Source organism: Balaenoptera physalus, assembly GCF_965194825.1.
Source record: "Balaenoptera physalus genome assembly, chromosome: 1".
In the NCBI taxonomy this organism is placed as follows: domain Eukaryota; kingdom Metazoa; phylum Chordata; class Mammalia; order Artiodactyla; family Balaenopteridae; genus Balaenoptera; species Balaenoptera physalus.
In genome coordinates, this window is record NC_138882.1 from 188243134 (window position 1) to 188459774 (window position 216641).

General features: G+C 44.8%; 5 protein-coding genes and 2 long non-coding RNA genes across 18 annotated transcripts; 3 read left to right on the plus strand and 4 right to left on the minus strand.

Moving 5' to 3' along the window:
• Positions 1–1437: 1437 nt before the first annotated feature.
• On the minus strand, positions 1438–141014 carry PEX14 (peroxisomal biogenesis factor 14). 8 transcript variants are annotated; one of them, XM_082461322.1, is made up of 11 exons: positions 140891–140931; positions 130458–130542; positions 123823–123870; positions 101457–101538; positions 89712–89796; positions 29179–29307; positions 12275–12360; positions 9036–9138; positions 7771–7868; positions 4435–4526; positions 1438–2671 (listed from the first exon to the last, which is right to left on the minus strand). In XM_082461322.1, the coding sequence occupies exons 3-11, from the start codon at positions 123843–123845 to the stop codon at positions 2224–2226; spliced, it is 1146 nt and encodes a 381-aa protein (XP_082317448.1). In that variant the 5' UTR covers positions 123846–123870; positions 130458–130542; positions 140891–140931; the 3' UTR covers positions 1438–2223. The 8 variants fall into 8 exon arrangements, with proteins under 8 accessions (XP_082317448.1, XP_082317449.1, XP_082317447.1 ...); XM_082461323.1 differs by lacking the exon at positions 130458–130542 and having other exon boundaries at positions 140891–141009; XM_082461321.1 differs by lacking the exon at positions 101457–101538 and having other exon boundaries at positions 140891–140996.
• On the plus strand, positions 29265–55313 carry LOC309660747. Its single transcript, XR_014263586.1, has 2 exons — positions 29265–29334; positions 37218–55313. It is a non-coding gene; the product is annotated as an uncharacterized lncRNA (long non-coding RNA).
• Positions 135191–139019, plus strand: LOC309660748. Its single transcript, XR_014263587.1, has 2 exons — positions 135191–135704; positions 136045–139019. It is a non-coding gene; the product is annotated as an uncharacterized lncRNA (long non-coding RNA).
• A 1548-nt stretch (positions 141015–142562) lies between the features above and the next one.
• On the plus strand, positions 142563–153735 carry DFFA (DNA fragmentation factor subunit alpha). 4 transcript variants are annotated; one of them, XM_082461367.1, is made up of 6 exons: positions 142563–142797; positions 145019–145180; positions 146796–146938; positions 151160–151367; positions 151588–151736; positions 152679–153735. In XM_082461367.1, the coding sequence occupies exons 1-6, from the start codon at positions 142659–142661 to the stop codon at positions 152889–152891; spliced, it is 1014 nt and encodes a 337-aa protein (XP_082317493.1). In that variant the 5' UTR covers positions 142563–142658; the 3' UTR covers positions 152892–153735. The 4 variants fall into 4 exon arrangements, with proteins under 4 accessions (XP_082317493.1, XP_082317494.1, XP_082317495.1 ...); XM_082461368.1 differs by having other exon boundaries at positions 142564–142797; positions 151178–151367; XM_082461369.1 differs by lacking the exon at positions 145019–145180 and having other exon boundaries at positions 142567–142797.
• A 6676-nt stretch (positions 153736–160411) lies between these two features.
• Positions 160412–162178, minus strand: LOC309659101 (cortistatin-like; the record flags this gene model as incomplete). Its single annotated transcript, XM_082458374.1, has 3 exons — positions 160412–160697; positions 161724–161892; positions 162126–162178. The coding sequence occupies 3 exons, from the start codon at positions 162176–162178 to the stop codon at positions 160479–160481; spliced, it is 441 nt and encodes a 146-aa protein (XP_082314500.1). The 3' UTR covers positions 160412–160478.
• A 4689-nt stretch (positions 162179–166867) lies between these two features.
• CENPS (centromere protein S) lies at positions 166868–177861 on the minus strand. 2 transcript variants are annotated; one of them, XM_082461566.1, is made up of 5 exons: positions 177608–177861; positions 174567–174690; positions 173743–173776; positions 168987–169053; positions 166868–167301 (listed from the first exon to the last, which is right to left on the minus strand). In XM_082461566.1, exons 1-5 carry the CDS (start codon positions 177659–177661, stop codon positions 167161–167163), a joined length of 420 nt encoding a protein of 139 aa, XP_082317692.1. In that variant the 5' UTR covers positions 177662–177861; the 3' UTR covers positions 166868–167160. The 2 variants fall into 2 exon arrangements, with proteins under 2 accessions (XP_082317692.1, XP_082317693.1); XM_082461567.1 differs by lacking the exon at positions 177608–177861 and adding an exon at positions 174783–174853.
• A 13245-nt stretch (positions 177862–191106) lies between these two features.
• Positions 191107–206264, minus strand: PGD (phosphogluconate dehydrogenase). Its single transcript, XM_082461284.1, has 13 exons — positions 206108–206264; positions 205434–205509; positions 204556–204735; positions 202192–202257; positions 201402–201520; positions 199634–199703; positions 196826–196960; positions 195034–195223; positions 192585–192715; positions 192218–192351; positions 191717–191816; positions 191450–191572; positions 191107–191352 (listed from the first exon to the last, which is right to left on the minus strand). The coding sequence occupies exons 1-13, from the start codon at positions 206113–206115 to the stop codon at positions 191233–191235; spliced, it is 1452 nt and encodes a 483-aa protein (XP_082317410.1). The 5' UTR covers positions 206116–206264; the 3' UTR covers positions 191107–191232.
• Positions 206265–216641: the final 10377 nt, after the last annotated feature.

Here is a 216641-nt window from a genome sequence, read left to right on the forward strand (position 1 = left end):
GTTTTCGTCCCTTTCTCCCACAGTGAGTCCGGGGACCTGTGAGACAACCGACCCCCCAGGTTGGGGAAGACACACCCCACAAGGTCCCCCGAGTGCCCGCTGCCCCGCGCCAGCAGCTCTGGCTGCGTCTCCGTCCCAGGCTATCTGCCCTCTGCCCCCCTCCCCCCGTCCGGTCCCATTGCAGGAGGGACCTCTGCAAAGTTAGAGGCCACGAGAAACCGTCACCAAGTAGAGGGGGAGACCCCGAGACAGCCCACGCGGGACCCGGGCTTCCATTCCCCGAGGAGGGCAGAGCGGGGAAACCCCGTCTCCGGCCCCCGAGGCCCAGGGGTGCTTCCAACCGAGCCACCAGCCCTCTGCTTGTCATCCCAGGTCCGTCTGCCTGCCGGGCTCCCAGACGCTGGGCCCCTCGTCCAGACCAGGCTGGGAGCCCCTGGGGATGGAGAAACCTGGCTTCTTCGGTGATGGCAAGAGGCAGAGGTGACTCAACTGGGGGGGGGGGGGGTCTCTGCTTGCCCCTAGGGAGCACGAGCCGGGACATCACGTGAGGTTATGAGCATCAAAGACAAAACCTGGGAAACCAGGCCGGAGGGCTGGACACTCAGAGAGTCAGGGCGAGGGCCCCCTGCCTGAGCGCCAGGAAGGAGTTTACCGCGGGAGCCCGAAAAAGGGGCCTGGGTAGGAGGGGTAATGTTTTCTGAGACAAAACAGCCCCCATGCCAAGTCTCTCACCCTCGGCCAGCGGCTTCCTCCCTCCCCAGGGCCGGGCGGGTGGGAGGCCAGCGCTGCGGTCAGGAGGCCGGGGCCTCCCCGGAGGGTACATACCCGCTGCAGCTCCACCTCCGCGGCGGCCGGGGTGCCTGCACTTTGTCTCCAAAGCCCGTGTCTACACGAGGCACCGGACGGGGCCGGGCCCTCTGACCCCCGCACACCGGGCCACAGCACTGGGGGCTCGAGGGAGCCGAGTGCTCCCGGGAAGGAGCGTCCCGTGCTGTTTTTCTGGGTTTAGCTAAATGCTGTGTGAAGGGTAAAGGGAGACAGGGAGGGTGAGAGGGAGACGAGACGGGGGAGGACGAGGGAACAAGACACACTCTCCTGGGAGCACATGCATCCATTTAAGGAAGGTGAGCTCATCACACTCCACACCAGGTCTATATACAGTAGCGTGAGGTCCCTCTCCTCCTGGATCAGAACGTCGCCCTCCGGCAGCCACTCGGGACCAAGGACGAAACCCTCCAGCTGTGGGTGAGCGGCTGCGACACCTGCCTTAGGGGAGAGACTGGCCGAGGGAAGCAGGTTCTGCCCCCATCAGGCCCACCGCAGGGCTGCCGGGCGCCGCCCCCACGTCCCCTCCCCGGGCCCACCTGGCGCGGCCTTGGCCGAGATCCACCCCTGGGCACGGGATGCCGTGAGCAGACAGGGAGCCACAGGCAGGAATTAAATAGTGGCAACTCATATTTATTACAATTATATACAGTCGTATCTTATATTCTGAAACCTATACCTGATCACACAAAAGAACACGTGTTTGGGGGGCAGGGCGGGGCAGGGGACAGACAGGAAGGCCCTGTGCCCGGCTCCTAGTGGAGGTGGGAGCACGACTCGCCATGGCAGTAGCTGAGCCACGATGCGGCAAGCGAATGGTCGGGAGCGGCGTGATGTCGTGGGTGGCAGACGACCGGGCTGCGGCTGTGACGGGCACACAAGGGTGGCATCGTCCGGGCAGGGACTGGCTGGGGGGCCCGGGGGGCTCTCGCCCAGAGGGGAGCACAGGGCCGCTGCTTTTGGGATCACAAGAGCGTGGCCCCCTTGGTCACTGGCGAGAAGCAGTGAGGGAGCCGGGGCAGAGGGAAGGGACGGCAGACGCCAGGCAGACGCCAGGCCCCGCGGCTCCTCCTCTAGAGGGTCAGGAGTCAGGTAATAAAACTACCTCTTGTCATGCACGGCGTTAGGCTGGCTAAGACGCCCCGCAGACACCCCTGGACGGGACGTCTGTCTGGGAGGGGGCTGGGGGGGCTTGAGCCCGGAGAGTTCGGAGCCCTCGGCCTGACATGAGAACAAGGTCAGAGGCCTGTCTGTCTGCGGCGGGCGGGGTGGACAGGCTTCGGCCCTCACGCCGCCCAGGCCTGCGAGGCTGCGGCAGCCCTGCCCCCGCCCGGCTCCAGGCCACGCCCTGCACCTGGACCACGACCCCGGCCCGGCCGCCTAGTCCCGCTCGCTCGCCTAGTCCCGCTCGCTCTCGTTGCTGGCGCCCTCGGGCCGCCGCAGCTTCTCCACCTGCTCGTTGATCTGCCCGTCCCCGCCCCGGCGGTCCTCCCTCTGCACCCCCAGGCAGCCCTCCTCGTCCACGCGGCTCACGTCCTCGTCCTCCTCGTCCTCCTCGTCCTCCCTCTTCTCCTCCTCGCCCTGCACCTCCATCCGCACCTGGCCCTTGACGTCCACCACCCCCTCGCCCTCCTCCTGGGGGCCCAGCAGGTGGTACGTGGCCGTGGAGCCCTCAGGGCTATGGCCCTCCTTCACGGGCGAGGACGACGTGGACTCGTTGCTGACGGGCGAGATGTCACTGCTGCTGTGGTGGTTCACGGCCGCGGGGCTGGAGGGTGACGGCGACTTGACCGGGATCTGCCAGGAGGGGATCTTCGGGGCCGACGGGGAAGGGGGGAACTGCCTCCTGGCCGAGGAGGGAGAAGACGGCAGGGTCAGCCTCAGCAGAGCCGCCCCCTCCCGACCCAGAGCGCTCACGGAGACTGAGCAGCCACCCCAGGGCCACTGAGCAGGGGACAGGGCCAGGGGACAGGCTGGAGCTCCGCCGCCCACTCCCACCTCCCCTCCCTCCCCCTCCTCTGGAAACAAGGCCTCTTGGCCCGTTGAGGTGGGAGCGGCTGAGACGGAAGCCAGAGGCTCCGGGGCTGCCTGCAGAGCCCCCGGTCCACTCAGGGTGCCTCCTGGGGTCCCCTCTGCCTGGGGCCAGGCCCGCCCTCCCTGGCAGCTGCTGGACACTTGGCTCTCGGGGCCCTGCCACGCCCTGGCGCCCGTTCCCTCCCACCCTTACAGCACTGTCCCAGCCTCCAGCCCTGGGGGAGGCAGTGAGCAACGGTGGGGAGCCAGAAGCCTGGGAAGCCAAGACCCCTGGGCCTCCACTCTCACTTGCCTGTGGCCTGGGCAAAGGCAGGGGGTGGGGGAGAGCCTGGCCACTGGTCTCGGGGTCAGAGACGTCAGAACCAGAAGGGTAATGCTGGTGACCTAGCACTTTTCTAGAAAACCTCTGAGCTCCACACTTGACAGAAGAGCCAGTTCTCCCTCCCACTCCTGCGTCCCTGCCCTGCGTCCTGGGCCAGCAGCCAGCCCAGCCCAGACCCGGGAAGTCAGGTCCGCTTGGCAAGGGCTTGGAAACCAAGCTCGAGGACAGGCGGGATCACCTCTGCCAGAGCTGGGAGGACAAAGGCCTGCTGCCTCCTGGGCTGCCCACCAGACCACCAGCTCTGGCCCCGGACAGCCCTTCCACCTCAGACCCTGCCACGCGGAGCGCACAGTCAGGGCCTCGGCGCTCACCGTGTCCCCAGCGGATAGCCCTCTGGTGCCCCAAGCTCAGCCGTGCCTCTCTTAAGGCCACGCTCTTTTCCCCACAGACAGCCTGGAAGTGGGTGGCTTGGAGAACTAGGTCCTCTGGTTGGGACCACAAGACGCTGCCAGCCCCCATCACTGACCTGGAGTGAAGGCCGCCGCCTCGCTCAGCCCCCACTAAACCCCAGGGCGCCCTGCAGGAGGGGCGGCCCAGGACACAGGACTTTCAGTTTTAAAAACAGACGGGCCCGGGCAAGCCCGGACAAGCTGGTCACCCTCCCGTCAGGGCTGCGCTGGTGCTGTCCCTGTGGAGGGACAGCAGAGTGAGACCACAGGAGCCGGGGCATGGGGAGGCAGGCACTGCGTCTGCCTCTGCCTTGAATCGTAGGGCTCTTCAAACTGAGCCGGAACAGAGACCCCTGGCCTGGCCCTCTGGGGGGACCTTCTCTGGGACCAAGCTGTCACTGGGAGGTCCAGTCGGGGCTGAGGACAGGGGAGGAGGTGGCCCTATCTGGAGGGGTGGGGATTCTCTCCTCTGCTCAAGGCCCTGCTTCTGGCTCCAGCTGCCCTTGACTGGGTCTTGACAGGACCAAGTGACTGTATCTCAAAACTCGTGGGCACTACAGACTGTCACCCCAAGAGCGGGGAGGGAGGGGCCTACCGGGAAGGGAAGGTGGAAGCGCAGGAGATTCCCAAACTCAATGCCTGAATCACGCAGCTCAATCTGTGGTGGGACGCACAGGGGCCCCCCAGGGAGACGTGCCCCCCCCACCGCCCCCAATGGGTGGCGGCTGGATGGGCCCCAAGAGCTCCCTCCCCCAAGTCGAAGTCAGAGAGCAGAACAGAAGCCCGTGCCTTTTCAGCTCCTACCGATTTAAAAGAAGCCCTTTCAAGGAGTTAATTTCCGACTTGAGTTCACTGATGTTCTGGGACTCCAGGATCCAGTTGGTGGAAGTGGTGGCCTGAAAGTCACACAGGGGACAGAGGATCAGAGCGGCACCTCCTCCCACCCCTTGAAGCTCAGACTGCTGGGGTGGCAAGGAGGACCCCGGGGGGATTCCATGTCCTGCATGCCAGCCGGGAACCCCCTCGGTTCGGTTCTGCTGCGGCCCATTCAGGGGTCTGCCTGCCTGGATCTCTGTTTAAGTGACGACTCCCTTAGAACAAACATTCCCACAAGTCTATTTGGATAGCTGACTATATTAGGGAATCATGACATGCATTCAGGTGTGATAGTGGCATCCTGGTTATGTAAAATAAAACATCAACAACAAAAGAGCCCTTATCTTTTATAGATACACACTGAAGTGTCTGAAGTATGAAATGATATGCTGTCTGGGATGTGCTTCAAAATCACCTGCGGGTAGGGGAACAGCAGGACGGGCCCGAGGCAGCGGCTACAGCTGTGTAGCCAGAACATGTGGGCTTGCTGTTCGGCCCCGCCATTTCCAGGTGTATTTGAAACAAAACTATTAAGATAAATAAATTCCATCTCTACAACAACTACTCCCTCCACCTAAGTCCCTCTCCCTGCAGAGAGATCACACACACACACACACACACACACACACACACACACACACACACACACACACACACACACACCTACCTACCTACCTACCTCTGGGGCTGGGACAGGCAGCCACCTCAACCACAGGTACCAGGAGCCTGGTACCTGGAGCCACCTTGGAGGGTCAAGGGAGATGCCTGAGCACCTGCCTGGCCCATCCCCCAGCTCTACTCTCAATCATGCCCAGAAGGCAGGCTTCGCCCAGGATACCCTTCCCCACGCAGCTGTAACGTCAGGCCACGCGCTGCGCGCCGCTGTCTGCACAGCCAGGAGCCGAGGGCCAGGCCGCCCATCTGCAGCTGTCCTTTGGGATGACCCTGAAGGTTCAGCAGAGAGAACGAAGACGTCCTGGAGAAGGGCCCACAGGGGAAGCAGCCACGGGAACCTCCGACAAACGCCACCCTTCCCCGCACACCTTCCCCTTCGACACTGCTTTCTATATAAACTTCAGACGACCACACCTTTGTCTGGCAATCTTGCTGGGATAGATGGAGAGGAGGTCCCCCAAGCGGCAGCTGCCTCGCCCAAGCTGCCTGCGAAGTGTTTACGGGCCGGTCCCAGGTGTGACGGCCTCGGGTGCGTGGGCCTCTGCCTCCGGGTACAAGGCCCCCGCCGCCTGCCACAGAACACCCGGGCCCTGAGCTCAGGAGAGCGTGGGGAGCCCCAGGCTGGCAGCACGGAGGGGCCCCGCACATTCCCACCAGCCTGCGGGGCTCTAAGGTGGGGTGAGGGCTGCTGTGGGTCCTACCTCGGCCGGCAGCCCGGCCCGGCTCTGCAGTGGGAAGCCCCCCTCCGCGGGGGCTGCAGGCCTCAGGAAAGAGACCCCGGGCAGCCTCGGAACGAGCGCACACAGGCGCTCGGCCGCCCTCACACACATCCCCTCGGGGTCCCCACTCCAGACCACCAGACAGCGCAGACCCAGGAGCCACTGCTCTGGCCTCTCTGAGACCTTGAAAGCTATAGCAGCCCATTAACAAGGGAGCAATTTCCACTCATCGGCCTACAAAGGACTCAAATTTCCAAACGCATATGGTGCCAGATGCCAGGATTTAGAAATAAAATCTGACATCTGGGGCTTTTTAGCCAGTCTCTAAAAAACAGTTGTAGAAAACTCCCAGCCTTCAGTTTTATGTAGGTTTTTTAATTACTGAATGCTCTTCTTTTTAATTTTTTACAGTGCTGCAGTAGGGGTTTGGAAGCCAGATATAAAAACTTACATTACAGCTGAGAAAACACAGCTCTGAGTCTTTGGTTTATGGGGTAACCGAAGCCTTCAACACAGATGGGTTTAGACACCAGTGAGCACGGCTTCAGCACAGCAGAGAATGAAAGGGGCTGGGGGCGGGCGGGGGGCATCAGAAAAACAAGCACGAGACACCCTCAGAGGCGGCGCTCAACCACCAAACGCTACCCCGGGCCCCCCTCCCCTCCTAAAATGCAACATGTGGTCTTAATCTTAATGCTAAGGTCTGAAAACAGTTTTCCAATTTCTGGAAAGGCTTCTGGCCACTGGCAGGCTGCCACTGCAAAAGACAATGGAGGAGAGGTGGTCGCAGGCCGTGACCGCCTCCTCGGCTGCTTTATGGGCCGCCCGCCCGACCGCGGGGAGCGTGCGCGGTGGCTGGTGGTGGCCACTGGCCTCTGTGGGTGGGGTACCCCACGAGAGGACTCTCGGGGACCCCCTTCACAGGAGCGCTGGCTCACACGGAGTCACGCACTGGGGTGGGGCTTCCTCTGGGAGAGCTGCTCGGAGCGAGATCCTTTACAGCACGGCTGCGTGGAAGCAGCCAGAAAGCAACCCGGGAGGCGGGGATGGAGTGGGGAGGGCAGTGGACGCCCTGGAGCCACTGGACCACTGTCTCCCGGGCCCAGTCTGTCTCAGGAACACCCTATCACACACGCACAGAACCCAGACCCAAAGCCTGCGATCCTGGGGCTGACGGGAGCCAGGCTCTGTCCTCAGTGGGGACAGGCAACGAGGGAGGTGCGGTACAGCTCCCTCTTACAGACAGGGGACAGCAAGTCGCTTGTCTGCGGTCACACGGGTAGCACGGGGCACAGGAGAGCCTGAACCCCGGTGGTCTGATCCTAGGGTCTGATGTTGCCAAGACAGCTCCAGATGTGCGAAGTGAGGCAAGGAAGCCACCTCAGTCGACCCCAGGTGCGTCTACACTCCTCTGGGGGTTATCGGATCCCCAGGCCGGGGTTTGGAGAACCCACCCACGGCAGCATTTCAGCCCAGGGTCTGGGCACACTCCTCCCACCCTGTTCCCTGCAATCGCTCTTGGCAACTCCGGGATCTCTGACCTAACTTGCGGTGGAGACCATCCCGTGTCGACACTGGCTACCACCAGATCTGGGGCGTGTGCTGCCACGGGAGGGCCACAGGCACAGAGCTGCTTTTCCTCCCTCCTGTTGGGAGGTGACACGGAGACAGAAAGGACAGCCTCTGTCACTGAATGCCACACCACCCACACGGTGACCGCCTCCTGTCTCTACAAGGGCAGGGTCACCGGTGTCAGAAGAGACAACATCAGACCCCAGTGGACGCAGTGAACTGGGCACAAAGGACGCGAGTGAAGAGCCGTGCAGGGCAGACCCGGACCTAGAGGGACCAGAGGGTCAGGGACAAGTACCTTGGCTGTGGCCAGTTCATGGGCGAGCTCCTGGACTTTCTGCTGCTGCTGAATCAGCAGCTCCTGGACAGAGGCTAAAGTCATCTGTAACTGAGTCACTGGGAGGAAAGAGCAGTTGCATCTCTGTTAAATGATACAGATTCTTCCTTCTGTCCACACACCTATAAGCTGCTGCATCTAATTTATCTGCAGACATTCCCCCCCGCCCCCCCGGCCCGTGCAATCCATGTAATTCATCTGCACTCTGGGGCATCTACCTGCACTGTATCTAACCTCTAGTATTTCTACTTTATCTTTCTATTGTGTAGTTGTCCGTGGTCAACAGTATATCCGTCCAAAACCTCTCCCCTCTAATTATATCTGTTTATGACTCGCTTGGCTCTTGCAACTTCCATCCTGCCTGCATCCCCCATCTCCCGGGCCTCCCCACGCCACTGCAGAACTCACGGAAAGTCTCCAGTCCTGGGAGAGAGACAGCTCAGTCCACAACATCCCGGAGTGGTTAGAAACTGCAAATCCCATTTCCTCACTGCTCCTTCCTGCCCTCCCCACCCAACCCAGAGGCTGCTGGAGCTCCCGGTCCACCGTCAGCCTCCAAGGAGACATGCCAGCAGGGCACGTGCTCCAGAGGGTTTCCGAGGGCTTCACAAACATGCCCCCGAGGGACAAACTCCTGCCTGGGACAGGCGGCTCTCTAGTTTGCCAGAGTTTTTAGATGCAGAGGCTCCATCTAGTAAACAAGTTTATAAAGGAGAAAACCACCTCTGGCGCGACAGGTCCCAGCTAATCTGGGCCATCACTGGGGCACCGGGTAATGAACGTGAGCCCCGTGGAGTCGATGACAGAGGAGGTGGCCGGGGTCCCTGGAGCCGCAGTAATTACAGCCTCTCTTGACCCTGTGTTGGATTCTTAGAGGGAAGGGGGAAAATTGCTGAAAACCCCCCTGAAAACCTCATAGAAGCAGAAATTAAAAATGAACTTTACAGCCCTTAGAAAGGCTGTCATTTTATTCCCCTTATTAATATTCTGAGGTTGGGAGCCTTTCCGTAAAAACATAATTAATTGAGGCCGCGCCGACAGTAAACAAGCAATTTCAAATTAAACCGAAATGACGGCGGCTTCATTTGCAAATGTGAACAGATTCTCAGAGCAGATAAATGAAGTCACCACATAAAGTGGAGACGGAGGGGAGAGGGGAGGGGGCAAAGAAGGGGCTGCTCGGAGAAGGCTTTGAGGGGTGATTTGATGGGGCCATTAATCTTCACCTGTCTGTGCCACGCTGCCACTCAGCTCGGAGAGACTCGCCTCCATCCTCTCCAGTTGCTTCCTGTCCTCCCGGCCGCCCACGACGAGGGGGAGCAGGTACTTCTGCAAGAAGCAGGGTGCGCGTGAGGAATGGCTACGTACTTGGGATACTCTTCAACAGTCTCTCAGAGTCTGCCGACCAACTTTCTCTCCGGCCAACCAACTTTCTCTCCATCAACCCTGGGTTTCGGAAACCCTACGCCAACACCGTAAATGAACAAGACATCCGAAAATTACGAGGCTGTGATTATAACCACATTAAAAAAAAAACAAACAAACAAAAAAAACAACTCTGTCTGAATCAGGACCAGAACCAGGGAACAGGGACACAAAAAGTCAATTTGACCCACTATGATGGAGCACTTTTTGGTTCCTTTAGATTTTTAAATGGTGCTATATACAATACTTCTGTGTCCAAAAATACTCAAAATTCTACTTTAAAAGTTGTATATCATAAAAATGCAAAAGGTTATACAAGAAAGTGATACCACTGGTGGCTTCCAGTGGGGAGTGGGAGGGAAGTTTGCTGTACACTTTTCTGAACCTTTAACATTTTGAACCACGTGAATGAATTCTCCATTCGGAAACAAATGAGTAAAAATAAACAAAAAAAATTATTCAAGAAACAAGATCAAAATCCACAACAGATTTGTGGGACCTTTGGCTCTTTCACTAGGAGGGGATAATAATATGGGTATTCCGAGGCTGCCTAAGGAGGTCACACCCATTCTTCTTCGAAAAGCCTTGAATCCTCAGAACAAGCTTCCTTCAGATAAGAGTTAAATGCAGCCAGACTCTCCCAGAACTGAGACATGGGGCAGAAGGGGGAGCAAGGGGCAGAACCAGGAGAAACTGACCGTGGGGGAAAAAGGAAGCTGACGCTGCAGGGCAATCTCGAATGTTCTGAGAATCTCGGAACAGTCAGGAAGAAGGCAGACGGGGCGCAGCTGGTAACTGACTGCCTGCTTGGAAGTGTGAAGGGACAGAGGTGGGCAGCAAGGTGCCCGCTGGGAGAGCTGGACGAAAGAACATGGGCTCCAAACTCCAAAAGCTCAGGACGTGGCGCCCCCCATCTTAGGAGCGTGAGACCAGTCACCAACTTTACTGGGGTGGCACCAGGGGTGACACAGTGCAGGCTTGGCAGGTGTAGTAACTGGCAGGTGTGACCAAAGGAGACTTTGGTTCTTACTCCTTTCGGGCCCCAGACAGGAAAAGACAGCAGCTTCTCCATTAAGGCTTCTGTACTGGGGAAGGGAAAGGAGGTCTCTCACAAGGGGCCTGTCAGAGAACTCATTTCAAGAGCAACTCCTAAGTGAAGATCACTATTTAGCATACATATAGAAGCATTTTCTATTTTGCAAAGTGCTTTTCAACCATCGTGTGAGTTATTACCCACAGCTGAGCCGAAACTCATAAAATGGAGCCTTACGTTCCAGGTTGAAAATTTCCTAAGTATAAAAGTCAAGAAATTCTTATACGTGTAATGGACTAAAAATTCCATTTCTAAGATCAAAAATGCCAAGGAAAGGAACACATACACTACCCCAGCCTAAATCTTTACATATTTATAAAACAAGATAACAGCTTACCTCTCCTTTTTGTTTTTTAATTTAGCAGATGTTTTTTAAATTCTCTTGTCACCATCGTGACTGATCTTTCAATGTCTCTTCTTTTTTTAAAGCAGAGACTAAAGATCAGAGCTTCGTGGAAACAACTGAGGATATCTCTGCTTTGCTCCAAGGGGAGCTATGCTTTCTGTCTCCACCAGATCACAGGCCGTCCAAGGGCAGCCATGTGACTATCAGGTTCCACTTAGTAGAGCTGGGACATTGATGTGAGAATCCTGTCTTAGCATATTCTTCTTCTTGGTGACTGTATGCAGTCAGTGGTTGGAAATAGGCTTTCAGCCCACAGTGGCGTCAGAGGGAGAAGTCCCGGGACCCAGAACATCTTGCTTCTGGATTTCTAACGTGGAGATTTCCAACTTCAAGAATAAACGTTACACTGAAAAGATTGTATTCTGCTACAACTCTGTCATTAGCTTTTGCACTTAAGTGAAAAATTAAGAATCCCAGAGTGCAATGCTGAAACACGTTTCACGTGCTAAAAGTTAAACATGGGGGGACCTCCCTGGCGGTCTAGTGGTTAGGACTCCGCGCTTCCACTGTAGTGGGCACGGGTTTGATCCCTAGTCAGGGAACTAGGATCTAGCAAGTTGCGTGACGTGGCCAAAAAAAAAAAACAAAAGTTACAACATGAGGCTGGATAGTCATTCAGATTCTTTTTTAAAAATCTCCAAATCAGAGATGGAGTCGCAGGTGGCCTCAGAAGGAAAGGGGCTTCTCTTTCCAGGACCAGCAGAGAGTAAGTCCTCCAGCCACCCTTTTACCTTTTGTCTCTGGGGACCTACCCTGGCTCTGCATCTTCTAAAAAAGACTCAACTTGCTTCAAATCAAAGTTAGTAGCTGGTAATTAGTATCTGATTAGTAGCTGGTATCAAGGAAGTAAACGTTACTTCATGCCTGCAGCTCCGTTGTAAGCAATGAACTCTGGGATCCTGAGGGTTGACTACGAAGTCCATGAAAAACCCTAGGTTTACATGGATGCCAACACAATACACAGGGGGAAAAGGCAGATCCTGTAAATACGTTCGTACTGAGAGTCTCAAGGGCATGCAGAGCGCTTCCTGTGTGCTGGGTGCAGAGCACTTTCCAGAGGAGCTCTGACTCCTTTCAGCATCACAACAGCCTCGTAAGGTACATACTATTGTCCCCATTTCACACACGGGACCGCTGAGCCTGCGGTCACACAGCTGCCAAGTGGCAGAGCCAGGGCGCAACACAGGCAGCTGGGCTCCAGCGTCCATGCTCTTAACCGCACGTCATTCTGTCTCTCAAAAAGGTCTGGCCTGCTCAGTACGTGCCAGGCACTGTTCTAAGTACCTGATGTGGCTCGTGGATCGACGGGCCTCGTCACCCTGTGCAGCAGGGACTTGGAGGGGAGATGCCGAGTCCAGTAGATGAAGCGGGTCTGAACCAGCCAAGCGCACCCACCCGGGTGGGAGCAGGACCAGGACTTGACCTGGACGCCCCTCAGCGAGCGAGATCATCAGGGCGCTCGGCCTCTGCAGGCAGGCCCGCTGCTGCCCCGGGGCTCAGGGCAGCGCCAAGGGGGTGCAGGGAGGGGCAGCTTAGCTTACCTTGTAGAGCTGGTGAAAGCCAAACGCTATCCCTGCCATGATGATGGCCAAGGCGCTGTAATCTCTCCACCGGGAACCCGCAGGGCCTAAGGTCGGGGGAAAAGGCACGTCAGGAGAAGAGGCACTGGCGCCCCCCCCGAGGCAGGAGAGCACGTGGATTCAGGCTCCTCATCTCAGTCGGGGGGTGTCTCGTGCTCAGATGGGGGGCGAGCGTCCGGATGCGGCTGGGCTGCGTCCCCCTCCTCCTCCCAGGCCCCTGGACTGTGCAGCTGCCGTGGGCTGGTGTCTAGAGGGGCTGAGGCCCGGGGTGGGGGGTGGGCGGCAGAGGCGATCTGAAGACCTAGGGCACGGGCTCCACTCTCGAGGAATAAAGGATCCAGTGAGGCTGCCATGAGCACACCTAGGTGTGCACGAATACATGTCCACACGCCCTCCTATGTGAGCCTGGAGCCACCTCAGAGCCAGGGCAAAGGCTGCATCACCTGTTCATTCAACCTTATGAAGCCCCGACAGGGTGCACGACAGTGTCGTAGGCACGGGTTACAGTGGTGACGAGACCCCTGCCCTGTTCTGTTCTGCTCTCACATTGAGCCTGGTGGAGAGGAGACAGCCTACCAACGACCGAACGAGGTGGCTCCAGACAGGGATCGAGAACACCGAACAGGACCAGGAGAGCGTGGATGGCAGGGCCTCGGTGGCGGAGGACGCCGAGGCCTGCGCGGTCCCGGGCACGGCGCTCCAGGCAGGGGACGAGGAAGTGCAAAGGCTGAGGCTGACCTGTGCTCAAGCAGACGGGGGAGCCCCTGGGCTTCACCCAGGGTGAGGGGGCTACTGCTGGCCAAGAGACAGCAAGAGCGGAGAGGGGAGCGGTGGGGGGAGCGGGGTGGGGGGAAGGTGGGAAAGGCTGGCCTGGCGGTGAGCGCACCCAAGGAACCTGGCCGTCGTTTCACAAGCAGCGGGGTCACTGAAGGCTCTGAATCAGGGAGTGACGTGGTCAGCTCTGTGTTTTGGGAGAACATCAGGGAGCACCGAGGGCAGCTACAGGTGGGAGGCCGTGGAGGCAAGAAAGCAGGGAGAGGCCACCGCGAGGGGCCTCCAAAGGCAAGAGGGACTGAGCCCAGGACGGACCATCTCAGGGGATGCGGACACGGGCAGCCGGTCTTCATGTAGGATCAGGCCCTTCGGAACACAAAGTCCCCTCCGACCCCTGAATGAACTTCTAGTTCCAGAGGAGGAGAGGAGAGTTTTCTACTTCATAACCTTCCCCATGAACTGTTTACGAGTGCTTTCAGGTCCATAATCTGATGTGACGCCCAGCGATTCTGTCAGGCACACGGGAAAGCACGAGCTCCACCTGGAACGTCCACGTGGAGCAGCCACGTCCAGGCCACCCAGCTGCCTCCTCTCAAGGGACCAGCCACTGGGCAGGGGGCGGCGGGGGTGGTGGTGGTGGTGGTGCATGGGCCACTGTTTCCAGAGCCATCAGTGGTGCAGGACACCACCAGTCTGTGGGCTCAGACCAGGTGCCAGGACAGTGACCCCGAAGGCACCCGCCCGAGGCACGCTGCTGCGACAAGGACCTGGGATCTGGAAGTGGGTCTCGGAGAGAAGGTGAGGGAGGAAGAGCCACCGCACTCCACACGCGGCCGGCGCCTCATCTCCTCCGAGACGGACACCTGTGGCTCCAGCCGTCCCCCTCCCCTGGGCCTGCAGGTACCGGCCACGTCCTGGCGCTTCATGACCAAAGGAGCGCAGGAGAGGGGCGGTTCTTAAAGTCCTTGGCAGGATGTGAGCACATGGGGAGGAGGGGCTGCTGGCATGCAGTCTGATTGGGGATCCAAGTGGCAAAGACCTCCAAGGGGGCGAGGAGCATGCTCCCTCCTCCCTGAGCTGCTGAAGGGGGCTCTCAGGAGGCAGGGACGACGGTGATGGGAGAGGCTGGAAGAGCGTCTCCCCCTGGCCACCCGATCCTGCCCCCGCCTGTGGATTCCACGCGAGTTTCCCAATGTGGCCCAGCCGGGAGTCTCCTGCACAGACTGTGATCAACTCCCTTCTTGAGCACACAGTTTCTGAATAGGTAATACACGCACATGGTCTAAACATCACGCAGCACACGTCAGTCTACTGCAAAGAGGCTTCCTCCACCACCAAGAACCACTGTGTTAATAGTTTCTTCTTTATCCTGCAGAGAATTTTTATGCAAGTATGAGGCAACACACATAGGCACTATTTTCCTTCTCTTTTCCCCTATTTCTCATTCTTCCTTTTTGCTAAAGCTGCATAATATTCCATTAAACCAATTCCCTATTGATGGACATTTAGATGATTTCCAGTCTTTTCCTATTTCACACAATGCTGCCATCAGTGAGCGTGTACATATGGCATCTCACGTACATGTGCAAGTCCATCTGTAAACGTGAACTCCTAGGAGGCTGGGCCAGAGCAGTCTGAGATAGCCTGCCAAACTGTCCGCCACGGGGGCTGAACCAGTTCATGCCCACCTGTTTCCTCACAGCCACCCCAACATAATGGGTTAAGCACACGCACAGATTTCTGCCAGTACCAGAGCAAAACAACAGCCCCTCCCTCTAGCTTTCATGTGCTTTTACCTGATTACAAGTGAGGGCTGAGCAATCTTTTCATCTGCATCTCCTTTTTGGTATACTGTATGTTCCCTACTTTTCTACTCAATTTCTTTATTAATTTCCTTCCTCAATTCATGGAAACTTCTTATACAACAGGGAAATTAGCCCTCTGTCTGTGAAAGGAGTTGTAAAAATTCTTCCTAGTATATTTTTCTTTTGACTCTGCTTATGGTCTGCTTTTTGTGGCATAGAGTGTTTTCATGTTTACGTAAACTTATCGATCTATTCTTTTACGGGTTCTGGGGTTTGGGTCACGACGAGCCAAGACTCCCCACTCCTCTCCAGGGTTGCACAGTGACACTCAGGGTTCACGTCTACACACTGTCTCCAGAAGGGAGCTCTGCTGCTTTGACCTGCAGTGAACACCCCCATCCGATGCGGAGCGACATAGAGAAGAGACCGCTGATCGTGAAATGGAAAACTCTGAGACCACTGAGGTAGACCTTTCACTGTGACCCTGAGAAGCCAGGAGGCTCCAGGTCCCAAGCAGGCACCTCTCTCGGCTCAGCCTGCTCTGCTCTGAGTGCCTTGATTCCAACATCTGGTGCAAGTTCATTTTTAGGAGGAAAAAGCGAAGACAGAGTAACCTTGCCACTTTTCAAAAGAGTCGCTGTCGATTGAAGCCCCACGCTGTTCCGTGGGGCTTCAATCCACACCCAGAACGTCCATCTGTGCTGCAAAAATCCCCAGAGAAAGTATTCAAAATGGGCACGTGTCCAGAAAGTTCTACTCACCAGTGACTTCTCAAATACCCACTAAATATCTTACAGGAAAACAGTTGCAACTGGGCTGAAAACTGGACCAGAACCCAAAGTTTGCTGCATCCTTCTTCTTTCCTGCAAACACACAGTGCATGCCTTGAGAAGTGCAGCCCCTCGTTCCGGGTACCAGAGCCGAGGCTGAGCAGATGCTGGCAGGTCAGGGGTCCAAGAACCAGGACCCCTCCTACAGCTGCTCCCCCCTCTCCGGAGCCTGACCTCCTCAAGCACCAAGAAACACCTGTGGCTCCCTGCCGGCCGCACCTTCACCCCCGCACTGCTCCTTGTTTCTGCCGTGCTCGCGTTAAGAACATTTTATTGCCCCCTGGTTTTCATTATTAATGAAAAGGGACCAGAATGATCTTTCCTAAAGTTCAGAGAGTCTATAAAGACAAGAAGCTGAAATGCCATTTTACTCGTTTTGGAGATGTGTGATACAATCCTGTCTTGTGGCAAAAAGAAAAAAGAGAAAAACTAAGACGGAGATAACTCTTATCCACCGCACGCCTTTCAAGGGGTACAGACCAGGGCAACTGAGAAAGCACTCGGCATGACCCCAAACTAGCTCAGACCCCAGCCACGACCACCTGGAGCCCTCCCTGCTGCCCACCCTGGGGCCAATTTTTTTCCAAGTCCAGTGCAGACCCCCAAAGAGGGAACCCAGGGCACCTCGGAGCTACAGCCTCTTGTCACTATGCTCCTGAATGTCCAGAAAATACAGTCAAGGGCGGAAAATAGGGTCAGCTGCTCTTCTGCTCCAGCTCAAAAGTAAGGGAAGTGGAATGAATGAGCTTTTCAAAAGCTTCAGAGCCTCTAGCCTGACAAAGACGCCCACCTGCAGACAAGGCAGACTGGGGGCCAGGCTGGCAAGAGGCCTGGTTCCACACCACCACCAGATGGTCCCAAAGACGGTTTTCTCTTCTCATCAAGCACAGACCATCTGACTGAAGGTGGCAGAGCTTTGCTAGATTTAAAGAACCCAGGGGCAGTGAACATTGATACATCAGTCCTAACAGGTGTCTGTCAGCGAGTTTCTCAGAGACACCAGCATAATAAAAATGAAAAGACTCAATAATTTTGACATTCTTAGGACAACAAGAGAAAAGGAAGAACTTGAGTGAAGTTTGGGAGGTGTATGGGCAGAGAAAAATGACTTAGAATATACAGAGAAGGGTTTAAGCAAAAAAGGGTGCCTTGAAATTGTGACATACAGGATGCGTTGCCTTGGGTGCCTGCCTACATTTCTCCACAGGCTTAGGAACAACAAGGTAAATAAACAAGTTTGTGAACTCACACCGTTTACCCAGGCCTACCTGTCAGCATCACTGCATGAAGAGAATCAGTAATCTCACTCACTGGATAGCTTTTTTGACTTCTCTTGTGCTGCTAATAATTGTGGCAATTCAGTGCTCGGAATAATCTCTCTACATCTTGTCACTTGCCTATCTCGATGAGGTAGAAAAGAAAGACAACTCAAGTTTCATCAGATTTATCAAGGGTCTTAAAGATTTTCTAGCCCAAATCTCTCAATGGACAGATGGGGAACAAAGACTCTAAGATATTATCTATATGCCTGTAAGGTAACAGGTAGTTCGTGCCAAATTAGAACCTGGGTCTTCTGAATCCCAAACTAGCACACTTTCCACTGTTACACATTTATCATCAAAGGACCTTTAAATAGTAGAACTCTATTGAAGTACCACTCTCTATACTTCTGGCCACTTAAATAAAAATTTACTGAAATCTCCAAAAAATAAAAAACAAAAGATGAAGTACCCAGGGACAATGATATTTTTTTACTGTCATTCAGATTCCAATTGTCTCCAGCACTCGCCCAACGGGCTTGACTCGCCAACTCGCCGAAAGGCCCAGCACTTCACCAGCACCTCACGGCTGGCCTCTCCTGAGGATGAACAGGCAGTCGTCTGCGGCAGCATTTGTCATCCTGCACAGCTCAGCATTTCTGGGACTGCCTTCATGTCTGAGGCTGCAACGAGGTCAGAGGTCAGACTACTGTAGGGAGAAGAGCGTCAGGTTCTTTGGAACTCAACGCCTTCCTTACCCTCCCAAGGACTCCATCAACTAGCCTGAGCTCTGACAATGTCCACAGGGCCCGCCTGCCCAAAAGGCTAGGGCTTCCGGTGAATCCACGGCATATGGCAGCCGCCTCAGGGGCAGGAAAGCTGAACCCCAGGGCTCCCTAACCCTTCACTGAACACCAACTAAACCAACATTACTCAGTTCCTTTATTTGTATCTCAATCTACCAAGAGAGTCTCACCTAGCAGGCGAGAACAGACATCACCAAATAAGGACACACATGTGGAGCAGGAATCGAGCACACAACACAGCATGAAGCCACCGACTCAGGGACTCTCGGACACCAAGGAAATCCCACAATCCAGTAAAGAGTCATCAACAAAAGAGAGCTGAAAGCTGTCATGAAATCATCCTGCTGAGACGATCTGGATCCAGTGATGTACTGGCTGACGACAGGGAGACGCTATCAAGTCCCTGGGGAGGCTGGCAGCCTGAGCACAGGGCAGGGCAGTGGCAGGCACTGGGCAAGCCTAGCTGCGGTCCCCTCCAGGCTCTTCAAGGCTGGAGTCGTGACTCCACACAGCAGCAGCTTCTCAAATCATCCCATCAGCTTTGTTCGCAAGGCACGCTGAAAACTGAATGATAAGAGAGGCGCATCCACAGAGAGGTACTGGAATAAAGCCAGTCCGCCAGATCAGTGCTTGTTACAGCAAAGGACTGCCAGGCTAAATGCACAGGGAGACTGGTGACCAGCTGAAAGGTACCACAGGCTGAGCTGTGGATGGATGGCTGGCAGCGGCCAGAAAGACAAACCGACCCAGAGCACAGCAACTAGTAACAGAGCAGCTCCGCTCTGAACAGAAGCACCTGGGCAGCCTGGAAGGCAAAGGCACCACAGCAGCCCAACAGAAGTCACATCTGAAAACCCAAGGCCTGTCTTCACATGAACGTCCTGTGAAAGACGATCTTTTCCACTTCTCATGGGCTGCAATGCTAACAGCAGTGTCATCTTTAGGCAGGAAGGACACTGAGAGGCATATCCATATCCTCACTCACAGACTAAAAAATATGAGCTCTAATTAAACTGTAAGAATTCAGAAGAGTCCAGAAATGGACCCACGCTTGTGTGGTCAACTGATTTTTGACAAAGAAGCCAAGGCAGTTCTGTGAGAAAAGGATAATCTTCACAACAATTGTGCTGGGACAACTGGATATCTGTAGAGGGGTAAAAAATGAACCTTGACCCTTTCCTTACACCATACATAAAACTTAACTCAAAATAGATCATACACCTAAACAAAAAAGAAAAAACTGTAAGAAAACAGAAAACACAGAAGAAAATCTTTGCAACCTTGGGGTAGGCAAACACATCCTAAGATACAAAAAGCATGAACCAGGGACTTCGCTGGCAGTCCAGTGGCTAAGACTTCGCCTTCCAATGCAGGGGGTGCGGGTTCGATTCCTGGTTGGGAGCTAAGATCCCACATGCCTCCAGGCCAAAAAACCAAAACATAAAAAAGAAGCAATATTGTAACAAATTCAATAAAGACCTAAAAAAAATGGTCCACATCAAAAAATCTTTAAAAAACAAAACACAAAAAAGCATGAACCATAAAAGGAAAAAAAATGATAAAATGGACATCATCAAAATTTTAAGCTGCTGCTTTTCAAAAGGCACTGTCAAGAAAATATCTCCATAAGCTGGGAGAAAACATCTACAAAACATATATCTGATAAAGGACCTGTAACCAGAATATATAAAGACCTTTTACAACTCAATAATAAAAAGACAAACAAGGTGATTTTTTAAAGTGACACTTCACAAAAGATACATGAATGGCCAATAAACACATGAAAATATGCTTGACATCATTAGTCATTAGAGAAACACAAATTAAAAGTACAATGAGATTCTATTACCTACACATTAGACTGGTTAAACTTAAAAACTGAGAATACCAAATGTTGACAAGGATGTGGAGCTACTGAAATTCTCACACATTGCTGACGGGAATGTAAAATGGCACAACCAGGAGACTTCCCTGGTGGTCCAGTGGTTAAGACTCCGTGCTTCCACTGCAGCGGGAGAGGGGTCGATCCCTGGTTAGGGAACTGGGATCCCACATGCCTCGTGGCACAGCCAAAAAATAAAAATAAAAATAAATTTTTTTAAAAGAATAATATAGAAAAAAAGTTTTAAAAAAATGAAATGCCACAACCATTTTGGAAAATAGGTTTACAATATCTTACAAAGTTAAACATACACCTAACATGTGACTAAGGCATTCCACTCTCAAGTATTTACCTAAAAGAAAGGAAATATCTGTGCACACAAAGACTTATTGTACACGAATGTCATAGAAGCATTATTCATAATAGCCCCAAACTGGAAACAACCCAAACAGCCACCAATGGTCAATGGATAAACAAACTGTGAAATAACCATACATCGGAGTCACGGGAGTTAGCAAACTCTGCCCAGTTGGCCAAGTCCCACCTCATCCTGCTTTTTTTTCAGCTGTGAGCTCAGAATGGTTTTCATATTTTTAAAGGATGGGGGGCGGGGGGGTATATGTGACAGAAACGTGTAGGTCACAAAGTCTAAAATATTTTCTACCTGGATCAATCTCAAAAGCATTACGTTAAGATACAAAAGACTATGCGCTGTATGATTCCATTCACATGAAATTTTAGTCTTTCGTTATAGTACATGAAACTATAGTATTGGTTACACGAGTTGAGTTACAGTATGTACAACTCATCAAAGTGTACACTTAAAATGGATTAATCTTATTGTGTATAAATTATACTTCAAAAAAGCTGATTAGAGGGCTTCCCTGGTGGTGCAGTGGTTAAGAATCCGCCTACCAATGCAGGGGTCACGGGTTCAAGCCCTGGTCCGGGAAGATCCCACATGCCGCAGAGCAACTAAGCCCGTGCACCACAGCTACTGAGCCTGTGCTCCAGAGCCTGCGAGCCACAACTACTGAGCCCGTGTGCCACAACTACTGAAGCCCACGCACCTAGAGCCCGTGCTCCGCAACAAGAGAAGCCACTGCAATGAGAAGCCCACGCACTGCTATGAAGAGTAGCCCCCGCTCGCTGCAACTAGAGAAAGCCTGCATGCAGCAACGAAGACCCAAAAATAATATATTAAAAAAAAAAAAAAAAGCTGATAAGAAAAAAATTAAGAAGCCAGAAATATAGAACTGCCATATGAGTGAGCAATCGCACTCCTAGATGGCTACCCAGGAGGAATGAGAACGTACGTCCACACACTTGCCCACACACGCCCTCAGCAGCATGAGTCCTGTGGCCAAAACTGGAAACAACCTAAATGTCCACCAACTGGTGAACTGTCAGACAAAATGTGGTCCATCCACACAATGGAATACTAGTCAACAATAAAAAGGAAGGAAGTAGTGCTACATGATACAACATGGAGAACCTCAAAAACATGCTAAGTGAAAGAAGGAAGGTACAAGGGATCACATACTGTATGATTCCATTTACCTGAAATGCCCAGCAAAGGTAAATTTACAGTGGTGGAAAGTAGCTTAGTGGTTGCCTGGAGCTGGAGGTAAGACTAACAGTAAATGAGCACAAAGGATCTTATTTGGAGAATGAAAGTGCTCTAAAACTGACAGATGAGTGCATCGTTCAGTAAAGTTACTAAAAATCATTTGATTAGACACTTGAAATGGGCGGGTTTTATAGTATGTAAAATATACTTCAACAGCTTAAAAAATTTTTTTAAATAAGGCTAGAAACAGACCCATGTATATATAAACAATTGCATTTTGATAAAGGGACACATAACTCACTGGGGACAGGATAATCTTTTGAACATCTGGTGGTGGCACAAGGGGACAGCCATTAGGGAAAAATGAACCTTGACCTTCACATTACACCATACACAAAAGTTAACTGACAGTGAGTCACAGATCTCAACATAAAAGCTAACGCTATAAAACTTCAAGAAGAAAACACAGGAGAAAATCTCTCCAACCTTGGGGTAAGCAAAGCCTTCACAGGTAGGACACAAAAACCATGAATTGTTTAAAAAAAAGAAAAAAAAAAGATAAGTGGATGTCATCAATTTTTAAATCTTTTGTTTTTCAAAAGGCAACGTAAAGCAAAAGAAAAAGCTAGCCACAGACTGGGAGGAAATACTCACCATGCATACACCTGACAAAGAACTTGAATCTAGAATATATAAGAACTCTTCCAACTCAATAATAAGAAGACAATGTAAAAAGGACAAAGATTGGAACAGACACTTCACAAAAGAAGATATGTAAATGGGCAATAAGCACATAAAAAGATGCTCAACATGGGCTTCCCTGGTGGCGCAGTGGTTGAGAATCTGCCTGCCAATGCAGGGGACACGGGTTCGAGCCCTGGTCTGGGAGGATCCCACATGCCGCGGAGCAACTGCGCCCGTGAGCCACAATTACTGAGCTTGCGCGTCTGGAGCCTGTGCTCCGCAACAAGAGAGGCCGCGATAGTGAGAGGCCCGCGCACCGCGATGAAGAGTGGCCCCTGCTTGCCACCACTAGAGAAAGCCCTCGCACAGAAATGAAGACCCAATACAACCATAAATAAATAAATTAATTAATTAATTTAAAAAAAAAATTGTGGTCAGGATTAAAAAAAAAAAAAAAAAAGATGCTCAACATTATTAGTCTTCACAGAAATGTGAACTCAAACGACTGAGTTCCCACTACACACACATTAAAGCTGCTAAAATTTAAAAAAGACTGAGAATACCAACCGTTAGTGAGGATACGCAGCAACCAGAACTCGTGCGCTGCGGATGGAAATGTAAAATGGTACCACCACTTTGAAAAACAGGTTGGCAGTTTCTTGTAAGGTGAAACTTACACTTAACCTCTGACCTAGCAATTCCACTCCTAGACATTTACGCAACAGAAATAAAAACAGACACAGACTTGTACACAAATGTTTAAAAGAGCTTTATTCGTAACAGCTCAATACTGGAAACAGCCCAAAGCCGGAAGCCCATCAACTGGTAAATGGATAAACAAACCACAGTGCATCCTAACCATGGAATACGGCTCTGTGATAAAAAGGAGGCAACTTCTGATATGCACAACTTGGATGGAGCTCAAAAACATGATGCTGAGCGAAAGAAACCAGGCATGAGAGGGGACATACTGTATGATTCCATTCATGCAAAACCCCAGGAAAGATAAGTCTAATGGGCAGCAACAGAAAGCAGACCAGGAGTTGCCCCAGCGTCAGGGCGGGTTGGCACTGGCTGGGAACAGGTCACGGGGAATCTTCTGGGGTGCCAGAAATGTTCTACAGTATTGATGGCTACAGGGCAGCGTACACTTGTTAAAACTCAAATTGTACAACTAAAATGAATGCATTACTTTATGTAAAATATACCTCAATAAAGCTGTTTTTTGTTGTTGTTTTTTTTTTAAGTCTGTTCAGATTTTTTTTTAAAAAAAAGAGAGAGAGCTAAAAGAAGTCAGCAGTGACTGAGAACAGTACCCAGCAGGGTGGGTTCTAAGTTCTCTCTCTGCTCAGTTAAGCAGCTGAGACCAAGGGAAGAAGCAAGAGGTAAGATTTCTAATTCAACTTTTTAAAGGTACCCTGTATTATTTGATACTTACAAAAGAATATAACATTTAGATAAGTTACGAAACATGATAATAAGATGCAATCCTAAACCCACCTACTTTACCGGTTAAAACTTTCCAAATAACCATGGAAACTAGCCACATCTTCCTCTTCACTCAGAGGTAACCATTATCCTGAATTTAGTGTTAATTCCAACTCAAACTTTCTATGGGATATAAAAGCTGGGAACACGCCCACCAGAACAAGGACTGCATTTCTCAGCCTTCTTGCAGACAGGTATGGCCGCATGGTTGAGTTCCAGCCAATGGGGAGAAAGGGGAAGGGATGTGGGCGATTTCCAGGAGGTGTCCTTAGAAGGTGACTTGCCCTTTTCCTTCCTTCTCCCTGTTCTTGCTTGTTGGACAGCAGAGAGGACAGCTGGTGCTAGAGCAGTCACACTGGAACACAAGCTGGACGCCAGCCAGGTGTGAGGGACGCAGGGGTCCCTGAGGACCACAGGGCCAGTACGGCAGCCTGGACTGCCTATGTTTACTTAGAAAAAGAGTCCTTTGTTTTGTTTAAACCACTCTTATCTGTTGCAGAATCTTATACAACCAGCACAGGCTGCACTCAGCACAGTCATGATCCCAGACACCACCCACACCAAAGGCTCTTCCAACGGTCTCAGAAATCCAAGGTAAGGATGTCTCCGCTCCGACTGTAACGCCTGCCCTCTTCAACATCCACACGTGGCATTTATTCGGCATCCACAGGGCATCACACTGGGCATTCCACAAAGCAAACAAAACGGACAGGTGCTGGCCCTTGACGAGCTGCTATTCCAAACCAGTCACATGGACAAAAGAAGAAAAATACCATTGCCTCAAAATTAGAGAAATGTTTCCTTCACATACAAACCAGTAACTTTCATGTAGCAAAAAGTGAGATTTGTGTGCTAAACCGACAGAGAAACGGAAGAGAGAGAGAGAGAGAAACGGGAGAGATTCTTCCCCGTTTAGTTCTTGGTGGGAACAGAGAGGCTGTTCACAGCGCCACCTCCGTTCACACTCACCTCCAGAGTCACTTACACCCTCCCCACCCCCAGCTTCTAGGTGCCTCCATGGACCTGCTTCCCCCAGAAGGCCTGGCCTGAGATCAGCACCCTGGGGGTTGCTTTGTTCTTAACTCCAGAAAGCTCTCACCATTCACATCATACAAGATGGCATGGGTTAGCCTTTGCTGTCCTGCCCCAAGCATGGGGCTTCCCTCTACATTAAACCGGGCCTTCCGGAGGCAAGGCCTGTCCTCTACTTCTGCGGCCTGCTCCGCACAGAGCACACAGGAGGCCTCACTGACTGGCTACCTGGGCATCAACCCCAAGAGCTGACGGTATTACTCGGCAGCCTTGCAATTCTCAAGCACACGTCCACCATCATTTATTCATTCAACAAGTGTTTCTGGAAAACCTGCTAAGTCAGAACCTCGGGCCATAGATTAAAAAAAAAGCCTCTGAGCTCAAGAAACTCACAGTTTAATAGGAAGTGAGTAAACATTTCAGTGTAGTGTGGTGGCGAGCAGGGGCTGATCAAGGCAAGGGGAACCTCCACCCCAGTTGGAATGGAGGCATTTGAAAGGGAGTTACGGGCAGAGCATCTGGACACCTGTTGCGTCCAGCACACACCCAGCGTGTCTTCTCTAATTCCCCACGCAGCATCTGCTCCGATGGTACAAATAATTTTAATATTAGTCCAAGAATAATACAGTCAAATAGGTAACACAGCCTCAAAAATAATTACACAATGCATTTCAAAGTAAAAAAGCCATGTGATTTTGACTGTCCTCCGTCAGGGTGATGACCTGGCGGCCACCTCCCTCGGGTCATCTCTTCTGACACTCCTATCCCATGTTGCAGCCGCTCTGACCATCACATGGTTTCACGTCCATGTGGCTTTGCTTTAGCTTGGATGCTCCAGTCCATCCTGTCTGGTCACTGCACCAATCATGCCCCAGGTCCAGTTAGGCATCTCCTGCTCTCTGAGGCGCCCCTTCACCTTGTCTGTGCCACCATCCTGGGCTGACCTCATAGCACTGCTGTGTTCCCTTAACTGTCTTTCCTACTGGACAGGAGGGCTGGAGAGAGAGACCAGCCAGGCCTTAATCGTCCCCTCCCAGGGGCCCGGCACAGTGCCTGGCACACAGCAGGCATTCAGTAATCAATGCTCCCTCAGGGACCTAAGACAATCAAGGGAAAGTTTATGTTACTCAACAGGGCCAGAAGAGAAACAAACTGAGAAAGAACACACAACACTCTCTCAGGATTTCTAATGAAATGTCAAAGCCTTTCACCAACCTCAGACATTTACATCCTATTTTAAGAAGAGGCAACTGAAGCTGTAGGTCAGTCTTTGAAAAAGCCTAAATTGTTTACCAAAGACAGTGGGGGGGTGGAATATTTAAGCCTAAGAAAAATGATTATCGTACAAAATTCACACTGGCCTTGCCTGTATTTCAAAGCTACCTTGCTTTCTTGTCTCTCTGAAAGGAAAAGAAGAAAAGTCATCTTAGAATGAATGAATCAGTCAAGCATTTACAAGGACTTTATGTTCAGGACTGTGTTAGGCTCTGCACATAGACACGCACACTGATTCCTGCTTCAAAGTCGAACAAAAAGAAACCAAAAGGAGAAACAGAAGATGTCAAATTTCCTCTTGCATCCCGGCCTGACTTTTCCTGAGCTCTACCCAACTTTCTTTTAAGCCCTGACAACTCTGGTTTATTCTCACACCAGGTGACACCAAGCTTCCCCTGGTGTCAACCTCCTCCCACTTTCACAAAGCCTTCTCTGACTTCTCGAGCCCACATTAATTTTTCTCTTTTCTGTATTCCTGTGGAGTTTCTTGTCTGTATAATTAATTTTGGCATTAAATCACAATGTCTTATATTATTATCTTTTTCTTAAGAGTTTATCTTATCTCTCCCAGAGAGCCTGTAAGATTCTTAAAGATCATGTTTTGAATCTCTCATGACACTGTACTGAGCATATAGCAGGTTCTTAATAAACAGTGATGAACTGGTACCATTTCTGGTAGGTCTCCATGTTCTCTTTGCTGACGCTGGCATTCACTAACATCTCAAGGTCAACCACATTCACCAAAAAGCAGAGATATCAAAAGAGGCACCGAGTGGGACACCTGCCACCAAGCAGGAGGGCAGGCAAGTCCAGAGGTGACGATCCCCGAGCACTGGCCTCCCAGGGGTGGTCTCGGAAAAGCCACACTTCCTGGAGACATGAGTATTTGGGGCTGAGCCCAGAAAATCCCATTTTCTAGGCTGGGGCTCAGAGATGGAATGTCCTTAAAAAGCCAAGAAATGGGAAGGAAAGGGCTGCCCGAGCTCCAGATGTAAAATCTGCAGGAACACACATGAATGGAGGCCATAAATCCCTCCCAGGACGCAGACAATGCCTCAGTGATAAGCATGCAGATTGCACACCTAGTTCAGAAACTCCCCTGAGTTTGCTTGTAATTAAGGGGGTTAGAAAGGTAAAAAAAAATATATAAACCCAATTAATCATTTAAATACTTAAAGTCAGATTTTTCCCTCACTCCAGGATTAGTATATTTCATAACGCCAGCAGCAGACAGCCCTGGTTTTTACTGGGGTTCATTTTAGAGCATGTTTAAACTAGTCAGATTGAGTGATGCTTCCAGCAACTAATCGCATGTCAAATAAAAGATATTTTATGTAATAAATTACCGCTACAAGTAATTCAAATGTCATTTATCAGTTTTATTATCAGTCAGGCAAAGTCTTGTTTCTCTATATTAATCAAAATCAAGCTTTTTTTTTTTTTTTGGAGTAGTTTTGACACCTCTTGGCAAAAGTACAGAAGTGAAGAGGTAGAGTCACCCCCAAGCTGAGAGGAGCGGGGTAACGGTACAAGAAGAATGAAGCTCGAGGGTGACAACTAAAAAACTCCAGGTATTTAAAATTACCATTACCATTGTTTTTATACTAGCGTCAAAGCAGGAAGGAGTCTGTCTCTAAGAAGATGTATTTTATTTTTAGGGCTGGGAGACTCTTAAAAATACTCCTACCTAAATACCTAAACTCGTAATGCTTCTTCTCAGAGACATCTGGGCAGGAGAGTGATTTAAATGACTGAATCGCCCCTCCCAGCCCCATTCTTTTGCCTCTTCAGAAAGACTAGCAGTTTAACCCTTTGTGCCCACTGAAAGTAGGCAAACGCATGATGCTTTAGGCCAACTCTGTGACCAACAGAACAATTTGTTCTGAGCAAGAAGTTTCCAAGTAGCGGAGAGACCTGTTTGGTGTTAAGCCATGGAGGAAACAGCTGGAATAGAACAGATGTGCATTTTAGAAAATTCTGCACCCCAGCTGCCACTGCCCGTCCTCAACAAATCCCATCAAACCCTGGGCCCAAGGACACAACTGAAGAAAAAGTGTGGAGACTTAGCCTTTGGTTTAAAAGAAACACAGAGACTATGTTTAGTGACCCAAAGCAACACAATGGATCGAAAAGAATGTCAGCCAGGACGGAGAATGAGTCCCAGGCTGACAAATAGCTGCCACTGACTCAGGAGCCCCAGTACAAGGCTCATCACTGAGCACTGGTCTCAGAGGTCACACGACACCAGTGGTTTGTTAGACAAGGCGACCACGGATGAGATCAACTTGAGTTCGTGCTACTTGGCCTCACCCATTCAGCCTTTTCCAGAGAGCAAAAGAAAGGTGATATCTAAACGAGACCTGTGACACACAGAGCAGATTCTAACCTATTGCCTGGCCCCCGCGCTGTCTATACGGACGACTGCACTTCCCTAGCTGTGGGAAGGACGGCGAAGTCGGGGCCCGAAGGCAGTTCCAGGCCACGTGGTGGGGATCAAAACAAGTCTGGCATTTTAAATTGCGCCTTTTAAAATCTGATATCTGACACTTTAAAATCATGTTCTGAAAAAAAGAAAACTTCCGAGATAGACCATTAAAATGAAGACAATTACAGAAAAGGCATTTTGAAAGACAGCAGATCCAAGGCTGAAGTCTTATGTTAAACACACAAAACTGAGCAATTTTCCATTGCTTTGGAGTCCATTTTAACCTTTTTAGGTTTTTCATAAGTGACTTAAAGAAGGAGTTCTGCCTATATTTTGGAAGTGTACATTTATTACTAGCTTAAAGAAGCTTTATTGCTAAAAGTAGCTTCCATTTAAAAACAACAAAAACCTCTCATGGGTCATGTTCTCATGTAATAATTAAAAGCTGCATTCAAAAAGGACCTTCACATTTAATGTGAAATTCTCTAACAGATTGTCACTACATAAATATACATGGCATAGCCAGGACAAGGAAGGAAGGAAGGAAGGAAGAAAAGGAGGGTGGGGCAAGGAAGGCTAGCCTAAATCTACTAATATTAACTTTAAAAGATAAAACTAGGAGACAAGTTATTTCAGTGCCCAAACAAGAATGCACCCGTAAATCAGATGTTTATGTTCTTATTAGTGAAACAGTAACATGCAAAAAGCACTGATATAAGAAAACGGAAACTGAACCAATAAATACTTTTACAGATTCCTGCTTGAAACCAAAATACTTGAAACAATACAATAAACTCATTTATTCTGGTACCTTGTGTCTTAAACCTTTGTCACATACTTAAAAGTTCGTCTAGAAGAGGATTTGGGTGTGTCACACTCTTTTGGAAAAACCCAAGAGCCATCTCCTACTCCCAGCTCCCCCCACCACCACCCCCCGTCACGCTTGCTGAGCCTGGGAGACGTGAAGCGCTGCCCTTTGGCTGGAGTCCTGAATCCCAGGCAAGGTTAAAGCCAGAGTTTGAGCGGGTGACTTACTATACGGCTGCGCAATGTGGTGAGGGGGCTGGACAGGCACCACGTGTGTGGCTGGGCCCAAGGACGCAGGCTCATCGGCAGCCGTGCCCGACTGCTGGAAAGCCAAATCAATCTCTTCATCGGTCAGCCCTGGGGGAGAAGAGGACATAACTGCAGGTGAGTACCTTTTGCCACTGTCCACGGCTGCAACGAAATCATTTGAGAAAAGACCTTAGAGTCACAGGACGCCTAGCATCCTGGTAAGCTGCTTCCCCGATTTCGGATTCTCTGGAACCTCTCTCAGCTGCAATTTAACCTTAAGCGCCAGAATATTAGCCTCAACACTGCTTCCAAATGTGGCTCATTCAATTTCCTTAATTTATCCTTGAGTTTATTGCTGCTTTTGAAGTCTCTCCGTACTGCAATTCTCCATTCTTCCCCCGAAAACAGATACCATCAACTGCAAATGTGGCCCATTTTAATCTGTAATGGTGTTAAAAAAAAAAAAGAGGGGAAAAAACTAACAATAATGCATGAAAACAGACAGGGAAACGAAAAACTAATTATTGGGTGAGACGACTAATTAGTCTAGATCGTTTCTGAAGACGGGAATAATTTGCTTTATTTTATGACAAATGCAGAAATAAAAAGAAAAATCAGGACTGACTGTGATTAGTATGAATGGGATATAGAATGTAAAGAAGAAAATAAAACAAGAAAACAGATCAAAACAAGGCCAGGCCCAAACTTTCAGATGATTATTACTCTAGACTATCATAGGCTGCCTATATCGCCTTTGGCTAGTTTTTCTTTTTCCTTTTTTTTTTAAAAATCCTCCCAACACTCTAAACCACAGTGCACTTGGGACATCAGGAAATTTCAGGGCGCCATCTGCAGTGGCTATGACATGTGGAGAGGCTTTGCCCAAGGAGGAATAAAAGCCAAGTGAAAAACCCAGGAAGACGACATTTCCAGCGGGTGCACAGCTGGAATATTTCAACAGGTCGGAGGCAGACCAGGGACGCCGGCTCTGGGGGAAGAGGATGAGGGCACTGACCAATCCAGAGCATCTGCACAAGGAGTGGCGCACAGGTGTGAGAGAGACTTCCCCACACGGCAGCTCTGTGTTGCAGGGAAAGCAACCGTGTGCACAAAAGCACTCCAAGCGCTGCGACTGGGAGAAGCAGGTGGGAGGTCACTGCTAGTCTTTGCAAAAGAGCACTCTGGCCGGCCCGAGCTGTTCTGGGAATCCCGACATCCAGTCCAGCCACAACACAGAACTTTTAAACTAGAGCCGAGAGCTCTTCCACATCGGGCCGGCGGCTCTCCATCAGAGGCCCGCAGCATGGTCTGTCTGTCCCTGGGGGAGGTGAAGTGCGAGGAGGCTCTGAGGGTCAGCATCTCCCGAAGCATGGTGCCTCGAGCTCTGTGCCAAGGGGCTAGCCGGCGGAGCCCATTAATGCTGTAAGCACAGCGCTGCCCCACACCACGCTGGCGTGTGAGTTGGCTGCAGCCGCCCCTCAAACTCTTCATGCCCCACCACAAGTGGTCAAGGGAGAATTCCTGAACTATTCTAAATGGCCCTGGACCCTCTCTTCTCCTCTCTGCACCGAGCACTCGAGGTCCCTCCCCACTTAACACTGCATCCCTTTCCCTCTTTGCCCTCAGCACACGACAGAGCCCGCCAGTGGTGGGCGAGGCCACACCTCCGTGGAGTCTCAGTGCTGCTGGGTCGCCCGAGCAAGCGCACCATCCTCTCAACAGACTGACGGGGCAGAGGAGAGGCTGGCAGGGGGCAAAGAGGATCATTTACTGGTGCTCGGCACCTTCAAATACAAGAGCTGAATTTGAATATGTGGGGCTAGCCAGGGGACGTTCCTCCTCCCTAAACCCCGAGCTTGCTGCAAAAGGACCACTTTACTGTGATGTCACCTCCCAAGGACAGGGGCAGGACAGACAGACGAGCCGGGCAAACACAGAGAACACGCTTCGCTGAGCAAACGCCTCCCAGGCTCCAGCCCAGGTACTGACTGCCAGTCACTCCTTCTTGGTAGAAAGGGGAACCCCTTTCAGAGTTCTAGTAGGAAAGACACGGTTTTAACCAGTCATAATCAGCCACGAAAGAAGACAGTGGCACATGCGGCGTCAGCACGAGCTGCTGGTCACTGGTACACAATGGGACTTCATAAACCTGGTGGTTCGTGTGCCTTGTCAGCCACTGGCTGCAAATGAGGATAATTTTCCCAAAAGGAGCATTCGGTTGCATTCTCATTTTCCCTTTTGGCTCTTTCAAATATAAACAAGTACAATAATGTTTAACGCTGGGGAAATATACAGTAAGTTACAGGCTGGGCTGCAGCCCTGAGAGCTGGAGCTGGCTAAAGGGACAGGACTCCCTGACCACTGTCCTGCCCTCTGGCCCTGAGCTCTCACGAAGCCCGTTTTCCTAATAAAACATGCTCCTTGCACTATTGCGGCCAAGCCCACTGGTGAAGCCCCGGTTTGAAGGGCATCAGGACTTCCTTCCAAGCTCTTGTTTTATACAGACCTTATCATTTGATGCTCTAAACTTACACTGGCTGGGATTCTGATATCCCTAGTTCTCTGGAGAGTCAGGATTTTGATTTAGTTACAGAAAATGAATCATTTTTCTTCTTTTTTAAAAAAGTAAGCATTTTAATGATCTCACTAAATAAGATAATTTCAGAGCTGGGCCATTATCCTAGCCGTTGCCCTTATTTAACAGATTAAAAAACAAAAACCAAAAAACTGAGGGCTAAGGAGGGTGAAAACTATGCCTCAAATCATACTAGTAAAAGCCTGGTGATGCCCGATGAAACCCCAGCCCGGTGACTGCCCGCTACAGCACAGAGTTACAACACATCAAAATGATGCCTGAAGTCTTCAGTCTTGTTAAAGAAAATATGAGGACTAACTTGTCTTCCCCCAGCCCCCCCACACACCAGCACCCCATCCATAGCTAAGAGCTAGTGAATGCTGTTTTGGGGCTATCCCAAGACAACACAGGAACCTAACACCTGGGTCCTATTTGCAAATGACACCTGGACAACTTTTTGAACACTACCAGAGTGACAAGGGTAGAGCGACCTCATCTCCTTCTAATATTCTAATCAAATAAATCCAAAGGCCTCTCACAGACTGGTGCCTACGCTTCCCTTAGTGGCCTTTTCCTCTGGAGTGTCCCCAGCTTCGGGAAGATTGACTCTACAAGACTCAAGTGATTCATCTGGGACTCACAGAGCCTGAGGTGGGGTGGACTGTCCTTCCTCTCAGAACATAGCAGGTATCCACCCCGTCACCAGCTCCTGGCGCTGAAAGGACCCTGCCTTCAGGGATGGGGTACTGCCTTAGGGATGGGGTACTGCCTTCAGGGATGGGGTACTGCCTTAGGGATGGGGTACTGCCTTAGGGATGGGGTACTGCCTTCAGGGATGGGGTACTGCCGTAGGGATGGGGTACTGCCTTCAGGGATGGGGTACTGCCTTCAGGGATGGGGTACTGCCTTAGGGATGGGGTACTGCCTTAGGGATGGGGTACTGCCTTCAGGGATGGGGTACTGCCGTAGGGATGGGGTACTGCCTTAGGGATGGGGTACTGCCTTCAGGGATGGGGTACTGCCGTAGGGATGGGGTACTGCCTTAGGGATGGGGTACTGCCTTCAGGGATGGGGTACTGCCTTAGGGATGGGGTACTGCCTTCAGGGATGGGGTACTGCCTTCAGGGATGGGGTACTGCCGTAGGGCCCACACATAAGACAGCCAGGTTCCCACCCACCGCCACTGAGATAAACAGTGGGGAACTTAGATTGAGACCTTGCAGAATCCAAAAGGTTAAAAGGAATAATAAAGGAAACTGCCAGTTGTAAGTGAATTATATTTGGCTCTGAAAGCTGAGGCACAGGCTATATTATAAAAGGCAGCTCTTTGCGTTGTTTACCATCACCCTGACTAATGCAGACCTTTTTTTTTTTGTTTTAAATAATCTCATGCAAATTAGACACACACACTTCCTTCCAGTTGATTGCTATCTGCAAGGAATAATCTAACCACAGAGGGACTGAGCAAGGGCTGAGCAGAGAAGAGACGGGAGGAAAGGGTGTCACCGTCCTGTGGCAGGCAAACCTCCTCCCCTCCCATCCCTGCCTCACATGTCCTTTAGCTGCTGCCTTTGGAAGAATTAGCCAATTTTAATAAAGCCTAAAATTTTCTTTTAGCACTAGCACTTTGCATTTAGATGTTCTCTCAGTAACTTCACCTCTGCTACTTGGTGATTCCAGGAGCTACCAGCCCCTCCCCCAGTCTGTGACACTGACAATTAAACCACGTTCTTGATAGAGAGCAAAACTAAGAAAGCCCTGCTCGGTTATTCCATCCACTCACTAGCTTTACTCAAGAGGAGGAGAAACGGACGAGGGGACTTGTCCAAGGTGAGCAGAGGAGCAGGATGCCTGCCTCTCTCATTTCACCTTGAAGACCACAGCTGCCTGATCTGCAAAGCGGCGCTCAATTCAAAGGGAGCCGTGCAGACGAGTGCAGACGAAGACCCAGAGCCAGGACGGACTGCTAGTTCCCTCGGTTCTCTGGAATCTACTTCTCCAAACAGTTCCCTTTCCCAGGAGACTGCCCCTGTGTAGATGCTGGGCCAAGGACTTCTCTTCCATCACTTTCTCCAGGGTGGGATTCTTTTAAAAGAACAGAAACAAGAGAGCTACATTCTATTGATTAATAAAGCCCGGTGTTACTGCTGCAGCAGCTGAAGTCAACGGCCTCGGGGCTGCCACACCTGCTTATTTTTATCCTTCAGAAGATAAACAAAATTGTTTAAAGATTTCTATTAAAATGCAAACAAAACCAAACCGGTTGACTGTGTGAGCTGCAGCCAACTGGCCCACAGTGCCGCCGGGTCCTTTCCCACCACTCAGCTCAGACAAACGGGGCACCGGGAAGGGCTGGCTTTTTTCTGTGGGGCTGGCGGTGCAAGGGCTTCTCAGAATAAGGAGTCTCAACGCTCTCTCCAGTGACCGCTGGGCACTGCCCCAGGGCCTGGCTCCATGCAGGGGAAGAAGAGAGATGACAGCAGACAGCAGTGTTCTCTGTATCCCTCAGGTCAAACAACCACCAGGACAGCAGGGTTAGGAGTAGTTTGGATATAAGCAAGGTGATGAACGCCCGACAGCACCTTCCGGCCCAGTCCGAGTATTATAATAAAAATATGGAGTCTGACGGGAACTAGGGAACAGGGCCAGAGGGCCAGTGGCGACGGGCAGCAGTTACGGGCTGGCCACTCGGCCGTCTTCCTCCCCCGCCCCGTCGCAGTCCCTCTATTTACAGGACTTGGGAGATTCATCTGGGACGCAGGGAGACTGAGCAGGGGTCACCTCTCTCAGAACACAGCTAGTTATCTACGCAGGCACTCTGGGAGGAGATGAGGCAGAGAAGACAGCTGGCTAAAAATACTCCCCAAATTAAAAGAAAAATCAACTCTCTCAGAAAAGGTTAGGGGAGGAGAAAGGGAAAAAGTATTTTTATTTTATTTTATTAGCATTTTGTTGGAACAGTGGAGTACAATAAGGACTCTCTGAGCCTCTAAAAGTCGTTGGATGACCTGTAGACCCCTATTTCCCAGTGCCTTGTATAAAATTGAATTTTTTAAACATAAATTACACGTAATGACGACACTGTAAAAACTAACAGTAATGGAAAGCTGTGCTGTATTTCATTAGCCTGTATTATTCCGTGCCACCTGATCCAGCCGGGCCTTGTTTATGAGTTAGTGTGTTAGCAGATGCCGATGGAAGCATTTGCTTCGACCTTGCTCTTCTCATTGGGGCATGAAATTACGACGGCAGCACCTTGATATTACAGCCATAAATACAGTAAACTGCAAATTTAAGCCAACGGCTCCTATTGTCTCTGAACATAAAGCTGATCGGTATTTATTTAAAAGGAGAACAAAAAAAATATTATATATCACCTTGTTTATGGGGCCTCCCCCACCCACTTTCTTATCCCCTCCCCCCAGCCCCCCAACCTAATTCACTTGGTTAAAATATTAAGCAAATAAGCCAAATGCTTTCTTCTCTGCTGACTGACTATTCCCAAGCAGCAAAAACAGTTTTTGAGAAAACCAGTTCCAAATATCATCACCCTGAACGAGTTTTTATAAAAATTGATCTGATGGTGGGTCCCAGTTCCCACCATCTTGATGTTGATATGTAAATTCAAGAACAAGACTTGACACTCTCCCCGCTCCTTAAATAAGGAAGTTCAAACAACAGGAGAGAAAGTTGCTGATGATGCCCTGAAACAGAATGTCCTCTCAGTATCCTTCTAAAAATTGTTAGGCAGAAATGCTATTTCAAAAAGCAGCAGGGACTTCCCTGGCGGCACAGTGGTTAAGAGTCCGCCTGCCAATGCAGGGGACACGGGTTCGAGCCCTGGTCCGGGAAGATCCCACATGCCGCAGAGCAACTAAGCCCATCCTTACAACTACTGAAGCCCGTGCTGTGCAACAGAAGCCACCGCAATGAGAAGCCTGCACACGGCAATGAAGCGTAGACCCCCGCTTGCCGCAACTAGAGAGAGCCCGCGTGCAGCAACGAAGACCCAACGCAGCCAATAAATAAATAAATAAATAAATAAATAATAATAATTTTAAAAAGGCAGCAAAACACTGCCTCATGCCACCTAAGGAAAGAAAGATATCTAATCAAGAATATAATTCTCATCTCAACACAGAGAGCTGGGAACCTCTCATTAAAACTTGCACCAATCCCTCCTTATCCCAGGGGACCATAAAGATAGTATATCCTTTAAATACATTAAATGCGCAAGAAAAATAAACACAAAGACAAAAGGACACTGGATATCACCCAGCCACGTTGAGTATAAATCACCGAGTAAAAAGCCAGCACAAAATGTACTGCACTGCTAGCTTAGGGACTGAGCAACCAGCCAGGCTTGGTCCACCGTCAGTCTAAAAGGCAAGGCAGCTCTGCTTTCCTAATGTCAGTGGGAGAGGATCTCTGTGCTGCTCAGAGAGGCAGAAGAGAGATGTAAACTCAGCCAAGTCCAAGTTCGCAGGTTTCAAAGGGTTAGTGGTGAAAACGGCAGAACATCAGCAGGCAAGCTCCGCAGCCACTTACCAGTGAAGCATGCAGAAGGACGATCTTAGCAGAGAACTAAATGCAAGTTTTATTCCAAATCACACAGGATGGGGTCATAGAAGCCAGGGCCCAGTACTATCAATGACATGGCCAAATCAACCAAGATCAAAAGTTTTTGCACATTTACTTCCAATACGTTACTCTACAAGGTAGATGGACTCCCTTGGAGCCCTAAATTATTTCAGCCACACTCATTGAGCTTAGCTCCTTCCGCATAAGGAGGAAACTTCCCTATAAAATTTATTGAGCTTCTCTGGGGAGCAGTATAACTGGTGAACAAGACAGAAGTGAGCTGCCCCTCTGTGTAACACAAATTGAGATCTCTCATGTGAAAGACTGGGAGGGTTTCCAATCAGCATCTGTGATGTCTATTTTTACATCTATAGTCTAAAGGTTTTTTTTTTTCTTTTAATCCCTCTCTGCTAAATTAAAAACAAAAACAAAGAGGAGTTGCTCCTCATATTTGATCATCAATTCCAAGGCACGGCGCTGTCCCGGACAGCAGCGTCTAACCCTGTAGGGTCCTTGGCAACAGGCGGGGAAGTCAGCCCTTCCCACAGTGCAGTGAACAAGCCCTAGGGAAAGGAACTGTGTCTTAAAGACTGAGGAGTAGGATAATCAGGAATCACTGCTACTTGAATGCCAAAGGCCAGGAAAGCCAAACGTATGGTTGTACATATGTGGGAAAGGCAAGTAAATAAATACCTTTAACTATACTTGAAACTTGTTCCTCTTAGAAGAGGCAGTGAAGTTTTTTTAAAGAAAAAGAAAAATTCACCTTTGACAACCAAAGTAATTCAGATCTGAAAGAAAAGTTGAAGCTCATCTAGTCTATCTCCGGTTCTTTTTGTTTCCCTTTCCTTCTGTTTTACAGATCAAGAGAAGAGAACATGGACCGGGGCAGTGACTTTACTCACAGCCGTGGTGAGCCCAGGGGCAGAACCAGACTCCCAGCACAGGGCTCTTTTTACTGCTCTGGAGGGGTCACGAGAGAGCGGCCTGACATGCCTGCTCCCCACTCTGCTACCTGACACAGCACATTTTAAATAAGCAAACTCTTAGAACCGACCACCTCAAAGACGAGGAAAAACGAAAAGGACATATGTATGGAACATGGGGAAAACTAGGTGAAGGGTACATGGGACATCTGTGTTAAATAAAAGAATCTATGTATGCACACACACAAACACATCTATGTAGTTGTGTGTACATGCATAAAATAAAGACAGACAAGAAACAGGTAATGCTGGTCCCAGGTGGAGAGGAGACTGGTAGCTGGGGACACAGACTGAAGGCAGACTTTTCACTGTATATTCTTATGAACTGTGTCCCATGTGAACATATTTCTGATTCAAAAGAATAAATTAATTTTTAACAACAAAGAAAATAAGTGGAAGGAGAAAAAAAAAAAACCTTAATTGTGAACAAAATCACTTAGAATGGTTATCCCCATTTTCTGGAAGAGAAAAACCAAGACAGAAATAGGTGCAGAGACGCACCCAGGAGCTGGGATTAGAGTGACATCCGCAGTATCTAATTTCTTGCTTAACCCACTGTGGCTGTACCCACAGCAGCCAAGTACAAGGTGGCTTTTTTTTTTTTTTAATTGTGTTTTTAAAAGGCAGGCATCTGTTCTATTTTGACACATCCTGGCTGCCCAAATGTTTCTTTCAGCTCTAAATATTTGCTTCACCAATGGAAATGTTTCCATCACTGCAACAAAACAAACATTTGCTTTGGGATGGTAGGGACAGCCATACGCCGTTTCATATGTTACTTGAAACAGCCTGATTTGGGAAACAACCCTACTGTAGGACGCAAACCTAGGTGGAGATTTTTGTTCCTTAAAGAAAACCCCGTCACAAGAGTTCCATGCACCAAGGTACACTCTTTGTCACTTAGCTGAATGCTATAAAAGTTCAATGTTCGTGTGGGGTTTTCTTTTACATCTTGAATCTTAAACATATGATCAGAAGGTTTGTTATCTGGCATTCAACTTACTTCTTGAAGTTTTAAATTACCGTGCAGCTATCAGATTTTTTTTAAAGTCCTCATATTAATCTGATATGAACACATTAAAACATGTTATGTTCTAATAGGTCAATACATTATTTTGTCACCGCCTATTTGTGTAGCTCCAATGAATCTCGTATTGGTTGCTATTGTCAACATTATTAGTGTAGAGATAAATATTAAGTACTCAACCATATCTATAAATATTTGAGTGCTTATTTTGCTAGGCAATGTGAGAGAGCCAAGACCTCATCTTCCCGACCTGTTAAATGGCAGCTTCCCTCTCCCCCCCGCAATTTCTCCCATCGGATGAGTACTTTGTCTATCTTCTAAGTACAATATAACACATGTAATATTATGATATGTAGACATATGATATATAATACACAGATATATCTATCTATTGATAAAAATAGCACGCCAACTACAGAAAACATGGAAAATAAAGGAAAGCATAGAGAAAATTTAAAAATCACTCATATTGCCACTCTCCAACCATAATAACAGCCAAAATTGACTAAAACCAAGTGTCAAAGAGTTTTAAGAGCTTTTCACTTTTTTTTGGCTGTGCCGTGCAGCTTGCAGGAACTTAGTTCTGTGACCAGGGATTGAACCCGGGCCCCGACAGTGAAAGCGTCCTAACCACCCTAACCGCCACGGGATAGGGAATTCCTGAGGAGCTTTTTACATTTTTAACTCTTTGAATCCCAACACTACCCTGTGCAGGGCCATGGAGATGCACAACTCCAGGCCCCACGTCACTGTGTTTGTGGCATCGTGGACCCATGCAGCTCATAACCCAAGTGGCCACAAGTGGCAACAGTGCTTTATTCTCCCCGCCTCGCAGATGGGGAAGCGAGGCGCACGGACAGTAAAGCCACTCCCCGAAGGTCCTGGTGCCACGGGCGGGGAGCAGGCTTCAGAGCCCAAGTTCTTCCTCACAACTCCACACAACTCAAGAGGAAACAGTCCAAATCTCTGTTCCAGTTGAAAGGGACACTGATATCCCTGACCTCTAGCATATCACTCACATGTATTGGTCAAGTTATTAAGACTGAATTTTTTCAAATTAAAAATGATTTTTGCATGAGAATACCCAAAGCTGGCAAGGGTGCTGTGGAAGAGCAAACTGAGCAGTTCCCAGAAGACAATTCGGCACTCTATCTCAAGAGTATTTAAAAATGTTCATACCCTTTGACAATTTTACTCCTAAGAAATAATAACATAACGTAGTGTAAGACTAATATACGAAGATGGCTTGTCACCATATTTTGAATAACAGCAAAAAATGTAAACAACGTAAATGTCCAAAGAGGAATGATTAGACAAATTATGACATATTTCAGTAATGTAATATTATTCAACTGCTCACAGTCCTATGAACAATTTTTGATGGCATGGGAAAATGCTTTTGATACATTAAGACATAAAAAAGCAGGTGTTGTTATATTCATTCATAGCATGATCTCAATTATAATACATTTTTAAAAAAGCACAAAAGGAAGCAGTTTTGCATCATTTTTAACTTAATCTGAATTCAACTTATACACGTTCAGAAGGAAGAAGTGAAGGAAAAATTACACTATCAGCGGTGGAGAGGGGTCTACACTGTCATTCAACGAGTGTTGTATCTTCAAGTAAGCATGAGACAGGAGGTCTGAATTTACCGTCCGCTCATCAGCTCATCCCCACACAGCCTGGCAGTCTGAGCACCCTGCTGCAGGGTGTTTTCTCCCCATACATCTGGGCACCCTATGCAAAGCCAGCCATGTCATCTGGTGTCAAACCAAAGGTCTAGGTCACTGTGAAGGAAACTGTGGCTACACTGGCCTTACTGAAAGGTAATACACCAGTCCCCTGCATCACATCTTCCTAAGGGATTTTGGACATGCTTTTAAAAATTAATATTCAGTAGATATAGTCCCATAGTACAATTCTGTATTCTAAAATGCAAAAGAGTGAAAAGTTAAGTCTCCTTCCCACTCCTGTAACCAGGCCACCTAGTTGTATCTTCCAGAGGCCACCACTGCTACTAGTTTCTTATATATCTTCTAAAGGTAGTCCATGAGTATGAAAGTGCTTTCATATATTCATATATTTTATATATTATACATGCGTATGTGTGTATTTATGTGTACACATATATATTTATAATACAAATAATAGCATGGTATAAATACTACTCTACACCTTGCTATTTTTAATTACTATATCTTAGAGAGCATTCCATGCTATTAGTATCTATAGAGCCCTCCCACTCTATTTAACAGCTCTAAGGTATTCCATCATATGGATGTACCACAACTTAACTAGTCCCTCATTGAACTTTTACTGTTATAAACAAAGCCCCAGTACAAGGCCTTGTATGTGCCATTTGTACACGTGCAAGTGTGTCCCTGGAAGTAGACTCAGACAGGTGCAGTTTAAATTTTGATAAATACTGACAAACTGCCCTTCTTAGAGGTTATTTCCCCTTACATTCCCACCAGTGTGTGCGTGTCTGTTTCCCACAACTTTGCCTACATGATCTTATCAAAGCTTTTTATCTTTGTCATTCTGAAAGGTAAAAAGATGGTCTCACTGTAGTTTTAAATAAACATTTCTTGGTGTTCTATAAACATACAGAAAAGCATGCAAATGTTAAGTGTACAGCTTAATGAATTTTCACACAGTGAGACATCCATGTAACTACCACTCAGATCAAAACTAGAACACCTTCAGGTGCATTCCTCTTGTTCCCTCCCAGTGGCCACTTAACTTCTAATACCACAGGTCAAGTTCACTTATTTTGGAGCTTTTTATAAATAGAATAACACAGGAAGCAGTCTTTTACAAAGGGCTTCTTTCACTCAGCATTATGCTTGAGAGATTCATCCACGCTGTTGCACACAACCATGGTTCTTTCACTCTAACTACTGTGTAGTATTCTTATATAGGATAAGAATGAACCAGAATTTATCTATTTGTTTCCAGTTTTGAACAATCTATAATTAGTGCTGCTATCAAGATCCTTATACCTATATTTTAGAGGGGAACTGCTGGACCATATGGGGTATGCATATTATCAGCTTTAACAGATACTGCCAACAGTTTCCAAAGTGGTTACACCAACTCACACTTAGACCAAGAGTACATCCAACACCAAAGCTCTTCAGTTTTTTCAATTTTAGCCATTCTGGTGGGTGTAAAGTGTTATCTCATTCTGATTTTAATTTGCATTTCTCTGTTGACTAATGAGGTTGAACATTTTTTTTTATATTTACTGCCTTTATTGGTTGGGTACAGTGTCTTTTATATATATGTGTGTATAATATTTATATACAACTATATAAATATGGTATATTTACCTATATATAATATGGAAAGTTTAATTATATTGTTAGAATCTTGATTGTTTCGTCTGTTTGTACTACCAATTATTGAGGATGATGTTTTAAAACTTTCCATTATGATAGATTTGTCTAGTTCTCCTTTCAGTCTGTCCATTTTTGCTTTGTGTATATTGAAACTACGTTACTACGGACATACATACGTAGAAATGTTAAATCTTCCTGGTGGTTGACCATTCTGAAATTTCTTTATTTCTCACTCCACGTTTAACTCTATCTTGTCTGTTATTAGTATCAGGTTACTTTTGGTTAGTGTTTGCATGGTATCTTTCCCCATCATTTTACTTTTAATCCTTTGTCTTTTCATTAAAGGTGTGTTTGATGAATGGAGCTTAGTTGTTTGGTTTTTTTTTTTAATCCAATCTTGACAAACTCTGCTCTTAATGGAGTATTTAGTCTATTTACATTTAATGTAAATACTAAAATTTTAAAGTTTGTATCTTTCATCTTACAATTCGTTTTCCTTTTGACCTGTTTAATGTCCTCTTTTCTCTCTTCTTGCCAACCTTTTAAAATTCAGTTTTTCCCTCTACTAGCTTGTAGTCGAGGTGGGTTTTGATGGATTTCTCCACCATCAAGTTACTACCTTCCCTTTTGTAGTTGTTAGATAGCTTGGAGGCGGGAGATACCTGGCTATTTCTCTTCGAACTTTCACCCTCTAATTTTAGCACATGTCAGTAGATGATCTTGTCTGCAGTGATGATTACTGTGGTATTTGATGGGGGACCCTCAATTTTTAAGAGTAAAAAGGGGTCCTGGGCTTCCCTGGTGGCGCAGTGGTTGAGAATCTGCCTGCCAATGCAGGGGACACGGGTTCGAGCCCTGGTCTGGGAAGATCCCACATGCCGCGGAGCAACTAGGCCCGTGAGCCACAACTACTGAGCCTGCGCGTCTGGAGCCTGTGCTCCGCAACACGAGAGGCCCGCGCACCGTGATGAAGAGTGGCCCCTGCTCGCCGCAACTAGAGAAAGCCCTCGCACAGAAACGAAGACCCAACACAACCAAAAATAAATAAATAAGTAAATTTTAAAAAAAATCAATCTTACTATTAAAAAAAAAAAAAGGGGGTCCTGAGACTAAGATGTGTAAGAAGCAGTGCCCTAGATATCACCGTACATCCTTGACTTACTGAAGTTCCGTATAAATGAGAAATTTACCACTTCACCAACAATTCTAACACTCAGAACACTTTCACTCCCTCCTACCACCTTTTGTGTTATTGCCATACATTTCAATCATACATGTATTTTAAACATTATTTTACATTATTTTACACAGCCTATATTCATTTCTTTTTGCCCTTTCACCAGCCTATATTCATTTCTCTTTGCCCTTCCTGTATTTGTGTCTTCATGTAGAATCATTTTCTTTCTGACTGAAAACTCCATTAGTGTTTCTTTCAGTGCAGGTGTGCTGGCAATGAATTCTCTCAGTTTTGTTTATCTAGAAATGTATCCTTCACTTTTGAAAAGTGTTCTATTGTGAAATAATGTCAGACTTAGAGAAAAGGTGCAAGAATAGTAGAAAGAACTCTCATACCTTTCACCCAGATTCTTCAAATCTTAAATTTATTACTTTGTACTATCACTCTCTATCAATCTGTCTATATAATTATTTTCCCTGAACTGTTTGAGATTAAGTTACAGACATGATGCCCCCTTTCCCCTAAATATTTCAGTATTCCTTTCCTGATTTGGGGAGGGGGGAGTACATGCTCGTACATAATCACAGTATAATTATCAAAATCAGGGAGTGAACATTGTCAAATTTATACCTGTAACTCAGACCTCTCCTCATACTAATCCATGTGTCCACCTGACACCTCCACCTGGACGTCTACTAGCGATCTCAAGGTTAGTATGTCTAACACTGAGCTCCTAATCTTGCTCCACCAAACTGCTCCATTCCTAGTTAATGGTAACTCCATCCTTCTAGTCACAACACCAAAAACCTTGGAGTTATCCTTAATTTCTGCTTCTCTTTCAGGCTCCAGATCTAACAAATCAGGATATTCCGATGATTTACTTCCAAATAACATCCAGGGATCTGAGGACTTCTCCCAGCTCCGACCCTGGCTCTCCAACTGTCCATTCTTAACACGGGCATCCAGGGTGATCCTGTTAAAGCTTAAATCAGATTATATCACTCCTCTGCTTAAAACCCTCTGATGATTTCTCATTTTACTAAAAGTAAAACCGAAGTTCTCACATGGATCAATACTCACTTCCTGTCAATGCTGTGACCTTACCTCTCACCATGACCCACCCACCTTGCCTACACACGAGCCTCCTTTCTGTTCCTAGAATTTGCCAGACACGCTCCTTCCTTAGGCTTTTGCACAAATGGTTCCCTTTCCACAGAACTCTTTCTCCCCAGAAATCTGCATGGCTTGCTTCCTCATTTTCCTCAAGTTTTTACTCACATTTCATTTTAGTAGGGCCTTTCCAGAGCGCTCCATTTAAAATTGCAACCGTCCAGGAACTCGCTATTGCTCTTATTCCACTTAGATTCAATTTCCCTTTTGTTGTTGTTTGCTAACTGTTTATTTATTTCTTTGGCTGCACCGGGTCTTAGTTGCGGCATGCGGGATCTTTAGTTGTGGCACGTGGGATCTACTCCCTGACCAGGGATCAAACCCAGGCCCCCTAAATTGGGAGCGCGGAGTCTTAACCACTGGACCACCAGGGAAGTTCCTCGATTTACCTTTTATTCTACTTATTGCTGTCTCTCTTCTTCCCTGACATTAGAATGTAAGCTCAATGTAGACAGGGATTTGGGGTGATTTTATGCACTGCTATATTCCCAGTACCTAGAACAGTGCTCAGGTTCTATTGGTACTTGGCAGATGTTCAATAAAACTATGTAGAAAGAATAAATAAATAGAAACCTGATATCCAAAACACATAAAAGTAATGCTGCTAAGGTTTTGGGAGAGCCAGGTAGAGCATGGAGAAAACCCAGAGTCCCACCTTCTTGATCCCCTCTTTGCCCCTGAAGCATCTCTTTAGAACCTCCAAGGAGCCCCAGAAAAGAGCGTACAAACTGTTGCCATATATTCACCCTGTGCTAAGGCACACTATTTTGTTCTTCAGCCCATGACATGCTTTGCACTCTCCAGTCTTCTGCCCCTGGGGCTCCACCCACTGCAGTAGCTTTCTCCCAGGGCTTCTCGGAGCTTGTCAGTTGTTCTGGGTTATCTCTTCCACCACCAGAGCTTTCTCTGATCACCCCAGCCAGAAGCATTTTTCTACAGTGATTACTATCTATATAATATTTCTCTGGTTGTCAAACACAGATGGCTTTGTAACCTTTCTTTTGTCTCGTACGGTTTTCTAATGTTGCTGAACATCACTGTCTGCCTTATTCATTGCAGTTTCCCCCGAAGCCTGAAACACTGACTGACTTGAAATGGGCACGCACTGAGTATCTGTTCACTGTTTAAGTGTCAATAAAGCATACTCGTTTTTAGCAGACTGCAGATTTTTAGTAACTCTAAAGAGGCACTTGTAACAATTGGTGACAACCCTTTCTTTCTTTTAAAAAAGACTTATTTATCATAAAACTCATTATCACTTTTACCATTAACATTTAATATTATTTCTGAAGTTCTATCCCATGCAATAAGGCAGGACATAAAATTGAAATGTCTAAGAACTAGAAAGAAGGTCACAAAATAATCAACTGTAGACAATATGACTATATATCTAGAAAAATCAATTAAAACCACAAGAAAGTTTAATGAGATGGCTAGATACATATTTTTTAAAATTCAGTGATTGGTTCAAGATGGCGGAGTAGAAGGACGTGCTCGCACTCCTTCTTGCGAGAGCACCAGAATCACAACTAACTGCTGAACAATCATCGACAGGAAGACACCGGAACTCACCAAAAACGATACCCCACATCCAAAGACAAAGGTGAAACCACAATGAGATGGTAGGAGGGGTACAATCACAATAAAATCAAATCCCATAATTGCTGGGTGGGTGACTCACAAACTGGAAAACATTTATACAACAGAAGTCCACCCGCTGGAGTGAAGGTGCTGAGCCCCATGTCAGGCTTCCCAACCTGGGGTGTCTGGCAACAGGAGGAGGAATTCCCAGAGAATCAGACTTTGAAGGCTAGCGGGATTTGACTGCAGGACTTCGACAGGACTGGGGGAAACAGAGACTCCATTCTTGGACGGTACACACAAAGTAGTGCATGCATCAGGACCCAGGGGAAGGAGCAGTGACCCCACAGGAGACTGAACCAGACCTACCTGCTAGTGTTGGAGGGTCTCCTGCAGAGGCGGGGGGTGGCTGTGTATCACCGTGAGAACAAGGACACTGGCAGCAGAAGTTCTGGGAAGCACTCCTTGGCAAGAGCCCTCCAGAGTCCGCCATTCACCCCACCAAAGAGCCCGGGTAGGCTCCAGTGTTGGGTGGCCTCAGGTCAAACAACCAACAGGGAGAGAACCCAGTCCCACCCATCAGCAGACAAACGAATTAAAGTTTTACTGAGCTCTGCCCACCAGAGCAACAGCCAGCTCTACCCACCACCAGTCTCTCCAATCAGGGAACTTGCACAAACCTCTTAGATAGCCTCATCCACCACAGGGCAGACAGCAGAAGCAAGAAGAACTACAATCCTGCAGCCTGTGGAACAAAAGCCACATTCACAGAAAGACAGACAACATGAAAAGGCAGAGGGCTATGTACCAGATGAAGGAACAAGATAAAACCCCAGAAAAACAACTGAATGAAGTGGAGATAGGCAACCTTCCAGAAAAAGAATTCAGAATAATGATAGTGAAGATGATCCAGGACCTCGGAAAAAGAATGGAGGCAAAAACCAAGAAGGTGCAAGAAATGTTTAACAGAGACCTAAAAGAATTAAAGAGCAAACAAACAGAGATGAACAATACAATAACTGAAATGAAAACTACACTAGAAAGAATCAATAGCAGAATAACTGAGGTAGAAGAACAGATAAGTGACTTGGAAGACAGAATGGTGGAATTCACTGCGGCAGAACAGAATAAAGAAAAAAGAATGAAAAGAAATGAAGACAACCTAAGAGACCTTTGGGACAACATTAAACACAACAACATTTGCATTATAGGGGTCCCAGAAGGAGAAGAGAGACAGAAAGGACCCGAGAATATATTTGAAGAGATTATAGTTGAAAACTCCCCTAACATGGGAAAGGAAATAGCCACCCAAGTCCAGGAAGCGCAGACAGTCCCATACAACATAAACCCAAGGAGAAACATGCCGAGACACATAGTAATCAAAGTGGCAAAAATTAAAGACAAAGAAAAATTATTGAAAGCAGCAAGGGAAAAACGACAAATAACATCCAAGGGAACTCCCATAAAGTTAACAGCTGATTTCTCAGCAGAAACTCTACACGCCAGAAGAGAGTGGCATGATATACTTAAAGTGATGAAAGGGAAGAACTTACAACCAAGATTACTCTACCCAGCAAGGATCTCATTCAGATTCGATGGAGAAATCAAAAGCTTTACAGACAAGCAAAAGCTTTACAGACAAGCAAAAGCTAAGAGAATTCAGCACCACCAAACCAGCTCTACAACAAATGCTAAAGGAACTTCTCTAGGCAGGAAGCACAAGAGAAGAAAAGGACCTACAAAAACAAACCCAAAACAATTAAGAAAATGGTAATAGGAACATACATATTGATAATTACCCTAAACATGAATGGATTAAATGCTCCAACCAAAGACACAGGCTTGCTGAATGGATACAAAAACAAGACCCATATATATGCTGTCTACAAGAGATCCACTTTAGACCAAGGGACACATACAGACTGAAAGTGTGTGGATGGAAAAAGATATTCCATGCAAATGGAAATCAAAAGAAAGCTGGAGTAGCAATACTCATATCAGATAAAATAGACTTTAAAATAAAGAATGTTACAAGAGACAAGGAAGGACACTACATAATGATCAAGGGATCAACCCAAGAAGAAGAGATAACAATTATAAATATATATGCACCCAACATAGGAGCACCTCAATACATAAGGCAACTGCTAACAGCTATAAAAGAGGAAACCAACAGTAACACAATAATAGTGGGGGACTTTAACACCTCACTTACACCAATGGACACATCATCCAGACAGAAAACTAATAAGGAAACAGAAGCTTTCAATGACACAACAGACCAGATAGATTTAACTGATATTTATAGGACATTCCATCCAAAAACAGCAGATTACACTTTCTTCTCAAGTGTGCACGGAACATTCTCCAGGACAGATCACATCTTGGGTCACAAATCAAGCCACAGTAAATTTAAGAAAACTGAAATCAAATCAAGCATCTTTTCTAACAACAATGCTATGAGATTAGAAATCAATTACAGGGGGAAAAAAATGTAAAAAAAACAAACACATGGAGGCTAAACACTACGTTACTAAATAACCAAGAGATCACTGAAGAAATCAAAGAGGAAATCAAAAAATACTTAGAGACAAATGACAATGAAAACACGACGATCCAAAACCTATGGGATGCAGAAAAAGCAGTTCTAAGAGGGAAGTTTATAGCAATACAATCCTACCTCAAGAAACAACAAACATCTCAAATTAACAATCTAACCTTACATCTAAAGGAACTAGAGAAACAAGAACAAACAAAACCCAAAGTTAGTAGAAGGAAAGAAATCATAAAGATCAGATCAAAAATAAATAAAATAGAAACAAAGAAAATAGCAAAGATCAATAAAACTAAAAGCTGGTTCTTTGAGAAGATAAACAAAATTGATAAACCATTAGATAGACTCATCAAGAAAAGGAGGGAGAGGACTCAAATCAATAAAATTAGAAATGAAAAGGGAGAAGTTACAAGAGACACCACAGAAATACAAAGCATCCTAAGAGACTACTACAATCAACTCTATGCCAATAAAATGGACAACCTGGAAGAAATGGACAAATTCTTAGGTATAACCTTCCAAGACTGAACCAGGAAGAAATAGAAAATATGAACAGACCAATGACAAGTAATGAAATTGAAACTGGGATTAAAAATCTTCCAACAAACAAAAGTCCAGGACCAGATGGCTTCAAAGGTGAATTCTATCAAACATTTAGAGAAGAGCTAACACCCATCCTTCAAAAACTCTTCCAAAAAATTGCAGAGGAAGGAACACTCCCAAACTCATTCTATGAGGCCACCATCACCCTGATACCAAAACCAGACAAAGATACTACAAAAAAAGAAAATTACAGACCGATATCACTGATGAATAAAGATGCAAAAATCCTCAACAAAATACTAGCAAACAGGGCTTCCCTGATGGTGCAGTGGTTGAGAGTCTGCCTGCCGATGCAGGGGACACGGGTTCGGGCCCTGGTCTGGGAAGATCCCACGTGCCGTGGAGCGACTGGGCCCGTGAGCCACAATTGCTGAGCCTGCGCGTCTGGAGCCTGTGCTCCACAACAGGAGAGGCCGCGATAGTGAGAGGCCCACGCGCCACGATGAGGGGTGGCCCCCGCTTGCCGCAACTAGAGAAAGCCCGCCCTCGCACAGGAACAAAGACCCAACACAGCCAAAAATAAAAATAAATTAATTAATTAAAATAAATAAATAAATAAAATTTAAAAAAAAATACTAGCAAACAGAATCCAACAACACATTAAAAGGATTATACACCATGATCAAGTGGGATTTATCCCAGGGATGCAAGGATTCTTCAATATATGCAAATCAATCAATGTGATACACCATATTAACAAATTGAAGAATAAAAACCATATGATCATCTCAGTAGATGCAGAAAAAGCTTTTGACAAAATTCAACACCCATTTATGATACAAACTCTCCAGAAAGTGGGCATAGAGGGAACCTACCTCAATATAATAAAGGCCATATATGACAAACCCACAGCAAACATCATTCTCAACAGTGAAAAACTGAAAGCATTTCCTCTAAGATCAGGAACAGGACAAGGATGTCCACTCTCACCACTATTATTCAACATGGTTTTGGAAGTCCTAGCCACAACAATCAGAGAAGAAAAAGAAATAAAAGGAATACAAATTGCAAAAGAAGAAGTAAAACTGTCACTATTTGCAGATGACATGATACTATACATAGAGAATCCTGAAGATGCCACCAGAAAACTACTAGAGCTAATCAACAAATTTGGTAAAGTTGCAGGATACAAAATTAATGCACAGAAATCTCTTGCATTCCTATACACTAATGATGAAAAATCTGAAAGAGAAATTAAGGAAACACTCCCATTTACCATTGCAACAAAAAGAATAAAATACCTAGGAATAAACCTACCTAAGGAGACAAAAGACCTATATGCAGAAAACTATAAGACACTGATGAAAGAAATTAAAGATGATACAAAGAGATGGAGAGATATACCATGTTCTTGGATCAGAAGAATCAATATTGTAAAAATGACTATATTACCCAAAGCAATCTACAGACTCAATGCAATCCCTAACAAATTACCAATGGCATTTTTTACAGAACTAGAACAAAAAGTCTTACAATCTGTATGGAGACACAAAATACCCCGAATAGCCAAAGCGGTCTTGAGGGAAAAAAACGGAGCTGAAGGAATCAGACTCCCTGACTTCAGACTATACTACAAAGCTACAGTAATCAAGACAATATGGTACTGGCACAAAAACAGAAATATAGATCAATGGAACAGGATCAGGATAGAAAGCCCAGAGATAAACCCACGCACCTATGGTTAACTAATCTATGACAAAGGAGGCAAAGATATACAATGGAGAAAAGACAGTCTCTTCAATAAGTGGTGCTGGGAAAACTGGACAGCTATATGTAAAAGAATGAAATTAGAACACTCCCTAACACCATGCACGAAAATAAACTCAAAATGGATTAGAGACCTAAATGTAAGACCAGACACTACAAAACTCTTAGAGGAAAACATAGGAAAAACACTCTTTGACATAAATCACAGCAAGATCTTTTTTGATCTACCTCCTAGAGTAATGGAAATAAAAACAAAAATAAGCAAATGGGACCTAATGAAACTTAAAAGCTTTTGCAAAGCAAACTACAAACAAGACGAAAAGACAACCCTCAGAATGGGAGAAAATATTTGCAAATGAATCAACGGACAAAGGATTAATCTCCAAAATATATAAACAGCTCATGCAGCTCAATATTAAAAGAACAAACAACCCAATCAGAAAATGGGCAGAAGACCTAAATAGACATTTCTCCAAAGAAGGCATACAGATGGCCAAGAAGCACATGAAAAGATGCTCAACATCACTAATTATTAGGGAAATGCAAATCAAAACTACAATGAGGTATGACCTCACACCAGTTAGAATGGGCATCATCAGAAAATCTACAAACAACAAATGCTGGAGAGGGTGTGGAGAAAAGGGAACCCTATTGCACTGTTGGTGGGAATGTAAATTGATACAACCACTATGGAGAACAGTATGGAGGTTCCTTAAAAAACTGAAAATAGAATTACCATATGACCCAGCAATCTCACTACTGGGCATATACCCAGAGAAAACCATAATTCAAAAAGACACATGCACCCCAATGTTCATTGCAGCACTATTTACAATAGCCAGGACATGGAAGCAACCTAAACACCCATCGACAGACGAATGGATAGAGAAGATGTGGTACATATATACAATGGAATAGTACTCAGCCATAAAAAGGAACGAAACTGAGTCATTTGTAAAGACGTGGATGGATCTAGAGACTGTCATACAGAGTGAAGTAAGTCAGAAGGAGAAAAACAAATATTGTATATTAATGCACATATGTGGAACCTAGAAAAATGGTACAGATGAACTGGTTTGCAGGGCAGAAATTGAGACACAGATGTAGAGAACAAACGTATGGACACCAAGAGGGGGAAGTGGTGGGGGGGTGGGGTGGTGGTGTGATGAATTGGGAGATTGAGACTGACATGTATATACTGATATGTATAAAATGGATAACTAATAAGAACCTGCTGTATAAAAAAATAAATTAAAAAAAAATTTTTTAATTAAAAAATTAATAATAATAAAATTCAGTAGCACTTCTATGCATTAGTAAGAATTTAAAAGTAAAATGAAAAGAAATTCCTTTCACAGTAGCAACAAATTTACTATGAAACAAAATTACTATGAATAATCTTAAAGTATGTTAGATGTATAGAAAGAAAATCTTGGAAAGAGAAATAAAAGGATATGGAAATAAGGGGGAAAGCCCTCTCAAACTAATTTGAAAAGTTTGACACAATTCCAGTAAAAATCCCAATTATTTTAAATTTTCTCAAAAGTTTTAAAAGCTTATCTTGTATAAGCACATAAGAATGAACAAATAAGAATAATAAGGAATGTTTGGTAGCTCATTCTGTCTCCTCTACTAGATATTTAGATATCTTTCTTTGTATTTTATTTTAAACTCGTTCCTCTAGGGATTACAGTATGCATCCTTAACTTATCAGAGTCTACTCTGAATTAATACTGCACCCCTTGGGCTTCCCTGGTGGCGCAGTGGTTAAGAATCCGCCTGCCAATGCAGGGGACACGGGTTTGAGCCCTGGTCCAGGAAGACCCCACATGCCGCGGAGCAACTAAGCTCGTGCGCCACGATTACTGAGCCTGCGCTCTAGAGCCTGCGAGCCACAACTACTGAGCCCGCGTGCCAGAACTACTGAAGCCCACACACCTAGAGCCTGTGCTCCGCAACGAGAGAAGCCACCGCAATGAGAAGCCTGTGCACCGTAACCAAGAGTAGCCCCCACTCGCCACAACTACAGAAAGCCTGCGTGCAGCAAAGAAGACCCAACGCAGACAAAAATAAATAAATAAAATAAATTTAAAAAAAAATACCGCACCTCTTTACATATTAAGAACCTTAACACTATACATATTATATGTGCCAAATTGTATGCATTAATACATTTTATTAAGAATCAATTTCATTTACATTCTCTTCTGTCTTTGTGTGTTTTAATGTTCATCACAAATACATATGTGTGTGTGTTATAAATCCAGCAATATCTTGTTGTTATTGCTTTTACATAATTTAAGAATAAAAATTAAAACAGTGTTTTATAGCTACTACCGTATTTAATATTCCCCATGCTCTTTATTCCTTCAAGATCCAAATTTCCATCTGGTATTATTTTCTCTTCAGTGTGAAGGTCTTCTACTGACATTTATCACAATACATGTCTGCTGGCAACAACTTCTCTCAACTTTCACCTAAAAATATACTTCCTCTTCATGTTTGATTGATATTTTCACTGTGTGCAGAATTCTGTTGACAGTTTTTTCTTTCAGCATTTTGAAGATATCATTCCATTGTTTACTGGGCTACATGCCTTCTGACTGTTAAGTCAGCCATCATTCTGATCACTGTTCCTTTTATCTTTTTTATTTTATTTTTGGCTGCGTTGGGTCTTCGTTGCTGCGCACAGGCTTTCTCTACTTGTGGCGAGTGGGGGCTACTCTTTGCTGCAGTGCGTGGGCTTCTCATTACAGTGGCTTCTCTTGCTGGGGAGCAGGGCTCTAGGTGCGTGGGCTTCTGTAGTTGCAGCATGCGTGCTCAGTAGTTGTGGCACGCGGGCCCTAGAGCGCGCAGGCTTCAGTAGTTGCAGCGCATGGGATCAGTAGTTGTGGCTCACGGGCTCTAGAGGGCAGGCTCAGTGGTTGTGGCACTCGGGCTTAGTTGCACCACGGCATGTGGGATCTTCCCAGACCAGGACTCGAACCCGTGTCCCCTGCATTGGCAGGCGGATTCTTAACCACTGCGCCACCAGTGAAATCCCCTTCTTTATCTTTAGCATCCAGCAGTTTCACTATGATATACCTAGATGTAATTTTCTTTGTATTTATCCTGCTTGGGCTTGGCCGTGCTTCCTGGGTTGCTCTGTGTGTGGGTATGTTTTAATCAAAATTGGAAAATTTTCAGTCAACATTCTTTGAATTTCTTTTCTGCCTCATTCTTCTCAACTTACGGGACTGCAATTACCCATATGTTAAGCAACTTGATATTGCGTCACAGGTGACTGAGGCACTGGTCCTATTTTTTCAGTCTTTTTTCCTCTATGTACTTTAGTTTGGATGATTTCTATCAACCTGTCTTCAAGATCATTGATCCTTTCTTCTCTTGTGCCCAATCTGCTGTTAATCCCATCCAATGAAAGTTCAGTGACAGGTCTGATATTCTTCAGTTCTAAGATTTCCACTTCATTCTATTTACATCTTCCATATTTCTATAGCAACTCCCCACCTCTTCACCCTTTCATCCATTTTTTAACATATTTTTAACATAATTTTTCATTGTTATTTTAAAGGTTTTTTTGCCTGTGAGTCTACTTCTATGATTGACTTTTCACTCTGAAACAGTCACAGGTTCCTGTTTCTTCATCTTCACATATCTAGTAAGTTTTTATTTTATACTGGACATTGTGGACGACAGGCTATAGAGGCTCTGAATTTTGTTTTCTCCTTCTAAAGCACTGAGGTTTATTATAGTAGGCAGTTAAATTACTGGCAGATCACCTTGATCTGGGGCAGGTTCAGTTTTGTGCCTGCTTTCTTTTTTTGCGCTCAGTCCTAGGAAAAATGTCACAGTCATACAATGTAGTGTTTGCTTCTAAGGGGTAGTCCTTCTGGGATTTCAAAGGAAAGCCCAAGGTGTTTACCAATACCTCCTCTTTTTTTTCTGGCTGCGTTGGGTCTTCGTTGTTGCGTGTGGGCTTTCTCTAGTTGTGGCGAGCAGGGGCTACTCTTCGTTGTGGTGCGCGGGCTTCTCTTGTTGCAGAGCACAGGCTCTAGGCACGCGGGCTTCAGTAGTTGTGGTACACAGGCTTAGTTGCTCCACAGCATGTGGGATCTTCCCAGACCGGGGATGGAACCTGTGTCGCCTGTACTGGCAGGCGGATTCTTAACCACTGCGCCACCAGGGAAGTCCCTACCCCTCTAACTTGATAAGACTCAAACTCTAAGCTGCTGGTTGTTCTCCTGTGCCTTCAAACAATGTTTTAAAATATTCTGCCCAGAATTTACATTTGTTATTGGTGGGAATATTAGTCTTATACAAGCTAGTCAGTCAATACTGAAAGCCAGAACTCTAAATCAGAATAATTTTGAAAGAGAATGATAAAGTGAGCCTTGTTCTTGTACATATTAAAATTGATGATAAAGATATAGCAATTGGGGCTTCCCTGGTGGCGCAGTGGTTAAGAATCCGCCTGCCAATGCAGGGCACACGGGTTCGTGCCCCGGTCCAGGAAGATCCCACATGCCGCAGAGCGGCTAGGCCCGTGAGCCACAACTACTGAGCCTGCGCGTCTGGAGCCTGTGCTCCGCAAAGGGAGAGGCCGCGACAGTGAGAGGCCCGTGCACCGCGATGAAGAGTGGCCCCCACTTGCCGCAACTGGAGAAAGCCCTCGCACAGAAACGAAGACCCAACACAGCCAAAAATAAATAAATAAATAAATAAATTTATTTTAAAAAAAAAGATATAGCAATTAAAACACTGTGGCATATAGTGTAAGAACATATAGGTCAAAAAAAAAAAACAACAAAACCAAAATAGATATCCCTGAAAGGGAACTTGTTATATATACTGTTATATTAAGGAAGCAAAACAAAGAGAAGGGGAAAATTATTTATTTATTTGAAGGACTGTTTTGGGGAAAGTGATAATGAAAGGAATTTCACTTCATATCACTTCTTTAATTTCAGGATTAAAGAGTTAAATACAAAAACATAAACCATAAAAATTAAAATAAAATGTGGGTGAATATTAACTTATCACTGGGTTTGTATTTGTGTGTAAACTATTAAATCTCTCTTAAGAACCTAGTTTCTTTCTCAAATGCAAGAAGATGATAAAAAAAAATACCTACCTCAAAAGGTTTTGTGATTAATAAAATAAGGGCACTTAGCTCACTGCCTGATACATAATCAGCCCCCCACAAATGTTAGCTGTTGGTACTGTTGTTACTGTAATTATTATTGTTTAATAATTATAAGGAAGGAATCTCTTTCATAAAAATAATAGAGGAAATATCAGAAGATTGATAGAATTGATTATGTGAAAATAATCACTTTTATATATTAAAAAACATAAAAGGCAAGGAACAATGGGGAAAATGTTTACAAACATGACAAAGAATTAATATTCTTAATATATAAAGGGCATTTAAAAATCAGTAAGTAGAGCACTAATAGCCCAGTGGAAAATAAAGGATTGGATAAACATTTCTAAGAAGAAATAGACATATTTTAAAGGCTCAATTTTGTTATTAATCAAATAAATGCAAATTAAAACAATCTGAGAAAGTGGTCTTATTGCTGTTTTGTTGCTTTTTAGAGACCAGACACATTTAGTATATTGAGACAGATACTTTCAGACCCTGGTAAAGGAATTAGTATGGCTATTCGGAAAACTAATGCTACATAACCAGAGTCTTAAAAAGATCATACCCTGTGATTTAATACTTCACTTCAGGATTCTATTTTGAGGGAATATCAGACAGTGCTATTTGCCATTTTTCCCTAATTCCTATAAATAAAAAATAAGAAAGAAAGAAAATAAATTAAGTACTCATCTCAAGAAGCTAGAAGAACATCAGAAAAATCCAAACAAAGTAGAGGAAAGGAATTCTGTAGAAGAGTGTTTTAAATTTTCCAAGTGGCCAAATTTTTCTTGTAGGGATTCTTATTGTAAATTTTAGTTTTACTGCCTTATGATCATAGAAGGAGAGTTACATGATTTCTGCCTTTTGGACTTTATTGAGATTTTTCTTTGTGGCCAATTTATATATCTTTTTATAAATGTATCATGTGTACTGAAAAACTGAATATTCCCTGTTTTATTTAAGATTTTATATATTTATATATGGAATGTTTATTAATGATATCACCCAGTTATTTCATATTCTTATTTACTTTTTGCCTTTTATTAAATTCTGAAGTGTGTTAGTATCTTCAACTATGTGGTTTTAAATTCTTCTTATATTTCTAATAGCTTTTGCCTTATATACTTAGAATATTTTTAAGTGCATAAAGTTTCATGATTATGTCTTCTAGATGGAATGAACTTTGTAATGGTATAAATTGACCCTGCATTCTTAATACTTTCTAACCTGGAATTTCTAATCTGCCTAATATGAATACTGCCAACTCTGTTCCTTTTGGTTTGCATTTGCTTGATACACCTTGCTCATCCCGTTTTCAACGTTCCTATGTTGTTTTGGTTTAGGTGTATCTCTTATAAACAGCATAAAGCTGGCCTTTGTTTTTTCCTCAGGTTTTACTGAGTCTGGGATCTGTCTTTTAATAAGGGTTTTTTTTTTAATCCTATGAGTATTTATTGTGTTCACTGCCCCTAGTTTTATAGTTTGTTTGTTTTTCCTTTCCTGACCTTTGCTGATCTGATCATTATCTCTTCCCTCTGAATGTGGCTTAAAAGTTCTAAATCCTATTTACCTCTAGTATAATAGTGATACGCCCTAATTTTTTTTAATTGCGAGATAATAAACTTTAAGTATATAGCTTGAAGAATTTGTACATATGAATACACCGTGTAACCACCACTCAGACTGAGATTCAAAACATTTCCCAGCACCCCATAAACCATCCCTTCCCATCTACACCCTCAAAATAACCACTGTGACTCTGATCATCAACATTAGTTTTACCTGTTCTTGAACTTCATATAAATGTATGTATTCTTTTATATCTGGCTTCCTTAACAGAATTCTTCAAGATTCATCCATGTAGCTGTACAGACTGGTAATTTATCTTTTTCTTTCTATGTAATATTCCATTGTGTGTCTATACCATGAATTACCCATTCTTCTGTTGATCGACATTTCCCCCTGGTTTTGGCTATTTTAAATAAAACTGCAACATACATTCTTGCATGTTTTTTTTCCTGGTTATATACACTCATTGCCTTTGGGTCTATATCTAGTAATGGAATTGCTAGGGCATAGAACAAGCACATATTTAACTTTTGTGGAAAGTGCCAAACCATTTTTTCAACGTGGCTGCACTCCCACCAGCAATGTATGACGGTCACAGCTGCTCCACATTCACGTCAACACTTGGTATTCTCAGTCTTTTTAATTTTAGCCATTCTGGTGGGTACATAGTGGTGACTTGCTGTGGTTTTAAATTAGATTACTCTGATGAGTAATGATGTTAGGAATCTTTTTATATGCTCATTAACCATTAAGAAATGTTCTTTATTAAAATACCTGTTTAAGTTTTTTGTACACTTAAAAAAATTAGGTTATTTGGCTTTTTCTTCCTGCTTTCATTCTTTATATATTCTAGATATAAGACTTCTTTCAGATACCTATATTAGGAATAACTTCTTCCAGTATAAGGTTTGTCCTTTCACTTTCTAACTGTTATCTTTTCATGAATAGAAGGTTTTTTTATTTCGATGTAACCTTTTTTTTCCTTTTATGGTAGGGAGCTTTATGGCCTAATTAAGAAATCTTTGCTTACCTCATGGTCATGAAGATATTCTGCTGTGTTTTCCTAGAAGCTTTATAGATTTACCTTTTTCGTTTATATATATTGTGAGGTAAGGGTCAAAGTTAATTTTTCTCACATAAGTATCTGATTACTCCAGTAACATTTTTCAGAGCAGTGGCACATTCTGTTAATTTATTTATTCAGCAACATATAATTATAGCGAGCCTACTAAGTCAAACATTGTGCTGGAGTTGGAGATAAATCAGTGAACAGGATTAAAGCATCACTCTTGTCCTCATGGAATCCAGTGAGCAGTTTATTAACAAGTTCAGCCTGTCAGCTCTTAATTTCAGAAAATTCTTGATCTAAGGAAACAGCTGAGTAAAATCTCTTTAACTTATATCCAGTATCTAGCCACCTGACTGCACTAAATTAACTGAAAACTCCATGTTCTACTTCATTTTTTCCCAAATATCCTACAGATTGATGGTGGTTGAGAGATGGAGCACAGATAAAACTCACTCCTTTTGATATTTTTCTGATTATGAAAGCAATATTCAGAAATTGAAAACAACCATTTAAATAGAGAAAAGTTGAAAAGAACCAGATGAGGAAAATCACCTACATGCCCACCATCTAGAAGCAATGAATATCTTGAACATAACATGGAATCACACCATAGCAGGAGACTCTAAAGTTATACATACAGTGAAATTTTTATAGTCAAAATTGCTCTTGAAATTTCCTTTTAAGGAGACCTCCAGTTGGACATGGCAGCTTGAACACATAGCTCTGATCCTGATTTTAACTCATCCTACATTAACATGCTAAAAGGGATTCATGCCCAGAGACCTTCCAATCAGTTTTTTAAGGCCTCTCTCTTAAATAACAGACAGCCAAGGAACACCAGACATTTGAGGGAAACCTTGAAATGACAATCGGAGCTCCAAGAACACAATAAAAAAGAACTCAGAGGAAACAGAAATTACTTAGAAAACAGAAGAAAATAATAATATTCTCAGAGAAAAAAAGATGTTGCATTCAAAAAACAAGAACAGAATGCTAGAAGAAAAGGAACATTCTGAGAAAAAGACATCACAATTTACTGTAAATTAAATATCTCAGCAGAAAAAAGCTTTCAAGAGAACTACTGGAAGATAAAATTTTCAGAGGATAACTATTGGAAGGGACTGTCCACGAAGTAGGGCAAAAAGAGACAAAAAGATGGAAAACAGGAAAGAAAAAGTTTTTTAAATATTTGAGGGTCAACCCAGGACACAACATCCAACTACCAGGAGTTCTAGGAAAATAGAACATAGAACACAAAGGAGAGGAAATTATTTTTAAAATAATACAAAACTGAAGGATATGGATTTTCTAATGAAAGGGTCTACCAAGTGCCCAACACTGAATGGGGGAAAAAAAAAAAAAAGAAAACCTCCCTGATGCACATCACTGTGAAATCTCAGAATATGTAGAATAAAGATGAGAAGTAGAGACTTCCCTGGTGGTCCACTAGTTAAGAATCTGCCTTCCATTGCAGGGTACATGGGTTCGATCCCTGGTTGGGGAACTAAGATCCCACATGCTGCGGGGCAACTAAGCCCACATGCCGCAGTGGAGAATCCCGCATGTCGCAACAAAGATTCCACTAACCACAACTGAGACCTGACGCAGCCAAAAATAATATAAATAAATAAATTTTTTAAAAAGATGAGAAGTAAAGTTTTCAAAGCAAAATAAACAGTTCACATAGAAAGGATCAGGAATCTGAATGGCATCAGACTTCTCAGCAGCAACACTAAAAGATTAGAAGACAATAGACCGTACCCTCAAAATTCTGAAGAAGTATTATTTCCAATCTAGAATTCTAAACCCAGCCAACCTAAAAATGACATATGTAGGTAAATTAAGAACATTTTCAGAGATGCTAGATCTAGAAAAGTTTACCCCTCATGCACACCTTAGGAAGCTTCTTGAGGGATCTGTTACACCAAACCAAAGAAGCAATCCAAGAAAGAACAATGAAAAGAAGCCAGAAAACAGGAAATCAATCACAGGGGAAAGAAAAAAGGACTACCCAGAATAGTAGTGAAAGGATGACGGCTATACAGCACACCTAAAAAGCAAAAAGTTCAGACTGGAGCAGGAGGGCAAATGGCACCAAGAAAAAAAAAATAAGTTACTTGATATTTTTGACTGTCCTGAGGGAAATTTTACAGCTCTGGCAGGAAGTCTGAAAATTAATAAGTGGCAAGTACACAGAACACTAAGCAATCTGCCCCATCCCTCAAATAGTTTAAAAAAAAAAAAAAAGCTGAATATTTCCTTAATATGATGGGGGGGGAGTGGTAAGGAGGGAGAGGAAGGGAGGGGAGAAGAGGGGGGAGAGAAAGAGAAGGAGAGACAGAGGGGGGTAAGCACTTGTATATATGTGACTTAGCATCACCCTCCAAAGCTGACATCATGTTGTGGGTTTTTTTTACAAATTTATTTATTTTATTTATTTATTTTTGGTTATGTTGGGTCTTTGTTGCCGCGTGCGGGCTTTCTCTAGTTGTGGCGAGTGGGGGCTACTCTTCCTTGCGGTGCACGGGCTTCTCACTGTGGTGGCTTCTCTTGTTGCAGAGCATGGGCTCTAGGCACGTGGGCTTCAGTAGTTGTGGCTCATGGGCTCAGTAGTTGTAGCTCACAGGCTCAGTAGTTGTGGCTTGTGGGCTCTAGAGCGCAGGCTCAGTAGTTGTCACGCATGGGCTTAGTTGCTCCGCGGCATGCGGGATCGTCCCAGACCAGAGCTCAAACCTGTGTCCCCTGCGTTGGCAGGTGGATTCTTAACCACTGCGCCACCAGGGAAGCCCTGACATCATGTTTAACAGGGATTCATAAAAGCATGTCACTTACAGCCAAGCAAGGATGCTCACAAAAGCGGCACATTTATTTATCACTTTTCTGGAGGTATTAGCTAATGCCATTGGACAAGAAAAGAAGAGATAGAAACAGTCGAAAAGAAGAGGTAAAAATATTATTTCCAAATAGTACCTGGAAAACTAATATGAATTAACTGAAAAAAGAAAAAAAAACTTATTATAAGCAATATAAGTATTCTGCTAGGTGCTTACATTCAAAATTAATATATAAAAATCACCTTTGAATTTAAAAACTAGATGAAAGACATAATTAAATAATAGATACTATTCAAAGTAGCAACAAAAGACAAAATATCAAGATAGAAATTTCAAAATAAATGGGCAAGATCTGTATAAAGATACCAAGGAATACTAAAGAAAACCTGAATAATTGGAAAGGATTACCTTATTCTTATATAGGAAGTGTCAATGTTATAAAGATGTCATCTGTCTTGAATCAATATATAAACATAATGTGATTCCAATTTTTAAAACACCAACAGTCTTTATTTTTCTTTTTTAACCGGGCAGGCTAGTTTTGAAAATTATACAGAAAGTAACGAACAAGAAGAGCCAAGAAAATTATGAATAACTGAAAAGACAATGAGGGAAGATTAACTCTAACAGATAATAAAACATAAGATAGTGTGACACTGGTACACAAAGTGACAAACCAAACAGAGCAGACCCAAAGGAATCAAATGGAAACTCCATCACCGTAAAATGCGCTAATTCAAATTAAGAACTCAGTAGATAGGTTTAACATCAAACTGGACATAGCAGAAGAGAGTATTAGTAACTAGAATACAGGTCAGTAAAGAGAAAGAAGAGAAGAAGGATGGACAATACAGCATAGAGCACAAAAGATATATGAAACATGGGAAAATGCTCTAATGTAATTAAAATTGGAATCCAAGAAAGAGAAGTGAAAAGGAGCAAGACACTAACAATAGAAAGACAAAAGACAAAATGGTCAATAACTTTATAAAACAAAAGGCAATCAAGCCACATATTCAAAGGCTCTATGAAACTCAAGCAAGATAAATGCAAAGAAAACCACCTTAGGGAAAATCACAGTAAAACTGCTTAAAAAAAACTGAGAGGAAAAAAATTTTAAAGCAGCCAGAGAAGAAAAAGACATATTAACTTCAAAGGAGCAATAGTAAGACTGATGAATGACAATGGAAGCCAGAAAATAATAAAATAACATATTTAAAGTGCTGAAAGAAAATAACTGCCAATCTAGAATTCTACGCCAGTAGGAGTATATTTCAAAAGTGAAAGGATTAGAAAATCAGCATTCAGCAAGCTTCATCATAACTGATACGAGGCAACTGATATGAGGATCCAGCAACCTTCCTAATAATTAAGAATCATTAATGGATCCTAAAAATAGTGAGTGAAAGTTGATGAAAAACAGGATATTTATATAGTTTCAAAGTATCTCTTCAAAAGACACTTAGTAATTACAAAGGGAAAAATATAACTTTAGAGTGGAGAAACCTGAGAGATACCACCTCAACCAACAGACCAAAGTGAAATCACCAACAGTGGAACAAATCAATGTCCTGTGCCTCCTGATACAATGCACTGAGAAAGACAGGATCACTTCTGCGGTATTCCTACGAAAAAAAACATGAACTAAATCTAGCCATGGGGAAACAGCAGACAAATCCAAACTGAGGTAAGGTACAAAGCTAGCCTATATCCTACAAAAATGTCAAGGTCATAAAAGACAAAGAAAGTTCCAAGTTAAAAGAGACTAAAGAGATACAAAAATCATATGCAACTCATACAAGGATGGGCTGGATTGTGGACTGGAAAAAAATTTTGTTTTTTGCTATAAAGAACATTACTAGGACAACTGATTAAATTTGAGTAAGGTCTATAATTTACATAATAGAATTTTATCAACTTATTTTCCTGATTTTGATACACACACACACACACACACAGGTGTGTGTGAAAAGTGTACATGGAGGGAGGAGAGGGGGAGGGGGGAGTGAGGGACAGGAAGAGGGAGGGGAAAGTGGGGAGAAAGAGAGAGTATATGAGGAAGCTAATGTTAACATTTCAGTAATCTGGGTGAAAGGTATATGGGAATCCTTTGCACTACTCTTGCAAATTACTTTAAAATATTATTAAGTATTAAAAGGATCATTTCAGAATATAAAAGCCCTTTAGAAAGTGAAATGAAGTCATTTTCAGACAAACAAAATCAGAGAATTCATCAATAGCTGACCTGTACTAAATGAAATACTAAAGGAGTTTTTCAGACAGAAGCAAAATGATCCTTGCTGGAAGTGTGGAACATGCAGGAAGGTACAAGGAGCAAAGGAAAGAACAAATTAAAAGAAATATTGACTACATAAAATAATAATAATGTCTTGCAGGGTTTGAAATCTATTTGGTACTAAACTATAAAATCCGACAGTAACACAAACGACAGGAAGCAGGTAAAGGGAACGGAAGTATTCTAAGGTGCTAGCACTGTTGGAAAGTGATAAGATTCTCACTTATAGAAGACTATGTAAGTCAAAAAATGCATACTATATGCTTATTAGGGAAATGCAAATTAAAAGTACAATGAGGTACCACCTCACATCAGTCAGAATGGCCATCATTAAAAAGTCTACAAATAATTAATGCTGGAGGGGGTGTGGAGAAAAGAGAACCATTCTACACTGTTGGTAGGAATGTAAATTGGTGCAGCCACTATGGAGAACAGTACGGAGGTTTCTCAAAAAACTAAAAATTGAGTTGCCATATGATCCAACAATCCCACTGCTGGGCATATATCCGGAGAAAACTATAATTTGAAAAGATACACACAGCCCAATGCTCATAGTAGCACTATTTACAATAGCCAAGACATGGAAATAACCTAAATGTCCATCGACAGATGAATGGATAAAGAAGATGTGGTATGTGGGACTTCCCTGGTGGCGCAGTGGTTAAGAATCTGCCTGCCAATGCAGGGGACACAGGTTTGAGCCCTGGTCCAGGAAGATCCCACATGCCACAGAGCAACTAAGCCCGTGCACCACAACTACTGAGCCTGAGCTCTAGAGCCCATGAGCCACATCTACCGAAGCCTGCATGCCTAGAGCCCCTGCTCCACAACAAGAGAAGCCACCACAATGAGAAGACCACACACCGCAATGAAGAGTAGCCCCTGTTCACCGTAACTAGAGAAAGCCCAAACGCAGCAACAAAGACCCGATGCAGCCAAAATTAATAAAAGATAAATTTATTTTAAAAACACATTAAAAAAAAGATGTGATATATATGCACAATGGAATACTACTCAGCCATAAAAAAAGAATGAAATAATGCAATAAGCCAGAAAGAGAAAAACAAATACCATATGATATCACTTATATGTGGAATCTAAAATATGATATGAATGAACTTATTTACAAAACAGAAACAGACACACAGGCATAAAAAAAAAAATTATGGGGCTTCCCTGGTGGCGCAGTGGTTAAGAATCTGCCTGCCAGTGCAGGGGACACAGGTTCAAGCCCTGGTGCAGGAGGATCCCACATGCCACAGAGCAACTAAGCCCCTGAGCCACAACTACTGAGCCTGCGCTCTAGAGCCCACGAGCCACAACTACTGAGCCCGCACGCCTGGAGCCTGTGCTCTGCAACAGGAGAGGCCACCGCAAGGAGAAATCCATGCACCGCAATGAAGAGTGGCCCCCGCTCGCTGCAACTAGAGAGAGCCCGCGTGCAGCAACGAAGACCCAACGCAGCCAAAAACAAAAATTAATTAATTAATTAAAAAAAACCAAAAAACCCCCACAAACTTACGGTTACCAAAGGCGAAAGGGCGTGGGGGAGGGATAAATTAGGAGTTTGAGATTAGCAGATACACACTACTATATATTAAATAGATAAACAACAATGTCCTACTGTATAGCATAGGGAACTATATTCAACATCCTGTAGTAAACCAAACTGGAAAAGAATATGAAAAAGAATATATGTACGTATAACTGAATCACTTTGTTATACATCAGAAACTAACACAACATTGTGAATCAACTATGCTTCTGTTAAAAAAAAGGTGGGGGGGGGGGAGGATGCATACTGTAATCTCTAGGGCAGTGGTTCTCAAACCCCTTCACAGTCTTAGAAAATATTAAAGACCCAAAGAACTTTAATTATGGGGTTTATTTAATTAATTTTTATTTGGAGTATAGTTGATTTACAATGTTGTGTTAGTTTCTGCTGTACAGCAAAGTGAATCAGTTATACATATACATATATCCACTCTTTTTTAGATTCTTTTCCCATACAGGTCATTACAGAATATTGAGTAGAGTTCCCTGTGCTGGACCGTAGGTTCTTATTAGTCATCTATTTTATATACAGTACTGTGTATATGTCAATCCCAATCTACCAATTTATCCCTCCCCCCACCCTTACCCCCTTGGTAACTATAAGTTTGTTTTCTACATCTGTGACTCTATTTCTGTTTTGTAAATAGGTTGCAGGTATCATGACACTTCAACCCTAGTTACTTCAGCATATGTCTCTTAAGATAGGACATTCTCCCACATAACAACACCACACTATCCCACCTGAGAAAAATTAACACTAAGTCCATAAGTCGTCTGATAAATATATTCTATACTTAAAATTCCCCAGTTGTCCCCAAATTTCTCTAGTAGCCTGTAATCAGGGGACAATTTGGGCTCATGCAGGGCATTTCATTGCTGTGTCTTTTACCTACAACCGCCCTCTTTCTTTTTTTTTTTTTCCACACTCTTTACACCTTTTATTATTTTTTCTAACATCTTTATTGGAGTATAATTGTTTTACATTGTTGTGTTAGTTGCTGCTGTATAACAAAGTGAATCAGCTATACGTATACATATATCCCCATATCCCCTCCCTCTTGTGTCTCCCTCCCACCCTCCCTATCCCACCCCTCTAGGTGGTCACAAAGCACCGAGCTGATTCTCCCTGTGCTATGCCGCTGCTTCCCACTAGCTATCTCTTTTACATTTGGTAGTATGTATATGTCACTGCCACTCTCTCACCTCGTCCCAGCTTACCCTTCCCCCTCCCCGTGTCCTTAAGTCCACTCTGTATGTCTGCATCTTTATTCCTGTCCTGCCTCCAGGTTCTTCAGAATTTTTTTTTTTTTTTTTTTAGATTCCATATATATGTGTTAGCATACGGTTGTCCTCTTGCCTTTTCTTGTCTTACTTGTCATTGACTTTTTTGAGGAGGTCAGGTCAGTTGTTTTATAGAATACCATACATTTTGGATTTGTTTCACTGTTTCCTCTTGATAAGATTAAGAGTAAACATTTTTGGTGAGAATGCTTGATAAGTAATGTTGTGTACTTATCACTGCATCATATCAGAAGGTGAGAAATGTCAGATTTTTCTTATTGTTGATGAGGTGACTACCAGATCTCTCCATTGTAAAGGTATACTCCCCACTTTGTAATTAATAAGTAATCTGAGAAGTGCTTCTTTGAGATCATATTATCTTGTTAATCAACAACCTTTCATTCAGTGGTTTTAGCATCCACTGGAGATCCTTGCTTGAATCAACTATATCTTTGGCATTTTTAAATATTAGATTTTTCCAATTTTATGATTTCTTAAGCATTTATTATCAGTATCTTTAAAGAAGAGCTTTCTTACCTTCCCTCTTCTGTCTCTTGCTCTTCCTTTCTTTTGAGTATCACTATATACTCTTTATTTCAGAGGGTTATCACACTTTTTTTTTTAAGGTTACACTCCATTTACAGTTATTACAAAATACTGGCTGTATTCCCCTGTTGTGCAATACATCCTTGTAGGCTATCTTACACCCAACAGTTTGTACCTCCCACTCCCCCACCCCTTTATTGCTCCTCGCCCCTCCCCACCCCCCAGTAACCACTAATTTGTTCTCTAAGCCAGCAGTGAGACATTATTTGCCTTTTTCACTGTGTGGACGTTTACAGTGATAGTGTAAAAGCGGTGGTAGGGAAAACTACTGGCTTCTCACTGTATTTCCTGTTCCTGTGCACTTGCAGTTTAAAAAAAGCCCATTTCACTTAAGATTGTCTTTGATGAAAGAGTAAAAATGATTAATTTTATTAAACTTTGCCACTTGAGTATGCATCTTCTTAATATTCTGTGTGACAGAATAAAGTACTTCCACTGTGTGCTGAAGTACAGTGGTGGGCCCGTACACACACCCAGACAAGCACTTGGGCGACTGTTTTGAGTTGAGCTGACCTAGCTGCTTTTTCCTTGGATACCAGTTTTACTTGAATGAGGGGCAGAGAAACTGTGATAAGTCAGACTTTAGTATTTGGAAGATATTTCCTCAAAACCGAACAAAGTGAGCCTACTGTTTCAAGGAAAACATACTGACAGTATTTGTCGTCAGTAATAAAATTAGAACTTCCAAATGAAATTAGAATTTTGGAAAACGTGTATCCACCACTGTGAGCTAGGCAGTTTCCCAATACTTAAAGAATTCTGATGAGATCGTGGTGATACTGAGGGTGCTTTTTTCTATCTTGTATAGTATGTGAACATTTTGGAAGCCGTGCATACCTTAGTGAACTGATATTTTCCTAAAATCAACGCAGGACTTTACAAAATTACACGAGTAAAATATACACTCAAAGTGCAAGACAGACCAAGGGATTTTAATGCAACAGGATATCCAAGTTTACTGATATGGTTTCAGATACCACATTGCATGATATCTGAAGTGTGCGTGTGTGTGTGTAAGACAGTGAGAGACAGACAGAGAAAGCAAATGTGGCAAAATGTTAACAACTGAGAAACCGGAGAAAGGTATCTGCGTGCTCACTGCACCATTCAATTTTTCTGTAAATTTGAAGTTGTTCGAGATAAAAATGAGGTTGGAAAGAGTATAAGCAGTCAAGACTTTATCCTGTAAGAAATGAAAAACTACCCCAAGTTTCTGTGCGGGGAAGAGACGAGCTAAAAGCAGAGCTCGGATCTTACGATCTGGTGGCAATGCACAGAGGGGACCAGACGCGGCGAGACTTCAAACACCCATGCCCTACCCGCAACACGCCACTGCTCCGTTGTCACATAATCTGTGTCCTGGGGACACAGAGGCTGCCGTTAGTATACCTGTCCTTGAGACGGGGAGGTATCCACTTCTGTAGAACAAACAGTTACTTTGATGTCCCACAGTATTCACGTTTTATGTGCTCTTTCAGGCAAAAATGTGCCCTTTCCTACTCAGACCGTACACGGTTTGTAGGAAGGGCTGCAGTGGTGCGAGCAAACACGGCAGCTCCGACGATGAACCAGCGCCCCTACATTCCGCTCCCTGGTGGGGCTTTGTTTCACATGAGGAGCAGTGACTCTCAACATCTACTCATTAAGCTAAACTGGCCAAGTGACTTCTGGAAGCCACGTCCACTGTCAGCTCTTCTGCCTGAAAAAACAGAAATAACGTTGACTTTCTCCTCTGATACAAAGCCACTATGAGCATGTCAAACAATTTAGAGCAAAGAATAAATACTGGCCAGTACAGGTGAAAAAGAGAGTCTCATGGAGAACAAGAGCTTTGAAAAGTCTAGGGATCATGAGGATTATTTCTCTTCTATTTCTTTTCTATTCCTATGCCCTTCACGTCTAAATTAATGCTTTGAAGAGAAGGAGGTAATGAAATCAGACCCATTTTACTCCTTGGGCACATGTATTCAATTAATACTGTTCTGGAAGGCCCAGCCAAAATAATTATAAAGTCATGTAACACTGGAAGTGAGAAATATTACTATTTTTCACATGATATACTATTGAGAAGACCTAAAAGATCTGATAAGAACAATTAGGACTACTAAAGAGAATACAATGACGACTTTTAAAAACAAAGACATCAATAGCTTTCTTAAATATTAGCAAAGATCTGTTAGAAAATATAATGAAAGTCAAGGTCCCACAGCAACAATAATAAATAAAAAATACTTAGAATTAAAGGAAATGCGAACTTGTGGTTACCAGGGGGAAACGGTGGGGGAGGGATAAATTGGGAGATTGGGATTGACATATACAGACTACTTTATGTGGAAGAGATAACTAATAAGAACCTAATGAATAGCACAGAAAACTCTATCCAATACTCTGTAAGGCCCTATTTGGGAATAGAATCTAAAAAAGAGTGGATATATGTGTATGTAAAACTGACTCACTTTGCTGTACAGCAGAAACTAACACAACATTGTAAATCAACTATACGCCAATAAAAAAATTAATTTAAAAAGCTTTTTTAAATTTTAGGGACTTCCCTGGTGGCCCAGTGGTTAAGACTCCGTGCTCCCAATGCAGGGCACTAGGGTTCGACCCCTGGTCAGGAAACTAGATCCATCATGCTGCAACTAAAGATCCTGCATGCTGCAACTAAAAAAAAAAAAAAGAAAGAAAGAGAAAAGATCCCACATGCCGCAACTAAGACCCAGCACAGCTGAATAAATAAATACGTATTTTTTAAAATAAATATTTTAAAATAATTTTTAAATAAAAATATTTAAATATAAAAAAATAAAGGAAATGCACAGCAACTATGCAAGAACTTTGTAAAATGTCACCAATGAAGAACAGGTTTTACTTTAAAGATACACCACATTCATGGAGGGAAAGACTAACGCACTGCAAAGATGGCAATTCTTTCCAAAGTCATTTCTATTTTGAATCATAATCAAAATTTCAAAAGGATTTTATTTTTAATTGGCCATGGGCAGGGGTAGGGTGGGATCAAGAAGGACAAGAGGAGATGTGATAAAGTGATTCTAAAAATGAGTTTTAAAGTATACAAGGGCCAGAAAAGCCAGGAATATTCTAAAAAAGAACAATGAAGAAAGAGTACAACTTATAGTAACAGATAAAATGTGTCACAAATCTCTAGTAATAAAGACACTGCAGTATTAGCAAAACAAACAAAAAGTATATCAAAGAATGTCCTTGATCACACATCAGTATTTTTAAGAGTCTAGTACATGACAAGGGTGACAGGTGAAATGGGTAGGGGAAGACATAGATTGTTCAATGAATACTACAACAAGCAGGTTGGTCCTGAGGAAAAAACTCTTATATTCCCTGTCGCTCTACTAACAACAAAACAAATTCCATAAAAGAAAACTAAAACGATAAAAGAAACAAACAGGCAAGTATCTCTAAGCTCTTGAGGTCGGGAAGTTTCACTGCTTAACTGAAAGACGAAATCCTGAAAGCCGGCCGGCGGGACACCATGGAGCTGGAACTCGCGCTCAGAGCACTGACCTTAGGTGCTGAGGCTGGAAGCTGCTGCAGCCTCTTTAGGGGGCTGTTCAGCAAAGCACAGGAAAATGAAAACAAGCCCATTTTCTTTTCCAACTCAAAGGATTTTACCCTATAAAGGTAATCCCAAAAAGTAAGAAAATACCCATTTCTCAAGGATATTAGAGAAGAGTTGTTATAATGGTGAAAAGTGAAAATAACTCAGATGTCCATCACGGGGATGGGTTAAAATAAATTATGGTATATACTCTCCGCAGAATACCTGGCAGTGATCAAAACTGATGATAGAGATCTATACTTATGGATATGAAGTTATGTCTAAGACACAGCAGCAAGTGGAAAAAACAAAAAGGATGGGAAGGCAAAAACCAGGGTGATTTCCTAAATGACTTAAGGTAGTTCCAACAGAAGCCAAAAGGTAGGGAGCTCTAAACCTCAACTTCCAGATTTGCGCCTTCCCTCTGGCCCAAGTCACAGCCTCTTCCAGGTGACTCAGTCTCTCAGTCTATAAAATGGGGATAAAAAACACCAGAACCACTATCATCCCCTCCACTGCCCCCAGGGCGCTCTGAGGATGAATCGGCTGGTATCTGTGAAGGGTGCCGCTGTACTGAGCTATTACAGAAAATTTTCCATCAGGCTCATCAGCTCTTCAAGTTCTTAAGGAAGACTAAAGTTTTGATGAAATGCCCCAAAGACAAGCAAGCCTGGTAATAATGAACCAGGAGAAACACTGGCAACCTCCCCCGCTCCCCCGGCCCCGACTCAGGCGCTGAGGCAGAGTCCGGGTTTCATCAGCACTCCCCCAGGATGAGGTTAGTGCACACCACGCCTCTGGCCCCCCAAGGGGACGATTATCACACTGTAACCGGCATCCCCAGGGCTCCTTATTAGTATAATAGAAACCCTTCCTGCTGTCACAGGGACCACAGAGACTGGGAGCCTAAAAGGATCACATGTGTCTCAGCACGCCCCCACCCCCCAAGTCACCAAAGAGCACGTCCCCTAATGAGGGGTGCAGGAACAGATGGGCAGGCTCCCCTCTGCCACGCGGCAGCCTATCCTGTGGAATTCTGACTGCAGCCGCCAAGCTCTGAGAATATCTAGAGAGAAATGCAGCAGCTTCCAGAGGGGCAGGGCATGAACCATGCCCCATACGCCAGCCAGGGGTACAGAAAGACAGAGGTTAAGCCACTAAAGTGGGCAGCCAGGACACAGTGCCAATCTCTGTCATTCACATAAACCCCAACACTGCCTCACGGCACAAAAGGGACCCTGCCAACAGCAGTGAACACTGGCAGGGGACCCCTGTATGGAGAAGGTTGCCTGTAAGCCATCCCTTCTGCCCAGTGCTCTGCGAAATGTCCACCCTTCCCAAGTGCCAGCCCAACAGGCTGTAATGCTTTGTCCTGGAGAGTCTGTGCCGTGCATTCTCGAAAATTATTCCGCTTTCTTCCTTCCCCTAATTCCTGTGTCTCTCTTTCTCCGTCTGTCTCTCAAATCTCTTCCTGTGAGTCCCAGAGGGCCAGAATGAAGCAAGTTCTACTGTTCTGATGCAATGCCCAGCCACAGGTGATGCCGGGCTCTTCTGAAAACCTAATGAACGGGCAACGGCAGCTTGTGTGCTTCTTGACAGCACACAGGTGCTGATAAATATCGACCTCCAGGGTATTCCCGGTAAACACAGCCCCAGCCCTGCACCCACACGAGCACAAGCGCACGCACACACACACACACAAACACACACACACGCACACGCACAGGCACACACTCACACCTTCCCAGCTCTGCTCTCGCACCTCGAAAACAAATTATTTAACTATTCTCTTCCCTGAGGATTAGAGCTCTAATTTCAAACACACAGCTCCCTGGCTTGTCTCACACATACAGCATATTCTGATAGGTTAAACGCTGCCGTTTAATTACTGTAATGAGAGGTGCTTTTTTTGGGTTTCCTTAAAGATTGATTTTTCCCTGTCTTGTTTTACACTGAAAATCATTTTTAACATGTTTTTCTCTGTAATTTTCCCCATCCTTCTCCCCACTATGTACATAGGGAAGGAGGAAGGCTCTTTAGGTCAATGTCTTGAAGACTCTACCAGAGGTGAATGGATAACAATACCAAAGGTCCAAACCATTCATTTAAAATTTTTTAAATTTAATATTTATTTACAGTTTTTAATAAAAAAAAAAAAAGCAGAAGGAAGAGGCGAAAGCCACCAAAGCGAACTGCTATAGCGAGGGTCTCAGACAGAAATGGTCAATGAGAGACGAGGTAGGGCTGGTGTAAGTTGTTGGGGGAGGCGGTCAGTCCTGCAGGTGGTTTTAATGAGGAGGCGGGAGGGGTGAGACCCAGAGATGCCCAGCATGTGCTTTAAAGCAGCCCCAAATCAAGCAAGGAGGCTGTTTCCCGTGGAAAGGCTAGACAAATGAGCAAGGCGCCTACAGAGAAGAAATCTGCTTTCAGATATACTTAAAAGTATACAACCTATATGCTTTTCGAAACTGCAGATCACAATTCAGTGCCAACCCAAGTAGACTTTGGCCCCAGGCATGGAACCGGATGGAGCTGCAAGGGCGTCTAACGCCGCAGCCCTTGGGAAGGAAGACTTCTCCACCTACAGTGCCTGAGAGCCCTATCGGAGAGCTGGACCAGCGCCAGAGGAGGAGCCTGAAGAAGCAAAACGCTCTCCTCCATCCCTCTTACAGGTGACCTGGAAATTAGTATCATCTCCCAGGAAGTCGTTTCATGTACTAACCAGATCTTTTTCACCCTCACTCCTGCTGGAGCTTCTGACCGCTGGGCTCTCTGCCTTAGCTCCACACCTTTTTACCCCTCTGACTCATCGATCTGTAAGAGTTAAAGTACCGAGAAGGCCACCTGCTACCAGAAAACCAAGGCGCCTGCAGGGTCAAGTCACTGTAACCACCATGTCATCCAGTGTGCGGGGAGCCCCTGGAGGCCACATCAGCAAAGCCACCTGTCACGAACGAAAAGATCAGAGGGAATACATACAAACATGAGAGAAATGGACGAATTCAGAGAAGAGCAAACAAGGAGTAGGTGACGGGGGGAGAAGGGGCTTTCGGGAGGATGTTTTCAGGGGAAAGTGGGAGCAGCAGCCCACGACAACCATGGTCCAATTCAGTGGGACCCTCTTCTTGGCAGGAGAGGCAGGTTTCACCAGAAAGCAGTGACAGGCTTCTCACCGAGAAGCCACTTCCAGATAAAGTAACACTTGCTTCACAAATGCCATCTTCTCTTTCTCTAGAGAGCCTCAGATTTCAGTGAAACCACTGAACAATGTCTATGTGGAGAGAGTAAGCCTGCCAGTCACCCTGTGGAAGCAACTCTGAGAGCCAGGGCACCTACACTGCATAGCTTGACGATGACAGTGACACAGACTGACTGTGATGCTCCGGCCGCAGGATCCCTGGCCACGTCACAGGGGTCTACAGGACTTCCCTTCCAGGCCTCCTTCCCTCATGCCATCTGACTCTGGGTCCAGCACTCTTCCCAGGCCTTCACTTGCTCTCCTCCAGGCCAGCTCCCCAGGCCCGGATTCCTTCCTCTCCTTCACTCCTTGATTCCATTCAGCCACCAATTCCTGCAGATTCTACTTCCTCACTCTCCCTAATTCATCATCCTCTCCATCCCCACAACTGCCCTTCTCACCTGGATTCTTGCAGTGAACTCCTAACTGCCCACCCTACCCGAAGAGCAAGCTTCCTGAAACACAAATAGGATCCGTTACTACGCCACATAAAACTCTTCAATGGCTTCCCCACTGTCCACACAATAAAATCCAAACCCTTGCGTTAACACATGTAAGTTCTGACCCTTGCCTACCTCTCCAACTTACCAGCCTCCTTCCTGATTCTCCGGATCACTTCTTCCTTGGAGATTACGTTCCCATCCCACCCTGGCGTGGATTAAAGTCACCACCACTCCCCAAAGCCTGAAGACTACTAACCCCCTGGGAGGACTCTTGTAAGGGTAACCTCCTCATTTTTTAACCCTTCCCTGCTAGTCCTCCTCACCCACCACGAAACTGATCACTCCCTCTTCTGGGCCTCCATACCAATACCTATTACAGCACCTGTAACATTTTATCACCCATCCTACACTTGTTTGCATACCATGGAATCTCACTAGACTTCTAATGGTAAACTTTATTTTTGTAATTTCAGTGTTAGCATAAATGTTGGGACATGAAGAAAATGTACATTTAATAAATGGTCAGTAAATGGATGGATGCATGATTTTTCCACTGTATCATATTGCCTCTGTATGCAAAATTGTCTGGGAACCAGCAATTTATACAAACACATGTATAGGTATGTAGATAATAGATATATGAAAAGGACAGATAAACTCCAAAGCAAATGATTCTAAAAAGCAGATAACTTAAAAACTCTGACGTTTCATTTTAAATGTGCATTACAACTTCCTGATTGTGCTTCTGTTAGACTAACATTAAAATTAGTTTGCCTTGTGATCCCACACTGGCTGGAGAGGGAGCAGAGCTACAGAGAATTAAAGGAAAACTGGTTTAAGATTAAACTTTTGCAATGAATATTCACAAGTGAATAGCTGAGAACTAACTGTACCTGTATACTCTTGGTTCAGCATGAAATCCTTTTAAACAAATACCTACCATTCCCTCAAAACAAACAGTAATTATGGTAAGGCCTTGTGAGCATTCAGCATACACGATATACATTAACTGCCCTGGAACCACCTGGAAATAATCTCAAGGCCAAACCTGTGCCACTGGGGCAAGGCTTCCTAACGTGCCAGACTCCAGCGTTCTGTGCGCTGACATCCGAACTGAGCGAGGCGAGCGCTGCTCCGTGGAGGTCCGGCTCCTGCGAGTGGATCTTAAAGGTGAGGCTCGGCAGCTCAGGAGACAGTCGACTTAATCTGGTTAACATCGTAAAAAGGGACATTTCCACATGCACAGCAAGGACATGAATATCACGTGTGTATGGCAGAATTATAAACGCATTTTTGGCGAAATTCAATAAAGCTGATTCTACTGCATAAGGTCAGCAATTTACTATAAAAAATGATATGATTGCAATTTTTAATATAACCCATGTATTTGCTGCAAGATGCTCTAGAAGATTGTGTAATGTCACCATTCGACCTCTCCGCCGGTGCAGAGATAGCCCTATTTACCCTTTCCTGTCCTGATAAAAGGCCGGTGCAGAGATAGCCCCTATTTACCCTTTCCTGTCCTGATAAAAGGCCCCGTACAGAACACCAGAGTCAACGGCATTCCCTAACAGAACCGTCCTCCGCAAGTGCGAGCCTTCCTCTTCTCAAACATCAGGATGGGCTCTCTGGGTTGTGCCCTCGTGGAAGGCAGCAAGAAGAAAACCTCCAGAACTAAATAAAACTAAAATTAAATTCACCTTCGATTCCTGATAATAGAAACGTATATGAAATGGCGTGGGCAAAATAATTTCATTTTTAATCATGTGATTCTTCAGGGAGAGCACCCTGGGCCACGTGAGCAGACGGTGCACTGAAAGTCAGCCACTCGGTGATGACAGGGACCCGTTCCTCAAATCTGGCGGACTTCCGTAAATCTCCACGCTCACATGCACATTTTTTGAGGAAATAACTTGGTTACTGTGAAGATTAAATGAGCAAATGCATGTGAGAATGCTTTTAAATTATAAAGCAGAATACATACGCTGGTGGTTATTATACAGTCTGTATCTATCATCCCAGGCTTGCTTATAAATTACAGTAACTGTATTACTACGTAGTTCCTACTGTCTCATCACCAAGTTCTCCGAGGGCATGGACCACTTGTGTCCCAGTTGCACTTAGCATAGCGCTCAGCAGACAGTAGACTAGGAATGCATGGTGAATACAGCTGAACTTGGTAACTGATGATATGAAAGATTCCAGATTGGGGGATATGAAACTCCAACAGAACCTTTTTTTTTTTCCAATGGCATCTCCAGATGGAAGCTGCTGAGAGGTCCCTCTTCTTTTCACTCACTACAGTCCCACCATGCGTTCCTGGATCAAGTCAACCTCCTTTCCTTCCTTGGCGTCTTTGAGCTGGCTGTCCCTCTGCTTTTGTTCTTCACATTCTAGTTTCAGCAACCCCCCCCCCCCCAAAGCAAGCCTTCCTCAGCCCTCCCAATATTCTCTGTCATAGCACCTTGCTTACTTGTAACAGTTTTGCACATTTCACATTTCTGGGGGAGTCTGTCTCCACCCCAGAATGCTGCTTTATTTACCATTATAGTTTCAGTCCCAGGACCAGCACAGTAAAAAATATGCACTCAATAAATACTTGGATGGATGAACGAATGAATGGTAAAACTCTTTCAAAATCAGGTATTAAGGGCTTCCAGAGAACAGTGCTATTTTCTGTTATTTCTATTTTAGTACTTAGTCTCCTCTTTCCAGGACTGTGTAAAGGACAGCCTTCGGAAAAAAAATAAGTAAATACCAGAAATTAACTCAAAAGAGGTCATCATGAAACTCCGTATTTACTCTCTTCCAATTACATTCTGTACAAATTAGCTCCGTTTGTAAAAGTTAAACTGATTTTTTAAACTGCCTCTTCTTCAAACTCAACCTGTGTTCTTTCGGCCAAGACCCCAAATTTTGCAATTAGAATAATTTAATTGACAATTCTGTTTGTGACTCACAAAGCAGGAGAGGGTATGGCTTTGTTCTTCAGCTTCACAGGTTCACCACTGTCGGTGGCAAAATATTTTTCTTGTTGGTTAAAAGTACAGATCCAGCTTGAAGCCAAAAACAGAGTGCAAGAGAGTCCCATTCCTATGCACTGTCGGTTTCACTGAAAAGATGACATTTACGTGGTTGTGATATTTAATTTATCACCGGGGGTCATGATTTTTTTCCCCTGAAATGCCATGATAAGGTAAACTTCAACTTTATGAATGAAAGCCTTTGCAATCATTTAACAAACTGAAAATCTACACAAAATTTAAAGACCACCATACTGCTAAAGACAATCTACTCAACAATCTAATTACAGAAAGATTACTTTAAAGGGCTTTAAAACTAAAAAGAATAATTAACAGTAAGAGACTAGAGCATTCCCAAGTCTTCTGACTGATGAAAGGGGTGAGATCTGAGAAGACCAGCTCCTATCAGAATGTTTTAGAAACCAAACACAGGTCTGTTTAAAGTTGGAATGGAAAAATCAGTACAGTCATTCAGTTCTCAGCGCAATTTAAATATAAGCTGGTGTGTGTGTGCATGTGTGTGTAAAAAGAGAGAGAAAGACAGAGAGAACGAGAGCCCCATCGCTCTACTTACTGAAGACCTTTAGTGAGTTACCTCTACTTCAAAAATGGAAAGAACATAAAGCTGTTGACTGACCAACCCAGCAAGCCTACAATGAAAAGTACATTTAAAATAAAAGCACGCTAACTTATGCTCCACAAATCAGATACTCTAATACACACACACACACATTTAAAATAAAAGCACGCTAATGCTAACTTATGCTCCACAAATCACATACTCTAATACACACACACAGCAGCAGCAAATTTATTTTTATAAGGCATAGACTCAAAAATGTTAATATAACAATGGATTAGTGAATGAATACTATCCAAAGTTAATTAAAAATCTTTCTAATTATAGTCCAATCAACATAAAATATGTTTCAGTAGATGCCCTTAAGTTCTACCTTATGCCAAGTTTCAGAAGTCCCTCCCTACTTCCAACATTTTCCAGCAGCTCCAACAGACCCACGTCTCACGTAGTCCCTCTGGTGAAAACTCCCTTGCCTACCCTTAGCAGACAAATCTCATTAGAAGAACTCACATCCCCAAGTGAGGCCAGAAAGGAGGGATAAGTATTCTTAAAATCATCTCAGAAGGCCAGTGGTGATACAGAACACATCAATATTTATCTCTGGAACAAACTGGAGATACATCACTACTGCTTTTCTTAACAATTAAAGGCCCAGCTCTTCTCGAAAACAACAAAAACAGTTAACTAAAAAAGTATCCTTTCCTCCTACATATACACAGTTTGCTCTGTGTTGAATGAAATACTTTATATTTACACATAAACCACTGCCACCTGCTTCCAGACTGAAAACACGAACTCTCTTTTGGCTGACTCTTTCTGTTAGCATGGTGTGCAGCAAAATGAACGCTTCCCTCATTTTGTAGGCTGTTATCGAAACGGCTTGGAAAATACCAAGTTAAGCCTTCAGTGAGAAAGAGGCTTGTGATATGAATGTGCTGGCACCCTGTTTGGGGGCAATTATGTTGCATCTGTGAACCTTTTTTCTCCTATGGGTTCCTCTGATAGCACTCAGCATCCACTCCCGCCTCTTTCTAGTGGGACTTCTGATACCAGAGGTTGGAACACTAACAGCAACACTTCCCAGACTCCTCGGCTACTAGAACTCTGGCTGGGAGTTAGGTGCACTCACAGGTGATTCAGAAAGTGGAAATGAGGGCTTCCCTGGTGGCGCAGTGGTTGAGAATCTGCCTGCCAATGCAGGGGACACGGGTTCGAGCCCTGGTCTGGGAAGATCCCACATGCCGCGGAGCAACTGGGCCCGTGCACCACAGCTACTGAGCCTGCGCATCTGGAGCCTGTGCTCCGCAACAAGAGAGGCCGCGATAGTGAGAGGCCCGCGCACCGCGATGAAGAGTGGCCCCCACTCGCCGCAACTGGAGAAAGCCCTCACACAGAAACAAAGACCCAACACAGCCAAAAATAAAAATAATAAATAAATAATAAATAAAAAATTTAAAAAAAAAAAGAAAGTGGAAATGAGGCAAAAGACCTGTACCCGCTGCATCTGAGGTTGCAAACACCAGGACACTGTCAAGCAAATACTGGAAACACCAAGGTTTCCTACTACAGTGTCCAATCTCTAGCCTCCAGCTTCGTTCATGAGGGTCAAGAGGCAACTCTGTCAGAGGTAGAAGCCAAGTTCATACTCCGAAGTCCTGTCGCTGTTTTTACGGATGTCAGGACACAATGACTGCAGTGGTGGCAGCAGTGACTTCCTGATCTCTGGAACACAGCAAAAAGGGTGTGCTCTTGAACTCAGAAGTTCCAGCGGTGGCCTCCTAATTCCCTACCCTTCCTGGCTGAGCAGAGGGAGCAGCTTTCCCAGCAAGTTAGTCCTTCAGGGTTCTACAAGTCACTCCTGGAGGCCTGGCCTTGTGTCCACTCCTCCGGCCCTTTCATAAGGGAGTAAATGCCTAACTTCTTACATTAAATTCCTCTCTGCTCAGAATTCCTAGAGGCTCCTGTTGCATGAATTTTTATGATACCAACAAGTTTACCTTTTTAACATAACATTACAGCAAAATGATTATGGCCTATTAAGAATATACCTTCTAAGAGGACATACACTGTTGATCACTGTCAATGGTAATTAAGCCCTTATTTTAGTGCCCGGCACTCTGCTAAGCACTTTTCACATTATTTTCATCTAATTCTCACAATAAACTTTTACAGTAAATACTATCATTAACCCCACTTTACAGATAAAGAAGCCACAGCACAGTGAGGTTAAATATTTTACCCAGGGCCACACAGTGAGAAAGTGGTGCAGCTGGGATTTGAACCCAGGCAGTCTATGCCCTATTACATCCCAAGCTGAAGTATTTCAAACCTGACCTATTATTTAGTCACTCCAAAAGAATGCTTCCAAAGCCATGTGGTATTAATATTGAAAACAAATGACAAGTATAACACGTGCAGCTTCCTCTTCTCCAGGCTCAAAACGCTAGGTATACTCATCCACCACTGGTGAGACCATAAGACGGAATAACCACTTTTGAAAACAGTTTGGAAGTTTCTTAAAGAGTTAAACATATAACTACCATATGATCCAGACAGTCTACCCCTCAGTACTGGCCCAAGAGAAAAGGAATTATATGTCCCTACAAAGATTTATACAGAAATGTTAATAGCAGGTTTAACTTTTGATAGCTAAAAACTGGAAACAACTCAAATGTCCATCAACAGGTGAATGGACAAATTGTAGGATACCCAAACAAGGGGATGCTATTCAGCAAGAAAAAGGAATGAACCACTAACACATGTAATAACATGGATGAATCTCAAAATAATCATGCTGAGTAAAAAAAAGCCAGACCAAAAAAGGGATACACACCACACAAGTCCATTTATATAAAATTCTAGAAAATGCAAGCTAATCTACAGTGAAAGAAAGCAGATCAGTGTTTGCCTGGGAACCAGGGTTATTGGGGGGCAGGGGGAAGAAGAAAACAAAGGAGCATGAGGAAACATCTGGGGGGTGATGAGTATGTCCTTTTTTTTTTTTTTTTTTTTTTTCCCACACCACGTGGCATGCAAGATCTTAGGTCGCTGACCAGGGATCGAACCCGCACCCCCTGCAGTGGAAGCACGGAGTCTTAACCACTGGACCGCCTGGGAAGTCCCAGTGCATTCATTTTCTTGATTATAGCAATGGTTTCACAGGTACATATACATAGGTCAAGTTTTTTTAATTGTACAAATCAAATATGTATAGTTTATTGTATGTCAGTTACACATCAATAAAGCCTCTTAACACAATATAACAACCCTGAGGGTCACCTTCAGTCCCATCTCCTTCACCTCAAACATCCCATCTACTACTGAGCGTGGCTTACTCCTTTTTTCTACCATGTCTGTGGTTCTGTCCTTACTTTCCAGAAAGCAGATTGTATAGTTCAAAGAACTCTAGTCAGAAGACTTGGTCCTAGTTCTATTTCTGCCATTAATTTGCACTACTTAACCTTTCTGTGCCTCAGTTTCCTCATCTGTAAAATGGGAGATTTAAATCATGTATTCATTCATTCAACAAATATCTATTAACCTGCCTATAATCACGGAGATTACAGTGAAGAAGAAATTAACTAATATATGTGTTTTGTAAACCACGAAGTTCTCTACATAAATATGTTGTCATTTCTATTTCCATTTCTACTGCTACCCTCCACACCTAACAAAGGACTTGGCAGGACCTTCCTTGTAGCTGGTCTTATTATCGGCAGGCCAATTCAGTTTAAATACAGAGCCCAGAGTAATGTCCTCAAATAGAGTTTCACAGAGTTTCAACTGGTTCAGAAAGTGTTCTCAACTGTTATTTATAATACTGAGTTCTAACACTGGCTCCTCGCTCACTGCCCATCTCACCAACCTCGGTTCTCTTCTTTTTCGAGGACCCCGTGGGCCAACCCAGCTAACTGCACACATGTCTCTGCGGGAGCCTCCCGTCGCTAACGATGCCCTTCCCGCTCCTCTCTGACCATCTATACCCACTGCCTCCCTCAACGTCTAGGTCAAAACTGAGCTCTGCTGACCTCAGTAACTTTGAAAAAAGAGTGTTTTCGCTGGATTCAATAAGACTAAAGACAAAAGAACTGCATATAAACACTGTTTATATAAACACTAGAGTATTGGGTAAAGGCCTATGGGATAGCAATTCTGAAACCATTTTACAGGTATGTAGGATTGAACAAATAAACAAACTGTAGACTTAGGGAAAACTGACATCCTTTTGAAACTTTCCCCAGTAAGTGTCTTCTAACTCTCGTCACCCAGTCACTTAACCCCTCGTTCATGAGCCCCTGACCCAGGCTGCTGTGTCGCTGCTGAGGACGCCAGGAGGGTGAGACGTGGTCGTCCCCCTTGAGGAGCTCACGGGCCTACCGACCTTTATACTCCATGGCTCCCTCATCAGATTTTGCTGACTTCTGAGGTACTGCTATGTCTCATGGACAGACATGGAGAGGGTTGATAAGCACTCAGCATCCATTCCCACCTCCCAAGGAGCTTCTCGTCTGTAAAACAAGTACCTCATTTTCCTTTCATGAAGCCCTGATGTAATAAAGAGTACTCTGCACACGCCAGGCACTGAATAAAGGCTGACCACCTAACCTATGGCCCAGGACCCACACACATCCAATTACGACAAAAGAAAACTAAGCCATACAGTGGACCCTTGAGCAGCACGGGTTTGAACTGCGCAAGTCTACTTACATGCGTGTTTTTGTCAATACACACTAGAGTACTACACAACCTGAGGAGGGCTGAATCCACGGATGCTGAACCTGGATACAGAGGGCAGACTACAGGACTTGAGCTTCCATGGATTCTGGTATCCCTGGCAGGTCCTGGAACCAATCCCTGCTTGGATACTCAGGGATGACAGTCAGCCCTCCATGTCCAGTTTCACATCCACAGATTCAACCAACCATGGATCAAAAGTATTCGAGAAAAAAATTCCAGAAAGTTCCAGAAAACAAAACTTGAATTTGCCGAACACAGGCAACTACATCATTTACATTGTATTGGGCATTATAAGTAAAATTAGAGATGATTTAAAGTATATGGGAGGATGTGTGTAGGGTATATGCAAATACTATGTCATTTTATATGAGAGACGTGAGTATCCTTGGATTTTGATATCCCTGGAGGTCCTGGAACCAATCCCCCATGGATACTGATGAACTGTACTTCATTTGAAAACAGGTACTAACTTTCAAGTTTCTGAAGCTTTCCATTTATTTGAATGTTTATTTTGAATCAAAAATTAAATTTATGAGCCCATATCCCTTCAAAAAATGGGATTAAAAAAGGATTCTTCTAGAAAGAAAGCATTTTTCATGTAACCAGTGACCAGAATGTCCCCTCAGAATCCAAATCTGTGCTAAGTGTTAATAATAATTTGTTACACTGTTTTTTTTTTCTCTTATTAATTTCTATCTACCTATAGTCATGTTTATATTAGAAAACAGTTTTATTTTCTTGGGGGGCGGGGAACATGATCTCCTGAAATTTTAAGAAAACGTATATGCAAGAATATTCACTGAGGCATTGTTTGAAACAACAAAAGTCAGGAATCAACCTGAATGTCCACTAACTTGGGACTGACTCAAACATTAATTATGATACAGGAATACAATGGAATACTACACAGCCACTGATAAGAATGAAGCAAATCTGTATGTATTAATGTGGAATGAGTGCCAAGATACAATGGCAAGCATAAGCTAAAATGTGAAATATGCTACCACTGTATTTGAAAGGTGTTTATGTTAATAAATATTAACGTGCTTTTACATGGACAGATCTTTGGAATGATACACAAAAACTGTTCATAGCAGCATCCTCTGAGACAGAGGATGGTGGGGGAGACAGGAGGGAGAGATGACAGGAAGACTTCTTCTTCACTGTTTGAATTTTTGGAACCATGTACATATCTCACCTTTTAAAAAAAAAAAAAAAACCTTTAAAAATGATACGACTGTACATGACGGTGTCGCTTTGCTTTTCTTTGTAATATTGTTCCAGGCACAAAAGTTACGCAAGGAAGAGTCATTCTTCATTTTCAGAGAAAATCTCAAAACAACTCAGTAAATCTAAAAGAGCTGGTTCCCCCTCCAATCTCCTAAGTGCCACTGTCCCCTCATCGCAGGGTGAAGTGTAGAAACCCACTTGACTCAGCCGTCTGGCAGGAGGCAAGTACTACCAGCTCCCCCTCTGAATGGGGAAGCCACGATGTTCAGCTAGTCTGGCTGTTCTAGCTCTCATCCTGGATGCTGAGAAAAATCTGTGGAGTTAAGACAAGTTTGGATAACAAGGGGAGCAGGAAAATTGATGGGGGGAACACCAGTCAGTGTGATGAATAGGCTGGTCCAGAACAGCAGGTGACGGATATGCAGATGCAAGACTGGCAGGGAAGGAAGACTTCCGTTCACAACAGATGGATGGAGATGCTCAATCATCCTCGGGAACGCGTGCGGCTGCCACACACAGCCCTGTCTGCGCCGGCTCCGGCAGCCCTCCCTCGCCTGCAGGGCACGGCCCCCCCCCCCCCCGCCAGAGACCCTCTGCACTGGACCCACGTCAGGGCAGGGCCGGGCCGGGCCGGGGGAGTGCGAGCGGGCAACGTTTGAGGAAGATGCCACTCGACGACGGCAGGCTGAACTCGCGGGGACCAACTGCTAGTGGACTTCTTCCCCCGGCTTCCAAAAACACCTGCTTTGTCTCTCTCGGTAGCTCTCACTCCTGAGTAAGGCTTGTATGGCCTGAGGGGCTGCCCAGGACGTAGGAATTCCAGTGTTAAAACCAGGACAGTCCTGGGTAAACCAGAACCAATGGTCATCCTACTTACAGGCCACAGTCCTTCCCTTTTTCTCTCCCTCTTCATCATCAGTGAGAGAGAACCTAGATTGACCCAAGCTCCTAACTGAGCAGAAACCCCGCGTGGAGGGTCCCAGTTCCCTCCAGTCACCCAAAACTAGCAGAGAGCTAAGACACAGTAAGAAAACTCATCCAACCCTGTTCTCTTCTCAGAACGGGAACGTCTCTTTAAAATGTCCATGAGGGCTTCCCTGGTGGCGCAGTGGTTGAGAAAACGCCTGCCAATGCAGGGGACACGGGTTCGAGCCCTGGTCTGGGAAGATCCCACATGCCGCGGAGCAACTAGGCCCGTGAGCCACAATTACTGAGCCTGCGCGTCTGGAGCCTGTGCTCCGCAACAAGAGAGGCCGCGATAATGAGAGGCCCGCGCACCGCGATGAAGAGTGGTCCCCACTTGCCGCAACTAGAGAAAGCCCTCGCACAGAAACAGACCCAACACAGCCATAAATAAATAAATAAATAAATTTTAAAAATAAATAAATAAATAAATAAAATGTCCATGATACACAAGGCTCAATTACTCCCGAAAATACAGGAGTGAATCCACATCTTGATGCCACAATCCACGTCTCTTTAACAAAGAATCAGAAGGGCCCCACAGCCCCTCACAGAGCCGACACTGTTCTTTCCAGCTCAGCCGCAGGAGTTTCCGAGGACGAGGAAACGGCCCGATCAAGCATGGGGTGGTGGCTGGCAAGCTCTTCGTCCCCCTTCCCCGCCCCCTCCCCGCTATCCGCTGGACCCAAGCTCTAGAAAAAACAGCGTTATAAAAATACTCTGGCTTTACTAAGACACATTAAAGAATTAATTATAAAACAAAGCTGAAGGAGAAAATTAATTTTAGAAACACACGAGGTTACAATTTTTTTTCCTGGAGATGGGGGAGGAAACACAGTTATTTTCGTTTTCATCCTGGGGGCACAAGCTGGGAGCTGTCCAGTCGATAACCTGGCCATCAGAACAAGGTTTGTAATTAAAAGGTCAGTGACCTGGAAAGCCAAGGCCCCACTCCCAGAGCTACTCAGTAATGATGGAGCTATTAAATTAAGACTGTTATGAAATCAATGCTAAAAAAGCTTTCATGGTAACGAGATTCCATTCAAGGACATGCAAACTACCTCATGAAATGGACGTAAATGATAAAAAAGAAAAGTAATAAAAGAGAGTTAAATTGAAATCTGTGTAAGAATTCACTCCCCCTTAAAATACTCCAGTGACAGAAGCCCTTCACCTCTACCCCACTACCAAGGTGAAGACCATCAGGTTTCTTCCTCAAGCTCATTTCCAGCAAGGAGGCAGTTTTGCTACGGGGGTTCCGCTTCCAGGAACAGAAGAAAGATAAGATCTTGTTTCACCTTTTAGAATAAGAAAGCATGGTGGTGTGTTTTATTTGTTTTGTTTTCCTTCACCCTCCCTCCAGCCCGGACTACTTACTAGAGGAGGGAGAATACAGCCCTTTGCTTATACATTGAGAAGGACACAATAAGCCAAAGGGTGAGCCAGCACCACCCAGGCCCTACCATGCAGAATTACACAAAAAAGCAGATGATGCTCAGCTTTTTTCTAGAATCCTGTTTGGCAACAGATGTATTACAGGGGGCTAACAGACGACTCTGTCTTCTCCCCACCTCATCTACCTCTTTACCCGACACGAACAGGCATCGTTTCTACCCACCTTATACCCAGCCTGCCAAACGTGTCTGCAAGCAGACTGCCTCCTGCATTTTGTGGTCGGACAGGGTGTCAAGTCAACATAAGCCTACTGACAACAATGTCCAAGCCTCTAGCTTTCAGGACTGACCCTACTGCTGTTTTTAAGTTACTCCAACCTCCTGGATCGCAGCCTGCTTAAAGCCCCAGATGTGATCCCTGCCTGGCAAGAACTGCTTCTATATATAGACCAGTTCTATGAGGGCTTACACCCCACACACAGGCCAATTATCTTCATGTGTGGTTGACTCTGCAGTTGATGTCATCTGCAGAATCAAGCGGCTGGAAGGAAAACAAAAACACTTATTCTAATACTCTGAAGGTGAACAGCTGCTTTGCTCTTGCATCCAAAAAATTCCCGATAAAAGAAAGAAATGTTGTAAATTACACAAACTGGCAGTAGAAGCTTCAAAGAAAATGATAAATGATTCTAATAACGTCATGTTTCTCATTAATGACTCCATGTTCAGACTTTAAAGCATCCAAAAGAGATCTCGAAGAAACAAAAACAAAAAAACACGAACACAAAAGACCCTTGCAAACCAATGCTCTTCCATCCCTATCCCATCCACTGCCCCCAGCCTCCCCAGCCCCAAACTCAGAGGGCTCACATTTAACCTGTCAGTAACAGAGGGGACGAGGCCCCTGCTCGGGGCTGCGGCTTCACAATAAAACAAACTCAGCTGATGCGCCTAAAGTAACCCTCATTTTCCACTGAACTGACGTGCACTACAGGGGCCTCAATTTCTATATTAAATATTAAATAATATTAAAAGAAAAACAAAATTGGATTTGCCTTTTCAGGAAAGAGATGTTTATTAAAAAAAAAAAGAAAGAAAGAAAGAAAGTCGAGATTATAATTCAAGACAGTGCTCCAATGCAATTCCCCGAAGTGACATTTGCTAGGAAAAGCCGAGACTACAGTAGCTGTGAGCTCGCCCGAAGGCAGCGCTCCAACCCACCACTGCAACGGGTCCTGTGGGGAGACGGGACCGGAGGATGCCAGGACCTTGGTCCCTCCCCTCAAGACACGCTCCGTACCCCCAAAGACCAGTGAGCCAACTCCCTTTCCTTCCCAACTGCTGTCAGGGACAGGGCAGACGCGCTCCTTCACAACGGCCCCTCCTCCCTCAACCCATCAGCGATGGTGCCAAGCTCCGGGATCGTGTATGCCTGACCCCAGGAACTGCCGGAAATGTGAAAAGTGAAGTTTAAGTCCACAGAGGGCTCTTCTTCCCCAGGTGCCGATCAAACCTTGGAATTCTCTGCCCAGGAAAGGTCCTGCTAGAACTTACCCTATTGGGATGCAACTCGGAAGCAGATGATTACTGACTGAAGCAGCGTTTTAGAGGATAATGGAGATGGGTGATTAAGTCCAGCGACTCCAGGTTTGAGTGTGGGGTAAACTCTCTTCAGAAGAAGAAAGGTAGGATGTCTGTCCAGTTCCCTGCTGCCTAAAATTCTAAAAACTCTAGACCACATTAAGGGTCGGGAAGGAACTCTGCCCGCCCTGTACCAACAGACACCCATCTCCTTCAGGTCTTCGCTCCCATGTCACCCTCCCCGAGGGACACCTCCTAATCACCCCACTGAGAAGTGCAACCCATTCCCACACAGCACTGGCTGCGTCTGCCTTCCCCTGGTAGAACTGAAGCTCCGAGAGGGCAGGGATCTTGTCTGTTCTGTTCTCAGTGCAGCGTAAACACTCTTAGTTGAATTAATTAATTGATTGCTGTTTTTTTGTTGTTTTTTTTTTTAAGGAGCAACAAATAATAACTGTACAGAACAGTTTCTACAGTAATTATTAGCCAACTAAGTCAAAAGAAGTATTATTTGGCCCAGAGTTTCTCTCTCTTTCTTTTTTTCTCTCCCTCTCCCAGTCAGGGATTTATTAAAATTAAACAGATTAGATGGAGCTCCTGATACTCAAACTGCTCAGCAAAGCCTGCAGTGGGGAAGTGCCGAGCAAACACCAGAGACATTTGTCTCTAAATTGCTCTAAATACCTTCTGCAAATGAAATTCTAACCCAGCTGCGTTTGAGAGAAAATGAGGAATAACTGGTCATTGTCAGTGGAAGAGAAGATCAGGCAGTTATAATATTGCACAATATACTGGGGCGAAGGATCTCTCGGCAACCATAGATTTTGTCTCAGGTTACCCCGGGTAATCAGCACAGCTTTTAGGCTCAGCTTTCCCCAGCTTCAGTGCTTTGATGAGAGAGCTGAAATCCCTAAGCTTTTATGATTAATTACTCCCCATAGGCACACATATTTCAAGGAAAAACTCTTTTACGGCATGATGGCTGCAGAGTGGAGGGGGCCGGCCAACGCACTCCAAATTTTAATAATCTCCTACCGATGGGGGCAAGCAACACGCCGCCACGAAGGGCCCAGCGCCCCTCATCATCAGCTCAGTCACAGGGACCGGCCTTGAGGCTGCCTCTAAACAGCTGCCTGTGAATGAGATGCTTGGGCTGATTCTGCCCAAACCCTGCCAGCGCAGCCCTGGGACCGGGTTCTGCGGCATCACTTCAGTGGGATACCGTGGGGCAGACCTAAGAAATACCACCAAACCACACTGTCTTCTATTCCAGCCACTAATGACTTAAAGCTCAAAACCCAGAATTTGGAGGCCGACATTCCAGTTCCTTAAGGAAAAAGAGTTTTGTTCAGTGGGGGTGGAGAAAACTCACTTCCCTCCCTCATGGTGTTTAAGGGCCTTTAAACAACTTCCTAGCTTTCCAGAAAATTAAACGTTCAAAGAATGAAAAGTCAGATTTCTTTTTTTGTTTGATTTGGGTTTTTTTTTATATTTCGCAAAAAAAGAAACATGTCCTAAATTTCAATAAAACCAAAATAGATTCTGTCTGCTTCGGACAATATTGAATTTGTCAAGATCCATTTAATCCCTGCTTACAGAAATACCATAAAACCAGTAATTTACCACTTCAGTCCGTACATCAGACTGACCCCAAGCTTGACCTTAACCTGACCTTGTGTAGTCATCTCACCTTGCTCGTCCTTCATTTCTTTCTTCCTCATTCTTTACTGAAGCAGCTGACCTCCTAACCTAAAGCCAGTCATTCACTATCAGAAGAACACACCAGAAAGCAGGAGTCCTCCCCAGGCTTATCCATGGGCCTCTTCTGCTGCTGAACGCTGCCTGTGCCGGGCTGTCCTGGGCTAAGTTGTTGGCCTACGTCTGGTGCGCACAATTATTTGAATCCTATCACCTCTGCTCTACTGTAAGGAAAGAAGCTGCATCCCCACCGGGGGGCTCCCCTCACCCCCACCCGTACAACAGTGGGACAGCTATAGGAGATCATTCATCAATACCGTGGCTTCCATCCGCCCTGCCCCCAGCCCCTCTGTGCAGGCCACTGTGCAAGGCCACGGGGAACCTGTACCTTTCTTCTTAAGGAATGCTCTCCTGGTTGCAAGTGGGCTATGGCGGACCCGAGAATTCTGTAGAAACTTCACTGCCGTGGCAATCTGGTAGGGGAGATAAAACAAAGAAGAAAAGTAAACGTCAGTAGTCTGCATTTCAAGATTAAAAATCCTACAAGTTTATCCCAGGTCCATAGAAATAAGCACAATACTGTGGTCAAATTAACCACTTATTTCTCACATTTAAAATCTGCTTAAATAAAAGACTATGTTGGTTCCCTACCTTCATTGGCTTCCTGTAACTGGTTCTATCAAATCTAGTCCCCTCGGCCTAGCTTTTAAGAGCCGCAGTAATCTTTTCCCGTTCTCCCTGTTCGAGCTGATTCTTCACACTCCTCCGCAGGCAGCCCTCCCCTGACCATGCTTACGCACGTCACTACACCTGTGCCCACACCGTGCCCTTTTTCTCGAAGGCCTCCCTTTCCTGCCTCTACCTGTGTAAACATCACACACACGGCGGCAGCAGCACAGCCCTTCCACAGGCTGCGGTCACTCCTCGAAGCCTTCCCTAAATAAGCAAGCCATCTCTGGTCTCCCCACTCTCTTAAATTCTTCAGTGCTTACAGTATGCACCATGTAACTGAAGACACAGTTGCGCTGTCTTCTTATGTCCAGGCTGCTTCCCCAGCTACGCTGCTAGCGTCTGAAAGGAAGAGACCATGCTGTAGAGACAGAGACTGGCAAAGCGCTGAGCGTACCCTGGCTGGGAAGGCTTCTGTAAGACACAACACACAGAGCCACTCACACTGGTCCCTCTTATGCAATGGAGCTGAATTCTGAAGAGCCCTCAAAGGCCAAAGTTTGGGGTTTCATGGCTACAAGCTGGCAGACCGACAGATTATCTGCCTACCTCTGGTAATGCTATTATTTAATGAAATCTTCCTACCTACGAATGAGCCACGTAGGGGATGGAAGGAAAACTGTTGATGGTATTAACCTTCACACCACTCAGCACACATGAAGCGTGTGCTTGCACGCCGCCTGTCTGCTCTCCACCCTGGACACTAAGTCCAACGGGTGGGAAATGCCAACCTGCCCCCGATAGGAAAGGGGTCATTGTAAATGACTGGCATTATTTATCTCATCAAAACCAAAAGAATGATGTAGTCTCAAGGTACAGGTAAAGTCAACAGGCCCTGCAGCTCACTCATAAGTTGTTGAAAGAAAAAATTTCTAAGGGGCCAAATATAAGGAAGTTTCCTAAGATCCCTCAAACTAAGGGCAGCAGTTGAACAGAGATTCAAACAGAAAGTACCGTGACTATAAACGGAACACAAGTCACAAATCTCCTCTTCATATTTTATATGAATTTCATCTTGAGACCAGACAGACCTCTCTGGTAACAAACGACAGGATAAAGCAGAAAGAAGAAACTTCGGGGCAATTCCCTTATATACTTTCCCTGGGATCCCTCCATGGGAGGCTGGCCTCAGACCCTCTCCCTCAAGGACGGACTCAGGTACCCAGACTGGCAGATTTGGGCCTGTCAGTGATAAGACACACGAGTGCTCCTTGAGACTGGTTAGAATCTGTCCAACACTGCGAGTGTATTACCCACCATCATGAACTGCAGTGACAACCAACCAGTTCTGGACTAGAGAAAAATCGATGTTCAAGATTTTAGAACCCCAAAACTATATACGCACCCCCGAACCCCTCGACCAGATCTCCTCAGGTTGCACCGAAATCAAGAAAAATCTGACAAACATCAACAAAACAGATGTGTTCTAACGAAGAGATGGGAACGGGGAAAGAAAGAAGAGAGAAAAAGGAAACGGAGTGGGGCGAAGGAGGGAACGGGAGAGGAGGAGAAGAAGAAGGCAGATGGACGCGCAGAGGAGATGGAACAGAAAGGAAGGCGAAAGAAAACGGAAAGGGGATAAGAGCGAAGGGGAAGTAGCGAAGGAGAAAAACAAGAGGAGGCGAGGCCTAGCCACAGTTACACCACCCAGGCCCCACGGAGTCAAGGCCAATCTGCACAGCTCAGATGCCTCGGGGTTAATCGTTCTTCACCTGGAGAAAAAATACACCTTCAATGCACAAGACAATGACGGCATTTGCATCGTGCGGCAGGCTCCACACGCCCTGGTACGTGTCCCAGGTGTCAGAGGAACTGTGGACAAGCAGGTCTTAAGCCAGAGATGCTGACAGCACAGCTCCTGACATTCACCGGTAGAAGCGTAAACCTTTCCTTCCTCCTTCCAAAATTTTCCATGACAGAGAAAGATAACAGAATCCCGCCACTAAAATGCACAGGTTTCACCTTGCTTTTTTAATACAGTCCTTGGTATATGCATTTCTGGTCAGAGAGCAAAGTTCTGATGGGTTTAATGGTGCACTCAATGCAGTGCTTGGCGCATTCCATCAATTTTTTTTAAAAACTGCATCTCTTATTTCTTTAAATACATTAATCAGCCTAGTGTAGGCAAAACGGATCCATCGGACAATGCAATAAACATGAATTATCATCTATCCAACACGCATAATGGCTTAAAAATACATAATAGCAGGTGTAGTTTAAATGATTAGTTATTACACCTGTGGTGGGTCTGATTCAATTGGGAAAAATCATCTTTAATAGGTTAAAAGGTTTAGATCACCATGCTTTCCTTAAAGTGGCTGTAGAGAGGGAATGATGGAGTGCTCTGTCATTAGTAATTCATTTAAGAAAAACGTGGGGGATAGAGCAAAGAACAGCATAAACGAGTGAATCCAATTTAAACATCAGGTAAAGTAGAAAACACCTTTTAAAAAAGCAAGATAAATGAATTTGGAAGGGAGGTGAAGTTGACGTATTTATTTTAACAGGAATTTGACAAAGTCCCGGCACACTTCAAACTTGCAAAAATATGAACAATTTCTTTTAAAGTTTCCATTCACTAATTTCAAGCCATATAAAATAATACTGCCGAACACCTACATAAAGTATATTTGGGGCTTGTTTACGTTCCTCTTGATCTTCGTCTGAAAAAGCAGGCGACAGGCAAATCACATATTTAACAGCACCGATATCACTATGCCAGATGCAAAAATATGACGCATCCAGACTAACAGCCTCAACATAATGTGCTTTATAAGAAAGATACCCAGATATGAAAACCCCTCTCCTTCCGCTGATTATTTCTTCAGCTACTCTTTACTCTTCTCCTCTCTCCTTGTAAGGACCTGGCACTTCAACAGGGCGGAAAAGGGCCCGTCCAGCATAGAATTTTACAAGCCCTATGATTCGCACATAGACGGTAGAAGATTTCCCAAAACCTTTCCCCATACTGCAACGATCTGAACACTCCAGATAACTGACAGTGCCCTCCGTTTGCATCTTTCACTCGACTATTGTTGGACACTTTTCATTAACTTCATGAAGCGATTCAACTGACTCTTCCCTCTGCAGAGGTCCAATACACACAACACGCTTTTGTTGGGTGAAATGATGGGGTGCCTGCTGCCTGTCCTGTATTATCGTTTGATTTTCTAATTAGGAGATGAATGTGACTATTCATGGGTTATATTTGTGCCCAACTAAATTACACAAATTCAGGCCAAATCTTCCGCCTCAATGTCAAAGATGTAAAACGGAGGCGGGAACTTTATTGCACACATTGTGGGAGTGCAGCAAGCCAGGGAAAATTCTGGTGCAAAGCACCTGATGCCGTTGTTGAAGCCACTTGCTGTTGAGTCCGTGATAAATATGGAATTGGCCTTCCTTTCCCCTTCTCTTGCACTAAGGGAGTTCTTAATGAGTGCACGGTGAATTACCAGTAGCTGGTTTCATAAAAATAAAGATGACGAACTCAGAAGAAAACAGAAGCAAAGTTTCTCATCACCCCTATTCCTGTGACCCTCTGTTCCGCCTCCCTCCCTCAAAAAGCAAAATAAAATAAAAATAAAACAACCCTGTCACCATCAACTCCGCAATTTTAGGGAAATTTGTTAACTTTCACCGTTCATCACTTAAAGCTAGAGATAAAATCAAGGTGCAAAGAGGAGTAAATCCTTGCCTTTGCAGTGGTTACACTGGAGTGACAGCCAGTAACCCAAGAAAAAAGGAGGGGACTTCAGGTTGAAAAACACCTTTGGATCCAAGATGATTGGCCAATTGAGAGAGATCTGTGTTTGAGAGACCAGGATTTGTAACTGTATACATCAATGGAATACAGGATACTCAGGGGCTATCTACGATGAACTACGTGCTGTTAAACGCGTTGTGTAGGGTAAGTAATCCCTGGTGAGAAGAAGCGAGGTTCCTGACAGTCCTCGCTGAAGAGATGCTTCCTAGGTGTTTTCCACTCTCCTACAGAAGACCTGCACACTGTAATCTCCAGAATGCACACTGTATTTTCTGCACAAGGGGGACAGGAGAACAGAGCTTGCCTGATAACGAACCTGAGGTTGGAGGGAGCCTTGGCACTTTGCACCCGACACGGAAGCCTGACGCACTGTCTCCAGTGACACATATTTGGAATGTCACCAGTCCCGGCGCCCCTGTGTGCTACGTACACATCTATCTCCTAAAAACGTGAGCATTCGTTAGCCAGTTTAAAATATTAAAAATATTCAAAAATTAATGACACTAACAACCAAAGCCAAGTCCTTTTTAACCCAGACAGATCACAACTAGAGGGCAAAAGAAAATGACCAACATGCGGGCCCAAAACCCCATTCCAACACTGCAGCGCCACACGTGCGCGTCTGAGAAGATTAAATTGCCCGTGAAAGGTTCCTACGCTCGTACTCTGAGGTAGATAGATACCCAGAATCCCGTTAACAAGCGTTAGACCAAAGCCAACTTGAGGTTTAACAAGGACTGACTATAAAAGCCGGGCAGTGCCTGGAACGAGAGACCCCTCTTCAAACAGAAATGCTGCGTTTTAGTAAGAAATCAGTACTCTGTCAGGAGTTCCCTGACAAATATGGTCATCGGTGGCACAAGGAAATAGTTGCAAAGCAGCTGTTAATCAGAGAAACACATCGTAGAACGCTGATGCTAGCACTCGTGAAAAAATGCAACGGGCTAATTATGAAGCTATATATCTCACTAAAGAGGCCGTGTTCCTTGAGACTCCAGGCAAAGTACTCTCGGATCCAGGGTCCTAGGACAACATAATTCTGGTTTTCTGCATCCAGAACTCTTTCTTATCTGCGGCTGACAGTCCCAGCCAGGCTCACCGTGGTCTCTCACTTCTACCTGCCCTCTTTCTAGGTAGGGAACAGGCTGGGGAGGGCAACCGCCTGAAGCAGCGGCATCCCCAAGCCACATTCCAAGATACTGCACGAGTACATCCAAAAGGTGTCAGATCCTAACGCAGAATAAGAGAAAACCTCTGAGTATGCAAAAGAAATGTCAGAATCATCCTTCTAAGTGTGGCAGGAGAGTTGCAGTCAAGGAGAGCTGCCCCTAGCCGCCAAAATGAAAAGAAAAAAAAGGGAAGAAGAAGAGGAAGCAATAAACAGAATATAGAGACTGCTGCATTTGAAATCTCCAAGGGAGAAAGGGAGTCTGGCAGAAAGCGGCTCTCAGAGTGTGAAATGCAACTCAGGGAAGCCGAGGGTCTAGCAGGCAGGTAAGAGGGGAAAGTTAATATGCAGAGGAAGGCTCGATCAGCCAAAATTCAATACGATCCTCTGCAAGGACAAGGAGGAACAAGGCTCCCCGAAACCAGACTCGTGGGAGTGGGGGGAGGGCACCACGCCCGCTCGGAGCACAGCCACTGGAATGGCAAGAGGGGAATAACCTTGAGCCGGCCGCGCCGAGGCGGCCGCAGCGCGGAGCCAAAGTGCCCCCTAGCCGTCGCGCGAGCCCGAACCAAGTGTTTTCACTCGGGGAAAATGAAATGTTTTGCAAGATGAAACAGAATGAAAATTGAGGTTTTAGGTAATTACTAGTTGGCATTTACATATCACGGGCTGGTTCAACACCTATTCATTTTCCTCTTTTATTTTCAATTTTTTAAAATTGCTCATTAAAAATGAACAGATGACAGTGACAGGGATTTTTCCCCCCTCTTTCTCCTTCTCTGAGGGTTACAAAATCAAGAGGTACTTTTCGCCCATTTATCTACAATTAACACACACACACACACACACACACACACACACAAAGGTATGTTTCATTTACATCAGAGGGGGAAAAGGAGAGGAGAAAGTCAACAAAAGCCAGGAAGTTCAAAAATAAAGACAGTGAATTGTACTTGAGCCAGCCTCCTGCACCTGGGTGAGCAGTGAGCTAGCGAGTGCCCTGGCGCTCAAGGAGTTAACGGAAAGAGCCTCTCTTTCAACTTGGAATTTCCTGGGTTTTGTCATTGTATCCTTCCCATTGTTGATTTGGGTTACAACCCTATACTAATTAAGCTGTGGGCCCTAATTTCCTTTGTTTTACTTTCCTCTGTCCTTTTGTTTTTCACATTAAAGAAATAAAATATCTCTGGTAGAAGTGCACGAGTTGACATGATAGAACACACAATATTTGTTAAGGTCTATTGTGTAAATCTGCATGAATTCCACAGCATGCATTACTGACCCTAGTCTCTCTTAAAACACATTGATATATGTAGTAAAAGCCTTTATGAAGAGTGGCAACGTCATATGCACAAAAACTACCTTTCCAAGTGAACTATCTCTGCATGTAAATTTTTCTTCTTAGCCCTAGTTAAAAATACTGCATGAACTACTTGTCAGAATGTCATTGTTTTGTTATCTTATTAAACTAGTTCTTCCAGAAATGTATGTGGAAATAAAAAGCATCTTAAGCCAACAGGCACTACTTAATATCAAGTGACAGTGATTTTAGGGACACAAGGGTGACTCTGGAGAGTACTTTGGGCGCCAACTTGCAGCCCAAAGGAGCTGGTGCTTGAGTAGCAAAGCCTGACAAGCAGAGCTGCTGATGCAGAGGGCAACCGTAACTACGCCACGGAAAGCGCTGTAGTGCACATGCTGGCCGTAGAGGAAATAAAAACCCTTGTTTCTGGGTTGAGAAGATCAAAGTTCCTTTTTAGGAAAGGTTGAGAAGGAAAAGGATTTTCTCCTTCAGGGAGAAAGAAAAGCAAATTTAAATGCCTGTCCCCATGCATCCCCACCTGAATTTAGATAGCAGCCCCTCTAATTTTTGATGCAACCAACAAAGCAGTTACCCAAAGAGGAGAGAAAAAAAGGATGACATTTGCCTTTTCCTTAGCTTTGAAATCCAACTGGCAGCAAATTGTTTGAAGTCCTGTTTAGAGAAGAAACCGTAATAGCCTCCATACTGAAAAGAGGAGGAAAATGCCATTATACACGGATCACGGTAGCAGTGACCTCAGCAGAGAAGGCAAACGAGCTGGCTGCAAGTTGGAGGGGTGGCGGGCGTGCCAGGAACAAAAAGAAAAAGGTTTATGTGTGCCAGCACTGTGTGGCAAGAGTTGGGCGCTCGGTCCCAGGAGATACCAAGAAAAGGCAAGGAGTTCGATTTCCTAACACGGTGCCTTTCAACAGCGCGTTGACTGCTCCTTTTTCCAGTTTCCCTTGCTTTTGTATTTTCCATATTCTTCTAATTCCCCTGCACTGTTAAAGAGGAAGCAGAGAGCACCCAGGCTTCGTGTTGTAAAATTAATGAAGGTGTCAAGCTGTTGAGCTGAATCACTCCAAAGGAATGTAATGACTCAGTGTCCAAGATGCTCCCTAGGAGAACTGTGAGCTCACTCAGTGGCAGTGGCTGGTGACTCCAACACTAAAAATACGTAGCAGACAGTGCCCAGGACCTTCCTAATGATACCACTGCCTCTACTTCCTAGTCCCTCTCTCTCCACCGCAAGTTGAATCTGACGCTTTCCGAAGGTTACTTCTCCCAAACTCCAGCACCTTCGCGTGCTCGGCAGACGAAGCTTCAGTTCCCACTTCTTCTGAAGTCAGGCCAGACAGAAGTTGGTAAAGCTCTCTCTGATCATGCACTATTGAGATGTGGGATGATTAGGAAGGGGACGAAGATGGACAGTGACACCTTCACGTGTCAAGGTATCACTGGGGGTTAGACGCTGAATAGATGACCACCAGGTGGTGCAGGGCGGGGTCCCTTCACGATGGCTGAGCACCTTCTGCTCTGAGGGCAACAAGATGGGCTCCTGGATTCCAAGGAAGATAAGCTCTGGATCAGGGAATTCTGTCTAGCATCCCCCCACATAGAGCAAAAACCTAAAACTTTGAGGAGTCGCTAAATGGCACTCCTACCAGACATCCTACAAGAAAGTTGGAGAAAGACTAAATGTTAAAAAAATAGATTTGAATACCAAAAAAGTAGTAGTCACAGCCCAGAAACAGCTCGAATCCAAAAAGATAGCAAGAAAAAACTTGGAAATGACAAATGTGGGTGGCCTTTAAATCGTCTTCAGATCCTCTAGAAAGCAGAAAAAAAGCGAACGATTAAGATCTGCTACTAAGAGAAGACCACCAAGTCCTGGTTCCTGCTATTATCTTAGATTTTTCTATGGCCTGAGGGAAAAACTAAAAGTACGAGTTCCAAAAGTATGATTCAGAATAGAGAGAAAGCTGGCACTCAAAAATCTTCAGATTTACAGTAACAGGAATTAGAAACTGTTTCTATTCAAACAGTCAAATGAAATCAGCTCCTCTCAGGGGAAAGTCGTCCTCTTCACCAAGCACACTGGCCCCTGGGAGTGCACAGGAACAGACCCTCTGCCAAGATAGTAAGATCAGGGGAACCAGCTCTGGCAGCAAGTGGGGTCACATCCGTATGAAGTAAGCTGGTGGCCAGTTCAACTGTCTAAAAAAGGGTATCTAACATGGGTCAGGCCTCTCTCGCCGACTCCAGGAGTAACTCATCCACACGAGTGTAGCACAGAGAAGCAAGACAAGCCATGCCTCTGACACGGACGATGAATGAGTCATCACTTTTTACACATCTTTCGGAGGCACTGCGATAAGGACTGTGGAACTGATTCTTGTACCCATTGTCAGATCTGTACCCACAGACTGTCTTTAGCACCAAGATGTAAATTTGGAAGAGAATCTGAATCAAGAGATATCAGTCCAGTCGCCTCCTCTGATAAACCCCAATTTAGAAATTTTTAGCTCAGCAAAAAAATCCGCTGCACACAGAAAGAATTAAATGGTAATCATCATGGCTTTGAACCATTCAGTAACCTTTCACTAAACACCATAAACATTCCTATTATCAACAACCACAGCTTCCAGTGAACAAATACACTTTTAAAAATAAACGATTCAACAAAGGCCTACTAGACAGCAGAGCCATCTTGGCCATGAGGCTCTCAGTACAGGTCTCCTACCTCTAACAGGAAGGTAAAAAGGAAGGTCTTCCTGCCCTCCATCTGATGTTCCTAGCAATCTTGGTCACCTAAAATGAGCATGTATTTTACTTACCATTAACGCAAAACTTAAAACAGTTTTCACCACTAAGCAAATCCGTCCCATTGAGCACTCTCTTCCTCCTCTAAATCAACGGGAACTCATTTCTAATTCCTTCCAGCTCTGTCTGGGAAACAGAGAGAGTTCACTTTTTGTTATCGGAAGGATTAAGAATCACCATTCTGCTTTGCAATCTTGATTCTCCACACCCCAATTGTGCTAGGGTGAAAGACTTTGAGATCACAAAAATCCCTACATCTCCTCAATTTGGCAAAAGCTTCCTGAGACATCACTCATGGTTTTCTGTTCACTGTCCTTTCTCTCTCTCTTCTTGCCTGTTTAAACACATGGACACAGAGTTATTAACTTTTACAGGAAAACCAAATAAAATAATGTCGAAGCAAAAATGCGGTGATGTCAGGCTGCTGCTAGCACCATTCATCTGTGGGAATCTGATTAGCGCTCTAGTGGCAGAGCTACCTGGAAAAGTGCTCACAATCAAATAAAAAAATGATACCAAAACATTAACCTGATGGCTAAAAACTCCACATTTAAACAGTTAAAGTAATAAAGGAGCTTTTATTGAGTATTTTTTATATTTCATTATGCCCCAAATTGACGAGGACTCCCGGATACATTTTCTAGACTTTTGGTTCCTCAAATCAAATGCTCTCTTGGACTTTTTTTTTTTAACTAAAAGGAAACAGCATTTCTTGTAAATTTGAGTGAAAGGATTAAAGCTTCTCCTACAATATCAATATCAGCCTTGAGTGCAAACACAGCCAAACACTGCAACAAACAGAAACCTTTTTTGGTTTATGTATATTTTTTTTAAATAAATTTATTTATTTTATTTATTTTTGGCCACGTTCGGTCTTCGTTGCTGCGCGCGGACTTTCTCTAGTTGCAGCGAGCGGGGGCTACTCTTAGTTGCGGTGTGTGGGCTTCTCACTGCGGAGCACGGGCTCTAGGCACGCGGGCTTCACTAGTTGTGGTGCGTGGGCTCAGCACTTGTGGCTCGCGGGCTCTAGAGTGCAGGCTCAGTAATTGTGGCACACAGGCTTAGCTGCTCCGTGGCATGTGGGATCTTGCCGCACCAGGGCTCAAACCCGTGTCCCCTGCATTGGCAGGCGGATTCTTAACCACTGTGCCACCAGGGAAGCCCTGGTTTATGTACTTTAATCCTAAACCTGCCCACAGCCAGCAGAGAATTTTCCTCCATGATTTTACCTCACACAAACGCTCTATTTCCTCATGCACACACATTTTGCTCAAAGTTTGTAGGGAACAGGGACTTCCCTGGTGGTCCAGTGGTTAAGACTCCGAACTCCCAATGCAGGGGGCCTGGGTTTGATCCCTGGTCGGGGAACTAGATCCCATGTGCATGCCACAACTATAGACCCTGCGTGCCGCAACTAAGACCCGGCGCAGCCAAACAAATAAATGTTCAAAGTTGGCAGGGAACAGAACGTGGCAGAGTGGCAGGGCAGAAAGCGGGCCGGGTCTCAAGAAACCTGCACACCGAGTCCAACCCTGACGCTATGCCCTCAAACCCGGGCCCTCACACCCCCGCTCTGTGCCTCAGAGTCCTTCATTTCTGTAAAATAAGGGCTTAAATAGATGGCCTTCTGGACCCTCCAAGCTGCATCATTTCATAATTTCCAGTTGACTCCAGCAGGCAGCCTATGATACCTAGGCCAGGGAAATGGGCGAGGGTCAAGGACCAGAACCAAGCATTTGGGAGCTCGGCCCTCCAATCTCACCCAATCAAAAAAAGGAGAAAACCAACAAAGAAGGGGAAGGAGAGAGGGAAAGAGAGAAGAAATCGCTGTTGCCAAAAAAGAAATGACAAATTCCACATATATTACACATAGCAAAGATTTATTCACACTACTTACTATTTATTTCGTATACAAGCTTAGTTAAATTGTGTCCAAATCACAGAAGATTAAAAACTGCACATGAGAAAGGAGAATTGAGCCAGCTAGCAGGAGATACTCACAGACCAAAGACCAGATAGTGAAAAAAGCCTAGCAACAAATGTCAGGAGAGAATCATCTATGAAAAGCAAACAGAAAACTCAAAAAGTTTATCAGTCCGGGGTCATTCGGCACAGATGGAGTCATTCAGAGGAGGGGCAAATACACAACAGATCTATATTTCAACAGGTTTTGAAAACAGAGCTACACTTCCAACACAATATAAACATGTACATCTAAAATGATGATACTGAGTCATCAGGATTAAATTATAGTCTACTCTGCCTAATAAAGCGAGAAAGCATATAACCCATTTTATGTAATTCCCAGCCAAAAGTTTTAAAGTGTTTTGTTTTGTTTTCATACGGATCTCGATGGCCATCTGGAAAATGTGGCTCTCCAGAAGGACTTATTCCAGGAGGGTGGCAGAGATGGTGGCTTCCCTGACCTGAACAAAAACAGTTTTTACTCAAGTTAGTTAAGAAGCAGGAAGCCAAAGATTAAATAATGAATAGTTACTAAGCATTCACTGGGTCCACACAGCATACCAGGCACTTAAAGAACCAAGAAGAACAAGCAAAGATGCTGCTTTTGCAGGTACAGTCTAGGACAAGGAAAGCCATCCGGCTCCATACATGACCTAGAACTCCCGTCCTCAACAACCCTGACAAATGATCAGTGAGCCTCCACTCAAATGCTTATAATGAACAGAGAATTCATTCTCTTAAAAGATGATCAATTCATTTTCAGGAGTCCTTCTTTAACCTGAGTTGAAATCTGCTTTCCTGAACCTTCGATCCATTGACTCTAGTTTTCTGTAGGAGAATACTACTAACTGATCCACTTTTTGAAATAATGCTGGGTAAGGAATGAGGATAGGCCTCTGTCACTTGGCTATCTTTTCTATAAAAGCATTTCCCTTACCCTGCTTATTAACTAAATGTGAACACCCGTTTCACTGTATAACAGTTTCATGCTCTTAAGCTTGGTAAGAGCAGCGTTGCCCTTTCTGGGAGAGCCAAGGCTACACCTGTAATGTCAGAATGCATTAGCAATAATAAAGGCCACAGTAATGCAAGAGACGACTTCATACACACGTCATTCCAGAATGGCTAAATTCAATCAAATACGGCAGTGCTTCCTACAATGCTATGATCACTGGGGCCAGCGCGTGTGACGTGGGCCCACTTACTGGAAGCCGCTGGAAAGAGAAAGTGAGCGCTCTGCTTTGAGACTGTAATGGACAGAGTTTTTACCAGCCCATAAGTGGTTTGGCATCCTTCTTTCCCAGGAATTACCTAGAAATTCATTTAACATCCAAAGACTACAAATGAAACTTCAGAAGGCTAAAAGTACATGAAGAGAAGGGCAGAGGGGCTCGTATTCTCTCACCCTCATCTTTAAGATATATGATCCTCATGGAGAAAAAAGTAAACTCCCAGAAGGTGGTAATCAAGAATCAAAGCCAGGGACTTCCCTGGTGGCACACTGGTTAGGAATCCGCCTGCCAATGCAGGGGAGACGGGTTCAAGCCCTGGTCTGGGAAGATCCCACATGCCGCGGAGCAACTAAGCCCGTGCGCCATAACTGCTGAGCCTGCGAACTAGAGACCCCAAGCCACAACTACTGAGCCTGCGTGCCACAACTACTGAAGCCTGCACGCCACAACTACTGAAGCCTGTGCGCCTAGAGCCCGTGCTCCGCAACAAGAGAAGCCACCACAATGAGAAGCCCGCACACCGCAATGAAGAGTAGCCCCCGCTCGCCGCAACTAGAGAAAGCCCACGCACAGCAATGAAGACCCAACACAACCAAAAATAAATAAATAAATTTATATTTTTTTAAAAAAAACAATCAAAGCCAAAGATGACCTGGTCTTAATTCTAACTCAGTCACTAACCTCTTCAGTAACTTTCAGAGTTGCTTACCTTTCCTGTTTCTGCTTCCTCATCTGTAAAATGGAACTATAACCGCACAGGGACTCACCGAAGTGTTACAAGGAGTAATTAGTTAGCATTTATATAATACGTTTGATCTTCAAAGTAGCATTATTAGACTATAAAGTAGAGTAGACGTGGTTTGAAGAAATCTTTTTAAAACCTAAAATAAAGTATGCAAGCAAATTCAGAGAAGCAAAACAGGCTGACCTCATCTCCCAACAGCCTGATCCCTTTACCCCCATAGGCAGCCATTTTCTGCCCTAATCTGTACTTGCATGTAGTGACAAAGGTATAAACCTCTTATTGGGAACATTGGAGGAGGTGGAAAGAAGAGAGAAAGGAGAAAGAGAAGGTTAGAGGAGAGCCACTGAAGAAAACGTAAAAGGGAAGAGAGATAAGAAGAGAGAAAAATAAGGGGCAAGGGGCTTCCCTGGTGGCACACTGGTTAGGAATCTGCCTGCCAATGCAGGGGAGATGGGTTCAAGCCCTGGTCTGGGAAGATCCCACATGCCGCGGAGCAACTAAGCCCGTGCGCCATAACTGCTGAGCCTGCGCTCTAGAGACCCCGAGCCACAACTACTGAGCCTGCATGCCACAACTACTGAAGCCCACGTGCCTAGAGCCCGTGCTCTGCAACAAGAGAAGCCACCGCAGTGAGAAGCCCATGCACCGCAACGAAGAGTAGCCCCGGCTCGCTGCAACTAGAGAAAGCCCGCGCGCAGCAAGGAAGACCCAACGCAGCCAAAGATAAATAAATAAAACAAATTTTTTAAAAAAATTTTTAAGAAAGGGGGACAAGAAGGGAATAGAAAGCAGCAAGAAATAAAGAGAGGCAAATCCGAACCCCTAGAAGAAGAGCAAAAACAGGAAGAGAGGAAGAAAAAGAAAAACAAAGAGAAATGGAAAAGAAAACTTCATTAGGGAACAAATATAAAGTGTATCCTGTTTTCAAAGAAAAAAGGTTAAATTTTTTTTTTAAGTTAATTAAAAAAAAAAAAGCGGAGGACAAGGAGCAGAGGATAGAGAAAGAGAACATAAAGCTTTAAAGAGTATGTCTGGAAACCAGAAAACTGGAAGGGAAATCATTAGCAAGTCCACAGTGCGTCTACAGTGATACTGCGTGGATCAATTCATTTAACGCTGCCCTGTACATTTACAGAAAAGTACCTCTGATATAATAAAGGCTCATAAACACGCAGAAATTGGGTTAGACCCGTTTCGAATTCCTGCCAAACAATGGTTCAGAAAAATGAAGCTTTATTTTAATTAGCTGGACTCATGAGTGATTTGATAACAGCAGATGCTGTCTGGATGCTTTCAGCTTGATGGGCTCCACATACATGAACTTAGAGTGGTTCTGATGCAATTAGGTGTTTCTTTCTGTTCCAATATGCCAGGCCCTAGGACCAAAACCTATGTGTAGCCCCTACATGTTACTATATTTATCTACATGTTAATATTTCAAATAATGAAGATGAGAAAAGTGACCACATAATAGATGTAGAAGAGTAGTTTTCAAAGTCACTGGTGAGTAGACGAAAATATTCTCATGATGTATTTTTTCTTTCCACTGGAGAAAGAGAAGTTGGGTAGCTGAGAAAAAGCCACACAGGGCAGCATCATATAGAAGTATTTAAAGCCAAAGCTGAGACACAACAGACTGCATACTTCCAATTTTGCAATTCCAGTCCAGTGTTACGGCAAAGGATTAGCACGCTTAATGCACAGCCTGACCTGGGACTAAGTGGCCTTCAAAATGTTCTTTGTAATCAGGCATCCTATTATAATCCAGCTCACCGCTCCCTGAGACAGGCGGTGGTGTTCAGGACCGCAACCCTGCAAGTCCAAGTATTTCCACCAGGTGCTTTCAAGCTGGGCACCTTACTGCCCCTCTCTCCCTTTTAAGCACTCTCTCTTCCAAAGAGCATTCTGTTTGCTTCTCCCACAGCACTCACTGCCCTCTCTGCTAGGACCACTTAGAGCACCACCACCCACATGCTCGGAGCTGCTAAAGGACCTGCATAAAGCCAGAGCGGCTTCCAGCATAGGGACTCGCCTAATAGGAGGACCCGATCCGTTAATTTTCTGTCAGTTTGTCACAGCTGGCCTGAGAAGGGGAAGATTATGAGAAGGGGTGTAGGGAGAAAGCTCTCTACTAGGTGTGCCACTAGTCTTCCTGAAATTCTGAATCAGGCTTTCAAAATCGTTCACCCCCTGCTGAATGACAGGTAGTACAGAGGGTGGAAAAAGAGAGACACCAGAGTTTTGACCAACTCCCTCGCACAGAAGCGGGGGGGGGGGGGCACTTGAACCCCACCACTACCACCACAAGCTCACAGGGAGAAACACACACCCCCTCACTCTCTCTCTGAGAGGACAAAACAGACATGACGACCTTCACACCAGCTCCCCTTCGCTGGCGCTAACAAGCTGAGCACTGTAAATCAAGGATGAAATCCCTGTGCCAGGAAAGCAAAGGAGAAACATTTCTTCCGTAAAGAGCCCAAGGATGCTGCCTGCTTCTGAATCAGCATTTCAGGGCAAGTGTTTGGAAGGCAGGAAGCTCCATGCCAGCAACTGAAGGAAAAATATGTATTTATTATATATAGTAGGCCTTCTTCAAAAGTTATTTATTTCACAAAACCACTCTGCTAAATAGAGGTTTCAATCTAATTGGAACTGCAATCTGCATATTGTAAACGCACCAAATGACAGTCTTTGAGATTTTGTTCTCCTCCACAGTTTATGGGTTCACAATTAGTAGATTTCCCAACATACATACAAGAATGTAAGAGTACAGAGGAGTATCCTTTAAAATATATATAGGGACTTCCCTGGTGGCACAGTGGTTAAGAATCCACCTGCCAATGAAGGGGACATGGGTTCGATGCCTGGTCCGGGAAGATCCCACACGCCGCGGAGCAACTAAGCCCGTGCGCCACAACTACTGAGCCTGCGCTGTAGAGCCCGCGAGCCACAACTCCTGAGCCCGCATGCCGCAACTACTGAAGCCCGCGCGCCTAGAGCCCGTGCTCCGCAACAAGAGAAGCCGCCGCAGTTAGAAGCCCGCGCACCGCAATGAAGAGCAGCCCCCGTTCACCGCAACTAGAGAAAAGCCTGCACGCAGCAATGCAGACCCAACGCAGCCAAAAATAAATAAATAAATTTTTTAATGTTTTAAAATATATATATTGTATAAAAAAAATTTTTTCAGCCCCTCGCAAACCCCAGAGGAGGGGCAGAGGGTCCAAGCTGTGAAATGGGAGGCTGCTTACAATACCTCCGAGGAGACAAAGCCAGTCAGGGGCGAGGAGGCTGGGGGCAGCTGCCTGAGCGTTCAGGCGCACAGGCCTTTGATGAGCCCCCGTTCACCACCAGTCTTTTCCTTCCTTCCTCGGAAAGGAAAGGAGGGAATCCCTACTCATCCTAACTCTCTCTACTCCTATCCACATCCCAAATGAGCCATGGTTAATTAACAGAGATGCAAACGGTCACGCTACCAATAACTGAGGAAATGAGAAAGAAAAGGGACAGGTCAGGACTTCCCAAAAGGTCTGAAATTGTCTGCTTGCACCTCTGGGTTCACATCAGAAAGTGATTTACGACAGAGGAGACACTGTTCTGGGGAAGGGAAGTGGGCACCAAGCCGCTGGAGCCCCACATGCGCCCGGGACTCATCTTCCTGGACTGCATCCAAACCAACCTGCTGCTCCCTGTTCCCCTCACTCATTTCAGAACAAAAATGATTTAATTGTTTCAAACACTGCATCCCTAGAGCCCAAAGATATCCTTTGCTTCCTTGAAAACTAAGCATCTTCCAGTTTACGGCAACTCCTTTCTGCCCTCCATGCTCTGACAATGCCAGCCTCTCTGTCACAGGGTGTAACCTTCATTAAAAAAAAAAAAAAAAAAAAAAAGATCAGAGCTTCAGCTTCCCATTTAAAAAAAAAAAAAAAGATAGAAAGATAGGACGAATAAATATGAATTTGAAGGGGAATTCTGCCAAAACCCAAACCTCCCAAATCTGGTTCAGCCACATTCTTGCCCACAGCCTGTACTTCTCGGTGCCTCCCTGCATTTTTCAAAATGCAGCTGCACAGACCTCTTAAAATTCAGATTTCTAGCACCTATAATTACAGGGCGCTCGAGCCAGGCTCCTTTAATTAATGAACCTGACTCCTCTCTCTTCCGAGGAAATCTGCATAAGGGATGTATCACAGGGGTGAACTGGCCCCTGATCAGTGCTATCTGCTCTCTCTGCCGGATGAGCCGGCACTGCGCCTCCAACAGGAGCGCGAGGTTGCCCCCACCCCGCCTCCACCATACAACCCGATCTGGCACAAGCCCATAATGCAGTTAAGGCCATAAGACATTTCTTGGAACTTAAGGGAAGAGAATGATGCTTTCCTGGGTGTGACCAGCAAAATCCAAAGAGAACGAGGTTCTCCCCGGTTCGAATGCTCCCCTGATTTTACTCTCTTCCCTCTGCCGGGATGAAAAGCAGAGGGTGCAGGCAGAGGCCACTGTTCAAGGCTGGACAAGCAACAGAGGGAGCAGCCTGGGCTTCGAACGCTCGGGAAAAGAAATGAACACAACAGGCCTGGGACTGACATGCATCCCAAAGCTGAAATAAAACTGGTAAGAAAAGCCTTGCCTCTTTAAAGCAAAACAAGTGGAAAGGGGTCAGGATATTAAGGATACTGTTCACAGGTCTGGAGAAGAATTTGAGCACATCCCAAGGACGACATACTGACCTCAAGAGCTGTTCCCAGGTGGTCCTCACTGATTCTTGATACTACTCCTTTCTAAGCCAATACCCGATTAGTACTTTTTAAAGAACTGGTTTTCCTTCTGGCTGCTCTGGGCAGCACAGCCTAATGCTGTCTGTATCTGCTGCACATGCCAGGACAGCCTATAGCCACTCTCCTGAAAGTAGTTAAAAGCTGGCTTGTAACCGTGTTCGCTGGAAAGGAGGCTGTCTTTGGCTATAACAAAGACCGGAAATGGTTGCAAACAAAGCCACAGATGCCGGAACAGACAAGGCCTGGGTCAAATCAAGACAACCCCAGGTAAAGTTCCAGGTAGGAGATCTGAGATCCAGTAGAAGATGCCAATGGATTTGGCAATAATAAAAACAGGTTTGGTTCAGTCACTACCATCTGATAACTGTTTCTCAAGGGTCCCTCAGGCCCACAGCAAACCCAGTGGGGCAACAGTTGTTTTACTGACCAAATAAACATACCTCTTCTACAGGTAAAGCTGCCAGACTATGTACCCGGTAACACCCGGTCTGAGGTTTTCCCAGTTTCTCATTTGTGATTTGGGCTATAAAAGGAGGCTAAGGAGCTACTGGAGAACATCACTGGGGTCGATCAATGAAAATTTGAGTCGTGTTGTCCTAGCTTCTTAGTTCTTCCCAGGGGACTTTACAGTGTAGTTGTCAAAAACTAAATTTGATCATTCTGTATTCTGCCAGGAAAGGGGGCTTTAACGTTCCAGTGACTTTCTGCCGTTGCGAATACAATTTCGGAAGAAAGGGGAAAAAAACAGTAACATCAGTCTATCCAATGGTTAAACCCTCAGATTAAAGCAAGGCATGATCACTGATGGCTGAGTCTAACTCCGTAGCGCCTGTCTTGTTTCCTGGCACGGCGACTGCCATCGTGATGGCCAACCCCCAGAGGCTAACACCATACACCATCTCTGCTTTCCCACTAGATCTGGCTCCAAATCCATCAGCATATCCCAGCCTGGATCCACTGCCCTCGGTGCTGCAGTAGAGCTCCAGCCTGAGAGCACGACTGACCGACTGACTGTAGGAGCCACTGCTTCCGTGTTTCCAAACCACAAGCAGCCAGAGCTGGGTGAAGGATTTTTTAATTTGGTTTGGTTTTCCAACCAAGACATTCTCAAAGTTCATTGTTCTTTGAAGTGGAAGCATTTAATTTTCGAACAAACAATTGGAAGCACAGGACCAGAGAAAACGCAGAATCGAGGACGAAGGTCAGGATATGCAAAAATAAGGAGCAGGGAGGTAGCTGAGTTCAGGAATGTCCAGGGAGTCTTGGCATGGGAGCTCACACCAGCCGGCCAGGCACTCTCTTTCCAGGGTGTCTCAAGGGGAAATCACCCATCGATCCTAGGACACACTGGTTCTAGGACCAATCCCTTACCTCAGAACAGCCTCTGCCTCAAATTCCTGCTTGCGCTTTAATGTTTAAATTATTAAATGCATTAATGTATTTACATTATTCAAGTCTTATGTGCATTTTTCTAAGATAATTTATGTATAAGAGTTTGAATGTCCATGACTGTTAATGTCTACAACCCTTCCTGTTCATTATCGATTCTGGAAGAAAAAAAAAAAAAGTCCGAGTTTTAATGCCTTATTTTTAATGTATTAAGAGTCTGAATAAGTACATTCTCTTTCTTCTTTTGTGATTTCATGCTTTAAGTAGTGCATTTATTAAACTGACACAGTAGGAACTGTGGCGAAGCCTGGCACGGCCCCACGCCGTGGGAGCCGCCAGCGGGAGAGGCGCGCCTGGCTCCTCTGCCACCAGCGCTCGGCACTCTTCCCACCTCCACGAGGCCGGGAGGGCGGCCGAATTTCGGGCGTGCAAGGAGATTTCTCTTCCGCCTTTTTAAAGCTCTTGCCCAGGTCCTCTCTCCTTGGTAAGTGGGTTTCCAATTAAGGTGGAACTTTTCTGCTCATCGGAAGCCCTCCTCTGGTGTGCTCCAGCTGATATCCAAACAGAGCTCACGGTCAGCACACAATTTTCAAGAACAATCAAAATGCCTAGCTTAGCACGGCAAAAACAGCCAACGAAACAACTACTTTTAAAGGGGGATCTCAAAATGCAAACATCTCAAACCAACGACACCTCCATTTAGGCAGAAAAACAACTTTCTTTTGAATTCCAGTTTCCCCAGCCTAACAGCCCTCTTTCAACTATAGACAATAGAGCGACAGTGACACCCAATGGCCTATGAGTTCATCCCAACTGAGCATTCCCCCTGGCTCTCCCCAAGGTGGGTCTCGGGCCCAGAGTTCCTGTGCCAACATGGAAGCTAGAAGGAAGTATCAGCTACTCGTCAAGAAGCTGAATTGCTAATGGATAAATTTCTTGCCGCTACATGGAACACACACACAGTATGTAATCACGCACGTGTGTACAAACAGCACATCAGAGCACACGTCAGTACAGTCTTTCTGGCGGGTGACGTGAGCACGCGCGTACGTGCGCACACACAGATGCACAATACGTGGACTCGGCCACACTGTACAAATCAACCTGGAGTGGGAGAAAAGATGCCAGACGTAGTTCACTGCTGTTTCAGAATCTGACTCTGCCATTTCAAATGTCACATAGATATATACACACACACACATACACGACAAACTTATAATATGTATACGCTATATGGGTTTTCAACATACTTTCTCCTTTTCTTTTCTTTTTTTTCCCGTTTCCTTTCTTTTTTCTTCTTCTTTTCTTTTTTGGCTACTCATTACCATTCTTTAACTGTTACAATTTATATCAGCATATAATGTTAAATAATTACAGGGAGCCGAGCTCACTCTAGTGAGGATATAAACGCGCTGTGGGAATCTACAGATTTAAACAAATAACACTCACAGCAGGGGGTGAGCAGATGAATTAGCATTAATATCTTGCCTGGGAGATCCCAGTGCACTGGTACTGCTTAAATACAGATCTTTTCTGTAACAGTCAATATGACAGCTCCCGGCAATACGGCCCCTTTCCCTTTCCCAGTCAATATAGCAGCCAGTGAAAACAGAAACATCCCTATAGCAATCAATATAGCAGCCAGCTAAAATAAACCCTTCCCTTTTAAGGGCTATATAATAGTCAGCTAAATGGAAGAATTGGCACCCCTGCTGGAGGGCTCAGCAGAGAAGCCAAGGAATGAAGAGGCCACAAGCACTCAGTGATCCTCCTGCTCCTCCAACAGGCCCTGCCCGGGAAGGGAGAAGGCACCCACAGGTAGGCAATCCAGAGGGAGCCTGCGGAGAGACGCTTGGCAGGCTGCTCCTGGTCCCAAGGAGTAAACGCGCAGGGCACCCCTCACTGAGGTTTAATTAATATGGCCAGAAACTCTAGAATCCTTGTTCAAACTGTCAGCTGGAACGAGGAAACATCTCTCTCCAGTGGGGAGTGAGAGTATCTTGATTTGAACCCCCGCTTTGCCCCCCGCCCTGCTCCCACCCTAGCCCCAGAAGGGAAGAGTATTAAGTTAACAGCCTGTGGTTTTCTATTTTCCAGCAGCAGGAATAGTGGTTGTGTCAGAAACAGACATCGAGCCAAGTGGGTGAAAACACAGCATTCTATGTTGAAAGCTGCCCTGCAGATTAACAGAACTCATGTTTAAAACTCACAGCCATCAAATTTATTAAATACTGTAATGATATCATGTTTTCCCCCATTCACAGCATAGAAAATACTCTCCTTCCTTAGAGACATATAGGAAAGAAGTTTTACTGCAACAGAATTCAGAGGATGGCTCACTCTGAAGGCCCAAATAGACCAAAGGCCTTTTAAAAAAAAGAAAAAGAAAAACAACAAGGAACATTTAAGAGAGGCTCCTGTGCATCTGAAGTAATTGTTCTTTTTCATTATAACTAGCTACTTCTAAAATTAGTTCAGTAGGATTTATGAATTTGATAAATGTGAAATATGACCACTGACACCAGTGCAGGTTTCCCACAAATACTCCTGAAGTTAATGCTGGGATTTGGTTATGCTCCAAAGCAGATGAACATCAGGGACCCACCCCACCTTCATTAAAATTCCACAGTCTGTCTGCCGTCCTCTGAGTAAATCCACAGAGGGTCCCTGTTTCCCTGGCCAGGTGTTTAACACCCAATGATGTTCAAGTCATCAATCAGGTGACTCAGTCAAGTGCCACAGTGTCAGAAACTGCAGGAAGAAATATCCGACAAGTCCTAGTTTGAGAGCTCAAGTCCTTAAAAATTTAGATCCTGACACCCCACCTAAGCCGTAAGAATGCTCTCTTTTACTTCAGGAATTCCAGGTAAATGCCATCTTAGGAGAGAAAAAGGTTAATAAGATCAAGGCCCTCTCCTGGCAATCAACATTCTGTGTAGGAACCCTACAGGCCGTCCTAGGAAAGCCTAGCAATCTTAGTCACACTGTGATCCTGGTACCCATTCAAGGGAGGAAATGGATATGTGGAGAGACCCACGATTTTGCAAAATGCAGTATCACAAAAAGTGAGTTCCTGTTACGCTTTGACATGGCATTAGCCTCTAGAGCTGAAACCAGTGAGTCCTTTATAAAATTCAATGTACGTGGATGTTTCCATTTCTAAACCACACACAAAAACTGGGGGGCGTAGACTCTCAATCTGATGGCAGTAAACCTGGAGAGAACTCATCATGATGTTAGCAGAGACTACTTCAACTACAGATGCCATCACGATCACCATCAAAGCGGTGGGCGGAGGGTGGGGGGTGTGCAGGGGAGAAAGAGAGACAAATGAAAGGGAAAATAATTATGAACGGGAAGGAGAAAAGAGAGACATGAAAGAAAAGATCACAGATAACAGAAGAGGTAACAAAATAAAAACAGAAAGACGAAAACCTTACTTTGGCATTTACAGTTTAAAGGTTTCAGGGCATTTTATGAAATGACAGTTGCAATAAAACAAACAGAATGGTGAGTCATCTGGTTTCCAACTTCTGAGTCAAAAGGGGCTGTTTCTAGACAAACTACAAAGCAGCACTGCTGCCTGCACACTTAACGATGCCTATCACAGCTACAGAACAGGATGTGGAGAGAGAGGACGGGGAGGTGGGAGTGAGCACTGTCTTTGCTGGTCCCAGTGTCACTGTGAATAAAGACTGTCAAGATTTAAACCATAATAATGGAAAGGCTATAAAGGTCTCAGCCATAATGTTTCCTCTGATGTTCCCTTTCATAAAATGCCCGCTTTATGCTGCCTACGTGGCAATGGTACACTGAACATCTGCGTACCAGTGGGAATGCTGCACCCTAAGTTCCCAGCGGGCAGCAACTGGGCACTCCAGCCCCTTGGCTCACCATCACCATCTACATAAGTGAGCGCGCGCGGGCACGCACACACACACGCACACACACACACACACACACGCCACAAGCATGTGCTGAGTGCCTACCTCCTGCTGGGAGCTGAGGGATAAGGATGTGTGCCCACTGCATACAGGGTTCAGCAAGGGGCCTAGGTGCGAAATACCCAGGAAACAAACAAACGAAAAATGTATTCTGCTTGGAAATGTGGCCATACGGCACAGGGACTCCTTTGCCACTTCAGCACCTAGCAGCCCTACACGAGAGCTTGGCAGCCTAACAGTGAGACGCAACTTTTCCCCATCCTGTGCCAGAGCAAAGTGGATAAGCTGGAATACAAATCAGATAAACGCTCAAAAAGGGGGCTGAACTGGGCACCCACAAAGACTTGCCTTTACTTGGACTCGGCAGACAAAACTATACAGAAAACCGCTGGTTTCAAGAGAATCTTTCATCTGTAGCCTGCCACCTAACCATTCTAGGCACCAGGGAGCCACAAAGAAAACAGAAACAAAACCTCTCTGCGTTAATACTGTGTAGACATGACAAAGAGGCAGGAACTAAGAAAGGACAACGTGGACGTGAAAACCACACATAGGGATAAAATGAAGTTGAAATCTGTACATCAGGGAGACCGTGTGATGCAATTAGGGAAGCCAAGGTACAAAGTTAGGAAAGGACCGATCTGGTCAAGCCCAACTCAGGGGCAGATGCAGAACGATAACTCGCGTTTGCTGGGTAGGCAGCCAGTGCCAACCACAAACCATCACTGGGCTGTTTTCCCTGTTGATCTATAATTGGCGAGTCTGTGATAGAGCTACCAATTATCGTTAGACCCCCTGTATTTAGTTCACAGACAAAGGGAAGCAGGAGAGACCAGTTAGTGATGAGTAAGTAATGGCCACTAAAATACATCGTATTTTACTGAGCTGCTTCGGCAGGAAAAGCCATTCAGAAAATAAAAAGTGAAAGAATAAAATAAGCTAGAGAAACTCAATTTTCTTCTTCCTTCCTCCCAAAGCCACAGTTAGGATAAAATGAGGTTTGTGCAGGTTAATCCTTATGAGGTAAGAAAAAAATGATTAAATACATTAAAAAAATCAATTGTACATTAAACCAAATCCAGGAACTGCCAAAACAAATGCTGCAGCGTTCCTCCAGCCGGTATTAGCTCTGCCGGTCTGGTCAGCAGGGGATACCCCACCGGCCGGAGCCCGCTGAGGTAATGGAAGCTGCGCAGAGAGGAAGGGAGAAAAATGGAGCTGGGAGGGGCTGGGGAGGCGTGCGGAACCACAGACCTGGATTTCACTGGAATAAAGTTATTCCTAGACAGTACAAAGGAAGAAATAAAGAGTCTTATAAATGGGGCTCTGGAGACCAGGCTGAATTCTTCAAAAATCCAATAGAAATAACAATAATGATAATCATCATCGTTTGATAAACAGAAGTTATAAACCACTTTGCTGTCAAATGATCTGCCACTATTTCTAGTTATTTCTTCTGTTCATTAGCAGATTCTATTAACCGCCATTTTTCAGAGAGACAACAGAGAGCAAGCTGGAGAGGTGAGGTTAGGAGGCGGGCCTCTGTCTCTGAGGAAAGCCACTCTCGGAGCCGGGATGGAAGCTCCCACCCTTCCCCAGCATGCCGGGGTCCTCAGGGTCCTCAGATGAAAGCCTGCAAGAAGGCAGAGCCCGGGAGCACTGGTCACCAGCTCCTCCCACGGTAGAGTCAGGACTGAGAAGTCTCAGCTAAGTCCTAGATGAACCCCACAGGGCTGAAACGTGGCGGCCAATTTACTTCTCCGTGTGTACCGCAAAACTCCGGTTCTGCCTGCAACCAGCCCTTCTCCCTTCTGTCCCCTGCTTCAGACAGACAACTGGAAGAAGACCTGAGAGTCAGGGCCACGGTGAAATATGTGCTTCTGGGATGGGGGTAGTCAGCCGTTCACTTCAACAAGGCACAAGCTGGCCATATGCATCTTGGGCCCCAAAGGCTAAAAGGATTGACAAATCCAGGGTTTCCTCCTTAATGTGCTTATGAAATGAGTCATTTAGAATTGAAGAGGAACCTCCGTAAGCCCGGCTTGGGAGTGGGGGTGGGGAAAGTTAAGGCACATGCTGACAGGAAGGACAGATGATCAACCACATGACAGTGGTGTTCCCAACAGAATAAAGACCCGTGTCCACAGGGGAAAGTTTCAAAGCATCCAAACAGTATTAGCGTGGGTTATCATTGGCAACAAGTAAGATGTGACAAGAAGATTTTACTCTCCTGAAGACATTCTCCTATCTTCAAAGCAAGTGACTTTTGCCGCCTTAATTCTGACAGTGAAGGATTTGTGGATGTTGATGGGGACACAGATAAAGGATTTATCTGAGGGGGCAGAGAAAGCAGAGACGGAAGATCCTGAACACTGTGGTTTCTTATGTGGAGTCAAAAGCCGAGCGCTCAGTTGTGGACCCTTCCCTCTGCCAGAGGGAACGATAAGCGGCTGCTGCCCTCTAGAAGCTACCAGGGACATAGCACCTTGCTCCACAGACAGAGATGAAAGATCCTATTATCTCGCCTCCATCCCGTAGCCTGTCATTAGTGAGGTACATGGGTGCAGAAGCTTCCTCCACGCACGAGGAGGCCCACATCACCTCTGATAAATTAATAGGTGCCTTTTCAACAGCTAAGACACATACAAAAGACTCCAACCAGCCAGAGCGCGTGAAGGCAGAGGCTTCAGAGGAAGCACAGACTCACCAGGCAGCACCTGAACGAGCCAAAGCCCTCTCCCAGACTTCTGTGCTCTGCGAGGCAGGCACGCCGCCCCTGCCTGCTCTCCCACCCTGCTCAACTCTGACGGAGAGAAGAGCTCAGCAGTGCGGGCGCCAGGATTTACATCCCAGCCCTGCCGCTGACTAGCTGCGGGAACCTGACTGCCGTGGGCTTGTTTCCTCACTGTAAACTGAGGAAGAGTGATCCTCGCCGGTTCGCTGGGATGAAACAAGATAACAAAGATAAAGGAAACCAGCACGGAGGCCAGCACATCGTAAGGCAGAAGTCCTCCTGGCCTATGTGATCAGACCTAGCAGTTGGTCAGTTAACTGAAAAATCAGTTAAAGCAGGGAATCATTAAAAACGGGGTCTATCTACATACCTTAAACGTTTCACATTAACTTAAAACCTATAAACAAACCTGCAGTCATTTGCTAATCTTTTGATGTAGAGCCAAGACCTTTTCTTTGAGTGTGGGACCCACAGACTGGAGTTCCCAGACGTCTTTCTTGCATAAACTCCACCCATAACACACCCTTCACAATTTCTAAAGCAAAGCGAGCCCTTAAAAGACATTAGCAAAGCAAACTGAAGTACAGAATACTTCTAGATTGTTAGGATCTTCCCCACTCACACCTAAAAAGACAGCAATCTTTTTAGCAGTTTGCATTTACCAAAACATTCAGCTTAGTTTTCACAGAACCCTCTTTTTACATTTGTGTTTACATTTATAGATCACTCTGTTCACATTATATTTCACCTGTTTATAGCATATTTAACAAAACTGCCTAATTTGCTAACAAATCAACTGGCCCACGGGTTCAAGACAAGCTGACGCCCTCCTGGTCTGCAGAAGGGGTGTGGGTGTGGATGTGACCAGCCAGGAGCTGCCCAGTCAAGAGCACTCGGCACCATGACAGTGAATCAGTTTCTAATGAAAGCTCTTGACACTTTCTTAAAAATATGTATTTATTGGTGCTGCCACTTCATCTCACAAGAGATCTGATGTGAGTCAAAGAAAAGAATACAGCAAACAGAAGGTATGAGGAAAGGGAAAAAGAAAGATGTTTAATGAATGCTGTTTACTCTTCCGCTTCTCCATCAAAACCCATTTTCAGCAAACTGTGGAAAAACTAAACCATGTATATACGTATGATCAACTTGTGTGCCTGATTCTATCAGCAGCTCCTCCCCTCCAAGCTGGAGAAGGCAGCCCTGCCCCTGAAGATGCTCTTGCCATGGCCTGACTGGACCACAGCGGACACAAAGAGAAAGGCCTCTTGGTGCTACCCCAGGGCACCACCCCGCAGACTCTGTGAGCACAAGCAGGAGACCAGGGCCAGCAGGGCCACCAAAGGCAAGAGGCCACAGAGGTGGCAGCACGTCTCCTCCCCGACAGGGGCAATCTAGCCCCATCCGGGGGGCCAGGAGCCGGCTCCTGTCGGCCTCGGGCTCAGGGACCACCCCACGCAGATTTACTTCAAGCGTCACTCAGCGTCGGCCCCGTCTCTAGACTGTGCAGACAAACTCGTAATGGCAGAGAGAAGATTTGTGGAGCAACAGGCATAAATCTTGGTTATAACTACAAACCATAAAAGAAAGGAGAGCTGGGAGGGAAGGAGGGAGGGCCGCAATCGCGTCCTTCTCCAAAGCACCACTTTATCTTCCCGCAGCTTCTCAGCGCAGAGTGGGGTTAACTACAAGAGCGGATTTTTCAAACCCAAATTGGTCTGCATGGTTTGACAATGGGCTAAAATATTTTAAATTGAAATTATCCTCAAAAGCAGAGGGCACACGGCTGCCCTAAGTACGACATTCAGTGCTTCACAAACTGGGGGCTCGTAGGGGATTTGCTGAGTTTGCCACATGGAATACCCACCTTTAGGTCATACTTTAAAAGCAGCTTTTGAGTAAAAATTCTTTCAAGTAAGATAACGACTGATTTAAAACAACAGAAAAACATTTTCAGAAGGTCACTCTGCCCAAAAAAGAGCTCTATACATCCCATGCCCAGCCAACGCCCGGGTAGAACTCTCAGACTGTGTCTCCAGGACGAAAGGGAGAAAATGAAACCTCTTCTCAAAGAATGAGTCTGGTGACAAGATGAAAAACCCAACTCCCCTGATCACTGTGGCTCTGAGAAAAGGCACTTGAGCGCTCAGCTTCCTGGTTCCCACTCCAGACTGAGGACACTGCTCAGTTATCCAACAGTCAGGGCCTCTGATTACAGAAACGACAGCAAATATAAAGTGTTACCACGAAAGCCAGAAACCCAAAACATAAACAAAGCTGAATAACAATCTCAAATTCCATTTCTCTAATTATTACTCCTAAGAGTTTCGATTCATCTAATAATCATCAGGATACCTTAAAACTGAAAACACAACCTCTTCATTTACCTGAAGGAGGAAAGAACTGAAAGGGCACCGCCTCGTCTACTCAATAAACCTTCTCAGTCTGTAATAGGAAGGACGGAGTAGGAAGAGGCAGTAATTTCAAAATCAGTAAGTAGCCTAGAGATTACAGAGACGCCACCCAGAGACGGAATGAGGCGTTTCTCAAGTCCATCCATTTCAGCATTTAGTTCTCTCCAGTTTCCTCCCCGCATCTGCAGGACAGGCGGGAATCTCAGGCACCCTCCCGACAAGGGGTGCCAGTGTTAAAAGAGCAGCGTTTTCCACAGGTGATGAGAGGGGAGTGGGGAAGGAGGAAAGCCAACGTTTCCTCCTACCTAGGTGCCCAGGCCTCCAGCCCAGCACCCGGAGCCTGGACGCACGGCAGCATCCCAACGGAGGAGCGCCACCAGCCCCACCCTCTGGGTGCTGACACTCGGTTTAGGTTCCAAGTTTCTCACAGCAGCCGTGAGGGGTGCCTCCTGCTTTGGTACCATAAGCACCAAATCTGCAGATGATTCACTTTTTACAAATAAATAAATAGAGCATACTTAGGATTATCCCTATAATATCACCCCCAGTCACTGAGGGGGAAACAAGAGGTGGAGATTACAGTTCACTTCAGCAAACCTAACTCTGCTACACCCACAGAAATCAACCACTACAGACCCTTTAAATAATAATGCTTAATACTTTAGATTTGCCATATTTATTTATTTTTCCTGGAAAAATGACAATTTCCTGAAATCTCTTAAGTGGCTAGTTTTATTACCCCTGTGCTTGTAAAACACTTTCATGAATACACTATTAAAATCAATTTTATTTCCCCACCAAGTGCTTTGAACTTTGTAAAATAAATATATGTGTGTTACATGTTCTGGATATACATATACACACATATGTATGTGAGTATACACAAAGAAATGCATTGAGCGTGTGAATGTCATTCTTCAGAAATGTTTTGGTGGGGAAAAAACATAAGAATCACCTATCCACAGTGAGCCCACCAACAAGTATACCCAAGTATCAATACTTGACCCACAAAAGATACAAATATAGGGGAGACTGTGCCAGAAGTACGTGCGAGAGGTCTCCAGGAGACAGGCAACCAGCCACAGCTCTCCTAAAGAGAAGCTCACAGACTAGCTCCCTGAATTCATCAAGATATTAATGGCCTTTTGATTACCAGCCTCCGGTTAACTGACTTAAAAACCAAAGAGAAAATCTTGGGTGTTCCAGGTATAAGGTGGATGAGCTCCCCAGAAGGGTGGAGATCAAACATGTGATGCAGAACCACCCCCTCCCTGCCTCAAGGTTCTGTCTTAGCCTCAGGGAGAAACCTGAGGATACATGATACTTCCCTACTTCAGATATGTGAAACCTAAAAAATTAAAAATTTAAAAAAAAAAAAAAAAATGGAACTCAGGGGAGGGTGGGGGAAATGGGTGAAAATGGTCAAAAGGAACAAACTTCCAGTTATAGAATAAATAAGTCATGGGAATGTAATGTTTAAAAAAAAAAAGAATTCAGCATACTAAAAATATTAATCCTAGGGAAGGTGATAAAGTAGAATTACCATCATCATTTATAAAGGTACATTAATTGTAGTTTGGGATTATTTTGGTAGAGGGATGCAAGGAAAAGGATAGAAACAAAAAACAAACAAAAAAACAAAAAACAAAAACAAAACCTATACCTACAGGTTAGAGGAAGAGAAGATTCATCCATTAGAAAGAAGTTGGTGTCAAAGAGGAAAACGCTGAAATTCTAGTTTAGCCCAATTCCGTTAAGTGTTGTATAAAGTAGGTAAGCAATAGTATTGCTGAATATTGAGGAGCTTGTTGTATTGAAACAAGGGAGCATATTTATTGCTGCTTCAAATACCCTAAACTCATATGACTAGAAGGACTCTCAAGACATTACTTAACCCCTGTGTCTGTGTCCAAGCAAGAGAGGAACCGAGTTACTCCACTCAGACAACTGTCCACCCATTCTTACAGATCTATTGACTAGGCAGGACTTGATCCTGGCGGAGCAGTGCCGGGACCGACCCAGAACCTCTGTGACGGCCCGAGCACGCGCCCACACAGGGGATGAGAAATCGCGGGTCTGTGGGAAACTGACAGAAGGTTCTGAACACGTCTGGGAGAAGCTAGAGGTCAGTACTCTGGAGCTTGCCCTGGGAGGCAAAGTTCAGTGAACAAAGTATGAAGAAAAAGTAATCAGCCGTTTTAACTCTGGCAAAGAGTTTTGTCATTAACAATCAGAGAATTTCAACTGGGAGTTTACAGAATTCATCAAAATGAGTCTGTTTACCAATCACCAGCCCTGAGGACATCATGACATTATAGAGCAATTATCCCACTAATGTGGCCAGAGTTGCTGGGTTGGTTCTTTTGGGAGCGGAGGAGGATTGAAGGGGCAAGAGAAGGTACGTGCAGTGTCGCTATGCGGCTGGAATCAAGACCAGGGGATGGCTATGAACACAAATGTGTCAGTTAGAGACCACAAGACCATACTTATCAACTCAAAATCACAAGCCAGTTTTTATAGCCCAGAGAGGACAGATATGAAAATCAGGCCCTCCTTCCCTAGCAAATAGAGCAAAACAATGATGCAGACACCCAAATACATCCACCGAACAATGAAACTTGCACCGTACTGACTAATCAGTAGAGCCTCTTTTGTTGTAACTCACTTTTTTAATAAAGGGAAAAATTCTTCCAAAGTGCTCATCTAGTTCTGAAAACAAAGAACAAGATTATTTGCCTTCAGCATCCCATGCTTAGCCTTTTTAGTGTAGAGAACAGGCAGCTTCCATTAAGGAATTTTGTGGAAAATATGCACCCCACTCAGTTAAAAACAAAACCAAAACTAACTGAGCACGGTGCTCCCTCAACACCGGACTATCCTATTCCTCCAGACCTGGCTTCAAGTTTCACAGAAACCATCCCTAAGCACCCCCTACCCCCAGAGAACTCTTCCTTCTCTGAATAATGAGGGCTCTCTTATACTCCCAGCCAGGCAATTCTGCACCAAATTATATACAATTTTGTACTGTTTGCTAAAATTATATACAGCCTTGTGCCGTTTGCTAATTGTTTCGCGTGTAACAAATGCATTTTCTTCCCCAAATAAGATACATAAATTACTTGGGAAGAAGGCTTAGCTTTATTCTTCAATTGTCTGTTCCTCCTGAGCACCCAGGAGACAGCTAACACACACGGCCGGAGGAATCTCCCCTGGGAAGGTGTGACTTGGGCTGAGTGCCTCGGGGCTTTCTGTGGGTGGGCGCTCCCAGCCCATCACTTCTCTGGCACCCTATGACTCTCTCCGGCCCGCTGCCAGTTCACAGCGGCTCATCCTCTACCCCCGACCTGCCACACAAGCCGTCACTAGCCCTCGGAGGCTTCTCTGCCTGGCACCCTCCCACTGCCACTCCCAAGAGGCAGAAGTAGCTCACACAAGACCATACAGCTCGGCTGGTGCCCTCATTTAATCAGGCTGCTGCAAATGGTTGACCAAAAGCAATAAGGGCATGACTGAGAGACTGTGGGAGTTTAATATAAAAAAATTAATAAAAAAAAAAAGACGGGAAGGAGGAAGGGTCTACCTTTTAATAGGGCCCTAATTACACAACTCATAGGATCAACCCAAATGAGATGGGAGTTTATTTCGGGGTTTTTTTTTAATTATTGTTTTTTTATATATATATAAATTGCTGCTATGTGTTTTCTTTCCTCTGAGCAATTATGCAGCAAGTACGTAAAGAGGGGAAAAAATATTAATTAAATATAAGGTTATTGTAGAGTTAGCCTTGAGAGAATGAGTCTGAACTCTGGACGATCGCAGGCTACTAGGGTTTGAAGACTGCTCAGGGCCTCCCAGAAAAGAAAGAAAGAAAAATACAACCAACCAACCAACAAACAGATGCAGAGTACAGCAGAAGAGCAGTGCGCAGAAACACTAGCAGAGCCAAGGGGCTGCAGGGCTCCAAGTACCCAGAAATCAGCGAGGCTGCCAATTGCCCAGGGCTCGTTGCTAGAAAGAATGCCCAGAAGTTTATACAATCATGCCCCAAAAGGAGGTCCAGCCAATCTTCTGGTGATCAGTAGCTAAATCCGTAGATAAAAATGTAAAAAGAGACTGAGGAATAAAGGACTGAAGAGGACTGGAGTGTCCAGCTTGAACTTCAGTCCGAAGCCACATCCACAACTCCGGCCTGAGGGGCGCCGAGGCAGGCCCCACGGGAAACCAGTTCCCTACCTAAGGGGCTGGCAAAGCGAAGGCTCCTCTGGCTTTTACACCACTGAGACGGCAAGGAAGGACCCAGGCAACACCAAAAGAGAGAAATGAAGCCACCCGGGAGTGGTGGGAAGCGAGCTGCACTTGGAAAAAGCAGGTGACATGCAGGACAACAGGGCTCCCCTCAAACAGTCCTGGCCGGGCTGCTATCACCCAGGCCTTCCTCCAGCTCAGTCAAACCCAACTTGCCTTCTGCCTTGGAAAGCCTTAGCACAGACTGAAATTCAGATTTGTGCATACCAGCTAAGGGCCTCACGTCATCCCCTCCCACTACCGCCAGAAGGAGAGGGAAGAAAAACAGGTGAAACTACAGGCCCTGCTGAAACAAAAGCTTGGTGGTACATCCCTAAGCTTGCTATCACTATTCAAAGAAAGAAAAAGCTCTGAAAAGTTAAACCTAAAGCTGGCCCCTCCATAAAACTTATCTGGTTTGTACAGGTCTTTTTTGTTTTTCTTTTTTTTTGGCCACACCGTACGGCTTGTGGGATCTTAGTTCCCTAACCAGGGATTGAACCCGGCCCCTCGGCAGTGAAAGCGCAGAGTCCTAACCAGTGGACCACCAGGGAATTCCCTGTACATAACAGGTCTTAATACCCAGCCATCAGGATTTGCAGCACGCCTTGAAATGCAAAGTACAATGAAAATGGGGTGGGTGGGCGGGCGGGCAGTGCTCTCACTCAGACCACCAAAGCAAAAGCACTCTGTAAAGAAAATTATCTTCAGTACTTAGTAGGCCTCTTCCCTATCAACAGTATAAGCAGATAATGTTGGAAATGAGTATCACAAACCTAATTACTGACCAGGCAAAAATGGAACTCTCTCCCTTATCTGTTCTTCAAAGGCCACCTGAAGTGCCCTCACCCTGAGGAGCAGAATGGCTATTTCAGACAATCAAGCAGCTACTTGGTCAGGCCCAGCAACCTCACTCCAGCTCAGCCTCCAAAGGTTTCAGGCATCCCACTAATTACCACTGATTCAAACAAGTAAAATGGTGCATCACCACACCTGGGGTGGATGCTTTCCGTTCCAGAAAAGACCAGGCTTTACTAAGGGGCGATCTCGCTAATCCCTGAGTGCCAGAAGAGGAATCAGAAGTCAGAGGTCACTCGCGGGCTGTCTCCACAGAGCACCTACTCCTAAAGGGGCACTACTGATGCAAAACTATAGGAGCATAAGGTTTCTTGAAACTCAGTATTTTAATTATTAGAAAATTATACTATATATCATGGCTTCTTACCAGCGGCTCTCGAGGCGCCACATTTTCACTTCCTGGAGTAGAGCTTGGCTGCAAAGAAAAATAAAAACAAAAGTAAGATCGCAGTGCCACCCAATGGACATCAAAAAAACCAAAGGTGTGCCATTCTCGAGCAACACACACAAACAACTACTTCTCGTATTTCTCACCAGTTTTCCATACCGCAGAGAGCTCTGTGGTGGGTTACCTGTAAGAAGCAGCCCGAACAGCCTGAATTTGCCAGTGAACACTAAGAGACTGTTTCTGGGTTTACTGTCACGGCACCTCAAGAAGGCTGCATTTAGCTTAGGAGGGCCCCGGCAGCTGAGCAGCAGGGGCTGGGGACCATCACAAAATCCGCAGCAATAGGAAAGTCCACAAAAGGCTTTAAGTGAAAGCCAAACTTCCCTTTTGCCATGTCTCCCTGCCACACTGACCAGCGAGAGCAGAGCAAAAGTGGAGAACCAGATTCAGCCACAAGGGGGCCCCAGTTGCCCACACTCAGCATTTTCTCTGGGCATCTATTTGGAGCCAAGGAAGCAGCAAACTATGGACACTGGTTCCTATTTATCACCTGTCACTAAGGATACCAATACCCAGCAGTAAAGAAAGCCGAGTTTAAATCCTTTCTGTAAATAAGCTAGTGACAAGCTGACAGATAAACAGAGCAACCCACAGCCAGGCAGCATGTGGCCCACTCGCCTGGCCCTAGTCTGTTTCCTTCTCTGGATCTCTCCCCTCACCCTCGCACTTACCTTCAACCCTTGGTTGATCTGGCCAGAATTCAGAGAAAGGGAGAGACAGAGACAGAGACAGACAGACTGGGAGGAAATCTACAAATCTCCAAGAGAAGGAAACAAGCAGCTTGAGAGAGTTATGATTAGTTTACTGTTACTGATGTTCAAACCAATTTCCAATTATCTACAGATAATATCCAGACAAATGAGCTAATCTGTGGGTCTCAGGAGCCAGCCTCCAAACTCCTCCCAGCTAGTCAGATGGCAAGTGCCAAGCCTCCTGGGAAAAAGGATAGAAGGTGGAAGAGGAAAAAGTCCAGTCCACAGAGGGTCCCCAAAGATTTCCTCATGCCCAGTTGCTACCACACAGTGGGCACAGGGCACAGCAGCAAGGACTCTGCTGGAAGGACTCTATCTCCTCATCCAAAGTCCTGTCTCAAGAGCCCCTTCTTCTGCCAGGACAAGAAGGTCAGCCAGCATGAAACTAACTAGAAAGTGTAGAAACTAACTAGAAAGTCTCAGAGAACCTGAGCAAGCTTTCCCTTCCTCCCTCCCCCACTGTCCCTCCCTCCTAAGGTTCCAGGCATCAATAAGCTCATGCGTTCAGATCTCTAGCCCAGACCCCTCTGAGTTCTACACCCAACTGCCTTCCTGCCTTCTCTTGGACTTAACAAATCCCATAACAGATTCATAATCCTCTCCCTCCGCCACATGTGTCCGCTTCCACTGTTCCCTGTCTGGGTGAATGTCACAACCTTCCACCAAAATATGCAAACTAGAATCCAAAAGGCCATCCCTGACAGCTCTTCCCCTCACTTGCCAGAGCAAGTCCTGCCAATACGCCTTCCTAAATATCCGTGGAATCAATCATCCACTTCTCTCCATTTCTTCTGCCATCACTTAGGTCCAAGCTTCCAAAAACCTCCTGCCTGGACCACGGCAATAGCCTTCTAATCAGCTCACGCACATCCATGCTGGCTCTCTTCTAAGTCATTTTCCACACAGCAAACAGACTATCACTTCAAAATGATAATCCGATCTCATCCACCGACCCACCCCAGTAAACAACAACAACGCTAATATAGAAAAGCCTTCTCAGCTTGGCCACGCGTCTTCTCTGACTACATATCAGGTCTGCGTGGCACCACGTACCCCAGCTCTGCGCAGAACAGACATACTGGCCTTTGCTTCCTCTGTCAATGGGACTTTGCACCAGGTATTCCCTCCCATCCCTCTGACAATCTGATTCATCCTTCAGATTTCAGTTAAGTCACTTCTTTGGGGAAGCATTCCTTCTCTGACAGCCATGACACGGTCAAATCTCCCTAATATACACTCACACCGTATACCTCTCCTTCAAGGGCTGGGCAGAACTGCAACTTTAAGTGTGTGATAGCCGATCGATGTCTGCGTCCCTCGCCAGATTATAAACTCCACATGGGCAGAAACTGTCTGTGTTTGCTCATCACTGTATCCCTGGGGCCTAGGACAGCATCAGGCATAGATTAGGCCTTCCATAGATATTTGCTGAATGAATGAATGGGCAATAAAGAGCAGAACAGATTTGGTCTGAATGGGTTATATAAAGTTCACTACCTTCCTGAGGGCTTCCTTCACTCCATTTGGTAAATACTAAGCGCTAACATTTATTTAGCTCCTTCTTCATTTCATTCTCATAATAAATGTATGAAATTATTGCTGATGAGGAAACTGAGGCAAGGGAGGTTAAATAACTTGCCCATGATGACTCAGGTAGTAACTGGTACTAAGATGATTTGAGCCCTCCAACTTAATCAAAATAATCGAGTTTTGTTTAGACTACATTTTAGTAAGCAACAACCTTAATGCTACCCCATAAATAATAATGTAGGTTATTTGACTAGATGAACCAAACTAACACAAACAGCTTTAATATTTAGGAAGCCTGATTCTGATTTAAACCAAAACTTTCTTCCTGAGATACAACTAATCACTGAGTCATTATCTCCAAGGAACTTCCCTTAAAATTAGTTCATCCCCTGAATAGCTAATGTCTGCCAGAGGAAAAACTTTAAGCAATATACAGTACCAAGTAAGTCTCTTTCATCGTATACACTTCTGTACCTTTCTAAACTGTGAGCCATGTAAATATATTCTGCTTTAAAAAATTAAATACTAAAAAAATTTAAAAGGAAGCTTCCCTTTCATCCCAACAGCCTCCTCTTCCTTGGGGACACAGCACTGATGTTGGCTCCTTATATATTCTTCCAGGGATATTCAAGGCGTACAAGGAGCACACATGTGTGTGCATATCCCCACCAAGGAATTTAAACAGCAACACTCTCCAAATTCTTCAAACCTTGGCTTCACAGAGCCTTCTGGGGTCTCAGCACACCAAAGCCCAACCTCCAAACTCAATCTCGGAGGCTGCTTAGAAAGGAACAAGCATTTCCGCACCCGTATTCCAACTCACGGTACTGTCTGAGGTCGGTCAGACCTTACCAGTTAACTCACAGAGGACTTCTCGCCAATCTGGGAATTGCCCAATATGATTACATTCTAGATGATTCGCCAGCTCATGTTGAAATATCTGTAATCTAAAATGGACCATCCCCATCTCCTGTGTCCTTTAGAAAACTATGTCTTGATGACCAAGACAGACTTCATTCCTCTTTACTGCTCTGCACATTGATTTCCTTGATAATAGCATCTGAAATTCTTCATTATATAACTAGTTTATTATCTGTCTATCCTTTAAGTTCTTTGAAGGCAGGCACTTTACCACCTTAGTGAAGGCGTATCTTTAGCACTTAGAATGTCACTTGTACTCAATAAATATGGGCTTAATTAATTTTTTAATTTAAAAAATTAAACCAAAGGAACCACTTTATATACATAAGCCAAAATGAAGCAAGCAAAGGACCATAGCAGTGTCTTTCCCTGGAACAGTTCACCTACACCAAACCACAAACCTGGCCACTCTCAAAGCAATGTCACGACCCAACGGTTCTCAACCCTGGGGCACAATCACCCCCGCAGGGGCATTTAAAAATGTGTGGAGGTGTTTCTGGCTGTCACAGTGACCAGGGAGTCCCATCGGCATTTAGAGGGCAGAGGCTTGGGAGGCTAAATGTCCTGCAATGGACACAATGAAGAACTATTCCATCCAAACACCAACAGGACCCCTGGGAGAATCCTGACCATTCCGCTTCCTCATAATGAGGAGGAAGACAGACTCCCATCTTTTACATGACGCTGCTTCAAAAGAGGGCAAAGGCCTGAGCGGGCAACTGCTTGTCAGAAGCTGAACTAAGCTCACACAGGTCCGTGAGTCTCATCAGGCCAGCTTTTGTGAAAGTCCAATACTTCTCAAACACCTGCCCCTACATCGACCCCCCTTTAAGTGGTCAAGTCTATTTTCCAGCCTGAAACAAATCCCTACAAATTAAATTCCAACTTAATCCTGAAAAATCTTGACAGGGTGGTTTATGGTTTTAAAAATAATAATAGTAATAGTAAGGTTTAGAAATCACCAGCTGAGGAAGAAGAAGTAGGCTCTAAGGCAATCCGCAGTCAGGATCCTCAGGGGCCAGAATGCAGAGAGCAGGCAGGAGGAAGAGAAAAAGCATCAGAATGCTTTAAAAAACAAGCAGGCAAACAAAAAAAGGGCACAGTGGCAGGGAGAGAAACGCGTCAGTTTGGTAGAGACAAAAGGCGCTCTCACTCCTGCTGTCCAGGCATTGACCTTCCCCAGCCAGGAGGTGTGCCCACGTGCTGACCCTGATGCAAAGCAAAGATCAACTGCACACACAGCTCAGATCTGAGCAACCAGAAGAACACTCAGTTCTAGCAGCACTCATCCTACACCTGCCAATGACTGTGTAGCTCTGGGTATGCCCTAGGCAAGATATGGCCTATAGTTCTTTGCTGGGAAGAATAAGATTCAATTCAACAAATGTTGTTGGAGAGGCACTGGTATAGTGGCAAGTGCATGACCTTTGGCATTAATCACTGAGGGGCTGTGGGTATACTGGTCAACCTCTCTGAACCTCAGTTCCTCATCCACGGGAATAATGGGAATAATACCAACACCCCACATTCAGGATGAGATGAGGATCATGGAAGTTATATCATTCGTCTGCTCAAAATGAACCAACAGAGTCTGCCCTATGATGAAGTAATAGGGACCAGGTTTACCCTCCCACTGTAAACAACTAGAAAACTAAACAAAATAAATGGCACCACTGTTTGTAGACACTGGACAGCAGGCAATACAGGACTTTGATTCCTGACAGAACAGAAACAAATGATATGAGCCCTAAGACCGCCCTGGCTTCTGCCAGGTTTCTGCACATTTCAGACCAAGGAGCCAGGGCGGGGGCAGTGGTGGGAGGGGGGAATCCCAGCAGATCACAGCAACAGATTGAGGAAACAGACTGGAGTTCAGGGAGGCTAAGTCAGCTGAAAGGTGCAGGACAGGGTTCCAGAGAGGAGGGAGCTTTGCAGAAAGGAAGCTCCAGAAATCTGCACAGAGGTTTCCTTAAGTCTCTACTGAATATTAAAATTTGTACATGCATAGAATGACACTCCACGAGACTGAAAAAAGATTGATGAAGAAGCTGCAAGCTGAACAGTTCCCAGAACCCTCACAGGTCTCACAAGCCCCAAGCACCAGAGTGGAACATCCTCCCTGCTCGATCAGGGCCTTTGGTAGAGACCTGGAAGGGCCACATCTTGCGGGGGGGAGGCGCGGTCAGATCACCCCTAGGATAAAAGCGACCCTAGATCAGGACTTGAAAGAATCAGAATGAACCAAAAGTAACTTAATCACCCACCAGAACAAAACTCAACACTCTTTAAAGATCACAATCCAGACCCTCAACGATGTAAAATTCACAGCACCCAGTACGTAATGAAAAATCTCAACATGTGTCAAGAAGCAGGAAACTGTGACCTATAATAATAAGAAAAATTAGCAAACAAGAGCATTAAGACAGGTGTCATAACTTTATTCAAGAATTTAACTCATTTAAAAAATACAAATATCACATCATGTTGTACACCTGAAATTAACATAACGTGGTATGTCGAGTAAACCTCAATAAATAAAAAAGAAAAGAATTTAAAGGAAAACATGGTCATGGTAAGGAGAGAAATGTGAGGTATACAAAGAAAGTAGAACTTCCAGAGATGAAAAAACATATCTGAAATAAAAATTTCACTGAATGGTAATGACAATAGGTTAGATACTGCAGAGAAATAAGTAAGTGCACTTGAAAACATAGGAACAGAAACTGAGCAAAATGAAGGACAGAGAGGGGGAAAAAAGACCAAAAAAAGAAAAATATTTGAAGAAATAATGGCTGAAAAATTTCCAAGTTTGATGAAAACTACAAACTCACAGATCCAAGAAGCTCAACACACTCCAAGCAGAACAAACACAAAAGCGACTAAGGTACACCATAATCAAATGCTAAAAATTCATGAAAAGGGGAAAATCCTATAAGTAGCCAGAAAAAAATGAATCAAAATTAAGAATGACTTCAGACTTCTGATCAGCAACTGTGCAAGCCAAAAAAAATACAATGGAACGGTATCTTTAGCTCTTCCTTGGCGCTGCCTACAGAGGTGGCGGCCACCATGGCTGTCCTCAAAGCCCTCGTGAAGCTCAAGATCGTCAAAAAGACCAAGAAGTTCAACCCACACCAGTCAGACCAATATGTCAAAATTAAGCGGAACTGGCAGACATCGAGAAGCACTGACAACAGGGTGCGCAGGAAATTCAAGGGCCAGATCTTGATGCCCAACATTGGTTATGGGAGCAACAAGAAAACAAAGCTCATGCTGCCCAGTGGCTTCCAGAAGTTCCTGGTTCACAACTTCAAGGAGCTTGAAGGGCTGCTGATGTGAAACAAATCTTACTGTGCTGAGATTACTCCAAGAACTCAAAGCCACTGTGGAAAGAGCAGCCCCGCTGGCCATCAGAGTCGCCAATCCCAACGCCAGGCTGCACAACAAAGAAAATGAATAGACAGGTCACGTGCACATTGTGTTTGTGTTTAAAAAAAAAAAAAAAACATAAAAACTCACCCATCTGAGATTTCAAAAAAAATAGTATCTTTAAAATGCCCACAGAGGGCGGGGCGGGGGGGTGGGCAGATACAACATGACTGTCGACCTAGAATTCTATATCCAATGAAAATACCTTTCAAAAATGAATACAAATTAAAGATTTTTTCAAAAGGAAAAAAAAAAAGCTAGAATTTGTCAACAGTATACTTGTACCACAAGAAAAGTTAAAACACTCCAATTAAAAGGAAGAGATTGTCAGACTGGGTGGGGAGAAAATGCAAGATGAAGCTACATATTGCCTACAAGAATCCCATTTTAAACAAAAAGACACACATAGCTAAAAAGCCAAAGGATGGAAAATGATATACCATGCAAACACTAATCATAAGAAAGCTGTAGTGGAAATATTAATCTCAGGCAACTTCAAACTAAAAGATATTACCAATGATAAACAAGGACATTTCCAAAATAAAGGAGTCAATTAAGAAGACATAATAATCCTGTATAAGTATGCACACATAATAGTTTCAAAACACATAAAGTAAATCAGACCGAATTTAAAACATAAAAAGACAAATCCATAGTTATAGTTGGGGACTTTAATAATCTTCTCACCTTAATCAAAAAGTCAGTAAGGATACAGAAGACCTAAATAATATTATCAACCAACATGGCCTAATAACATTCGCAGAACACTTCACCCAACAGCAGCAAGATATGCATTACAGTTGACCCTTGAACAAGGGAGTGAGGGGGAGCGACCCACACACAGTCAGAAATCCACATATAACTTTACAGTTGACCCTCCATATCCAAGGTTCCCCATCCACAGACTCAACCAACTGCAAACAGTGTAGTAATGAAGAATGTATTTATCAAAGAAGCTTTTAAGTGGGCCTGCACAGTAAAAACCTATATTGTTCAACGGTAAAATGTATTTTCAAGTTCATAAGGAACATTCATCAAGACAGACCATAAAATAAATTTACAAGACTTGAAATCATATAGAAAATGTTCTCTGATCACAATAGGATTAAACTAGAAATCACAGAAAAAAATACGGAAAAATTTCAAATGTTTGGAAATTAAACAGACTTCTACATAATCTATGGGTCAAAGAAGAAATTACAGGGGAAGTAAGAAAATATTCTGAACTGAATGACAATGAAAACACAACACATCTAAATTTGTGGAATGCAACTAAAGCCGTGCTTAGAAGGAAGTTTACAGTTTAGTTAGTCACTTTAGAAAAGAAGCTAGAAAAATAAGAACAAATGAAACCCAAAGTAAATAGGAAGAAATAAAATTTAAAACTTACAAACAACAGAGAAAAATCAATGAAATAAAAACTGGTGTTCTGAAGAATACTAAAATTGATAAATCTGTATGCAGACTGATCAATTAAAAAAGACATTAATTTCCAATATTAGGAATGAAAAAGGGGAAATCTCTGTGTACTTTATATACATTTAAAAGATAAGGGAGGGACTTCCCTGGTGGCGCAGTGGTTAAGAATCCACCTGCCAATGCAGGGGACACAGGTTCAAGCCCTGGTCCAGGAACATCCCACATGCCACGGAACAACTAGGCCCGTGTGCCATAACTACTGAGCCTGCACTCTAGAGCCCGCGAGCCACAACTACTGAGCCATGTGCCTCAACTACTGAAGCTCGCACACTACAGCCTGCAACAAAGAGAAGCCACCACAATGAGAAGCCCGCGCACCGCAACAAACATGAGCCCCTGCTCGCTGCAACTAGAGAGAAAGCCCACGTGCAGCAACGAAGACCCAACGCAGCCATAAGATAAATAAATAAAAATTTAAAAAAAAAAGATAAGGGAATATTATGAAAACCCTTACAAACAAATTTGACAACTGCAAATGACTGCAAATTCCTTGAGACACAATATGCCAAAGCTGACCCTAGGACAAAAACAGAAAAGCTTAATAGCCTTATATCTGTTTGTAAAATACATAATTAATAATTTAAAACATAATTTTAAAATACTTAATTTAAAAAGAAATTAAGGGACTTCCCTGGAGATCCACTGAGTATGACTCCATGCTCCCAATGAAGGGGGCCCAGGTTCAATCCCTGGCCGGGGAACTAGATCCTGCATGCATGCCACAACTAAGAAGTCCACATGCCGCAACTAACACCTGGTGCAGCCAAAATAAATAAATAAATAATAAAAAGAAATTAAGTTTACAACAAAAATTTTAAAAGAAAACTCTAGGCCCAGGTGGCTTCACTGGTGAATTCTATCAAACATTTAAGAAAAAAATTATAGCAGTCTTATAATAAACTATTTCAGAAAGTACAGTAGAAAAAAAAAGGTCGGGGGGTGGGGGTTCCCTGGTGGCCTAGTGGCTAGGATTCCAGGCTTTCACTGCCATGGCCCGGGTTCAATCCCCGGTCTGGGAACTGAGACCCTGTAAGATGCGTGGCACAGCCAAAAAAATAGGTAAAAATTCCCAATTCATTCTGATAGGCCAGCATTACCTTGACAACAAAACCAGACATAGATTTCACACACACACACACACACACACACACACACACACACACACACACACCAACTACAAATCAATATCCCTCATAAACATAAATGTGAAAATCCTTAACAAAATATTGCCAAATCAAATCCAGCATTATATATCAATAAAAAGGGTAATACATCATGACAAAGTGGAATTTATCCAACAAATGCAAGAGTGGTCTAACATTTGAAAAATCAATCAACGTAAATCACATATTAACAGAATAAAGGAGGAAAACAATAGAATCAACTAGCCAGACAGCAAAAAGAGCACCTGACAACATTCAAAACACATATGATTAAAAAAAAAACTAAGCAAATTAAAAACAAAAATTGAATCCCCTCTACTAGATAAAGGGGACCTTCAAAAAAAACCTATGGCTGGGACTTCCCTGGTGGCACAGTGGTTAAGAATCCGCCTGCCAACGCAGGGGACATGGGTTTGATCCCTGGTCTGGGAAAGGCCCACATGCCGTGGAGCAACTAGGCCCGTGCGCCACAGCTACTGAGCCTGAGCTCTAGAGCCCATGTGCCGCAACTACTGAGCCCGCATGCTGCAACTACTGAATCCCGTGCGCCTAGAGTCCGTGCTCCACAAGAAGAGAAGCCGCCGCAATGAGAAGCCTGTGCACCGCAACAAAGAGTAGCCCCTGCTCGCCACAGCTAGATAAAGCCCACGCACAGCAATGAAGACCCAACACAGCCAAAAATAAAAATTTTTTAAAATTTAGAAATTAAAAAACCTATAGCTAACATCATATTTAAACATGAAAGATTGAGTGCATTTTCCCTAAGATCAGGAATAAGGCAAGAATGTCTACTCCCAATATTTCTTTTAACATTGTATTAAAAGCCCTGCACAGTGCAATAAAGCAAGAAAAAAAAAGGGCATACAAATTGGAAAGCAAGAAGTAAAGCTGTCTTTACTTGCAGATGACATAATCATCTACAGAGAAATAAGGAATCTACCCAAAAAACTATTAGAATTACAAATAAGCTTAACAAGGCTGCAGATATAAGGCCAACATACAAACTCAATTTTATTTCTATATACTAGCACTGAACAATTAAAAATGAAATTTAAACATAAAATCCATAAATACAAAAAAATGAAATATTTAGAGAGAAATTTAACAGAATGTGTACATGATCTACACGCTTAAAACTATAAAATACTTCTGAGAAAAATCAAAGACCTAAATGGAGACATATATCATTTTAAGGAATCAGAGGATCAATGTTGTTAAGATGTCAATTCTCCCCGAAACTGATCTATAGATTCCACACAATCCCAGTAAAAATGCCAGCAAGCTTTTTTGTAAGAACTGATAAACTGATTCTAAAATTTATATCGAGATGCAATGGACCAAAGCTAAAACAATTTTGAAAAAGAATAAAGTCAGAACACTTTACACTACCTGATTTCAAGATTTACTATAAGGCTAAAGCATTCAAGACAGTACGATTGACCCTTGAACAACACAGTGGTTAGGGGTGCTGACCCTCCGCGCAGTCAAAAATCCACATATAACTTTACAGTTAGCCCTCCACATCTATGGATTCAACCAACCATGAATTGTGTAGTACTATAATATGTATTTATTGAAAAAGAAATCCAAGTATAAGTGGACCCAGGCAGTTCAAACTCGTGCTGTTCAAGAGTCAACTGTATTTCCTTCACATTAGGAGAAACATAGATAAATGGAACAGAAGAGAGTCCAGAAATTAACCTATTATATACAATTTTTTTATATTTGACAAAGATGGCAAGATAATTCAATGGAGAAAGGGTAATCTGTTCAACAAATGATGCTGGAATAACTGATACCCATATGGGGAAAAAAAAATTAACCTCAACCTTTACCAATAAGCACAAGAAAAGAGCTGCTTAATGTTATTTGTCATCACAGAAATGCAAATTAAAAGCACAGTGAAATACCACTACATACTCACTAGAATGGCTAAAATTAAAACAGACAGACAGACAGACAGACAGACAGACACACACACACACACACACACACACACACACACACAAACAGACAGACAATACCAAGTGTTGGTATGGATGTGGGGCAACTGGAATGCTCATACACTGCTGGTGGAATGAAAAATAGTACAACTTTGCAAAACACATAAGCAATTTATTATAGAACTAAACATACACTTATCATGTGACCCAGTAAATACACTCATAGGTATTTACCAAGAAAAATGAAAACATATGTCTTCACAAACACACTTGAATACTTATAGTAGCCCCAAACTAGAACCAATCATGTGGGGAAAAGACTCTAAGGTGACTGCCATGATCCCCACCTCCTTGTATTCATGCCCTTGTGTTGTCCCCTTGAGTGTGGGCAAGGAACTATGACTTGCTTCTGGCCAACAGAGTATGGTAACAGTGACAGAATGCATGTAATTACATGCATGTGGTTACAATATCTAAGACTGTAACGTCCACTTGCCTTTGGGGAAGCAAGTGGCCATCCTGGGAAGACCCACGTGGCAAGAAACTGAGGGCGGCTCCTGGGTGACAGCCAGTCACAAAAAGAGGTCCTCAGAGCTTCCCTGGTGGCGCAGTGGTTGAGAATCTGCCTGCCAATGCAGTGGACACGGGTTCGAGCCCTGGTCTGGGAAGATCCCACATGCCACGGAGCAACTGGGCCCGTGAGCCACAACTACTGAGCCTGCGCGTCTGGAGCCCGTGCTCCACAACAAGAGAGGCCGTGATAGTGAGAGGCCCACGCACCGCGATGAAGAGTGGCCCTCGCTCGCCCCAACTAGAGAAAGCCCTCGCACAGAAACGAAGACCCAACGCAGCCAAAAATAAATAAATAAATAAATAAATATTTTTTTTAAAAAAGGACCTTATCAAAAAAAAAAAAAAAAAGAGGTCCTCAGTCTGAAGTCCATAAGGAACTAAATGCTGTCAATAACCACATGAGCTAGGAAGCAGATCCTTCCCCAGTCAGGACTCCGATGAGATCACAGCCCTGGCAGACACCTTGACTGCTGCCTTGTGAGACTCAGCTGAACTGTGTCCTGACTCCTGACCCACAGACACTGTGAGACAATAAACGTGTGCTGCGTTAAGCTGCTAAATTTGTAATAACACTGTTACGCAATAGGTAATTAATATAATCCAAATCCATCAAGTGGTGAACAGATCAACAAACTGTGGTATAGCTATACAATGGAATATTACCCACTAATAAAAAGTAATGAATTACTGAGACATACAATATAAATTTCACAAACATTATTATGAGCAAAAGTGAGACACAAAAGAATATTTACATTATGAATACATTCGTATGTAATCCTAGGAGAGACAAATATAATCTATAGTGATAAAAAGCAGTTCAGTATTCCTGAGGCCAAAGGCTAGGATTTACTGGGAAGCAGGGTAAGGGAACATTCAGGAATACTGGAATTGTTTTGATCTTGATTGTGGTGGTGGTTACACAGGTATATACATTTGTCAAAACTGACCACAACGCATCTATTGGAATTCCACAGTAAAGCTTTTGGCCACAAAGACTTGGTCACTCAAAAAGCTATTAATCTATGGATTTCAAGTCAGGATAGGGGCAGCTTTGGGGGATTGGCTAGTAATGGGAGGGACACCAAGGAGGCTTCTGAGGTCCCAGTAACGCTTGATTTCTTGATCTGAGTACTGGTTACACAAGTGTGTGCTCACTCTGTGAAAATTCACCAAGCTGGACACATAATTGGTGTACTTTCTGGGTGTATGTTAAACACCAGTAAAAAGTTTAAAAAAAATTTTAAAGGCTAGGGAGTCATTCTAAATTAAAGCATACTAAAGAGACAAATCAATGCACTCCCTATTTCTTCACTGGATCCTGATTTTTTTTTTTAATTGGAGAATTGTGAATGTGGTATGTATTAGTAAATAATATTTTATCAATACCAAACTTCTTGTGTGATAATGGTATTATGGTTATGTAGGAGAATAACCTTACTCTTATGAGAGACAAGATGAAGTATTCTAGGATGAAATATCATGATGTCTGTAACTTACTCTCAAATCCTTCAAAAATATATATATATAAAGAGACTGAGATAAAGCTAATTCAGCAAAATGTTAACAGTGTATCTTGGTGAAGTTTTTATGGGAGTTATAAAGGAGTTCTCTGTATTATTCTTTCAACTTTCCTATAGGTTGGAAACTTTTCAAAATAAAGAGTGAAGGGAAAAATATCTTGTTTGAACTACTGTTATTCAAGAGTTCAATAATCTTCCAAAACTGCATACAGAGACTTGGAGAAGGAAACCAACATTCACTGAGCACTTAATATGCACCACACACTCTTAACACCTGTGACTTCAGTCAACCCTCAAATGGGATTATTATTAATCTCATTTTACAGAGAAGAAAACTGAGGTTAAGAGAGGTAGAGTGACAAGTCCAATAGTAAGTGAGTGCTGGAGTTCAAACCAAAGTCTGTCAGGATACAAGGCCATGCTCTTCCACTCCGTAACATCTTTGCTGTACTCTTCTCCCTTCCCTGCCTCTGTGTTTTCTCAGTCCAAAATTTATTATATCCAGTGAACCTGAACAGATTAGAAATCTACATTCCATAATAATTCTCAATATTCAACAACCATTAAACAATCAGATTGAACCATGCATCTGCCCTTCACTAAAGACAGAAAAACTGATGGGAAAGTACAAAAATAGGGATGACATTTCCCGTTCCTATGGGCCATAACATGTACAGACTAGAAGGGACTTTGATAAGAGATTAGCCATACAAAACCGAGTAATGTGGAGTAAACAGGATAAGCAATAAATGCAATTCCAACAGACTGTTTTGAAGACAGCCTAAAAAGACTATACCATTATGAAAAAGAAAGTATATCACTGAAATCTAAAAGGCACAAAGGACAGCTAGGATAAACACCAGCATTCAGCGTGTTCCTTTAAATTTCAAGGAAATTACTTCTGAGCAAATAAAAAACCAACCTCAGTGGACTGGTGGTCAACATATGAAATTTCATACCCCCAAAAATGTTTTAATAGGGATTGAGAAAAGGCTTAGATGGTTTTTAAGTGAAACTCCAGAGTTTATTGAATGGAATAATAATAGGTAACACACTGTGTCAGGCACTGTTCTAAAATAAGTTAATTCATTTAATCCGCAGAGCAATGCTATGAGATAGGCACTAGTATTATTCTTATTTTACAGATGGGGAAACTAAGGCCAGAGAAGTTAACAGAGAAGTTAAGTAACTTGTCCAAGATCACACAGCTGGTAAGTAGTGGGGCTAGGATTCTAGCCCAGTGGGGATGGCTTCAGAGTCGATACTTTTAACCACTGCTCTACACTGCCTTTCAAAGAAAGAAATTGTTGGTTATTTACCCTTAATCTTTCAAAATGAGAGATTGATGCCACACGGCCAACTAACAAACTTTCTGTGAGAGACAGAATACTGCCTCAGTCCCACAGGTGTGATGCATTCTTCTCAGACACAAACCAGGTTTGGAGGAAACACCCAAACAGTTCGTTCTTTCAGTTCCACTCTGCTTTACTGGAGAAATGGGAAACCCACTGATCAGGACTAGAAAATGAAATGAGAAGCAACTGCTAAAGAGAGCTGGTTTACTTTAAATGTGTGCATTTGGGGTTTCCCTGGTGGTGCAGTGGATAAGAATCTGCCTGCCAATGCAGGGGACAAAGGTTTGATCCCTGGCCCGGGAAGATCCCCCATGCCGCGAAGCAACTAAGCCCATGCGCCACAATACTGAGCCTGCGCCCGTTAGTCACAACTACTGAAGCCTGCGTGCCTAGAGCCCGTGCTCCGCAAGAAGAGAAGCCACCGCAATGAGAAGCCCGCGCACCGCAACGACAAGTAGTCCCCGCTCTCCGCACTAGAGAAAGACTGCGCGCAGCAACGAAGACCCAACACAGCCAAAAATAAAACTATTTTTTTAATTTAAAAAAAAAAGTGTGCATTTGCAGCTTATTGTCAGTGACAGAATTTGGCGTGAAGCATTCAAGTTTTTTCCCAAGCTGCCAGCATTTTCTGATGCAATCCCATCTCTATCAGCTTTGGAAAGGAGGGCAAAGAAGCAGAGTTGAAAACCAAACAAGTGCAGGCCCAGCCCCCTTAACGAACCTAGATCCCTTGCACGTGTACAGAGAGGCCAATTTCCAGAACCAAAGGAATCCTTGGGCACTACAAAGGCTCCGAGTGGCAGAATTTTTAGTAACCTTCACAGCACTGGCAAATTATACGTGCTGGCATCCTTCAATCCCAGCCTATGCGCATTCCTAACATGTAACAGCTCAGAGAAACCTAGATTCTGAGGAGCCTCAGCATTTCAGCAAGCTAAGTGGGTTAAGGCAGGAAAGGAGGAACCACCCCACCACCAGGACACTCCCCACACTCCAGAATTTCCGACAGTGAGAAGACCAGAATCAGCCCTAATTATTGCTCACATTTTACAATCTGGACATCTCTCTGAATCATTCGCTCTAACGGAAGCTGGTCTGGGGAACTCACAACTCCTCTATGTGCAATTCCTGTAACAGAATTATCATAAAGAATAAAACAGTAATAAGAAACACTAAGCCGTATTCTTCCAAGGAAGGAACTGAAATACCAGGAGGCCGCTGAGAAGTCCACAGGTGTATTCAAGCAGGTGAGAGATGAGTGATGAGGTCCAGGTTAAAACCATTTTCTTCCTCCTCTGTCTAATCTTAACTAAACTTAAACATGTAGGGCTAACTAGTGGACTCACACACAGCCGGGTTCAAATCCAGGCTTAATCAGGCAAATGATCTGGGGCACGTTACAGACCCTGCAAAATGGCGGTTAACAGCCCGTACTTCATAAGGGCTGTAATGAGCATTAAACGAGATAATAAGCGTAATTTGTCCTCCGCATGACAGCACACACTCCGTAATTGTAAGGTACCGCTAACCCCATCCTCCTCACCTCAGCCCACCCCACCTTTGGACTACAAACGCCTACAGAGGCCTTAGCATCTACTGCTTCCTGACAGCAGACGTACAGGCATGAGCACTGGTCCTCAAGGTCCCCCGACTGGAGTGGGATTTGGCTGAGTCTGTGGCTGAAAAGCTAGAGCCCCTGGCCAAGAAAACCTAACTCTGGGCAGCAAAGACGGATCACCAGCCAAAAGCTCGGTGGCGTCGGTTGATTACAGTGAGTCCCCTTCCTACCAACGCACTGAGAGGGTCCAAGTACATTTCCCACCCTCCAACTTGGCAGGGGAAGCGCAAAGGTGACTAACGACGAAGAGGCTGGCAGCGGGGCCACCCAGGAGGCTGAGGCTGCGAGAGAGAGGGAACCCTGATGGAATAAGGCCCATCCCGAGAGGGAAGGGCCGGGAACGATCCAGCCTCTCACCCCTCTCCTCAAGCAGGGGCCCTCGCAGCTCAAGCCTGGGGGGCTTCTCAAGAATCCCGCCACCGACCTGGCCAAGCACAAGTGGGACCCGAGGGACCGGCAGGCGGGAAGTGGGGGCCCTCGGGCGCCCCCGGGCCCCTGCTCGGGAATGTGGTCAAGGAGGGGTCACGCGGGGAGGGGCCGGGCGGCGAGGACCTGGGGAGGGGCGGGGCCCCGGAGGAGGCAAGAGGTCGGGGCCCCCGGCTTCCGAGGCTCAGGGTCACCACCGGGCTCCCAGCCACCCGCCGAGCGCCCCCTCCAGCGGGGTCCCCGCCAGTACTGCGGGGCAGCCCCACTCCCCTTACCTGGCTCGGCTGCTCTGCCTGCTCCGAGGACGCCATCTTTCTGAGGCCTGACTAGTCTATCGCCGCTGGGCGAGGCTTCTCCCAAGCGCCCCCGCTCTCGCTCTCTCGCCCAGACTAAAGTAGCCGGAACTGAGCTGTCGATAGGGGACACCCGGGGAGGAGAGGGGAACTCCCACGTCCCCCACACCGCTCACTCTTTCCGTTAGGTCTCTGCTTTCCAGCAAGAACGATGCCTGTCCTTTTTGCTTTCTTATATCTATATTATACTTATTGAATTAAATCTCTGCCCATCTTCACAGTGCCTTGGGCACATGTAGGGACACCGTAAGTATTTAATAAATGAATGAATGTGAAGAAACCTGGAAATTAATTAATTAATTAACTGATGGTTCAGTTGGGTGCCTATCATTTGTCAGGCACTTTGGTAGCCGCGAGAAATAAAAAGATCCAAGACTCAACCCCTGCTCTCAAGTCTAGGCCAAATACACACACACACACGCGCGCGCGCGCGCGCTCAATTACACCTTGGAGCTAGGAGTCTGATAACGGTATGCAGGTCTATTAGGAGAACTCAGAAGAGGGGGCTTTTTGGAGAGGAGAGGCTTCTACGAACCGTTATCACTTTATAGCGGTTGAGTTGTTAGATTTTAAGCTAATTGTGAAATTATACGAAAGGATTGCATACATTAGAACTATCAGTCAGTTCCATTGCAGTTGTTTTTTGATCATTGATGGTGTATTCAAAAGGGTTGCCTCAGTTAACAATTCGTCCTACCAAACACTTTTACATGTCTTTTTCTCATAATATCTGATTTCCTTTAATAACAAAATATGAAAGAGATTGACCCTGAATGAATACGGGCTGATAATTATTCCTTGTTTATATAGAATGCCCCCTTTTTAAGCAAGGAAACTTTCTGATAATTTTTTAATTATTATTTTAATCTTAAATGGTAGTTTTTCAGGAGTGAAAAACACAGACTTTTCCATAAGTAACAGTATTAGAACAAAGACAAATATGTTGTCAAGCAGCATCTGAACAATCTCAACAGTGATGTGGTTCGCATTTACCCTTTTCTCTCTGATTTCTTTGAGACCTTAATGTTTAATCTAGTTATTTAAGCATTTCGTTCCGAGGTCCCAACCCAATTTGGAGAGCTGAAGCAGGGAATCGAAAGAGTGGAAATGTGCGAGTATCTTATGCTTCTCTGTTATGTTTTCAGCCAGACTGAAAACTACACTCAGCAATTTTTAAAACTGACTTCCTTCAGATCAGCGTGAAGGTTGGGACATTTTATAGATCTGTTCAGGTTGGAAAGGAAAAACAAATTAACACAGTAAAATGACACTGCTTTATGTATTAATATCTTGCATCTATCTATATATATAGAAAGGAGTGCTCTAACAATTCAAGGGAGTATACAGGCGTGTCCTTCATAATGCAAAATAAATCTCTATTGACCTCATTTTGAACGCGCGAATGCAACCCCTTCATATAAGGCAGAAAAAAAAAAAACACCTCCGGGGTCTGAATTGCGCGACCTAAGTCGGCTTTGAACCCACAGACTACAGCTCCCGGCATGCCCCCGGGGCCGCAGGGGATTAGCTGCAACTAGAACTACATCTCCCGGCGTGCCTTGGTCCCACGCGTGATTTGCTACAGCGAGAACTACATCTCCCGGCATGCCGCGGGGGGGTGGAGTTGGGTAGGACTCCCGCGTCCAGCCCCCCCCTGACGTCCGCGCGTAGGTCAGGTCAGACCCTGAAGATGACGGAGGTGGCCGGGGGCCCCAGCGTTCCAGAACCCAGCGAGATCCGGGCTCTAAAGCAGTGTCTCCTGTGCCGCAACCACAGCCGGGAACAGCACGGCGTGGCGGCCTCCTGCCTCGAGGAGCTGAGGAGCAAGGGTTGGCACGGGACGGGGGCGAGGACTTGGGGGGACGGGGGCGAGGACTTGGGGGGCCGGGGCCCGGGCTGAAGGGACCCAGGGAGAGGTGGGGATGTCCGGCGGGGCAAGGCGGGGTCAGGAGAGGCGACTTGGGGCTTCTTGTCGCTCGAGTGGAGCCTTGGAACAGAGAAGACTCAAGTGGGTATGGCGACTTAGCAGTTTCATAGCGTTTACAGGCGCTTTAACTTAATTTATCTTGTGTGAGATTCATATGGTGGAGAGGCAGACGGGAAGCAATATGCGAATTAAGACAGACTCTACTTCGGTGCTTCGCCTCAGATGACTCAGATTTTGGATCGAACCCAGTCCAGTGTATTCTTGCCACTCAGGCTCCCTAAGGTGGTACTGGGGCCCCCAGCTGAGCCTACGGCGGGGTGGGAGCGGGTTTCCACAGTCAGCTCTGGCAGGTACCTGTGCGGTAAAGAGGGAGCTGTTACCGACCATCCGGGAGGGCCAGACAAGGCACGTCTGCTGTGAGTAACCGAGTTGACAGAAATTCTGAGCCTCATACTGTTACTAGCTGCCTGACCTTACACTTAACCATCTCTCCATCCCCAGTTTTCTCTTCAGCAAAGTGGGTGTATTTCCAGCCCTGCTCCACAGGATTGGGAGTCTGGAAGGAGATGATATATTCAAACGACTTAAACGTTGCTGGCCTGTAGCAGTAAATTGCTTACTCAAAGAAGTTCTATTGGTTAAACGTGTGTGTCATCCCCGGGCATGTAGTGGACGTCTGTGTCAGCATGTTCAGGGCTTCCCCAGAGTCACCAAGCCCAACAGATATCAGACAGATGTCTTTCAGAGATGCAGGAACAGCCAAAGCACTCTAAATGCTTTAGTGACATGGCTTTTGCCATATAAGTGTTTACATATTTTTTGCTTGGCATGAAGTTGCTTAAGATTTAGTGCCCCTTCAGTGCAGTGGATGGTTGCATTTGGCACAGAGGCTTGTGTAAGTGCTTGTGTTTCTGGAGCTCGGCCTATACAAGGCTTGCTGTTCTATTTGGGTGGAAGACAGCATTGCCCAATGATCTTTGTAGTCTCTTGGCTACTTCTCTGCCTAGTCTAGTCCCATTAGCATTTTAGGCATTGCCATTACTAATTGGGATGGTACAGACCTGCCCTGGACAAAACCTCTTGCCCAGTGATCATAAAGATGAAAAGCTACTGTTACAAACTTCTGCCTTCTGCTTCTCTTATACTTTCCTATATGTTAGTAAAGCTGCAAAGAAAGATACTGCGAGAACATAAAGTCATTTTTTTTTCTTTTCTTTTTTAAAATTTTCTTTTCTTTTTCTCTTTTTTCTTTGTGACATTTGACACATAGGAGAATTTGAGTAGACCACTGAGGAAATGAATGAAAGACTGCTTGTTCTCAAGGAATCAAATCAGACTTTGGTTTGTTGTTCATCCAAGTAAAGGCTCAAGTGCCTCCTAATGTGGGTGTAGAGTAGCTGGAAGAAAAACACATTTTCAAGAGCCAGACTGTGTGGGTTGAAATGCCGGCTCTGCCACTTACTGTGTGACCTTGGGCAAATTACTTAACTTCTCTGAGCCTTGGGCTTGACATCTGTAAAAATGGGAGTAACAATAGTATCTATGTTATAGGATTGTTATGAAATTAAATGCTGTATCTGAAAAGCACTTAGTACAGTACCAGGGACATGGTAAGTGTTATATTAGTGCTAGTGGTCATCATTATAGTTATTACAGTTATTATTACCAGGGATTTTTCTAGGCTCTGGGGGCATATATTTTTTTTTTTAATTTACTTTTGGCTGTACTGGGTCTTCGTTGCTGCGCGGGGGCTTTCTCTAGTTGAGGCAAGCGGGGGCTACTCTTCGCTGCAGTGCGTGGGCTTCTCATTGCAGTGGCTTCTCTTGTTGCGGAGCACAGGCTCTAGGCGTGCGGGCTTCAGTAGTTGCGGCACGTGGGCTCAGCAGTTGTGGCTCGCGGGCTCTAGAGCGCAGGCTCAGTAGTTGTGGCACATGGACTTAGTTGCTCCGCGGCATGTGGGATCTTCTCGGACCAGGGCTCAAACCTGTGTCCCATGCATTGGCAGACGGATTCTTAACCACTGCGCCACCAGGGAAGTCCCGGGGCATACATATTGAGAGTGCAAGGACAGATGTAATTTCCCTATGGATACTTGTCAATTACCAACATTTTATTCCTCTCAGCTTGTGACATTCTGGCCATTGACAAGTCCCTGGCACCAGTCACCCTGGTCCTGGCAGAGGATGGCACCATAGTGGATGATGACGATTACTTCCTGTGTCTTCCTGCCAATACTAAGTTTGTGGCACTGGCTGGGAATGAGAAGTGGGCTTACAGCAATTCAGGTAAGAAATGCTGGCCGTATATACAATATACCATCCATCATGATTTATTTTACTGCATAGGCACCTGGTTGCTGTTTGGCTGTCTGTTTAAGCATTTATGCAGCAAACATTTACTGAGCACCTTCTGTATACCAGAGTGGTGCTGAGTCTGGGGATGAAGATGAATGAGATGGGCTCAGTTCTCAAATAACTCACAGACCGACAGCAACTAAAACGCAGCAAGGCAGAGAGATCTGTGCCGCGGGTGGGGTCAGACTGTCTGGTCTGAATCCTGGCTCTGCCATTTACTAGCCGTGTGACCTTGAGCAGATTATCTAACGTTTCAGCCCCGTATTGAGATAATAATTACAGTACCTGTCTCCTAGCGTTGTTGTGAGGATACTAGAACGTAGTACGTATCAAGCCAGGGCTTCTCAACAGTACTGCTGACGTTTCGGGCCGGGGAATCCTTTGTCGTGGGGCTGCTGTCCTGTGCCTCGCAGGGCGTTCAGCAGCATCGCTGGCCTTTACCTACTAGGTGTCAGCGGCATCTCCTCACCCTAACTGTGACAAGCAAGAATGCCTCTAGACATTGTCACACGTCTACTGGGGGTGGGATGGGCAAAATCACTCCCAGCTGAGAGCCACTGATAGAAAGCACTTAGATCTCACCTGGTACACAGTAAGACGAATAAATATTACCTATCACCATCATTAGCATCGTCCTCACTGGAAATACAAAGGGAACTAATATTGACGGGCAAGGATCAAAGAGCTAAAGAAGTGTCTTGAGGAAAGTCCCTAGGCCACTAAAGTGAGGAAGTCACCCTTCAGCAATGGCTTTCCCAGCCACCTTTGTACACGGGCCCAAGGGACAGCAAACAGTGGCTGCAGCTCCTCCAGTCGAGGGTAAGCCCCATCGCCCAGCACAGGAGGAGTGCTGATGAGGATGAATGATTTGGGATACAGAAATAGAACACACCCACACACACAAAAACCAACCTAAAGGGAAGTGTGACAGTATCCTGGGTATGCATAAGCATACATTGGATTTAAGTGGCTTCCTTCCGTAAAAGAACACAGAACAGTTTCACACAGAAATAAATGGAAGATGGGGACTTCCCCGGTGGTCCAGTGGTAAAAAAATCCACCTTCCAATGAAGGGGATGTGGGTTCGATCCCTGGTCGGGGAACTAAGATCCCACATGCCACGGGGCAACTAAGCCCTCGCACCACAGCAACTGAGCCTGCACGCCACAACTAGAGAGCCTGCACGCCACAATTAGAGAGCCCGCGTGCCACAAATTACAGAGCCCATGCACTCTGGAGCCTGCACGCCACAGCGAATGATCCCTCATGCCAAACAAAGATCCCCACGTGCTGCAGCTAAAACCTGCTGCAGCCAAAAAAAAAAAAAAGAAATGGAAAATGGAACAAGAGGGAAAATTAAGGTCCTAGATGGGGATTGGCTTTCCCATGAATCCCTGAGAAAAGGTGCTTCCTTCACCATCGAAATTATTATAAGTGATCTGTCGGAAGGATGTGCCCACATCCTCGAGGTCTGAGTTGGAGGAGGAAGTGAAAACAGCACTTCCGGTTAATCTGACTCTGACCGGCATTTTCTCCCATGTATCAGATGGAGGTACGGCTTGGATTACCCAAGAGTCCTTTGACGGAGATGAAACAGACAGCGGGGCAGGGTTGAAGTGGAAGAATGTGGCCAGGCAGCTGAAAGCAGACCTGTCCAGCATCGTCCTCCTGTCCGAGGAGGACCTCCAAGTAAGCCTCCTCCGCAACCCATAGCCACGCTCCTCCGGCCTGTGCTGCCCCCAGCGCCTTAGTTGCCGTGCATCCTGCCATAATAATTTCATCGCTTCTTAATTTTTAAGTAATTCTTAGATGACAACCAAGGTTCTTCATTTTCTAATTCTCTCACCTAGAGTAGGAAATTTTCACCCCTCACCCTGCATCAGAATCACCAGTGGAGCTTTTTAAAAACACAGACGCCAAGGCCCCACCTAGACCCATTTAGGCCCAAGGCTTGGGTCAAGGATGTACTGCTAAAGAATGCAGATTAAATCTTAGCTCCATCTCTATGACTTTGAACCGGTAACTTAGCCTCTCTGCTTATGTTTCCTCTCCAGTAGAATTAGGATAAAAATAGTATTGTTAACTCAAAAAAATATTTATTGAGCCCTTGTCCTCTGCCTGACATGGTTCTGTGCACAGGGGTACAATGGTGAACAAGCCAGACACAGTCCCTGCTCTAATGGAACTCAAGTCCTGGTGGAAGGAGGCAGACAAAATAAGCAGCATGTCAGACAGGGCAGTGTGCCAAGGGTGATGGGAAGCCTCCTGAAAGGAGGTGACCTTTTGGTAATTTTTTAAACTTGTATATTTATTTTGAATAAATCATATTAATACTTTCACATGGTTCAAAATCCAAGAGGTATAGAAGGATACACAGGTAGCCAGAAAGTAAAACAACCCAAATGTCTGTCAGCTGATAACTAGATAAATAAAATGTGGTATATCCAAACAATGGAATATATTATTCAGCCATAAAAAGGAATGGAGTATTAATACATGCTACGACATGGATAAAACTTGAAAACATTATGCTAAGTGAAAGAAGCCAGACATGAAAGGCCACATATTTTATGATTGCATTTATATGAAATGGCCAGAATACACAAGTCCGTAGAAATAGAAGGTAGATTAGTGGTTGCCTAGGGATGGGGTTGGTGGGGAGTTTTGAGGAGGAATAAGGAGGAACTACTAATGGGTACAGTTCTTTCTGGGGTGGTGAATATGTTCTAAGACTGATTGTGGTGGTGATTGCACTATCATAAGACCACTAATTATACTGAAACCCACTGAATTATACACTTTATTTATATGGGTGAATTGTATAGTATATTAACTATATCCCAATAAAGCTGGGTTTTTTGGGGGGTTTTTTGGCCATGGGGCATGTGGGATCTTAGTTCCCTGACCAGGAATCGAAGCCACGTCCCCTGCATTGGAAACATGGAGTCTGAACCACTGGACCATCAGGGAAATCCCTCAATTAAGCTGCTTAGAAAAAAAAGGATATACAGGAAAAGTCTGACTCCTGCCCCCAGCCATCCAACTTCCCCTTCCTGGAGACAACCAATCTGTCAGTTTCCCTTTCCAGAGATATTTTATATACAAACAAATACATAAGTGTTTTCACCTCCTCCCCTATATCACACAAGTGGAAGCATCTCTACTGTTTTAATTTTTTTTTAATTTATTTATTTTATTTATTTATTTTTGGCTGTGTTGGGTCTTCGTTGCTGAGCGCAGGCCTTCTCTAGTTGCAGTGAGTGGGGTCCACTCCTCGTTGCGGTGCGTGGGCTTCTCATTGCATTGCGGTGGCTTTTCTTGTTGCAGAGCATGGGCTCTAGGCATGCGGGCTTCAGTAGCTGTGGCACGTGGGCTCAGTAGCTGTGGCTCCTGGGCTCTAGAGCACAGGCTCAATAGTTGTGGCACACGGGCTTAGTTGCTCCACAGCATGTGGGATCCTCCCAGACCAGGGCTCGAACCCGTGACCCCTGCATTGGCAGGTAGATTCTTAACCACTGTGCCACCAGGGAAGCCCTCTACTCTGTCTTAAAGAAAGATTTGGAAAGTATTCCAGATCAGTTTATAAAAGACATCCTCACCTCTTTTTCACCACTGCATAATATTCCATTTCATGCCTGTACCATGACTTATTTAATGAGACTCCCCCACTGGGGGACATGTGGGTTGTCACCAGTCTTGCTATTCTAGTCAGTGCTGCAAAAAGCTTAGATCAGTGTCATTTTGCACACATGCTTGTGCATAGAATAAATTCATAGAATTTAGTTGAGAAACATTGGCAGGTCCCAAGAGGAGACCCTGAAGGACAAGAGGAAGCCTGCCATGGAAAGGCTGGGGCCAGAGTGTTCCAGGCAGAGGGAGGGCAGGAGCAAGCTTGATTTTTTTCTTTCTTGTTTTTCCTGTTTTATGAAACAGAAAGGGGGGACTTCTCTGGCAATCCAGTGGTTAAGACTCTGTGCTTCCACTGCAGGGGGCGTAGGTTCGATCCCTGGTTGGGGAACTAAGATCCCACATGCCCCATGGCCAAAAAAAAAGAAACAGAAAGGGGTCACGAGATCCCTTCCCATCCCAACAGACTAGCATATTATGATACCCGTAGAATAAGGAGCACAGCCGTCCTTACCGAAACAGGGACACCAGAATGTAAGTGAGCCTGGCCCTGACAGCTAGGCTCCACGGGGAAGCTTAGGACAGGAGCTTGCAGAGGCCGGCCACGCGACAGGTAGAGGAAAGGAACCACCGTCTCGGGGACCATGGGGAGTGAGAACAGATGGGAGCGAAGGGAGGAGCACAGGGGTCAATTACACAGCGTCCTGAGGATTAGAACTAAGACTGACTGATCCTGGGGACGTTATTAACTGCTCTTGCCTCACTTTCCTCATCTGTGTAAGGTGGTGGTAATACTAGTACTTACCTCGTAAGGTTTGTACTTCTTGAATTTTGAACCTTATGAATGTATATTAATACTACTTGTTCGAAAATTGATGCAATATGAAAGTTAAGGATAACTTATAAAGTCACCTCTTCAAAGAGGCCTTTCCCAATCTAGAGCAGCCCTCCTCATCACTTTCTGTCCTAAGAGTTTTACATCAGTTTTCTCACTGATATATGGTAAGTGCTCGAGAAATGCAAACGCTTATTATTGTATTTCTTATCAAGCTCCATATTCTAATCTGCAGCTGAAGTTAGATTTACTCTCCAAGAATTTCAACAGTTTGATCTTTTCTCTTATGAAGACTATTTTTATTTTTTATTATTTTTTTATTTTTTAATTATTATTTTTTTAAATTTATTTTTGTCTGCCTTGGGTCTTCATTGCTGCACGTGGGCTTTCTCTAGTTGTGGCGAGCGGGGGTTACTCTTCGTTGCAATGCACGGGCTTCTCATTGCGGTGGCTTTTCTTGTTGCAGAGCACAGGCTGTAGGTGCACAGGCTTCAGTAGTTGTGGCATGAGGGCTCAGTAGCTGTGGCGCACGGGCTTAGTTGCTCCACGGCATGTGGGATCTTCCCAGACAAGGGCTCGAACCCGTGTCCCCTGAATTGGCAGGCGGATTCTTAACCACTTTGCCACCAGGGAAGCCCTGAAGACTATTTTTAATCTAGTGCTGTATATGCCAAAAGATTGAGCCTTCTTAAGATCTAGGGTATGATAAGTGAGGTCTCCCTTATTTCACAGACTGAACACGTCATTTAAAAGCTGAGTAGTTTATATTTGAAAAATAGTCGTTCAAAGTATGAACATGTATAATAAAAATGTTTAAGGTTAAAACCATCAGAAAGACTTTTGCTTGAAACAGCCTCATACTGATTCATTGTACAAGTGATCATACACCTCCTCCTTTATATTCTGTACAATGTATATAATGGGTTATTTAATATCAGGATTTTGTTTTGTTTTAATTTTTATTTGGAGTATAGTTATTTACAATATTGTTTTAGTTTCTGCTGTACAGCAAAGTGAATCAGTTATACATATACATATATCCACTCTTTTTTGATTCTTTTCCCAAATTGGTCATTACGGAGTATTGAGTAGAGTTCCCTGTGCTGTACAGTAGGTCATTATTAGTTATCTATTTTGTATATAGTAGTGTGTATATGTCAATGCCAGTCTCCCAATTTATCCCTCTTCCCCCTCCCCCCCCAGTAACCATAAGTTTGTTTTCTACATCTGTGACTCTATTTCTGTTTGTTTTGTTTTTAATAAGGCACTAAGGCAATGTTTTCCTAATTTTTTCACCAGAGGAAAACTGAAAAAATTACATGCCTCTTTCCTGACTTTCAGGCAGCCATATTAGGTAACTTTGGGAACTAGATGAAATGAGTCTGCGAAATTGATGTATTTGAGAGCTGTAACATCACGTTTAGAAAGTACTTTCCGATTTCTTAAAGTCCGTATTTGTTTGTCAGATGCTTATTGATGTCCCATGTTCAGAGCTGGCTCAGGAACTCAGCCAAAGTCGTGTCGCAGTCCAGGGGCTCCAGAACACCCTCCAGCAGGTCCTTGACCAGAGAGAGGAAGCCCGTCAGTCCAAGCAGCTCTTGGAGCTTTACCTCCGGGCTTTGGAGAAGGAGGGCAGCATCCTGTTGAAGCAGCAAGGTAGGATTCATCGGCTGGGGGAGTTACACTGAGAACTCAGTAGAGCCTCTCCTTGAGAGAGAGCCAGATGCTTACCATGTGGTCAAAAACAGTGAAGCCACAGCTGCTGGCATCTTGAGATGACCGGCTTCTGTCTGCCCAGCTGATTGCTCTGGCTGGATGTTGGTATGGCTGTATGTGTACATGGTGTGCTGATCTCTGTCTCACATCTGCTTTGCAGAGTCCAAAGCTGGCCTCGGTGATGAGAGGGATGCAGTTGACACGGGTATTGGAGAGAGCTCCTCCGAAATTGCACTTACGAGCCAGATCCTTACTGCACTGAAGGAGAAACCCGCTCCAGAGCTGAGTTTGTCTAGTCAAGATTTGGAGGTGGGCGAGCACCAGGGACCCTGACCTTTGCAAGAAGAGGCTTGTATCAGGTCTTTTTCACCTCTGCAGACCTTGAATCGTAGCTGTCAATTTGCCCAGTATTATATGCAAAGCATTTGCAAACATCTCATTTAATCCAAATCTTAAACAAAATGGGTGCACTCCCTCAGATCATCAAACATTATTTTCTGGTCCAAAGTAGGTAATGAAGTGTCTGACCCCGACAGGGAGGAATAGCAGGACTCAGGCTTCTGAGATGCATCTGTCAGTGGTTGAAAAAGATCCAGAGGCCACAGAAGCACATAAAATATCCTTGAGAAAGGCCCACTCGAGGGGATCGTCTTGCACTTTCAGACCAGGGAACTGGAGGCTTGATGAAGGGAACCCGTCAAAGTGGGTGTTCCTTCTTTCTTTCTTTTTTTTGGGGGGGGGGGGGATTTGCTGTAGCTTGTGTTTTTGTTTCATCAGTTGTTTCACAGTTATTTTATTTTATTTTATTTTTGGCCATGCCGAGTGGCATGTGGGATCTTAGTTCCCCGACCAGGGATCGAACCTGTGCCCCCTGCAGTGGGAGTGCAGAGTCTTAACCACTGGACCGCCAGGGAAGTCCCTGGGTGCTCCTTCTTATGCTTCACCCTTGTCCCTGTTCCCAGTACTTCCTTGGTGTAGCTAGAAGGGAAAGAAGCTGTACTGACTTGAGCTTGGCTAAATTTCCTGTGTGCGGAGGACTTTATTGTTGCTCCAAGTAAACTACTCTCTAGAGGTCCTTTCCTGTTGGTGTTGTATGGTGAGACGAGGCCTGTGACAATTGAATATGAAGGAGACCTGGCATTTCAGCATAAAGACATGACATAGACTGATATTGCCGATTCTCACCCCCCTAAAGAAAATCACGAGAGCAGCAGAGGTGCTGGTTCTTAATGGTTCTTACTCTTGCCGCAGTTGGTTGCCAAGGAGGACCCTAAAGCATTGGCTGTTGCTTTGAACTGGGACATAAAGAAGACAGAAGCTGTTCAACAGACCTGTCATCAGGAACTTAGCCTGCGCCTCCAGCAGGTACAGAGCTTGTATTCTCTGAGGAGCATTTCAGCAAGGAAGAGTTCGCTGCCTGGAGAAGTGCAGAATCCCAAACAAGCCAAACGAGACCCCACATAGCTGGCAGCCAGAAATATGCCAAAGAAAACCTTAGGTTTTGTGTCAGTGTCAGTAAATGCCTTCAGCCTAATCTTTGTAGCTCCCTACATACTCCTCTACCCCCTGCCTTCCAGAATGTTCTCCTGGAACAGGCTGGAAGACAGGCTTCATACCCTTTCCAGAAAAGCTATTCCAGATCTCCACATGGGCTCTCTGACCTATTTTGAACCACAGAGCTGCACCAGCAATATCCCACCTCCTCTAATTGCAAGTTCTTATGTTCTCTAACAGTAGTTGTAAAGGGCAGGGAAAAGAAATTGTCATATTTCAGACCCACTATTCTTTTTTTTTTTTTTTTTTACTCTTTTTTTCTTCTACATCAGATAAATGGTATATCTCTTTCACAATTCAGTCTGTTGAACTATGCAACCATCATAGTAATAGACCCACTATTCTTATTCTAAAGATGGAACGGTAGAATTTTAAACACAAATAACAGTAGAGAAGATGACATATCAGAGTGTTGATTATGGCCACAATCTTGTTTCTCAAGTTAAGGAATTTTTTCATTTGTTTTAAAGGCACGTATTAAATTTGCAGACCATAGGGACATACAGAGTGTAATTCACCATTTCTAATATCTAATTCAGTATTGTGAAATTATATGCATTACCACTGTGAAACTTTTCAGTTTTCTAATGTGTTTTATCAGCAGGGGGTATAAAAAGGTCATTAAATCAATCTCCATAAGATATGACTCCAGTATGAAATTAGAACACTCCCTGACACCATGCACAAAAATAAACTCAAAATGGATTAAAGACCTAAGTGTAAGGCCAGACACTATCAAACTCTTAGAGGAAAACATAGGCAGAACACTCTATGACATACATCACAGCAAGATTCTTTTTGACCCAGCTCCTAGAGAAATGGAAATAAGAACACAAATAAACAAATGGGACCTAATGAAACTTAAAAGCTTTTGCACAGCAAAGGAAACCATAAACAAGACCAAAAGACAACCCTCAGAATGGGAGAAAATATTTGCAAATGAAGCAACTGACAAAGGATTAATCTCCAAGATTTACAAGCAGCTCATGCAGCTCAATAACAAAAAAACGAACAACCCAATCCAAAAATGGGCAGAAGACCTAAATAGACATTTCTCCAAAGAAGATATACAGATTTCCAACAGACACATGAAAGAATGCTCAACGTCATTAATCATTAGAGAAATGCAAATCAAAACTACAATGAGATGTCATCTCACACCGGTCAGAATGGCCATCATCAAAAAATCTAGAAACAATAAATGCTGGAGAGGGTGTGGAGGAAAGGGAACACTCTTGCACTGTTGGTGGGAATGTAAATTGATACAGCCACTATGGAGAACAGTATGGAGGTTCCTTAAAAAACTACAAATAGAACTACCATACGACCCAGCAATCCCACTACTGGGCATATACCCTGAGAAAACCATAGTTCAAAAAGAGTCATGTACCAAAATGTTCATTGCAGCTCTATTTACAATAGCCAGGACATGGAAGCAACCTAAATGTCCATCGACAGATGAATGGATAAAGAAGATGTGGCACATATATACAATGGAATATTACTCAGCCATAAAAAGAAATGAAATGGAGGTATTTGTAATGAGGTGGATGGAGTTAGAGTCTGTCATACAGAGTGAAGTAAGTCAGAAAGAGAAAAACAAATAACAGTATGTTAACACATATATATGGAATCTAAGGGAAAAAAAAAAAAAGGCCATGAAGAACCTAGTGGCAAGACGGGAATAAAGACACAGACCTACTAGAGAATGGACTTGAGGATATGGGGAGGGAGAGGGGTGAGATGTGACAGGGTGAGACAGTGTCATGGACATATATACACTACCAAACGTAAAATAGATAGCTAGTGGGAAGCAGCAGCATAGCACAGGGAGATCAGCTCGGTGCTTCGTGACCACCTAGAGGGGTGGGATGGGGAGGGTGGGAGGGAGGGAGATGCAAGAGGGAAGAGATATGGGAACATATGTATATGTATAACTGATTCACTTTGTTATAAAGCAGAAACTAACACACCATTGTAAAGCAATTATACTTCAATAAAGATGTTTAAAAAAAAAAAAAAAAAAGATATGACTCCAGGTCTCTCTGGGTGCAAAGCAGAGACTTCTGGTTTATATTCCCCGTTTCTGTACACGCTTGTTCTTCGGGTTTTGTAATCTACAATGCAGTCTCTCTTGCAGGGAAAAGACAATTAGTTACTGACTTATTTGACTTAATTTTTAAGCATCTTAGAGGAAAATAGAATGCTATTAAGAGATACATTGGCTAATTATTAAGTAAAGAAACATAACAATAAGTAAGTCCTAGGGCGAGGGAGAGGTACAGAAAACAAACAGAACAAAAAGAACTGTTTCCTTCTCCTATGCCCTTCCTCAAGGAGGACTCAGACCTACTCAGCATACTCTTACTAATGCCTTACGCTTTTGCTTCTCACTTATTAGCCCCAGTATTTCTTCTTTAATAGCATATTTTATAATGTCTTCTTAATTATCCTTAAATGAAAGCCAGAGCTGATAACCTACCTATGTGCATACCTTCATCAACATAATACCCCCAAATGTAGTATTTCAGAAGAAATAAAGGAAAATAATTTCCAGCAAAATGGTGTGTATCTCAGTATGTCACTTTCTGGAGATGACCATACAAAAGGCACGATGAAGCTGTCAGATGCTTGTACTTACCCATTGAATTACTGTGAATTTGTTATAGGCAGCCAGGCACGGTGTGTAGTGACTGTCAACTCAAATACCACAAGCAGCATTGCCCTTTGTAATGGGATTTCCCAAAACGGTGACGTTCTGGACAGAGTAACACATCTATCCTCCATTTACAAGGTGGCTGCATTCTTGATAGATCCAGGGAACGTTAAAACCGGAAAAAATACTTTGTATTTACATATAAAACAGAATTAGGTTTGGGGCTAATTTGGAAGAGGTTTTCATCCCTATGAACATCCAGAATGACATATAAAAGTCAGGTAGGGGGAAAAAGTCACACGGGATATGGGATGAGTCTTCATTGTGTGGAACAGTCATGTGCTTTGCAGGAAGACGAGCATCCCACTTCCCACCCCACCCACTCCATGCCAGTAGCAGCCTCCAGGTACTGAGGCAACTGAAAACAGCCCCACACATTTTCAGAATGCCCCTGGAGGGGCAGTAATGCCAGTTGAGGATTTTTATAGCAGTTTGTAGTCTGCTCTGTGCCAGCACCTACTACATTGGAGCCTCAAAACAGTGAGCTAAGCAGGGCGTGGCTTGTCGCCTGTCATTTTATGCATGAGCAAAGTTGTGCTCAGGGAGGGTCAGTGACTTGCCTCATGTCACAAGGCTAATTGGAGTGCCAGGGTTCAAAGGCAGGTCTTCTGGTTCTAATTCCAGTGTTCTTTCTACTTATTTGCCTTTTCTCTTAAGTCCACATACTCTTTCCTACTCTACATCCAGATGACTGGTTTTGTTAATACCAGTGGAATAAGTTGGAGTCAGCTCCAACTGGAAAAGGCCTAATATGTCTGCAACATGATTGCCCAAAGATTTCTAACTGTAGTCATTGTGCTGGTGGCGTAAGAGAAGTGAATCAGCCTTGTGAACGCTGTGTAGTTAGCCCAGTAGTAAAGGAAGCCTGTATTCCAGAAATAATAGAATAGCATCTCTATTCACCAATTCTGTCAACATTTCCATCTTTGCCCTGCTGAATGAAAAATGTTTTCTTCAGTTATTTCTGTCAAATACACAGTAGAGCTTTAGTTGACTGGCCTGGGTGTTGGTATTGGTCTACTGTACTTGAAACAAACCCACCAAGCATCTCAGCTGCATAGGAGAATGGAAAAAGTACTATGGGTTTTGGAGTGAGACAGACCCACGTTGAGTCTAACCTTATGGGACAGTAGTTTCCAAAAATGTAAGGTTAGCCTAAGGCCCCAAGATTGAAAGGGTTAAATGAAGTTAAGTATGAGGAAGAGCACAGAACCCAGCACAGAGTCAATGTAGGGAGTGGGTCCCTTCACCTCCCCAGGGCCAGAGATGGGGGCAGGAGCAAAGACCTTACTCTGCAAACCCTAGACCAAATGTGGAGTGAGAGTTATTTTGCCCCAGCTGCCACTTACCTTCCTTACACCACTGTGCCTCCAGACCTTCTAGAATAGAAACGTAGCAGCACAGCAATATGTCTAAAAATAGGAGAGGAGAGAGAGAGAGAGCAGGGCATGCCTGTTCTTACGTTAGGAGAAAAGAACGTCAAAGAAAGCAACTGGGACTAATGAACTCTACATTAGCCATATTCCATTCTTTCAACTCAAGTCAAATGTCGGTCCCCATTAGGCAACTGGCTTTGACAGGAGCTGTGCTAATTACCACTTACCAACCTTTAATTTCTGGGTAAAAGCAAAAGGAAAAAAACTAATGGATTTTTCATTTTCCAGAGAGAAAGGAATAAAATAATAGTCTTAAAAAAATACATTAATTACAAGAATTATTAATGTGCCTTTACTAACCAGATTTTTTAATTTCCTAATTATCTAGTCTTTTATTATCTTTTTTTTTTTTTTTTTTTTTTGCCTTCAGGGTTTTTTTCTTTTTTTGGTGTATTTATAGGGTTTTGCCTTAAATTATTTTGGCTATGTCTTATATTACTTAAGGTTTTTAAGTAATAAAGGGGGGCGGTGGAGTCCTCCGTCCTATTCGGAAGCTTCCAATGAAGGGAACAGATTCACTCCTCCCCAGGAGCTGCATTAAATTTTCAGATTGCAGATCCTTAAAGTTAGCTGTTTGCTCAAACTAAGTCAGACAACACTTCCACAATTATAAGGAAGTGAACCTGTTGGTTAATGCAGGGCTATGGGATTTTCTTCGGTATTTTCTAATATCATGTTACAAGAACTATCACCAAGAAGATTCTAGCTTTTTCTCCAGCTTACAGTTATTTTAATAAGACAAACACGTATCTGTTCACTTAACTATTTAATTATAAATAGAAAGGATAATTTCATGTTAATTTTTATTAGGGTTATGAGAAGCTAGAAATAGTGGGTTGCCCAGCTGTCCTTTGCCTCTTCCTTCCTAGTCTAGAAACAGTAAACTTCCTTCTTTTTCAGAGCTAAATGACATTTCCTCTTCTGATTTGTTCATAATTGAATCCCTATCTCTATCGAAGAAGCTGCTGTTAAGATGTGGGTTATCCCTTCAGCAGGCGCTGTCAATTCCAGGTGTTTACGTATCTCCCATGAGCTCACTGGTCTGACTTTCCACTGAAATGGTTTGCTGTCAGCACTGACATGTGAATACTCTGAAAGGATTTCTGTCGAATGCTTATGCCACATCAATTCTTCCTTAGCAGTTAAGGATCTATTCTGGTGACAAATACTGGAAATAAATGCAAGAGAATGAATTAGAAGTTGTCCAGGTCTTGATGTCCTAGATCTACACATTTGACTATACTGAACTACACAAAGGTAGACTTTAAGATGGTAGGAAATCACCCTAATTTACCCATTTTACCCTAATTTATTAATCATGAGCATTTTACTCTAGTCTAACATGCAGTTGATGCCAGTTAACATTTTATCGAGGCCCCTGAACTAAGGTAGGCTTAAACTTGATGAATTTCCTGGCAGTGTCATTAGCATAGCTTCATTTCCTTCAGATATTACTTAGTTAAAATTTACAGAGCCATCCCTGGTGGTCCAGTGGTTAAGACTCCGTGCTTCCACTGCAGGGTCACAGGTTCGATCCCTGGTCAGGGAACTAAGATCCCGCATGCTACACGGTGCGGCCAAAAAAAAAAAAAAAAGTTACAATCTCCAGTCTTAAGGACTGTGTATGTATGACCCCAACTGAAACTGAAAAACAGCATGCTTTTCTTCTAGAAGAATCTTCAGTTCTGAAGGTTAGCTGGCCTTTCAGGCAGGCATCTTCCACCAGCGCACTGACCCAATTACTGGTCTCTGAAAGCTGCTGTGTTTGGAAATGTGGATGCTATTAAGGCACTTCCATCACATTATACTTTACTCAGCTAGTAATTATGAATATGAGCTCAGCTCTGTGGAAAACAGAACGAACGGTCAGCAGTCACACTCCGTTAGTCTGCTCCCCTGGTGTCCAGAGAAGAAAATATCACAATGCCCTCCAGCCAGCCTTTGCCGGTTTTCCTGATAATAGCCCTGACCCTCAGAAACTTTCTGTAACTCCAGGCTTCAATCTCTAAGCTTCAAAGTTTAGCATGTGAAAAACTTCACGCTGGAAGTTTTCTTTAGAGTCTGTGATTCAAGAGCCATAAACAATATGTGTAATCAAGGAAGCATTTCAGGGCTACAGGGGAGAACTGAAATTTGATTAGGGTTTGGAACTGAGCACTTGTTTACTCCTGCCTCCATCTCAGGGGACCCAGATGCTGGTCCACATGGGGCTCGACAGTTGCTCTGCATTATATCACACAGAAAGGAATCTCCCCCTCGTTTACCCACCATCCACTCACTTCTGTGGGAAGTTACTGAGGAAAGGGAAAATATAACAACTATACACATATCATATGCATCGGTCTCCAAATGAAGTCCGGATCCTGTGATTCTGGAAGTCCTTGTATCAGCAGTGGAGGCAATCAGGCTACAGCACTGCTCACTATGCTTGATCTGAAATAAGCCTGAAGCTCTCCTCCATAAAAAGAATTGTAACAAATTAATATTAACTTACTAGTTAAAATTAGTACAGGTACTTTTTAACAGCAGTTTCGAATGTAACTTTTATAAGCATGTCAACATGATGTTGTCTGCCTAATAGCGTGACATTTGTTTTTAAATTAATTTTAGCTAAAACATGAGGAACAATCATTTTGTTCTTTGAGCACAATGTTAAAAATTGCTTTTGGGACTTCCCTGGTGGTCCAGTGGTTGAGAATCTGCCTTCCAATGAAGGGGACGCTGGTTCGATCCCTGGTCGGGGGAACTAAGATCCCACATGCCACGGGGCAAGTGAGCCTGCACACCGCAACGGGAGAGAAGCCCGCGCACCACAACGAAGAGCCCACGCGCTGCAATAAAAGATCCCATGTGCCGCAACTAAGACCCAACACAGCCAAGAAAATAAATAAATAAATAAATAAATAAATAATAAATAAAAATAATTTTTAAAAAATTGCTTTTAATAGGGGAAATATTGTTTAAATTAGACAGTTTATATCAAAATAAACTCTAATGTTATTCTGAACACTTAAATATGTAGCTTTTAGCTATTTTAAATCAAAGCAAGGAAGACAAGGACCGAACAACCTGTAAGCACATAATGAAGGTGGAAGGAAAGCCCCATGGCTGCATTGACAATAACGGAAAAAGCCACAAAAATCTTTATCAAAAATACTCTCTTTGGGTTCCAAGTTACTCAAGACACTCAGTATTGGGTGTTTTTGGAGTTTAAATAAAAACTACTTTCCAAATTACACGAGAAAGAGAAGACAACTGCATAAAGAAGAAAGATCACGGCTGATTAATACATTTTATTCAGATACATCGTTACACTTCTTTGCATGAGTAATTATGGGTGCAGTTTTATTTGCAGGAGGAGAAGGTCTTCCAGAAGAAATTCTTGCAGGGCGTTTTATCTCGGCGCGTGGACTGTTGGAGGGGCAGGACTTCCTGCCGTTTGGACACCTCCCTGGCTTCCCCTCCTACAAAGGACACTGCCCTGGCCTGGGAGGCCCACTCATACCACCACGCAAGGAAAGTCAACAGGCTGTTCTTCTTTATTTCTGCCACTTCCTGCATATGCTTTTAAAGAGAAGCAGAGGACAGAAGAAAGACAAATCAACCACCTGGTTCAGCCAGCATTAAGATACATAATTCCTTTAAAAAAAAAAAAAAAAGCTCCAGAACAATAAATCACATTTCTATTTAAAGGATGTTAAGAGAACACCTTAACGAAATTGCTCTAATTAGAGAAAAGAAGTTGAAAATTTTCCATCAAGGAAAATCTGCTTGTTTTGCCCCTAATCTTTGCTGAGGTTCTTAATTAGAAGAGGTCAAGAAATCTATCATTTTCCCTGACAAGTGACTGGCAGCTAAGAAGCCCCCTAAGGTGGACCAGGCTAATTTAGCTTGGTTTTCCCATCTCTGGTCTTCCTCCTGGCTGTCCACAAATTGCTTTTTGAGACAGATCAGCTTGAGACGATATATTCTGGCTTTTCAAACTCCTTAGAGAGCTTCTAGGAGTAATCTGACGATGAATGACTTGTCTGGAACTCAGCTGATAATTTCAGAGAAAAATCCATTTTTAATGGTCAACTTTATGTACTCTTTCTTGGAACTTTTTCAAAATGGGAAAAAGAGAAAAATAAGTCATGTCATGAAATTACAAATTCTCACAACGGAAAATGTAATGATGTCAATTAATCTGAGCCAGTGAGAACATGTGCTGTATATATAAATTAAGATTCTAGAAGTATGTGTGACTAATACCACAGTGGCAGCTCCATGATTGCACTGCAATAGACTGGTGTAATCACTAAATGTTTCAAAGACTAGCAGGTGGAGATTGCTGGCTTGAAGAAGCTCCCCTTAGTTTCAGAGCTTTCTAACAAACTTCCCAACAACTGAAGGTAAACAAGAATCCATGGTCTATGTGGACATCACGGCGCAGGGCAGCTGCGGGGCACGCTGCAGAGTCCAGCCCTGCAGCCTGTCCTGCACACACACTCAGCCGTGGAGATGCTGGGGAGTCCGTAGGGGTGGCCAGATGTGCCAAGGAAAGAGACAGCCCACAAGCAGGTTAGCGTGCGGCCGAGTCAGACTACTCACCGCACTGTCGTGGCCGGCGAGGCCGCGCTCCAGGGGGAGGGCAGCGGCGGCGGCAGGAGGCAGAGGGGCGGCAGCATCCTGCAGGCTGACCGGCACTTCGCTCCAGCCCTGCGGCTGCTCGTCCTGCTTGGCAGTCCCGAAATCAGTGTTCTGTGGACTTGGGTCTCTTCTTTGGAGACCAGGGGGTTATTTTAAGCTCAACCTGCAGCTGTTTTTTTGTATATATGCCTGTCTAAAGCCTGTACCCCCTCTTCCTTCACACTCAAGCAGTGACGCATAAGCCTGAGCAATCAGTGCCCACAAAAGTGCTTTCGGATTGGATTTAACCCCTTCATTAAAGCCTCAGATCTCTTCCAGTGTTGAGTGGATTTGCTCCTACTTTAGAATGCAAAGTGCACTTGCCTCTGAAGAAGTTCTACCTCCTCGTAATTATGCCCAAGCAAGCAGGAAGCCATGAGAACAAAACCAAGTGATTTAACAGAATACAAAATTAGCCTTGGATAAGGAGCTTAAAATCTGCAATTTTGCCCACGTAAAAGTATGACTGCATCTGCTTGGGCAGAAGAAGCAAGGAGACGGTGAGGGCTCGGGGAGCCGCTCAGCACCCACTGGTCTCCAAACCGCAGGCAAGGGCGACCCAAGTGATGGTTCCCCAGCACCACCGCCCCGCCCAGCAGGCCAGACACTGTCCTCTGGCCCAGGCCTTCCCAAACTGTGACGGGGACCCAAATCACCTCATTAAGATTAAAATGCAGACTCTGATGTCATGGGTACGAGGAGGAGCCGAGATCCCACAATTCTAATGAGCTGACACTACAGTAACCAGTGTTTCTCATCCGCTACTGGCCACTCACTAGTGGCTCATAAACTAGCACTTTTTTTGAATGAAATAAAAATTAGAGGGCATCCTGTTGAGTAAGGATAAATACTGCTCTGTGTGTGTGTGTGTGTCTGTGTGTGTGAAGTGTAAAACGTACTTCTTACTGCATGCCCTGCACGTGACCAGCTCCTGGGGCTTCCTCTCCTCCTGATGACAGCCCCGCTGCTGAGAACTCCAGAACGTGAAGCCCTCTGTGCCGTGCCACCTCCTGGCTCCTCCTGATGGGTCCCCGGTTCAGAAGCACACAAACAAATGCGCAGACCCTCTTCACCTAACTGAGACGGCTAGGAAAATCCGAAACATCCACCACTGACCTACTAAGGTGACCAATGTCAAAGGCAAGGTTCTAAATGGAAGAAAGCAACCAAAGAACTGACAGCGCTTTCCAGAAGTGAACATTGAAGCTTTCGGTTTTCCAAGATCCTGGTTCACACCCCTTCACAAGGGAAATCTCAACCTTAAATTTCATTGCATCACAGGCTTGTTGTTTGAGATTCTAGGTAAAATCGGCACGGCCTGACGACCCATGGATCATACGCTGCATATCGCTTAGTCCTTTTTTTGGTACCACAATAAATTTTTTGCCTAACTCCCACAAATGGTGTTAAAAATGTTTAGATATTCTTGCAGATGAGAAGGTCATGGCAGCTCAGCCAGCTTCTTATAGCCTTAGAATATTTCCCAGATTTTATTCAATGGCCTCATTAAACACTGAGCGCCTGGCATGTGCCACCTAGAAGTACAAGGGAGCCACATCCTCCACCCCGACAGAGTTGTTACAGCCCCGCTAAGGGGCAGGATACACACTCTGCAATTGAGAGAAAAGTAAATTTTCGGTGCAAAGAGGGTTATGTGCTGCGGGTTGGAGAAGGCTTCATGTGATCTCATTACTGGCCGTTTTCAAGGAGATGGCGACATATCGTAGTACTTCAAGGTGACGGCTCTAGACTAAAATCCTGGTTTTGCCGTTGAATTAACTTTTCTAGGGCTTCGGGTTCCTCATCTATAAAATGGGGATAAAAACCGTACCTACTGCCTACCTCACAGAACTCTGTGAGGACCAAATAAAATCATGATAAGCACCTAACACAAGCAGAAAGCACAGAAGGCCCTCACGATAGGAACTGTTACTAAGAAGATACCCTAAATCCTTAGTCCTTCCTGCCCCACAGTATAAAGAAGAGCTCCCTGCCACAAAACGTTGGAAACCCCTGGTTAGAGCCATGAAACTCAAGCAAAGGCTCCTCCTCACCACCCAGCACATCTCAGACTCGGGAACAAGTACTCGGGGGCGCCTGCCTGCCGTGTGTGCACAGCACTACACAAGGCACCCACCACCATCCGCCACCCCAAAGCCTGCCCACAGGGAGCCGACGGTCTAATGTTTTATGCAAGAACGTGTGCTTCTGAAAAGAAGTACCACGGGAACTGTGACTAAAGGAACACAGTACCGTGTGATTTCGAAAAAGGGAGACTGTTTATTCTAAAAGGCAGAAGTAGGACCTAGATAGAAGGTGGAAGACTCTTCTTCATATACAGAAGAAACCTGCAACCATCAGTGTCCAGTAACAGAAAGGGCGCTCTGTCCCTGAGGAATTCAGCAGAGCCCGGGGAACCACAGTCAGCAGTGCTGCAGAAGGGGTTCCTACTTGCTGGGGAGATTGGACTAAACGACCTCTAAGGGTTCTTTACAGATTCTGCAATTCAGTAAAGGTAGTAATCGGGCCCTGATTACGCTTTCCCAGACACCTAGGTTTCAAGGTATCAGCTGTGTATGAGCCAGTGTAGACCTACCCCAGCGCATTCCAGCTGCTGCTGTGTGTAGAAGGGGATGCTTTGAAACTTCCCTGGATCGTTAACTGAGTAATAAAAAATTAACACAGGATCTTTTATTTCAATTTTTTTTGAGAAATTGGTGTAACAAGGAAGACAACAAACATTATAAATGTAAATTGCCCCAACTACGCTACCAGGCCACATTTATGTCAAAGACATCTGCTGCTTTACACGGTCAATCATCTGGCTACATGGTTAATAAATCTAGTTAAAGTTCAGATGAGCTTCCAGGACTCTGAGGAAGCAAGCCTGTGAGCAAGAGCCCTCTACCACTCCCTGCTGCCACTGTCAGCAAAGGTGGAACTGGAAAGGATGACTGACATCACATGGACATTCCGGAGTCAACTAAACCCTGATCGGAACATGCGGTGGGCAAGAGGCAGCCCCTGAGAACTCAGGGAGTAGCTCAGCCATTGCATACAAAGTCTGGCCACCCCTGTGTTATAATCCCCGAAAAACGTGTTGTACTACACTTGTCTAAAATATGAACAGGTCATACATAATTGTGCCAAATAAACCAAAAGATTACGTGAACATCAAGTCAACTTTCTCATCTGGCTAGAAAACTTCATGTCAAAATACCCACGCCAGCCAGGAGGGGCCCTCTACAACCCTCTAATCAGGGACAGGACACCCAGGGTACACACGGGTTCATCATTTCGAGTCACGTGTATTCTGAGTTTCTGGAGCTACAGAAATCTATAGAAACAAGATGTGTTATAATGGTTCTACCAATTTCCTTTTATCGTCGAATATAACATTGCTGCGAGAGGTATTAACTCTATTTCACTGATAAGAACACAAAGTTTCAGAAAGTCGTACAGCTATTAGAGTTATGAAATCAGGAAGCAAGTCTAGATTTGTCAGCCGATGGAAAGTCCACAGTATCTAGTCTCAAAACTCTCCGTGATGAGGCGTTTAAAGACAGCTTACCTGAAAATGAAACTAACTGCTAACATACAGATCTTTGGCTGGAATGTACCGTAAGGACGGAAGCCTGCATGATTCACATTTCTTTCACTGATGTGACACAAAGGTGTTACAATTATTATCGGAGACCAAATGATTAGATATTTGCAGAACCTGAAACTGTGAAGTTTGAATTCAACGCTTTACTACGACCGTAGCTCAGCATCTCCTTTTGAGAGTTAGACTCTGGGGTATCTTTTGCTGATCATATCTGGGCATGGACGGTATAAATTCTATCCAGCTGCACGCCCTTTTCTCTCTCACCCAGTCTAGAGTCATCACTCCAGACGTGAGCACCATCTCCATTGGTCAGTAGATCCTGGGTGGCTGGTGAACGTCTTCCAGCTCCAGCTTGCTCACCAGTAAAAAGGGAATGAAGCAGAAAACCCTGGAAAAGCTGCGAAGAAGAAGTATCAGGAGCACCCAGAGCAGCACCCGGCACACAGGACGGGCTCTGGAAACGCCGCTCCCTCTTCGTTACTCCTGCGCCCCAGCGGGGAAAAGGCACGCCCTGGACGCCTAATAAACCCCAAGGAGAAGGCAGCAGACCTGGGGCTCCTGGAAGCATCGTCTCTCACAAACTAAAACAGAGGACACACAGCTGAAGTGTTCTGGAGGAGTAGTCGGGTTTTCCTCTCAAGCAAAACTTCTGCCCAGTAAAATTACAAAATAGCCAGAGAAAAGTCACATAAACTGTGTTTCTGGAGAAAATCACCTTTAAAATGTAAAAAGGACCATTTCCAAACACCCACCCTTTTACCTTGTGATCACAAGTGACGCGGGTTTAAAAAACAATACTGGAAAAAAAAAAAAAAAAAAAACAATACTGAGGGGCTTCCCTGGTGGCGCAGTGGTTAAGAATCCGCCTGCCAATGCAGGGGACACAGGTTCGATCCCTGGTCCGGCAAGATCCCACAGGCCGCGGAGCAACTAAGCCCATACGCCACAACTACTAAGCCTGCGCTCTAGAGCCCCCAAGCCACAACTACCAAGCCCTCATGCCACAACTACTGAAGCCCGCAAGCCACAACTACTGAGCCAGCACACCTAGAGCCCGTGCTCTGCAACAAGAGAAGCCCGCGCACCACAATGAAGAGTAGCCCCTGCTCGCCACAACCAGAGAAAGCCTGCGCACAGCAACGAAGACCCAATGCAGCCGAAAATAAATTAATTAATTAATTTTTTAAAAAATCAGTATTGGTAATCAAAAGAACTAAATAGGGAGTTCCCTGGTGGTCCAGTGGTTAGGACTCGGTGCTTTCACTGCCATGGCCCAGGTTCAATCCCTGGGCAGGGAACTGAGATCCTGCATGCCTTGCAGGGCAACCAAAAAAAAAAAAAAAAAAAAAAAGGACTAAATAAATATAGCTTTATTCATCTTTCAGGGACTGTCAGCCTGAAAAATTATATAAAAGAATGAAAAAATAACTATGATTTTTGCTTGAAAAAGTCAATAATATGTAATTGCTAACACAATTTTATTAATTGCAATAGATACAATTTCCAATATATACCATTCAAACACACACTTTTTTCATGTGCTTCAGTAAGACATGGGAGTATTTTGCTTAAGAGTTTCCAGTTCTCTTTTAAACCACCTTTTGCAGTCAGTGACTTGGAGAATACAGTACAAAAAGCCCCCAAGCCTTTTTTTTTTTGTAATCTCCACTTACCCTTTCAAAACCCTTTGTTGGCAATACGTGTTTTTAGTGGCTCTACCTGAAGGCTGCTTTTTCCAAACGGCGACAGACTTTAATTCTCACTTTCCACTACACCAGCCTCTGCTGGCTCCACTGAATTTTTGTTTTCATCCTCTAACTTCTTTTTCTTCTTTGCTTTTCGTTCCAGGTTAAACTGAGCGATGTCTTCATTTTTCTCTGTGATGTATTTTAGCTATAAAAAAATTTTTTTTAACTACATTTTTATCTGGTTGCAAAGCCATTTATAAACCTAAGGGGAGAAAAAAATCTACACCGTTTCCCAACCACTCCCACCCTGGGTTACATTCCTTAGAGTTAAACACAGCTTCAAATTTTTTCTGGAAGAAGGAATCAACCTCAAAAGTCAACTCACTGCTACATATCCTACCAAACAGGAGGAGTTCCCTGAAAAATCAAAAGAATTAAAACTTGTAGCTTACAGAAGGCATGCCAATCACAAATATACTCTACAAAGCACAAATATAGTCAACATGCCCCTAAATTTATGCAACTAAAATTACTGAGCAACTACTGTGTACCAGATACTAGAGATACAAGGGAAATAAGACAAGGTCCCTGCCCTCAGGGAAGACTTATTCTAATGCACAAATTTAGCTCCAACTCTTCAGTAATAAGTTTCTGTCAGATGGAAAAAAAATTAAGAATCCAAAATAAAAACAACATTCTGAAGTAGACAAATATGCACTAAGCAGGAAACTTCCCAATTAATAGTCTAAGATGACTTGCACTGACGATTCCTTGGCAAAAGACAGAAATTGCTCACTGAAGCTGACCAAGTAACAGTTATGACAGGATTTATGAGGAGAGAGAAATGTCTTTTCCACTGATACACGGCACCACGAGGCACCTGAGCTATTTTACTTAGGAATCATATCATCCTTAACCTTGACTTAAACTTTGGAGAAATAATATTAGAAGAGCAGAGATAGAGAACAGCCCAGTGGAAACAGCACTAGATTCAGGGTTCAAAGGTTAAGGTTCAGCTGTCAACCAGAAAACTTCCTATTTAACTTTGGGAAGTTACTTAACTCCAGTAGCCTAGCCTGTAAAATGGGGCTATCTAGTCATGTTATTGAAAACCCTCAGAGGGTAGTTGTGAGCTTTAAATAATATATGTAAAATATTATCAATAAAAGTCCTGTGTAAACTGCCAAGTGCTACACAAGTTCATTCATTCAGCAACTACTCGTGAGCACCTACTGTGGGCCAGGCCCTATTGTAGGCACGGCAGATGGAGCAGAGAAGAAGGGCACAAAAATCCCTGCCCTCGTGGAGCTCACATCCTGGGGAGGAACATAAAGTATTTTAACTGCTAGGATCAGACTAAGTCAGGAAACCTCACAGGTGTCCTGGATCTGCCATTGGCCACAGCTACTAGCCTGGGATGATCACAGCATCACCTGTAAAATGAGGGCTTGGTCAAGATGATGTCTAGACTTCTTTGAAAAGACAGACAATGTGCTCAATTTCCTGCACATCCCAGATGTACAGATACTCTTTCCATACCTGGCCCAAAAGAACTGTGGGCGCCATAACGAAACTATCCCCATACACTCTGGCCTGCGACCTGTCTCTGACATCATGCTCCAAGTGAAACATGGGACCAAAGTTTTGAGATATTACAAAAAAGGCAAATTATGAATCCAGAGAGCACTGATTAGAAAATTTCAAATTGGCTTAGTAAGATCCATCATAATGAAAGAAAGCCTATAAATTACGGGCAGGTCTGAATGGTTCAAGCATCTCTCGTTTTTAATGCAAGGTGCCCTGGGGAATCACTTCATGGCTGCAAGTGATTAATTGGGAATAATGTATTCTGATGGGAAAGGGGAGTGAGGAAAGAAATTCATCTCTCACCAGTGAATTACTCCTCCTGGCTAAGAGCTTCACATCTTCAGTGTTAATGGTGCTTCTTTTCGCATGTCTGTAGAAAGGGCAGAAACAATTCACCAAAATGTTTGGTATTATTTAAAGTTTTGATGAAACACAGAAGTTCATGGCCAGACTTCACACCGGCAAGGATCTCTAAGTAGCCCATCTTTTCAGATTAAGGTCATTAAGCAACAGTGACACAAAAATGAGTGAAGTGACGAGCCAAGATACCAACTAAATAAAGAGACTGAGAGAAAGCAGAAGCCCGTCTGTCCACTTCCACCTGAGGGCCAGCATGCTTGGAGAATATGAGCAGGGGAAGGAGTGAGGGGCATTAAACCCTTCCCAAATGGCCTGCTTGGTCACAATGGACACAGAGGCCACCACACAAAAAGCAAGAAGCAGGTCAGTGAAGCACCTTCAGTGAAAAGAGAATGACACAGAGCTCACGATACAAAGATCGTCTCTGCTTAAGTAGACATTAAATAGAAGAACAGAGAATTTCCATGAAGCATGGCTTCACTTACACCAAGGTCCTAAAGCTCTTCTCCAAAGGCTACATTGCAGGAAAAAGCTTGTGCAGGTGTCTCCTAACACCCCATTTCCCAACTAGGAGACAACGCATCCCCGCGACAATAGCCCAGTTAGAACAAAGAACATCCTCTCAACTGGAGTCTGTTTCTTGCTCACAACACGGACTCAAGTTCTTGTCCCAGTCCTCCTATGCCTGCTTTAAAAGGTAATTGGAGATAATAAGCTCTATTCAATAATTTATTACTCGAATTACACCCTTCCTTGCCATTTCTAACTTCCTCCAAAAATAAGTAGGAACTTTGTAAGCAGGAATAAGGAGGAATCTTTGTATCCTTAATAACTATCAAAGTGGCCAGCACGTAGTAAGTCCTCACTGTTGAGTTAAAGATAAAATCACAGAAATTATACTCCATAATTTGGCCAAGTTAGTCTTTCACATCCTGCTAAGTGTGAAAGTATCATGTGCCATCTCATCATGATTGACAATATCTGCCTGTCCTGATATAATACCCATGTCAGAAGATAACTTCTAACTAGCCACCTGCAAGGACCAGAACAGAGGAAAGGGGGGAAAAAAGTCAGACAGAAGGTGACAGAGGACTTCCCTGGTGGCACAGTGGTTAAGAATCCACCTGCCAAAGTAGGGGACACGGGTTCGAGCCCTGGTCCGGGAAGATCCCACATGCCGCAGAGCAACTAAGCCCACGCACCACAACTGCTGAGCCTGTGCTCTAGAGCCCGCGCGCCTACAGCCCGTGCTCCGCGACAAGAGAAGCCACCACAATGAGAAGCCGGCTCGCCGCAACTAGAAGAAGGCTGCGCGCAGCAACGAAGACCCAACGCAGCCAAAAATAAATAAATAAAATAAACAAATTTAAAAAAAAAAAGGTGATAAAATAGCAGCCACAAAGTATGAAGCCAGTCCACAGGTTCCCTGTGTGCAGGACATTAGGTGCCATGGACACACCGTGGCCTTCATCTCTATCACACGATCACGCTGCTCTGGCGGCATTACCGCCTTGGTAAAGTGCCATACGAGGAGTAGGTAAGAGGAAGCAGCACACTGAACTATTCACAGAGTAAGATTAGCTTATCTGTTCACGAGAAGCATTTAGGGAACAGCAGAGTCGATCGTCTCCACCACTCAGCTTGTCATCTGGTTTCTCTGCACCATATTCTTTATTCTTTTTTTTAATACTTATTTATTTATTTACTTGGCTGCGCCGGGTCTTAGTTGCGGCACGCGGGATCTTCATTGTGGCACGCCAACTCATAGTTGCAGCATGCCAACTCTCAGTTGTGGCATGTGGAATCCAGTTCCCCGACCAGGGATCAAACCTGGGCTCCCTGCATTGGGAGCATGGAGCCCTGGCCACTGGACCACCAGAGAAGTCCCCTCTGCACCATGTTTTAATGTTACCACTTTCCGAGATGGAGGAGCAGGTATATCCTATGCCAGCCACTGCACATCAGAGATTCTCCTAAATCAAACCTCTGGCTCCAGAAAATTACTCTAGGGAACGTAACAAAGGGATTTTTCATATAACACTTTTAGCAACACAGGTTTCAAAGATTATTCCCAAAATGCCCCTAGAATTTATTTACTGTAGAATATCTATCTTCTTCAAAATGTTTCATCTTTAACATGTTAACAATATTAGGTGACTAGAGATTTCAAAGCTAAATAAGGGAAATTCACAACTTAAATTGGGAGATGATCTTCCAAAGTTTACAGGTGAATTGAGTGTATAGTATTTACAATTTAAATGCATTTTATTTCATAGAAACAACGTTACAAACACTGGTTAGGTTCCCAGCCTCCAAAGACTATTTAATATACAGCCAACCTGAAACAGTATGTATTTCAGACTTCTCAAACTGGGGTAATCATATTGTAGTTCTCAGGGCAGGGACTATGTGACAGGGAAAACCCAAAACCACAGGATAAAGTTGACCTTCTGGGAACATCAATTTTATTCAGTGATAAACTTTAAAACAGGATTTTTTATATGAGAGCAAACTGGACTATTTTGAAAACAAATGTAAAATTAAGACAACGGATGAGTCTTCTAAGAAAATCTGTGCCTGTGTTCGCTCAGGGTCCTTGGGAGGACGTCTGAGGAGCCCTGGTGCACCCACGTGAGCACCGCAGAAGAGGAGGCACCTCCTAGTAAAGCCTCACTCGGAGAACATAGGCTGATAGCCTTTACACAGACTCCTTTACTCAAAAGATGACGTCCTTCCTTGTGGAGCTGACAGTCTAAGTGATACCCACACACCACTCTGCCCCAGTGCCCAGCAAAAGGAAATGGACTTAACGTAACTATAAAAAACACAGGGATTCCCCTGGTGGCGCAGTGGTGAAGACTCCACGCTCCCAATGCTGGGGGCCCGGGTTTGATCCCTGGTCAGGGAACTAGATCCCACATGCGTGCCGCAACTAAGAGTTCGCATGCCACAACTAAGGAGCACACGTGCCACCACTAAGGAGCCGGTGAGCTGCAACTAAGGAGCCCATGAGGCACAACTTAGGAGCATGCCTGCCGCAACTAAGACCCGGCGCAACCAAATAAATGAAATAAATTAAAAAAAAAAAAAGACAATCATGGGAATGTAATGTACAGCATGATGACTATTAAAAAAAAAACTATAAAAAACAGAGTACCTGAAAGCTTAATGTGTTACAATGCTAAATAGTTCTAATTTCATTTCTTTTTAAATTTTTAAAAATCTCTGTAGGTTTTTTTTTTTTGGCTGTGTTGGGTCTTAGTTGTGGCACGCTGGATCTTCATTGCTGTGTGTGGGATCTTTTAGTTGCGGCATGTGGGATCTAGTTCCCTGACCAGGGATCGAACCTAGGCCCCCTGCATTGGGAGTGGGGAGTCTTAATCACTGGACCACCATGGAAGTCCCCTAATTTCATTTTTACTCCTGGTATTTAGAAGTATTTAAAGTCTTTTCCCACAACTAACACAGAAATGGCGAGGAAACTCACACCTGAGGGCTTGCTACAGGCATCTAGTGGGTAGAGGCCAGGGGTGCCACTAAACACCCTAAAATGCACAGGACAGCCACCACCAGAACAAGGAATTATCCAGTCCACAATGTCAATAGTGCTGAGGTGATCTGTATTGATAAACTCTATGTTCAAATCAAATAACCATTTGTCTACTTATTTACATTTTTGTGTCTTCCTTTGTAATATAAAGGGCTCATATTTTTTAAAAAAAGAAGAAAAGAAATGGTAAGTAAAGGTAGTAAACGTATTTCGCAGGAGACTCAGAGTGGGGGTGGGCACGAGGCACAGGTAAGGGGCAACCGCCTGAATGAACAATGATAAGCCATATAAGCTATCAGTATCCCATACATCATCCTTATCCCTTCTGGCCAGGCTGAAGATGCTAAGCGGTTTTTAGGGACTCATACACAGGAACAGGAAAGATTTAGAGCCTGACCTCTGAGAACCTACTGCTGTAATTCATTCAAAATATTCATCGGAGAAACAAAGAGCTAATAGGAGCAAGGTGAAAAGTATGGGGTGTGGGAGAGGCTGGCACCAAATCAGAAGTGGGAGCAAATTAGAAAGCTTTGGCCCTTTCAGGCCTTCCTCATTCAAACTGCTTCATGAAAGCAATTCGTTGCAATTGTTTTCAATTACCTGCAGTACTAATTGAAGAGAGGAGCATAAATCACCTGTAAAAGCGAACACTTTACCAGCTGAAAGTAAGTCACACACTTTCCAAGGAGCGTGTGTCTCACTCGTAACAAGCTCAGCAAATGCAGGGCTGACGGGCCGCGGGCTGTATTATCCCGACACCTGCGAGCTCCCCCGCGGAGCACGATGCAGCCCAGCCCGGGCACCCAGCCCCACGTCCCAGCACCGCACCACCTGCACAAACGGCCTTAAAAGCACACGCCCTGTGCACAGAGCCCTGGAGACATGATTCATACCTTTTTAACCTGGAACTGAACAACTTTGGTTCCGTTAACAAAAAATACTTGGAAAGCGTCAAAAAATGCCAAATCAAGTCTGAATGGACAGTGATTAAAGCAGGTGTTACCTTCTTACAGAATCATGACTGGAGACTGAGCATCCACAAAACACAGGGGAAAAAAAAAAAAGCTAAAGCTCTCCTGAAATTCACCACCAGATGGGGCGTATCAATAGCATGTAAACAAAGATCCCACAATCAAGCTCTCTACCCACCTTGCAAACATTTCAAGGTCTCTGGCAAAATTTTCTGAAAGAGAAAAAGAGATGTGCTTTAGCTACCCTATAGCAATTTTTTTTTTTTCAGCAGTGCTGCATGGCATTTGGGATCTTAGTTCCCTGACCAGGAATCGAACCCGTGTCCCCTGCTTTGAAAGCACAGAATCTTAACCACTGGACCACCAAGGAAATCCAACCCCCATCTCAATCTTATTTCAGAGGGAGAAAAGTGAAATCTCAATGTCTACAGTAAGTACAGTGACTAATACAACAAATCCTTTTAAAGATGAGAGGAGGCCCTTCAGGCAGGTCCATCACTGGATTCATTATGACCTCCTTGTCCTCCCTGGCCTCCTCCACCCTTCATTACAAGCCTTTGGTAATTGTGGCTACACCTTTCCTTCCTAGAAACTATCCCTAACTTTAAATTTTGCTACGAGTTAGGGCTTAGGAGGACATTAATCTCCTCTAAAGTCAAGCAAATACCAAGGCTGCAAGTTCAACTGTCAAATAAACTGTGGGTGATATAAAAAAGTTATAAAGCAATGAAATTTATATCTAATGTTCCTGGCAGTTTAAAGCACAATAAAATAAAGGTGCTGATGCCCCTGTGTTAGGGTAATAGAAAGAAAAAAAAATAGTTCTTTCCATAAGCTATCTGAATCTTACGGCCGATAAAAGAAACGTTTCATGAACGGTGTCCAATGATAATGTTCTCTGTCTGCTGGTAAGACACGCCACGGCACCCCCCCGCACATTTCTCCCAGGCAAATCAACCTCTGGGCTTTCTATACATCTGTAGGAAGACCGTGGCTGCATACCGCACTGTTGAAAAGTCACCTCCGAAATCGCTGCAATGGTTTGTTTGCTGAACTGCATCTCTTTGTCCGACGCAACTTCCTCACAAAGATGGCCAACAGTGTAGTGAACCGCTGCCTTTAGCCTCTGAAGCAAAATCAAAACACTTCATGGGTAAGATTGCAAATAAGAGCTTTTCACATCTTAAAAAATTAAGATCAAGGAGAGGGTCTGCTCACCCTAATTCCTTCAGCACTTTCCATAATGGCTGAGTGACTTTTCAACTGTACTAAAAAATTAATGGGGCCCTCTGGAGTGTGACTTGTAGAAACATTACTTTCTAGTTAATGGTTATGATTTAGGTCAAGTAAAGGTAAGGAATTATGATGGCAATTCAGCAGGGAATGAAGGCAGACTGGTACTTGGGAGGCATCTATGTGACTTTACTCAGTTATTCCACATTTATGTGCCAAGTGCCTACTGCGTGAAGGCGTGTGCTAGGTGTCTGGGCAACACAATGAAAAAAGACAGGGATTTCTGCCCCCACGTGGGGGTTAATCAAACAAATGCAAAAGGACCCCGTCCCCGTGCTTCAAGTCCTTGCCAGCCCCAGTCCTGCATGAGACAGGACGAATGACCAGGACAACGCAGGGAAAGGCTCGTGAGGCTGCGTCGGACCCTCCTCTGATTTGCTGGTTTGCTAGCCCACCTCAACAGGACCCTCACTGCTCCTCAGCAACCCTTTCAGGTACTGGAAAACATGCCTCTACCCCATGCGGAGGAGTAAAGAGGCAAAACAAGCTAAGCCAAGGTCTCCGTCTCATGTGAATAAAGTTGCTGAGCCCTGTGTGGGCTCCACCTGTGCTGGAAACAGAGCTGAAGTGGACATGGTGACAGCTGAACCCAAGACAGTATCAACTCTACCAGCAAGTGTTCACGGAACTGCAAAAACACAAGTCCAGGACCCCAGAGTAGAGGCCAGGCAGATAAGCAAGGGACCTACGTTCCTTAGTTTCAGATGTCACAAGAGTAGGTAAGTGGAGGGCATTGGTGGGAGGAGACAAAGAGACCACCACCCTGGGAGGGATAAAGACCCTCCAAGGGGTCTTTTGTAGGTATGTGTAGAGGTGAGGTTAGGGGCGGGGGAACAGGACACGGATCCTTCCGACCGCTCCAGAAGTTTTCTCTGCCGGCCCCTCCCCCCCACCTCCTGGAACGGGCTAAGTGCCTTCTTCGATGCTGAACATGAGAGGCTAAATCTCTAGACTCTAAACACCTCGAGGGCAGGACCCTTCAAGTGTTGTACACGGCTGTCCACCTAGTGGCAAGAACAGCTGGCTGAGTGAATGGCTGGATCCTCCCCCCGCTCACCACTGCATAGAGAACGAGGTTCAAATTTCTCAGTCCATCTTTGCAGCCTTACTCACTTACTCAGTAAGCGTTGTCTATTGAGAGCCACGCTCTGTACTAGGCGCTGAGAACACAAAACTGAAAAGGACAGTCCCTGCTCTCAAAGAGATTATCTCCCACCACACCTGTGCCATGAATGGACTCCTGGAAACCACGCATGTCATGAAACACAAAGAAGGTGGAGAACCGTTCCAGGGAAGACCGGAGCCAGGACCACTTGATGCAGGGCATGATCCCCGACTGGATCCTGGATGATGGAAAAAAGACCACTAAAGAACATCTTTGGGGGCTTCCCTGGTGGTGCAGTGGTTAAGAATCCACCTGCCAATGCAGGAGACACGGGTTCGAGCCCTGGTCCGGGAAGATCCCACCTGCCCGTGTGCCACAACTACTGAAGCCCGCGCGCCTAGAGCCCGTGGTCCGCAACAAGAGAAGCCACTGCAGTGAGAAGCCCACGCACCGCAACAAAAAGTAGCCCCCGCTCGCCGCAACTAGAGAAAGCCCGCGAGCAGCAACGAAGACCCAATGCAGCCAAAAATAAATAAATAAATAAAAAGGAAAAAAAAGAACATCTTTGGGACAACTGGGGGAAACTGAATATGGACTGACATTAGATCATAGGATTTTATCAATATCAAACTTCCTGAGCGTGACCAGAGATTATGTCACAGAATGCCCTTGTTCTTGGGAGAAGCATGCTAAAGTATTAAAATTTAAAGATAAAGTGTCAAGTGTATTTAATTCTCAAATAATTCCGAAAAAAAGAGCAAGGGAAAAAAAAAAAAAGGAGCAAGGGAGCAAATACAGCAAAATGTTAATCGGTGAATCGAGGTGAGGGGCATATGGGTGATGAACACATTATTCTTGCAACTTTTTCTTGAAGGCTTGAACTTCAAATAAAGGAAGGGAGTGGGTAAACAGCGTCTGAACCTTAGGAGCTCATTCCCGTGTCTCTTCGGTTAATCCTCCCTGAGGTTGCCAGCCTGGTTTTCACCTCTTTACAACACTGTTCTCACGCCTCTGCCACGCGGTATTTATTCCGGTGCTGACTAAAGGACTGGATACCCATAACTACCCCGAGAGCTGGTTGCTATCACCCCGATTTTCCATCTAGGAAAACTGAGTTTGGGCAGAGTCAACACAACCCTCCGGGCGGAGTCGATATTCGAACCCACATCCGATGGGCTCGGGAGCCGGACGACCTGGGTTTGCACCAGGGTCTGAGGCTTGTCTCCTCGCGGGCAGGACGGAGAGCGCAGGGGTTACGGGAGCCAACATTTTAGAGCTTGTGCCGCGTGCCAGGCGCCTCACAACGACCGTGTCCGAGGAGAATGAGGTTGCCCCAAAGCCAGAGGGGCCCCGGCCGCCGGCCTCCGCGGAGCGCCGCAGGAACTTCCACGGACTCTCCCTTCTTGCGCCGCCGCCCGCACGCTCCGATCCGCGATACCATGGAAACCGCCTCCCAGCACCCCCCGCGGCAGCCGAGCCGGCCTAAGCGCAGGCGCCAGGCGGCCGGAGCCGGCCCGAGCAGGCCCGAGCTCGCCCTCCGACCCCGGCACGAAGGCGAGGGCGGGCGGAGGCAGGGCCTTTTTCTCCCCTGCACAATCTAGACGCCGTCCTACCCCAGCCCAGCCAAGACCGCATTCTCCTGTACCTGTTGGTAAGAGAATCGCTGCTGCTCCTCGGCCCCCTTCTCCTCCTCCATCATCACCGCGAGCGGATCCTGACAGGCCCGCGATGACAGAAAGAGGCGGCGGCCGGGAAGGCCCAGTCGGATTTTCCCGCCGCGGCGCCGGGCGACGGGCCGCGCGGGGGGCCAAAGCGCGAAGCTGCCGCCTGCCTCGCTCTCGGCCCCTAACGGTGGCTCTGGGAAGGGCGGCTCGCAGCCTGTCTGCTCCCGCCCCGCCCAAGCCGAGCTCCCCGGGGACCCCAGAGCCAGCTCTTCGCGGAGCACAGTGGGCAGCACCGGCTCCCTGGGAGAGACAGAGTGTGTGTGTGTGTGTGTGTGTGTGTGTGTGTGTGTGTGTGTAGGGACAACGGTACACAACTCTGCACCAGCTCCCGGAAAGAGTGTGTGTGTGTGTGTGTGTGTGTGTGTGTGTGTAGGGACAACGGCACACAACTCTGTATTGTAAGTTACATGCGGCTGTAACCTTGGTGTGCCTTGCAAAATCCAGTGTGGGTTTTTGTAATTCTGTAGTGTCACAAAGTCAGACCACGGATAAATGCTTGATTTCTATCCCCTTCAGCGAATAAGTTGCTCACCCCATTGCCAAAGGAATATAGCTATGACCCGAATGTTGGCTGATTTTCTTTTAAGTTAAGAGTTAAGTGAAATAGGGGACTTCCCTGGGGGTCCAGTGGTTAAGACTCCACGCTTCCACTGCAGGGGCGCAGGCTCCATCCCTGGCCGGGGAACTAATAAGATCCTGCATGCTGTGCTGCGCGGCCAAAAAATTTTTTAAAAAAAAGTAAAGTGAAACCCAACGTTGGATCTTCACTGCTTCCAAACTTTCTTCAGTTACTTTCCTCCTTCCCAGCTGCACTCTTTGGAGCTTCACTCACAGGTTGATGACGTGAGTAAGGAACTTCTCTGCCAAGTCGAATAATAGTGTCAAGTACTGGAAGAGTAGTTCCTCAACTTGTGCTATTCATGAGGTAAAGGCTGCAGACACCATACACATTCAAGTTTAATCTGCATTATTAACATATTCCCCCCTCACTTCCTTAAGTAAACAGTCAACAAGGAATTAATTTGTAGATATGTAGATTTCCTTGGTGTAAATACTCCCACCATGGCCGATTTCAAGCCACCAATACGAGGAAACTGAACTCAGCATTTGTTACCAAACCAGGTTTGTGTGCCCCAGGAGCAGCAGGCCAAACACGGAGACACTGAAGTTTGCAGCAGAGAGTGTGTTGATGACGTAGGTCCTCACGGAAGGAGACAAGAGAACAAATCTCAGGCCCGCATCCCAGAAGGCCGGAGGCTTGAGATATTTATGGGATAAAGAAGCAGGGTGGTCTTAGGTGTGGGGAAAGGTGATCGGAGGCAGGGGAAAGGTGAGGCAGTCAGTGTTCTGCGCAGGCGCAGTTTTAGGGTCGGTGGTCCGAACTAGTATTAGCTGGCCTGAACTGGGCAGGAGCCAACTCCAAAGTTCGCGAAAACAAGCCCCCCCCCCCCCCCGTTACTATAGTGACCTATACGTCAGAAGCGTTATCTATAAGGGCAGTTTAGAAGTCTGGTGATACACTACCTAGGCTATGTGGAGCTTGGAGGGGATGCAGTTAGAGAATGGGAAAAAAAAAACAAAAAACAAATAAGCAGGCTTAATCAGTAAAGGAGGCTGCAAGCAGAGGGGTTTCTAACAGGCGGTTTCCTATCTGCTGTTCGGTAGGACTCGCTCAAGGATTTCTGCTAACCCTTTGGGGCACGGCCTCACGGAGAGGAGATACTGCACACCACCAGTCAGACACAGTAGATGCAAATAACGGCAAGAACGGAGATGATAGAAAAATGTGCAACGTAGTAGCGTAATTAAGAAGTGATGACTTTTGAGTTTTTACTACCTTTGTTTTTAATACAATTTATTTAAGCCCAAATTTATGGAACTTAGTTCTTAATAATGGCTGTGTTTGTTTCTAGTTTTCAGTACTCCTGAAAATTTAGAAGTCAACTCTCACCGTACGAACTGGCTCTAGCACACTGCTGGCCTGGCACATAGTAAACACTTACTGAATCAAAGTTGAAAGAATGCATTGTAAAAAAAAAAAAAAAGAATGTACTGTGTTGGAATCAGTTGTTAGATGCAGACCTGAGTGAGCCGAGTTCCAGTGAGAGCCCGAGAGCCGGGCGCACGGCGGGTTTCACTGAATGTTTGCTGAGGATCTGACTCTCAGCAGCATCTCAGGGAGTCCTGACGAAGTGGAGGCCCCCCAATTGTTTTAAAGAAATTTGACTTAGATAGATGTAGCGGTATCCCCTGCTTTTGAAAGTTTGCACTGAGCCACGGCACTTTTATGAAGTTCTACATTAGTATGGCAACGGCTTTTCTCTCGTAAAAATGAAAATTCTCTTTGGATTTCTTTCGGTTAGCGAAAACAGGTAGTAACGCAGGGCTTTCATAAAAGCAAAGTGGTGGAACTCGAACTTTCAGGAAGGGGGGAAACCTGTATATTTCTAAAGCCTTACTGCAGTCATCAAGGGGAAAATCATATTTTTGGACCTCCTGACACTTCTTTTACAGTTTAGTGCTCTGTTTATTTATTTTTTAAGAGTTTTTTTAAAAATTTATTTATTTATTTATTTATTTTTGGATGTGGTGGGTCTTAGTTTCTGTGCGAGGGCTTTCTCTAGTTGCGGTGAGTGGGGGCCACTCTTCATCGTGGTGCGCGGGCCTCTCACTGTCGCGGCCTCTCCTGTTGCGCAGCACAAGCTCCAGACGCGCAGGCTCAGTAGTTGTGGCGCACGGTCTTAGTTGCTCCGTGGCATGTGGGATCTTCCCGGACCAGGGCTCAAACCCGTGTCCCCTGCACTGGCAGGCGGATTCTTAACCACTGCACCACCAGGGAAGCCCTTGGTTTTTTTTAAAAGAAAAGAGCATATGCATCTATATGGGGATGTGGGATATTTGAAAGGAATAGAAAAAGAGCTGGGAGGATACATGACAAATACAGTTAAATTCTGAGCATGGGTTGAAGAGAAGGCAGATAAAGGCACTCAAATTTTTCACTTTATATATTTCTGTATTCTGAATTTTTTTTTTTTTTTTTGTCTATGCTGGTCTTTGTTGCTGCGTGCGGGCTTTCTCTAGTTGCGGTGAGCGGGGGCTACTCTTCGTTGCGGTGCGTGGGCTCTTGTTGCAGAGCATGGGCTCTAGCGTGCGCGGGCTTCACTAGTTGTGGCACACGGGCTTAGTTGCTCCGCGGCATGTGTGATCTTCCTGGACCAGGGCTTGAACCCGTGTCCCCTGCATTGGCAGGCGGATTCTTAACCACTGCGCCACCAGGGAAGCCCTGTATTCTGCATTTTTAAACGAACTCCAGCCCTCGGACCAGGCCTCGGGTTCAGAGCCCAGTCCCTCTCACAAGCTTTGTGACCCTGATCAAGTCAGAACCCCTCCAAGACTCAGTTCCCTCATTTATAACGTGGGGATCATAGGACCAGCCTTGCAGAGCAGTTGTGAGGTTTAAATTGCCTCACATAAGTGTTCAAGAAACAGTAACAATTATTTCCGAGGCAGTGTCTCTGCTTTTTACCTTGCAAGGTATCTCACTTTAAAGCAGCTGCTTCCCAGGCTGAAAGAGCATTATTCCAGCGACACGTGCAGAATACCCTAACCCTTTAGGGTCTGAAGAGAGAGGTCCAGGGCTGAGGTATTACGCTACAGAAAATGGATGTACACTGACCTTCTAAACAACACGGGTTTGAACTGCACGGGTCCACTTGCACAAGGGTTTTTCTCAATACTAAATGCTACAGCACTACACGATCCACAATGGGTTGAATCTTTGCGTGCGAAACCACACACTTGGAGGGCCCACTATAAATTATACGCAGATTTTCAACTGCGGGAGGGGGAAAGTGGGGATCGGCACCTGTACCCACCCACCTCTTGTTCAAGGGTCAACTGTGGTTGGTTGGGACTATTTTCACAGGATGAAGAGCTGGCATGTAAAATGGCCAGTAGGTGTCAGCATTGTGCTGACAAGGCCCTCTTGCCCCTTGGTTAACACTCACTGAGTGCTGACTTGCTCCTGGCTGTGCCCTAGGTGCCCTGCCCTCGGAGGTGGGTGCTGTTACCCCCATTTTATATATGAGGGAAGAGTGTCCCAGAGGTGAAAGGACTTGTCAGAGGTTGAACTGCTAGGAGGTGGTAGAGCCCAGATTTGATTATGAGCAGCCTGGCTTCTGAGTCCAAACTCTTATCCTCTTCTCTCGTCCCACTGCCCTCACCAGAAATAAGGCAAGGACACTGCAGGTTTCCTGACCCCCTTCCAGCTGCATTAAATAGGGTACCATAAATGTTTAATCGTTTATTTTCCCTAAATTTGCACTGTAAAATGCTGATTCAGAACTCCATCTCCATCGGCTGTTATATGTATTCTAGGAACTCATGAGGTCAGGACTTTCATATTCTCTCACCACTAAGTAAATGGTTCCCAGCACGGTGCTTGGCACACAGTAGGTGTACAGTAAATCTGCCAATGAGTAATGCATCGTACACACTGAGCAGTAAGATAGTCTGATGATCTCTACCAAGTAAGAACACAGAGGCCAGGGGAGGAACCAAGATGGCGGAGTAGAAGGACGTGCTCTCACTCCCTTTTGCGAGAACACCAGAATCACAACTAGCTGTTGGACAGTCATCGACAGGAAGACACTGGAACTCACCAAAAAAGATACCCCACATCCAAAGACAAAGGAGAAGCCACAATGAGACGGTAAGAGGGGCGCAATCAGAGTAAAATCAAATCCCATAACTGGTGGGTGGGTGACTCACAGACTGGCGAACACATACCACAGAAGTCCTCCCACTGGAGTGAAGGTTCTGAGCCCCACGTCAGGCTTCCCTACCTGGGGGTCCGGCAACGGGAGGAGGAATTCATAGAGAATCAGACTTTGAAGGCTAGCGGGATTTGATTGCAGGACTTCGACAGGACTGGGGAAAACAGAGACCCCACTCTTGGAGGGCGCACACAAAATAGTGTGTGCATCGGGACCCAGGGGAAGGAGCAGTGACCTGGGGGAGACTGAACCAGACCTACCTGCTAGTGTTGGAAGGTCTCCTGCAGAGGCAGGGGGTGGCTCTGTTTCACCATGGGGACAAGGACACTGGCAGCAGAAGTTCTGGGAAGTACTCCTTGGTGTGAGCCCTCCCAGAGTCTGTCATTAGCCCCACCAAAGAGCCCAGGTAGGCTCCAGCGTTGGGTTGCCTCAGGCAAAACAACCAACAGGGAGGGAAACCAGCCCCACCCATCAACAGTCAAGTGGATTAAAGTTCTACTGAGCTCTGACCACCACAGCAACAGTCAGCTCTACCCACCACCAGAGCCTCCCATCAAGCCTCTTAGATAGCCTCAACCACCAGAGGGCAGACAGCAGAAGCAAGAAAAACTATAATCCTGCAGCCTGTGGAACAAAAGCCACATTCACAGAAAGACAGACAAGATGAAAAGGCAGAGGGCTATATACCAGATGAAGGAACAAGATAAAACCCCAGAAAAACAACTAAATGAAGTGGAGATAGGCAACCTTCCAGAAAAAGAATTCAGAATAATGACAGTGAAGATGATCCAGGACCTCGGAAAAAGAATGGAGGCAAAGATCGAGAAGATGCAAGAAATGTTTAACAAAGACCTGGAAGAATTAAAGAACAAACAAACAGAGATGAACAATACAATAACTGAAATGAAAACTACACTAGAAGGAATCAATAGCAGAATAACTGAGGCAGAAGAACGGATAAGTGACCTGGAAGACAGAATGGTGAAATTCACTGCTGTGGAACAGACTAAAGAAAAAAGAATGAAAAGAAATGAAGACAGCCTAAGAGACCTCTGGGACAACATTAAACACAACAACATTCGCATTATAGGGGTCCCAGAAGGAGAACAGAGAGAGAAAGGACCAGAGAAAATATTTGAAGAGATTACAGTCGAAAACTTCCCTAACATGGGAAAGGAAATAGCCACCCAAGTCCAGGAAGCGCAGAGAGTCCCATACAGGATAAACCCAAGGAGAAACACGCCGAGACACATAGTAATCAAATAGGCAAAAATTAAAGACAAAGAAAAATTATTGAAAGCAGTAAGGGAAAAACGACAAATGACATACAAGGGAACTCCCATAAAGTTAACAGCTGATTTCTCAGCAGAAACTCTACAAGCCAGAAGGGAGTGGCATGATATACTTAAAGTGATGAAAGGGAAGAACCTACAACCAAGATTACTCTACCCGGCAAGGATCTCATTTAGATTTGATGGAGAAATCAAAAGCTTTACAGACAAGCAAAAGCTAAGAGAATTCAGCACCACCAAACCAGCTCTACAACAAATGCTAAAGGAACTTCTGTAAGTGGGAAACACAAGAGAAGAAAAGGACCTACAAAAACAAACCCAAAACAATTAAGACAATGGTCATAGGAACATACATATCGATAATTACCTTAAACGTGAATGGATTAAATGCTCCAACCAAAAGACACAGGCTTGCTGAATGGATACAAAAACAAGACCCATCTATATGCTGCCTACAAGAGACCCACTTCAGACCTAGGGACACATACAGACTGAAAGTGAGGGGATGGGAAAAGATATTCCATGCAAATGGAAATCAAAAGAAAACTGGAGTAACAATACTCATATCAGATAAAATAGACTTTAAAATAAAGAATGCTACAAGAGACAAGGAAGGACACCACATAATGATCAAGGGATGAATCCAAGAAGAAGATATAACAATTATAAATATATATGCACCCAACATAGGAGCACCTCAATACATAAGGCAACTGCTAACAGCTATAAAAGAGGAAATCGACAGTAACACAATAATAGTGGGGGACTTTAACACCTCACTTACACCAATGGACAGATCATCCAAAATGAAAATAAATAAGGAAACAGAAGCTTTAAATGACACAAGAGGCCAGATAGATTTAATTGATATTTATAGGACATTCCATCCAAAAACAGCAGATTACACTTTCTTCTCAAGTGCGCACGGAACATTCTCCGGAATAGATCACATCTTGGGTCACAAATCAAGCCTCAGTAAATTTAAGAAAATTGAAATCATATCAAGCATCTTTTCTGACCACTACGCTATGAGATTACAAATGAATTACAGGGAAAAAAACGTAAAAAACACAAACACCTGGAGGCTAAACACTACGTTACTAAATAACCAAGAGATCACTGAAGAAATCAAAGAGGAAATCAAAAAATACCTAGAGACAAATGACAATGAAAACACGACAATCCAAAACCTATGGGATGCAGCAAAAGCAGTTCTAAGCGGGAAGTTTATAGCTATACAAGCCTACCTAAAGAAACAAGAAAAAACTCAAGTAAACAATCTAACCTTACACCTAAAGGAACTAGAGAAAGAAGAAGAAACAAAACCCAAAGTTAGCAGAAGGAAAGAAATCATAAACATCAGAGCGGAAATAAATGAAATAGAAACAAAGAAAACAATAGCAAAGATCAATAAAACTAAAAACTGGTTCTTTGAGAAGATAAACAAAATTGGTAAGCCATTAGCCAGACTCATCAAGAAAAAGAGGGAGAGGACTCAAATCAATAAAATTAGAAATGAAAAAGGAGACGTTATAACAGACACTGCAGAAATACAAAGCATCCTAAGAGACTACTACAAGCAACTCTATGCCAATAAAATGGACAACCTGGAAGAAATGGACAAATTCTTAGAAAGGTATAACCTTCCAAGACTGAACCAGGAAGAAACAGAAAATATGAACAGACCAATCACAAGTAATGAAATTGAAACTGTGATTAAAAATCTTCCAACAAACAAAAGTCCAGGACCAGATGGCTTCACAGGTGAATTCTATCAAACATTTAGAGAAGAGCTAACACCCATCCTTCTCAAACTCTTCCAAAAAATTGCAGAGGAAGGAACACTCCCAAACTCATTCTATGAGGCCACCATCACCCTGATACCAAAACCAGACAAAGATACTACAAAAAAAGAAAATTACAGACCAATATCGCTGATGAATATAGATGCAAAAATCCTCAACAAAATACTAGCAAACAGAATCCAAAGGATCATACACCATGATCAAGTGGGATTTATCCCAGGGATGCAAGGATTCTTCAATATATGCCAATCAATCAGTGTGATACACCATATTAACAAATTGAAGAATAAAAACCATATGATCATCTCAATAGATGCAGAAAAAGCTTTTGACAAAATTCAACACCCATTTATGATAAAAACTCTCCAGAAAGTGGGCATAGAGGGAACCTACCTCAACATAATAAAGGCCATATACGACAAACCCACAGCAAACATCATTCTCAATGGTGAAAAACTGAAAGCATTTCCTCTAAGATCAGGAACGAGACAAGGATGTCCACTCTCACCACTATTATTCAACATAGTTTTGGAAGTCCTAGCCACGGCAATCAGAGAAGAAAAAGAAATAAAAGGAATACAAATTGGAAAAGAAGAAGTAAAACTGTCACTGTTTGCAGATGACATGATACTCTACATAGAGAATCCTAAAAATGCCACCAGAAAACTACTAGAGCTAATCAATGAATTTGGTAAAGTTGCCGGATACAAAATTAATGCACAGAAATCTCTTCCATTCCTATACACTAATGATGAAAAATCTGAAAGAGAAATTAAGGAAACACTCCCATTTACCATTGCAACAAAAAGAATAAAATACCTAGGAATGAACCTACCTAGGGAGACAAAAGACCTGTATGCAGAAAACTATAAGACACTGATGAAAGAAATTAAAGATGATACCATCAAATGGAGAGATATATCATGTTCTTGGATTGGAATAATGAATATTGTGAAAATGACTATACTTCCCAAAGCAATCTACAGATTCAATGCAATCCCTATCAAATTACCAATGGCATTTTTTACGGAACTAGAACAAATCATCTTAAAATTTGTATGGAGACACAAAAGACCCCGAATAGCCAAAGCAGTCTTGAGGGAAAAAAACAGAGCTGGAGGAATCAGACTCCCTGACTTCAGACTATACTACAAAGCGACAGTAATCAAGACAATATGGTACTGGCACAAAAACAGAAACATAGATCAATGGAACAAGATAGAAAGCCCAGAGATTAACCCACGCACCTATGGTCAACTAATCTATGACAAAGGAGGCAAAGATATACAATGGAGAAAAGACAGTCTCTTCAGTAAGTGGTGCTGGGAAAACTGGACAGCTACATGTGAAAGAATAAAATTAGAATACTCCCTAACACCATACACAAAAATAAACTCAAAATGGATTCGAGACCTAAATGTAAGACCGGACACTATAAAACTTTTAGAGGAAAACATAGGAAGAACACTCTTTGACATAAATCACAGCAAGATCTTTTTTGATCCACCTCCTAGAGTAATGGAAATAAAAACAAAAATAAACAAATGGGACCTAATGAAACTTCAAAGCTTTTGCAAAGCAAAGGAAACTACAAACAAGGTGAAGAGACAACCCTCAGAATGGGAGAAAATATTTGCAAACGAATCAACGGACAAAGGATTAATCTCCAAAATATATAAACAGCTCATTCAGCTCAATATTAAAGAAACAAACAACCCAATCCAAAAATGGGCAGAAGACCTAAATAGACATTTCTCCAAAGAAGACATACAGATGGCCAAGAAGCACATGAAAAGAGGCTCAACATCACTAATTATTAGAGAAATGCAAATCAAAACTACAATGAGGTATCACCTCACACCAGTTAGAATGGGCATCATCAGAAAATCTACAAACAACAAATGCTGGAGAGGGTGTGGAGAAAAGGGCACCCTCTTGTACTGTTGGTGGGAATGTAAATTGATAACAGCCACTCTGGAGAACAATATGGAGGTTCCTTAAAAAACTAAAAATAGAATTACCATATGATCCAGGAAGCCCACTACTGGGCATATACCCAGAGAAAACCGTAATTCAAAAAGACACATGCGCCCCAATGTTCATTGCAGCACTATTTACAATAGCCAGGTCATGGAAGCAACCTAAATGCCCATCGACAGACGAATGGATAAAGAAGTTGTGGTACATATATACAATGGAATATTACTCAGCCATAAAAAGGAACGAAATTGAGTCATTTGTTGAGACGTGGATGGATCTATAGACTGTCATACAGAGTGAAGTCAGTCAGAAAGAGAAAAACAAATATTGTATATTAACGCATGTATGTGGAACCTAGAAAAATGGTACAGATGAACCGGTTTACAGGGCAGAAGTTGAGACACAGATGTAGAGAACAAATGTATGGACACCAAGGGGGGAAAACCACGGTGGGGTGGGGATGGTGGTGTGCTGAATTGGGCGATTGGGATTGACATGTATACAATGATGTGTATAAAATTGATGACTGATTGAAAAAAAAAAAAAAAAGAATGGAATGTGCCAGGAAAAAAAAAAACACAGAGAGGAGTTGCTGCCTTCAAGCCTATAGAAGAGCTCTCACCAGGAACTAAATTGACCAGCACCTTGATCTTGAACTTCCCAGTCTCCAGAACTGTAAGAAATAAATTCCTGTTGTTTAAGACAAAAAAAAAAAAAAAAAAAGATAGTCTGGTGATTAAGTGCATGGATTCTGGCACCAGATTGCCAGGGCTCAAATTTCAGTTCTGCAGGAGCTATGTGATCTTGGACAAGTTACTTCACATCCTTGGGCTTCATCTGTAAATTGGGGATAATGGTAGTACCTACTTTAGAGGCTGTTGTATTAAATGAGTAAACTTAAAACAGTGCTTGGGAGCTTCTCTGGTGGCATGGTGGTTAAGAATCCGCCTGCCAATGCAGGGGACACAGGTTCGATCCCTGGTCCGGGAAGATCCCACGTGCCGCGGAGCAGCTAAACCTGTGCGCCGCAACTACTGAGCCCATGCGCCTAGAGCCCGTGCCACTGCACAGAGAAGCCTGCGCACCGCAACGAAGAGTAGCCCCCGCTCGCCGCAACTAGAGAAAAGCCCGCGCGCAGCAAGCAACAAAGACCCAACGCAGCCAAAAAAGAAAAAAATAAAGAAAATAATTAAAAAAACAAAAGACAGTGCCTGGCACACACTCTGTTAGCTATTATTATATTCTTATATATTCCATAAATACTGTATGAGGCCCTCAGGAAAACCCCCAAATAGGGCCAGAGTTCCCAACTTCCCCATGTAACAAATTGTCCTTTTCCAGGGAAGCGTATTGGCAGATTATATTTGGAAAAAAAAAAAAAAAATCTCCTGACACACATGCTCTTCTAGAACTTTGCCACTCTGCCATCAAGAGGTAAAGCCTAATACTCCTTCCCTTGAATTTAGAGGGCTTATGACTCACTTATAACTGATATAATGTGGCTGAAATAATGCTGTGTCACATCCATGGCTAGGTCTTAAAAGGCAATGTGGTATCCATTTTGTTAGCTGGAACACTCCCCTTTGGAGCCCTGGGCCACCAAGTAAGAAGTCTGCCTAGGCTAAGGCCACGTGGTGAGGCCGCTGTGCACCTTTCCAGCTGGTAGCCCTAGCTGAGGTCCCAGCCAGCATCAACCGCCCAATGAATGAAGGAGACAGACACCTCCAAGTGATCCCAGCCATGGAATCACCCCCAGCTTTCAAGTCTTCTTAGCTGAGGCTCCAAGACATTGTGGAACAGAGACAAGCTGTCGCTCCTGTACCCTTCCAACTTCCTGGCCCTCAGAATTAGGAGAATGATAAAAATGGTGGTTATATCACACCACTGAGTTTGGGGTGGTTTGTTACTGGAACAGCATATCTATTACTAAACAGCGAACATGTCGGTGCTAACATACATACTAAACATAGTATCTACATCCTGACGGTCTCTCTACCCCTCCTAAAAAGATGGCTCCACATCTGCCTCAAAGAAATGTAACACCTGTATATCCCCTGCCTAAAGCCTCTGCTGAGAGGTCCTGTCTGCTCCCTTGCCTGATCCATACGTCTTAACTCTGCTGTGTCTCAAATGAAGCAGAAAGAAAGCAGAAAGATAATAGGCCCACAGTCTCTGCCAAGGGAGGCCCTTTGCTGGAATGGCCACCAGACTGTCCCTGTGGCAGTTAGGCTGGAAAGGACCTGGCTGGGGGCAGAACCCGTCCGTGGCCACCTCTGTCCACTTTCAGAATTGTTCGACCACCTCACCTTCAGCAGGAAGTAGGTAATAGTCAACCTTAAATAGTATTCACTATGTGGCAGACATTAATTTTTCAAATAAGTCATGGGATGTAAAATTCCAAAGGCATGAAATCACATATAGTACAAAAACCCTCCCTGTCAAGGACCTAGGCAAAGGACGGTTATATTCTTTTAGCGATAAAGGAGCTTCCGTTTATTTTGCCCTGACTGTGCCATAATGGCCCCACCTGGTTGCTCGTTAGACATACAGAATGTGGGGCCCCACCCCAGACCTGCTGACTCAGAATCTGCCTTTTTTTCCCAAGATCCACCCGCTGGCAGGGTGGTGGTGAAGGGGTTATGGTGGTAGTGTATTCAGTTAAGATCTGTCTGTCTTAACATACACACTTGAGCACACAGAGGAGCCCCGCCAGGAACTTTTTGAGGGCTGGTTTGCAAAGTGAATTCACCAGTGAATGCTGAGAAGTAACATTTGGTTTCTAACTCTCAGAAACGCCACTGCTTCAGGGACAGGCACACCCCGAAGTGGTAATAATAATAATTACCACTTATGTAGGTGCTTATTATATGTCAAGTGTTGGTCTGTTTTTACTAGGTGAATCTTCAAAATAGCCTTAAGGAGGCAGGCATGATGATTATCCCCATTTTACAAATGAGAAGACTGAGGCCAGATAGATTAAATAATTTGTCCAGTCATAAGCCTGTACACCCACCCCTTGACTACCTCTCCCCGCCCTTCCCTCCAGAGTTAATCATTACCTAACTCTGCTGTTCCTGGTACTATTATTGAGGTCTTTTCTTTCTTTCTTTTTTTTTTTTTAAAGAAAACAAAGAGGAAAATATTTAACAAGGCTAAATAAAGGAAGGAAATAAACTAATTCAAATGTAATGAAACCGGGTGCACATCATTCTGCCAATGAGGATGTGGTTCAGTGTGGATAAGGTGAGAATATTTAAGAATCTGGAGAAGCAGCATAGATATGATTTTTCTTTTTTTTTTAATTTTTATTAAATAAAGGGAAAAGGGAATTCAGCTGCATGATACAAAGGCTCCAGTTTGATCAAATTCCACAAAAACCTTTCCCACCTATGTGAGAAGAGCTCTGTCTCCCTAACCCACGGGGGACACGCGGGAAACACTGCCTCAGGGAGCTGGCTCTCGAGGTCGCGCACACGCTCAATTTCTGCTCCATCCCAAGAGGCGAGGGCAGAGGGCGTGATGGTTCTCACAGAGCTACTTTACAAATAAACTCGGGTTGACTCTTCAGGAGTCTCTTACGACACTTTATTTTCAAAGATCTGAGCAGAAAGTAGGGCAAAGGGCCATGTAAGCAGTGCTGTGTGGCAAGTGGAATGTACCGGTCTGTGGAGTCGTGGCACGTAACAGAATCTGATCAGGCGTTGTATGAAGACGAGGACACGCTGCCACCGTGGCCTGTCCAGTTGGTGTGGATAAACTGTCCCGGCTTGGCCAAGAGTTCATAGGTGTGAGCCCCAAAGTAATCGCGCTGAGCCTAGAAAACAAGAAATGGTTTGGTTATAGGACAGACGCAGGCACATGCCCCTAGGTACCACCCAGGTTAATGTCCACCACCTATTCCAAAAGCTCACCTGGATTAGGTTGGCCGGCAGCATCTCGTGTCTGTATCCATCGTAGAAGGAAAGAGCAGTGGTGAAGCAGGGCATGGGAATGCCTGTCTGGACACCAGTACTGACTGCCCGCCGCCAGGAGTCCTGAGCAAAAAAGCAAAGCCAAAGACTAGTGATTAGCTCACAGAAAAGACAACAGGTTTTCATACATAAATGAAAAAGCAGACGCCCCCAGAGCAAAACCCACTGAGACAGAATTCCTGTACCACCCAACTCTGGGCTACATACCTGGCAGTTTTCCACAGCTGACTTAAAGAAGTCATCTAGTAGTAGGTTCTGAAGTCCTGGGTTTCGATCAAACGCATCTTTTATCTTTCCTAGGAATACACTGAAATAATCAAGAGGGAAAACAATCAATAAATCTTAACTAGCAGGCTGAATGCCTGGCAGAAAGCAGGGGAAGTAAGTGGGAAGCTGACAGATACCCTCGCGAGGTCCCCCCATCCCCACCAGCTCGCTGTATGTGCCGTGAATAGACAGCCCAGGTCCCGAGAGGTGAGGGCCGAGGGCACAACCGTGCTCACAGAACTACTTTAGACGGGGCAGGGTGGACACTGGAGTTAGAATAACCGACGTGCAGGAAGAAAGTGAGATGTGACCCCTAAACCTGCCTGGTCGCCAGCGTCCCAGCGGGAGGACTCACTGCAGCAGTTCCAGGGAAGCCGTCCCCGCGCGCCCGAAGACCGCGGCGCTCCCGCGCGGCACGCGGCACGCCCCCCGACCACTCACCTCCTGATGATGCAGCCCCCCCTCCACATCAGGGCAATGCCGCCATAGTTGAGGGTCCAGCCAAATTCAGTGGCTGCCTGTCTTAGCAGCATAAAGCCCTGAGCATAAGAGATGATCTTGGAAGCATAGAGGGCCTAAAGGAGGGCACAAAGACTCATCAGAGCTGCGGCTGGCCCACGGCTGCCTAATCCACAACCCCCCCGCCCCCCGCCGCCCCGCAGTGCAGCTCTAACGAGGACACGGTTTAGCAAAGGCTGCAAATCAGATCAACAGGCAAGGCTGGACTGACCCCATGTCCTCCCCGTGGCCTCGGGGTGTTTTCCCCACCAGTCCCAACCCCCGCTGCCACTGCGGGGCGGCACCCCACCTTTCGAATGTCCTCCAGGAATGATTTCTTATCTCCTTCAAACTGGACCTTTTGAGGCCCCTTCAGCTTTTGGCTGGCTTGAATCCTCTCGTCCTTCAGAGATGATAAGCATCGAGCAAAGACCGCTTCTCCTACGTGGGGGGAAGGGGGAGATAACAAGTCACCACAACTCACACGCAGAACCCGAGGAGGAGCACACACGAGCCAGAGAGGACGAGGGAGAAGAGCAAGGGAGCACGAGTTCCAGTTTCCCCACGAGCTGGAAGTCTCAGCCTTCCGCCACAAAGGTTAACCTGGATCAGAAAGAACTTTCATAAAAAGCTCTAACGGTTAATTTGAAAATGAAAACTCCAAGTCAGTCTTCCAACATAAAGACACGTATTCAACCTCAAAGATCACCATCAACTTCAAAGGGGAATTTTAAGGGGAAAAAACGAAGAGCAAAACCACTATTGTTAAGAATTACTCAGTGTTGGTCCACCAGTAAAATTTCAGTTTCATTTGCGAGGACTTTATAAATGGTCACCAAAGACTTCATTTATTTTCTTTTGAAGCACTAATACTCATCCCTTTGAAACAACGAGTACACTGAGACTTCACCCTTCAAAAAACTCCATTTTCTAATTCTTACAGTTTAGTTTTTGCTATGTCCATGGTCACCATTACAGTTTCACAATTTTACTTCATTTGAATAAAAAATATTTCAATGTTTTTTTTTTGGGGGGGGGGCTGTGCTGTGCGGCATGTGCAATCTTAGTGCCCCGACCAGGGATCGGACCCGCGGCCCCTGCAGTGGAAGGTGGATTCTTAACCACTGGACCACCAGGGAAGTCCCCAATATGGTATTTTAATATTAAGATATTAGTATCTTAAAAATTATCACTTACAAATGCTTGCCCAATTGACACTTTATATAATTAGAATAAATTAACCATTTTTTCCCCCAACAGACAAAATGAAGTAAAACCTTTGGGACTAACAGAGGACTTTATTTCTGAGGAAAGGGTTCTGGCCATAAACTTGAGAGCAGGTGTCTCCCTGCCCTTGTCCTTGCCTGGCCCTCTGGGCTCCTGCACTGCACACACATGATGACTTAGCATTCCTGGGCGGAAGCTTCACAAGACAAAAGGCAGGAAGAGGTGAGTGTGGCGTAACCCTCGGGGGGGGGGGGTTACCTAAAGATTAGCTGGAAGACTCACTTCCCCATTAGTTCAACAAACAAGAATGGCACGTAGCCAGGGAGGAAGCCTGCCTGCCATCAGCTTTAGACGGGGCAGGGTGGACACTGGAGTTAGAATAACTGACGTGCAGGAAGAAAGTGAGATGTGACTTAGGTAGGCTACAAAGTCTCTGAAACAAGAGAGTAGGACTCCTTTTGAGGCAGTGATGAATAAACTGCTCCCAGTTATTGCGCCCTTGGGCCCCCGCCCAGGGTAGCACTCAGATTAGCTAAAAAGCAGTCAGCTTCCTTCTCTGCAGAGCTGGACTAAGCAAACTGCTTCCCTCCTTAACTGTGCCTGCAACTACCCAGTCAGCTGTAAACAGAATCAGGCATAATTAACAGGAAACCAAATGCGGGAGGAGACTAGGGAGGGAAAGGCAACCTATGTCTGGAAGAGCCAACAAGAAAACTTGTTTTATTACTACAGGGGGAACCATTCTGCCAGGAGCAAAGATCAGCCTTCATTAAGCAGACCAGGAGCCTCCCTTCATTCTCCTTTTCCAATCTTGACAGAATGTATCTATTTTATTCTTAAAGAACCATCATGTAGTTTCGTTAATCCCCTTATTGTTTTTGTTTTATTTCTGCTTTTGATTATTTCCTTCTCTCTACAACTTTTTGAGTTTGATGCTTAGCTCATTAAGACAAGATAAAAAACATGGATGGGAAGGATATACACTCACTTCAGGACAGTAGTTTTCTTCTAAAAGAAGAAGGGGAAGGAATTTAGGAAAAGAATATTAAAGGACTGGAAATGCTTAGGTAATATTTTATTCCTCAAATATCTGAGGAAAAAACCTCAGCAAAATAGTAATAAATGTTGAGTACCTAAACTTTTATTATACTGTGAACTTTTGTATGAAAAATTCCATTACAGTTAGCTTCCCTATTAGAAAGATCTTAGGTCATTGACTATAATTTGATCACTAATGTTAAACCGATCCCCAAAGTCAAACTGGATAAGACAGGTAGTAACTTTTGAATTTCTCTCAAAGAAGAAATGAGTTTTCTCATGACTGACAGAAGGATTATAAAGAAGAGACTCAAAAGCAGCTTCAGCCTCTCTCACACTGTCAACTTATTCAAGTGCAGAAAGAGCAGACCGCACTCGGAAAGCCGACTAGGGTTGAACAGATTCTCTGAGAGATCTGGTAACTCTCAGTTGCCTGAAGGACATCAGGGTCAAAACAGTGAGATGAAAAGGTTCAATCCAAAGCTGAGCGTTACCGATGAGGGTGACGGGGACGCCGTACTCCAGGGCAGAGATGGCGGTCCACTTCCCGGTGCCCTTCTGCCCCGCGCTGTCCCTGATCTTTGGCAGCAGGTGTTTGCCGTCAGTATCTTGGAACCTGAGAATACTGGCTGTGATCTCAATCAGGAATGAGTCCAGCTCTGTCTTATTCCATTCCTCAAAGGCCTGTGTGCAGGATGTGAAAGAAAACAATGTGGGAGAACCTAGGATTATACCGGAGATGCTCCCTTAACGGATTCATCCCTTTCCCATGTAAATATTGACCGACGCTCACAATCTGCCCAACACCTGAGGCTACCAGGCTCCTGTGCAGGACACCCGAACGCTTCTACCACCAGCTGAGTGTTATGCTAACCAAGAGTCGGCTGCTTCTGATTTCAACCTGGTCATGCTGTTTTCTGGTCACCAGGCCAGTGCTTTCCTCAGAGCCAGGTGTCCCCTCACCTCACTTGGGTTTTCGTACAGTCACTTTCCTTGATCACTCGATCTAGAGCAGCCTCTTCCTCCCGTTTACTTTTCTTTATAATAGTGATCACGAACAAGTTTTATATATTCAGTCATTACTGTCTTTCCAAGGTCCATGAGGGCAGGGACTTTGTTTTTCCCACTAATATATCCCCAACATACAACAGTGCCTGGCACTCATATTATGTAAACCAATTAAATATGAACACAAAAAGAAAAGCAATGTTTCTATGAAAACTAAGTCAAACTGTTTTGGAAAGAACAATAAAGGCAAGTTAGTGAAACAAAATAAGTGGGGATGACACAATTTTTTGTTTTTTTTTTGGCCACACCACATGGCTTGTGGGATCTTAGTTCCCCAACCAGGGGTTGAACCCAGGCCCTTGGCAGTGAGAGTGCAGAGTCCTAACCACTGGACCACCAGGGAATTCCCAACACAAATTTTAAAATTAGGAGGGAAAAGAATGTAAAACATCTGGAAGGATTCTGCACTGTGTGCAAGTGTCTTTAAATCACGTTCCACTTGAAATAACTGAAACTACAAATTCTAGATGATAAGAAAGTTGATTAGAATGCTAATCAGCAGAGCCACACTTAAAAGAAAAAGGACCTGGCTCTCCATGAAACGATGGGTGATTGAACGTACCTTCCTATATTTTCAGTTAAAATAAATGTTTGCCTAGTTAATGATGCTGAAGTATTTAGAGAAAACAGTACAAATGTCTGCAGTTTACTTTGAAGTGTATTTTTTAAAAAAGATAAAACTGATAGAGGGATGGACAGATATTCCACAAAGTAAGCAGAGTAAAATGTTAATGGTAGAATCTAGGTTGTGTGTATGTAAGTGATCACTGTCAAATTCTTTCAATTTTGTTGTATGTTTGAACATTTTCAGAATAAAATGTTTGGGGAAATGCTTATGTTTCCCAACTCTGACAACCTTTTTTGAACAGCTGTCTAACAGCCAGTCCCACCTGGATCAGAAAAGCGAGCTTCTGCGGCACCTCCCACGTGGGACCATCGGAGGATCAAACGAGACCAGGCGGTTAAGTGACACAGGCCTGACACACAGTCAGGGTCCCTGAGTGGGAGAGACGATTACACCAAGAGTCTCTGGGAACTTCTGGCTTAGTGACTGGCTATCAGATTTTATGGTCCTGTTACTGAGAGCTTCCCTTAGATTAGGCTGAGTCCATCCAGGCCACCAGAATGACCAAGGGAAAAAGAATGAGGAAGGACTTACCGTCACCAACAAAGCCTTCTCACCTGAGCAGCGCTCCCCACCCAGGGCCCGGGACTCACCTCTGCCATCTCCTTGTGCTCCATGCCCAGGACGTCTTTCATCAGGTGGTAGGCCTCGCAGATGAGCTGCATGTCTCCGTACTCTATCCCGTTGTGCACCATCTTCACAAAGTGTCCTGCCCCCTCGTCCCCCACCTGTTAGAGCCACAAGCGCCGAGAGGCCGTCAGGGAGCCAGGAAATACACCAGAGAAGCCCACATCCAGTTCTTTGGCAAGGCTCCCTCCCCATACAAAAAATAACAAATACGAACAAATATTTATAGTATTTTCAAAAGAAGAATCATCATATAACAACCCAACACAAGCCTCAATCCAGCACGATGCTATTGTAAACTAACTCCAAATTCATTCCTTTAAAGGTTTTTCAAAATCCCCAAATTCACTGTTAAGTACCCACAGGTCTTTAGCCTACATTTTCCATTCTTTCTCATTGTTATTAAAAGTAACTCCCCACTCCCCAGCCCATTCCCACAAGTAAAAGGAGTCTTCTTTTTCCTGAAGTTATTTTTCTAGCAACCACGGGTGAAAAGAAGCTGGCTAATTAAATCACTTGTACTTTAAACAATACATAAATGTACTGTAGTTGTAACGGCCACCGAGAGATAAATGACCTCAGATGCAAGGTCTGCCCTCAACCTTGTAAGCCCAGAAACGTGTTCTTGCCAGGGTCGGTCCCACAGCTGACAAGGTACTCATTTCTAATAAAGCTGGCAAGATGTATAAAATCACAATACCAGCCTGTGAATTTATGATGAGAAATTTAACTATGTACCTTAATGGTTACAAGTGTTAGTCTGATCAACACATTCTGTCCCTGTGGACAAGCTACTTGGGAAGCCAGATTATCTGAAAACTGGTTGGAGGGCAAGGAGTCAGAACAAGGAGAGCTCTGCAGTCAGACACTCCCGTCACCACGACAGGGATATGCCTGCCGGTGGGCCAGCGCTGGCAGCACTGCTGGGGTGGACGCTGTCACACTGCCACCCTGACACAGAGACTTCCTCCGTCTATGTTTCCATGGCTGGCCTACCCTTTCTGATTTTTTTTTTTAAATTTATTTTGGCTGCGTTGGGTCCTCGTTGCTGGGCGCGGGCTTTCTCTAGTTGCGGCGAGCGGGGGCTACTCTTCGTTGCGGTGCGCGGGCTTCTCATTGCGGTGGCTTCTCTTGTTGTGGAGCACGGGCTCTAGGTGCACAGGCTTCAGTAGTTGTGGCACGCGGGCTCAGTAGTTGTGGCTCGTGGGCTCTAGAGCGCAGGCTCAGTAGCTGTGGCGCACGGGCTTAGTTGCTCCGCGGCATGTGGGATCTTCCCGGACCAGGGCTTGTACCCGTGTCCCCTGCATTGGCAGGTGGATTCTTAACCACTGTGCCACCAAGGAAGTCCCCCCATTCTGATTTTGACACTTTCTTTGGCCATGAAGTAACATGACCAATAATACCTTGCTTCACCCCTTCCTTCCTGTAACTTCAAAACTGAGCTAAGGGGTGCCTGCTTTTAGTATCTATACCAGTTTTTTCTTTTCAGTAACCTAAGAGTAAGGCTTGGGGTTATGGAAAGTCAACAGGAGTTGATCAAGATACACAGGCAAGTACTGTTATTTTCCTCATGATTATGTCCTAAATGTATCTAAAAAGAAGTTACTGTCACTGTACTTTTTTTTTTTTTTTTAACCATAGCAATGTATTGTCAAGGAACAAAAGCTCCCTTCCCAATCCTTCACACTAGTGAGAAAATTACTCAGTCTTCTAAATCACAGCACCAGCGTCTCTCAATGCTAAGCAGGTTCTGACTGAACTCAGTGACCACTGGTTAAAACGTGAGGAGCGGCTTAGTCACCAGGCACTGTCAGGCCCGGGGGGAGGCCTCCCCTCATCCCCCGTGGGCCCAAGTCCTCATTTCTTCTCTACCTTTTATCTCATATAAAACAAAACTAACATCATAAAAATGGCACATAGAGTAAAATGCAAGGGGATCAGGAGCTAAAGAGAACTTGGAGGTCATCCAGTCCAACCCCCATATTTGACAGATGAGAAAACTGAAGCCCATGGAAGAAAATGACTTGCCTAATGTCACACCGCTAGTCAATGGAGAGCCAGAACGACAACTCAGGTCTCCCCTGCCTAGTGTTTTTTTTTCATCCATGGGATGGACTGAGGCTGTAACAAGGGATAAAATTTATTTTACCAGCAACACAAAATATAGGAAGGGAAAGAATGTGCCTCGGCCTCCTTCACATTCAGTGAGGGCGAAGAGCTGCAGCTCACTCTGTTCTAAGCACACAATACCTACCCAAGGGAGCAAACTCCACTTTTGATTCTGACATTCTCTCTTTTTTTTTTTTCTTCCCCCACCCCCTTGACATTCTTTCTTTCTTTTCTTTTTGTTTTTTTTGGCCACGCCATGCGGCTTGCGGGACCTTAGTTCCTCAAGCAGGGATTGAACTGAGGCCACGGCGGTAGGAGTGCAGAGTCCTAACCACTGGACCACCAGGCAACTCCCTTGACATTCTTTCTTTAGCCATGAAGTAACATGGAGAAAAAAATCTTACTTCATCTCATCCTTCCTGTTCCTTTTTTAAGGAATCCATATTTTAGATGAATTGAGAAGGGCTGCTTTTAATATCAACCTCCAATTGAGACACAAGGACATGTACAATTGACGCATTTTCGGCATCGGCTGTGCTAGCGACGTAAACATTGAGGAGCTTATGTCACAAAGCAAACCGCTGGGACCACGGTGATCCTTGCTCTGCACCTGGTCATGTCGATGCCCGTGGCGCCAACTGGCTTCAGGGGGGCCCACAACGTACCCAGTCACAGCAGGGTTCTCCAGTCCCCACTTTTGCAGCGATGCCCTGGAAGATGGCCTTGATGTGGGGCCTGTAGGAAGGAAGTGGGTGGTTCAGCTGCTGACAAGGGGAGGCCTGGGTCTCCACGAAATTCTCAAGGACTCCCCCCCGCCCCCCAACTGTTTCCTTTCTAGCGGGCGGTGGAAGTGCCCACAAAAAAGTAATGAATAAGCTAAGTCCGCAAGGTAAATCAGTCAGAGGCTGCAGACGATCTGATTTGAGACAGGAGACAAAAAGGCTGGGTAAGAGGGTCAGCAAAGCCCCAGAAGAAATTTCTATTGCACTATCAGAAGAAGCTGTGATTCCAAGCCGTTCCTGTAGCGACTGCTTCTGTTAGTCTGGATGTATGTTATCAAGCACAGCAGGATTCTGGACAGACAGAACCATGCAACATTTCCAAGAGCTACATTCCTTATCATCCAGAGAAAAAGCAACTGTTCTTCATTCCTTCCACGCCTCCCCTAGGAGTACAGAGTAACTCCTGACGCCGTTCCCTACTGTTCTCCTCACTTTTGACCAATAAAGCCTTCTTCACAAAAGGGTTTTGGTAAAGACACAAAACCTCACAGGGCTGCAAAGTGAATGCTCAGGAGGAGGGGGCTAGGGTAGCTACATCTTAAGCTTTTAGAGCTTCCCTGAACTTTGACTATTTCAGATAAAAGTACCATTTCTGCTTCTAACAGGTCAGTGTGAGAAAATGTATTAATGAGAACTAGAGCACCTCTGTATATCAGACTTTTTCATGTGTATTGTCTACATTTGTAACAGCCCACTTAGCGGTACCCCAAAATAAATATTTTTAAGTTTTTGAGAAGCAGGAAGGCCTCTATTTCTAGACTTTAACATACTGAAGAGAATCCCCAGACTTAATCATTAGGGAGGTAATTAAAAGACTAATCTTCCCCAGTCAACCCCTCACCTTTGGGGATTAGGTTTGATCACTCCTTACTTTAATGCCTAACGTAAGTCTAGAATAATCGGAAACCAAACTCACTCGGAAAAGCGCGTTACCTTCCCACGTCTCCCTCACAAGGATCCTTCCTTTTCTATTTCTTTCTCCTCTGCTCCATCTCTCTACCATCCTCTTTCTGGCTTTCTCTCTTCCTGCAGTCTCAGCAGCGGTGCAGTCTACATTATGTATAATTAATTACTTGCATCTTTTCATTTTAATCCTCTATCCCGCTCATCACCCCCAGCCTATGCCTTATACAGCCCTCCTGCTACATCACCACCAAAGCATCCCCCCTTCTGCGGCCAACCTTTCCTCTTATACACAGCACAGTGAGCAGTGTAAAATTCGTTTTTTCCCCGAGTCAAATAAAAATTTTCCACCTCATTCCCTGGGACAAAAGAGGCCCTGTCTGATTTTGCCGTTACTCACAATGGTTAAATACACCACATATGGGCTGAAGAGGCAGACCTTGCTCCTAAGTCCAGACAGTGCACAGGACGTTATCTGAGCTGCCTCGTTAAAGCCTCTAAACCCTTGAAGCCTATTTAGAACTTCCATTATTGGTACGAGAGGAAATAACAGAAGAAAAAAGGAAAGGAGGAACAGGCACACGCGTTACGTCAAAGCCACAAAATGTATACATAAATATTTCCAGCATCTCCCATCTCCAACACTGACTGCACAGAGGAGATCGGGTGGCAGAACTGCTCACATCTCACCCGTTCTCAAGGTTCAGGCTCCCTGTGCCGACGCAAGGGTGGTGCCTTTGGTACTCACCAAGCCTCTTTGTTCCCTCCTGGCATAAGTGATGGGCCATACCGGGCCCCGTCCTCTCCACCACTAACTCCGCTCCCCACAAACAAGATTCCCTTGGCCTTGAGGTCTTGACACCGTCTCTACATGAGAGAAAAAGAATTTCGTCATGCTTCCCTAAAATCAGTTTCTCCCACTGAATGAGAAGAGGTATAAGACAGGTATGGAGATCCCACAATTGACTTAAATGACCCAAGGATCCACGAATAACCTGGTCATTCAAGAAATTTAATCCCCTTTCTGACTTACTAATCCCCTCTGTTTGGGAATTAAAAAAAAAAAATCCATGGAAGTTTAAGATGGCTACCCTGTCCTCAAAGGGAAATAATAAAGCTAAACATACATTCTCATTTTACAGGAAAAGACCTTGTACAGTAAGACTCAATGAAGAGTTGGTTTAATACAAGCATGACTTATGACTATTTGACACGTAGATGATACAGGGACTTCTCCCAGCACACGAGACCATCAGCACAGCGGGGCTCACCCACGTTGCACACTGATGTATCACGGAGTGGCGGGACAGGAAGGGAAGATTAAGCATAAACGCCCAGCCTGCCGTATCTAAGCAGCAGTCATTCTTTTGAGTTATGTGTGTGACCAATGAGAACCTCATCCATCAGGTATGTCTTGATGGCCAATCCCAAAAGAGCACCACAGAAAGACGTCTACTCTTCTGTCACATGTGCAATGCTGGTACTTTTTTCTAGAATGTTCTCAAAACCTGGAAGAATGTGGACTGAAGAATGCTTACCGTGGTATCCCTATATTCAGAATTTCCTCCATCAATGATGATGTCACCAGTGTCCAACAAGGGTACCTGTAACCAGACACCAGCATTAAGGCGGACCAAAAAAATGAAAGACAAAAATAAACATACCTTGACCAATTAAAGCAAACAAGAATTTATCCCAAATAAACCCTGTCTGAAAGTATACATATATTATTTAATCTTCAACAATCCTCTCTGGGGCTAGAGCTAGACCTTATTTAAAAGTTCAGGGCTAGCAAACACAGTCAGAACTCTCCACAACCGAAATAATTCTTTTTAACTAAGATTTTTACAACAAACAAAACCTACTTGGAAAATTGTGTTTCCAATGTGTACCACCTGCCTGATTTTTATTCCCAGATTGGATTAGCTCTAAAAGACCTATAAAATCTCTGCCTAGAACAGAGTAGGGGTCCAGTAAATATCAAATGGTTTTGTGTATGAATAAACAATTTGATCACCACCACTTGGAGATGGCAGCAAGAGACCAGGCCTTGAACAAAAGTATCTTCCTACGCCACACCAATCAGGCTGGCTCTATTACTGTATTCATTATTCAATCTCCCCCAACAAGGCTCCAGGTAACATTACTTAATATTGTCCTATGCTGAAGAGTACTCTACCATTTTTCAGTCCATTCTGTCTGTAGCTGACCATAGGCAGCTTGGCATCTTACTACACAAAAAGTCTGGTGTGTCCTTTATCGCAACGTTCTTCCTTTCTAGGTCTTTTTTTTTTTTTTTTTTTAACGGTAGCATACTGGTTACAAATTCCTCTCCCTGTACAAACAACCCCACTGGTAACATTACTCCTCTGGGAAAGGAATGTTCATCCCTTTCCTTTGTTTATTGTTACAACACTTCTCACAACAAAACATTTCTTCCAAATGGCTAATGCCTTGGTTTTTTCAGAGCTGATACTGTAGAACTGTTTTTGAGTATCTATGGGATTGGCCAAAAAGTTCTTTCGATTAAAGAATATGTTGTTCAATAAAGTTCTTGGTGAAGATAAAAAATGTCTTTTATTTTTACTTAAAACCGAACGTGTTGGCCAACCCAATAAATAAATTATTCCCACTGATTCTCCTTCACCCATCTGCATTTTTTTTTTCCTGAGGGAAAAGCACCCCAAGGCTGCAGGGCACTGGCAATGAGGTTGTCTCCGTTTACTGATGGTGAGGGCAATCCTCCTGGTTAATACAGTGTGATCTTCCCCCAGAGGTATGTTGAGGAAAGGGGCCCTAGAGGCGTCCCCCCAGAAGCTTACAGCAACAGCGCTTTGACCAGAAGCTGCCGGGCACGCTCCCTGGGGAAAAGGCAGCTGTCCCTTCGGCCCCTCCTCTCCCGCAGACACCCCAGTGGGGGAGTGGCCATCAGGCCTCCGGTGAGAACAAGTTGGGGACAGTACAGATGGCGGTGACCACGAACAAATGGGTCCACTATCCCCTGGCCCTGAGGTGGCGGAAAGCCTAAATAAGGGGTCAGACTACAATGCGCCAAAGAGCCAAGATCAGCACCTCCGTGACGCAAACGCCCCCTCAGCTGATGATCAGAGACCAGAACTGCACTGAGGCAGACACCTGCCACAGCACGGCCAGCACCACCCAGGTGCCTACTTTCTTCTTCCAAAAAAAGATACATTTGCTAGGACTCCCTAAGGGGATCTCTTGTCATTTATATTAAATGATACAACAATTTGAGAATTGTTGCTTTATAGGAATACTGAGAAAGATGAACTCTATTTCTAAATTTGGACAGTAAGGTTTAATAGTGACTAGCACTAAACATTCATAATACACAATCAAAACTATAAGTTTTTTTTTTGAATATCAAAGATAGAGCTCACTGAGATTACTACTGTTTCTCTTCTGGTTGATAATGAATTCTTATGGACGTGTCTCTTGTTGTCCTCACAATTTTATATACTAAGAATTATTACCACTTGAGGGTATGTTGTTACTTAATTGGTGCCAGTCAAGTTAACCAACACTGAGACTTTTAAGCAACATTTTGTCAGAACTGAGCAGATCATATCTAGAAATTGAAAAGGGACAAAATTTCTTAAGCAAAAAGAAGTGAGGGACTTCCCTGGGGGTCCAGTGGTTAAGAATCCGCCTTCCAATGCAGGGGATGCGGGTTCGATCCCTGGTTGGAGAGCTAAGATCCCACATACCGCAAGGCAACTAAGCCTGCACGCTCTATAGCCTGCGCGCCAGAACGGAAGACCCTGCGTGCCGCAACTAAGACCCGACGCGGACAAAAAAAAAAAAAAAAGTGAAATAGCTAAAGGAAGGGAACGAGGGACGTTCTGTCACACGAGTAGCAGCGGGGAGAGAGCTGGCCTCACCAATTTTTTAATGAAATCATCGACGGCCTGACCAGCCTTCACAAGCAGAATGATCCGCCGAGGCTTCTTCAGCTTGGAGACCATCTCCTCCAAGGAGTGCGCACCAACCACCTTGGTGCCCTTCGCCTCATTGGCCAAGAAATCATCAACTTTGGAGACCGTCCTATTAAAAGCACAGACCTAGAAGGACAAAAGGCCTGATCAGGAGATCTGGGACACACAAGACCTTCAGACTGAGGACCAAGTGACAAGGGAATTTCTATGCAGCCCAAGGTTTTGGGGAGGTAGGACCCTGATTCTACCTTTTCCCCACCCAAGTGCTGACTGATCACCGTAAAGTTAATTTTAATAGGCTGAAAAGGCACAGAACTGAATATAGGCAAATGTCAACTGCCCAAAACTTATCAGGCTAGATAGAGTCTGTCGCTATTTGGTTAGGACTCAAATCTGGGAACAAGCTAGTTCCAGACTGTTATCTTCTGTCACTGATAATCCTTGTATCTAAGCCAGTTTAGTATTCACACCCGAACGTCTCACCAGATCCCATTAGGCAATAAAGTCAGAAATCTATTCTCCCAGCGAGATTTCTCCTCCTTAGGATACCAACAGGTTTATTCAAGGCTGCAGAACTAACAGAACCTGCAGATACATTTAGCAGGACTCTTCTTCCTCAGAGAATTGTGGAGCTGCCCCTCCCACACCCACATGTAAAGTGGTGCTTCTCGATCTCTTGCAAAAATGTCCTAAGCAGCAACAAAGCACATATAAAGAGAACCATGTTCTAGCTTATATGGGATCTTCGGAATCGGAACGGTCACCAGCACTCAGACTAAGGCAACAAGAACCCCTAAGGGAAGAGTGTGCCCCTCCTAACTTACCACAAAGCCGTGGTCGTTCATGTTCAAAATTAAGTTCTGGCCCATGACAGCCAGTCCAATCAGGGCAATGTCAGCTCTGAAAGACGGCAAAAGGAACAAAGGAAACTGTCAGTTGCATTTAATTCATTCCAAGTCAGGGACCCAGAGCTTTCTAGCTTTTGCTGTGATTGATAACTCGTCTTAACTTTCCTCTAACCCCCTCCTCCCGTTTGCGCTTTAGATCCCGGGCTTGCAGCTTTCCGTGAAACTCCAGGCGGGCCACCCCGCTCTGCCACTTCACGGGTCCTCATGTTCCCCTGGGCCAACCAAACATGCCCGCAGGAGGGGGTCCACGGCACGAAGCCTCTTCTGCACTCTAGCCGAGCTGCTGACGACTCGTCCCAGGCCTCCCGACTCCCACAGCCGGGCCGTCCAGCGGCCCGGGCTTCCCGCGGCCACGCCTGTCCCTTCCCCTCCCGCCCTTCCTTGGAACCGGATCCGCCTGCGCCGCCGCGAGGGGCAGAGGGGCTGGGTCCGAGGAAAGGCGAGGCCGCGGGGCTGGCTCGGGGTCCGGGGCTCCGGGCGCCAGGAGGCCGGGCTCAGGCGACCCCCGGGGCGAGGAGACGTCTGGGGCGACTCCGGCCTCCGCGTCGGCCCTCGGAAAATTCCCCGGCCGCCCACGGGCGGCCACTCACTGGGCCATGGCGGCGGCGGCGGCAAAGCAGGCTGGACCGAAGAGAGCCGGCGATCAGCGAACGCGCGACGCGGACGACCGGGACTGAATCCCTCTCCGGCTCGCCTCCCGAGGCCCAGGCCGCGGCTTTCCAGCGTCGGCCAATCGCAAGGAAGGGGCGGAGCCACGTAGCCACGCCATTGGTCCGCCCCGGCGCCTGTTAGACCACCTGAGGCAAATGGACCCGCCCACTTCTAGGGCTGGCTCAGGAGAGCGCCGAGCACATCGATGCCATCTCCCCAAAGAGCGCGGGGGCGTGGCGCAGGCGCGGGACGCGGGGAAAGGCGGAGGGGGCCGGGCTCTGGCTCGGGCCAAAGGACCCTGAGGGCCTGGGCTCTGCTCCGCGGCTCGGGGCGGAAGGGTGGTGGCTCACGTCGGGCCGCGCTTTCTAGTGTAGCGGGCACTTGGACGCCTGTTGTCCAAGGGTCCATCACGTCTTCCTCCCGTCGCTGCGGTGCACTCTGGGGTTGACGCGTGAAATTGCCCCACCCGGGCAGGGTCCGAGGTGTATTCTTGTCCGTGGGCACGTGTGATGGGTGCCAGGAAATGTTGCTCCTCACCATGACCTTGTGTGGGAGACCTTTTTGCAGGTGGACAAACAGGCGCAGAGAGAGCAGGCGGGGAATGTCCTTGCAGGGGTGCGATGGGGCCAGGCTTTGGAGGTCGTGTCACTGAACCCCTTCCCGTACAGCTGAGGAACTAGAGGCGACGTGCTGGTGAATGGCGGTCCAGGGCATGAAATACGCATCTCCCACGTGCACGGTCCACAGTGCACGAGGCATCTTAACTCTCAGCCCTGAACCCTGCCGCCTCCGGTGCAGATGCTTGTGAACAAGGCTTAGCTCCTCCGGTGCGTTTTAGGGTTTTTGCTTTCTGTGAACGCTTCATGTCACCTAACAGTGCCTTGCACATAGTAAGTGCTCAACAGATGTTACATTACTAGAGTCACTGCAGCTAGTTAACGGCTAGTTAGTGGCCCAGTTGTGACCGATTCAAGGCCAAGGCTATTTCCATCGCACCAATTGCACAGGTTACTTTGTAACATAGGTTTTAACAGATACTGTTATAGCTTCCGTGTAAGCAAATGCCCCACTATAGCCGGGTTTTTTGCGTTTTTGTGTGTGTTAATTAAATCACAATATTTTTAAAGTGCAATTGTGGAATCTTACTCTGAAATTTAAAAGCGATATCTAGTACAGTCCACTTTATCTAGTATGTAAGTATTCTACATTAGGGTTTCTCCACTAGAGACATTCTTTATGCAATTTGTTCTTTTCCTTGCATTGCTTCCACATTTGCCTGTTTTGCACCAGCCAGACCTTACACTCCTGAGGGTATAGTTTTTCTTTTCTTTTTTATGCTCCCATTGCCTGGCCCGACACTCATGAGCTGTGGATGACTCACTGCACAGATACCCAGGGGGGGCCAAGCTTAGCACAGAACTTCCTCCTGTGGGCAAGGGAGGTCCCTGCCCCATGGGTTCCGTCCTTCACTTCTTCTTGCTTCTGCTGTGTGCAGAAATGTATAGCTGTAAGCAAGCCTAATATTTATTTTAAAGCTGTAAGCGAGGTGCCCAGCTGCCCTCAGCACTTCCCTGAATGGGAAAGTGAATAGGGAGATGTGAACCGATAAGCCAGGCAAGCCAGAGAGCAGGTGCTGACTGCCACCGCGAGCCCTGCACTGAGACCTGGGCCTTAATCCCAACTCTACCGAAACAGGTCACTCGGTAGCTTTGGATGAACCAGGCTGGCAGGAATCTTGGAGCTCTCCCAGCCCGGTGTCCCCAAACTCCAGTGTGCAAGGAGGCTTATTAAATACAAATTCTGATACCACAGGTCTGGGATAGGCCAGATGTGCATTTTATCAGGACCCCCCCAGGTGATTCTGAGTGCTAGAGGAAACAATCCTCAAAGGGTGGTCAGGGGGCTTCCCTGGTGGCGCAGTGGTTAAGAATCCACCTGCCAATGCAGGGGACACGGGTTCGAGCCCTGGTCCTGCAAGATCCCATATGCTGCGGAGTAACTAAACCCGTGTGCCACAACTACTGAGCCTGCGCTCTAGAGCCTGCGAGCCATAACTACTGAGCCCGCATGCCACAAGTACTGAGCCTGTGCACCTAGAGCCCGTGCTCCGCAACAAGAGAAGCCACCGCAGTGAGAAGCCTGCACACAGCAACGAAGACCCAACGCAGCCAAAAATAAATAAATAATTTTTTTTTTTTTTTAAAAAGGGGGTGGTCAGGACCTCTGGAAGCCCCTGCAGGGGAAGTGGAGACAAAGCTATTTCCATGGTACCAGTAAGACGTTATTTGCCTTCTTCATTCTCCTTCTCTCACAAGAGTACAGTGGAGTTTTCCAGAGACTACATCACATGTGATACGGAACAGATTAAATGTAGAAGCAGATATGAGAATCCAGCTGTCTTAAGCTGTAGGACATTAGAGAGATTTACAAAATTGTCAAACAATTCCACTCATCTCGCTGCATTTCCTTTTGTTTTGGGAAACTGTTATTCCGAAGTTTAATTTTTAAAATGGTAAATAATAATAGACATAACTCACATAAACAAAAGCTCTTCGGGTCCTCAATAATTTTTAAGCGTGTAAAGGGGTCCTGACATCAACCAGGTTTGAGAGCCACTGATCTAGCCCAACTCATATTTTAGGGATGAGGAAATTGGGGCTCAGAGAGCCGCGACTTGCTGAGTCACATAGTGACAGACACTAGAACTACCTTGTGGGATGGATTGGATGCTCTCCAAGTCCCTCTCAATAAAACCTGGGACTGGGAGACAGCCTCAGTGGCTGGATAGTACGTTGTCCCAGAAGTCAGATCAGATGGCTTCTCAAATGATCTGGAGTGTCTTTCTTGGAAGCTGCTTGCTGGAGAGGGAAAAGCAATGGGTTTTGGTGTCTACGCTGGCTTTAGCTGGCTCCAGTTCCATTTCTAACTGTGCAACTGGGGCAAGTTATCGAATCTCAGAGTTTCCTCATGTGTGAAACAGGAATGACAAAGATCTCACAGGGTAGCTCTAGGGTTAAATGAAGCCAGTGGGACTTGTGTCTAGGACTTAGTACTCATACATTAGTTTCTACCTTTTTTTATAAAAGGGACTCAGAAAGGAGAGACATAAACCACAGTGGAAAATAGGACTGACAAAAAATTTCTCCCAGCTTCCTTGTGAAAGCTTCTGGGGAGAGAGAGGTAGAAGAACACGTTTGCAGCTTCTTGCCATGCTCCTGAGTAGTTCCCATAGATCAAGCTCAGCTGGTGCGAAAATGGTCTGTTACTTGAATTGTTTGCTGTCGGAAAAATTCCCACTTGACGACACGCCCGTGCATTTCACAATGTCTATCTTCCTGATCCAGATACATCATCCCAGGCATCTTCTCCTCTTCCCCATAGTCATGACCTCTGTTCTACACCCCTTTAGGGCACCAGCACATCCTATTAAAAGTGCTTTTTTCTCCCCAGAGGATCCCAATACAGTGTCTGGGAACATGCGCTCAGTCTGAGCTTGGTCCACAGGGCTGACCAATGTGACCAACTTGACCAGAGTGGTGAAACAGCCCTTTCTCTGCTAGATCTCCAGCCCAGATGATACATTTTACTTTCAAATTCAAGCACCACAGTCCTTTTTTTCACAATACACAACAGTGTGAGACAAGGACTCACCTCTGTCCTCTTCCCTTAGGCTATGTTACAGACACTGAATTACTTTCTGGTTCCACAACAGGGCCTGGGTCACTGTTTTGCCTGCTCTTGTCCTTGTTACCTCCCACTGCCTTGCAGTCCTTGCTCACAGTTTCCTCTCTTTTCCCAGCGTGACTTGGACGCCTCCCCCGACGTGCCCACAGCACTGGGCATGTTGCTGCCTTCGTTTCTATCTCCCTCACTGTGCCATCAATCTGAAAGGACAGGGACCATGTCTATCTCCTTCCTAAGTGTATTTCTATCACCTTCCGATGCTCTGCACATAACAGATGGCCACTAACTGTTGCTGTCCAATGACAGTTTTGTAAAAGGGGCACCATTCAAGCCAGTTGGTCTGGGACAGTCCTTGTTCACACCTGTCTTCTTGCATAGTTTTTTTTTTTTTTTAATTTTATTTTTATTTATTTATTTATTTTTGGCTGTGTTGGGTCTTCGTTTCTGTGCGAGGGCTTTCTCTAGTTGCGGCGAGCGGGGGCCACTCCTCATTGCGGTGCGCGGGCCTCTCACTATCACGGCCTCTCTTGTTGCAGGGCACAGGCTCCAGACGCGCAGGCTCAGTAGTTGTGGCTCACGGGCCTAGTTGCTCCGCGGCATGTGGGATCTTCCCAGACCAGGGCTCGAACCCGTGTCCCCTGCATTGGCAGGCGGATTCTCAACCACTGCGCCACCAGGGAAGCCCTTCTTGCATAGTTTTAATAGCAATCCTTTTCACTCTCAAAATTGTTCTGGCTTGAATGATAAATTATGTTGGTATGCTAGTTTAAAATGGTATTATTTTTTCATAGCACTGTACATAAAGAAAAAAGATTGAAGTATAATTTATATGCCAACGATTTCATACATTATAAAAGTGTACAGTTGGATGATTTTTAGTTAATTTATACTGTTTTGTAACCATCACAATCCTTTTTAGAACACTTTCATCACCCCAAAAGTTTCCAACACGCCACAAAAGTGCCTGTTTGTAGTCAATCTCTGCTCCCACCCCAGCCCCAGAAACCTGTGATCTATTTAATGTCTGCACAGTTTTGCTTATTCCTAGAAATAAATGGAATAATATGTAATTTTTGTGTCTGGCTTCTTTCACTTGGCATAATGTTTTTGAGGCTTATCCATATCATTGTATTTATGAGTAGTACATTCCTTTTTATTGCTGAGTCATATTTCATTGTGCATAATTTTGTTTATCCTTTTATCTGTTGGCTATTTGGATTGTTCTAGGTTGGGCATTAAAGAATAAATAATTGTTTTGAACATTCATGCACAAATCATTCTGTGGGCATGTTTTCATTTCTCTTGGGTAGATACTTGGGAGTGAAATTACTGGGTTATATGCTAAGTGTATGTTTAACTTTTTAAGAACTGCTAATCTATTTTTGAAGTGGCTATACCCTTTCCCACAAGCAGTGTACAAGGGTTCTAGTTTCTCCACATTCTCGCCAACGCTTGATACTATTTATGATTATAGCCATCCTAGTGGGTGTGAAGTAGGATCTCATCGTGGTTTTAATTTGCATTTCCCTAATAAGGTTGAACACATTTTCAAGTGCTTACTAGCTACTCACATATCTTCTTTGGTGAGACCTCCATTCAAATCTTTTGCTTGTCCACTTAAATATTAGAATAGACTTATATTTATAGAAAAGTTGCTCAGTTCAGAAAGTTCCCTTATATAGCCCTCACCTTTCCCTTATTGTTAACATCTTGACACTACCATGGTATGTTTGTCACAACCAAGAAACCAACATTGGTGTTAATACTATTAACTAAACTCCAGACTTATTATTTTAAGTACCACTTTTCCACTAATGCACTTCTCCTGTTCTGCTTCCATCCAGAACATTATGTCATCATGTCTCTTTAGTTTCCTCTGATCTAGGACAATTTCTTGTCTTTTGTTTTTTATGACCTTAACAATTCTTAATTCTAGGTCCTTTGCTATTTCCATATACATTTTAGAGTCAGTTTGTTAATTTCTACACAAAATGCCCCTAGGATTTTATAGGGAGGGCGCTGAATCTGTAGATTATTTGGGGGAGAACTGCCATCTCCATTGATTTAGATCTTCTTTGCTTCAGCAACGTTTCGTAGTCTGAGTGTATAGGCTTCGCACTTCTTTCATTAGACGTATTCCAAAGCAACTTTTGTCTTACTGTGGATAGAATTTTCCTAATTTCATTTTCAGATTGTTCATTATTGGTATACAGAAACACCTAATATATGTATGTTGATCTTCTGTTTGGAGACTTTGTTACTTGCAATCATGTCATCTGTGAATAAACACAATTTTACTTCTTCCTTTCCAATCTGAATGCCTTTTATTTTCTTTGCCAATGGTAGTGGCATTTTGATTGGGATGTTTAGTCTATTTCACGTGTAATGTATACTGTCGATATGGTTGGATATATGGGTCCATTTTGCTATGTTTTCTATGTCTCATGTCTTCCTTGTTCCTTTGTTCTCTTTTTACTGCTCTGTTGTGTTAATTTGTATGTGTGTGTACTACCTTAATCCCCAGGTTGATTTTTTCCCCTCTAGGTTGATTTTTTAACTATATCTTGAGTTATTTTCTTAGTGGTTGTCTAGGGATTACAATATGCATCTTTAATTTATTACAATGTACTTCAGCTTAATATTGAACATTTCTGGTAAATATAGAAACTTTACTACAATACAGCTCCATTTTCTCGCTGTCCCTTTTTGCTATTACTGTCATGTATTTTTTATCTGTATATTGCCAGCCCAATAATATGTTATAATTACTAGTTCAAACAATCTTAAATTTTTTTTAAGAGAAAAAATATAAAGTGTCTTATATTTAATCATGCATTTATCATTCCAGAGATCTTCATCCTCTTTCAGAGACTGGATTTCGTACTTCAGCCTTGTGGCAAATGAGAGAAACTCAGAATCAGAAAATGCAGAGAGTAGCTTCAAAGAGGGCAAACAGAGCAGAACCTCCCCAAGCTCCTGCCATCCTCCAGGGGCTAACAATCTGCAGGATCTTTGACTGCAGGGCACCACCTCCCGTGTGTCCTGCTTCCTTCCCCGTATCAAAATAAGCTAATGCTTATGGAAGTTCCTTGGGAATTTCAAGTACTGTACGATTTAAGATACCATTATTAATATTGTCTAATTTGAAACAAGAAACTCAGCTCAGGGAAGTTGACTTTCTCAGCTAATTAGTGGCAGAACTGAACTTTAACCCAAGTCGACTAGGGCTGAGCCCAGCACTCTTTCCTAATCAGATTAGCAGGCCATAATTATGCAAACTCACAGAGACATATTTTCACAGAGAAATTGGATATATCTGTATGTTAGAGACGTTTAGTTGACTTTAAGTGGAAAGGTAAGTTGAAATGAACTCTCAATGACTAGTTTGGGAGACCAAACAGCACTCGTAATAATTTTACAGGTAGAACTTTACACAATTGCTTTCTTCAAGACAGACTTTGTACCTCTCATAACTTTCAACTTTTTTGCAACTATTTCCGTTTTCTGTGACGCTTGGTTACAAGGAAAACCTACTATCAGATTTTGCTGCGGGAACAAATTGATTGCTCTAGTCTGAGATTTGGCAAAGGAGAAATTATGCTGAGTCAATGTGACTTAACATCTGGACACACCCAAGTTACCACTGCAAAGCATCATTTTAGGCAAACATGTTTAAATATCTAATCAAACAGCCAATAATTTTTTCTTCTATTACTAATGGTACATGCTACACGGCCTTCTCATTTCTTTGTTAAAGTGCTAACAACCAGCAAAAAATACTGCTTCCCAGCATGGTTGGAAAGCTACAGCAAACTGGCTTAAGGAGAGCAGGGCTGGGACAAAGGCAACTCTCCCCAGAGATGAATGGGGTAAAGCCAGGGCTGGCTGGGGCCAGAGCTTCATGCTGACCTTTAGTTTTTAGAAAACCCTCAAATTCTTGGCTTTTAATGCTTAAGTCAACTCACATTACTATTCACCTTAACAATTTTTTGCCTTGCTCTAATTCCCCAAATCCCAAATCAAAGCCTGGGCAGGAAGTCTACAAAAACCACCCTTCTCTGCAAACCTCCCAAGGCTGAATCCCTTGTTTGACTTACATAAGAGGGTGTGTAAGTAACATACTAGCTGGGGCAGTTTGAAAATTCCGGCTCTGACCCTCACTTGCTGTATAATTCCTGCAACTGAACTCAAATGGCTTGTTTGCAGAGTGGGTAGGAAGAGCGATTTTGAAAAAACCCAGAGATCATATGTTCTAACGCCAGAGTGTACGCGTGTGATGTGCTCAGAAAAGCTAGAAATTTAAGACTGTGCAGAGACCAGAAGTTTCTTTTTTTTTCGGCCACGCCACGCGACATGCAGGATCTTAGTTCCCCGACCAGGGACTGAATCTGCGCCTCCCGCAATGGAAGTGCCGAGTCTTGTCCACTGGACCGCCAGGGGAGTCCCCCAGAAGTTTCTAAAACCAAAAGTGGAATGACAAGAAAAATCAGATATAAAAGTAATGCATTAAATAAACATGTACCGTTCCACGGGACCTCCTGATGTTCTATACTGTCAGCTTTGCAAGAGCCATGGTGACGACGTGACCCTGGACGAGGCCCAGATGTAAGGGACAACCCGCTTTATAAGAACTAATGCAGTTCAAACAAAAAGTCCAATGCAGTTCAGGAAGACATGGCCTAGAGTTGACCAATGAGTCTCAGGGAAAAACCAATGACCAGGAGGCCCTGCGAAGGCTCCTGTCACTTAGCTCTCTGCCTGGGGGCTGCCTACAACTTGGTGTCGCCTCCTGGTACCGCAGATCAACAGCACTGCTCCCCCAGGACCCGGGGCTGAACTCCCCTCTCATGCCCCTCCAAGCCCGCCGGCCACCTCCAGAGGATCACGCCAGCAAACGCTCTGTTCTGGTCTCGTCCCACCGTCAGGTTTTCCCTTCTAGTGCATTCATCCCCATCAGCAGACACACATGCTGGGCTATCGCCTTCCTTTCAAATAAAAACCTCTCCCTGACCTCTTGCCCCTCCCCCCCGTATTACTCACTCAACCTCTTCTCTTCCCACTTTCCCTGGCACCTACTCTGGGTAGGCTTTCTTCCGCACCACTCATGAAGATGCTCTACTCGCCGACGACCTCGCCAGAGCAGAGGCACTCCTGATGTCTCCTCCCATGTGAAGTGAGCTCTGTTACTGGAACATTCCTGCTTCTGCCAGCCCCTCACAGAGGGCCAGGAGAGAAACGAAACTGCCCGAGTTTGGGAGGAGCCCCTGGCATGGCCAGCCTGGCCACTTCTTCCCTCTCTCTGGGGACCTCGGCTGCCATCAGGGAACCTCTTGGTTCACATGGAAGCTTATGAGAAATGCAGGGTCTCAGGCCCCACCCAAGGCCTCCTCAGCCAGAATCTGCACATAGTATGACCCACAGCACAGGGGAATCTTACGCACATTAAAGTTCAAGATGCACTGCTCCCGGCCCTCTAGTTCTGAGGCTCGGTATTAGGGAATTCATTTACCCACAGACACAAGCCACATTCTCTAATCATAGCTTTAACAGTAACGAAGGTGATATTTCGATCTTCTATCTGCCTTATTATTAGTTGGCTCTGAAATTGGGAAAAAGTGATGGCATTCACTGGCTCCCTCAAACTTCCTAGACCTCCCTGTTGCCAAAACCTGTGGTCACTGCTCAGTTCTTATTTTAACCCGTCAGCTGCTTTTGACACGGTTATCACTTCCTCCATCTTCAAACACTTCCTCAACTTCATTGCCAAATACCACGCTCTCCTCACAGCCACCTCTCCTGGTCCTTGCTGTCGTCCTCTCTTCCTACTGCTCCAGGCCGCAGAGCCCTTGGTTCTCACAGCTACTCGCTCCCCAGATCTCCCCACCTCTTGCCTTTATTGTCACCTTCATGTGACAGTTCCCAAATGTGTCTCCAGCCCCCACCTCTCCCCCTGAATGCAACTGCCTCGTGGACCAGACATGCAGGTGAACACGGCCACAACCAAGTCCTCTACTCAGAACCACCCCTCAGCTCTTCTGGAACCTCCCAGCCTCCTCCACCCTAGGGAACCGCAAGGCCGTCCTGTTTGCTCAGACACACGTCCCGGGAGTTTCCATCCTCCTTTTCTCGACATGCAGTCCCTCGCAGACTCTGAGTTCTAACAGTGAAACGTGGCCTGAATCTGGCCCTTTCTCCCCGAATCTACTGCGCTAGTCTGAGCCTCCATCCTCCCCCCGGGACGCTGTGGCAACAACTTCCCGTTTGGCCCCCTTTCCTCCACGTGTCCCCCATCTCTACACACACAGGCTGCTCTCCACCCAGCCATCTGAATGGTCTTTTAAAACACAAATAAGATCATGGGACTTATCTTCTCAAAATCCACCCTTGGTTCCTGTTTCCCTCTAATGAAATTAGTTATCTAAGCCCTAAAAAACACCTGGTCTCTGGCTACCTCCTTACTCCATGCCGGCCTCCTTGCTATTTTGGAATCTTCTGAGGACACCGCTGCCTCAGGTACCTATTTACTCCGCGTGGAGACCTCTTTGCCCAGGGATTTGCATGGCTTACCCGGTCTTTCATTCAGGAGTCTACTCAAATGTCATCTCCCAAAAGAGGCCTTCCCTGACCACACAATCTAAAAAGACACTTTCTTCCCATCCTTTCTAATCTTTTATTCAGCTTTACTTTGCTCTGTAACATTTTAAATTTGTATAACGAGTGTCTTCCCTCATTGGAATGGGAGGGCCCCGGGTACAGGGCCTGTTCTGTTCGCTGCTGAATCATCAGAAT

What these genes read in the sequence shown, in the direction of transcription:
- DFFA (XM_082461367.1), top strand. Translation starts at nt 142,659, where the DNA reads ATGACGGAGGTGGCCGGGGGCCCCAGCGTTCCAGAACCCAGCGAGATC. An exon ending in GTGGGCTTACAGCAATTCAG is followed by an intron (nt 145,181 to 146,795) that starts GTAAGAAATGCT and finishes CCCATGTATCAG; the next exon opens with ATGGAGGTACGGCTTGGATT. An exon ending in CATCCTGTTGAAGCAGCAAG is followed by an intron (nt 151,368 to 151,587) that starts GTAGGATTCATC and finishes TCTGCTTTGCAG; the next exon opens with AGTCCAAAGCTGGCCTCGGT.
- PEX14 (XM_082461321.1), bottom strand. Translation starts at nt 130,517, where the DNA reads ATGGCCAGCGGGGCTGCTCTTTCCACAGTGGCTTTGAGTTCTTGGAGT. An exon ending in CCACATTGCGCAGCCGTATA is followed by an intron (nt 12,361 to 29,178) that starts GTAAGTCACCCG and finishes CCCCGACCTTAG; the next exon opens with GCCCTGCGGGTTCCCGGTGG. An exon ending in TGGCAGCGTGGCACAGACAG is followed by an intron (nt 7,869 to 9,035) that starts GTGAAGATTAAT and finishes CTTTCCTCCCAG; the next exon opens with TGACTCAGTTACAGATGACT.
- PGD (XM_082461284.1), bottom strand. An exon ending in CTGAATATAGGGATACCACG is followed by an intron (nt 201,521 to 202,191) that starts GTAAGCATTCTT and finishes TCTCTCATGTAG; the next exon opens with AGACGGTGTCAAGACCTCAA. An exon ending in AGCACAAGGAGATGGCAGAG is followed by an intron (nt 195,224 to 196,825) that starts GTGAGTCCCGGG and finishes TCCTGCACACAG; the next exon opens with GCCTTTGAGGAATGGAATAA.
- CENPS (XM_082461566.1), bottom strand. Translation starts at nt 177,661, where the DNA reads ATGATGGAGGAGGAGAAGGGGGCCGAGGAGCAGCAGCGATTCTCTTAC. An exon ending in GGTGACTTTTCAACAGTGCG is followed by an intron (nt 173,777 to 174,566) that starts GTATGCAGCCAC and finishes TTTCTCTTTCAG; the next exon opens with AAAATTTTGCCAGAGACCTT. An exon ending in CCAGGAGGAGTAATTCACTG is followed by an intron (nt 167,302 to 168,986) that starts GTGAGAGATGAA and finishes ATTTTTTTATAG; the next exon opens with CTAAAATACATCACAGAGAA.